The 288358-nt window shown below is 37.6% G+C and overlaps 1 long non-coding RNA gene across 1 annotated transcript; it reads right to left on the bottom strand.

Moving 5' to 3' along the window:
- Positions 1–1552: 1552 nt before the first annotated feature.
- LOC117981450 (uncharacterized) lies at positions 1553–6070 on the bottom strand. Its single transcript, XR_008626442.2, has 3 exons — positions 5972–6070; positions 5387–5440; positions 1553–1991 (listed from the first exon to the last, which is right to left on the bottom strand). It is a non-coding gene; the product is annotated as an uncharacterized LOC117981450 (long non-coding RNA).
- Between the last annotated feature and the right edge of the window lie 282288 nt (positions 6071–288358).

The raw sequence follows: 288358 nt of genomic DNA, 5'->3' as shown, positions 1-288358 counted from the left end.
ATTTAGTTTGCAAGACCTAGGACATTATGGTCTGTAAGTCAAAACAGTGGTCTGTCTTCCTCAGGAAAAGTACAAACTAATAAGTTTAGTGATAATTAAAAATTTGCTTGAGCAAGGACTTTTTATTAATTTGAGTTCAGAAGCAGTCTATTACTAATACAGATTGGAGAAGCATAAAAGTATCATAAAATATGGCCTCCCCACCACTGTTCTCCAAGTTGTCTCTGAATGGAAAGGTATTTGGTGATATATAGATGACAAAACCAATCATATAACAATAAACCACAGCAAAGCTCTTACATATTAAAAACTAATAAATACAATAGATAAGACACTGTCAGTTTATGTAGTTCATAGTACTCAAGAATGCATTATTTTCACAAGAGCAGAAATTGAATCCTAGAAATGTAACCTTTGGAGGATAGTTTCATTCTAAGAAGAATCATCAACCTTCTAGGCTTCTAAGCTAAAGGAGGAAGAAAAATGATTTGGAGAATCCCATGTGACTTTCATCATATGATTGCTTTACTATCATATTTATTTCCTAATTTACTGTGCATTGGTAATTTACTGTGCATTGGTTAATGTTTGTTTCAAAATAAAGAGGTGGTATTGAGTTGAAATAGCCATTCCTATATAAACAAGTCCTTGGATGTAAAGAATTAAAAATTAAATTCATAGTTCATAAGCAAATAATTGAAAGATAAGAAATTACAGGCCATATAAAACCCTATCGAAAGATTATATGAAATACTAAGGCTTGAGAATTATTTTTTAAGAGTTTCACCATGTATAAAATAACTTATGTCAAGAATATTCTAATTCTGAAATTTAAATGTAATACATAAATGTACATGTAAATATAAATGAAACTTCAAAAAGAATAATTATTACAACTTTAAGAAAAAGTTAAAAAATTATTACTAAGATAAATTGACAGTAGAGATTATAAAATTGTACCTGAGTCAAGTTATTCATCAATTGGAAGGATCATAGGTAAAGCTATCAAAAGTCATTGCCAATTTCTGAATACTGTTGTTACTATTTTATTTTTATGAAGATTTATTCCTATATTTGAATAAGGGTATGTAACATTTTGGAGTAGCCATCCTTTAAATATGACATTAACATTATAAAATCCAAATGGTATATTTACATTTCTTTCTACTAGATTCCTAATCTCCCTTTCCACTGGGAAGAGACTGCATTACTATTAAATCAGTGAAAAATTCTGGCCTAAAACAAAACTAACCTTTATTTCTAAACCTCTTTTTTCATACTTTTCTTAAATTAGAAACCATTACGTTGACTTAAAATCATGCTCTTGTAGCTAATGCCAAGCTATTAAAAATCCTACCTTTATCAATAAAAAATGAATTAAGCAGAATAGATAAGAATACTGCAAACTATGGTAACTTGAGTTAACTCTATTAAAATGTATCTTATCAACTATTAAAAAGGTAAATACAAGTACAGAGCTAGTAGTTGGTCAAATATAGGAACAGCTTAAATGCTTAAAGAAAATACCTTAGAATGGTAAAGAGGAAGAATTTGAGCCTTTGACGTGTCAACCATTGCAACAAAGAAAGGAAGCTCAGTTTAGAAATGTAATAAATAGAAACTGAGTGATAGCCATTAGATACTAAATAGCCAGCATAAATTTCTAAACAAACATTGGTAGTCCCAATACCTCTTGGTACAAGTAGCATAGCATGACAACATGCGGGGGCTTACACCTGTAATTCCAACACTTTGGGAGGCCAACACGGGTGGATTGTTTGAGCTCAGGAGTTTGAGAGCAGCCTAGGCAACATGGCGAAAGCCCATCTTTACAAAAAATACAAAAAAAAATTAGCCGGGCATGGTGGCATGCACTTGTAGTCTCAGTTTCTTGGGAGATTGAGGCGGGAGGATTGCTTGAGCTGGGGAGTTGGAGGTTGTAGTGAGCCAAGATCATGCCACTGTACTCCAGCCTGGGTGACAGTGAGACTCTGTCTCAAAAACAAAACAAACAAAAATAAACTTATCTCACTTGACTCTATTTTTGTTTTTATGGCTTGAATCAACCAATACATTTTATCAAAGGTACTGAGATATTTATAGCAAACTAAGGAAATTTCAATAGAAAATAAAAAGAAAATCTAAACATGTACTCAGAATTTCCAGATAAATGTCTCAAGAAGTTTGCAGATTTAAGACACTAATAAAATAAATAATAACATTTCTAGAATTTAACTATCTTTTAACAGAAGAAAGATGCTGCTACAACAAATAGGTCTATCTCTGCACCCAATTCATATTTAAGAATACATCAAAGATGAAAATGTTGAAACGTACAATGTTTAAATTAGTGGGAAGAGTATGTGTGACTAAAATCTGCACCTGGCTCTGCCATTTACAGCTATGTAGCATGTCATGTATCTTTCTACATGTCTGTATACATGTCTGCAAAATGAAAGGGGTTGTCTCATTAATTAAATTAATGCTTAATGTTTTGGTTTTGAGAGGTAAGGATTATTTGAGACAATGTATATAAAGGTACTTTAAAAAAAATCAGATGTAGCACAAATATAAGGTATTGTTACTATGTTTAAAGTACTGTTAAATATATGAAGTAGGCTTTATGTAGCAAAGAATAGAGATCTGGTAACCTAATTAAGATACAAAAACTAGGCTATCCTAAAATTTTTTTAAATGATATAAAGTTGGAGTTTGTCTCTAAAACTTGAAAATTTGACTAGATATTTTGAAGATAAGCAGCAAAAATTAGTGAGTAAATTTTTAATCATGAAGAATTAGGGTTGGTCTTTATTTCCAGACTTCTGTTTACACTGAATGCTTGCTGCTCAGAAATTGGTCTGAGAGAGAGAGAAAAAAAAAGTGAATTAGCCCTTTATGGGATTTCAAAAGGAGGTCAGTGCCTCCCTTAGCATATCTCAGATTACTCTGGAAAAGTGCCACAGTGAACTGTCAAGGAGAAGGCATTTTGAGGTGTGGCTGCATCGGGTGCCACAGCCCTAGCATAGACACACAGTTGACTGCTCACTGAGATCCCTGGACATTGGTGGAAGCAATGGGCACTGCCATTTGAATGGGATGGATTTGCTAATTGATGGCTCAATTTGCCCCCTTGCTAAAATCTACTCTTGAATCTAGACACAGATGAAACTCAATGTGGGCCATGTACTTAGGAGCTGTGGTTAGCACACGCTGAAAGCCATGCTCACAAGCACAGGAAGTGAGAGCCCCTCGTGCAATCTCACTTGGTTTGATGTCATTGGAAATGCATGTTTTGTAAAAAGCAGGCATCGTGTCTGACTAATTACAGATCTTCTGGCTCTTTTACACAAGGAGAAGTTCATGATGTGGGTCCTAGCAGCATTTCTTTCAGGATTTCAAGGAGAAAGTCTTATGAAACCCTCTGATTATGACTCAATTTAATGTATTAATCAGTATAGAGATAGCTCAGTGCTCTCATTTATGAATATGAGCTTAGCTTACACCTCTCAGTGGCCTACATGATACTCTTTATAAGAAATGTACCAATATTTCTTATGCTCTCTATGGTGGTTTAGTTGTTATTTACATGCTAATAATCAGAATCTCCCTCACCTTCACCTGATTTCTTAATAGGCAGGCTGGCCACTGAACTCAGATTTCGTAAGAAATGACCTTGTTTTGTGTTTATAACTAGCTCTGTGGTAATATAAAAGATCCAAAAGATTGGAACAAAAGGAATGACAGTATATTTAGAACACATAGTGAAGGGTCTCATTCACAAATGCCAAGGTATTTGAATATGTCTTCTTAGAAAATTATGAAAGTATTCAAATATATTGAAAACAAGTTGATGAAAACCATCGCTTTGTTTCCTGTGATGAGAAAACTGAAGTGAAAGCATTTCTAGCCTAGATTTGTAATGAACACATATTTCTCTGAATCAGAACTCTTAAATTAGTACTGATGATGGGCAAGGCTGAAATCTCTATTATGAAACACTTCACCAAAAAAAGTCAAAGCCAGTCATCCTTTAAAATGGGTATGTTAATGACACTAGAAATATCAAATTGGAGCAGATAACAAATGGCTTAACACAGAAAAAGCATCATATGGAGCTTTCCCTAGATAATTTATTTTCCATTAATGAACCTATTTAAAGTGGATAATATATATCAGACAACATCTATATCTATATATCTATATTTATATCTATCTATCCATCTATCTATTTATTTACAATCTGGGGCCATAAATAATTTCAGAGTACAAGTTTATTTTAGGTAAGCAGCCTTTAGTAACATCTATTGAAAAAATTAGATACTACTGTTTCAGAATAACTATGAAAAACAAATGACTATACTCACTATGGCAATAAGGACTTGATTAGCTAGGTTACAGGGAGAGTAGCAAAAAATAGACAGAACCCTGAGCTTCAAAGTCAGATTCTACCCAGGTATGCTTGGGTTATATGTTTGTTGTTTTGAAGACATGATGTCTCTTTCAGCAAACAGGCATCATTATTTTATTTCTTTTATAAAAATAGATGATATTACTTAAATACGTCTTTCCAAATTACGCCTACTGTCAGAATACAACTCTTTTTCTTTCCTGTTAACATTTCCACATTTTTACACTGCTATTTTGGAAAGTTTAAGAAATTCTTCTCTGCATGTAATAGTCATAACTGCTCTCCCGCTTCTCAGAGAGCAGCACAGCATGAGGGGTAGAATGCATACAGCTTGCCTGGGATGTGCTAAATGTAGCCAAGAAAGGGTGTGTTCCTGCCCTTGATATAAGTATAAAGTGATGGAAGCACATTATAAACCCAGAGCAATCAAAAGGAAAGGATGGATAAATTAACCTAAAATTGTGTTAACATAATCCACTTTCCCCCAAACATGATTTTTTTTCCATTTCAATCCCCAAAAGTTGGGAATTTGATCATTGTTTCTAAATATTATCATCCTTTATCTCTTTTGTTTTACCTTTGAATTCCCATTACAATTTAAAATATTAATTTGACAAAAGACCTCCAAGAAGGCTTCCACTTACTTAAAGAAAAGTGTGGTATCATAGTATACAAATAGAGTCTAGATTTGGGTATTCATATTACCATCTATGCATAAGCACAGACTTATTTGTAAGAAAAATCTGATGTGTGATAAATGTCATTATTAAGAAAATTCTTATCAAAAGTAATTGAAAGAATACATGGGAAATATGGGCTTTTACCATGAAGGGGTCACTTCTCTACAGCCTACAGCCTCACTGAAAAGTATATAAGACTTTTAAGACTTAATGTTATATTAGCCTGCTTTTACACTGCTGACAAAGACATACTGGAGACTGGGTAAGTTATAAAGAAAAAGCGGTTTAATGGACTCACAGTTCCTCGTGGATGGGGAGGCTTCATAATCATGGCAGAAGGCGAAAGTCACGTCTTATATGGCAGCAGGCAAGAGAGAATGAGAACCAAGTGAAAGGGGTTGCCCCTTATAAAACCATCAGATCTTGTGACTTATTCACTACCACAAGAACAAGATGGCAGAAACTGCCCCAATGATTAAATTATCTCCCACTAGGCCCCTCCCACAACATGTGGGAATTATGGGAGCTACAATTCAAGATGACATTTGGGTGGGGTCATAGCCAAACCATATAAAATGCCCTCATCGTTTTGCAGGTATTTATTGCAAAATCCTCTTAATATCTTCCTACATTTCCCCATCCAGCCCTGTTCCAACCTGTTCTCCACACTTTTCTAGATGAATCTTACAAGTTGTCCATGAAAATCTGACTGAATCATACATCCTTGTATAAAGTCCTTCAAAGACTGGTGCTGGTAGCAGCAGCCTGCCTAACAGCATGGTTTATAAGGCTTTTCCCGATGTGGAACTTGCTTAATTCTGCAGTCTCATCTCTCAGCACTGTCAGACTCTTCACTGAAGCTTTTCTGAATTGTTTTTCTTACCTTAGTCTTCTAGCTTTATTACTTCAGTGCCTTTGCAAATGCTTCTTCCACACTTGAAACCCCAACTCTTCTCCGCCTCTCTGCATATTTAACTCCTGCTCACTGTTCACCCCCTTCTCATGATGGAATCTGACATCCTCCTTGATATTTCTGTAAGATCCTCTGCTCACTACACTCATAGAGCATACTACCATGCTCTATTGTCATTATACACTTTGCTTTGCTCTCTTAATAAAATATAATTTCCCCAAGGGCAGGGATAATATAGTTTCTGTTTTCATGACTAGCTTGTTGGTTTTATTGGAGGCAGTACTGACTAGTAGCTATGTGCACAGACACTGCGGCCAGAGTGCTTGGGTTCAAATATCAGTGCTGCCACTTCTTAGCCGTGTGACTCAGTGAAAGTTACCTAACCCTTCTGTGCCCCAGTGTCCTCATATGTAAAATGGGAATAATAAGAGTATTTACCTTATAGCATTGTGAGGATCAGGTAAATTAACATATGTAAATGCTCAGAACATGCTTCGCACTTATATTTGTGTGAGCTGTCATTCTGGCTGCAGCATTTCCAGTGTCTGACTCACAGTAGGGGATGCACACAACTCTGTTGTAAAAATTAAAGGATGATGAAATAACAAATATAATGCTTTTTCAATTATCCCCTTTTTATTGTCTTGTCTTCTACCCTTTATTATTAATAACTGACCCATTCATTCAACAAGTATTTATTATCTACTCTCATAGAACTGAGGATTATCTTTAAAATACCCACTTCATTTTGTGGAGGGCTTTGGAAAAAAAGTACCTGCCAGAAAAATGATAGAATTGGGTAAAAACTCATTCTCCTAGAGTGCTCATAATAATAGCCTCCAGTTAAGTTTATACTGGGAGCTCTCTGGGGTCTTTCCAAAGGTGAAGAAAATGATTACAACTTCTGATTTTTTTTCATTTCCAATTTGTATGAACTTTTAAACTTCTTTTAGCACTTCACCTAACTATTATGAAATCAAGATCAAAGGCAATTTCTTAAAGAAAAAAAAGACGTAACTCTACTGTGAAGCTAGTTATTTCATAGAACTACATCTTCTGAAAAACCACATAAAAGAAGTGACCAGGAGAAAAGATTGAAAACCTCACAAGAATAGTCAGAAATTTCAATGAAATTAGAACTTGTTTTAAAAAAATCCAATTAAAAACAACAATGGACATGATCAAGCGTACCATTGCCCCATTCTGCACTTTTTAACTTTCTTACAAAGGAATGTGCTAAGCGAGGCTGACTTTTTCTAACTCTATTTCCCACTGCCTTCCATAATCTTTTCTTCCTGTTTTGTATATGTTCTCTTCAGTCTTGAACCCTGTTTCGGGGGACATAAGGTTCTGGTAACATTGTAGGTAAATGATCTGTATTCTCTGTGTGATGTGAGTGTGTGGAGGCCTTTCTGGAGAGTCATGAGAGAGCAGAGGTTAAGTGTCTCTGTCTCCAGTCATTTCTTTCTGTGCATCTCTTCTCTCCTCCAATACTTTCTGGCTATGTTATTCCACCAATGTCATATGCCCTATGTCCACCTATATTATGGTGGCCATAATATAGGTTCTAAGTTATCTCTCTATCTGGTTAACAAGGTCTAGCATAGCATAGGGTGGCTGTAGGCACAGGTAAAGTAGCCCATGACAGGCAGAGGTTGGGGTCATTTACTTTATTTTGAGTTTCACTGTATCCCAGCATGTGGTGAAGCCCTGGTACTCAGTTTCTACTGGGTGAGTGCCTGCTACATGCCAGGCATTGTGCTAGCTGCTGGGTATTAAAAGATGAAAGGCAGTACAGCCCTTTCATGTACTAGCTCAGTGACCTGGGCTAGATAATTCACTCTCAGCAGAAATGTCTTCATTTTCAAAGAGGGCTGATGCCCATTCTATAAAGCTGTTGTAAGGACAAAATAGATAAAAGTTCTAGTACAGTCCTTTGTACATAGTAGGTGTTTAAAAATGATAACTGTTATTTTTGGTGATGACAGTGATGATGGAGGAGGATGAGAATGACAAGTCATCCTAGCATTCCAAGAGCCTGATGTCTAGTGAAGTTTGATGAATGCACGAGCCTCCCATACCTAATTATTGTGCTTGAAACTTAGAAGACAGTGCAAACCATGACTATTTTTGGATTATTTTGTTCCTTAATTTTGTACGATGGGTCCAAGAGTAAGCTATTGAGTGATCAAAGATGCCACTATGAGAATGACAATTCTGACTCCTGCACAAGTGATCCTCGATAACTGGGGAGTGAATCCACCTCTTCTGGTAAAGAGAATCCCAGCAGAAAAGGAATGTGATTCTCAGAGAAGACACAAGCTACTTTGTATGTTGATCACCCCTAACTTAAAGACAGAGAAGGCTGAGGTTCCCCAGAGCTAAAGCCTACATATGCAGAGAAGAGAGACTTGCTTAAAGAGGCTTCTACTGCGGGGATGAGAAAAAGCCCTTGAGAAGATGCTGAGCTTCTCACAATTAACATAAATTGAAAGATTTGTAGGGAAGCTTAAATCAATTACATTTTTTCAGTCAGCAACATTTATTGTGTTCTGATTACAGGCCAGGAAACATGGTCAGGCTGCTAAGGAAACAATGATGCACAAAAATCTGGGTTCTCATTGTTTCAGGGCTCTTAGGTTAGTGAGGAACTCAGGGGAACTCAAACTAAGACCTTGTGAGAGAAAATAGAATGCTGGGGAAGGACAACCCAGATCTGAAGGACGAAGAGGTGCTAACAAGTCTAGGCACAGGGAACTGTGTATACAGATCCTGCAATACATACACAAGATACTGGCGAGTGTGTGGAACAGAAAGCTACTCAGGTGGCTGGGGAGCAGCCAGTGGGGTGATGAGTAGCTGCAAACAATACTGCAAAGGGAGGCAGAAAGATCTTATTATCATGTTCTTCTAGGAAAGCAAGGAGTACATATTGCTAGTATTCTGTAGCAGAGAGTGACATGGGACCTGGAAAGATGAACATCATGACATTTTGTGCCAATGAGCTTCATGTTTTTTCTAGCCCAAGGATTTTATCATTCCTGCAGGTGGGGTTTTGGGTATATTCAAGATACAGACTCTCTTCTCTTTCTCTCTTGCCAGAACACCTTCAGTAACCTGCTTAATATTCATGGCATTTTTTTAAAAACCCAAATTCTTTTTCACAGTATACATGGCCATCTCAGTCTTGGGTTTGACTCTCCATTCTGTCAGTTATAGCCTCATGGCTGGCCTTTAACAGGCTGCTTAAACAGTCTTTACTCTTCTTCATCTGATAAAAGAAATAACCACCTCATAGAGACATTGTGGATATTTTTCGAGCAAATATATTCATTAAGCACTTAACTCAGCATTTGACCCATAGTAATAGCTCAACAAATGGTAATTTTTTAGCAGTAAAATAACAATGTACATATTAGAACACCTATAATTAGAAGGAAAACATAGTGCCTAAAAGATTTAGCTAAGAAATTTCATTGCTGTGTTCAAGCAGAAAAATCTGTGTCCTTTCAGGTTGTAGTGTATTGAATATGTGAAATTAAGTTTCAGAAACACCTATGTACTCCTGATAAAAAAAAAGTTGTGAATGTCACTTGAACATATACTTTACAGATTTTTTTAAGACCACGGCTCAAATATGTAGCTTTGTGTATAATTGCTCTGCTTTCTGATGGGTAACAAACAATAAAATCTAGTAAGGTTTTCATTCTAATACTGTCTTTATTTAAATCTGATCAAAGCCTCAAATATATAGTGTGGTATTAAGAGTGTGATGGCTTCCACACTATGCCTATGCATGTTTAGAAGAGCTTCCTAGAGGATGGACTTCCTTCTGGAGGTGAATAACTAGTGAGAGCTGCACACTGTGAGATCTGTAATAAAACATCTTGAATTCTGATTTTCCAACTTGCTCAAGTACTCTCCAGTTGATGCTATGTCCTGAATTAAATTTGAGTTACTGATCTCAAGCATTTGATTTTTTTATGGCTATGATGCATTTCATAGGGTTAAGATAACTCCTTGAAATAGAAATTATCCAAATGGGAAAGCTTGGGTGAAACTATATGGATAAGCAATTCTGTCCTCCTACAAATTCGCTCCTCTTGAAAAGTCATTATCATTCTTTTGTTGCATATTTGAAGCATCCTGTAAGTAAGCACATTGCTGCTTGAGGAAGTTGCTGTTGGAAAGGCCCCATTTTCATGGTTCATAATAAAGAAATACTGCAACATTATGAAAGAATATTCACCAACTGGTACGCTCTCAAAAAAGTATTCACAGCCATTGTGTATGATTTGTGAATAAAATAAAACATTAAAATGTGCATTCAGAATATTAGCATGTTAATCATATGCTTCCATATGGTGCTTACAGTTGTCTCCATTGTGTCCATTCAAAGTTATTTGATTTTAAACTTGTACAAGGACTTTATAAACACTTGGTAACCATCATTCATTGCCTTAGCAATAGGTAGCTATTCTGACCTAAAGCTAAATGAGACAAAGTATTTTACAGCACTGGTGTGCTGTAAAAATTGAAATATTTGGTTCTGGTCTAAATTTTTAGGTTTGGGGGTTACTTAACAGGAAGAATATAAATTTCAATACTAGCTAATAATTGCAGTTTAACAGTGGATTAATAAAAGCATTCTTTTTCAAGAGTCAAATCACTTACTGAGCAATAATCAGCTATCAAAATTATGTCATGGGTTGCTTGTCCACAAACTCAATCAGATCTTTGCGTAAATTGTACTTTCACATTTCCATTCTTGTGTCCAGAGTCAACAAATGTCAACTCCTTAGGCAGGAGCTGACGCAGCCCTTGAGCCTTGTTTCCTAAATATGGCTTTTGCACAAAAGCATTAGAAAGCTCAGTGAGCTTATATTTATTGAATTCTTACTGTGTCCCACTAAGCTAAACTCTGAAATGAATAATCTTATTTAATTCTTACATATCAATGAGTTATGTACTATTTTTAGCATTTCCACTTTAAAAAAAAAAAAACTGATGTGCAGAGATTAAAGAGCATGGCAAATACACAGTGCTAGTGAATGGCAGGAGAGGCACTTGGAGCCAGCTCTCTATATCCAAAGCCCACAACTTTACCCACTGTGCTCATCTGTGTTTTGTCTACAACAAACTTTTCATGACCTCTTTTACTGCCCCAAAAGCCCATCCAGTTCAGGAAAGAACAAGCAGACTGGAACATTCTGCATAGTGCTCACATTACTGCCACATTATACCTCTGGGCACTGACCTGTATTTCATCAAATTTCATACATATTGATGCTGGAGTTTTCTTTATCTTACCAAAAGGTTTTCACACAACTGTATCATGTCTATCCCATGACTGATGGTAATTTTGAGTTGTCATTGCTTTTAAGATGTATCCTAACTTCATTGTGGTTAATTTTTTAAAATTTAATGTTTTAAAGTCAATATAGTGTAATAAATATTGATTAGTATTGTCAAAGCCCTTTAGTGTAGTCTGGGGCCTTACTCAGCAACCTAATTTTGATTTACCTGTCACTAACATATTTTCCAAGAAAATAATCATTTAATTCTAACAGAGCTTAATCCGCTTTTTCAAACCATGCATCATGTTTACTAACTCACGTGTGACTCTCATCCAAGCAGCCACAATTAGAGTCAGCCGCATCCTTTTTCTTTCCAGAATTAAGTATATATATATTTAATTAATTAATATATGTGCGTATATATATGTAGTGACTGTAGAACTTAGTAATTGGTGACAGGTTTCATGATAACTGCTTTAGTTGAAAATAATTTTGAACTTTCAATGATTATATAATCACAGAATCTTGAGTCTGAGGAAATCTTTACATTCCAACTGGTCCAATCTCCCACCCTGGGTAGGAATTCTTGACTGTAGCTCATCAACCAACCTTGGTGGCTGTGATATATGATACAGCAAATAACATTCTCTATTGATTTAGGTAGGTAAAATGTGATATATTTTATGTTGCAAAATAAAAGATTTAAAATATTGGGTACATTATGTTGCAAAGTCTCCACCAAGTATCTTTATTTCTTGTTACATGTGGTAGCAACAGCACCAAGTGCCTCAGGGCCTAGACATCTCAGTGATGACTGGCCCTAGGAGACCACCACTGAGTCCTGATTGCTGCAAATTGGGCTGGCAAATAATACCTGCCTGTACTTAACGTGGTATCCTTGCAACAGTGAATCCTGCTGTGCCCCTATGGGTTCCCTGAATAGCAGCCTCTTGAGTATCTTTTTGACAAGTTCTCTTTAGTTGTCACTGCAGGCCTGGTGTTTGGCCAAGCTTTACATCCATGCTATTAGTGATTTTATTATTCCAGTCAACACATTTCTGCAATAATGATAAAGTACCAATTATGTAATTCTATATTGTTTTGTTATGAATAATAATTAAATGGCTATGAACAATAATTATAGCTACCACTTTTTTATTGACCAGTATGCTAAGTGTTTTGTAGTATATTATGTCACCATTATCACTTATTAAGCTTTCATAACTTATCCGTAATCAGACTACCTGACCTAATGCCCAAATTTTCAACCTCAACCCTAACTTACTGGGGAGAAAGAAAGTTTATGAAACTTGGCCTAGAGAATTTATAGGAAGTGTGTAAGTTCACACAGCCAACAAGGGGTGAAATTCAGACTTGTGTTACAAGTCTTGCTTTTGGTCCATAGCTCCTTCTAAAACTCAACATTTGATGAAACACATGCAATTTTTGAATACATGGCTGGCTTACTTCTAGTGTAATTAAATTTAGTCTTTGATGTTGCATCCATTTTAATATGTCAGAAATTATACACAAATGTCTGTCTTAGTGTATTTGGGTTGTTCTAACAAAATACTATAAACTGAGTGGCTTTTTTTTTTTTTTTTTGAGATGGAGTCTCCCTCTGTCGCCCAGGCTGGAGTGCAGTGGTGTGATCTCGGCTCACTGCAAGCTCCGCCTCCCAGGTTCACGCCATTCTCCTGCCTCAGCCTCCCGAGTAGCTGGGACTACAGGTGCCCGCCACCATGCCCGGCTAATTTTTTTGTATTTTTAGTAGAGACGGGATTTCACCATGTTAGCCAGGATGGTCTCGATCTCCTGACCTTGTGATCCGCCCGCCTTGGCCTCCCAAAGTGCTGGGATTACAGGCGTGAACCACTGCGCCCAGCCAACTGAGTGGCTTATAAACAACATAAATTTATTTCTCACAGTTCTGGAGGCTGGGAAGTCCCAAGATCAAGGTGCCAGCAGATTTGGTGTCTGGAGAAGGCCTACTTCCTGGTTCATAGATGGCCATCTTCTCACTGTAAACTCACATGACAGATGTCTAAGATTGAACTAAAATTCAGAATCAGGAATGATTGGTCTGAAAACGCTGGATTCTATTTCTGCAGCTCCTCCCAAACTAAAGCAGTGGTACCAGGTGGCTCAAAAGTCACATAACTGCTTCTGAACCTTACAAATACAGAATTACAATGACAAAGCCAATATTTGAAAGTAGAATAAAATCCATTCCTAAATCCTACCTGTGTCTTTGTGTAAAAGGTATAAACTAAATTTAAGTATTCATTAATGAAAGAAAAATTAAAGCTGTCTATCTAACCAACATCTCAAGAAAATGTAAATTATAATTCAAATTTATATTCTTGTCTTTAAGTTATAAGGAAAAGGGTGGTTTAACATGTATAAAATAAAAGTCAATTACAAAATAAACCAGAGAGAATAAAAGTTCAAGAGAAGGAATTGGGAAATTGCTTCTTCATTTGATCAATGCTGGTCCCAAAGAACAACTAAAAAAATATTGAGGCTATGAGTCAAGATTGACAGTTCATTAATTGACATTTACAACTTTGTTGACACTTAGTAGACTAAAGTTAGTTTTTGGGTTCCCCAGAAGACAGAATATTTTTTTCATCATTAAAAGCCCAGAGGGCCTGGATTTCATAGTATTTTATTCTTAAGAATATTAGTTCTTTCAGCAATCATTTAAAATATCACAGTGTCTCCTATGAGAGCACTTATATTTTATTGTGTTATATTTTATTGTGTTACTCTCTGGGTTATGACCTTTCAAGTCGATTATTTCCCTCTCCCTTCCCAGAGGCAATCTCATCCTGATTTATATCACCATGGATGGTTTTGCCTGTTCTAGAACTTTCTGTAAATGGAACCATATAATATGTACTTCCTTCTTCCTGTATTTTTTACTCAACATAAATATATTGAGGTTCATCCATGTTAATGCCTTTATCAGTAGTTCATTCCCCTTTGTGTGCCAAGTAGTAGTCCATTGTATGAATATAGTACAGTTTCTTACTCATTTTTCTTTTGATGACCATTTGGATTTTTTCCATTTGGGGGCCACTATGAAGAATGTTTTGAAGATTATTATTCTTCAAGTTTTTGTTTGTTGGTTGGTTGATTGTTTGTGGACATATGTTTTCATATATTTTGAGTAGATCCTGTTAATATTTTCTCTCCTCACTGATTTAATTAACCATTTTCAGAGAAAAAATCCTCAGTTTTAAAAGGCCTGAAATATTTCCATTAAAAAAATAGAAAATATATTTGTTAATAAAACCAGGACGAGCCAATGAGAAAGAATTAACAAACAAACTAATATTACTTGAAATACACATTTTGCTGGTCTATCTGTTCTTATAAGATTTTAATGAGAAAATAGTATATTGTCCTTGTCAAGATAGAACTGATAATCTGATTTTTGCTTCCTGCACCAGGAGACACTGAGGGTACTAGTTAGAACATTTGCCATGACACATTTTCCAATGTCAAAACCTTAATATACATTAGGAAAAAAGGAGGGAAAAAAACTAGAAAAGGAAGAAAACACTATTTTTGTGTTTCTATGTAACATATGTTGTGTCAGATATTTTCACATACTTTTTGTAATAATAATTATAATAAACAGCTACCAAACACAGGGAATTTGTTTTTTGCCAGGCACTGTGCTTCATGCTTTGTAAGCATTTCCTCATTAAATTCGCAGGATTCATGTAATTTTTCCAAGATCATGAAACTAGTAAGTAGTATAGCTAGCACTCAGATCCAGTGCTGCGTGAATCCAGATTCTGAGTTCTTCCCACTATGCAATCCTCACTCCCATTTTTGTCACTTATTACTCATAAGACCTCTGCAAAATAGCTGTTTCAAAACTCTTTTGCCAATGAAAACACTGTTGCCTGAAGAGGTTACATGATTTGACCATAGTGTGGATTACTGTTTCTTAGTGACATATAGTTCCTAAATTTGTTTCCTAGAAATGTCTTACTTATTGCTAATACTGGTGAGAGAAAAATACAAAAGGCTTATAATCTGTCTCTTTAACACGCAGAATTTTATATAACACTCCACAAGAACTCCTTTGTTATTTAACATGAAATGATGGAAAGTGAGAAAAGAATGGTAGAAACAGAAATTGTCATCTTGAAGGGTACCTGGCAGCTTCATAGTTATAGCATGGACCCTGCCCTTCTTTTTCAGGTTATGGCTCCCCAAGAAAACAAGGTGATGACGTGTGCTCTTTAAGCTGCACCACTGCCTTCGTAGGCTGCCCACTACTTACTGTGACCATATCTGTGCTTAGACAGGAAAGACAAAAGCAAAGACAGAAATTTTGACAAGAGAAATGGTTCCTAATTTCCTCCATGCAATAGACCCTATTCATGTTAGTCTTGTCAATCAGATTATGCAACAACAAAAGAACAATTCATTTCTTGCCAGAGAAGAATGCTAGTGAAGGATTCTGAAAATCCAGAAGGCTTTTGATGTGACAGCTTTAGTGATTCCACTTACCAACAGTGTAATAAACTGAAGCAAGGCTGTGATAGTGCCAATCATAAGAAGCAACTCCCTAAACAGAATATGTCCAGGATTCAGAACATGTTGATTATTTGTGTTTTAAAAGAGGCCATTGTCTGACCAAAGGCTAGCATTATGAATAAATGATTACAAAAAATAAAAAGACAGCAATTTGTTTCTTGCTAATAAATACCTTGAATGAATGGTTTATGAAAATTATTCAGCTGTCACTGACATTTTCATTAATGAAAACTGATAGGTGGGAGACATTTTTTATGACTTTGAGAACTCACTCCCATAGAACCCAGATACACGTTCCCTGATGCTTTGTAGGTGACTATCTATGGAGTATTGTTCAAAAAGTGCAAAGCAGATGAAACAATTTTCTCCAGATTCTTATACCCTCTCCCTTTTCTGTCATTCCACCCCATTACCCCATAAGCATGTATGCACATATATATATACACACAAGCTTTAATTAAAGGGTACCACTAACACAGATTAGTTCTTGGAGGGGCTCCAGCCTAGAAGGTGTTGAGGCCTGGGTGCAAGCCCAAATTGTTATGATGCCTAAAACTTATGTGCTATCTGAAGGAGAAGCATTTCAAGGGGAAAATTCCAAAGTGCCTGTGTTCCAAATTTAAAGGGTTTTATTTGCCTAAAATGAAAGGCTGATGAGGGCACAAAGGAAAAATGAAGTTAAATAATAGAAAAATAAAGATGGCTACATACCTTGCATGCCTTCATTTGAGGGTGGCGAAAATGAAAAGGTCTTCAGATATCTGGTCTCACTTGAGCTGGTCTCACTTGAGCTGATCTCACTTGAGCATAGGATTCGTGATGTTCAATAGAACTTGGTGGCGTGATGAAAAAGTTCTATATTAGTCTATCCATTATGTTAGCCTGTAGCCTCATGTAGCCATCAAGTTCCTGAAATGTGACTAGTGTAATAGAGGAACTACATTTTAAATTTTATTTAATTTTTAATTAATTTAAATGTAAATAGCTACATGTGGCTAGTGGCTACCATATTAGACAATATAAGTCATTGTCTTATCTCATTGTGTTTTACGAATGAAGAGACAAACTCTGAAATGCTCTGAAATACCTTAAAATTATGTGGCTAGTAATGAAAGATAACATCTTGATTCCTAGACTGGAGTCCTAGGAAGTATGTTCCTTACCTTCCAACACTTTAGGAAAGATTATTTAGGCTAAGATTAAGGTTCTAGGAGAGTGAGCCTGAGCAGGGATATTTAGGAGTAGGCAGAGGCATTGTCAATATAAGAGGGATTTGGAAAGGGAAGGTAGAGAGGGCCAGTGCCAACTCCACTGTTTTCATCATGTCTAGTACCATTGTTTCCCATGTGGCCAAATCATCATCTTCTGAACATTAAAAAAAACATAAAATGTCAAATGCCATTCTCAGAGAACTACAGTTTTAAAAGTCTCCTCTGGTCATTCTGATACACAGTCACATAGGAAACCACTTACTGAGATCACCCCTTGGAGAGTAAAAACCTGCAGGAACGGCCAGGAGCAGTGGCTCACGCCTGTAATCCCAGCACTTTGGGAGGCCAAGGCAGGCGAATCATGAGGTCAGGAGATCGAGACCATCCTGGCTAACATGGCGAAACCCCGTCTCTACTAAAAATGCAAAAAAAAAAAATTAGCTGGGCGTGGTGGCAGGCGCCTGTAGTCCCAGCTACTTGGGAGGCTGAGGCAGGAGAATGGCGTGAACCTGGGAGGTGGAGCTTGCAGCGAGCCGAGATCACGCCACTGCATTCCAACCTCGGTGACAGAGCAAGACTCCATCTCAAAAAAAAAAAACAAACAAAAAAACCCCTGCAGGAACTAGTGGAGTGAAATGACCAAATGAGTGCTAATAAATATTTATTGTGTGGCTTCTATATGCTACTAAGGGGCTGTGTAGTTGCATCTGGTTTCAAATCCTAGCTCTGTCACTAGATGTGCTACTTGGGCAAGCTATTTAACCTCTTTATGCCTCAGTTTCCACATCTATAAAATTAAGATAGAAATCATATTTTTCTCATCGAGTTTTTGTCAGGATTAAAGGACATAAAGCACTTACAAAAGTGCCTGGCAGGTGGTACCTATTATATAGATTTTGGATATTACAGTTTTGTGCATGAGACCAACACTTAAACAGAAACTGTCACCACAATAGGAAAGATGTTCACGGGCACCACAGAAGAGGAGCCATTAGCTCAGCAGGAGCTAACGGAAGGACAAGAGGGACTGGAGAGACAGGAAATCAATTCCTGCATTGTCTGCTTGAACTAGACCAAGGCACTTTCAAAAGAAATCATTTCTCTGGATTGCAGGGTATCCACGTCTAAATTTTTTCTACTTCCAGCCTTACTGTGAAGGATGCATGAAGGCCAGCACAATGGGCTTTGTTCCTGCAGTGGACATGGGTTGGCCCTGCCCTGCCCAGCTGTAGCTCAGAGGCTGGGTTTGAGGCCACCCAAGGACAGGCTGCCCGTAAATGGGAAAACAATTATCTCCCTTTCTTTTCCTTTGACAGAAACTTCAAAATCATCCTGCTGTGGGTTCACATCTGTATGACTTCTACCCAAAGCGTTTTATGTGTGGATATAGTGTGCACGGGAGAAATTAAGGCCACTGGCATTTCATGTTCCTGTCATGGTTTTTATGATAATATCTCATAGGGAGAAATGTCATGCTCTGCAATGACCCATTGCAGTTCTTATTGAAATTGAAGGACAACATAGTCTTCAATTACACAACGTGTGGCTAATTCAGGGAGGGTTAGCATTCATTTGGCTTCCTTTTAAAAAGGCAGGACTACTGCATTTCACTGATGTCCAAATATCTCGAAAAAAACACAGTGCCTGGTGCTCAGCAGATGCTGAATAAATTTTGTTAAAAGAATGAATGGCTGTGTCACTGTGTCTTCCTATTACAGAGGACAAACACTCCCTAGAAAAACCCACAGCCATTTTTGAGTAGATCCATTGGATCAATTATGAATATTCCTTTTAATATTGCTACTGGTTTTTGTCTTCTTTATCAGATGTAAGTCTCATATGTTGAAACACATCTGACTTATTCACTGGTTTATTCCTACAGTTTACCAAAGTATTAGGTATATAATAGATGCCCTGTAAATACACATTGAAGGAATGAAGAAGTAAAGAAAGAGGTTGCTACCCTTCCCAGGTTGATGTAAGCTTTTCTTCTCTCCTATATGTTAGAGAATTGATCTTCTTTTGAAATTTGTCAGGGCAATTATTAGGAGTTACTATGTCCAGGTGAAAACCTTCTGATTGATAGTGGTCTATTTTAAATCTTAAGGGTAGTGAAAATTTTCAGCGCAAAGAACTACAGAATGTACCAGCAACTCTGCGTGTTACTGATTCATCTAATGGAAACACAAGGAGCCTACGTTATAGTCCCTTCCTTAGTGAACATCCGTATTGTGTCTCATGCTGAAACAGGCACCACGAAAGAGGGATGGCTGGGTGCTATAAGGAGGACCTGGTTCCACATCGAATTGTGCCAGATTTGAATTCTAACTCTGTTTATTGATCTTGCTTTACTCTAAAATATTATTTCAGGTTTTCCTTACTATCTCAGCCAAATTTCTAGCCCAGAAACTGTTTTTAGGTCCCCTGAGAACCATGCATTATTCCAACTGAAAGACAGTGATTTACAGGCATATCTCATTTTATTGTGGTTCATAGATACTGCCTTTTTGTTAAAAAAAAAAAAAAAAGGAAAAGAAAAAAGTGGAAGGTTTGCAGCAACCCTGCATTGAGCAAGTCTATGCAAAGTCTGTCCGTGCCATTTTTCCAACACTGTGTGCTCACTTCATGTCTCTATGTCACATTTTGGTAATTCTCACAATATTTCAAACATTTCCTCATGATTATGTCTGTTATTGTAATCTGTGATCAGTGAACTTGGATGCTATTTTAATGGTTTTGGGGCACCAAAAACCATGCTCACGTAAGATAGGGAACTTAATCCCTAAATGTTTATGTCCTGGTCCTTCCACCTATTGGCCCTTCCCTCATCTCGCTCCCTCTCCTGAAGCCTCCCTGTTCCCTGAGAAACAACAACATTGAAATCAGTCCAATTAGTAACCCTGCAATGGTTGTTACATTAAGTTTAGCCTAAAGCTGCCTCCATGTAATTTTGGCCTAAAGGTTTCTCATACATAATAAACTGTATCCTAACTGGACATTTAAACAGACTGTAACCTACTCTTATGCCAATCATGGAGTTTCAGCCAATCACAGTCAGCCAGCTGTTCAAATAAGGCAAACACCCCAAGCTGTAACCAGTCCAGCTGTTTCTGTACCTCACTTCAGTTTTTGCATTCACTTTCCTTATTCTGCCCAGAAATCTTCTCTAACCACGTGGAAGTGCCACAGTGTCTCTGAAAGCATTCTGGCCTGGGAGACAGCCCAATCTTGAATTACCCTTTTTTGAATTAAACTCGGTTAAATTAGAAAAAAATAATCTTACAATGTCATCTAAGTGTTCAAGTGAAAGGAAATCTCATACATCTCTCACTTTAATCAAAAGCTAGAAATGATTATGCTGAGTAAGAAGAAGGCATGTTGAAAGCTGAGATGGGATGAAAGCTAGGTGTCTTGCATCAAACAGTTGGCTAAGTTGTGAATGCGAAGGAAAGGTTCTTGAAGGAAATTGAAAGTTCTACTCTAATGAACACACAAATGATAAGAAAGCAAAACAGCCTTATTACTGATATGGAGAAAGTTTTTGTGGTCTCAATAGAGGATAAAACCAGCTACAACAGTATCTTAAGCCAAAGCCTAATCCGGAGCAATGTCCTAACTCTCTTCAATTCTATGAAGGCTGAGAGATGTGAGGAAGCTGCAGAAGAAAAGTTTGAAACTAGCAGAGGTTGGTTCATGAGATTTAAGAAGTCATGTCCATAACATAAAAGTGCAAGATGATACTCTGGTGATTTCTCTTCAGATCATATGCATCTTTCTCCTTTTACTAAAAGTGCAAGGTGAAGCAGCAATTGCTGATGTAGAGGCTGCAGCAAATTATCCAGAAGATCTGGCTAAGATAATTGATGAAGATGGCTACACGATACAACAGATTTTCAAAGTGCGTAAAATAGCCTTATATTATATTGGAAGAAGATGCTATCTAGAACTCTTACAGCTAGAGAAGAGAAGTCAGTGGCTTCAAAGCTTTGGAAGGACAGGCTGACTCTCTAATTAGAGACTAATGCAGCTGGTGACTTTAAGTTGAAACCAACCTTAATTTCCCATTCCAAAATCCCTAGAGTACTTAAGAATTATGCTGAATCTAATCTGTCTGTGCTCTATAAATGGAACAAAGCATGGATGACAGCACATCTGTTTATAGTATGGTTTACTGAATATTTTAAGCCCATTAGTGATACCTACTGCTCAGAAAAACAGATTCCTTTCAAAAATATTACTGCTTATTGACAATGCACCTGGTCACCCAGGATGCGTCTGATGGAGACGTGCAAGGAGATTAACATTGTTTTCATGTCTGCTAACACAAAATCTATTCTGCAGCCCATGGATCAAGGAGTAATCTGGACTTCAAGTCTTATTATTCAAGAATGACCTTTTACAAGGCTATAGTTGCCATCGATAGCGATTTTTCTGAAGGATCTGGGCAAAGTAAATTGAAAACCTTCTGGAAGGAATTTACCATCTAGATGACATTGTGAACATTTGTGATTTATGGGAAAAGGTAAAAATATCCACATTAATTGGGGGTTGGAAGACACTGATTCTAGTTCTCATGAATGACTTTGAGGAGTTTAAGACTTCAGTAGAGGAGTAACTGCAGAGATGGTGTAAATAGCAAAATAACTAGAATTAGATGTGGAACCTGAAGACATTACTGAATTGCTTCAATCTTATGATTAAACTGTAATGGATGAGGAGTTGCTTCTTATGGATGAGTAAAGAAACTTTTTGTTGTTGTTGTTCTTTTTTTGAGATGGATTCTACTTCTGGTGAAGATGACGTGAACATTGCTGAAATGGCAACAAAGGATTCAGAAGATTACATCAACTTAGTTTGGCAAAGCAGTGGCAGAGTTTGAGAGGACTGACTCCAATTTTGAAAGTGGGTAAAATGATGTCAAAGAGCATCACATGGTGCAGAGAAATCTTTCATAAAAGAATCAACTGATGTGATCAACTTCATGGTTTCTTATTTTAAGAAATTGTCAAAAGCACCTTAACCTTCAGCAACTGCTGCCCCATCAGCCAGGAGCCATCAACATCAGGAAGACCCCCCCACCAGGAGAAAGATTAGGTCTCACTGAAGGCTTGAATGGTTGTTAGTATTTTTCAGCTCTAACGTATTTTTAAATTAAAGCTTTTACACTGCTGTTTTAAACATTATGCTGTTACATACTTAATAGACCATGGCATAGGGTGAACACAACTTTTATATGCAGTGAGAAACTAAAAAATTCATATCATGTATTCTATTGTGATATTCACTTTATTGCAGTGGTCTGGAACTAAGCCCCCAATATCTCTGAGGTATGCCTGTAATTGAGCATTCCCATAATTATAAACTGTGATACAGGCTATGAAGGAAAAGTGCAACATGTCAGGAGACTGTGTAACAGAGATATCTGGTCTAATGGGGCGAGACACTCTGAAAAAATTGCTTTAATTGCTAAGAGCTGGAGAAATAATAGTTAACCAGGAAAGGGAGAGTAATCTGGAGGAGGAGCTTCTGGCAGCAGGAATAGAATGGCAAAGTCCAAGTTGTGGGAAGGATAGGGGCCCATTTAAAGAATGGAAAGGAAAATAAAATAGGAACACAGTACAGGAAGGAGTGAGGGATATGAGAAGAAACCAGAGAAAGAAAGGGGCTAATATCGAGGTTCTCTACCTTGGCACTGTTGATTAACATTTGGGGCTGGATGATTCTCTATTGTGGGGAGTGGCCCTTTGCACAATTTTAGCAGCACCCTCTGGCCTCTACACACTAGATGCCATTCACATCCCTTCCCTTCAGTTATAACAACTGAAAATATTTCCAGATATTGCCACATGTTCCCTGGTGGGGGCAAGGGTGAAATCATCGCCCCCAGGTAAGAGTCACTGTTTTTGATCATGCAGAGCTCTTTAGGCCATATACGGATTGGGGCCTTTAGAGGCAGAGCACTAGGAAACTCCTGAAGGATTTCAGTAGAATCCTGTCAGAGAATGTGATAGATCTATGGCACACAAGATAAGGACATCTTCTTTTTCCTGTAAAATAATCATTTTACCTCCTCACATAGCCCCCTCCAGCTATACCAAGATAAAAACTTTTATGTGTGATTCTTATCACCTACCACTAAAATGCATATGTTTAGCTATCAATTATGTTCAAAGAGTACCCAAACATTGCTTTTGAGCATATTGTTGTGTCATGATTGCAAAGTTATAATTATGAATCCTGCAGGGTTCATTAGCAATTCATATCTTCACTAGCTTAGAACTTTCAGAAATGTGTTTTTTGGGGAATCAAATGTATATTATGGCTCTAATTCTGAAAGAGAGATGTTTGGAGAGCTTTGTGACTATTTGATTTTTCTTGCATTAATCAAATGACAACCCTTATTTAGCTAGAGATGCTCTTCAACTTCTTTTACCATTTTATTCCTAAGACTCTTAAAGTGGTGTATATTTTTTTACATTTGGACTTAGCATTTGGTAAAACCAAATACAGAACACATACTCTGGCCAAAGGAAAATTGGCCTTGATTCCAGCCTCAGATATTTAAATAAATCATCGTTGGTGGATGTATTTTTCTTCTGTAGATAGAAGTAGACATTGAGGTAAGAATCTTGGCTCAGAGATGATAAGGAAATACTAAAGAGTTATGTTTAAATATGCAACTTGGCTAGGCACAGTGGTTCATGCCTGTAATCCCAGCATTTTGGGAGAACAAGGTGGAAGGATCGCTTGAGCCCAGGAGTTTGAGACCAGCTGGGCAACATGGCGAGACCCCGTTTCCACAAAAAATTAAAAAATAATAAAAAAATTATCCAGGTATGGTGGTGCATGCCTATAGTCCCAGCTACTAGGGAGGCTGGGGCAGGAGGATCACTTAAACCTGGGAGGTTGAAGCTGCAGTAAGCCATGATCATGACACTGCACTCCAGCCTGGGTGATAGAGCAAGACTCTGTCTCAAAAAGTAATCAGACAAATATGCAACCTTTTGGAGAGCTAATGGTTGATTCTTCTCAAAAGGCAGAACCTCTGGGGTTTGGGTGGAGGGAGGGAGAGGAGAAGGAAAGAGGGGCTAAAGCTGCTGAGGGCAATAGTAGGGAGGAAGGATAATAGAATCCAATGCTGTCATAGAGGAGAGGAACAGAAAAACACTGCATGATGCTTGTTGGTAACCTATTTCATCCCTTCAGGAGAGTAATGTTGAGTGATACAGAATTCTAGCAGGAGAAATTGACCTAAAATGCTTTAAAGAAAGAATCAGGAAGTAGACTTAGTGCCTGGTGTAGGAGTTGGTGGATGCAGAGTCTCTAACACACTGCCTGGAAGAAGGTTCAGCTGTGCATATATGTCCCAGTGACCAACTATTCCAGTTTGCTTGGGCGTTCAGGATTTTCTGAGACATTGGACTTCCAGTGCTTCAAACCCAGACAGTCACAGGCAACCAGGACAGCTGGTGAGCCTACACACAAGGACACTTTTCACAGAGGATCATGGCAAAAATGCAGGGGGAAGACACAGCTTCAGTTCTGATACCACCAGCAGCAACAGCAAAGGAACCGATTTGGGGATGAGCCACAGTACACAGAACAAGTGCTGCTTGGGCTCAAGTAGTTGGTGGTGTGAGCTGTGCTGAAGGTGGCTGCAAAAAGTTTTTGTGAACTCTTCTTTCCCTGTAGAGCTCTACCATGTTACAGAAAGATCTAGGGAGCAGAAATAAGTGGAGAGGTGGAGAACCAAATAAATGATCCATAATTGAGATTGATTGTAAATCTTTCTGGTCTCATATTTAAAATTGATACAGATTATTAAAATTATTATGGATCTACAAAAATATAAATTAGTAAAACTCTTGTTGTACTCATAAAACTGTGAGCAGTTTGAGAGAAAGAACAATGTCTTGTAGACCAGTGGTACTCAGTTTAGTGCACAACAGACAGTCCAAAGATTTTCTTGAAGATGGAAACAAAATACGAACTGTTTCATGATGTCTTCCCAGGCTTTTATACATCTGTGTTTTCTTAGACTGCTCTCCGGGACACTAGAGCAGCAAAATCAAATGCAGAGAGCAGCCCCATAAGCATAGATTCCCGTGGAAGCCAACTGACATCATACCCACAGATTGGTGGGTGCAGAGTAGTTGGGCGGAGAGGTTTGGCTTAATGGCACTGTACCTGCTTTTTATTACCCTTATTCTAATTTATTTTAAGCCTGGAGCATTTAGGCTGGAGCCTGTTTTCCTAGGTAGAAGGATACCTTATAAAAATTAGTACACACTTGAAGTCACACCGTCCTCAAGATGCTTATGTCTAACAGCAGAAATAGCTGCATATGTGAAATAGCAGCAAATGTTGTAAGGTAATATACAATTAAATGCAATGGCTGTTTAGAAGAAGAGATCATTAGGAGTTAGAGAAACTGGAGATTGTGGTACAGCATTGAAAGATGGCACAGATTGAGAGCATTTTCCAGGTGGGAGGAGAGACAAAAGTGAAAAGAAAAAAAATCTAAGAAACACAGAATAGAGAATGAGAAGGCTGAAGTTACCAAAAAAAGCTGACACTTTATTATTATTATAAATACAATGATATTTATTTATATATAACCTACGTATTATGCAATTATTGTGCACTCACTGTGCCACAATTAATGCCCTAAATGACTAAAATGTATTCATTAATCTTCACAGGAGCCCTCCATAGAGGGTAATGTTATTGGCCCATTTTAAAAATGAGAAGAGGTTCTTAGAGGGGTTGAGCAACTTCCCTGGAGCCTCTTAATCAGGACTCAAAGCAATGAATCTGGCTTCAGAGCCTTTGTCCTCATGCAGAGACTCTAAGTGACCTTGATATGTGCCCAAATCAAGCCTGTATGTTGGGAAATTGCAGATAACTATTTTGGGAGAAACATGAAAGACCTTGGTATTTAGGCAGAGGCATATAGACATGGACATTGCAAAAACAATTCATCAACCTTGTGGAAATGTAATTCTTGGTAGGTCCACATCGGTCAGAGCAAGGTCATTTTATCTGACAACCATGATAGAGAGTATCTGTGTACTCTGCCCTTTCAAAAGCTATAGAAATTCATGTGTCATGAAAAAAAGGTAATGGCTTTAAAATATGAAACAGTACAATGTGTCTTTCAAGTGTAACCTTAGTACTCACTACACATTTGCAACTCAATTTTCATATCTGCTAATAGAGTATGGAGTGAGCTTTCTACAATTCTTTACATACAAGAAAACAAACCAAAGAATCAATACTCATAACAGTGTTTTAGTGAAATATAGATATTTACTGGTGGTACTTTAAAACTTTTGAGAAGCATCGCCTGCACAATTTACTATTTTTGTCAGAAAAATTATCAAAAACTTGAAAAAAGGCATAAAATTGTGGTATGCTTTTTTCATATAATATTGGGGGAAAGGCCACTCAAGGACTGGCTAGAAGAATGTTCTTAGTTCATCTTATTGTTAGTTATTGACAAAAGGTCCCAGACTTAATGAAGTTACCTTACTGATAGATTTTTGTCCAGTAACGATGAAAATAATTTTTGTTTAGTGAAATAAATGGTGCCAAAGACTTATGATCTGTTGGACTATAATGGAGCCCGTTTTTTTTTTTTTTTTTGAGACACAGTCTCTCTCTTTTGCCCAGGCTGGAGTGCAGTGGCATGATCTCAGTTCACTGCAACCTCCACCTCCCACTTTCAAGCAATTCTCCTGCCTCAGCCTCCCTAGTAGCTGGGATTACAGGTGCATGCCACCATGCCTGGCTAATTTTTGTATTTTTAATAGAGACGGGTTTCACCACATTGCCCAATCTGGTCTCGAACTCCTGACCTCATAATCTGTCCACCTTGGCCTCCCAAAGTGTTTGGATTACAGGCTTGAGCCACCGTGCCCAGCCCCTTTCGTTTTTCTTTTTAATCAAAATCAGCAATCTTATCCTAACATTTCTTTGCTAAATCTCCTATAAATATCCTAGCATTCTGAATATTTTTGAGGCAGTCATAACACTTATTGAGTCCCTCATAAATTGAAGAGTTAAATAAAGTTTTTTAGAGTCATGATTTTTATCTTCCGATACGTATACTTTAACACTTTGAAAATATATTTTGGTGGCAGTTTTCTCACATCTGTAATTCTAAAAGACAGAAAAAGGACACCCTCTGACTGTTGGTGTGGATTTGACTGTAGAATCTGGAACTCAAGAGTGAATTTATTTTCTCTGTTTTACTCACTGATTTTTGGAATAAGTTCATAAAATATTCTTAAAACATCTCATTCTGAAATTGTTGCTCTATCTCTTTACTTAAGATGATCTTTATGACTGGTGGGAAAATCATGGTGTCTGTTGTGAATGGGAAATAATGAAAATGTCCTATGGTGGTAGCAGTGTGCCACTTGCTTGTATAGTAACAATCTATTTTAACATACAGGCCTCTGATTCCACACTTGCAATTCATCAAATTTTCTGACTTGTACTTATAAAAATGAAATTCTAGAAATTTATTTGGCAACATTGCCACACCTATAAAAGCACTATAGTCTTTATCTGTACCCTATATAAAAGATAGAAATAAGACTTTTGGATAACCAAGCGCTTTCTTTTTCAGGAAATAATGTGAATAAGATGACTTCAACTCTCAGGAAAAAAAAAAAAGAGCTTTAATGAAAAGATTTTTAAAGGGTTTGACATTTAGCTAACAATGGGGTTCAAATTTCAAATGTGGCCACAAATGTATATTTGGGTAAAAAGGAATTTAGTAGACTTTAATGCATGCAAAGATATTCAAAACTATTAGAAGGAAGAATTCCAATGAAGCAAATTAGAATAAATTAAAATATTGTTCAACAATTCAATTAACCTTTCAAAATTGCACAAGTAGTGTCATACTGTGCTCATGTTACCTTAATAAAATACTATATACATATAGATGGTGCTCAAATTATACCATTAGTAGCATTTTTCTGAAGTAAATTCTAACATTATTGACACTCAGCAGTGATATTTACTACATGGAAATAGAAAAGTTCAGGATAAACCTGTTCACTAACAATCTGGGGTATTTTACCACAAACACCCCAGTTTTATTTATGTATGTACTTATTTATTTTGAAAGGAAAAAGGGAAAACCACACAAACAATTTATGAAAGCTTCCAATTAGGTACATTTTAGCAAAAATGCATATTACAGCTTGTCATTAACTAAGACTGTTTTGGTTCATAGGTTGAGCATATCCATATTGTCAGCATGAATAATATGTATGGTTTTCTCTCTAAAAACATTTCTTTCCAAGATCCAGGAAATAGAACTTTCTTTTCATTATCTGGAGCAGGGGAGTTCATTAAAAGGAATTCAAGCTCAGTACTGTCCTTACTTTCCCATCTGGGATAACTAATTCTGTCTCACTTATGTTACAACCAGCATTCTATAGCATTTCTCAAACTAAGGACTGGAGGAATTAGAAAAATTTCCAATTATATCCATTGTAATTTTGAGGAAATTGCTGAATATACTTAATGTAAAAATGTCTTTTTTTTCCAAAGGAAGATAAATAGCATTAATGAGCACTTACTCTGAACCAGACATTGAGATATTTTATGCTATTTGGAGCTGTTGTAATTCTAATGTTGGGGGCTAGTGGGGTGAGGCATGGAGAAGTTATATAACCTGTCCAGGGACACACTGTGTATAAATGGCAAAGCTGGTGAGCAACCTCAGGACTTCTAGCTGCAATCTGCATGTTTTTTCAACTGTACCATGCTGCACTCAGTTCAATGAGCAATACATCAATCTGTTTACCCATGACCTCAGTTGAACTAAGGTATCTCTAAAGAATATTGGACAGTTTAGAAAAAGACCTTTTTGTCATGCTTTGTATTCATCCTCTCCTAGGAACATTTCAAATGTGACATGTGTAACTGCATTCTAACAGAGAGAGCAAGAAAAAAAAAAAGACTCATTCAAAAACAGATTATTCTCATTGCAGAAAGCCTGGTAAAAAATGTCCCCAGCTCTGCCTCCTTTTACTAGTTCTATAACCACCCCTTCTACTTCTGTTCCTTCTTCTTCTCTTTTGGCTTCTGGAATATAACTATACATTTCCCTCGAATCAAATACTCTGAGTTCATACTACCAAAAGAGAAAAGAAGACAAATATAGTATAAGACTTTAACTTAAATAAAATAGAAGAAAGAGTGAAGCCTGATAAATGAGGACATTACCCATTTATTTATTGAACCTAGTTAGAGATATGAATAGGAAATAGGAAATAATGTAATCCAGTAGAAGACTAAGACAGGTAGACAGTTACATAATCACGCTATAATATTATTAATGATCTCATAAAGGTCTACACAAATTATTTCAGGAGCTCAGAGGCTGTAAAAGTTAATTTTGCTTGAAGGGATCAAGAGATTCTTCAGAAATACTTTAACTGAGCTACATATTGGAGAACCAAGAGTTTTACCAGAGAAGCAGGTACAGGAGGCATTTCCAGGAAATGGAATACAGTGAGCCAAGGCATACAGAAATGTGAAAGTAAAAAGAAGGTTGGAAAATATTGAATTATTCCCTGTGTTAGAGGACACATAGGTTAGGGTAAGGAGTAGTTATTTAAAGATTTGCTATTCTTAAGAGTTTGGATTTATCCTGTGATCAAAAGAGAGCCAAACATTGAAACATGGAAGGGCATGCCTTTAATGCTATGAAGGACTGGATGGATTTTATCTATCTAGGCAGATTTCTTGCATGGTATTAGGCATATTTATGTGATGACTTTAGGGGAAGAGTTAGTTCTTTCAGTTGATATCTGAGATGTAGAAGGAAAAAGGACCAGTCTTCCCAAATTCACCCATATTTTCTAGAGCAATCAACTAACACCTCCAAGGCCATCCCTTCTAGACACTGCTTTTCGACAGAAGTATTATAGGGGCCAACTCTATGCAGTGTGTATACTCTATGCCCCATGGTGATCAGAGTCAGCTAGGTATCTGTGGTGGCCAGCTCTGTTCACATCCTTTCTAAGCCCAAGGAGTGGCCTTTTGAAAAGTTTAAACAAGCCGGAGTCTATATATGGGAACTAAATACCTTGCATTGTGCCACAGAATATAACTTGGTGCAGTAAGACTTGAGTCTACATTCTGACTCAACTACTTACTAGCTGCGTTGGGTATGTTATGTAACTTGTTTGAAGCAAATGTAACAAATATTTCATTTGTAAAATGAAAATATTTATCTTGCAGGGTTCTTGTGAGAATTCAGCGTGATAATACATGGAAATAACAGATTCTCAATAAATGATACCTCTGCTGCAGAGGCTTAATTTTCTTTCCTTCACCTTATAAAACATTACTCTCCATCAGGGTGAGAATCACACAAGAGAGAGAAGAAAGTTTAGCATAGTATGCATGCTAATTGCAGCTTAGATACAGCATATTTTCTTTACTTTCCTGAGATTTCCTGAAAACAAATGACATTATTCCCTATCCCTTGCTGATTAGTCATTTACTTTTGAGAACGGTCGTGTTGCTATGTAATAACATGAAATAGCCAATTGTCTAGTTGGAAGCTAAGAGATGTATGCCTTAGTGAAGCTGGCAGACAAGCTCATAATTTTCCATTTCCTCTGAGGGTTTTTTTCATTTTGATTATGAAGCAGAAGCAGAATATTTTCAACATTAGATCATTTTACACATGTTAACTTATTTAAACACCACTAAGGCTTTTTGGCAGAAACTGAAATTTGTTTCTCTGCTTTCAATTAACCATGGTGAGATTTTCCTGAGACTGTCAATTGACAGTTCACTGGTATCTCTTGGTTCCAGTTAAAATCAGACACTATTTTGACAAAGGTCACAGTTGAGTACTTTCTTTGTCTGCCTCCCATTTAGATATATAACTCTACGCATAGAGTTTGGGTTCAATTTGTATTTGTTGAGTAAGTACAAAAATGCAAGACCATCCTAAAGATAGACATCTGGGTCATCAGCTGTGTGTGCTTGGGATTATGTGCGGTTGCCTATTTTCCTGTCTCCACCTTTATTAGATCAAGATCTTCTTGATGGAGGGGACCATCTCCAGTATTAGTACAGATAGAAGGCAGATTAAAAAACTGTTGGAAACAAATGTATGGCATTTTCCATCTGCATTGTTTTCTGGAGGTGTCGTATGATTTTAGCATTCTTAGTGGGTTGGATAGGGTAGACCGTGGTAAAGGGACAAATTCAGAGAATGTGCTCAGTGGAATGAAGAGGAACCATTCTAAGGACAGTCTTAGTGCACATTGGGACCTGGAAATGAAGTGTCTTCTCTCCAGGCTCCGCATTCCCTGCCATCGGTGTGACTCTGTGACTCTTGACATCTTAACAAGACCTTGCCAGGAAGATAAGTAGAAAACAGATTGGGAGAGAACCCACAGTCTGTTTCCTCCTGCCCCACAGTCCATTCCTTTTGTTTATATTCAGAAAAACTGAAGAAACATCCAGGTAAATGTGGGGCCTGAAACTTATGTAATTTGGGAGTAGGCCCTTTAAGGAAAAAAATACAAAATTATATATACAAAATTAAGTATAAAAGTTATTATCTATTAATTATAAAAAAGAATTCATTAAAATTACAAACTTTAAAAAACTGACTAAAACAACAAACATCAGAACATCCAGAAAAATAATGTAATATTTTAATTAGTTAATGACAACTTACTTGAACAGAAATAACTGCCAACTCAACTAGTATATCCCACGAAATCCAAACTAAATGTATCCAGGATTCAGTTTCCCCTTAGCCAGTTTTCAGAAATGCCTCCAGCTAATCCAGCATGACAGGATAACAGGAAAAATAATGACAGAAGAGAAGCTGGAGTGAAAGAGACCACTGTGGTTAAAATACTGTGCTTTTTCAAAATTTACAATATCACAGGACTGTGATTACACTGGTAGTTCCCTTCTGGGACTTTGGAAGAGACTGCGCATCTGAGGGGCTCTGAAATTTCAGCTCCACCAGCTTCACAGTAAGTCTTCCTTAAAGGGAAATCCAGGTGACAGTTTTTCATCTGCCTAATAACAGGGGTCACTACCTAAGATCTGTCAGCATCTCATATAGCATTTAGTCAAATGAAAAACTCAGAAGCCTTCTTGGTCTACTATAAATATTGCTAGCTTTAGTTCCATTTAGAAGTTCTACAGTATGCATACATTTATTTATTTAAAATGCCAATAAGTACATGTAAAGTGTGTACATATATATTTAATATATATTATATATTTTATATATATTATATAATATATATTTTATATATATTATATAATATATGTTATTATATATATTTTTATATAATATAATATATAATATAATATATATAATATAAATATAATATAAATATTATATATATATATATCTATCTTAGCCCTCAAAGGCTTACTGTTGGAGGATTACAAATAAGTAAATATCACAATACAAAGTGATTAAGGGATATTACAAGAAAAGTACCGCATGGCAACCTGCTGGAGGGATACAACTCCTCTACAAAGTCAAAGCCAAGACTTGAAGGATGAATTAGGAGTTTCCCAATGAAGGTGGGAAGGAAATGGCAATAATGTAAAACTCCTGATAGAAAGAACTGGATGTAACAGAGTTCATGGCATGACTAAAACATTGGAAAAAAAATTAGATGACTAAATTGTGCTATGAGATGCAGGAATGGTATTCAAGGGCATAGGTTTTGGGGAGGAGATGAGAGTGGGAAGGGGTATAGGTATAACATCAGGCAGTAACTTATGGGCCATATGAATGGGTGGGCTTTCCCTCAAGAATATTGGGGAAATCACTGAAGAGTTTTAAGCAGGGAGAGTCCTGATAAAAGCTGTATTCTTTTGTATTATTTTTCTTAAAAAGCCCACTCCCAAATTATATATTTTTAAAAAGGTGGCTCTGACTGTACTGTGAAGAATGGTTTGAGTGGGATTTGATTAAAACCAATAGAGAGCAGTTAGGCACCTTTTTTAGTAATCTAGGCAAGAGTTAATAGGGGGTAAATTCAAGTGATAGGATATATCACAATAGAACTTAGGAACTTAGGATGAAGGTAAGAGAGAAAAAAAAAGAACAAGAGGCAAGTGCTTTGCCTGATAATAGGATGCCATTCACAGAATAAGAAAACAGACCAATTTTTGACATCTTGAGTTTGAAGTGCTAAAAGATTTCAAGAGATAAGATCTAGGAGGCAGATGGATGAAAGGTGGCCAGAGCTTCTAAACAGATATCTGGCTTGCTTTAGAGATGTGTAAGTCCTTACTACAGAGGAATTTGAATTAATTATTTCTGGCAAAATCATGGAGTGGGATGGAAGTGTGTGATTCAAACCTGGTCTTGGTTCATGTTGGGTCTCACTCATCAGGTCCTTGTTCACATTCAGTTTCTCAGTTACACTAGACTGTAAACTGTATAAGGGAAGGGGCCAAATTTGCCTTGTTGACTGTTGTATGCCCAGTGCTGAGAACGGTGCCAGCTACATGGTGGATACTGAACAAACATTTGTTAAATGAAAGAATAAGTAGCATCAGTTACAGAGCAAGCAGTAGAAGAATTCATAAGAGAGATTGAATTGCAAAAAAATATATAGTAAAAATATCAGAATTTTTAGTGTCATGAATTCCACGAAAAGAGAGGGTTTAAAGGAAGGAATGGTCAACTAAGTCACCTGTAATAGGTCAAATATGAAAATGTCTAAAACACATAAATTAGATTTAGCAAGAATGAAGGTTGTTGCTTACCTTGACATAAATTTCAGCCTAGATATTTGGTTATGCTGTTTCAATTGCACATGTTAGAGAGACACAAACTATCACCTCTTTTGGAGGCTTCTCCCATCTTTGGGATCTAATCAAGTTTCTGAGGAGGTTTGGCACTCGGGAATGTTGCGAGAGGGTGTTTTTCACCCATTGATACATACAGGATGCTTCTAACTTAGACATCCCCTGTTTGCGCTTTCAGGGGCTCTTAAGTTCTGAGGCTCCCACTCAACTTCTATGCCACACTTTGGAAACAAGCATCCATGGTCCCAGTGGCTAGATACACAAGGGAGACATTTCTTTCTGGGGCCTCCTAAAGAGCAAGGCCTTCTACCTTTGTCCTCTCGATCTACTGCCCTCACTGGGAAGTGCCACATCTATGAGGCTACTTGCCCTTCTTCTCTCCTACCCTCAACCCAAATGCATCTTTCAATAGGGAGAGGGAATGACAGGGCAAGCACAGCAATTCTTCTCTCTCCTTCCCCATATATTTTATCTACAGTCTGAACATCTTTTTTCACAATGGAATTAAAGAGAAGACTCAAAGTCACATTCTAATTTCTCCCCGGTCAATCATTCTCTTGAGAAAATGATCAAAAAGGCAATTACCTGCTTAAATAGGGAGAAAGAGATGTGTGAAATATTGTGAGTAATTATTTGATATTAATAACTTAAACATACTTCTATTCATATAAGGACAATATTTTTTCCAGAAGCATGACTATAAAAGAAAGGAGCATGGAAGCTGGAGGCAGATGTGGGTTTAAGTGGGGGTTTCATTTTGTAAGAAGAAAACGACTTAAGCATATTTAAATAATAGTGGGAAGGGGCCAACAGAAAGAGAGAAGCAGAAATAGCAAGAAGGAGAGATTTATCAATAGAGTGAGGTCCCTGTGAGAGTTATAGGTGCTGGGACCCAGATCACTGTGGAGTCCAATAATCTTAGACTGAAAGAGGAATGTCTCTTACAGTACAGAATGAAAGAGGAATGTCTCTTACAGTACAGAATGAAGGAGGGAGGGTGGTTTTATAGGCTCCTCAGTGGGAAATAGAGGGATATCCATTGCAGCAGCATCTAGTTTCTCAGTGAAGTAGAACGCAAAGCAGCACACATGGGTCTAGGTTTGAGGAGAATGGAGCTTTGGGAGAATAAATAAATCCTGAGCGTTGAGGGCCCAGTTTGGGTCACTGACTGTAGTTTTAATCATACTCATCTCAGTGGTTCTATAATTTTCTTTAGCAGGACTTGGCAATACAGATTTAGACAAAGAGCAGGCTTGAGCCTAGTTTGGAGTTTTGCTAAGGTTGAGCCTAGTTTGGAGTTTTGCTAAGAAAGTATAATGGGTGAGCGGAAGAGTTTTCTCAACTTGTTTATTAAAAAAAAAAAAAAAGAATAATGGGTAGAGTGGCTTTCTTTATTTGCTTAGAAATAGTTCACCTTCCTGCCCAAGTCCAATATCTTCCATTTTTCTCTTGAATTTGACGTCATAAAATTATATTTTTAATAGATCCCCTTAAGCCTAATGGCCCAAAAGAATTGTAGCAGCTGTAAAGCGAATTTAATTAACTGAAGTCTGATTTAGTGAGGCATATGCAGTGGAAACAACTAAGGAGTCTCTGGGAATCAACAGAGAAGTTGAATTTATGTTCATTAGAAGGGAAAAAGAATGTTTACAAAAGTTTCAGTAGCAGTAGAGAGACTGTGAGCAAACCATGTCTTGTGTTTTCTTACAAATGAGATGACATTTTGGTAATTTGTAATCTAAGCTATACATTCTAGAGGGACGTGTCCTCACTTGACACAAAAGTGAACTCTCAGTAATACATTTGTGCTTCAAGTTGGGTGCGTTTTCTATTTGTGTAGACAGTTCTAACTCAATGCAATTATTTTTTAAAGTAAATACGTTAAGTAATACATAAGTATTAAGTAATGAAGATATTCTTACTCTAAAATATTCAGTGATATAGAAGTATACAAAGTGAGTATTTTTTCTCCTCCCTTCTCCAATCTTACCCTTCATCTCCTCCAGAAGTAAAACTGGTGTGAGACCTACCTAAATTTGTAAATTTTCTCTAATCAAAATATTGGGAATTTGTGTTCTAAAAGTGTCAGCCCAATTTATATAACCACAGAGAATATGAAATTTGCCCATACTTCAATTTTGAATGTTATCTGTCGACTTTTAATATTATTTTTGTCAATCTAATGAGAAAAAATTGTTTGTATATTAATTTGCCCTTCCTTGAACACTAATGAAACTGATCATTTTTCACTTTTTTTATGTACATTTATATTTCTTCTGCATATAATTTTTGTTCAGTCTTTGTCAATTTTTTCAATTATATTATTTGTCTTTTTCCTAAACGCTTATAAAACATTATACACTGTGAATATGTATCTTCACCTTTTAAATAGATAACAATAAATACAGCTATGTTGCTGTTTTGCTCTGTGTGTTGCTTTATTTTTTACTTTGTTTATGGTATCACTCATAGATCAGCAGCTTTTAATTTTAATGAGTAAAAGCTCAGTCTTTTCCTTTATGTCTTTAGGTTGTAAGTCTTATATATATATAAGGACTTTCCAACCACCAAAATTACAAAACTTGTCCCCTATATTTCTTTCTAATATTTAACCTTTTAATGTGTCTGCAATTTATTTTTGTACATGATGTTATTTAAAAACCATTTTTTCCCTTGCTTGGGTTGCCAATCATCTCTGTGCCATTTGTTGAAAGCTCTATCTTTTGCTCACTGATAGAACCAATTTTCTTTACCATAAACTAAATATCACATACAAATGAATATTTTTATGACTCTCTTGTGTTCTACTAATCTGTTTCTAAAATAATACTTTAATGATTTAATCTTTCTACCTTTATAATATGTTTTCATATTGGGTAGAAATCATTCCTTATTTTATCCCAAAAAGTTTTCTATTTCTGTGTATTTTTCTCAGATGACCTTTAGAATTATCTAAAGTTCTATTGATAAATCCTCTTGCAATTTTTATTACAACTTATTAAATATATAGATAATCTATAAATATATAGGTGCTAATGTATAATGTTAAAATAGTAAATCTTACCTTTTATAAACACAGGATATTTCTCCATTTACTCAGGTATTATCTTTGTTCAGTAAAGTTTTATAGCGTTACTCATAAAGGTTTTGAAAATTTCTTATTAAGTTTATCTGTACTTATTTTGAATTCATTGTTATTATAAATATTTTGACCGTTGCTGGTGAAATTTAACCATTCTTATCTATATCTGCTTTTCTTGTTGAACTCTCTTATTAGGTGTGAAAGCTTCTCAGTTGATTCTCTTTTGATTTCTAAGTAGGCAATCATTATGGCTGCTAATAATGATATTTTTTGCCTTTATTTAATTTTCTTATTATATTGCATTATTAGGAGCCCTGCTTGAATAGTAGTGGTAATAGCATAAATTCTTGTCTTATTCCTGATTGTATTAGGAATGTTTTCAATGTTGCAACATTATGATGCTTACTGTAGATTTATAGTCAATAGCCTTTTCAAGCTAAGAAAGTGTTTTTTTCCTTTGTTTGCTAAAATAGATTTTTAAAAATTAAGGCATGAGTATAAATTTCATTAAGTTATAGTAGCATTAATGAGTCTAGGGGATTGTCCTTAGAATGTTTCTAGGTAATTATATTTAAACTTTTTCTGAAGAATTGCACTTAGAATTTTTTCAAATGTTAAATAATTATTTCATTCTTGGAATCAGTTCACGTCTTTATGTTTTATATTTTTGATACCTTTGTATTCTATTTACTAACAATTTATTTAAGACTTTTCACCTCCTTTTATAAATGAGTTATAACATATGGGCTTTTTTTTAGTGCTATTCTTGTATGGCTTAAATATTAGTATGATGCTAACCCTTTTGAGTGAATTTAAAAATTATCCTTTTTTTCTAAAGCTCTCTATGCTTTGGGATAGTGTATAAAGTATCAAAATTTATCATTCCTTGAAATCTACCCAGATCCTTTGCCTTCTTTTGAGAGCAGATCTTTTACCAATTTTTAATTACCATAATTGTCACTAGTATATTTTAATTTTCTATTCCTTTGTGATTCAAATTTAGCAATTCACATTTTCCTAGAAAATTGTCCGTCCAATCTATATTCCAATCAATTGTTTTAAACTACTATACTATTTTATTTTAAAATTCCTTTCATGATTCCATCTATGTCATCTTTCTCATTCCTAATATAGTTTGTTTGCATCGCCTCTTTTGTCCTTAACCAAACATTTTGTCTATGTTGCATAGAATCTTCTGATTTTATTAAGTCTACTGTTTTGTTTTCTGCTTGTTGTTGCATTTAGATTTTTAATTACTATTCTTTAAAGGATTTTCTTTATTAATCATGTTTGGCTTCTTTACTTAAATGTTTAGTTTATTCCTCATCTTTCTCTGTATCATATAAGCAGTGCAACAATGTTTTTAATATTATCTTAAGCACCAAGGCTGTAAATATTTCTCTGTTTTGGCTGTTTCAAACAAGTTTTGATATTGCAGATTATAAGCAATATCAGAGATATTTTGGGGTCAATTCCAGATCACTGCAATAAAGCAAATATTGCAATTAAGTAAGTCACACACGTTTTTTGGTTTTCCAGTGTATATAAAAGTTATAATATACTATGCCGTAGTCTGTTAAGTATGCAATAGCATTACGTGTAAAAAATAATGTACATGCCTTAATTAAAAATACTTAATTGCTAAAAAATGCTAACAATCATCTAATCCTTCAGTGAGTCCTAATATTTTTGCTGGTAGAGAGTCTTGACTCCATGTTATTGGCTGCATGTTGATGGCTGCTGACTGGGTCATAGTTGTTGAAAATTGGGGTGGCTGTGTCAGTTTCTTAAAACAAAATAACAATAAAGTTTGTTGTGTTGGTTGTTTATTTTCTGAAAGAGTTCTCTGTAGGATGCAATGCCATTTGATAGTATATTACCCACAGTAGCATGTCTTTCAAAATTGAAGTCAACTCTCTCAAACCCTACCACCTTATCAGATACATTTACGTAAGCTTCTAAGTCTTTTGTTGTCACTTCAACAATGTTTACAGCCTCTTCACCAGGCTGAATCCATCTCAAAAAACACCTTCTTTGCTCATCCATAAGAAGCAACTCCTCATCTATTATAGTTCAATTCTGAGATTGCAGCAATTCAGTCACATCTTTAAGTTCCACTTTTAATTCTAGTTCTTTTGTTGTTCACCAGACGTCTCTGCAGTTACTTCCTCTGCTGAAGTCTTGAATCTTTCAAAGTAATCCATGAGGGTTAAAGTCAGCTTCTTCTAAACTTCAATTAATGTGGATATTTTAACCTTTTACCATGAACCATGAATGTTTTTAATGGCATCTAGAATGGTAAATCCTTTCCAGAAGGTCATTTCAATTTACTTTGTTCAGGTCCATCAGAGGAACCATGGTATGTAGCAGCTATAGCCTTACAAAATGTATTTCTTAAATAACAATACTTGAATGTCAAGATTACTCCTTAAACCATGGGCTGCAGAATAGGTGTTGTGTTGGCAGGCATGAAAACATTGTTAATCTCCTTGTACGTCTCCATCAGAGCTCTTGAGTGACCAGGTGCAATGTAAATGAGCATTAATATTTTTAAAGGAATCTGTTCTTCTGAGTAGTGGATATCAATAGTGGGCTTAAAATATTCACCCAAGGATGCTCTAAACAGATGTGCTGTCATCCATTTGTAGCACAAGGGAGAGTAGATTTAGCATAATTCTTAACGGACGTAGGATTTTTGGAATGGTAAAGAAGCACTGGTTTCAGCTTAGTCACCAGCTGGATTAGCCTTCTCAAGAGAGTCATTGACTTTTCCTCTTTAGCTATGAGAGTTTTTTGTTTTGGGGGGGTTTGTTGTTGTTGTTGTTGTTGTTGTTGTTGTTGTTGTTGTTGTTCTTTTTTTGAGACAGTCTTGCTCTTCCACCCAGGCTGGAAAGCAGTGGCATGATCATGGCTCACTGTAGCCTTGATCTCCTGGGTTCAAGCGAGTCTCCTACCTCAGCCTCGCAAGTCTCAAGTAGCTGGGATTACAGGCACATGCCCCTACACCTGGCTAATTTTTATATTTTTGGTAGAGACTGGGTTTTGCCATGTTGCCCAGACTGGTCCTCAACTCCTGGGCTCAAGTGATCCTCCTGCCTTAGCCTCCCAAAGTGCTGGGATTATAGGTGTGATCCAATGCACCTGACTCACTATGGGAGTTTTATATGGCTTCTTCTAATACAGGATAAGGCTGTTTCACCTACATAAAAAATCTATTGTTTAGCATAGCCATGTTCATTAATGATTGTAGGTAGATCTTCTGGATAACTTACTGCAACTTCCCTATCAGCACTTATGGCCTAACCTTGCACTTTTATGTTATGGAGATGGCTTTTTTCCTTAAACCTCATGAACCAAGCTCTGCTAGCTTTAAACTTTTCTTTGCAGCTTCCTCACCTCTCTCACTCTTCACAGACTTAAAGAGTTAGGTCCTTGCCCTGGATTAGACTTTGGCTTAAGTGAATGTTATGGCTGGTTTGACCTTCTATCCTGATCACGTGGACTTTCTCCATATCAGAAATAAGGTTGTTTTGCTCTCATTCCTATCATTTGTGAACAAACAAATAACATTTTCAATTTCTCCCAAGAACCTTTCCTTTGCATTCACAACTTGGCTGTTAGGCACAAAAGACCCAGCTTTCAGCTCATGGTGGCTTTTGACATGCCTTTCTCTCTAAGCTTCATCATTTCTAGCTTTTGATTCCAAGTGAGAGACATGAAATTCTTCCTTTCCCTCAAACACTTAGAAGCCATTGTAGGGTTATTAATTGGCCTAACTTCAATATTGCTTTGTGGAAAATAGAGATGCCTAAAAAGAGAGAGAGAGAGATGGGAAATGACCAGTGAGTGGAGTAGTCAGAACACACCCAACATATATAAAGTTTGCCATGTATATGGGACCACTTTGTGGTGCCCCAAAACAATTACAAGAGTCACATTAAAGATTACTGATCATAGATCACCACTACAAATATAATAATAACAAAAAAGTTTGAAATATTGTGAAAATTACCAAAATGTGACACAGAGACATGAAATGGGCACATGATGTTGGATAAATGGCACTGATAGACTTGCTTGATGCAGGGTTGCCACAAAACTTTAATATGCTAAAAAATGCAATATCTGTGAAGCACAATAAAACAAGTCCCCCCCCAAAATGAGGTATGGCTGTATTTCTAAAAGTTTTTAATTTCTGCTGTTAACTTCTTCTTTAATATAAGTTACTAATGGGGTAATTTATTAGTATTATTTTATTTTAATTTTTACTTCTATTACACTGTGCCCAAAGAATATAACTGCTTGGGACTTAACGAGAAATTTTTTGTAGGTAATATAGTCAATTTTAAATGTTGACTGAGCAAAAATAATGTGTATTCTCTGAATGGGGGTTATACCAAATTTTGCGTTTACTATATATTCAGGTTTGTGAATGTGGATTGACTGAAAATAGTGTGTATCCTCTGATATGTGGTATCTAAACACAGAGCAATCATTTGTGCTACTTAATTTGTTTTATATCAACTTGATCTGTTGATTTCTGAAGAACATATGTTAAAGACACATTAGATGATTGTCAATATGTGGATTTTTTATTTTAACCATATCAGTTTTTATTTTACATATTTTGAAACTATCATCATGATTTTAATAATATTCTTGATAAATTATACCCTTTTGTCAATACAAGATATCCTTCTTTGGTTCATAAAGTGCTTCATGCACTAAAGATTATCCGGTAATCAAATTCTGGTCCAAATCTCCGGTAACTTGTCCAAAGTCTCAGAGCTGGACCTGTTGTTGGACTTTCAACTCCATTCTTTTAACTTTAATTCCTGAGTTCTCTGCACAAGACAGTCCTCTATTTATAAATAGGGGAAAGTTGAATGACTTTCCCAGGAAACTTTTTTTTTTTTCTCTCCAGGCAGATATGGCAGTTTTCATTTGTTCATTATGGTGTGTTGATATTTAAGACATCTTAGAAATATGAATTAACTCTGGCAACACACAGTAGTTTTCTGACAAGATGGAATGGAAACCAAAGAAAACAAAGCAGGAAAATAAATATAGCCTAAGAAGAAAATAGAAGCAATCTTTTGTCATTCACTTTTCTTTCATAGTCTTTTGCAGGTGGAGCCTTCACAATACTAAAGAAATTAAAAAAAAATACTTATTGCAGTCTAAAATGAGACTAATAATGTTGCATCTTATCCTTAATATTAAGACTCGACTTCTTTTAATTAATAATTTACACTGAAAATCCACACACCTTTAGATAATATATTAGGGAAGAAAGAATTAATAGTTTAAAGCTGTGCTTCCTTTTCTTCCTGACAAGTCTCCTTCCTTCTATCCTCCTTGTAGCATAAACCAGAATCACCTAGAGAGCTCCTTAAAATGAAGATCACTGGATTCCATCCCCAGAGTTTTTGATCAGTGGATTTAGGGTTGGGCCTAAGAATTTGCATTTCTAAGAAGCTGCTAGGTAGTCCTGATGCTGCTGGCTTAGGATCCACACATTGAGAGCTACTGTTCTCAAGTAATAGCAGTTTTATTTGGGTATACAACCATGAAAGACTTCCTTTCCCAGTGTCTCTTGCAACTGGGTATGCCATGTACCTGAGTCCCAGCCAATGCATTGTGAGTGAAACAGATGTTCTTTCAACATCTAGGTCACAATTAAAGGCAAGGCAGCATGCCCTCTCCTTCCCTTTCTGTCTTCCTGCAGCCATGGGGCTGAGCCATTTTTGACTCTGAAAAGGTAGGAAGTACCTTGCAAATAACAGAGTCCTGACGCTGTGTTATCATTTTACCAGTCCTGATCACAACCTAAACTGCTTTGGGAAATAATAATCTGTCTTTTCTAAGCCATTGCTGTTTAGGACCTCTTATGACTGCAACCTAGACTAATCCTAACAAACACACAAAGATTTTGGTGTTTTAGAATCTACTTTCAATACATCAGCCAGAGCGATTCTTTTAAACTGTAAATCAGATCTATGCGCTTCTCTATTTTAAAGATGGGCTCTCACTCCAGAATAAAAGCCAAAGTCATTACACTGGTCCAGGAAGTTCCATAACCATCAGCTACCCTTCATCTCCTACTTCTCCCACCCTTGCTGACTCTGTTCCAGCTACATGGGCTAGCTCGCTGTTCACAGCACATCCCACCAGTCATACTTCTGCGCTCAACTTCCTCCTTCACCTCCTTCAGGTCTTGCAGCAGCACCTTCTCAGTAAGGCCTTCCCCACCTGATCTGAGAGACCAAAATAGATGCCCCTTTACAAACTAAGATGGACTTTAAGGTTAAAGAAACAAAATGCTACCTATGGGTCATGGGTTTAGGGCCTCGCTGACATGGCAAATTTCTAAATCCCTACAAGAAAAACCACACTCTTGTTAAACTCCCTAACAATTGGAGCTATCAGGTATCTAACAAATTGACAGAACTGATTTACAACCCAGATCACTCCAACTCTTATTGGACAGAGGACTAGCCTTACATGTTTTTCTGATAAGCAACTGACCTCTAGACAGTTTTGGCCAGTTTATAAAGGCTACACACAAACTGTCTTTGTGTCCTATATTTCACCTTTTGATGTAAAGAACCAAAGTCCACTTCACTTTAATGCTAAATCCCACAGTGAACCTGGGATGTATGTTACATATCTCTTTATCCTTTGCACATGTGCTCAGCTACCTTTATAAATTTGTATCGCTTTTAGCCCAAACGTACTGAATATGTATGACTCTATTGTCTAATACAGAGCTTCTGAGGCATAAAACCCAATCTGTCTTTCCCCTCTTCAAACAGAAAGCACCTTGAGTACATTTTGGAGAATTGCTTTTCCTGGTTTGCAAGCTGATATCACAAGGTACATGCTATACATACTTCTGTAATTTTCATTTTTCATTCAACATTATATTTTTGAAAGCCTTCTATGAATGTTTTAAATAATTTCTGTATTTCACAAATTAGCCTCTAAATTAAAGATACTAAAACTGACCTATATATATATGTATTTCATAACTCTCTCTATATATATCTTTCATAAATTAGCCTCTAAATTAAAGATACTAAAACTGACCTCAGAGAGAATTATTGGGAGATAATGAAAGTAAAGTGCTTATAGGAGTACCTGACCCATTGTAGGCATTCAATAGTACATATGTAATATTAATAGTATATACAACATTATAATTATTAATAGTTATATATTATATTATAGTGAGTGCAGCTTTCTTTTTGAATCTATATTATTTCGTGAGCTGTACTATGCATAAACAGTTTTTTTTAATTTAGTTTCGGGGGTACATGTACAGGTTTGTTACATGGGTATATTATGTAATGCTGAGGTTTGGGCTTCTAGTGAATCTGTCACCCAAACAGTGAACATAATATCCAATAGGTAGTTCTTTAACCCTCACCCCTCCCACCTACCCTCCTCCCTTTTGGAGTTCTTAGTATATATTATTTCTATCTTTATTCCTATGTATAGCCATTGTTTAGCTCCCACTTATAAGTGAGACCATGCAGTATTTGATTTTCTGTTTCTGAGTTATTTCATTTAGAATAATGGCCTCCAGTTCCATTCATATTTCTGTGAAGAATGTGATTTCATTATTCGCTATGGCTGTGTAGTATTCCATGGTGTATATATACCATGTTTTCTTTATCCAGTCAACCACTGATGGACACTTAGGTTGATTCCTTGACTTTGGTATTGTGAATAGTGTTGCAATCAACATACGTCTTTTTGATAAAATGATTTCTTTTCCTTTTCCAATAAATGGGATTGCTGGATCAAATGGTAGTTCCATTTTTATTTTTTTTGAGACGTTTCCATACTGTTTTCCATAGAGGCTGTGCTAATTTACATTCCCATCAACAGTTTATAAGCATTACATTTTTTTCACATCCCCATCAACATCTGTTAGTTTTTTGGCTTTTTAATAGTAGCCATTCTGACTGGTGTGACATGGTATCTCATTGTGGTTTTAATTTGCATCTCTCTCATGATTAGAAATGTTGAGCATTTTATTCATCGTTATTGGCCAATTGTATGTTTTCCTTTGAGAAGTGTCTGTTCCTGTCCTTCACCCACTTTTTATTGAGGTTATTTGATTTTTGCATGTTGAATTGATTATGTTCCTTGTAGATTCTGAATATTAGCCATTTGCCAGATGCATCACTTACAAATATTTCTCCCACTCTGTATGTTGTCTGTTTCTTCTGTTGATTTTTTTTCTGCAGTGCAGAAGCTTTTTAGCTTCATTTAGTCTCATTTGTCTATTTTTGCTTTTGTTGCATTTGCTTTTGAGGTCTTAGTTAAGAATTCATTGCCTAGGCCAATGTCCAGAAGTTTTTCCTAAGTTTTCTTCTAGAATTTTTATAGTTTGAGGTCTCATACTGAAGCCTTTAATCCATTTTGAGTTAATTTTTGTATATGATTGGAGATAGGGTTCCAGCTTCATTCTTCTGCATATGGCTTACCAGGTTTTCCAGCAACATTTATTGAATAGAGTGTCCTTTCCCCATGGTTTCTTTTTGTATCTTTGTTGAAGACCAGTTAGTTGTAGGTGTGTGGCTTTATTCTGGGTTCCCTATTCTGTTTTATTGATCTATGTGTCTACTTTTGTATTAGTACCATGCTGTTTTGATTACTATAGGATTGCAGTATAGTTTGAAGTCAGGTAGTGTGATGGCTTCAGCTACCATTACAATTTTTGTTTGAATTTTCCAGATGCTTAAAGACATTCAGCATTTTTTATATGTTTATTGGCTATTTAGATATCCTCTTTTGTGGGGTTCCTATCAGGTGTTTTTCTCATTGTTTTCTTAGATCATCTGTCTTTTCTTACTGATTTGTGAAAGTTCTTTATATTTTTTGAATATGAGCTTTTTCTCTCTTTAGTACCGTCTTTCAATGAATAAAGTTTCTAATTTTAATCTAGCCCAATATATAAATATTTTCTCATATAGTTGGTGCTTTTTGTGTCCTGTTTAAGAGAGCATTATCTCCACAAAAAGCTTAGACTCTGGAGCCAAATAGCCAGAATTTGAATCCCAACAGTTCACTCACTGAAGTGTAGCTTGAACACATTATTTAACCTCTATATGCCTCAATTTTCTGAGATAATAGTAGCTCCTAACTCGGGGTTGTTATAAGATTTAAATACCTTGATATACTTAAAGTGCTTAGAAGAGTGCCTGACACGTAGTAAGAACTATATTTGGCATTTGCCAGAATGTGCCTTTCCTAATGCACAATCTCATAGACACTCTTTGTCATTTTTTAGCTTCCAGCATGAGAGTTTTGGTTATTATTATCTGACTAGATGATTACCTAGATGCCTGCCTTCAACATGAATACATATGAACTTGTTACCTTAATTCCAGTGGTTTCTCCTGACTCAGCTGGAGAAAAACAATCAGAGATATAAAGATAATCCCCAAAGTAGCAGCATGTCTGCCAATGACAGTTACCATATCCAATTGGTTTTCCCTCTCTTCATCTTGGCTGTCAGTGACATTATATGTTAAGTTTAAGGTCTTGATTTCATTTTTTAGATAATGAAAAGGCACAATCCTAGCTGTCTTTGAGATTATTATATTTCTAATTTCTCATTACTGTTCTTGAGCTTTGGTAAAACACAAAGGAGAGCTTCGTAGCTTGCCATGCCCACAATTCTGTCCTACAGCCATTGTATTCACTTCAGCTCTAACTTAAGAATCAAGTACTTTTATATGTGGTTCATTCAACATGCCAACAAAGTGAATTCCTTTAGGGAGGAAACTGGGTCTTACGGCGGGTATAATTTTGCTGTCACTTAGTAGCTCATCATGAGTTGATGATATTGATTTAATGAATATATATAGCAAATTGTATATATGTTATGACACAATATAGCATACATTCTTTGCGGATATGCTTCTAGTTGGATAAATAAGTGAATACCTCACTTTTCTAATTTAAATGTTGATCAGGGCTCAGCCTACTATTGGGGTGGGGGGTCTTGTTGTAACCACCAATTATATGTAGCAGGCTTCAAGCCCATTTAACTCTAAGATGATTCCAACCCTGATTTATCTATCTGATCATCAAAAAAAATTTGTCAGTCACATAATATGTGTAAGGCATTGTATTAAATGCTGTGGAGAACACAGGAAAATAAAAAGATCTGTTCCCTACCACTTAGAGGAACCTTGATCCAGTTGAATGATACTTATAAGCCAATATTTATCAAATGTTGGTTTTACAGAAATTGCATGGAAAATGTATAAAGTGTCCACGCTCTATCTGCAAAACTTTTGATTTAGTAGATCTAGGTCTCAGACTAGAAATCTGCATTTTAAACACAGACTCTGGTAATTCTGAGACAGAATGATGTAGGGCCCATAGTTTAAGAAGCACTGGTCTATACTGTAGATGCAAACTTTAGAAGCAGGATTCTAACTGCTGCATACTATTAAAGCCAAGCCAGTAGGCTTCAGTGAGTGGTGAAAAATATTTTGGTCCATCTAGATCACAGTGGTTCTCTCAATCTTCTTATCTTGAGAATTGGGCTAAATAACAACTGAGCACTTGGAGTTCTGATAACATAATCCTCAAATAAAAATAGTAATACTTCTAATATTTAAACTATAAATGATAGATTTAAAATAAAAAATTTAATAAATCTTAATCTATAGCTGAGTTTGCTGGATAGTTAACGGAAATCCACAGTTGTCAGATAGAAAGATAAAAGAAGAAGTTTAAGTAAATGAGCAACCTGGTATTTCTTCAACTATGGAAGGTGGAGAGTAACACCCAGACATGTGGGCCAATATGAGGCTGAAAATTAGAGCTCAGGCCTTGCATAAAGCAGGAGCTCCAGTAACTCACTAACTTAGAAGGGAGTAGGAATCTTGTTCCCATCCGGCCTTTGTGGAAAAAAGTCTGTCATAAAAAACTGATGCTCTGGCCTGTGAGTCTTATGGGTTTGGAGTCTCATTTTATATTATTCATGTAATTTTATGGTTCCCAAGACAAAAAACTAACAAAAGATTATGAGGTGACTGGCAGAAGAACACAAAACCACCGAGGAGGAATACTTACAAATTTCAAAACATAAAGATTTCCACAGGTAAAGAACAGTCCCAATGAAGATTAGATCACAGTAAAAATTTACAAAATATATGAGCAACAATCAGTCATGAATGAAAAATCAGATGAAATATGACATTAAGCACTTAAAGACTTGAAACAATAGAAAGGTAGTCATAAAGAAAATTTTAAAATAAGTGACTTTAAAATGATTAATGAATTTTAAAAAATAAACATCTTACAGAATAAAACCAAGTAGGAATTTAAAATAAATAATTAGTGGAAATTTAAGACTTGATGATTATTTAAATAACATAGTGGCAATAGCTACAGCAAAATCAATAAATAAAAAAATGGCTTTGAGAATACAAAAAAAAACCAGGTCAATATTTATATAACATTTGTTCTGTGAGGAGAGAATACTAATATTTAAAATAAATAGGCTGGGCGCAGTGGCTCACGCCTGTAATCCCAGCACTTTGGGAGGCCGAGGCGGGCGGATCACGAGGTCAGGAGATCGAGACCATCCTGGCTAACACGGTGAAACCCCGTCTCTACTAAAATACAAAAATTAGCCAGGCATGGTGGCGGGCACATGTAGTCCCAGCTACTCAGGAGGCTGAGGTAGGAGAATGGCGTGAACCCAGGAGGCGGAGCTTGCAGTGAGCCCAGATCGCGCCACTGCACTCCAGCCTGGACGACAGAGCGAGACTCTGTCTCAAAAAAAAAATAAAAATTCAAAATCCTTGTATTATTTGGGAGAAGGATGGAGTGTTTTTTTAATAAATTTCAGACACTGAAAGTCAAATATTCATGTTAAGTAAGAATAAACAGTAAAAAGAAAATAGAAATAGATTGTATAACTTTTAAACTAATAAAGGGCAAAAAGGAAACAATAAAAGCTTATCCCATTTCAAGGATGCCCATTCAACGTGGGACTAAAAGACCTAGCCAGAGCAATCAGACAAGAGAAACAAAAGAAGGCATCCAAATTGGAAAAGAGGAAGTCAAATTATCCCTGTTTGCTGATGATGTGATCTTATATCTAGAAAATCCTAAAGACTCTGCCAAAAGATTCCTAGATTTGAAAATTAATTCACTAAAGTTACAGGATATAAGCCCAAAATACAATAATCAGTACTATTTCTATACACCAATAAGGCTGAGAATCAAATCAAGAAGTCAATTCCATTTACAATAGCTATAAAAAACAAAACAAAACAAAACAAAACAAAACCCAAACCTAGGTATACATTTAACTTAGGAGGTGAAAGGTGTCTACAAGAAACACTACAAAACATGAATGAAAGAGATTGTAGATGACACAAACAAATGAAAAGACAGCCCAAGTTCATGGATTGGAAGAATCAATATCTTTAAAATGATCATACTGCCCAAGGTAATTTACAGATTCAATGCAACTTCTATCAAAGTGCCGATGTCATTTTTTACAGAATTAGAAAACACAATCCTAAAATCTATATGGAACCGAAAAAAGATCCCAAAGAATGACAGCAATCTGAAGCAAAAGAACAAACCTGGAAACTTCTCATTAACTGACTTCAAATTATACTACAAGGCTGTAGTACCCAGAAACAGCATGGTACTTGTGTAAAAAAATAGACACATAGATCAATAGAACAGAATAGAGAACTCAGAAATAAAGCCACATACATACAGCCAACTAATCTTTGACAAAGTTGACAAAAACATACATTGGGGAAAGGACATCTTGCTCAATAAATTGTGCTAGGAAAATTGGATAGCCACATGCAGAAGAATGAAACTGAATCCTGTCTCTAGCCATATACAAATATTAACTCAACATGGATTAAAGACTTAAATGTAAGACCGGAAACTGTAAAGGTTCTAGAAGAAAACCCAGGAAAAACTCTTCTGGACATTGGCCTAGGCAAAGAATTCATGACTAAGACATCAAAAAGCAAATGCAACAAAAATGAAAATAGACAAATGGGATTTAATTAAAGTAAAAAACTCTGCACAGCAAGAAATAAACAGAAAAGACAACCTACATACAGAATGGGAGAAAATATTTGCACACTACGCATCTGGCAAAGGATGAAATATCCAGAATCTACAAGGTGCTCGAACCACTCAACAACAACAAAACCCAAATAACCTTGCTAAAAAGTGGGCAAAGGGTGTGTGTAGAGACATTTTGCAAAAGAAGATATATAAATGGATGAAGAGCATATGAATGAAATGCTCCACATCCCCAATCATCAGAGAAATACAAATTAAAACCACAACAATACAGCCTCACATCAGTCAAAATAGCTATTACTAAAATGTTAAAAAATAACAGATGTTGGCAAAAGTGTGGAGAAAAAGGAATGCTTATACATTGTCAGTGGGAATGTAAATTAGTGTAACCTCTGTGTAAAACAATATGGAGGCCAGGCACGGTGGCTCACGCCTGTAATCCCAGCACTTTGGGAGGCTGAGGCAGGCAGATCACGAGGTCAGGAGATCAAGACCATCATGGCTAACACAGTGAAACCCCGTCTCTATTAAAAATCCAAAAAAACTAGCCAGGCATGGTGGCGGGTGCCTGTAGTCCCAGCTACTCAGGAGGCTGAGGCAGGAGAATGGTGGAACCTGGGAGGCAGAGCTTGCAGTGAGCCAGATCATGCCACAGCATTCCAGCCTGGGCAACAGAGTGAGACTCCATCTCAAAACAAACAAACAAAAAATATGGAAAGTTCTCAAAAAAACTAAATATTCAACTACCATTGGATCCAGCAATCCCACTTCCTGTGTATCTTCCTAAAGGGAAGGAATCATTATATCAAAAAGATACCTCCACTTGTATGCTTATCATAGCACTATTCACAATAGCAAAGATATGGAATCAACCTAAGTGCCCATCAATGAATGAATGAAGAGAGAAAATGTGGAATAGATGCTATATATATATATAATCTGTAAATATCTCTATCATGACATCTATCAGTCTGTCCATATATACACACCATGGAATACTACTGTACCATAAAACAGAATAAAATCATGTATTTTGTATCAACATGGATGTAACTGGAGGACATTATGTTAAGTGAAATAACTCATAAACAGAAAGTCAACTACCCCATGTTGTAACTTGTGAGAGCTAAATAATGTGTACACATGGACAGAGAATATGAAATTATAGACAGTGGAGCCTTGCAAAGATGGAAGAGTAGGAGGAGAGTGAGGGATGAGTGATTATCTAATGGGTACAATGTATATTATTTGAGTAATGGTTACATTTTAGCCCAGACTTTACCACTATGCAATATGTCCATGCAACAAAACTGCACTTGTACCCTAAATCTATAGAAATAAAAATTTAAAAATGATGCAAATTATAAAAAGAAAATGTGTTCTATCCAATAGAAGGTAAGAAGAATGAAAAATAAAGTAAAGCTAATCTTAAATAAAACAGAAGAATATGCTAAACTAAATCCAAGAATATGAATAAGTCCTACTAATGTAAACAGACTAAAAACAGTGTTAAAAGAAATAGCTTCTCAAATTAAAAAAAAAAAGGCCAGCCGTAGGCTCTATATAAAAAATGCATCTAGAACAAACAAGAAAGCTTGAAGGTAAGTGAGTAGAAAATGATATTAACAAACCACACAGATGGGGGGAGCCAAGATGGCCGAATACGAACAGCTCCGGTCTACAGCTCCCACCGTGAGTGACGCAGAAGACGGGTGATTTCTGTATTTCCATCTGACGTACCGGGTTCATCTCACTAGGGAGTGCCAGACAGTGAGTGCAGGACAGTGGGTGCAGCGCACCGTGCGCAAGCCGAAGCAGGGCGAGGCATTGCCTCACTCGGGAAGCACATGGGGTCAGGGAGTTCCGTTTCCTAGTCAAAGGGGTGACAGACGGCACCTGGAAAATCAGGTCACTCCCACTCTAATACTGCGCTTTTCCAACGGGCTTAAAAAACGGCACACCAGGAGATTATATCCTGCACATGGCTTGGAGGGTCCTACGCCCACAGAGTCTCGCTGATTGCTAGCACAGCAGTCTGAGATCAAACTGCAAGGTGGCAGCGAGGCTGGGGGAGGGGTGCCCGCCATTGTCCAGGCTTGCTTAGGTAAACAAAGCAGCTGGGAAGCTCTAACTGGGTGGAGCCCTCCACAGCTCAAGGAGGCCTGCCTGTCTCTGTAGGCTCCACCTCTGGGGGCAGGGCACAGACAAACAAAAAGACAGCAGTAACCTCTGCAGACTTAAATGTCCCTGTCTGACAGCTTTGAAGAGAGCAGTGGTTCTCCCAGCATGCAGCTGGAAATCTGAGAGCTGGCAGACTGCCTCCTCAAGTGCGTCCCTGACCCCCGACCCCCGAGCAGCCTAACTGGGAGGCACCCCCAAGTAGGGGCAGACTGACACCTCACAGGGCCGGGTACTCCTCTGAGACAAAACTTCCAGAGGAACGATCAGACAGCAGCATTTGTGGTTCACGAAAATCTGCTGTTCTGCAGCCACCACTACTAATACCCAGGCAAACAGGGTCCGAAGTGGACCTCTAACAAACTCCAACACACCTGCAGCTGAGGGTCCTGTCTGTTAGAAGGAAAACTAACAAACAGAAAGGACATCCACACCAAAAACCCATCTGTACATCACCATCATCAAAGACCAAAAGTAGATAAAATCACAAAGATGGGGAAAAAACAGAGCAGAAAAACTGGAAACTCTAAAAAGCAGAGAGCCTCTCCTCCTCTAAAGGAACGCAGTTCCTCACCAGCAATGGAACAAAGCTGGACGGAGAATGACTTTGATGAGTTGAGAGAAGAAGGCTTCAGACAAACTACTCCAAGCTACAGGAGGAAATTCAAACCAAAGGCAAAGAAGTTAAAAACTTTGAAGAAAATTTAGACGAATGTATAACTAGAATAACCAATTGAGAGAAGTGCTTAAAGGAGCTGATGGCAGTGAAAGCCAAGGCTCGAGAACTATGTGAAGAATGCAGAAGCCTCAGGAGCTGATGCGATCAACTCGAGAAAGGGTATCAGTGATGGAAGATGAAATGAATGAAATGAAGCGAGAAGGGAAGTTTAGAGAAAAAAGAATAAAAGGAAACGAACAAAGCCTCCAAGAAATATGGGACTATGTGAAAAGACCAAATCTACGTCTGATTGGTGTACCTGAAAGTGACAGGGAGAATGGAACCAAGTTGGAAAACACTCTGCAGGATATTATCCAGGAGAACTTTCCCAATCTAGCAAAGCAGGCCAACATTCAGATTCAGGAAATACAGAGAACACCACAAAGATACCCCTCGAGAAGAGCAACTCCAAGACATATAATTGTCAGATTCACCAAAGTTGAAATGAAGGAAAAAAAGTTAAAGGCAGCCAGAGAGAAAGGTCGGGTTACCCACAAAGGGAAGCCCATCAGACTAACAGCGGATCTCTCAGCAGAAACTCTACAAGCCAGAAGACAGTGGGGGCCAATATTCAACATTCTTAAAGAAAAGAATTTTCAACCCAGAATTTCATATCCAGCCAAACTAAGCTCCATAAGTGAAGGAGAAAGAAAATCCTTTACAGACAAGCAAATGCTGACCGATTTTGTCACCACCAGGCCTGCCCTAAAAGAGCTCCTGAAGGAAGCACTAAACATGGAAAGGAACAACTGGTACCAGCCGCTGCAAAATCATGCCAAAATGTAAAGACCATCAATGCTAGGAAGAAACTGCATCAACTAACAAGCAAAATAACGAGCTAACATCATAATGGCAGGATCAAATTCACACATAACAATATTAGCTTTAAATATAAATGGACTAAATGCTCCAATTAAAAGACAAAGACTGGCAAATTGGATAAAGAGTCAAGACCCATCAGTGTGCTGTATTCAGGAAACCCATCTCACGTGCAGAGACACACATAGGCTCAAAAAAAAGGATGGAGGAAGATCTACCAAGCAAATGGAAAACAGAAAAAGGCAGGGGTTGCAATCCTAGTCTCTGATAAAACAGACTTTAAACCAACAAAGATCAAAAGAGACAAAGAAGGCCATTACATAATGGTAAAGGGATCAATTCAACAATAAGAGCTAACTATCCTAAATATATATGCACCCAATACAGGAGCACCCAGATTCATAAAGTAAGTCCTGAGTGACCTACAAAGAGACTTAGACTCCCACACAATAATAATGGGAGACTTTAACACCCCACTGTCAACATTAGACAGATCAACGACACAGAAAGTTAACAAATATACCCAGGAATTGAACTCAGCTCTGCACCAACTGGACTTAATAGACATCTACGGAACTCTCTACCCCAAATCAACAGAATATATATTCTTTTGAGCAACACACCACACCTATTCTAAAACTGACCACATAGTTGGAAGTAAAGCTCTCCTCAGCAAATGTAAAAGAACAGAAATTATAACAAACTGTCCCTCAGACCACAGTGCAATCAAACTAGAACTCATGATTAAGAAACTCACTCAAAACCGCTCAACTACATGGAAACTGAACAACCTGCTCCTGAATGACTACTGGGTACATAACGAAATGAAGGCAGAAATAAAGATGTTCTTTGAAACCAATGAGAACAAAGACAAACATACCAGAATCTCTGGGACACATTCAAAGCAGTGTGTAGAGGGAAATTTATAGCACTAAATGCCCACAAGAGAAAGCAGGAAAGATCCAAAATTGACACCCTAACATCACAATTAAAAGAACTAGAAATGCAAGAGCAAACACATTCAAAAGCTAGCAGAAGGCAAGAAATAACTAAAATCAGAGCAGAACTGAAGGAAATACAGACACAAAAACACTCCAAAAAATTAATGAATCCAGGATCTGGTTTTTTGAAAGGATCAACAAAATTGATAGACCGCTAGCAAGACTAATAAAAAAAGAGAGAAGAATCAAATAGACACAATAAAAAATGATAAAGGGGATATCACCACTGATCCCACTGAAATAAAAACTCCCCATCAGAGAATACTACAAACAACTCTACGCAAATAAACTAGAAAATCTGGAAGAAATGGATAAATTCCTGGACACATACACTCTCCCAAGACTAAAACAGGAAGAAGCTGAATCTCTGAATAGACTAATAACAGGATCTGAAATTGTGGCAATAATCAACAGCTTACCAGCCAAAAAGAGTCCAGGACCAGATGGATTCACAGCCGAATTCTACCAGAGGTACAAGGAGGAACTGGTACCATTCCTTCTGAAACTATTCCAATCAATAGAAAAAGAGGGAATCCTCCCTAACTCATTTTATGAGGCCGGCATCATCCTGATACCAAAGCCAGGCAGAGACACAACCAAAAAAGAGAATTTTAGGCCAATATCCTTGATGAACATTGATGCAAAAATCCTCAATAAAATACTGGCAAACTGAATCCAGCAGCACATCAAAAAGCTTATCCACTACGGTCAAGTGGGCTTCATCCCTGGGATGCAAGGCTGGTTCAATATATGCAAATCAATAAATGTATCCAGCATATAAACAGAACCAAAGACAAAAACCACATGATTATCTCAATAGATGCAGAAAAGGCCTTTGACAAAATTCAACAACACTTCAGGCTAAAAACTCTCAATAAATTAGGTATTGATGGGACGTATCTCAAAATAATAAGAGCTATCTATGACAGACCCACAGCCAATATCATACTGAATGGGCAAAAACTGGAAGCATTCCCTTTGAAAACTGGCACAAGACAGGGATGCCCTCTCTCACCACTCCTATTCAACATAGTATTTGAAGTTCTGGCCAGGGCAATTAGGCAGTAGAAGGAAATAAAGGGTATTCAATTAGGAAAAGAGGAAGTCAAATTGTCCCTGTTTTCAGATGACATGATTGTATATCTAGAAAACCCCATTGTCTCAGCCCAAAATCTCCTTAAGCTGATAAGTAACTTCAGCAAAGTCTCAAGATACAAAATCAATGTACAAAAATCACAAGCCTTCTTATACACCAACAACAGACAAACAGAGAGCCAAATCATGAGTGAACTCCCATTCACAATTGCTTCAAAAAGAATAAAATACCTAGGAATCCACCTTACAAGGGACATGAAGGACATCTTCAAGGAGAACTACAAACCACTGCTCAATGAAATAAAAGAGGATACAAACAAATGGAAGAACATTCCATGCTCATGGGTAGGAAGAATCAATATCGTGAAAATGGACATACTGCCCAAGGGAATTTATAGATTCAGTGCTGTCCCCATCAAGCTACCAATGACTTTCTTCACAGAATTGGAAAAAACTACTTTAAAGTTCATATAGAACCAAAAAAGAGCCCGCATCACCAAGTCAATCCTAAGCCAAAAGAACAAAGCTGGAGGCATCATGCTACCTGACTTCAAACTATACTACAAGGCTACAGTAACCAAAACAGCATGGTACTGGTACCAAAACAGAGATATAGACCAATGGAACAGAACGGAGCCCTCAGAAATAACGCCTCATATCTACAACTATCTGATCTTTGACAAACCTGACAAAAACAAGCAATGGGGAAAGATTCCCTATTTAATAAATGGTGCTGGGAAAACTGGCTGGCCATATGTAGAAAGCTGAAACTGGATCCCTTCCTTACACCTTATACAAAAATTAATTCAAGATGGATTAAGGACTTAAACGTTAGACCTAAAACCATAAAAACTCTAGAAGAAAACCTAGGCATTACCATTCAGGACATAGGCATGGGCAAGGACTTCATGTCTAAAACACCGAAAGCAATGGCAACAAAAGCCAAAATTGACAAATGGGATCTAATTAAACTGAAGAGCTTCTGCACAGCAAAAGAAACTACCATCAGAGTGAACAGGCAACCTACAAAATGGGAGAAAATTTTCGCAACCTACTCATCTGACAAAGGGCAAATATCCAGAATCTACAATGAACTCAAACAAATTTACAAAAAGAAAACAAACAACCCCATCAAAAAGTGGGCAAAGGATATGAACAGACACTTCTCAAAAGAAGACATTTATGCAGCCAAAAGACATATGAAAAAATGCTCATCATCACTGGCCATCATAGAAATGCAAATCAAAACCACAATGAGATACCATCTCACACCAGTTGGAATGGCAATCATTAAAAAGTCGGGAAACAACAGGTGCTGGAGAGGATGTGGAGAAATAGGAACATTTTTACACTGTTGTTGGGACTGTAAACTAGTTCAACCATTGTGGAAGTCAGTGTGGCGATTCCTCAGGGATCTAAGACTAGAAATACCATTTGACCTAGTCATCCCATTACTGAGTATATACCCAAAGGACTATAAATCATGCTGCTATAAAGACACATGCACACATATGTTTATTGCGGCACTATTCACAATAGCAAAGACTTGGAACCAACCCAAATGTCCAAAAATGATAGACTGGATTAAGAAAATGTGGCACATATACACCATGGAATACTATGCAGCCATAAAAAAGGATGAGTTCATGTCCTTTGTAGGGACATGGATGAACTTGGAAATCATCATTCTCAGTGAACTATTGCAAGGACAAAAAACCAAACACCGCATGTTCTCACTCATAGGTGGGAATTGAACAATGAGAACACATGGACACAGGAAGGGAACATCACACTCTGGGGACTGTTGGGGGGTGGGGGGAGGGAGGAGGGATAGCATTAGGAGATACACCTAATGCTAAATGACGAGTTAATGGGTGCAGCACACCACCATGGCATATGTATACATATGTAACTCACCTGTACATTGTGCACATGTACCCTAAAACTTAAAGTATAATAATAATAAAATTTAATTTAAAAAAAACCACACAGATAAAGAGAGCCATTACATAATGTGAAAATAAACAACTCACTAGGAAAACAAAATAACGTTGAGCCTGTAGACTCCTAACAACACAGCATAAAAATTTATATAAGCAAAAAATGAGTTACAAAGAAAATTTGACAAATATGCAATGATAATGGAGAATTTTAACCTGTGTCTTTCAGTAATTAATAATGAGAGCTAAGTCAGTGGAAGCATTTTAAAAAAATTAGTCAGTGGCTGAGACTAGTCACTAGTCTCATTAATTAGTCAGCTAGCTGTCCACCAGAAATGTGTGCTCCTTCCACAATGTGGAGTTGGCACTGTGGGGTGGCTGTGCAAGGCCAGACTTCATTTCCCAGTCTTTTATGACCATGTGACTATTTGTTTTCTCCCAAAAGAAGGGGAACAGAAGTTAAAATATCATTAAGGCATTATCTCCTGCCTATCAGGATGGGGACTTTTTTTTTATTATTATACTTTAAGTTCTGTTTACATGTGCAGAATGTGAAGGTTTGTTACATAGGTATATACCTGCCATGGTGGTTTGCTGCACCAATCAACCCAACATCTACATTAGGTATTTCTTCTAATGCTATCCCTCCCCTTGCTCTCCAGCCCCCGGCAAGCCCCAGTGTGTGATGTTCCCCTCCTTGTGTCCATGTGTTCTCATTGTTCAACTCCCACTTATGAGTGAGAACATATAATGTTTGGTTTTCTGTTTTTGTGTTAGTTTGCTGAGAATGATGGTTTCCAGCTTCATCCATGTCCCTGCAAAGGACATGAAATCATCCTTTTTTATGGCTGCCTAGTGTTCCATGGTGTATATGTGCCACATTTTCTTTATCCAGTCTATCATTAATGGAAATTTGGGTTGGTTCCAAGTCTTTGCTATTGTGAATAGTGCTGCAATAAACATACATGTGCATGTGTCTTTATAGAATAATTTATAATCCTTTGGGGATATACCCAGTAATGGGATTGCTGGGTCAAATGGTATTCCAAGTCCTATATCCTTCAGGAATTGCCACACTGTCTTCCACAATGGTTGAACTAACTTACACTCCCACCAACAGTGTAAAAGTGTTCCTATTTCTCCACATCCTCTCCAGCATCTGTTGTTTCCTGACTTTTCAATGATCGCCATTCTAACTGGCGTGAGATGGTATCTAATTGTGATTTTGATTTGCATTTCTCTAATGACCGGTTATGATGAGCTTTTTTTCATGTTTGTTGGCTGCATAAATGTCCTCTTTTGAAAAGTGTATGTTCATATCCTTCACCCACTTTTTGAAGGGGGGTTTTATTTTTTTCTTGTAAGTTTGTTTAAGTTCCTTGTAGATTCTGGATATTAGCCCTTTGTCAGATGAGTAGATTGCAAAACTTTTCTCCCATTCTATTAGGTTACCTGTTCACTCTGATGGTAGTTTCTTTTGCAGTGCAGAAGCTCTTTAGTTTAATTAGAACCAATTTGTCAATTTTGGCTTCTGTTACCATTGCTTTTGGTGTTTTAGTCATGAAGTCTTTGCCCATGCCTATGTCCTGAATGGTATTACCAGGTTTTCTTCTAGGGTTTTTATGGTTTTATGTCTTACGTTTAGGTCTTTAATCCATCTTGAGTTAATTTTTGTATAAGGTGTAAGGAAGGGGTCCAGTTTCAGTTTTCTGCATATGGCTAGCCAGTTTTCCCAACACCATTTATTAAATAGGGATTCCTTTCCGTATTGCTTGTTTGTGACATGTTTGTCAAAGATCAGGTGGTTGTAAATGTGTGGTGTTATTTCTGAGGCCTCTGTTCTGTTACATTGGTCTATGTATCTGTTTTGGTGCCAGTACCATGCTGTATTGGTTACTGTAGCCTTGTAATATAGTTTGAAAACAGGTAGCGTGATGCCTCTAGCTTTGTTCTTTTTGCTTAGGATTGTCTTGGCTCTATGTGCTCTTTTTTGGTTCCATATGAAATTTAAAGTAGTTTTTCCTAATTCTGTGAAGAAAGCCAATGGTAGCTTCATGGGTATAGCATTGAATCTACGAATTACTTTGGCCAGTATGGCCATTTTCAGGTTATTGATTCTTCCTACCCATGAGCATGGAATGTTCTTCCATTTGTTTGTGTCCTCTCTTATTTCCTTGAGCAGTGGTTTGTAGTTCTCTTTGAAGAGGTCCTTCACATCCCTTGTAAGTTGGATTCCTAGGTATTTTATTCTCTTTGTAGCAATTGTGAATGGGAGTTCACTCATGATTTAGCTCTCTGTTTATCATTGGTGTATAGGAATGCTTGTGATTTTTACACACTGATTTTGTATCCTGAGAGAGACTTTGCTGAAGTTGCTTATCAGCTTAAGGAGATTTTTGGGCTGAGACGATGGGATTTTGTAAAAATACAATTATATCATCTGCAAACAGAGACAGTTTGACTTCCTCTCTTCCTATTTGAATACACTTTATTTCTTTCTGTTGCCTGATTGCCCTGGCCGGAACTTCCAGTACTCTGTTGAATAGGAGTGGTGAAAGAGGGCATTCTTGTCTCGTGTCAGTTTTCAAAGGGAATGCTTCTAGCTTTTGCCCATTCAGTATGATATTGGCTGTGGGTTTTTCATAAATAGCTCTTATTATTTTGAGATACGTTCCATCAATACCTAGTTTATTGAGAGTTTTTAGCATGAAGGGGTGTTGAATTTTATCAAAGGCCTTTTCTGCATCTATTGAAATAATCATATGGTTTTTGTCATTGTTTCTGTTTATGTGATGGATTATGTTTATTAATTTGTGTATATTGAACCAGCCTTGCATCCCAGGGATGAAGCCAACTTGATCATGGTGGATAAGCTTTTTGATGTGCTGCTGGATTCAGTTTGCCAGTATTTTATTGAGGATTTTTGCATCAGTGCTCATCAGGGATATTAGCCTAAGATTTTCTTTTTTTGTTGTGTCTCTGCCAGGTTTTGATATCAGGATGATGCTTGCCTCATAAAATGAGTTCAGGAGGAGTCCCTCTTTTTCTATTGATTGGAATAGTTTCAGAAGGAGTGGTACCAGCTTTTCTTTATACATCTGGTAGAATTCGGCTGTGAATCCATGTGGTCCTGGTCTTTTTTTGGTTGGTAGGTATTAACTACTGCCTCAGTTTCAGAACTTGTTATTGGTCTGTTCATGGATTCAACTTCTTTCTGGTTTAGTCTTGGGAGGGTGTATGTGTCCAGGAATTTTATCTATTTCTTCTAGATTTTCTAGTTTATTTGCGTAGAGGTGTTTATAATATTCTCTGATGGTAGTTTGTATTTCTGTGGGATCAGTGGTGATATCCCCTTTATCATTTTTTATTGTGTCTATTTGATTATTCTCTCTTTTCTACTTTATTAGTCTGGCTAGTGGTCTATCAATTTTGTTGATCTTTTCAAAAAGTCAGCTCCTGGATTCATTGATTTTTTTGAAGGTTTTTTTGTGTCTCTGTCTCCTTCAATTCTGCTCTGATCTTAGTTATGTTTTGTCTTCTGCTAGTTTTTGAATGTGTTTGCTCTTGCATCTCTAGTTCTTTTAATTGTGATGTTAGGGTGTTGATTTTAGGTCTTTCCTGCTTTCCCTTGTGGGCATTTAGTGCTATAAATTTTCCTCTAAATACTGCTTTAGCTGTGTCCCAGAGATTCTGGTACGTTGTGTCTTTGTTCCATTGGTTTCAAAGAACTTATTTATTTCTGCCTTCATTTCATTATTTACCCAGTAGTCATTCAGGAACAGGTTGTTCAGTTTCCATGCAGTTGTGCAATTTTCAGTGAATTTCTTAATCCTGAGTTCTAATTTGATTGCACTATGGTCTGAGAGACTGTTATGATTTGCATTCTTTTGCATTTGCTGAGGAGTGTTTTACTTCCAATTATGTGGTCAATTTTAGAATAAGTGTGATGTCGTGCTGAGAAGAATGTATATTCTGTTGATTTGGGGTGGAGAGTTATGTAGATGTCTGTTAGGTCTGCCTGGTTCAGAGCTGAGTTCAACTCCTGAATATCCTTGTTAATTTTCTGTCTCGTTGATCTAATATTGACAGTGGAGTGTTAAAGTCTCCCACTATTATTGTGTGGGAGTCTAAGTCTCTTTGTAGATCTCTAAGAACTTGCTTTATGAATCTGAGTGCTCCTGTATTGGGTTCATATATATTTAGAATAATTAGCTCTTCTTGTTGCATTGATCCCTTTACCATTATGTAATGCCCTTCTTTGTCTTTTTTGATCTTTGTTGGTTTAAGGTCTGTTTTTATCAGAGACTAGAATTGCAACCCCTGCTTTTTTTTGTTTTTGTTTTTGCTTTCTATTTGCCTGGTAAATATTCCTGCATCCATTTATTTTGAGCCTATGTGTGTCTTTGCACATGAGATGGGTCACCTGAATACAGCATACCTATGGGTCTTGATTCTTTATCCAATTTGCCAGTCTGTGCCTTTTAATTGGAGCATTTAGCCCATTTACATTTAAGGTTAATATTGTCATGTGTGAATTTGCAGGATGGGAACATTTTAAGTGTTACAAACACCAAGTATTGGCAAGAATATGAAAAAGTAGAAACCAGCATAATGTTTATGTGAATATATACTGGTAAAACTACTTTGAAATGCAACTTGGCAATACCCTAAAAAGCTAAAGATGTTAGTGTTAATGATTCAAAAAGTCTATGCCTAGATTTCTAGACAACTAGAAAGCAAAGAAAATTTTAAGAATTGTACAAGGATATTCATTACACCAGTGTTATAGCAAAAAGAAGAAACAGCCTAACTGTCCATCAGTAGGAAATAAATATACCATAGTTTATTCATATATTAAGTACCATAAAGCAATTGTAGTGGAGTGAGGAGATCTACATGTACCATCAAGAATAAATTATCCCCAAAAAAGAAATGAAGAGTGAGAAAATCAAACTCACAAATGATATGCCCTCTGGGATGTTACTAATGAAACTATATAAGAACATTAAAAAGTAGTACGAAGTTAATGAATACATACATAAGTAGAACATGTACAAAGCCAAACATGGAAATATTACATACCGACTTCAATGTAATAGCTACCTCTGGAGAGAAGAGGAAGGGATTGATAGATGGGGTTTTGGCTGCATCTCTAGTATTTTGTGTGTGTGTTAGAAAAGTCTGAAGCAAACGTAGTAACATCTTAACATCTCTTAAATCTGGATGCTGAGACCATGGTGTCTATTATATTATTTTTGTGCCTTATTGTAAGTTTGAAACATTTCAAAATAAAACACTATTGGCCTATAGGCATAACCAAATCAGACAATAAACAGATAACCTTTATGCAAAAATGAGCCACAGGTCTACAGTGTCCCTGGTCAGCATAGTTTTCAGTTCTTAATCAGAAAAATTAAGTGCATTTAGAAAACCAACATGTGAGTATGACATAATCATTTTATACTAATCAATTAAGTACTTTGTGTTCCTGGGAGCTATTCTAGGAAGTCAAACCAGCAAAGCTGTATACACAAATATCCTATAATTTTTTAAATGTACAAAAACTTTTCCTGGCTGAATGTGGTGGCTCATGCCTGTAATCCCAGCACTTTGAGAGTCTGAGGCAGAAGGATTGCTTGACTCCAAGAGTTCAAGACCAGCCTGTTCAAGATAACAAGACTGCGTCTCCACAAAAGAAAAATTAAAAAATTAGTGGGGCGTGGTGGCACATGCCTGTAGTCCTAGCTGCTTGCAAGGCTGAGGTGAGAAGATTGTTTGACCTCAGGAGATTGAAGCTGCAGTAAGCAATGTTCACGCCACTGCATTCCAGCTTGAGTGACAAAATAAAACCGTGTATCAAAAAAAAAAAGTAAAAGTTTCAATAAAACAGAAAGAGACTTAAAACTTTTCAGTAAACTTATTCAGCATTGAGATTCCTATTGTGAAAGCAGGAGAATAATTTACCTATCACTACCAGTGAGACCAACAGTATCCTGAGATGTTGTAGAAGTGGAAGACAGACTATTGGCAGGGCAGTGAGATTCATGCTCAGTGTTGTAGATTCTTCATTCATGATCAAGATTTTGATCTACTTGATAGAGTGTATAAAGCCTTATTTCTTTTCCTTTCCTTAATTTCCTTTTTCTCCTCCTCTTTCTTTTCTCCTAATTTTTCTCCCTATTCCTCTTCTTATTATTCTTCTTTTTCTTCTGCTTCTTGTTCTTGTTTTTGTTCTTTTCTTCTCCATCAAATAACTAGCACTTGCTAAATGCTGCATACAATGTTTTACAAACATTATCTCATTTAATTTTCACAGCACTTAGGTAGATATTTTTATTCCCATTCACCAGATGCTAGAATTGAGGCTTCAAGAAGTGAAAAACATGTACAACTCATGCAGATAGTACTTGGAAAAGTCACGATTATAAACCAGGTTTGGGCCGGACATGGTGACCCATGCCTGTAATCCCAGCATTTTGGGAGGCCAAAGCGGGAAGATCGCTTGTGGCCAGGAGTTTGAGACCAGCCTGGGCAACATAGTGAGAACCTGTCTCCACAGGGGAAAAAAAAAAACAACAAAAAAAAAACAGGCAAGGCATGCCTGTTGTCCTAACTACTTGGGAAGCTGGGAGGATTGCTTGAGCCCAAGGCTTTGAGGCTGCAGAGAGCTGTGATCACATGGCTGAACTCCAGCCTTGGCAACAAAGAGAAACCCCATCTCCCATCTCAAAAAAGAAAAGAGAAAAGAAAAAAAAAGTTTGCCTGCAGTTTCAAATGCATGGATATTTGTAACTGCTGTGAAATGAGACCTCCTAAAAAGTTGAGTGACCTGAGGCACCATTTGAAATGAGTATCTTTGCCAAGTTTTATTTTTTAAAAAGAGAAGCTTTTACGCTGGTTGGACCTTTTAACTATAAATCTACTAGAAAACATTCTGAATGAGGAAAGAAAAATCCAGAAAGTTCTGATATTCTCGAACAGAATTTTTAGATGTCAGTTAGGACCCTTTCTTTAAAAAATTACCAATTCAAAATAGCTCTAGTGAAAGAGGTAATTCATTCACTCAAAGTGTCATCTCCTTTGATCCAAGGTAAAGAGTTTTCTTCAGGCATGGCTCAATTTGGGTTACATAAAGTATCATCCAGACTTGCTTTCTCTCAATTCTCTCACTTGATGAGTTCCAACACAGCCAGATTCATCCGTGGGGGATCAGAAGAGCTACAGCAGCCTCTGATTCATAACCTCCCCACTGCAAGTGCAGAAGAAAAGATCAAAAGCCTTTTTTGCAGGGGTAGGCCCCCTAAAAGGAACATGAAGTAGCTTAGGTCAGGTGACCAACTCTAAAATGGTCAACATTACTTGGAAAGCATTTTGATTGTCTAGGCCTTTGTCAAATGCTCCACTACTGGAATCAAGAGTGTAGGCCTGACAGAGCCTTCTGAGGACATTCCAAGACAGTATACAGTCCTGGGTTCTCCTTGGAAATCTGTATAGATAACATTTCAAGGGCAATACCTTGTTGATTTTGACTGGATATTCATATAAGATTTTTAAAGAGTTGAGTGATAGAGGTAACTCTTATCTGTAAGTTTTGAATTTATACTGTTTCATCCCATGGACCAAATCATTTTTTCCTACAAATAGTTTGGGTTTTCTTTTTTTTTTTTTTTTTTTTTTTTTTGCATTCGGGGGGTTGTAAAAGAAAAGAAAGCAGGATGTTTTATCATGGTTTTTGCTTCAGCAGCTTTAGGACAAATTAAAAGTCAATTCTAGTGCCAGGAAAAAAAAAACAGTTGGAGTAGATTCTGGGGCAGCAAGCAACCCTATCCACTAAACCTACTAAATTACAGGATCCCAGTGTCCTCTCTCTATCTCTCATCACTCAACCCTTGTCTCATATAATCAATCACCAAGTATTGCAGACTACTTCTTAAATAATCCCTTTCTTTCCATCGATATTATAACATCAATATGTTACCTTGAAACATTTCATTAGTTCATTTCTTCAACAAGTATGCATTATCTATAACGTGCCAACATTATAAATTATCACTGAGTAAGGATATATAGATGAAGCGAACTTAGATTTTGCCATTAAGGAGCTCACAGTCCATGCAGGAGAAAACAGATTATTATTATAAGATATGTTGTGATACAAATATACACAGGGTGCCATGTGAATAGAATTTAAGGCTAACAAAGAATTACTAAAGGAGGTGATGTCTGACTGAGGCTAGGTAATGAGCATTATTGCAAACAGAAGGAACAGCTTGAGCAAGGCTACTGAGGTAACAAACAGCAGAGTCAACATTCTGGTTTCAATGATGCATTATAGTTATATAGGATGTCATTACTGGGGGAAACTGGGTAATGGGTACACAGGACCTCTCTGTATTATTTTTGCAACTTCCCATGAGTCTACAGTTATTTTTCCCCAACAGGTTTTTTAAAATCAATATAGCATGTGAAGTGTTCTAAACTTCTTGGACACTGCTGGTGCATCTGCTTGAAAGGCAGAGTTTTGAAAATGTTGCAGAAAAGGTGGATAGGTGCCATCTTGAAAAGTAGGCTTACTACTTGTTTGGCCCCTATACCATAGTATTGGAGAACTTGGTGGGTTTTAAGCTGGAGATTGACTTGATTCCTGCTTATTTGTGTCATCTTTCCCTTGTGTATCAACGTGGACACTAGTCCTTACTCTGCAACAACTTCCCGAAGCCTCTAGTACTTTGCTTGTTTTTCTCAGATTTTTTGACCTTTTGAACTTGGTAGGGAGATTATTGTCTTATCCTCTGAGGGACTTCAGCTAATTCTCCAAGGCCTAATTTTCTTCCCCACCATATGAGTCTTGAAGCAAACCTTGCCAACCCTCTACTACAGGCTAACCTTGATACCTATGTTAGAATGTAATCACAACTGTGGAGAGGTCAGGCTGGATAAACACAGCATTACCCAGGGGTCTAGCCAACAAAAGCCCAGCAACAAAGAGCCATGAAAAACAGTTTTCAGTTTCTTCCAGCAGTTTATTCATTAGCTATTAATATTTGTTTAAAAACATTTATCACGCACTAACTTCATAGTAGATTTCATGGAAAAATGAGTTGGAGAAAATCTCTGTCCTGGATCACCTTCAGCTGAGGGATCAGGGATATAAAATAGTCTTAGTGGAAGATAAGAGCCATGCTTGTGGTTTATAAAAGCAGAGTGTTGTCACAAAGAGAGAGAATCAATTCATCCTGAGATGGCTGGGTCACCAAGGGGGCAAGGAATCAAATCTAACATATGAGGCATGGAAACAGCAATGAGTAACAGTGACCTGAAGTATATAAACTGTATTTATCTTCATGTCCTAGAGAGTCATCAATTTTGCATGTTACAAAAGCAGTCTGTTACCCTCTCCGGAGTGGAATGTTAAAAGACTTCAGCAATGCTTTCCTGTACCCCTGCACATTAGAGATTAGACGTCCCAAGACATAATTTTAATAAAAATTCCAGAGGGAGAACTTTCCCTAGAAATGAAAGAATCTAAATGTGTGACAACCATTTTAGATGAAGGACAAGACAGAGACTAAAGGAAAGAAGGAGATTCATTCATGGACTCATTCAATGAATATTTATTGAGCCCTACTTTATGCAAAGCACTCTAGTAGTATCTCAGTATTCTGAGAATTACAAAAATCAACCATTGGCATGAGTCTCTAAAAATACTTATCTTGTTAGCAAGTTCTGATGTAGCCTCTCACAACTGCCTTCCCATTCAAAAATAAATGAAAACACAGTGAAAAGAGGAACAATTACCTTAAAGAAAGTAGGAAACAACATAAACATTCTTTGTTGTCTTGTTCAGTTTAGAGACCTAGAAACTACTCACCCTGAAAACCTAGGTTGACATTTCTCTATTGGTTAGGTGCTACATTTTAGGTTTGCCAGAGAAGTGTCCCCACAACACTCATCTTTGTATAGCTAAACAGAGAGAGGGAAGAAAGGGCAGAATATTATGGGAATGAGGGATGGAGGTGTAAGGATGGAGGAGAAAGAGGAGTGGAAGAGGAACTGTACACTCCCAGGGCTATAGATTCTATTAAAACAACTGAAGCATAAAAAAGAGCCCTGTGCTTCCCAAGGTTTGCTGTATGCTGTGGAGAGTTTTTGTTTTTTTGTTTTGTTTTGTTTTCAATATATTCTATCACTTCCATAGGAGAAAGTCCCAACTTGGTTATGCAAAGTTGTATGAGATACAGGACTCCCAGTCTCTAGAGTGTTTAGTGGGAGCTATCGCAACGAGACTTCCAATCAAGTATATAAGGGTCCAAGCATCCAGTTAGTCACAGAGTGAGGTCACTAGCAACGCACACTCCTCACCTAAAAAAAAGGCACAATTTGGAGAAATTTCTTCTCATTTGAGGATGATTGTTAATATTACTATCAATAATGAGAATAAGAATAATTAACATTAATTAAGGACTTTCTATGTGCCGAGCACTGAACTAAACACTTTAAATGTTTTATCTACTTTATCATTTCAATTCCATGAAATAAAATCTATTACTCCCTAAACTGGTTGTATTTAAAAATTCACAAAAGAGAAATTTTATGGTATAAATTATAATAATTTAATGACAATATTTTGTTAACAATGGTAAATTCTCAAACAGAATGGGTAAATAATAGGACCAAACATTTAAAAAAGAAATACAAAAGGTCAGCAAATAATGGAAAATGGTACTTTCAACTCATTAACAAAAACAGCAAGTTAAAAACAATAGGTAACAATGAACTACATTTTAGGAAACATTACAGTATTATAATATCTAACGTGTTCTTAAATTCAGGAAATTTTCAAGCATGCTTGTAAGGCTATTATATTTTCAGAACTTTACTAAAAGCCTTTTGGACTTATGTCTCAAAACCTGCAAGTAATTCATACATTTTCCCCTGGTAATTCAACTCCCCAAAACTTATTCTAAGGTATCAAAGATCTGCATAAAAATGTATAAAAATATTATTGCATTATGCAAAAAAGTGAAGACCTCCTAAATATTCAACAATTCAAAATTTGTTTTGAAATACATTGTGCATTGAAGTAACAGAATGTTATGCAACAATTAATAATAATAATTTTGAGTTCTCCCACTTTGAGTTTCTTTTTCAAAATGGTTTGGCATCTCTTTCAAGATGGTTTGCATTTCCATATGAACTTTAGGATCAGCCTGTCCATTTTTGCAAAAATACCAGCTGATATTTTGATAAGGATTTTGTCAAATCTGCAGATCAATTTGAAGAGTATTGCCATCTTTACAGTAATAAGTGATATGATCCATATCATGGACCCATTTATGGATTTCCGTTTGTTTAGATCTGCTTTGATTTCTTTCCATGAATTTTTGTGGTATTCAGTGTACAAATGTTGTACTTATATAACTAAATTCATGCAAAGTGTTTTATTATTTTAGATGCTATTGCGAATATAATTATTTTCTCAGTTTCATTTTTGGATTATTAACTGCTAAGGTATAGAAAAACAATTGAATTTTGTAGGTTGATTGGTATGTCCTGCAACATTTCTGAATTCATTTATTAGCTCTAGTAGATTTTAGTGAATTCTTTAGGATTTTCTATACACAAAATCATACCATCTTCAGATAGACATAATTTTTACTACATCACTTCTAAACTTGATGTCCTTTGTTTCTTTTTTTTTTTTTTTTTTTGGAATTGTCCTGGCTAGAAACTTCATTAAAATGTTGAATACTAGTGATGGAAGCAGACATCTTCTCATCCTGATCTTATGAGAAAAATATTACTCACAATTATGATATTAACTATGAGTTTTTTTATTATTATACTTTAAGTTCTAGGGTACATGTGCAAAACGTGCAGGTTTGTTACATATGTATACATGTGCCATGTTGGTGTGCTGCAACCATTAACTCATAATTTACATTGGGTATATCTCCTAATGCTTTCCCTCCCCCCTGCCCCCACCCCATGACAGGCCCATCCTGTGTCCCTTCCTGTGATGTTCCCCTTCCTGTGTCCAAGTGTTCTCATTGTTCAATTCCCACCTGTGAGTGACAACATGAGGTGTTTGGTTTTTTTCCTTGCGATAGTTTGCTGAGAATGATGGTTTCCAGCTTCATCCATGTCCCTACAAAGGACATGAACTCATCCTTTTTTATGGCTGCATATATTCCATGGTGTATATGTGCCACATTTTCTTAATCCAGTCTATCATTGATGGACATTTGGGTTGGTTTCAAGTCTTTGCTATTGTGAATAGTGCCACAATAAACATACGTGTGCATGTGTCTTTATAGCAGCATGATTTATAATACGTTGCTTATATACCCAGTAATGGAATGGCTGGGTCAAATGGTATTTCTAGTTCTAGATCCCTGAAGAATCGCCACACCGACTTCCACAATGGTTGAACTAGTTTACAGTCCCACCAACAGTGTAAAAGTGTTCCTATTTCTCCACATCCTCTCCAGCACCTGTTGTTTCCTGACTTTTTAATGATCGCCATTCTAACTGGTGTGAGATGGTATCTCATTGTGGTTTTGATTTGCATTTCTCTGATGGCCAGTGATGATAAGCATTTTTTTCATGTGTCTTTTGGCTGCATAAATGTCTTCTTTTGAGAAGTGTCTGTTCATATCCTTTGCGCACTTTTTGATGGGGTTGTTTGTTTTTTTCTTGTAAATTTGTTTGAGTTCTTTGAAGATTCTGGATATTAGCCCTTTGTCAGATGGGTAGATTGCAAAAATTTTCTCTCATTCTGTAGGTTGCCTGTACACTCTGATGGTAGTTTCTTTTGCGGTGCAGAAGCTCTTTAGTTTAATTAGATCCCATTTGTCAATTTTGGCTTTTGTTGCCATTGCTTTCGGTGTTTTAGACATGAAGTCCTTGACCATGCCTATGTCTTGAATGGTATTGCCTAGGTTTTCTTCTAGGGTTTTTATGGTTTTAGGTCTAACATTTAAGTCTTCAATCCATCTTGAATTAATTTTTGTATAAGGAGTAAGGAAGGGGTCCAGTTTCAGCTTTCTACATATGGCTAGCCAGTTTTCCCAGCACCATTTATTAAATAGGGAATCCTTCCCCCATTTCTTGTTTTTGTCAGGTTTGTCAAAGATCAGATGGTTGTAGATGTGTGGTATTATTTCTGAGGGCTCTGTTCTGTTCCATCGTCTATATCTCTGTTTTGGTACCAGTACCATGCTGTTTTGGTTACTGTAGCCTTGTGGTATAGTTTGAAGTCACGTAGTGTGATGCCTCCAGCTTTGTTCTTTTGGCTTAGGATTGTCTTGGCAATGTGGGCTCTTTTGTGGTTCTATATGAATTTTAAAGTAGTTTTTTCCAATTCTGTGAAGAAGGTCATTGGTAGCTTGATGGGGATGGCATTGAATCTATAAATTACCTTGGGCAGTATGGTCATTTTCACGATATTGGTTCTTCCTATCCGTGAGGATGGAATGTTCTTCCATTTGTTTGTGTCCTCTTTTATTTCATTGAGCAGTGATTTGTAGTTCTCCTTGAAGAGGTCCTTCACATCCCTTGTAAGTTGGATTCCTAGGTATTTTATTCTCTTTGAAGCAATTGTGAATGGGAGTTCACTCATGATTTGGCTCTCTGTTTGTCTGTTATTGTTGTATAAGAATGCTTGTGATTTTTGCACATTGATTTTGTATCCTGAGATTTTGCTGAAGTTGCTTATCAGCTTAAAGAGATTTTGGGCTGAGACGATGGCGTTTTCTAAATATACATGTCATCTGCAAACAGGGACAATTTGACTTCCTCTTTTCCAAACTGAATACGCTTTATTTCTTTCTCCTGCCTGATTGCCCTGGCCAGAACTTCCAACACTATGTTGAATAGGAGTGATGAGACAGGGCATCCCTGTCTTGTGCCAGTTTTCAAAGGGAATGCTTTCAGTTTTTGCCCATTCAGTGTGATATTGGCTGTGGGTGTGTCATAAATAGCTCTTATTATTTTGAGATACATCCCATCAATACCGAATTTATTGAGAGTTTTTAGCATGAAGTCCTGTTGAATTTTGTCAAAGGCCTTTTCTGCATCTATTGAGATAATCATGTGGTTTTTGTCTTTGGTTCTGTTTATATGCTGGATTACGTTTATTGATTTGCATATGTTGAACCAGCCTTGCATCCCAGGGATGAAGCCCACTTGATCATGGTGGATCAGCTTTTTGATGTGCTGCTGGATTCGGTTTGCCAGTATTTTATTGAGGATTTTTACATTAATGTTCATCAAGGATATTGGTCTAAAATTCTCTTTTTTTGTTGTGTCTCTGTCAGGCTTTAGTATCAGGATGATGCTGGCCTCATAAAATGAGTTAGGGATGATTCCCTCTTTTTTATTGATTGGAATAGTTTCAGACGGAATGGTACCAGCTCTTCCTTGTACCTCTGGTAGAATTTGGCTGTGAATCTGTCTGGTCCTGGACGTTTTTTGGTGGTTAGGCTATTAATTATTGCCTCAATTTCAGAGCCTGCTATTGTTGTATTCAGGGATTCAACCTCTTCCTGGCTCAGTCTTGGGAGAGTGTATCTGTCGAGGAATTTATCCATGGCTTCTAGATTTTCTAGTTTATTTGCGTTAAGGTGTTTATAGTATTCTCTGGTGGTAGTTTGTATTTCTGTGGGATCAGTGGTGATATCCCTGTTGTCATATTTTATTGCATCTATTTGATTCTTCTCTCTTTTCTTCTTTATTATTCTTGCTAGCAGTCTATCAATTTTGTTGATCTTTTCAAAAAACCAGCTCCTGGAATCATTGATTTTTTGACGGTTTTTTATGTCTCTATTTCCTTCAGTTCTGCTCTGATCTTAGTTATTTCTTGCTTTCTGCTAGCTTTTGAATGTGTTTGCTCTTGCTTCTCTAGTTCTTTTAATTGTGATATTAGGGTTTCAATTTTAGATCTTTCCTGCTTTCTCTTGTGGGCGTTTAGTACTATAAATTTCCCTCTACACACTGCTTTAAATGTGTCCCAGAGATTTTGCTATGTTGTGTCTTTGTTCTCATTGGTTTCAAAGAACATCTTTATTTCTGCCTTCATTTCGTTATGTACCCAGTAGTCATTCAGGAGCAGGTTGTTCAGCTTCCATGTAGTTGAGCAGTTTTGAGTGAGTTTCTTAATCCTGAGTTCTAGTTTGTTTGCACTGTGGTCTGAGAGACAGTTTGTTATAATTTCTGTTCTTTTACATTTGCTGAGGAGAGCTTTACTTCCAACTATGTGGTCAATTTTGGAATATGTGAGATGTGGTGCTGAGAAGAATGTATATTCTGTTGATTTGGGGTGGAGATTTCTGTAGATGTCTATTAGGTCCACTTGGTGCAGAGCTGATGAGTTCAATTCCTGGGTATCCTTGTTAACTTTCTGTCTCATTGATCTGTCTAATGTTGACAGTGGGGTGTTAAAGTCTCCCACTGTTATTGTCTGGGACTCTAAGTCTCTTTGTAGATCCCTAAGGACTCACTTTATGAATCTGGGTGCTCCTGTATTGGGTGCATATACATTTAGGATAGTTCGCTCTTCTTGTTGAATTGATCCCTTTACCATTATGTAATGGCCTTCTTTGTCTGTTGATCTTTGTTGGTTTAAAGTCTGTTTTATCCGAGACTAGGATTGCAACCCCTGCCTTTTTTTGTTTTCCATTTGCTTGGTAGATCTTCCTCCATCCCTTCATTTTGAGCCTAAGTGTGTCTCTGCCGATGAGATGGGTCTCCTGAATACAGCCCACTGATGGGTCTTGACTCTTTATCCAATTTGCCAGTGTGTGTCTTTTAATTGGAGCATTTAGTCCATTTACATTTAAGGTTAATAGTGTTATGTGTGAATCTGGTCCTGTCATTATGATGTTAGCTGGTTATTTTGCTTGTTAGTTGATGCAGTTTCTTCCTAGCATCAATGGTCTTCACAATTTGGCATGTTTTTGCAGTGGCTGGTACCTGTTGTTCCTTTCCATGTTTAGTGCTTCCTTCAGGAGCTCTTGTAGGGCAGGCCTGGTGGTGACAAAATCTCTCAGCATTTGCTTGTCTGTAAAGGATTTTATTTCTCCTTCACTTTTGAAGCTTAGTTTGGCTGGATATGAAATTCTGGGTTGAAAATTCTTTTCTTTGAGAATGTTGAATATTGGCCCCCACTCTCTTTGGGCTTGTAGAGTTTCTGCCAAGAGATCAGCTGTTAGTCTGATGGGCTTCCCTTTGTGGGTAACCCGACCTTTCTCTCTGGCTGCCCTTAACATTTTTTCCTTCATTTCAATTTTGGTGTATCTGACAATTATATGTCTTGGAGTTGCTTTTCTCGAGGAGTATCTTTGTGGCGTTCTCTGTATTTCCTGAATTTGAATGTTGGCCTACCTTGCTAGGTTGGGGAAGTTCTCCTGGATAATATCCTGCGGAGTGTTTTCCAACTTGGTTCCATTCTCCCTGTCACTTTCATGTACACCAATCAGACGTAGATTTGGTCTATTCACATAGTCCCATATTTCTTGGAGGCTTTGTTCATTTCTTTTTACTCTTTTTTCTCTGAACTTCTCTTCTCACTTCATTTCATTCATTTGATCTTCAATCACTGATACCCTTTCTTACAGTTGATCAAATCAGCTACTGAAGCTTGTGCATTCGTCACGTGGTTCTTGTGCCACGGTTTTCAGCTCCATCAGGTCATTTAAGGACTTCTCTTCATTGGTTATTCTAGTTAGCCATTTGTCCAATCTTTTTTCAAGGTTTTTAGCTTCTTTGCAATGGGTTCAAACTTCCTTCTTTAGCTCGGAGAAGTTTGATCATCTGAAGCCTTCTCTCAACTCATCAAGTCATTCTCCATCCAGCTTTGTTGCATTGCTGGTGAGGAGCTGCATTCCTTTGGAGGGGGAGAAGTGCCCTGATTTTCAGAATTTTCAGCTTTTCTGCTCTGTTTTTTCCCCATCTTTGTGGTTTTATCTACCTTTGGTCTTTGAATGATGGTGACGTACAGATGGGGTTTTGCTGTGGATGTCCTTTCTGTTTGTTAGTTTTCCTTCTAACAGTCAGGACCCTCAGCTGCAGGTCTGTTGGATTTTGCTGGAGATCCACTCCAGACCCTGTTTGCCTAGGTATCAGCAGCAGAGGCTGCAGAACAGCGAATATTGCTGAACACAAATGTTGCTACCTGATCCTTCCTCTGGAAGCTTCGTCTCAGAGAGGTACCCTGCCGTGTGAGGTGTCAACCTGCCCCTCCTGGGGGGTGCCTCCCAGTTAGGCTACTCGGGGGTCAGGCACCCACTTGAGGAGGCAGTCTGTCCGTTCTCAGATCTCAAACTCCGTGCTGGGAGAACCACTACTCTCTTCAAAGCTGTCAGACTGGGACATTTAAGTCTGCAGAGGTTTCTGCTGCCTTTTGTTCAGCTATGCCCTGCCCCCAGAGGTGGAGTCTACAGAGGCAGGCAAGCTTCCTTGCGCTGTTGTGGGTTCCACCCAGTTTGAGCTTCTCAGCTGCTTTGTTTACCTACTCAAGCCTCAGCAGTGGCGGGCACCCCTCCCCCAGCCTCACTGCCGCCTTGCCGTTCGATCTCAGACTGCTGCACTAGCAATGATGATTTTATAAGGCATTTCTCCTTTTGCTTGGTTCATTCTCTGGTGCATGCCACCATGTAAGACCGTGCCTTTCACCTTCCACCATGATTGTGAGGCCTCCCCCGCCATGTGGAATGGTGAGTCCATTAAACCTCTTTTTCTTTATAAATTACCCAGTCTCAGGTATGTCTTTTTCATCAGTATAAAAATAGACTAATGCAGTAAATTGGTACCAGTAGAGTGGGGTGCTGCTGTGAAGATACCCAAAAATGTGGATGCAACTTTGGAACTGGGTAAAAGGCAGATGTTGAAACAGTTTGAAGGGCTCAGAACAAGACGGGAAAATGTGGGAAAGTTTGGAACTTCCTAGAGACTTGTTGAATGGCTTTGACCAATAATGCTGATAATAATATGGACAATGAAATCTAGGCTGATGTGGTCTCAGATGGAGATGAGGAACTTGTTGGGAGCTGGAGTAAAGGTGACCTTGCTATGTTTTAGCAAAGAGACTAGTGGCATTTTGCTCCACCCTAGAGATTTGTGGAACTTTGAACTTGAGGGAGATGATTTAGGGTATCTGGCAGAAGAAATTTCTAAGCAGCAAAATATTCCAGAGGTGACTTGGGTGCTGTTAAAAGTACTCAGTTTTAAAAAGGAAACAGCATAAAAGTTTGAAAAATGTGCAGCCTTGCAATGCGATAGAAAAGAAAAACCCATTTTCTGAGGAGAAACTCATACTGGTTGCAGAAGTTTGCATAAGTAATAAGGAGCCAAATATTAATTGCCAAAACAATAGGGAAAATGTCTCCAGGGCATACCAGAGACGTTTGTGGCAGTCCCTCTCATCACAGGCCCAGAGTCTAGGAGAACAAAATTGTTTCCTGGTCTGGGCCCAGGGCACCCACTGCTGTGTGCAGACTAGGGACTTGGTGCCCTGCATCCCAGCTGCTCTACCAATGGCTAAAAGCGGCCAAGGCACAGCTCGGGCCATGGCTTCAGAGGTTGCTAATTATTGATTTCTGGTTTTTTTTTTTAATCCTTATTATTTACTTCCAAATTGCTTTGGGTTCATTTTATTCTATCTTTTCTATTTTCATAGGTAAGAGCCTAGATTAATGATTTGAGACCTTTCCTCATTTCCAATGCAAGTTTTAGTGCCTTAAATCCCACCCACCCTAAGCACAGCTTTAGCTATATGTCACATGTTTTGATATATTGCATTTCATTTTCATTCACTTCTATTGGTTTTTAATTTTCTTTGAGACTTTTTCTTTGATCCATCAATTGTTCAGAATATGTTGTTAAGTTCCACGTGTTGAGAGATTTTCCTATTGTCTTTCTAGCTTAATTATATTATGATCAAAGAGTGTACTCTATAATTTCAATTCTTTTAAATTCATTGAGGTTTGCTTTATGGTCCTGGATATAATCTATGTTAGTAAATATTCCATGGGCATATTAAAATGTGTGATTCTGCTATTGGTGGGTAAAGTGTGCTATGTATATCAAATAGATCCTGTTGGTTGGCTGCATGCATTAGATTTTCTATATTCTTGTGGATTTTCTCTCTGATAGTTCTGTTGCTGAAAAAGAAATGTTGAAGTCCTTATTTAAGACTGTTGATTTGTCTATTTCTCCTTTCAGCTCTATCAGCTTTTGCTTCATACATCCTGACATACTGTTTCTTGGTACATAAACACTTAAACCATTATGTCTTCTTGGTAGACTGTTTCTTTTATCGTTACATGGTGTCCCACTTTTATTTAGTAATTTCCTTTGCTGTGAAATTTAATTTATCTGATGTCAATATGGCTGCATGTCCCTTTTCAAAATAATGGTTGCATTAAATATATTTTTCCATCCTATCTATCTATGTTGTTGAATTTGAAGTTAGTTTCTTATAAACACCATATTGTTGGCTTTTTCATTATGTCCACTCTTCATATATCTGCCTTTTGATGGTAAATTATATGATTTACCTTACAGCAATTACTGATACTTAGTGCCCACATTTGCCATTTTATTACTGATTTTCTGTTTATTTCCTCTAAGTCTTATTCCTGTATTTCTTTTTTCTTGTCTACCTGAATATTAATTGAACTTTTTGAAAAAAGAATTTTTATTTCTTTATAGTGGCTTTGAGTGTATCTCCTTCTATAGTTTTCTTAGTGGTTGCTCTGAATATTTTTTTAAATGCATATGTGACTGGATTAGCAAGCTAGGGCTTCCATAACAACATGTTACAGACTGGGTAACTTAAACAACCGAAATTTATTTTCTCACAGTTCTGGAGGCTGGAAGTCTATGATCAAGGTGTCAGCAGGTTTGTTTTCTTCTGAGGCCTCTTTGACTTGCAGCTGGTTGCCTTCTTGCTGTGTCTCACCTGGTCTTTTCTCCATGTGCACACACATCTGTGTCTTAATCTCCTCTTCTTATAAAGACACTGGTCATATTGGATTACAGCCCATACATATGACCTCATTTTCCTCTAATTCCCTCTTTAAGAACCCTATCTCCCAACACAGCCACATTTTGAATTATTGGGGGTTAGGACTTCAACACATAAATTTTGGGGAAGCACAATTCAGCCTGTAATGGTGACTAACTTACAATCTACTGGTATCAACATTTTATTACTTCAAGTGAAATGTGGAAATTTTATGTACATTTAGGTTTATTTACCATTTCTACTTTAAATATCATTGTTTTGAGTATTAGAAGTTGCTATAATTTTTGTTTCTATCCTCAAACATGGTTTAGAAAGTTCATGAGGAAAATATACCCATATGTCTGCTGTCTGTTGTTTTTCTTCCTTTCTGATGCTCCAAGTTTGTTTCTTTTATGATTTCCTTTTTGTTTGAGTAACTTTCATTTGCCAACCTTTTTTTTTTTTTTTTTTTTTGAGACAGGGTCTCACTCTGTTGCCTAGCCTGTAGTGCAGTGGCATGATCACAGCTCACTGTAGTCTCAACTTCCCAGGCTCAAGTGATCCCCCCACTTTATCCTCCTGAGTAGCTGGGACTACAGGTGTGTACCACCACACCCAGCTAATTTTAAATTTTTTTTAGAGACAGAGTTTCACCATGTTGCCTAGACTGCTCTCAAACTCCTGACCTCACTGATCTGCCTGCCTCAGCCTCCCAAAATGCTGGGATTACACGCATGAGCTACCACGCTCAGCTTTTTAAGAGAATGTTTGCTAGTAACAAATTCTTTTAACTTTACTTTCTCTGGGAATGTCTTCAATTCCTTTTTATTCCTGAAGAATAATTTCACTGAGTTTAGACTTTGCAGTTGACAGTTCTTTTCTTTCAACACAGGAAAAATGTTGTGCCACTTCCTCTGACCACCATGATATCAAAAGTAAATTCATTCAAATTGGCATTCCCATGTAAGTAATGTGTCATTTCTCTGTGCCTGCTTTCAAGGTTTATCTTTGTCTTAAGTTTTCAGAAGTTTAATTATGGTATATATTGGTATAATTTATTTGGATTTATATTATTTATGGTTCACTCAACTTCTTGAATCTGTGGATTCATGTCTTTCACCAATTTGGAAAACTTTTAGGCATCATTTATTCAAAGTTTCTTTCAGTCTAGCTCCCTCCCTTGCCTTTCCTTCTAGGGTTCCAATGATACAAATGTTGGATCTTTGGTTATTGTGTTAATAGGTTCCTGATGTTCTATTTTCTGTTTTATTGTTTTGGTATAGTATATTTTCTCTCTGTTGTTCAGACTGGGTAAATTTTATCATTCTAACTTTAAGTTCACTTATTCTATGTTTTGTTATCGCTATTCTACTATTAAGTCCATCTAGTAAGTTTTAAATTTTCTGTTGTATTTTTTAGTTCTGTATTTACCTTGTTTCTTTTTTATACCTTCTCTTTCTTTGCTACAATTTTCTATTTTTTCATTTGTTTCAAGAGAATTTATAATTGATTGTTGAAACATTTTTATTATGATTGTTTTAGAATCCTTGCCAGATAATTTCAACATGTGATTTACTTAAGTGCTGGCATTCATTATCTCTCTGCTCTCAAGTTGTGATTTCCTTGATTCTTGATTATCATGTTTGGTTGTCAATTGCATTCTGGATATTTTGTCTCTTACTCTAGTAAACTCTAGGTTCTACTGAAATGTTCTATTTTAGCAAGAAATCAGCACATTTAGGTTTAGCAAGCAGATCCTGGCCTACTTCATGGACTGTAGTTCTAATAACAGTTTAATTTTCAGAGCCATTGCAATGTTATTTTGGTCTGCTTCGTCTGTTGCCATTGTTCCTATTTGTGCCTGCTAATGATCTCTGAGAGGATGGAAAGTGTTTCCCTAGGTCAGGCTGCTAGATGTGCTTCGTTGTAGAATGGGGAGGCAATGTGGGTGTTGAAGGAGGACTACTGGGACTGTGGTGATGAAGATGCCTCCCAGGACAGGGGCTTGTTGTAGTAGCATGATAGGGCCCTGTCATCCCAGGTGTCTCTGGGTAGGGAAGAGGAATCTCAGGTTCACAAGTACAAAGTCAGGCTGCTTGTTGTGGCAGGGTCTCTTTTGCTGGTGCCACAAGGACATCTCAGTTTCTCTCAGCAGGGGAGTAGTCTCAGGTCAGGTGTGAAAGGAGGGCACTTCCCTTGGCCTCTTACTATTTGCAGGGCAGTTGATTCTACTTACCAGTGGTGCTGGGCTCACGTGGTATTGTTGGAGGTATAAGCATTCTATCTAGGGAGAGGAATAAGCTTCCCTGGGCTGCCTTTTGTGGAAATTGCCTGGTCTCGGTCACATTCTGCAGCTGAGTGAAGGTAGAAGGAATAGTTCACCATACTGCTGTGTTGTTCTTCCAGTCCTAGGGTTTCTAAATAGTTTGTCATTCTCTTACCACTTTTCAAAGTTTTCCCTTGGTTGCCCCTTGTTCTGTTTTCCAGATTTATTGTTATATTTATCAGGAAGGAGCAGAGAGTAATGTATCCATAACAACGTTTCCCAGACTATAATTCCTTTCTTCCTGGGTGACTTTTCAGGCTTATGAAAATTTTCTAAAATCAGAGTGTGCTGATGGTTGTATAACTCTGTGAATATACTAAAAACCACTGAATTATATGCTTACATGGATATTTTAATGGTATGTAAATTGTATCTCCAGAAATATATATATTTTTAAAAAGAAACCAAGGTTCTTTTCATAGAAAGTGGCTTTGGACTTTGCAAAAAAAATGTGTTTCATATTTCACAAAGCTAAAGTATATTTACAGTGAAGCTAGAAGAATGCTTTTATCAGTTCCAGCAACAGGCGACTATCTGGATACCGTGGTGGTGATGTGAAGTGTAACAAGAAGTGTTTCTGACTCCCTGGGTAGTCTGTTGAAATCCATCAAACCCACTGCCAGGTCTTAGTGATCACTGGCTGGATGATACATACATAAAGACAAAGTGTCATTTCTGTAATGTTGAAACCCTCAACTAAAGAAATTGCCACTCAAGTACAGAAAAGGTTTTCATTAATTTTTCCAGTCAAGGGAAGGATGTAGTACAACTTAAAAATGTCAGGTTTAGTATTTTAATCACTGGTTTTAATCAAGAGGATTTCAAACTTCACATATTTCTATAGTGGTTAAAAAATGTCTATGAAAAAACACAAAACAGCAGCATGGAAGACTAAAGATATACTAGAAAAATAAGCCCAATCATTCTAAGGAAATAGTAATAAATCAAAACTAATTTCTAGAAAAACAGAGAAAGCAATGTGCAAGATATAGATAGATAATATATAGATATATAGATAAGTAAAACACTGAAACTTTTAACATCCCAAGAAAATATAAACAAATAGTTATTAATGAGAGATTTGAGGGGATATCTCATTCTTGAAATAGAACAATAGAAATTTTCCTTTTCAAAAGAATCAGCTCTAATAGTAGAAAACAATATTGCATGTTAACTAATGCATTTGTAGGACAAGATGCTGAGAAAGTGCAAATTGAGCAATATTGAGTTAAGATAAAAGGAGAACCAGACATTCTTTGTGGTATGTACTACAAATTTTGTAGCCTTCACTTTGGACAGGCAAAGCATAGGAATGATGTTTTCCTAGTGTCCATTATGATACCAGCACTGAGGGAAGGCTTTAAATCTCCAAGTTTTTGATGACTGCTGTGATTTTGAGTCCCAAGCAACAAATTTTTTTAGAAATCGTATACTGAGGGTGGGATCAAAACAATGAAAAGTGGTTCTGTATACAAAGAAAAACAACACTCCTATAATATTCTGCCATAGTCCAGCCACATACAAGGACCTGAATTTATTTCTAGAGTCTAAATTTTAGTAGGAAGTTTGAAAATTAAAGCATATTCCTAGGAGAGTGACAGGAAGAAGGGTAGAGATACCATGTCATATGAGGAATTCTGACAGACATCTTATCATGGGAGGCTTGGAAATAAGGTTTAATGAGACAAGATAACAAGATACCTATCTGAAATTTGGCCCCATGAAAGACTAACAAAAGATGAGATACTTAGGGGAAAATATCTAGCAACCATAATGATGAAAATAGTTGACCATTCCAGCTCAGCTGGAAAATAGTTATTAACTTGCATTTTTGTCTCTACCCAGACTTAAAACCAATGAAAATTTAGGTTGGAAGTGGGCTATTATCAGAGGGATCTGCAAGTCATTCTTTGATGGATGGGTGAATAGATGTAGATAAGTAGAATTCTAGAATTGAACTGAAGCTTTCTATCTAATATCTAATCTCTTTTCCTAACTTCTTTCTGGCCTTGGTTTATTCCTGTCTTTTACATTTCTTCATACCCATCTTCATTTGTTTAGAATTTTGCCTCAAACTTCAGCTAAGATATGAGGAATTCTCGTTCCCAGCTATTGCTTAACTATGGGGTCAGAAAAGACTGTCAGGCCTCTCCCAGATTCACAGCTGGACTCAAGATACAAACAAGGTGCCAGGGCTAGCCAGAAGTCTGGATAGCATATACCACCTTGTGCCTTCAGATGAGATGCCACAAATATTAACAAATGTTAGGAACTGACTTGAGCCTGTTGAAACTCATTTGTTTAAAATAATTTGTTCAAAAGCATATTTCAGATATTTTCAAAGTATTTGTGGCAAATGCAAGACTGTGTGTTTACCAAGCTCTCTTTCTTTCCCTCCTGGGCACACAATTTATTCACATTTCTGAGTCTTGCCTGCAGCTAGTTTGGGATGTGTAACTCATTTTGGCTACTTGAATACCAGTGGGAGTGGCATGCTTTACTTTCCAACCTTCATTCCTCCATACTTTTCTCTTTCCACCCTCTGAAAGCAGAGGAGCATGAACAGAGGATGACAGAGCTACATGATGTGTGGATCCTGGATTCCCTAATGACTGTGTGGAGCAGAGCATCCCACTGGTCCTCATTGGATATAGTGTGAGAAATAAACTTTTATTGGGTTAACCACAGAAATTTTGGCATTGTTATGCAGTCAACCTATCTTGCTTGATAAGACAGGTATTCATTGCTTGAAAAGAGTGCTGCCGGCCAGGCACGGTGGCTCATGCCTGTAATCCCAGCACTTTGGGAGGCCGAGGCAGGTGGATCACGAGGTCAAGAGTTCAAGGCTAACCTGGCCAAGATGGTAAAACCCCGTCTCTACTAAAAATACAAAAAATTAGCCGGGCGCGGTGGCAGGCGCCTGTAATCCCAGCTACTCATGAGGCTGAGGCAGGAGAATTGCTTGAACTCAGAGGGCGGAGGTTGCAGTGAGCCAAGGTGGTGCCACTGCACTCCAGTCTGGGCAACAGAGTGAGACTCCATCTCAAAAAAAAGAAAGAAAATAAAAGGGTGCTGCCAAAACAAAACCTAAAATATGTGAAATTGGCTTAGCAGTCAGATAGTACATGGTAAGGAAAATGATACTGGAGGTTGGAATATTGGTAATTCATGCAGTGTCAAAAATATTTGGTAAAACTGTCACCTGCAGCCGGGCACAGTGGCTTACACCTGTAGTCCTGGCACTTTGGGAGGCCAAGGCAGGCAGATCACTGGAGGCCAGGAGTTCAAGACCAGCCTGGCCAACATGGTGAAACCCCACTGCTACAAAAAAATACAAAAATTATCTTGGTGTGGTGGTGCATGCCTGTAGTCCCAGCTACTCATGAGGCTAAGGCATGAGAGAATCGCTTGAACCTGGGAGGTAGAGGTTGCAGTGAGCTGAGATCATGCCACTGCACTATTGCCTGGGCAAAAGAGTGAGACTCTGTCTCACAAGAAACAAAAACAAAAAGAAATGTCACCTGCAATAACTTGGAAGGCAGATGATATGCTATTATGGGTTGAATTGTGTCTCCCAAAATAAATATGTTGAAGTATTTTTCTTTTTTTTTTCCATGATAGAATCTCGCTCTGTTGCCAGGCTGGAGTGCAGTGGCACGATCTCGGCTCACTGCAACCTCTGCCTCCCAGGTTCAAGTGATTCTCCTGCCTCAGCCTCCTGAGTAGCTGGTACTACAGGCGCCTGCCACTGCGCCTAGCTAATTTTTTTTTGTATTTTTAGTAGAGACAGGGTTTCACCATGTTGGCCAGGATGGTCTTGATCTCCTGACCTTGTGATCCACCCACCTCGGCCTCCCAAAGCCCTGGGATTACAGGCATGAGCCACCACGCTGGGCCAATATGTTGAAGTCTTAATCCCTAGTACATGTGAATGTGACCTTATTTTGAACTAGGATCTTTGTAGCTGTACTCAAGTTAAGAAGGGATTATTTGAGTAGGCCCTATTCCAACATAAAGGAATTCCTCATATTCCTTTATGTTTTCCACTTGCTCTGGCTAGAAGCAGTTGAGAAAGTTGTGCATATTCCTCAATTCCCATTTCAGATATGGTCCAGTAGAATAATAAACCAAAAAAAAATCTCTTACTGTTGAGCCAGATGCTGTGGAGGAAAAATGGACACTGGAATTCTTCCCAAAAAGGGAGATCAGGCCCTAATCAAGCAACTCTCCCCATCTCTAAGTTAGGCAGACTTCAGAATGTTTGTCTCAAGCATAGATCTGCAGATTACAGGCCAGGTGCATGTGTACTGTTTTTATAAATAAAGCTTCATTGAAATGTAGCTGGGCTTTATATATTCTCCATAGCTTCTTTTGAACTACAATGGCATAGTTGAGTAATTGCAGTGGGCAGTATATAGCCTGCAAACCTAAAATATTGGCCATTTTAGGAAATAGGAACTGAGTGTTCTTTAGGAAAGCATTTGTTTGGGAGGCTGAGGTGAGAGGATTGCTTGAGCCCAGAAGTTCAAGACCAGCCTGGGCAACATGGCAAGATCCCATCTCAAAAGGAGAAACAGAGACAGAGAGAGAGAAGAAAAAGAGAGAGGAAGGAAGAAAGAAAGAAAAAAAAGGAAGAAGGAAGGAAAGAAGGGAAGAAGTGAGGGAGGGAGGGGAAAATATTTGCTGATCCCTGGCCTAAAGGATTTTTATATGCTATGAATAAGTTACTGCTGCATCTTTTATTTTTCACTTTTCTGAATGGGAGATATTACTGCAGTTATTTTGTTCTTGTTGTACCACTGTACATTGGGTGCATAAGATTGGAATGGGGTGGCACTTGCAGAAAACTTGTCTTTCTAATTCTTAACTTACGGGATCACGGTGGAGAGAACTGAGCATCACCAAGAGATTCTGAACTTTGAGCTGTACACCATGATTGAATGGGACTTTGAATTGTCTCTCCTGTGAGAGAAAGAATGATATTTGGTGGCCAGAAATGTGTATTGTGGTATAAGTAATCCTTTGCGTTAACTAAATGACATTTCTTCTTCTTCCTGACCTCAGAGTTAGACTTCATTTTCCAACTCCCTGGCAGTTAGGTGGGGACAAGAGACTAAGTTCTAGTCAAAGGAACACACACGGAAGTCATATATACCTCTTCCAGGTCTACCACCTAAAAAGTAGTATACCTCTGCCACAATTCTTTATTTTTTTCTTTTTCTATTTCCTTTATAAAGGAGAAGAAAATAGAGGTCTAAAATATGGCAGAGTTGAATCATAAAAATAGCCTGGGTTCCTGAATGACTGGGTGGAGCATAGCCTCCACTGACCCAAATTGAACTATAATGTGAGTAAGCAATAGATGTTTATTCAATAAATATTTACTGAGTCAAGCCATTGCAATATTCATATTGTTTGTTAAAGGAGTTATCCATCCCTGATGAATACTGTTAGACACTATATTTCAACATGAGGATGAATAATTTGTGGACCTGTCCTTCAACGAGCTCACAATGCAAAAGGAGGATGAATAATTTGTAGACCTGTCCTTCAAGGAACTCACAATACAATGAGAGAGATACGCACCCACAAAGTGATGATGATAATTAAATATTACAAGTACAAAGATAATTCACTTGATACTATGGCAGAGACAACTGACCCAGTATTGGAGAATTAAGGAAGGCTTTCTAGTAGAGGTAATGCCCAAACTTGACCTTGAATCAGGAAAACCCACAGAAAGAAAAGGAAATAAAGCAAAGAGACAATAAACATAAAGATGCAAAGGCAAGAAATGGCAATGTATTTGCTCAGTGGACTCCAAGCAGGTGTTGATATTAATTTTTAGGTAAGGATAGGCAGAAGTGAATGTCAGGACCAGATCATGATGAATCACACATTCATCATATTGGGAGAACAAGAGGGTGAAGAGGTTGGTGGAATAGTTCATACTGTTTGCAAATCTTATGAATTTGTGGGATTCATCTCAGATTGCTCAGATACTGCTGATGGCCTGGGAAGAAGTCAGTTTGCCCAAGTCCGTTGTCCTCATGAGCTATTGCTTAGGTCCCTGCTCACAGCTCCCACCCCACTGTGGCAGATGATGTGAATGGTCAACTCACTTGATGTGTTTTGACATATGAAACGTTAAAAAGTCTATTTCTAAGGTTCCAGTGGAGGAGGTTCCTGATTTGTTAGAGTCCACCAATCAGACACACTCATGCAGGGTTTTAATTTGAAATGTAGTTAAGAGTGGAGAGAAACAGCTGAAAGGCATTCAGTCAGCCATGCACACCCTGGTAGACTTGGTATGGTTCCAGAGCAGGCAGCAGGAACTCTCTCACCCTGAACCATTGGATCCAGCAGCAGCACAAGTAAAAGCCCAATTGTGTGGTGCGGTTTGGGGCTTTCCTGGAAACAAAGAGTATGTTTCTTCAGGCTACTCAATGATTCTATGCTGTTTATGACTCTTATCTCCGTTTAAACATGCTAAAGTGGGTTGTATTGTCTGTAACTAAGAACCTGGGCCAATACATTCACCAAATAAGTTTCCAGCACATGTGAAACTGGCACTGTGCTTTAAAAAGATTTATTGACTCAACTAATAGTTATTGAGGCCTTACCATGTGTTGGATACTGTGTACCACCCTTTGTACATTAATTGTTTATTCATTTAATAATAATAACAATATTAACAATACTTAGAATGTGGAATTTATAGCATGAGGTTTAAATGAAAAAGAACATAAACCCATACAATTGTTCGTTGTGGTATCTGTGATACTTAAAGGTGTATATATAAATGCAAACTTTCCTCAAAAGGACTGGATTATCAAGTAGGTTTCCCACTACTAAAGTTGTTCAGAGATAGAATAATAATCTGACACAAATATTGTGTAAGAGATCTCTGCATTGTAGTGAAGTTTGATTAAATAATACTCTGAGAATCTCGGCTTATCCAAGTAGGGAATCCATCTTTCAGCCCCTGCCTCACACCATCAAAGCAAAGCAACAACAGGCCGGGCGCGGTAGCTCACTCCTGTAATCCCAGCACTTTAGGAGGCAGAGGCGGGCGGATCACGAGATCAGGAGATCGAGACCATCCTGGCTAACACAGTGAAACCCCGTCTCTACTGAAAATACAAAAAAAAAAAAAAAAAAAAATGCCGGGCGTGGTGACGGGCGCCTGTAGTCCCAGCTACCAGGAGGCTGAGGCAGGAGAATGGCGGGCACCCGGGGGCGGAGCTTGCAGTGAGCCGAGATCGCGCCACTGCACTCTCGCCTGGGTGAGAGCGAGACTCCGTCTAAAAAAAAAAAAATCGTACAAAGCAAAGCAACAACAATTTGCAGTGGACTGTCTCCAAAATTCTTCATCTCCTTTATATGTGCAATTGGAGCTGGTCTGTGGCTCCTTTTGGGAGACAGATGTAGCTTGAAGGGTTTCTTCCCTCCTTGTTCTTAATTCTTCCTGCCCTGATATGGCATTCCATTTCCGAACATGGCAAGCATCTTACCCCTGGTGCCGCCCCCACCTCGCCCACACTAGGGGAGTGTGGGAGAGCAGTATGCAGCCAATGTGGACACTCTGTTCTATATTTTTGTCTCCTCCTCCAGGTGTCTGAACCTATCCTTACTGGTAATTACAGTACCAGATTCTAGTTGGAAGAAAAAAAAAAGAAACCCACAGTTTCACAAAACTCCATCTCCACTCAGACTCCTAATATTCTGTCATTAGTCGCAGTTCATTTAGTTGTGTTTTGATGGTGGGTATGGTTTGGTGTGTTTTCCATTGGAAGAAAAATGAATTTCAGCGAAGAGAGCTACATGTTCTTGTTCCTAATGTATTTATAAAGTCAGTTTATCTAATCCTAGAGAGTTGCAGTTTGAACACTTTGATGTTCAGGGATCACATAAGGGGAACAATAGTAAGCTTAATGAAGAAATGTTCCTGGTGATCTGCAGGTGTGTCTGTCTAATGAACCATTCACATAACAATTAAGGTCATCTATAAAGGTCCTTTCTGTCTGAAATTGCTGCCCGCATGAGAGACTCAAATCTGGTTGGTCCCATTGGCTGGTACCGAGTATTGAAATGTGCCCCTGAAAAATATGACTTAGGAGAAGCCTGAAAACAAACACTAATCTGTGTGTCCGGGACCTAGAAGAAAACCAGGCAGTGGGCCAACTCCTTTTATATTTGGTTTTCATGAGAATCTGTCTGTGGGGGAGCTCTGAGTGTTTTTAGTGCAATAACAAGCTTGTGTTCTCTGAGCCAATTAGTATGTAATTAGGTGTTGGCTAATGAGGGGGAGGATAAAAGGTGGAGCTGGCAGAGAGAGCGGGTGTGGGTGTGACTCATGTGTATGCAGGTGGTGAAGCGGCACATGTTGAGAACTAAATTGAATTTCTAAAACCCAATAATTTGTTACACACTATTAGTAAGTTCTGTGCTAGACCTTCAGCAGCTTTTTCACATCTCTATTGAAATATGCTTCTATTCCTCTCTGCAAAATAAGATGTGTTCAGCAAATGCATGTTAACATTTTTCCCTGGCCGTCTTCTAGAAGTTTAAAATGAGAGTTGGTTGGGATGCTTGTTAGTATTGAGTTACCTATAAGAAGGACAAAAGAAAGCCATTGGTTTGTTCTTCCACTCAACATATATTTCTTTGCATGTTCATCAGTGAACTAAACAAAGATCCCTGCCCTCCTGGAGTTTGCGTTCTAGTGAGGAGAGATGGATTGTGAACAACAAACATAAATATAAAAATTATATACTACCTTAGAAGGTGATGAAAAAATTTAGAGTGAGACAGGGGATCATCACCCCCCACCATACACACACACACACACCCAATGTTAAGGGATGTGTGCAAGTTTCAAAAGATAAACCTCCCTGAGAAGGTAAGATTTGAGCAAATACTTGAAGAACTTATGGAAGGAAAAGGTTGGGGGAAAGGGGGTAAGAATTGACACAAATAAGTAACGTCATGTGCCTAAAATGACTGAAGACTCAGTAAAGACCAAATGAAAAAAATCTCATTTTTTAAATTCCTCTCATATTTGATGTTTGTGAAAGTCTGTATTGGTGCAGGCACTTTGGGTGTTTCTGTGGCGGCAAGAGGCTCCTGATCTTGCCCTCAGATGAGTTTTTTTTGAAAAAAGGAGCACAGTGGAGAGCAAGAAAAATAAAGGGAAATACAGCCTTTGCAAATGGGAAGAAACTGTGGTTTCAATTGCAGAGGTGGGCCAAATAGTTTTGGCCTTTTTTTTTGTCAGGCAGACACATGCACACGTATGTTTATTGTGGTACTATTCACAATAGCAAAGACTTGGAACCAACCCAAATGTCCAACAATGATAGACTGGATTAAGAAAATGTGGCATATACACACCATGGAATACTATGCAGCCACAAAAAATGATGAGTTCATGTCCTTTTTAGGGACATGGATGAAATTGGAAATCATCATACTCAGTGAACTATCGCAAGAACAAAAAACCAAACACCACATATTCTCACTCATAGGTGGGAATTGAACAATGAGAACACATGGACACAGGAAGGGGAACATCACACTCTGGGGACTGTTGTGGGGTGGGGGGAGGGGGGAGGGATAGCTTTAGGAGATATAGTTAATGCTAAATGACAAGTTAATGGGTGCAGCACACCAGCATGGCACATGTATACATATGTAACTAACCTGCACATTGTGCACATGTACCCTAAAACTGAAAGTATAATAATAATAAAATAAAATAAAAAGTTTTAAATGTAAAAAAAAAAAAAACAGAAAATGTGTTTTAATTCTGTGAGTCCTTCCCGAGTACACTTGACACTGTGATGTGAGCTTTTCACGAATGCACCCTTCACCATGTCTCCTGTTAGCTCATCCTGGTCTCCATAAAGCTGCATAGTTAGGAAGGTAATCTTCTTGGTTCTCCTGACTTCTGCGTGTCAGAGAGCTACTGAAAGTGAAAGCACCCAAGAGAGTGTAAAATACTTTAAAGATGTGAGATACTACTTTATTGTTAATCTGTGTTGTTAAAAAAATTCTAAATGATGATGAATATGCTTGTTCTCCTTCTCCAGGCAAGCAAGATGATAATTTGATGTTTGAGTTAACCTGATGAGTTTTTGTAGCTGTCAAGAGCTCTAAAATTGAGGTAAGCCCCAAATGGTAAGTAAATTATGATATTATGGTCTGTTTTTCACCAGACTAATTCAGTAAAGCATCATCCCCACTACTTATCAAGGTACGTCTTACACTGCCTGTGCCAAAGGATTCGCCAATGGCAGAAACCAGAAAAAAATCAAATCCTTTTATTCATAGGTTCTCTTCCTATTAGCACCTCGCTATTATATTCATACATCATCAAGGAAACCACATTACCAGGAGATGTTTGCTTTTGCTGTTCTGTGCCTCTGGCAAGCTGATAATCTGAAACTAATATCATTTTATTATTTATACAACATTTGGCGAGAGTGGAATAATTACCAGTAAAGAGTGTTTATCTTTTGGCTTTGTTTTAAATTTCTACTCAAGAGTGCTTCTTTATTGGAAAGGGAACCAATTTACACATCTCCAATTTTGTAAGGAATTTCATATGACAATATGGTTTAATTGACATCATAGGTCCAAATTATTCCAGTCATATTTAGTCCTTCTTATAACTAGTTCTGTGGCAGTAGCCTCACCAAGCTCCTGCTTGAAATCTACTCACTGTGAACTTCCTTTCCAATCTAACTTTGCTCTTTCTTAAGATTCTGCTAATTCATTGATTTCTCCCAATCCTCAAAGTTAACTGCAGGTGAACATTTTATTTTTGAGCAGACGGACTTAACATTAATATTGCTCTTTGTGTATGAGGCTGACCTTACTGACTGACCAGCCTTGGGGCAGACATTTTGATTTTTTTCTCCAGTAATGGATATAGATTTATTCTGGCATACTTATGCCCTTGCCGAGTAAAGCTGAGGCCATGAATCAGAGTAAGGCTGATTGGCCTCCATAGAGCATTGACCACATAACCATACAGTTGTTAGCACCATGGGCTAATTTGCTGCATTAATGGTTACAGATGTTGTGTTTAATGTCCAAGTCAAAGCTGACCTTTACAAAGCAGAACAGACACTGTGCTAAGTACCAGACATAGACTATTTTCTATGCTCTACAACTCAGTAAGATTGGTAGTCTTAATCTATTTAGAGTGAGAAGATGAATACTTAAAAGGATTAGGTAATTTGTCTAAGGTGACAATGAGAATAAGTAGTAAGCCCAGGATTCGAATCCAGCTTTACTATAAAGCCATCATTTTTAACCTCTGCACTAAACTGTGTCCTTCACTAATGGTATACCTAAATTTTAGCCTGTAATCTATAATGTAGTCTAGCCCTGTAATAATCAGGAATAAGATGACTGCTATACAACAGCTATGTTATACTATCCTTGACCAAGAAATATCTCAAAGTTTCAAACAAACTCTCAAAGCTTCAGGTCAAACGTCCTCTTGAGAGATGGCCATAGAGAATCTAGGCCAATATATGGTATATTGTCTTGATACTTAAAGTATTTTCTGTAAGCAAAGATTTATCAGGAAATTGATTTACTGAATGGCCATGAGGGCACCATTACATCCACTACTGCTTCAGTGAGCTGACCAATTGGGTCCTTTATTCCTCACAAGCAGGTTGCTTGCTGAAAGCTAATTTATTGAATCCATCAAATTTTGGTTTATAGTGAATACCTAACAAAAGCAAAAAATCTCAATTTCAAAGATAAAATTATACAAATTGTATAATTCATGGAATAGATTGCTCTACTGATAATCAATGAATAAAAATATGTCATATTTTAAGATGGTTTTGCAATTAGGGGAAAAAGGTGATTTTCCTCAATTAAAAAAATTAGGCATATGTAGAATACAGAATGTTTTAAGTGAAAAATCAGAAACATGGATTTAGAAATTATTTCTTCATCTTTGAAGGGTTTAAGCTATTTTAAAGAGAAATTTAAACCTTTGAGCTTCAGAGGAGAAAATGGTCCATCAGTAGTCACAAACATAAAATGTAAATTAACTTTTGCTTTAAGAAGCAAAATATGAAACATTCCACAAGATTTATTTTTATGCAGTTTTTTTCTTTTTTGCTTTTACTTTGAGCAAGAAACACAAAGTGTCATGAAATAATTACAAGTAGTAACAAATTTTTTATAAGACTGGAAAACATTGCTCTCAGATGAGTTTGAGGTCTAATCTCAACTCTAACACTTACTGTGTTACTTTATATGAGTTAGTTAACTCTCTAAGTCCTAAAAAATGTTTAATGTAAAGTAGGACACTCTTCCATAGAATCTTGGAATAACCAAGTTGTGGCAGACTATGTATGCAACGGGGTCGGCATAGTGCATGCCTTATAGCAAGTGCTCGATGAGTGTAAATTGCAATCTTTTTAAAATTTCTATTTTCTATTTTAGCCAATGAAAGCAAAATTCAATAGATGAAAGCAAAAAAATGAAGAAGACAGCATTAAAGGAAAAGATCAAGGTAATTTTACTCTAAGAGATTGTAGAAAAATACAGAAAGTAACAGGAAAAATATGATTTTTACAGAAACACAATATTGGTGCTTTCAAAGCTTTAAGAAAAAGACAGTTAATTTATCAATAATGTAATACCCAAATTTCATCATGGGAACTAAGCAATCTCAATATGAGTAATAAAAGTATTTCAACTGATACATAAAAGATGGACACATAAGACTTCCTGAAGGCTTTTTTTAAAATTTCCAACAGAGAAAGCCCTAAATTTCCATTTTGAGTAATATGACATCTAATTATACAAGGAAAGCCGTTCTAATTTCATTGAACATCATCCACATAACATAACCTTTTAAGAAAGCATTGTTAAAGCACTTAAAGCTATGTATTGTTTTTACAACTCTGAGAATAAATGAAGATTATTACCACTTGGAATTTCCCTATCATGTCACTGTCTGAGTAACAGACATAGCCACGTTTCTAAATGTTGCTCCACTACTGACAAGCTACTATTTGATCCTGGCAGAAGTGGCTTCAGTTTTTTTTTTTTTTTTTTTCTGTTTTTCAGCTTTCTAGCATCATACTGGCTATTAATAATGCCTTTGGCTTTGGGATTGGGATTTTTTGATGTGACCAAACAGCCATTTATGTTCTCAGAAAACTGGAATAGGAATATCCTATGGTGGAAGAAAAGAATGGACCATGATGAAAATTTCTACACCAGAAGAGTTTAAAGTAATTATGTCCTTCCTCCCCTCTAGCCCCAACTCCCTACCCATCATCCCTAATTTCACTACATTTGATACATCAGTCAAGGGACTGATGTGATTTAAATAGCAAATAGAGAATCTTCCAAGAACCCTGCAAGGGACTGATGTGTTTTAAATAAGAAATAGAGAATCTTCCAAGAACCCTGACTATTTGAACATTGCTTCTATGGTCTGAGCAGCTAAGCCCTTGCCCACCCTTAGTAGGGCAAGGAAGAGACCCTTACTCCTAAGCTTTTGATGCCAAATACATTTGTCTTTCTACTAACATTAGTGCAAACAATAAGATTGAGATTGTAAACACCTGAATCTCTTTTAGCTGGATCACATTTGATAGGTAGTAGCTATGATCAGAGTAACCTAGTTGCTCATTATGTAGTAAACAGTGCCCAGGGCACCCTGGGGCTGTGGAGTGACCTCGTATGACTAAATTGCAAATGATAACCCTTGATGAGACATTTATAAGTTGGTATATTATTTCTACTTCAAACAGCTACTCTTAACTTATATCATGATTTTCACAATGGGGAAATAACAACTAAATAACGAACTAATGGAGGTGAGGGTTTGGAGTGTGTATGCACTGTGCACTCTCTGATTACAGCTGGGGTTTTTCCCCTTAAATTGTTTGAAGCTATTATACTATATCATTTTGTAGTAACAAATGGTGTTGGGATGATGAAGAATTATTTAAGTGAAACATTGTAAGTTCTCTATAATAATAACTTCACCGTATCATTTTGAAAAGTCACATAATAGAGACATCTAAAATGTCGTATTCAGTGGCAGTGTACTCATCAGACCAGGGCAGTAAAACAAGATGCTCCACTGAGATTTTGAATAGAATGTAATGGTCTTTGTGCATAGATGTGAGTGGATCCAAGGGAACCAACAAGTATATTGAGGTACCCAGGGACTCAGAACCCATTACTGCCCATGGGCATGAGAGGCTAAAGAGAGATCATGATGTCACTAGAGCCCAGTGACAGAGTCAAGAAAGGAGGAGAGCATGACAAAAGCAACCACTGACAGAGCCCCCAAAGTTGAGGAAGAGAGAGAGTAAACAGTATCTTCACCTCTCCCTGCTTCCACTCTCAGATCCCCTTCCTGTGTCTTACCACTGGCAGATCCAACCAGAAGCCAAAGGGAAAAAGTGCTCCATTTATGTAGTCAGTAAGAGTAAATTTCTGGAGCAAAAGCAAGGTAGAAAAGGGTAAGCAGATTAGGGGTAAAGGCCTGGCACGAAATGTGGAATAATCACAACTCCTCACTGCTGGTGAGCCCTAGTGTTTGCTTTTGGTCCTGCTCAACATTTTTAACCACTTGGGTAAAGAAATAGTGCCAGAATATCAGACTGTGAATAGCAAAAAGCTGAAATCTGTGATTAACCAACAAGTTTTCTGTCTATCAAGATGCAAAATTATCTTGACAGAAATCTACAAAATAAAAGTTTATAAGAAAATTAGATAAGTTTCCCAGTTAGGATAATAAAAAGCTTTTTTTCAGGACAATGGGAGGGGTGGGAAAAGTGCTTGATAACAATACACATCCTAAAAGATGTGAATGTCAATTGATGATGGGTCATGATTGCTTACAAAGCAAATGTAATTTGAGGTTGCACTTTCATTGGCTGCTAGACATCTCCAGCTGCCTATTCCACATGTTCCTCAAATGCAGCTTGCCAAAGCCTAATCCTGTTACCTTCCCAATCTCCCTGTGAAACTGTTTGAACTCCTCTGTTCTTTCTTTGGTTATTGGTATACCGCCCACAGGGATCTCAGCTAGGAGCCTTGGAATTATCACATTTCTCCTTCCCGTCCCATGTTTAATGCATCACTAAATCATGCTGATTCTATTTCAAGACATCACCTGAATACCCAGTTTTATTTCTGTACTCCACTGTCCTTGCCTTTTTCAAGCCCCACTGTTTCCAGTCTCTAGACTTCTATACCAGCTTTCTCATTTTCGTGACTTCAGTCCATTCTCCCTACAGCTGTCAGTTACCTTCAGATAAACAAATTGGGCATTTGTCAGTCCTAACTTTATAAATTCTGTTCTCATGGTGGTATTTAGGACTAAGGGCGGACTCATTATTTAGTATAAAAGACACATTCCAGTCTCATGTCCATGTAGGACTTGACTTCTAGTACATACACATCTTTACTCCAGCAACAAAGAACTGCTGTTCTGAAGATACCACAAGGCTTTGTGCTTTTGTGCTTGTGTATTCCCTCTGCCTGAAGTGCTTCTCCTCCTCTGCCACTCTTGATACACCCATATTCAGCTTTCCTGACACCTCCCAAGCATCTACCTCTGATTTCCTCCTAGAAAATGTGCAGCCACAGTTCTTTGCTCTAACTTTTGCGATAACACTTGCCTGTTTGTATGTATCCTTCCACCACTATTTCTAATTTATTTTTACTCCCCTAGCACTCAGTAGAATATCTTCCATATAGATTTCATCCAATCTAATTCCATTAGATTTCAACTAAATCTTTGTTGACTTATGAGTGCATTAATTAATTAATTGAAATGTATTGTCTAGAATATAGAAGCTAATGATATCACTACATTGGTCAGGCTATGTGTATTTTGCTTGACTTGGCCATTTTAAGAAATCCGCAAACTATATTATAACCAGAAGATGACACATGGCATAGAGACCATATCATATTTGGTCCTTCTATTGGTCTTTCTTCTGAAATAGGAATAAGATAATTTATTCTGAGGTTACCTCATATTTCTAATCATATAACAATATCAAGGCAAAAATAGTCCTCATGTTATGAAGTTGAAATACAGCTATGCAGCACATAATGACATTCCAGTCAAAGAAGGACTATATATACCATGGTGGTCTCATAAGATTTTAATGGAGCTGAAGAATTCGTATCCCCTGATATTGTAGCCCCGTAACATTTTAGGACAATGCATTATTCATGTTTTTGTGATGATGCTGGTATAAACAAACCTACTGTGATGACTGTCATATAAAAGTATAGCACACACAATTACATATAGTACCCAATACTTGATAATAAATGATTGTGTTACTGGTTTATGAATTTATTATACTATTTATTATTTGTGAGTATGCTCCACTTATTAATATAAAAAATGTTAACTGTAAAACAGCCTTAGGCAGATCCTTCAGGAGGTATTCTAGAAGAAGGCATTGTTATCGTGGGAGATGACAGCTCCCATATGTGTTATTGCCCCTGAAGACCTTCCGGTGGGACAAGATGTGGAGGCAAAAGACAGTGTGATATTGATGATCCTGACCCTGTGTGGGCCTAGTTTAATGTATGTGTTTGTGTCTTAGTTTTTAATAAAAAAGTTTAAAAAGTGAAATAAAAATAAAAATGTTTAAAAATAGAATAAAACCTTATAGGATAAGGCTATCAAAAAAGAAAACATTTTTGCACAACTGTACAATGTGTGTTTTAAGCTAAGTGTTATTATAAAACAATCAAAAAGTTTTAAAAACTTAAAAGTTTATAAATTGAAAAAGTTACAGTAAACTAAGGTTAATTTATTATTGAAGAAACTTTTTTATAAATTTAATGTAGCCTAAGTGTACAGTATTTATAATGTCTTAGGTCTTTACATTCACATACCACTCACTCATTGACCATCCAGAGGAAATTCCAGTCCTGCAAATTCCATTTATGGTAAGTTCCCTATATAGTGGCACCATTTTTTTTATCTTATACCATATTTTTACTGTGATTTTTCTACATTTATATATGTTTAGATACATACTTACCACTGTGTTATAATTGCCTGCAGTATTCAATACAGTAACATGCTGTACAGGTTTGTAGCCTAGGAGCAATAGGCTATACCAAATAGCCTAGGTGTGTAGTAGGCTATACCGTCTAGGTTTGTGTAAGTTCACTCTACAATGTTCGTATGACAAAATCGCCTAATGACACATTTCCCATAAGATATCCTCGTCCTTAAGTGACCCATGACAGTAGTAGAGCAAATGCATGCAAAGTGTTTACATACTTGATAAATACTAAGTATTCAATAAATAAATATAGGATTAAAATTATTGGGATTTTTAGTAGCAGAATATAACACTATTATCATATACTTTTTACTTAAAATGTTATTTTTACCCATTTTCAAGATAGGAGTCCTGCATAAGATAGCTGTACCTATGCAAGTTAGCCTTTAGCTAAGAACAGTACTTTTCACTCAATTATATCAAGAGAAGAAAAATTCCAATGTTATTCATTCCTTCTGCTTTCAGGCTGGTTTCTCCTAAATGATCCCAAATGTTATAATTTACCTCTCTCTGCATTAAATGTCGTTTAATTGCAAGCTACAGAACATATTCAGCATAACAATACAGTATGTGCCATGTATTGGGAGGACACCAGGGATTTGCCTGTAACCTACAATCAGAAAGGACAGCCAGGTTTCACAGGAACTGGTCAGTCTCTGCTCTCCTCGGCACCATCGTTATTCGCTCTTGTATTTCTGTTTGTATAGGCTGATTTTTTCATACTCCATAATTAACTTTGGCTATTCCTTGGGGCACATGATGGGCAATGCCATCACCCCTAGGTTTGTACTGCTTCCAAACCCGGTGTCCCAGGTAACAGGCTGTGCTCTCTAAATTCCAATGGCACATTTCTAAGAATTAAATTTATTTTTCTTGTTTTAGCCAGTTGTCTTCCTATGATCAATCTACTATGGCCAGGAACAGTGAGAACAAACTCTCCTGCAGGCACCCATCCCTGTCCTAAGGAGCATGACTTTCAGGGAAGCTAGGATGGCCAACTATCTCAACTCTTCCTACTCCACAGTGCAATTGCTCATGATGCCCAAGGCAGGAAACTAAAATAGGTTTAATCCCATTCTTTAAAAATTTCCATACATAAAGCCTTCTTCCTTAAATCTAAATTAAACACTTTCTGTTATTGGTTAACAACTTCAATTCTTTTTCTATTTCTACTGCATGTAAAATTGCCTGGTCATGTTAACTCTGCATAAAAACCTTTGGAATAAGATTACCAATTTCATTGCAGCAAAAGGCTCTGGGAAACTATTTTTATTTCAATTTCCAAATGTTTAAAGATAAAGAATTATAAATTTGCACTAATTTGACTATTATAAATACCTCTCTGGAGACTTCTGGGCTAGGAGGGCCATTTGCTGATATCTGGGAAGGGAGTGGAACTGTGAGAAAACCAACTTTCCATATAGAATAGGCCATAAGTTATATCCAGGCAGAGTCCCAGCTCAGCTGCCAAGAAAGAGAAAAGATAAACAGAATTGGATTTTAAACTGCAAGGATGGTGATCCTCTTTCTGATGATAATAGGAGCTGACGCTGTGTGAGGGAATAAAAATGCTGATGGTGTGGGGAAGACGAATAAAATGATGTGCTTGACCCAAAATGCACTAGAAGGGCATAGAGTCAATGTTCCAGGTAGGACTGATGCATCAGAGAAACTGGCCTCATGTAAAGATAGATACTGACTTAGTATTCTGGCAATAACTACATCATTAGGAAGTTCCATCAGAAGAGAAAAGTCAGGATTTGCTCAGGGGAAAAAATGCAAGATTTATAGTAGTGAAAAACACAAAGAGAAGAAAGAATAGACTCTCCTGGTGCCAGAAACAGTGGAAGAGTCAGCAAGAGGTGATGGAGGTCTCTCTGCAAGGTCAGGGTGGGATGGCAGGAAGCCAGTAGCACAGGCACAGGCAAGAGAAAAACTTTCTTTTATTCACAAGGTTTCAGGAAACAGTGTATCTCAAGAGGGCAGAACTGGTGGACAGAGTACAAGCAGCAAGTTCTGATGCGTGGAAAATCCTGGGACCCCTCCAGACACCCTGACGGGTGTAGACAAGGCAAGGGTAGGACACCAGGAGTGGAGTTAGAGTTCTAATTAGATCCTCCTCTTTCCAGGCTAAGGCAGAGTCGTAGGCTCCCATGAGTCACTGAAGGATAGAGGAAGGGCAGCCAAAACTGAGAACAAGACCAGCTCCAGATTTTGCAGGGGTGGCAATCAGACAGAAAGTCCAAGAACCTCTGGATAAAACTACATGAACTTAGATGTTACTAGATGTCTATGTGCCTTAATTTTGTCATCTGTAAATTTGAAATAGTAATAATCTCTGTCTGATAATGCTATGAGAATTAAATAATATATAAATTATGTGTTGTTAACAGAATGTGTATATGTGTATGGGCAAGTGAGGGGCAAATTTAGAATCATTTATAACAGGTATAAGAGAAAAAACTCAAATACTAAGATTCTTTGAAATTTTGAAACTTTTCTCCATACATTCTTTCGTATTTACCAAGCATTTAGATGGGACAGAAAAGAATGGGAATCTGAGAGATGATCTCTAGAGAAATACATTTTCGCAGACATTTTTATTGGGATGAAAATTGGTATAAACTTTTGATGGGCAATTTTTTAATGTTAATCAAAATTTAAAATTCATACACATTTTGTTGGAGGAATTAGCTTCTAAAATATGACATAGCTGTATTCACAATGAGGCAATGATTTTCACTATAGCATTTTTCTGCAATAATAACATACAAAAAAATTAGCCCAAACATCAATTAAATCAAAATTGGTTAAAAAAATTCAGCACATTCATAAAATGAAATACTTTGTAAAAGTTAAGTTAAAAAGAACAGTGTAAACTTACACTTCTGGCCAAGATACATTGAAAGTGACTGGATTTATTCTCCTAAAGACGTTCAAACCAGGCAGTGAAGAATAGCAACCACTGGGAGAAGAGAACAGATGAGATGAGCCCAAATATTGCTTCAGCTTCTTGCCTTGAGAGCATTTCCAGGCCACAGTCCACGGGATTGGCCAGGGGAACTCAAGCAAAACCTGGTGGACTCCTTAAAAAGATGGAGATGAGAGTCTGGGAAAACCTAGACAGTGAAAGCTCACAGAACAAAGCACTAGAGTAGAGAGAGTTCACAGAGAGAGAAGTCTGAAAGTCTTCAAAAGGGGTCTTCAAGTATTCAGATGAGTCATGGTTAGTGCATGTACCTGAGGCCAAAGAAAGAGTCATATCAAAGGATTAAATGCAGCAGTGCCTTCTGCTCATATAGAGCTGAAAATAGTGCCTCTTCCCACCAGTCAAACTGTAAGGTCTCAAGAGTCACAGGATGTTGGATAGAGAACACAGGAGCATCTTATATCAGAAATGCAGAACCATTTGCCTTGGACTTAGCAATGTTCTGCTCACACTTAACAAATCTTAAAAGCAACAATTGAAATGATAAATTGTTTTCAACTAACTTAACTACATCACAGAAAAGTTCAAAAGTATTTATAGGAACAAAAAATACATATAGCACCCAACAAGGTAAAATTTACAATGTCTGGAATCTAATAATCAATAATTACCAGGTATGCAAACAAACTAGAAAATATGACCCATAATGAGTAGATAAACCAATCACTTGAAATTAACCCAGATCTAACACAGATATTAGAATTAGTACACAAAAATATAAAAAGGGTATTTATAACTATATTCCATGTGTTCAAAAGATAAAAGTAGAGCATGGACACAGAAAATATTTTAAAATTCCAAATCAAACTTCTGTAGATGAAAACCACAATGTACGAGATTTAAAATGAAGAAATCACTAGAAGAGTTTAGCCTCAATTTAGACAGTGCAGAAGAAAAAAAAAATAGCGAACTTGAAGAGATAGCAATAGAAACTATCCAAAATGAAGTACAGAGAGAGAAGTGAATTTTTAAAAATAACTAGATCAGCAGAAATCAAAGTATGTTGTTGTAAGGTTCATATATGTGAAGTGGTATACTATCATTTGAAGGTGGAATTTGATAAGTTAAATATGTACATCATAAAACCCTAAATTAACCATAAGATAAGAAAACAAAGAGTTATAATTAACAAGCCAACAAAGAAGGTAAAATGAAATAATAAAAATAAGAGCCAGTTCTTCAGAAAAACTAATAAAGTTACTCAAATTCTTGCAAGCCTATTTAATTAAAATTTAAAAAACCCCACAAATATAGAATATTAGGAAAGAATTGTGGGTATCATCATAAAAATGAAAAGATTTTTAAAATTGGGTACACTTATTTCTACAATAGGAGCTGGCAATGTTTTTTTATAAAAGTCCATATAGCAAATATTTTATGCTTCGTGTGTCATATAGAGTCTGTTGCATAATTCCTTTGTTTCGTTTTACAACCCTTTAAAAACCGTAAGACTCATTCTCAGCTCATGGGTGATACAATACAGTGTGCAGTTCATATTTGGCTCACCATTTAACTACATTATGACCCTTAAAGCAACCTGTAAAAATTTTTTAAGTGTTATATTAAAAAGGCGATAAAATTGAATCATAATACATTTACAATAAATACAAAATACAGAAAAGAGGAAAAAGGGAAGAAAGAATGAATTGGACAAACAGAAAACAAACAAATATGGTAAATTTAGAACTAATGATATAAATAAATTAAAGTGGTTTAGATACTCCCATTTAAAAAGCAGAGCTTGTCAAAGTAGATGAAAAAGCAAGATCCAACAATAAACTACCTATAAGAAATGCACTTAAGATATAAAGACACAAATAGGCTAAAATAAAAGAAACAAAAAATTAGGCAGTATTAGTACTAATCAGAAGACAGCTGGTGATCTATAGATTCAACACAATCCTGATCAAAACTGCAGTAAGTTAGTTTGTAGCTGTCAAATAACTGAATCTAAAATGTGTATGAAAAGGCAAAGGATCTAGAATAGCTAGCACAATACCCAAGAAGAACACATTAGAAGGATTGGCACTACTTGACTTTAAGACTTACTGTAAAGCTACAGTAATGCTGACAGCATGGTGTTGGTGAAAGAATAGACAAATTGATCAGTGGAAGAGATTGGTAGACCAAAAATAGACTTACACGAACTGATCTTTGACAAAGGAGTAAAGGTAATTCGATAGAAAAAAAGATAATCTTTTCAACAAATGGTGCTGTGAAAATTGGATGCCCATATGCAAAAACTGTGAATCCAGTAGACACAATCTTTATGCCTTTTACATACAAAAAATTCAAAATGGATTTTAGCCTTAAATTTAAGGCAAAGCTATAAAACCTATGGAATAGAACAGAAGAACATCAAGGTAATCTTGGGTTTGGTGATGAGTTTTTAGATGATACAATATGAAAAGGGCAATTCACAAAGAAAAAAATGGATAGGTTGGACTCTTAAAATTTAAAGCTTCTGCTTTGTTAGAGAATGAAGAAACATTTTGGGGAAAAAAATGTTTGCGAACATATATCTGATAAAGGACTTTTGTTTAAAATTACAAAGAACACTTAGAACTCAACGGTAAGAAAATAAGCAACCCAATTAAAAATTGCACAAATAATCTGAGCAGATCCCTCACCAAAGAAGGTACACAGCTGCAAATAAGCATATGAAAAGATGATAATCATATGTCATTAGGGAATTGCAAATTAAAACAAGATACCCTAAATACCTATTAGAATGTCCAAAATCGGAAAAGCAGATAACATCAAGTGATGGTAAGGATGTGGAAAAACAGGAATACCCATTCGTTGCTGGTAGAAATGTAAAATGGTGCAGCCACTTTGGCTGTTTGGCAGTTTCTTATAAAGATAAACATAGTCTTACCACACTATCCAACAACCATGATCCTAGATATTTACCCAAACGATTTGAAAACTTAGGCCCACATAAAGACCTGCACACAAATGTTTATAGTAGCTTTACTTATAATCTTCAGAAATAGGAAGCAACCAAGATGTTTTTCAATAGATAAATGGATACACTGTGATACATACATACAATGAAATTTTATTCAATAATAAAAAGAAGGCCGGGCGTGGTGGCTCACGCCTGTAATCCCGGCACTTTGGGAGGCCGAGGCGGACGGATCACGAGTTCAGGAGATCAGGAGATCAAGACCGTCCTGGCTGACACGGTGAAATCCCATCGCTACTAAAAAGTACAAAGAAAAAAATTAGCCGGGCGTGGTGGCATGGTGGCTGGCGCCTGTAGTCCCAGCTACTCGGGAGGCTGAGGCAGGAGAATGGCGTGAACCCGGGAAGCGGAGCTTGCAGTTAGCGGAGATCGTGCCACTGTACTCCAGCCTGGGCGACAGAGCAAGACTCTGTCTCAAAAAAATAAATAAAAGGAAATGAACTAACTATCAAGCCACAGAAAGACATAGGGGAACATTAAATGCATATTGCTAAAGAAAAAAGTCAGTTTTGATATGGAAGAACGCTAAATGCATATTGCTAAAGAAAGAAGTCAGTCTGAAGAGACCATGTACTATACGATTCCAGCTGTATGACATTTTAGAAAAGGCAAAACTATACAAACAGTAAAAATATCAGTGGTTGCCAGGGGTTCGGATAAGAAGCAGAGTATAAGGAGGGGAGGAGTGAATGGGTAAAGGACAGGGCAGTAAAAATATTCTGTATAAGAAAAAAAAAAACTATAATAGTAGGTACATGTCATTATGTAATACATTTGTCAAAACCCCTAGAACCATAAAACACAGAGTGGAACTTAATGTAAACTATGGACTATAGTTAAAATTAATGTATCAATATTTATTAATTTTAATAAATGTACTACACTAATACAAACCGTTAATAGGGAAAGCTGGGTACAAGAGCAGGGGGTGGGGTTGAGCACATGGAACTCTATGTACTGTCTGTGTAATTATTCTGTAAATCTTGAACTGTACTAAAAAATAATTATTTTTAAGTGGGGGGTGGAGCTATTTATCTATTTTTGTACTGCAGTAGAATTTTTCTAGTTACAAGAATGTGAAAGTAATGATTATCCCTGGAGGGGGAGCCTGGAAATCTAGGGTGGGGAGGACAGGAATATACTTTTCACTAAAAACTCCTTTTTACTATTTAAATTTTTAAAACAAAACGTGTGTATTGCCTTTCCAATTCAACAAAAGGTAGCCTATCAGGACCCATTCCATTAACACTGGGATTGCCCAAAGATGTTTTGGGGGTTTGGAGTTTTGAAATCCAGTGAACTTGGCAGAGGAGAATAGTTCACAGCTTCAGAACAGGCAAATGAATAGTGTGACCAGTCAAGGAGATGAGCATTTGTGCTTGCCTTCACTTCCTAGGGCTGGTCTGTGCAGTCCTACACAGTCATTTCTATTAGAATCAAATTCTAAGAGCCTCAGTGGCAGAGCCATGTTTTCCATTTTTTTTCCATTTCCTATAATGGCTTTGTACTTAGTAGCCACGTAAGCCCACCTGTGGTCATTATACTCTTGGCATGCTGTGTGCACCACTCTGGTGTTCAAGAAAAATTTGTTGACTGTTTTTGAAAGCGATTGCAACTCTATTATCAATTCCAAACCTGCAGAGCTTTTAAGATGCAGAACAAAAGAATGAATGAATCAGAAATGATGAATGCCTGTAAAGCTTCCTGGCTCAAGAGAAGTCTAAGAAGCTGAGTTGATTGAACCAGAAGAAAAAGGATGACTCAATGCTTATTTTAGAATAGCAGAGTTAATAGGTGTTCTGTATTTGGATCCATTTTGGTAAGGGTGAAAGGGGCAGAACAAGATGAAAAATTGACTTTTTGGGTTTTATAAAATGCTTGTTCCATGCAAGAACATGGTGTTTCAGGAATCCACATGCTCTCCATCTCAGTGGCATGAATATTGTCCTTCATATACATCTTATTCATCAAACTTCCAATTATTAGGGCTGGGGCTTTGATTAGTGATGTATTTATCCCAAAGTGTTATTTTCCATGTATATTCTTTTAAAGCCTGTCTGTCTCTGGCTTCTACAACAGTTTTGTTTTTGTTTTGTTTTGTATATTCACTGTCATTAACATATTAATAAGGCTATTTTCCTAGTTAAGAAACATATCTCTTCCTTTCACAAAAAGCAGTAGAAAACTTTATGCTCCTTAGATGATCTTTTCCTTTATTTTATTTAAGTAGGATGAGCTATAAGCAACTGAAAGATACGTAAGCATAACTATGAATTGCTATAGATCAAAGTTCCTATGCGCAGGTTATTATTTCTGTTTTAATCTTTCAGCATGGTATTTTTAAGGCATCTAATAGATTTAGACCTTTACTAATAATAAAATAGTACAAATGACACTCTTAATATAATGAAATGCTTCCTTTCACATATATATGTATATGATTTCTTAGAAGTATTTCATGAACTCCTGAGGTCTTCCTTCTTGTACTCACAAATAACATCATACATCACAAGTTTTCTTACAGCTCTCTTGAAGTGTGAAAGCTGTCCTCTGTGCCACTTCTTGTGTACTTAAAATATCATTCTGCCTTCCTTACTTCTGTTTATTCAAAAGATTATGCCCCAGATTTTCCCTGGCTAGCTCTTTCCCTCAATGTGAATTTTATCTCATTTATTTCCTTAGTGGCCATTTGTCATATTGACCAAGTCACATGCTCCCACAGACACATAGAACACCTCCAGAGAGATGCAAACCCACAAACGTAAGGTCTGCTCAGAAGTGCCCAGTCTAAGGTGTCTTCACCCTCCCTGCCCTGCAGACATTTGTAGACACCAGAGTTTACAGGTTCACTGTTCCCTTTGTCCTTTTCTTCTTTCACATAAGCCTCCCTATTCTCATTTTGATCTGATGGTAACCTAGTTTAAATGACCCATTTATTTTTATATTGTAAATGAGCACGTTGTTGTCTAGCAGTTAATAGTCCACTTGGAAGAAATTTAGCTTTATGAATGTTTTCAATATGTGTTGGTGGTTTTGCACAGGACCTAAATCTCCCTTCTGAGGATTGTACACTGTAACCTAAAAGGATATACCAAGAGCTCCCACTGCCACTTCCTTCAGACATCCCTGTAGTGAAGCATGTAATCCACCAAGCATAAAATTTCACTTGCTAAGTTTGAAACCTAACTTCCTTTATCTGGTTCTGCCTTAGTTCCCTCACTCTAAATGGCCATAGTTTGGGACAGATCTGTATTCTCCTTACTAAATACTTGAATACCCTTACATAGTTTTCCATTGGCCTTGTCATGATATATTTTAGGCAAATTCAATTCCTATGATAAGCTAATGGCTGATTTATTTGATTATCAAATCCTAGGACAGGAAGAAACTGTTATAGGTCAACTCAAAATGAAATCATTTTGTGTTCAGAATCCCTAAAATGTTATATCTCCTGTGCAGATTGCTTGAGCTTTGCTAGGCATGTTCATAGTGAAAGAAGAGGTGAGAGTTAACTTGTAAACATGTGACTTATAATACACTTCTAACAAAAGAACTTCTTAGTAGGGTCATAGTTCATGGAAGTCTGAAAAACATCCCAGAATATAACATCATTCTCTGCAGCCTATGAAACAGCTCATAGTCTTGCCAACAAGACTTAAGCGTAATCCTTATGAAAAATTCAGCTTCAATTAATGTTATTAATAGATGATCTTCTTACAAGAATACATTATAAACAAAAATGGAATGTTGTTACTATTCAGTCAGCAATGCTATTCATAAGTATCCCTTTTAAGAAGATGCATTATGCATGGAAACATACAGGCTGGAACAAACTATCCTTTGTCCCACTCTGCACATAATAACACATGCTAAGTTTACATTTTGTAAAAGGTGCAACCAAAGCACAGTTCAGTGTGAAGGATGCCAGCTGGGAAGTAAGAGACTCCAGAGGGTCAGACAGGGCTAAGGGATATGGTCCAGAACCTCAGATTTGAAAAATCTTTGGCGTCAGACAGAAACTGCTATAAATCCCAGTTTTACAACAATTATCTCTATGACTTTGGGAAATAATTTTTTTCGAGACAGAGTCTCGCTCTGTCACCCAGGCTGCAATGGAGTGTGGTTGTGTGATCTTGGCTCACTGCAACCTCCACCTCCTGGGTTCAAGAGATTATCATGCCTCAGCGTCCCGAGTAGCTGGGACCACAGGCATGTGCCACCATGCCCAGCTAATTTTTGTAATTTTGGTAGAGATGGGGTTTTGCCATGTAGGCCAGGCTGGCTTCAAACTCCTGACCTCAGGTGATCCACCTGCCTCAGCCTCCCAAAGTGCTGGGATTATAGGTGTGAGCCACCGTGCCCAGCTGGGAAATAATTTTAATTCTTAGTTTTTCTTGTCTGTGAAATAATATTACCTACCAATAGAACTGCATAGTTAATTAAATTAGGAATTAAATTATGTAACATATATTAGGTTCATCACGGTTTCCAGCACAAAGTAAATTTTCATTAAGTAATAGCTATTTATTATTATTACTTCCAAAGGGCTCCAATGCATGATGTTGAAAGGAGTAATGTGAGGTGTATAGATTTTGATGGAAACCAAATTCAAGGCCAGCAAGGCCCTAGAGGCTCAGAATCAGGAAATCCTTGGCATGTTGCTCACATGCCCCTACAATACCACTAAGACTGTGGCAGACATCATTAAATAAGCATGATGTCCTTCTTCACTGAGCCCTGAAGGCCTCCCAGTGCTTTTCAACACAAAACTTTAGTATCCACTGCCAATCATCAGAATAGACCCACTTTGCTGGGAGTGAGGATCCAGGTATCAGGAAATAGAACTAAAATCAGAGAAACTAGAAAAGATTATTTGAAAGGTAAGATAGTCTTTGAAGTAAATATGGCAGTAGCAGCCATCTACTACATTTTAATTGGAAATGTGGTTGTGAATTTGGGCAAGGAACATATTGTGGAAGCCACTGTATTAGTCCGTTTTCACATTGCTGATAAAGACATACCCGAGACAGGGAAGAAAAAGGTTTAATTGGACTTACATTCCACATGACTGAGAAGGCCTCAGAATCATGATGGGAGGCAAAAGGTACTTCTTACATGGTGGCAGCAAGAGAAAACGAGGAAGAAACAAAAGCAGAAATCCCTGATAAACCCATCAGATCTTGTGAGACTTATTCACTATCATGAGAATAGCATGGGAAAGACCAGCCCCTACATGAGTCAATTACCTCCCCCGAGTCCCTCCCCATATCATTCTACTCCTAGCCCCTCAAAATCTCATGTCCTCACATTCCAAAACCAATCATGGCTTCCCAACAGTCCCCCAAAGTCTAAACTCATTCCAGCATTAACTCAAAAGTCCACAGTCCAATGTCTCATCTGAGACAAGGCAAGTCCCTTCTACCTATGAGCCTGTAAAATCAAAAACAATCCAGTTACTTCCTAGATACAATGGGATACAGGTATTGGGTAAATACAGCTGTTCTAAATGGGAGAAATTGGCCAAAACAAAGGGGTTACAGGGCCCATGCAACTCCACAATGCAGTGGGGCAGTCAAATTTTAAAGCTCCAAAATGATCTCCTTTGACTATGTCTCACATCCAGGTCACGCTGATGCAAGAGGTGGGTTCCCCTGGTCTTAGGCAACTCTGCCCCTGTGGCTTTGCAGGGTACAGCTGGCTGCTTTCACGGGCTGGCATTGAGTGTCTGTGGCTTTTCCAGGTGCATGGTGCAAGCTGTCGGTGGATCTACCATTCTGGAGTCTGGAGGATGGTGGGCCTCTTCTCACAGCTCTACTAAGCAGTGCCCCAGTAGGGACTCTTTGTGGGGGCACCAACCCCACATTTCCCTTCTGCACTGCCCTAGCAGAGGTTCTCTGTGAGGGCCCCACCCCTGCAGTAAACTTTTCCCTGGGCATCCAGGTGTTTCCATACATCTGAAATCTAGGCGGAGCTTGCTAAACCTCAGTTCTTCACTTCTGTGCACCCACAGGCTCAACACCATGTGGAAGCTGCCAAGGCTTAGGGCTTCCACCCTCTGAAGCCATAGCCCGAGCTGTACATTGGACCCTTTCAGCCATTGCTGGAGCAGCTGGGACACAGGGCACCAAATCCCAAGGCTGCACACAGAATGAGGACCCTGGGCCCAGCCCACAAAACCATTTTTTCCTCCTGGACTTCTGGGCCTTTGATGGGAGGGGTTGCCATGAAGTTCTCTGACATGGCCTGGAGACATTTTCCCCACGATCTTGGGGATAAACATTAGGCTCCTTGCTACTTATACAAATTTCTGCATCTGGCTTGAATTTGTCCCCAGAAAATGTTTTTTTCTTTTCTATTGAATAGTCAGGCTGCAAATTTTCCAAACTTTTATGCTCTGCTTCCCTTATAAAATTGAATGCCTTTAACAGTACCCAAATTACCTCTTGAATTCTTTTCTGCTTAGAAATTTCTTTTGCCAGATACCCTAAATCATCTCTCTCAAGTTCAAAGTTCCACAAATCTCTAGGGCAGGGGCAAAATGCCACCAGTCTCTTTGCCAAAATATAACAAGAGTCACATTTGCTCCAGTTCCCAACAAGTTCCTCATCTCCATCTGAGACCACCCTAGCCTGGATTTTATTGTCCATATTGCTATCAGCACTTTGGGCAAAGCTATTCAACAAGTCTCTAGGGAGTTCCAAACTTTCCCACATTTTCCTCTCTCTTCTGAACCCTTCAAACTGATCCAATCTCTGCCTGTTACTCAGTTCCAAAGCTGCTTCCACATTTTCAGGTATCTTTTCAGCAATGCCCACTCTACTAGTTCCAATTTTCTATATTAGTTCTCTGTAGGCACATACCCAAGACTGGGAAGAAAAAGAAGTTTAACTGGACTTACCATTCCACATGGCTGGGGAGGCCTCAGAATCATGGTAGGAGGCAAAAGGCACTTCTTACATGGTGGCAGCAAGAGAAAATGAGGAAGAAGCAAAGGCGAAACCTCTGATAAACCCCTCAGATCTTGTGAGACTTATTCAATATCATGAGAATAGCACGGGAAAGACCAGCCCCCATGATTCAATTACCTTCCCCTGGGTCCCTCCCATAATACATGGGAATTCTGGAAGGTACAATTCACGTTGAGATTTGGGTGGGGACACAGCCAAACAATATCAGGCACCAATCTGGACTGACCATGGAAATGGAGTAAAAATAAAAGCTAGAATATATAAAAATAACTACAGGAATATAACACACATATGACACATAAACTTGGTCAGTGTTATGGGTTGAATTGTTTCCCCCCCCAAAAAGAAATGTTGATATCCTAACCTCCGGTACCTCAGAATATGACCTTATGTGGAAATGGGGTCTTTGCAAATGTAATTAGTTAAGATGAGGTCATGCCAGAGTAAGATGGGCTTCTGATCCCACATTACCACTGTCCTTATAAGAATACAGCCATGTGAAGACACAAAAATACAGGGAGAACACGATGTGAAGATGGAGGCAGAGACTAGAGTTATGCTGTCACGAACTAGGAACACCTGGGACAATAGAAGCTGAAAGAGGCAAGGAAGGCCCCACCCCCTAGAGGCTTCGGAGAGAGCACTGCTTAGCTGACACTATGATCTCAGACTTCCAGCCTCCAGAACTGTGAGAGAGTACTGTTCTGTTGTTTAAGCCACCCAGTTTGTGGTACTTTATTACGGCAGCCCTAAGAAATTGATACAGTTAGTAAGCAAGCAAGATTATTGCACACAGACCATAATCAGCAGTTTTCATGCCTGCAATAGGCACCAGGAAAGCTAGCCTCAAATCCTCCAGCTGAGCCTCAGTATGGGAAGCCAGGCAGGCAAGGAAAGCTTCCTCTTAGCAAGCGGATTTGCTTCACCTCCCTGAACGTGCCACAGGTGTCTCTAGGAGATGGGGACAGAAGTTCCATGATTCTTTTTTTGACAGGCAAGTAGAAACACCCAGACACAGTGGGAAACACCCACTTTATGTTCACAGAAAATATCACAGGAACATAAAGTAGGAAACATCCACTTTATGTTAACAAGAAATATCTCACATGATAGATGGTGGGGAGCTAGGATGTCGGTGAAGTTTCCCTTGTAGCTGCCCCGGACCGGGTAACTCATGCCATCTGTGGTGGGCAGAATAATGGCTCCCTGAAGTGTCTTTTTCCTAACCCTCATAATCTATGAAAATGTTAGCTTATATGGCAAAGGGGGCTTTGCAAATGTCATACAATTAAGGACGTTGAGATGGGGAGAGTATCCTGGTATTGTCCAGGTGGGCCCAATCTAATCACAGGAGTCCTTAAAGCAGAAAATCTTCCCTGGATTTGGTCAGAGGAAGATTTGGCAAACACAGTAGGGTCATAGAGAAGGAACGTTGCAGGCTTTGAAGATGGAGGAGGAGGCAGTGAACCAAGGAATGTGGGTGGCTTCTAGAAGTTGGGAAAGGCAAGGAAATGGATTCAGCCCTACAGTCTCCAGAAGCAATGTGGTTCTGCTAACGCCTCGGTTTTGGCCAAGCGAGACTCATGTTGGAATTCTGAACTGCAGAACTGTAAGATAATAAATTCGTGTTGTTTAAGCTGCTAAGTTTGTGATAATTTGGCAAGTGGATGGGTGTGCTGCCAGCCTTTGGGGGATCTCTGTAGGCACATTCCCTCGGCTGACACAACATTATGCCAGAACCCTCTGTTGTCTTCACACTCTCCCTACTCTCTATCATGTGCTCAGCCCTTTCAGTCCTCTTTGTCTGTCCCTCCACCTCCAAATTTCCACTTCTCCCAGCTTCCTGGGATGACTCCTTTCACACCCCCAAACCATCTCTTTTTTCAGATGCTGGAAATCTTTGGCCTCCTAGATGTTCTTCCTCCACCCATTTCTATTGCTGAGAAGAGACATTTTCTGAGCTGCAGAAAGGAGAAATCTTTTAAAATACATTTTTACAATGTTTATAAATTCTAAATTTTGGGGGCCGTGGGAACAAAATCCCAATTGCACTTTCCTTGCTAAGGCACCAACTCTATGTCTGATAGATTCATTCTAACCAACTCTGTGAAACTGCAGCCAAATCAATCTTGTAGCAGTTTGCACAAACCCATTAAAATACTCAAAAAGGACAGATAAGGGTTCATTTATTTCAAAAGATTAGAAATGGTTCCTGAGTTGTCATCAGCCCCAAATCACTTTATTTTCCATTTGAAAGAACTGTATTAAAATGTTTTTTTTGTGGGTGATGATGCTTCTCAAATGAAAAAGAAAAAGAACTGAAATGATTTAAGGTTTTCAAGCAACTGCTAGGCACTTAAAACAACTAAAAGCAGAGCATTTTTTAAGTGGAGATGAGTGAGCTTTCTCAATTTGTAAGTGGGACAGGATGCGTTGTCAAGTTTCAGTGGGGTGGAGTCCTTCCCGTTACTGTGGGTTCTCCCATCTGGAGGCGAAACCTACTGGTTTCCAGTGTATTGTAGAGGGCTCACCCCAACAGCAGAGATCCTGACCCTAAATTGCTACATCTAGAGAAGCTCTATTCTTAATGTAAAACCAAAAGATTGGAGATAGTTTTTTGCATAGAAAAAAAAATTGATCGGGTTGGTGTGGGGAAAGGGGGGTGTAGAGGGGGATGGTAAGAAAGGGAGTAGTGACCATTGCAAGCACAAAACAGTGTAAGTACAAACAGTGAGAAAACTGATGGATTTTGTTCCCCTTGACCTCTTAGAGCAGAATTTTAAGGGAGTAGGGGTGAGAGAGGTTGGGACAGAGGGAACAAAACACAAGTAAGCTCCTCATGAAGTTTAGAGGGCATTTAAAAGAACAGGGGTTAGAATTATTTCCTGTCTACACCTTTAGAGTGACAAACCTACAAATTGGTCTCACCCAACTGAGTTGGAGGAAGCCAGAGATATGGCTGCATGGCATGAATAGTTATAACATCGACCTCAGACTCTCCCCCACTGTCACTTGGTGAATGGTGGCCCTCAAAACATAGGTTCACATCTTAAGCTCTGCAACCTGTGAAAGGGAACTTATTTGGAAAAAGGGTCTTTACAGATGTAACTAAGTTAAGGATTTCAAGATGAGATCATCCTATATTATCTGGATGAGCCCTAAATCACAAGAACAAGTGTCCTTATAAGAGACAGAAGACATGGACACAGGGAGAAGAGAGGCCATATCAAGAATGAGGTAAAGTTATGCAGCCACAAGTCAAGGAACACCAGGAGACACCAGGAGCTGGGAGAGGCAAGGGAGAATTCTCCCCTAGAGCCCTGGAGAGGCCCTGTGGGCAGGTTGATCTGGGATCTCCAGCCTCCCAAACTGTGAGGGAATATATTTCTGTTTTTTTAAGCCAAGTGTGTGCTAATTTGCTAAGTCAGCTCTAAGATAATAGGATTCATCCTTTCTGTAGTGACTGAGGACTCAAGAGGAGTGTGAGGAGGACTCATTCATAAGCTTGCTGTGCATCCAGAATAAGGAGGGAACTTTCTAGTTCCAGAAAGGTGTGCTGCAAGGGCAGGCAGAAGCAGCTGGATCACTTACAAGGGATGGGGGAAGAAGAGAAGCTGCATCACTGTGGGATTTTCTGTCTCCTGCACTGTATGGTTACACTGGAGCCAAACACGCCACCCAGCAAAGCCACCACTAGGTATCATCTGCACCATGAGTGCAGACCACAAAGACAATGATTGTTGATCACAGTGTGGGAGCCTGAAGTGGAAGAAGTCCAAGGAGTGCATACTACCCCTCCCCTCAAGGCCACTTTTGAATGTGTTTGCACTTGCTTCTCTAGTTCTTTTAACTGTGCTGTTAGGATGTCAATTTTAGATCTTTCCTGCTTTCTCTCCTGGGCATTTAGTGCTATAAATTTCCCTCTACACGCTGCTTTGAATGTGTCCCAGAGATTCTGGTATGTTGTGTCTTTGTTCTCATTGGTTTCAAAGAACATCTTTATTTCTGTCTTCTTTTCGTTATGTACCCAGTAGTCATTCAGGAGCAGGTTGTTCAGTTTCCATGTAGTTGAGCAGTTTTGAGAGAGTTTCTTAATCCTGAGTTCTAGTTTGGTTGCACTGTGGCCTGACAGTTTGTTATAATTTCTGTTCTTTTACATTTGCTGAGGAGTGCTTTACTTCCAACTATGTGGTCAATTTTGGAATAGGTGTGGTGTGGTGCTGAAAAGAATGTATATTCTGTTGATTTGGGGTGGAGAGTTCTATAGATGTCTATTAGGTCTGCTTGGTGCAGAGCTGAGTTCAATTCCTGGATATCCTTGTTAACTTTGTGTCTCGTTGATCCGTCTAATGTTGACAGTGGGGTGTTAAAGCCTCCCATTATTATTGTGTGGGAGTCTAAGTCTCTTTGTATGTCACTAAGGACTTGCTTTATAAATCTGAGTGCTCCTGTACTGGGTGCATATATATTTAGGATAGTTAATTCTTCTTGTTGAATTGATCCTTTTACCATTATGTAATGGCCTTCTTTGTCTCTTTTGATCTTTATTGGTTGAAAGTCTGTTTTATCCGAGACTAGGATTGCAACCCTTGCCTTTTTTTGTTTTCCATTTGCTTGGTAGATTTTCCTCCATCCCTTTATTTTGAGCCTGTATGTGTCTCTGCATGTGAGATGGGTTCCTGAATACAGCACACTGATGGGTCTTGACTCTTTATCCAATTTGCTAGTCTGTGCCTTTTAATTGGAGCATGTAGCCCATTTACATTTAAGGTTAGTACTGTTATATGTGAATTTGATCCTGTCATTATGATATTAGCTGGTTATTTTGCTCGTTAGTTGATGCAGTTTCTTCGTAACATCGATGGTCTTTACAATTTGTCATGTTTTTGCAGTGGCTGGTACCTGTTGTTCCTTTCCATGTTTAGTGCTTCCTTCAGGAGGTCTTTTAGGGCAGGCCTGGTGGTGACAAAATCTCTCAGCATTTGCTTGTCTGCAAAGTATTTTATTTCTCCTTCACTTATGAAGTTTAGTTTGGCTGGATATGAAATTCTGGGTTGAAAATTCTTTTCTTTATGAATGTTGAATCTTGGCTCCCACTTTCTTTGGGCTTGTAGAGTTTCTGCTGAGAGATCAGCTGTTAGTCTGATGGGCTTCCCTTTGTGGGTAACCCGACCTTTCTCTCTGGCTGCTCTTAACATTTTTTCTTTCATTTCAACTTTGGCGAATCTGAGAATTATGTGTCTTAGAGTTGCTCTTCTCGAGGAGTATCTTTGTGGCGTTCTCTGTATTTCCTGAATTTGAATGTTGGCCTGCCTTTCTAGATTGGGGAAGTTCTCCTGGATAATATCCTGCAGAATGTTCTCCAACTTGGTTCCATTCTCCCCGTCACTTTCAGGTACACCAATCAGATGTAGTTTTGGTGTTTTCACATAGTCCCATATTTCTTGGAGGCTTTGCTTGTTTCTTTTTATTCTCTTTTTTCTAAACTTCTCTTCACACTTCATTTCATTCATTTCATCTTCCATCACTGATATCCTTTCTTCCAGTTGATCGCATCGGTTATTGAGGCTTTTGCATTCATCACGTAGTTCTTGTGCCATGGTTTTCAGCTCAAAATTTTTAACTTCTTTGCCATTGGTTCGAACTTCCTCCTTTAGCTCGGAGTAGTTTGATCTTCTGAAGCCTTCTTCTCTCAACTCGTCAAAGTCATTCCTCATCCAGCTTTGTTCCATTGCTGGTGAGGAGCTGCGTTCCTTTGGAGGAGGAGAGGCGCTCTGATTTTTAGAGTTTCCAGTTTTTCTGCTCTGCTTTTTCCCCATCTTTGTGGTTTTATCTACCTTTGATCTTTGATGATGGTGACGTACAGATGGGTTTTTGGTGTGGATGTCCTTTCTGTTTGTTAGTTTTCCTTCTAAGAGTCAGGACCCTCAGCCGCTGGTCTGTTGGAGTTTACTGGAGGTCCACTTCAGACCCTGTTTGCCTGGGTATCAGCAGCGGTGGCTGCCGAACAGCGGATATTGGTGAACCGCAAATGCTGCTGCCTGATTGTTCCTCTGGAAGTTTTGTCTCAGAGGAGTACCGGGCCATGTGAGCTGTCAGTCTGCCCCTACTGGGGGGTGCCTCCCAGTTAGGCTACTCATGGGTTAGGGACCCACTTGAGGAGGCAGTCTGCCCATTCTCAGATCTCAAGCTGTGTGCTGGGAGAACCACTACTCTCTTCAAAGCTATCAGACAGGGACATTTAAGTCTGCAGAGATTATTGCTGTCTTTTGTTTGTCTGTGCCCTGCCCCTAGAGGTGGGGCCTGCAGAGGCAGCCAGGCCTCCTTGAGCTGTGGTGGGCCCCACCCAGTTCGACCTTCCCAGCTGCTTTGTTTACCTGCTCAAGCCTGGGCAATGGCAGGTGCCCCTCCCCCAGCCTGGCTGCCACCTTGCAGTTTGATCTCAGACTGCTGTGCTAGCAATGACTGAGGCTCCGTGGGTGTAGGACCCTCCGAGTCATGTGCGGGATATAATCTCCTGGTGTGCCATTTGTTAAGCCCATTGGAAGAGCGCAGTATTAGGGTAGGAGTGACCCGATTTTCCAGGTGCCATCTGTCACCCCTTTCTTTGACTAGGAAAGGGAATTCCCTGAACCCTTGTGCTTCCCGGGTGAGGCGATGCCTCGCCCTGCTTCAGGTCACGTGCGGTGCACTGTACCCACTGTCCTGCACCCACTGTCTGGCACTCCCCAGTGAGATGAACCCGGTACCTCAATTGGAAATGCAGAAATCACCCGTCTTCTGGGTCGCTCACGCTGGGAGCTGTAGACTGGAGCTGTTCCTATTCATCCATCTTGGCTCCACCCCACAATGGCTATTTCAAAGACAATAACCTGTTCTTAGTGTCTACTTAATATATAAAAGAAGGCAAGGCAACATGAGAGATTTTGGATGGATATAAAGGAGGACTTTCCAATGGGTATTATAATATTAGAAGAGATTATAGATAGAGATGATAAAATTCCTTGAGCTACCCTAACAAGTTTGTGGAGAAAGGTAAAATAAGGAAAAAAAAAGATGGTTATGCAAATTTTATGGCCAAAAAAATTGTCTACAATGGAGTAATTAAAGAAATGTAAACTTAAAAAAAACTGAGATTCATAAAATATGATGCTGTAGTTAGAAATAATATCACAATTGAGAAAAAAGAAGTAAGATATAATTAAAATAATGTACAGTGTCTATTGAGATGAAGAAAATGTGACTATGGCACACAAAAGGAAGAGTGATAGCTTAAGTATAGAGCTCATTAAAGCACAGCTCAGCTCTCATAGCATACCTAAAATGCAGTTATTTTAGCAAATTTCAATGATATGCCTTGTAAAACCTATCATCCACAGAACTGATTTACAGTTCCTTCAGGGTACTTTGAATATGATTTCAAAGCTGTCATTTTAAGCTTGCCCTCAGCAAGTTGACTTGCTGAACTTACCTGTGTATGCCCTTTACTACACTCCATTTCTCACCTACACTCTAATTTTGCCTCTGTCAAGTCATCTACTCTTTCAAACTCTTCTCAAGGTCTATCTCCTTGGGGAATCTTCCTAACCTTTCAGGAAAATTAGACAATATCCACTGTTTCAAATACCTGATGCATAAACAGACCTCTGTATCTATTCACAACCCAACATTTGAAAAATTTTTAAAAGTCAGTAATCTAAGAACAAACCTTGAATAATACTCTTGGTTACAGGAATAAAATTTAAGATAAAGGTCACTCTTGGATCTCATTTTTCATTAAGCAGGATGAAATCTTATCATTATTGCTCAAATTTGATGATAAAATATTTCATAAGGTAGGCTAATGATCTTTTAGCAATCTGAAAGACTCTTACTGTATTGAAACACTGAATAATTATCTAAATCTTTTGTTCCACAGGAAGCTATAAAACTTTGGTGAACTCAAGTCATTGCTAGTAACATCAACTCACCTCCTTCTAGAAACATTTCAGGGAATGCCTAGACAGCAGTTGCTGCTTGAAAACTCTGTTGGAGGAAGCTTGTTCTAGAAATTTCCCTTTTTCCGATTGCAAAAACTAGTTATATTTTCATCAGCATCATGATGCCACTTTAATGTTCGCTACCCTTTCTCTGATGCATAGAAGAAAAATAAGGGCTCTAGTGATGTTGAAACCTTTGGAACTTAAAAGGAATTGCCGAGTAGAAAGCACTCAGAAGACTGATTCATTTGGAAGATATACTTGAAGGAAAAGCTGTGGGGATTCATAGTGAATTTTGATGGCCAAATATCTTAAAAGAAGGATCTGATAGCAATTTAACAACACTAGTGTGTCAGAAAGAAGCATTCTAATTATGGTTCTACAAAACATGGTTGTATGAGTAAGTCATAATATCTAAGATTAGTAAGTTGCAGATACTTTTGTCCTTCCATGCATCTTCCTTTTATTTTCCCCTCTGTGGGATTTCTATTGTTTAATATTTTAGATTAGTATTAATAAAAATTTCTAATTACCAAACATTTGATAAAACAAAATGAATTTAATGTACATTCATTTTAAAACATGAAATGTTTTCTCATTTCCCCTAGCTTTCCACTAAGATCATATAATGTGACTGGTGCATAATACAACTCTAGATAAAATTCTTACTGATAAACAACCACGTTAACATGAAGGAGAACTGTGAAAGTAGAAACTAGGTAATCAGAGAAAATATTTATATTCTTGCTCTAAAAATATTAAATATATGCTGTTTCCACAAATCAATAAAGATAACTCAATAGGAAAATAGGCAAAAGGCTTGAAAACTTTCACAAAAAGCACATCTACGTATCTACATGACCCATAAATATATGAAAAACTGCTAAGCTTTTTAACTACCAGAGAAATGCAAGTTAAAAATACAATGCAGTAGCAGTATGTACCCATCAGATTGGCTAAATTAAAAATTTTAAAGAATGCAGTGATGATGGTGAGGATGTGGAGCAACTAGAACTCTCATTTTCTTCTGGGAGTGTAAATTGGTACAACTCTGGAAAATTCCATGGCAATATTGTGTACAACTATAATTTTCTTTTAAGTACTTTAGTATAAATAGTTATGTGTATGTGTAGTTAATCTATATCCTAGATGCAGTTAATTAACATTTGGAAGATTTTAACTAGAAGCTCACACTGTAATAGCAGCTAGTTAACATTTGAAAGATCCTAATCAAGAGTCTTCTTAGGGCTTGCAAGCACGTCAAAAATGAAAGTGCTTCTAAAGCATTTCTAACTGGCAAAGACAGTATCAGAAATGATTTTTCGTTGGTAAAATGAGTGGCGTTCAGGAAATGCGGTTGCTTAAATATGTTCTGCAGGTATCTTCACCTTTCCAGGTGTAGAGTAAAATAACCTGGTGAGCCCAGCAACTTAACATCTTCAAGTTATGTCTTAGAATCAAAACTCAGCTTCTAGTTATCTTCCTTATGGAGAATTTAATATCTAATTCAGCTGGAAGGTTAACTTTTCCTGCCATCATCATGTACTTTTCATTCAAGGTGCTTGTGGCATACCCAAAATGACAGAGAAAAGGGACGTCAGGAGCCAGCAGAACAGGTTACATCACTGTGTCGCTTGCTGAGAAGTGTTCAAATGTGTGGCACACTCTCATCTGAGACTCACTTTCATTGTAATATAACACCCATATGTGGCAAGGTTGTGGCAGCCCAGGCTTTTTGTCCTTATCCACCTCTAGTCCTTTCAGATTGTAGATACCTTTTTTTTTCTTTTTCTTTTTCTTTTTTTTTGAGATGGAGTCTTGCCCTGTTGCCCAGGCTGAAGTGCAGTGGTGCAGTCTCGGCTCACTGCAACCTTCCCCTCCCAACTTCAAGCAATTTTCCTGCCTTAGCCTCCCAAGTAGCTGGGATTACAGGCATGCACTACCAGGCCCAGCTAATTTTTGTATTTTTAGTAGAGACTTGGTTTTGCCATGTTGGCCAAGCTGGTCTCAAATTCCTGATCTCAAATGATCCGCCCACCTCGCCCTTCCAAAGTGCTGGAATTACAGTCATGAGCCATGTGCCCGGCCTTGTAGATATCTTCTAAAAACAACTGGACAATTATAAAGGCCAAACCAACTTAGGTTAGTTCATAAGTGGAGAACAAAACTCCTGAAAGCAGAATCAATAAGCATTGTTGGTAGACAATGCCAAATAAATCCATTAAGGTACTTATTTACAAAACATCAAACTCTTAATTTTCAGCTATTCATTGAAGTCATAGACATAGCCCAGCATAAACCTGAAAAGTAATCTGACAAAAGAGCATAATAAGGAGTTAGGATTATTTCAACAAATATGTGTCAACCACAGAATATATTATAGCCACATGCTCAATGCTTCAGGAAACTATAATGTTAATTCGGTCAGTCCTTGACCCCACATTGCTAATTGCCCAATGAGAGGGACAGATGTATCAATTACAATCAATGTGGGTACTATGATAAGGGGCATACACAGTACAATAGGCACCCAGAGGAAAACAGAGAGGTTTCATCTGAGTGACAGTGATGGTGCAATTTTATTTTGGTCAAGAGCAGAGGAGGGCCGAGCACGGTGGCTTACACCTGTAATCCCAGCATTTTGGGAAGCTGAGGCGGGTGGATCACCTGAGGTCATGAGTTCGAGACCAGCCTGGCCAACATGGTGAAACCCCATCTCTACCAAAAATTCAAAAATTAGCCAGGCATGGTGACGGGTGCCTGTAATCCCAGCTACTTGGGAGACAGAGGCCGAAGAATCACTTGAACCCCAAGGCAGAGGTTGCAGTGAGCCAAGATTATGCCACTGCACTCCAGCCTGGGTGACAAGAGCAAAACGCTGTCTCAAAAAAAAAAAAAAAAAAAAAAAGGTAGAGGAGGGAGAGTATCATCTTCAAAGTCTTAAAAAACTCCAGGATCATGGTACTCTCCCTGCAGCAATGCAGGAAGTCAGAGGTGTCTCAAGCTTAGAACATAAAAAGGGGTGTGGCAGGCAGCACAGAGTACATTCAATCTCAATTCCTTTTAAATTTGCATTTCTTAGTAAAGTAAAAAATAAAATGCAGTAGCACTACATACCCACCAGAGGCTTAGCAGCCATTCATATATTTATGGGTCACGTAGATATGTAGATACACCTTTTGTGAAACTTCAAGTATTTTGCCTATTTTTGTATTGAGCTGTCTTTGTTTCCTTTATTGATTTGTGGAAACAGTTGATATTTAATATTTTCAGGGCAAGACCACACATATCTTCTCTGATTACCTAGTTTCTACTTTTGCGTTCTTTCTAGCTATTTAACACAACATTAAACCTCTCTACTGCAGCTTCCCCATCCACATACAAGAAATAAAAGTAATACTGTCTTACAGTTGTTGTACTAAAAAAGTTTAAAAACATAGACCATATCAAACAAAACATGGCACATACTAAACACTCAAAAACCATACTAGCTATTATTATTTCTCTCTCTTTTTTTTTTTTGAGACAGGGTCTTGCTCTGTGGCCCAGGCTGGAGTGCAGTGGCGCGATCACGGCTCACTGCAGCCTCAAACTCCTGGGCTCACATCGTCCTTTCTCCTCAGCCTCCTGAGTAGTCAGGACCATAGGTGTGCACCACCACAGCCAGCTAAGTTTTAATTTTTAATTTTCTTTCTTTTTTTTTTTTTCTGTAGAGGTGAGGTCTCACTACATTGCCCAGGCTGGTCTTAAACCCCTGGGTTCAAACAATTCTCCCACCTCACCCTCCCCAAGTATTGGGATTACAGGCATGAGCACTGTGCCCAGCCTATTATTATTTCTTATAGTAGCATTGTGTTAGTTTGCTAGGGCTACCATAACAAAGTACCACAGACTGGGTGGTTTAAACAACAGAAGCTTATTTTCTCACTGTTCTAGAAGTCAAAGATCAAGGTGTTGGCATGGTTGGCTTATTCTGAGGCTTCTTTTTTTCTGAGGCTTGTAGATGGCTGTCTCTTCCCTGTGTCTTCATGTGATCTTCCATCTCTACGTGTCTATATCCTGATTTCCTCTTCTTACAACATACCAGTGATTTTAGGTTTCAGCCCACCTTAATTACCTTATTTTATTGTAATCACCTCTTTCAAGACTCTATCTCCAAATACAGTCACATTCTGAGAAACATATTTCAACTCATAACAAATATATCAGAGATACTAGCAGGCTGTGTATCTTGGCAGTGAGAAAGGTTTAATCTTTACTTTTTGTAGAGATGAGGTCTCACTATGTTGCCCAGCCTGGTCTCAAACTCTTGGACTCAAGTGATTCTCCCACCTCAGCCTCCTGAGTAGCTGGGATTATAGGCAGGCATGTACCATTTGTGCCCTGCTGCTTTAATTTGGTTTGGTTTGGTTATATTTGTTTTGTTTTTAATAATCTACCCTAAATTTAGGTCTTGATGATTCTTTCTTCCAGTAAGCCTCTCCTCTAGCATCAGTGGCTATACTACCCCCTTGAGGCTGAATACAAGAGGAGAGTAGATGGAGGAGTAGGTTGGTAGAGGAGAGGTAAGGAATTAGATAGACCGAGGGACCATGGAGAGGGTAAGAAGCAAGATGTCCCAAACAAGAGCTGTATCTTTCCTTCTCAGCCTCAATTTGCACTTTCAAAGCTACTGTTCTCATCTTGACTCTGCAAATTTGGCTCTTAGACTGCTTCAGTGTGAGAAATGGAAGGCAGGTAAAGCAAGCTGGCCACAACCATTTTACTATTATTTTTAAAAATATTATATTGGTATGGATAGACAAGAGCTCTGTTTGAAAGAGCTTGCCAGCCATCTTGAGTTTGGATTTTATATTATGAATGATAGAAAGCTGATCTATATTTCTAGATACCGAATTAAGATGGTCAAAGTTTGGAGAATTATAATCTTGTAAATAAAGAGGAAGAAATAAACAGAAGAGAGAAAAACTAATGGCAGGGCAGGCAAACAAGGCAGGTGACACACACCTAAGATAAAGTAAAGGCTGCAGAGGTAGAAGAAACAGCTGGATTAGAAAAATGATCCCTAATCTCAAGTGGGCAGGGTTTGGGTGAGTGCAAAGTAGCAATTGCTGACTGTGAATTACAAGTCAGAAATGATGTCATTAACTAAGACTCAGAATACAGGAAGAGAAGCAAGTCCGGGAACAGAGCCTATCCACTAGGCTGTGGAGTCTTTTATTTATTTATTTATTTATTTATTTATTTATTTATTTTCCTCTCTTTTATTTTCAAATATAAACATTTAAAGCCTACAGGTGTGTCTTGGTCCATTTAAGCTGCTATAACAAAATACCATAGACATAACAACAGAAATGCATTTCTTACAGTTCCAGAGTCTGGGGAGTCTAAGATCAAGGTGCTGGTAAAGCTGGTGTCTGATGAAGCCCTGTTCCCTCATAGACAGTGGTCTTCTCATTCTAATCTCACATGGCATAGGGGCAAGGAGCCTCTCTTGGACCTTTTTTATAAGAGTACCAATCCCATTTATGAGGACTTCAACCCCATGACCTAATCACCTCCCAAAGTCCCCACCTCCTAATACCACTACCTGAGAGGTAAAGATTTCAACAAATGAATTTTAGGGAGATATAAACATTTATACCATAGCAACATGTAACTCAAAAATGTAGAGCCATTTTTAGACATGTTGAGTTTCAGGAGCCTGTGGAACAGTCAGGTGCTGATAGACAAAAGTCAGCTAGAAATGGGTTTGGTAGTTAAGGTAGAGATATGTATTTGGAAATATATTAGTTTTTGATTACTAATCCTGGAATTGATACCAACCAGGAGGAGGACATAGAGTGAGAAGAAAAGACAGCTGCGGGTATTGCTATCTAGAATGAGACAAAGGCAGTGGGCAACATGAGGACAGAGAAGAGAAGGCGAATGGTGCCCAAATGAAGGCTAATCAGGAAGGGCAGTAGGAAAAGCACAACTGACACTCATCAGAAGAGGCAGGGTCACCGCATGCTTGACTGTACCTTATTGTCCTTCATTCTCCACTCCAAGACATGTGCAAATCCTATTTTTTTTCAGGCTCCTGATACAGTTTGGGTAGTGGTTAAACCACATAGGCTCTGGAGCCAGACTACTGAATTTCAATATCCATCTCTATTACTTACCAGGTATATGACCTTGGACTAATTACAGAACCTCTTCCTTCAGTTTTCTCATTTATGAAATGAAAGTAATTTATGAAATGATTTTATGAAATTTTTTTGAAATTTCATAAATTATGAAAGTAATTTATGAAATGATTTTATGAAATTATGAAATGATTTATGAAAATAACTTATGAAATTAAAGTACCTGTAACATGGGGTTTGGTCATTTAAAAAATGAGAAACTATATGTATAAGGATTAACACTCAATAAGTGTTAGTTGTCATTAATATGGAGCAAAGGTACCATGTTGTAAGATGGTTGCAACTTAAAGCAGGTCTTGCCATGGGACCCCAGAGAGAATCCACTGAATTAATGTGCAAGTGAATAAATGCACTTATTCCTTTCAATTTTAAGTCTTTTCTAGAAAGAAATATGCCCAGGAGTTTTACTCAGCATCATCTATTATGTTGCTGCCACTTGAGCCAGTGTAGGGAAACAACTAAATAAAAAACTCGAGGCAGAATATTCAAATACACAAATTCCTAACTCCATACTTCCTAATAATTATAAGCAAGGAGACTCTTCCAGGTATCTGGCTAGACAACCTCAATGGCTTCATCTCTGAAGACATGCTACCATTAAGCAAACTTGGGTTTACATTACCATGACATGTTCTCGTCATACATCAATTATTGCTGCCCACAGCATACTCAGAGTAGAATAAGTATTTTTGCATGGACTTTCACTCATATACAATAAGCACTTAGGAGTCAAAATCTGTAAGGAAACAGTGGTTTCAGTGCAGCACCTCGGGTACCTTCCATTTCTAGATTTAGTACAGCCTTCTTCACGGTTTACACAGGGTTTGGTTCTCTGATTTACTGTACAGCATTTTTTTCCCCAGACAGTTCAGAGAAAACAAAGTGTTCCTGTGTTTTCTCCACTTTCACATATGTGAGACAAGAGCACCCAGGGCTGGAAATGAGTGAAATCTAGGCACAGCAGGGCAGGAGTGGAGCTCAGGTTGGCCTTGGCTGTCATTCTTCCCACTTGAGCATTTCAGCCCAGTGTGTTATGGAGTGGTGAGAGAATCCCGTTTCCTATTGGCAATTTATATATTTCCTCACACTCTCTCTGCAGTGGAAACTCACCGTTTCAGCCTTCTGCCAGCACCTGCCACTTCCTTTTCTTTTGTGTATCTTTTACCTCCTCTTTATCTCTCCTCGCTCCAACAATGAGGTTATATTCCAGTTCCTTTCTTTTTAATATGAAACTCTGATATCACTAGAGCCCAGGCCTCACACTTCTGTCAAATTCCTCAGGACATTCAACCTTCCCCAGAGTTATAGGGAGTGGGAGGAAGCAAACAAGGCTGAATAGGACGGCCACGCTGCATCGCACTGACCTCTGAGTCAGTTTCCAAGTGGGGATAATGATGTTCCGTGATCAGGACAGGATTAAAGCAGTATATAAGAAAGAGCAAAATGTATGAGTCTGTGATAAATACCAGGAGGGGAATGAGTCACAATGTTCTCTCAGAATCCATTGTGTTAACCCAGCAGGGGTCAGGTAGAGAGGTTTTCTGGTGAACAGCTGCTCCTGTTTACCTTCAGCTCCACTTTTCCAATCATTTTGAACATCTTGTAAAGAGGATTAAAATTCATGGACTGAATCTAAGGGATCAAACTGCTAATAACGTATGCATTAAATCCAGAGGTCATGATTTGCTCTAGATGGAGGACGTCACTTGAACTTGGATGTAGAGCTGTTACAAGTCCTCCATGGTCTATAGTTTAATGAGGATCTTTAATTCATGAGCTGGACTGATTTTTAAAAGTCACATTTTCTCAATTAAAAGTGTTATTAAAGCATTAATTTAACTTAGCTCATGTTTTCATTTTATCTAGTAGTCTCTGAAAGATCTAATTTTTTTAAAAAAAATACCTGTATTACCAAATCTAATAGGTTGGTCTTTACATCCAGTGGATGAGAAAAGACAAAGTCCACAAAATATGTCTGGGGACTTTATCTACTCTTGTTATTTTGTTACAACCAAATATGGTCAAAAATCCTCAGAGTTGGGGAGCATCTATGATCTTCCCACCCCATCCTGCAAAAAGCCACACCGTTACACTAGTCCTGGAAAGTACTTTAATATAGCAAACAATTGCCATTTGCAAGGATGAAGCCAATGATATAAGTATGTGCAAGATCCACAGGCTGTAAAGAAAACAGAATAAATAGCTTAAGGTGAAGGTGTAGTGATAAGGAAGTCCCATAGAGGAGAAAGGAACAGATGGAAGGATTAATAAACTCGTTTCTTGCCGCACAAATGAGAATCCAACCTATGGTCACTGGCTAACAATGTTGCCTGGAAGCCAGATAAGATGGTATGTATTAACCATATTGCCAGGCAACCTTACCGGTGGTAGAATGACCCCTGATTGGTAAATTGCATTTAGAATGGGAGAACAATAAGTGAACTACAAATATCAGATGGGGAGCCATAGCTTCAAGCCTCTCTGAGTATAGTGACCTGTGGAAGCAGTGACTATGGAGTTTTTACAAGATCTATTGGCCCTGTGAGGCAGGTATCTTCTTCTATGCCAGGGCAGAAACTGAACTGCCCAGATGTGGATTTCATCTCCTTGCCCTTGAGCTGTCCCTGGGGACATGATAGTCATATGGGCTTTTTCCCTGAGATTTCACTTGGTTATACCCTGCTGGCAAGCTGTGCTTCCTATGTGGCACCTTCTGATAAGTTGATGCCAACTGTGGCCTAGTCTAGCCTTGTGAGCCTGTGTGTTTAATAGAGCCTTAGAGGATTCTTTGATGGGCATAGCAAAAAGGGAACCAAAGGTGTTGGCACATCAGACAAGGCAGGAAAAAGATATTCCAGGAACAGAAACACTTTCACAGGAAGGAAAAAACTCTGGGAAATTAATCAGTGTTGCTGGGTGGAGAAGAATGGTAGAAAATTAAGTAGGGAGGTGGGCAGGGGCCAGATCAAAGCTTGAGAAGCTGTGCTGTCATCAATGGGAAGCTACTGGTGTATTCCAGGAAAGGGAGTGGTATAATTTGCATTTTAGATTATTCTGGCTATAATATGAAGGATGGACAGAAGGGGATATGATCAGAGGCAGGGAGACTACAGAAGAAGCTATTGCAATAGCCCACGTGACAGACGATGAGGAGTTGAACTAGGGCTGTAGGAATAAATTGGAAAAGAGGAAACTGATTTGACAGCTACTTTCATGAGACATAATTTAGTGACTGATTAGGTGGAAAATGAGGAAGAGAAGTCTAGGTGATTCTCAGGTGAGGCTTGGATGACATCTTTAGTAGCAATAATGAGCCCATTATCCTGAACTTTGGCAGACTTCTTTTACAATGAAATATTTGAAAAGATATTCAGCATTTCTATTTATCATTATACTCCTGGCATTTTATTTCAGAGAACTGTACAAATCCTGCTGCCTTGCCATTTCCTAATTAATAAGGGCTATTTTTAGTTCATTTCATTGTATAAATAATGTTTATTGAATGGGCGAAAGCAGCTATGCCGATCAGAAAAATCTTTATTTTTCTTCTCCTGAAAGTCCTTCAAACCCACTCTAGCTAATCTCCCTTCTAATCTCTCCTCCCTGCCTCTAATAATATCTCTGACAGATCCCAATTTTAAGCAATACAGCAATCTCATTTCCAGGTGTTAACATAACAAGTCAGATCTATATAAGCACTCCAACTCCCTTGCAGTGTCAAGATTTTCTCCCTGCAGTAGTGGTAGGGGAGGTAACGTACTGCTTTCTGCCCCTTCTCACCTCCTGCCCACTGGCTCCACTGCCTCTGGCTGGTCCAGAATAAAGGAGGGGACTGAGATGAAAGATCTCACTTGGTTGGGACTGTTGTTCTCTGGTGTCTTTGTCTGGAAGAGAATTGGTACTACCTTGAAATTCTTGGGAGAACTAGCGCTGTGTCCACTGGAATACGCATCGATGTGTCCCGGAACTGTGGTGTTTGACTCTCTCTGGAAAGGCCTGAAGGTAAAGGGCTTCCAGGCAGATCAGACAAGGCAGGAAAAGGGTATTCGAGGAACAGAAATGCTTTCACAGAAAGGAAAAAACTATTTGGGGAATTACTCAGTGTTGCTGGGTGGAGAATCTGTCTGTGTAGTAGATGGGGCTTTTCTGTGAGTTCTGGGACTGCGTGGAAACCCTGGAGTTGGCCATGTTGCCTGCTCCAAGCAATTGCCTCTCCCTCTGTCTTTTTGGCAAGGTCTCAGCAATTGCTCCCAAGGCACAATCTACTTTTCTCTGACAGGCAGTCCTCTCCTACAGTGTTCTCCCGCCCAACTACTTGTACATTCTGGTCCCTGGGAAGCAAAGCCCATCTGTACCCTCCTCGACCTTGCATGTGCAGAGTCTTTCCTGTGGTCTTGCTGCTCACTCTCCCTCATAGTTGTCCCCACCCAGCCCTTTATCTTCAGGTCTTTCCAGGGAAAGTCAAACACCACAATTTCTGGGACATACTCCAGTGGACACAGTGCTAGTTCTCCCATGAATTTCAAGGTAGCTCCAATTCTCTTTCATTTATCTTATCAATTATTTTTTAAACTTCCATTTCTTATATAGGATGAAGAAAGCACCACAGAAGCAGTTCATGTCTCACTAAGGCTAGACACTGATGGATCTAACGTCTCTCTTCAGAATTTATTGGCATTTAACACCTATTATCGTCAACTCTGGAGTCCTCAGCTAAACTCCAAGAGAACAGGCAAGGTACCATTAATCATCCAGTTACATGCATTAATTACATGTCAATGCAAATAAGCCAAACACTTTTACACTGGACCAGAAGCCCAAGGGGTAGTTAATGGCACAATGGGAGTTGCATGACCAGGCAGATGGAAATAAGGGTCCACCTCAGGGAGGGGAGCTCAGTGATTTTTTTGGTTTTGATTTTTGTATTTACCTGGCAACAAGGGTTATTATTTGCACATTTACAGCTAGTGTGCTAAATGGCACTTTGACAGCCTGCCAGGAAGGTCAGTCAGAATTTCCCACTGATGAATGCTTCTAGGCTTGAGTTTTGTTTTCCTTTAGGACCAACAAATAACTAGCAAAAACAGCAACAAAAAAGAGCTATGCAGCTCACATAGAGTAAAGCAATTACCCTAATTTGGAATTTTATTTTTGCTTTTTGCTTTGGAAAATCATCAATTAATTTTTTACAGACAGCCAATATGTAGAACAACAACCTCTCTTCAAAAATGTTTAATTCAGCATCTGGGGTATATATTCATTATTATGAAATTTTCTTGCAAGGTTTACTCAGTTTGGACACCAGTTAAAAAAACTAAACAAAGCTGTGGGTATTGAAAGAACTGAGGTGGGGGCAGGGAGTTATGAATAGTTATTTTGCTTTTAGACAAGCAATTCATGCCACATTTGTTAAAGCTTGCTGGATTGAGTCCTGTAACAGCTTTTATGCAATAGATTTGTTCCTGTAAAGTTGTATATAAATCAATTTTTTATAAATTGATTCATACTTTGAATGCATTGAAGTCTTGCTATTTAAAGAAACCGTACTCTAAATCTTCTTGTAACATGAAGAATTCATCTTGTGAAATGGATACGAGACAGAGAGAACAGCTTTATTTAAAGACATGCCTATGTAATTGGTCATAGGAGACGATTTGAAAAAGTATATAGGTTTATGACTTATTTTTAAAGCAGCCTAGCACTGGGGTCACAGAAACTATAATGACTAACAGTTTTGTGACAAAATTGTATTCCCCAAATCCTGTAAAGAAATCTTTACACTACAGTACATGTCCAGAGGGCTCTTGTTCTCATTTCTGCTTTTATTTGAGTATCTCACATTGGTGAATGGAAAGGAATCAATGAGATCACTTTTTTGTTCCCTCACAGCAGGCATGAAAATGCCCAGAAAGTTAAGAACATTACCGGAGATGCAGGACAAAATTAATCTCAGTATTCAGAACAGTTCTATGCCATGCCAACTGCCATTAGCCACATTTTACAGATGAGGAAACTGAGGCAGTGAAAGGTTAAGTAAATGCCCAAGGATGCTTCATTAATAGCTATGAGTCAAGGTTTGGACATCAGCAGTCTGACACTCAAGCTCAGATTCTTTAATAACCATGCCACATACCTCAGAGACATATGTGTATTGATGGATGGATGGATGGGTGGGGGGCTGCGTGGATGGACGGATGGACAGATGGACAGACAGATGGACGGATGGATGGACGGATGGATGGATGGATAAATGGGTGGATAGGTGGATGAATGAATGGGTGGGCGGGTGGATAGATAATTTGAGATAATGATATAAAATTTTTATGTACTAATAAATGATATAAAATTATATAAATAATCTATAACTAACATTTTTAGTGTTAAATGAAATAGTCCTTGTCAAAATGGATCTTGGATATAGCTCATTGGTTTTCACTGTTCAAGAGGCCAAACATTTGTCACATTTATAAGATATAAAAGTTTACAAGGGATATCAATGTTGATCCTGAAGCCTAGATCCCCTCATAGCCTTGCTTTGTAGCATACAAGAGTTTCTTTCATCGGGAAATTCTGTATCAAATTTCAGCATTTTAGCTTCTCACAAAATTGAGTATTTGGCAGTAGTAGCTCCCATTTTTATAGGAGACAATCAGTTTGGGAATAGCTATGCTCTTCAGTTTACCATCTTTGCTGTAACACCTCTTAGTTTTCCCCATGGCCTTCCTCATGCATTCGCTTACCTCTTGGCATCTCTGGGTAAGAGAGTTTTTGAATCTTGAACCAAAAATGCAAATAAACAAGCCTCATTGTTAGAGAGCTCAAAGTAAATTTGTGTACATCAGATGACTATTGTGTGCAAAAATATACATAGTTCTTCTAATCAGAAAGAACTTTCAAAAAATTATAAAAAACACGAACCATATGCACATAGTTTTAACATAATTATCTATTTAATTAATATTGAAATTTTCCACTGCAAGGCAGCATTTGATATCTTAGTCCTACCAGATTTGTTTTAAGCATTCATGGCTCTGCAGATGAATAAAGGGGTGAAGAAGTTATAGAAGAAAGATAAGGTCTTCTAGAAGCCCTTGCACACAGGAAGAAAACTGGAGAGTTTACATCATTTTTGTGTATATTCCAAGTATGAGCAAAAATGAGATAGCAAAAAGGATCTCTATACACACATAGACCAGAAACTAACAAAAAGAAAGCATGACATAAAAAATACTTCTTTCCATACATACCTTAATTCACAACTAGATGGAAATTATCACTTGAAAGTTATAGTTCTAATAGACATGTATTTTAAAATCCTATCATTTGATAGAAATATTAGCTGGCTTAAGCCTTTCATCTTATTTTATTTGTACTCTATTCTATCTGAAATTAGGTTCTGATTGTCTCAGTAGGAGACTCGGGCAATATTTGTAGGAATTATAGTACTTTAAAGGAAGTCTATGAAAATAATTGTGTGCTGTTATATTTCTTTTCACAACTCTCCAAACACCATTAATGAGGAATCAAAAGTGCCCTGCAATCAGAACAGGAATATAAATACCCACTCACCCTCCCGCGTAGCCAGCACAAACAATGGGTGAAAGTTTCCTGACTAAACAAATATGTTCCCTACTTCCTGCTCCGTTGGGAGGAAGATGCCAAACGTACGAGGCAGCCATGAATTTCGTTCACTGAAACGGCCTCTTTCAATGTGCTGCTAGTCGTATTTTAAAGAATATTTTGTAATCAGCCTTGACAACTGCCTTCCAGAAGAGAATAACTGAACCATTTTAAAACCCAAACATTTGGAAGCCAGTTGAAACAACATACCACTTGTGAAGAGGTTTATCATGCTTGGATATCTACCACGAAGCGAACAGGAAGGAAAAACAACTTAGTTGAGGATGAAATATTTTATAAACTCCTTCACAAAAACCAGGACTTGTTTTTTTGTGAACATGGACAGAATCATATGTTTAAAATGCCCTTCAGACAGTTTATGAAATGCTTGATAATTTCTTCTTCTACACCCAAGATGAATGCTTTTATCTGTGATATTGCTTTCTGTGAATGCCTTGGCTGAGTTGGTATTCAGTATTTATTAAATTTAACTTTGCATTTGCCCATGCTGTTCACCCAACCTGTTATTTCCTCCCTTCTTTTTTTGTGCTTAGCTACATATTACCAAGTCTAGAAGCATCCGTGTAATATATCAGCCATGAATGATCCAGTCTCTGACCTATGTATGTATACTTACACTAACACTTCTATATCTAAAACATTTATTCATGTCTTGCCACTTTTTATATTTCAACTGTAAATGTATATGTGTCTTCCTTGCCAAGCCTTATTTCAGTTTTTGAGTGGAAGAGACTATATATTATGCTGATTGGTATTCTCCACAACATCAAGTATCATATTCCTAAGCTTTAAGTGAAATAGAGAATGATCACATTTTAAGTTAGTAAAGGACATACATAGAATTCCTTACAACATCATTATGAAGCTCCATTATCATGAAATGAGCTAAAAAACTGAAAATCTAAACCCTTAATATTTCAGGCTTTTCTTTTTCTGAAGTTATTTTGTTGATGGGGTAAAAATCAACATATTGGTCTATAGGTACACAAATCTAAATGTATGCTTACTAGCTAGAAATTCACAAACTGGACAAAATATGAGCAGTCATGTTAGTAAGAATTTCTTGCATTGAGGTATTATCTTTTACATGAGCATCTTAAAATATGTATTTTCCCCACACACTATATTGTAGAAGTCTCTTCCTATGCCTATAAAATTTGGAACAATTTATAAAATTGGCAGTTTATATATAAACACACTGATGAAGAGTTTGTGATGCTCAAGTTTTAACTCCTCATCCAGAGCTTTCTCCACAAGACCATCTTTTATTCCTTATTTGATACCTCAGGTCCTATAAACCAGGGAAAGAATGAAAGACAGCATCATTTGAGAATCTGAAGGATGGATAACCATCTGGCTGCTGGATTAAGAGTTGAGAAAGGAAGAGCTGGTCAATAAGTCAATGAAAGGCTGTTGTCGCTGTGCCTGGCAGTGGATATGAGATTAGTGGTATAGTCACTACAAAGCTGGCAGTCAGAAAGAAGAGGTGGTTGCAGAGCAAGGAGGGCAAAGACAGCTGGAACTTGCTGGGACTTCTGTATGCTTTCTCAGCACATTTACCCACTAGGACCTTAACAGAGCAATGGCTGCCTGCATAGGGCTGCCTTCCAAACCCTGCCATATTTCTTTTTAGGACAAAACTGGCCATAAAGGAAATGGGATTCTGGAAAGTATAGTTCTAACTTAGCCCTTTTCCTCCTTAAATCAATCTTTCACTTGGGTTTCCAGCAGGTCACTGCCTCATCTCTCCCTTACTGTTTCTCTGAATGCTGCTTCTTAAACAAAAATAGATAGGGACATGAGTGTGAATATAAATATGGATATGTATCTAGATATATGGATATGAAGATTAATTCTATTTGGACTTGGATTTGCTTAGATATATTTAGATAGATTACAAAATGATTCAAACCAATTAGGTTACTCAGCAAATGTTAGATTCTTTTAGTAAATGTTAGTAGACTCTGTAAATAGTTAAGTGGCAATTTTATATATATCCCTTGTCTCACAAACTTACTAATAGATGCTATCTTACAATAAAACCAAATTTCAGACGAAGTTCCATCAAACTTATGATCATTTGTTACCAAAATGTCTCCTAAGTGGTTATGCAAGAGTTACACAGCTTGGAGGAAATCCAATTTCTGCCTAGATACATTGATTTTACCACCTTGTATGAGAGGCTCACTGAAGTGAATGCACTGATGTTCTGACAGCGTATCAAGTCAGGCTTAGAGTAGAATCCTTCATCTGATTTCTCCAGGAAGTAGAGAAACAGGACCAATGAGACTGTAGACTTTGGTTATTCCACCAATGACGTTAAACTGCTGGGCTTGTTGAACTTTTATATTTCACTTATTCAAGGTGGTGAGGCTTCTATAATATATTTTAACCATGCATCTATCTTGAAAATTGTCATTTTACCAATTATGATTAACAAACACTGTGGGATATATTTCAATAAATATATGTCACATGTTAAGTAACCATTTTGAAAATGTTGATTCCTGGTTAAATGGACTTCAAATGCTAATAACCACACCTAAAGTGGTTAGAGTTCATTTACACACTCACACACATACACACACCTGTTTATATAAAACTATTGTAAAGTAAATCAACACATAAGCAATAGAATTATAAATAATTAATAAACAATCTAAGTATAGCTATGTATAGCTGTATAACCCACCAGCTGAGCTACTCTATGTTTGGAAAGGCAAAAATAACAATTATGTTTGGAATATAATTTACTATAACTATAACATAGTCCATTTTCAAAAACCTTTTGCTGTTATTTAAGCAACATCCTTTACACAGAGGACATAAGATAATGCTTATGTATGCTTATGGCTAGTTTAGCAATTCATCCCAGTTTGCCTCAATGGATGGACCCTACAGTCTTCTTAAATCAGAGTTCTAATCATAGGATATCTGCTTGACAGCCTCTAGTGGCTCATTGTCCATCTCCCTTTATCTTTTACCACACCTTGTTAAGCTGTCAATTCTCTGGGAATAACCTGGAAATAGATCTTCTATGTTTTACCAACCTCAGATTTAACGAAATTGGAAAATCCATCCTGCCTCTTTAATCATGGAAGATGAAGGAGGATATACATGTGGACGAGACAATGGTCTTTTGTGTGGCTGTGGTTTCCTTCCGCTGCACTGAGTGTATGTATCTGGCTTCCTTTCTCAGGATCTTCTTTGTCCAAGATCTTCTCTTCTCACATGTTTTTTGGTATCCTTCATTCCCGAGGACTGACCAGATATAGTACACCAATAGACTTATTTCTGAGAGTTAAAAAAAAATTCTACAAATCAGGTACTAAAAGGAATGTAAGAGAATTCCAAATATGGGAGGAAGAGCAGGTCGAGCAAGAAGTGGCATCCACATAGTAGTTACAGTCTATGACACAAAGCTATTGATAATACCATGAGATTTTCTGAGAAAATACTATTTATTTTTTCATATGTTTATGTTCTGCATCCCCAACAAGGTCATAAACACTTAAAAAGCATGAATTTATTCTATCCTCCCACCATCAGTTTCTAGTATTATGCCAAAACTACCAAAATGACTTGTACCTATTAAAACCTCAACATTTTAGATATTTTAAGAAGATATCTTATTCAATTTCTCCTTTAGATAAATTTTAGAGACTTTAGATGTTTCGTGGATTCAATTACAGAAAAGGAAGAGAAAATGAAAATGGCTGGTAAATGTAAAAGTCATTACTTATTAATGACATTAGAGAAGAGGACTATTTATTCCCTGTGGCCAGATGCAAAAATAAAATAAATAAAATAGTTAAAACCCATTAGATGCATAGTATGGGGACATTTATGGCAATTATACTGTTGTGCTAGTTACAGCCTAGCAGTACTCAAGTAATCACATCTAAAACAAACACAGCATGTAAATTTATCTAGTTAGCACTGAATATATTAATTAATGTGATTTCATTAAAGCTTATTTTTGTAAAGGATACATTCTGATTCAATGAAATTTAGTTCATATTAACTTTCCATTCTTATCCATTTTTATTAGATGTCTTGATAATTGCAAACGTTTATTGAACATATGAGTCATCCTTTCTTCCAAGCTCCCATTTCTTCAGGCAAATAATAATTTTCAATATTCAAGTCTTCAACTTCCATCTGATTATTTGTATATTACAGATAATAAATTATTGAAATTCCTGGCTTGGTAGCTGTGTAACAAGGGCACTGTGGTCTCTGTAATATAGATTAAATTGAACAGGCATTCCCTCTTTTTGCATTAATGTCTGGATTTCTAAATGTATGATGGATTTACTAGAAGGTTCACAATGTGAGGATCAATTATTAAACAAGTTACCCTAATTATTAAGCATACTCAAATCACAGAGATATTTTATCAAACAGGCTTATTGTAGAATCATAACCACAGTACATTTTGACAGGATGAATCTGGAAGAAAATAATTTTTGATTTTACAGTATAAATGAGTTTATAAAAGTCAGGGCTCTTTAAGCAGATGCAGATGCTCTATGCTGGCACCATGAGGATGAATATTTCTCATTTATAGCTGTATAGTCAAGAAGGACTGAGGGCCTGTAAACTGTCTTAAATTATTTTTTCCACAACCTCTGTGGTGTACCACTGGATCACCTTCATTAAGCATCAGTTAAGTAATATAAGGATCAGTAAAGGGATTTTCTGACCTGTCAGACCACTCTACCATTTGAGTGTTACTATTCATGAATACTTGAAAACAGGGTGCAGAGTCAGTTCTAAATTTTGAGGCTGGCCTGGCATCCACTGGCTGTGAAACCTGAGATAAGCCATTCAACCTCCCTGAGCTTCTGTGTCTTCTTTTGCCCAGCCTAACCCTTAAGATTGCTTTGGGACCCAATGAGTTAGTGACTGTGAGAGTTCTATGACCTGCCAAACAAATGTATACCAGTTGTATTAATGTTCTATTGCTGTGGTAACAAATTACTGCAAATTAGTAGCTTAAACAATACACATTTATTTTCTTACAGTTCTGAAGGTCAAAAGTCTGACACAAAGTCAGTCTGGGCTATAAACAATGCAAGGATGGTGTTTCTCTCTGGAGACTTAGGGAGGAATTGGGTTTCTTGCCTTTCCCACATTCTAGAGGCTGCTAGCATTCCTTAGCTCACAGCCGTTTCTTCCATCTTCAAAGTCAGCAACATTGAATTTTTCTCTGACCCTTCTTCAGTCATCACAAATCTTTCTCTGACACCTAGGAAAAGTGTTCTGCTTTTAAAGCCTCATATAATTAGTTTGGGCCCAGCATGAAACTCCAGGATAATCTTCCCATTTCAAATTCCTTAACTTTGATAATATCTGCAAAGTCCCTTTTGGCATGTAAGGTAACATATTCAGAGCTCCTGGGATTAGAAGCTGAATATCTTTTGGGGGCTCATTATTCACCTTACCATACTTCATATTGTTCTTATTAAATCAAGTCTGAAATGATTAAACTTTCCCCAATAATTTCTCTCTTCTCCACCGAGATTCTTTCTTATAAGTATGTATATGGATTGATCCATATAATCATCTATTTATTCACAGATTGTATATTAGTCGATTTTCACACTGCTATAAAGATACTACCTGAGAATTGGTAATTTATAAAGCAATGAGATTTAATTGACTCACAGTTTTGCATGGCTTGGGAAGCCTCTGGAAACTTACAATCATGGCAGAAGGTGAAGGGAAAGCAAAGCACGTCTTACATGGTGGCAGGAGAGAGAGAGTGAAGGGGGAACTGCCACACACTTTTAAACCATCAGGTCTCATGAGAACTCACTCACTATTGCAAGAACAGCATGGGGAAAACTGCCACCATGATCCAGTCACCTCCTACCAGATCCTTCCCTCAATGTGTGGGAATTACAATTCGAGATGAGATTTGGGCGGGGACATAGAGTCAAACCATATCAGGTTGCTTTATAATCGCATCATTAAATCTAAATCTGCCTCACACATTCATTTCTTCTCTCCCAATTAGTAATCAAGTTCTTCTAGTACACAAAGTATACTCTATAGATACTCAAAAAATGCCAATAATTAAATATAGATTAATGAATGATATGGGAGGTTTTGAGAGACTGAAGGTCTGATAATTCACATACATGTGTTTTAGATAGGTCAGGAGCATATGAGCAGCATTGCAAGTGGGTAAGTGGGTGGTCTTTCCCACCAGACTGCCCGGGTTTAAGTCAAAGTTTTTTCTTCTAGTTAGTTGCATGATCATGGTCTACTTATGCCTCCATCTTCTTAGCTATGAAATAGTGTTAATAATAGTCAACAACTTAGGGGTTTTATGAGGATATAAGAAATACAAGTAAAACTCTCACAGTCTTGATAAGAGTGGCTAGCACATAGTAGGCACTTGATAAGTATTGCTGGACAGTGGGCCCATAAATCCAGTCATATGTATTCTTGAGGCTTCATCTTACACTTATCTTTTCCACAGCTTTTTAATAATAGCCATTTATGAAAAAAAGACATGAGGATTTTCTCTTTGGATTAGAAAAATATTGACCATTTTTTTGCAATTTAAAATTATACACAGATTTGCAATTTCTACTTGTGAATTATTTGGCCCTGTTCCTACTCCTTTTTACTACTGTCTGACTTTGGGGCAATGCTTTGCTATTATCAGCTGTGGGGGTCCTTCCCGCAGACCCTGACCCAATGACAGATGAATAATGTACTCTGACATAGATATTATGCTTGTCCGTCCAGCTGAGAGTTGGGGCCGGCCACTTACAGACTCCCAGGAGAGTGCTGTAAAAAGTTGCAACTGCGACCCTGACTCACTGGCCTTCCCAGCATTTATTCAGCACACATTAAATGATAAAAGTCTCAAGTAAACACCACTAGAAGATAATTACCGCTGCTGACCCCCCAAGTAGAGAGCAATCACACACCCACAGATGGTTAAAGGTTAGTCTTAGGACCACATGAGTAAACAAGCTATTTAGATAGACTCCTCTACATTCCTGTTAATTACCCTTGCTATAGCTCAAAGAGGATTAGGCTGCCTTCAGCCATAACTCTATTCTGAGGCTTTTGCAAAAACCTTCTGGCCTTCCAATAAGGCTTATTTTACAATTTTTCCCACCATCGTGACTGAACCCCTACATCAGCTGTAATCCAGAGTGGGCAGAAGGAAGGTAATAGGAAGAGAAACCCAAATCAGTCTTTTTGGGTTTCTACTGAATCAATTTGTTTGAAGCTTAAAACTGTTGGCCATCAGAAAGTCTTGCAATTATCTATGAATTTAATATTTTTGTATTTTTCTTGTCCTTAAAGTATAAGAGAGAATTCAAATTTGAGATTCCTATATTTTTTCCTATTCAATGACATATAACCTAGACATTCACAACATCATGTTCCTGAGAGATTCTGAAACTCTTAGTTGTATGAGTCTGAAAGAAACCACTCTGTGTCTATCCATACAACACAGTAAAACCTCCAGACCCTGGAGACTTTAAGCAGAAGTCATCCTCTTGAAAGGGAAGCTGTTATAATGCTTTTTCAAATCCATTTATGTGTAAGGGCTCTACAGACAAGCACACTATAGTTCTTGAGAAGTCCATAATTATTTCAGTGATTTCAGTCCATTCCGAGCAGGCTGTATATTATCTTCCTTTTTGTGGGTGTGCTTTGGAAAGCTGAAGCTCTCTCTAGTAATGTCTGCTCTTCTGTTCTATTAACACCTCCCAATGCAGAAACATCTCAGGCCCTGCCAGGTTCTTCATTATAAATTCTAGTTTTCAACAGTTTATAAATCATCTATAAATATTCACTTGCGGTACGAAGAGACTTGACAGGATTTTCACAGTGATCATTTGAGGAATTATGGAACAAGAAATTATGTCTTACAGTTGACATGTTAGAAGAGAGAAGAAAAGAAGGGGATCATGTGGATAGAGCAAAATGAACTATTTGGAAATTCAGAAGTTTTAAACAATATTTTCACAGTATAAATTAATTGCTCATGATCTTATCAGAATCAAAGCAAATTCAAAAATTCTTTTGGTGAGATACCTACAAAAATAAATACTTGAGAAGGTATAAATTTCCTATGTGTGTTATTTAATCCAATCTCTTTCATGTGGGGAGGGCACACTGTTTATGTTGATGTTAGAAGACCATTTGTAAGTCAAAACAGGGGAATTCTATTGTTGCAAACTGGCTGTCACCCATTTTCTCCAACATGTTTTGGCAAGACTTGTGATGGCATACACACAAAGAAGCCAAAACATGCACTGGAAGTAGCAAAAATAAGTAAGTAAAACACTGAACTTGCAAGAACAGAAAAATAACAAAGATCCCAAGAAACATTATTATGGTTCTTTCTCCACCAAACACTCATTTTATTTTTATGATGAATCCCGACACTGTTTTTAGGTTTTTGAAGAAAGAAATAAAGGTTAAAACAACTCTTTAAATGAATCTCTTTTGTAGAAAAATACACAGAAGAAGGAGGAAAAAAAGAAGAGTCCTAACAACAACAAATGCAAACCAGTCAGTCCTCTGTGATTACTGATTTGGGTGGGAAGGAAGCCTTTGTGGGCAGCAAATGTGTTTTCTCTAATTCAATGAACAGAAGGAGGAACAGAAGAAACAGAAGAAAGGCCAGCTACGCTTAGAGAGGCTCAGACAAAGCCATATACTTCAAAGGGCAAGATTTCTTTAAATGAGATAAAATAGCATTAAAACAAAATAAAACTTTTGAAAATAAAGATACAGTAGCACAACATCTTAGCACCTTGCAATTCTAAATCTCAGGGTACTGCAGACCACCCATTTCTCTGTGTGTGTGTGTTTCTATGAGTTAAGTCACTGTGGTCATTTTGATGTTACAGAAAAGCAAACTAAAACGAAACATAGAGAATAGACATGCCAGAACAAAGGTCAGACATAATTTAGGGACAGACCTAACTGAGAATCGCAAAATTCAAGATGCTGGTTATTTCATTCTCCATTCATTTTGGCCATACAAACATATCTTTTTTACCTTGTTACTTATCTGCAGGTATAATCTAGTTTTCACTTTTTAAATAATATCTGGAACAGAATCATTAATATGTAGGACAGAAGAAATTGAAAGTCTATGACCTACCAATAAACAGCATTAAGAATACACATAAACAAAACTTGAAAAACATAGCAGTATATGAAAATATTTTTAAAAATTTTCAATGGACATCTTTAAAGTAACATTTCCATCTGAAACCTACTCCTGCTTTAAATGTAAACACGAGGATTACCTTATCTCTAGGTATATTTAATAATTTCATTGTTTCATTCATTTATTCAGCAGATGTTTATTGAATATTTCTTCATAGCAAATATTGTATTAAACACATAAAGTATGAAGATAAATATGGCTCAATTTCTGCCTTCAAAGGGCTTACAGGCAAGTGAGGAAGAAAGATAAACATATCATGGCAATGCAGCATGATAAGGGCAATCAGTACCCATTATTGCTGTTTGCAGTTACTGTTGGTGACAGACAACAAGGCATGCACTCTTTTTTCTGCTTCTAAGAAAGTGGTTCACAAATGTTAATATTCCTAAAAATCACCGCAAGAGTTTAGTAAAAGATAAAACATTAAAATCCTGGATGCACACAGACACTATTAAATTCAAATTCAGTAGGTAGGGCTCTGTCAAGGTGATACTGCATCAGGTGGGCCACTTTGAGAGACACTGATACATGAGCAGTATGAGCACACATGATCCCTGAGTGATATGTGAAGAGAGCTAACTGCAGAAATTAAGGGCCAGTATTTAAGCAGTGCATAACACTAGGAACCAAATGGCCCTTTATATTGCTTTTATCTCCTAGACATCAAGAGCCAATGCAATTTTGAAGGAGAAAATTATCTTTGGAATCCCAAATTGGAATTCTGAGCATACTTTTCCATAGAAATATTATATGCTTAGTGGTTAAATTCAATGACTGCTGGTTATATTCTACAAGACTATTGGTTAGGCTTCTCAACTGTCTTATAGATTTCATGGATTTTGTTAGCCAAGCATGAAACCAAGCCAATTCTCTATAATTCAGTTTCTGTGAGGAAAGATTTTCTCAGGTGTGACAGTGCACCCTGTTGGAAATTGAACGTGATTTTTATCTCACTCTTGATAAGAGTGACATTGCTATGACTTGGAAAATATTTCACTTTTATGCAGGGAACAAGGTTTTTTTTTTTTTTTTTTTTTTTTTAATATGTGGAAGGTATGGGCTCCTGAAGACAACCTATACACAGAACTGCAGCATATGAAATGACTGGTTCCTACTGAAAACAGTCAACTTTGATTGTCCAGAAAATGGGCTACAGTCAATATTTTGTTTTCTATGATTTAAAAGTGGAGGCTGTGGGATCCCAGTGGATGACTGCCTTTCCTGAGCAAACTGTCACTGACTGATAGATTCTGGCCCTCATTAGCATTCATGTGCACTGAATGCCTACCCACAAGTCCTTATCAGTTTATAAAGGACAATTTCATAAACACCCTTAAACCTCACAAATAATAGACCTCACTGAATGTGTAATAGAGACAAGTGGTTAAAAGGTGGTTGATTGGAAAGTGCTGCCTTACCAGTCATGTAGTGAAAACTTTAATACCTATGATCTTGGGGTCAGATGTGGTACACAGAGCTGGAGGCAAAGAGATGTGGACATCACTATTACAAGAACACAAAAATAAATTTGAATTCCCACTTGTAGTGTCATGTGATCGTTCAACAACTCAACTAACTATAGATTTTTTAAAAAAAGATTGCCTCAATCAGTTATTGAATTCTCTGTTCTAAGCACCTTTATGTTTTTTGTTTTAAAGAAACTCATGAGAAAAATTAGGAAAAATGAACAAGTATATATTTGACAAGGACTTTCTTAACTACTGGAAACAACCTCAGATCTGAGGTCTTCACCCTTGAAGCATTTGGGTGCCCCTGGATTTCAGTCACAGAGTGGGGATGCCCTGTATGCATTAACCTTTTTCTCCATTCTGGCTGGGCTGCAAGATGGCATCTGCCAATTGAGGGATGCCAACATCATGGCAGAGTAACTGTTACTCCATATGATTTTTAAAAATCTTGTCATTCAAGATTTTAATGTATATTCACTGATGAGAAGTTTCCCATCAGTGAATATACATTAAAAGGTAAAATTAATAAAAGTTCTCATTACTTCAGACTAGTGATTACAGAGGGCAAATTTCAGTAGGATTTCTTGTTCCTCGTTTATTTGAAGGAAAAAGGGTAACAGGGCTTCAAATGAATGGCATAAGAATGAAAGGTCTACTAAATGACATTGAGCTCAAGTATGAGCAATCACTAATATAAATCCATCAGTGATAGTTTATGTCAAGAGGTTGCTTCATAAACCTAGTGGGTTTCTGTTGCTCAGAGGTATCGTTTACATTTCAGCCATCCAATAATTTAAAATTGTTCATTTCTTTGGATTCTCAAGAAAATCTATGATCAGAAACTTTTCCCCACAGGCATCTACTGTACAAATGAGTGAAGGAAAAATATGTGAATGAAATTTTAAATCACATCATAAATACAATAGTTGTATTTGGGTGATGCTGTGGGAGAGATTGTTCAACAATTTTGCCATTTTGATATTCCTATGGAATATGTCACCGTAATTTTTTAATGTCAACCTCTCTAATGCATATTTATCCCAGGAGAAAACTTCCAATTTTTGTTTTTTAGGCTAAATTCAGTGGAATGCAATTTACATTACATGGAGAAGACTTGGGAAAGGAAACTGTTAATTGAAAATAAGGATTTGTTTTTCAACAACTCAAGCTGGAGTCCAGAGATGGTATCACCAACTAAAAATAGAAAATCAAACTCATCCTCAACTTTTCCTGCTTCCTTATCTTTTAATTTCAATTGCTTCCTGCTTATTTTACTTTTTAAGTCTTTCTTTCATCTGACCCTTCATCACCATTTCTATGGTCTTTATTATCTCTTATTTAACTACAATCATCCCATATTCTTTCCTCACCCTTGTCTGGGCTCTATAGTTACTTTCCTTAGTACTATTCTATCAAGACGTAATTCACATGCCATACAATTCATCCATTAAGCATGTACAAATCAGTGGTTTCTAGTATACTCACAGAGTTATGCAACCATCACCACAGTCCATTTAAGAACATTTCATCACTCCAAAAAGAAATCCTCTACCCTTTAGCAGTTACCCTCCATTTTTCCCATTTCCTCCACAAGCCCTAAGCAATCACTAATCTACTTTCTGTTTCTATGTATTTGCCTATTCTGGACATTTCAGCTATATGGTACCATCCAATATGTGATCTTTTGTTACTGGAATTTTCCACTTAGCATAAACTTTTCTGAGTTCATCCAGGTTGTAGTATATATTTCATTCCTTTTTATCACTGAATACTATTTCTTTGCATTATATACCACATTTTACTCAACCATTTATCAGTTGATGAACACTTGGATTATCCAAGCTTTTGGCTACTATGAATAATGCTGCTATGAATATCTCATGTGCACCATTCTTGTGTGGACATGTTTTTATTTCTCTTAAGAGTGGAATTTCTGGGTCATATGGTAAGTCTATGTTCAATTGCTTGAGAAACTGCCAGACTATTTGACTGCTCCATTTAATTTTCCACTGGCAATCTATGAGGAATTCTCTACATTCCAGACATCACTTATTGTTTGTCTTTTTTCTTATTGCCATACAAGTGGATGTGAAGTTGCATCGCGTGGTTTTGATTTGCATTTCCCTGATGTCTAATGATGCTGCGTACTTTTTTATATGCTTATCAGACATTTGTATATCTTCTTTAGGGAAATATCTACATCATTTGCCTATTTTTAATTAGGTTGTCTTTTTATTATTGAGTTATAAATGTTATTTGTATACTCTAGATACAAGTCCCTTATTAGATATACAATTTGTAAACATTTTCTCCTATTCTGAGGCTTGTTTGTCATTTTCATGATAATTTCCTTGACTCTTCACAAAAGGTTGAGATAAAATAATAAAATATCTAAGTGTTTAAACCATGAAATTATGACAGCAAAGCTGAAACAGTAGTGGCAATATGGAGGTGTGATTTGAAGACATAGCCTGAAAAACTCAGGTTAAAGAGTGAAGAACTTTTCCTGTATTTGGTAATTACACAAACAATAAAATATGTGTGCTTCACATGTCTTCAAAATAAACAAGTGAAGTTTAGCAAAAGTGAAATGGAATAAGTTTGAGTAGGAGTTACATATTTCATATTTATGTACCTAGACTCCAGTTATTTACAAAGTACGTTGTGAGACTACTCCAATAACAGCACTAGTACAATTACATCCAAAATACAAAGTAAAAGACCAAATGTCACAAATAAAAGGAGACAGAAGCAGAAAAGCTATGTTACAATTTTCTAACTCAGGAAATCTATACCTCAGCTCTCAGCTTCTGGATCAAAATGAGGACCACCAGCTTAACTCCCATACTCTGACAATAGAATAACCTATCAGCTTAGTAGGAGAAACTAAGTCCTTTCATCTCAGAACTTTCAGAGTAGCTCCCATTCTGGAGTTTTTTTTCTTTGTTCTCTATCAAGTTACAGCTTCTTAGTACATGTGAGAAAATTTTCTTAGGTCTCCACCAATAGAGATTCAAATAACTCATAAGTTTAAGATTTGTAGTATGGCTCTCCTCAACCTAAAAGGCATTTGGAAGCCCAAAAGAGTTTAGCCAAATTTCCTAGCATTCTTTGATGAAAAATGTAGCTGTCTGATACAGCACGATGTCCCAGAGAGAATGATTTTTTCACAAAACACCAATGAGAAAAGCAAGTGAAAAGTCTTAGTGTACACATTTTACAGATTGGAAAACTAATGCCCAGTCAATCAATGTATCAACAAGCACATTGAAAAAGCATCAGAAACTCCTGCTCATGTCCCAAACCTGTCTTCTTGGTATTAGGCAGTTTATAACATGCTTAGCAATGTGGAGAGTTATTTTTCAGAAGATGGGAGTGTTTCCCTGTCTCCCCACAAGATAGAATGAAAGTTAATGGGTTTAACAATTTCCAGCCAAAAAAAAAAAAAAAAGATTGGTTTAAATTGAGTAGGAAAGACCATATTTCAGTGGGGAGGGTATCAGAGGATTGTATTTCTGTGCTTGGAAATCTTTTGAAATAAGAGCTCTTCTTATCTGTGTGCAGTAATGGAAATGGCATTGTAACTGCAGCAGAAGGGAGCTGGATTATAATGGACTCTCACAGTCCGTCTTATCTTCAGACCCTATAACTTAAATGCCATACCTTTATGGCAAAAATGATAGAGAACAACATTTACTTTCCATCCTTTCAAGAGCTATCTGAGTGTGCATCTTGACAAATTTCTGACAACATCAAGAGTTCCATTTGTTCTACAATGAACAAGGAAAAAGCTACTCATGTACCTTCCCTAGAGTAAATTGTCTGGTTGGTTGATTTACTCATGAATGCCTTTGTTTGTGTTACTTATTTTTTGAATGTTTCCTCTGAACTTATCTGCAGCTAGAAATTGTTAGCACACAAGTTTAGCACACAAGTTTAGAATAAATGCAAATTTAACTGATGACCCTTTTTTTCCTTTACATTAGCTCAGTTTCCCCAAGAGCAGTGATGGGGTTCTTAATCAATCATAACCAATAATTCAAAAGTTCTCACTGAAAACTCACTCATGCTTGATGAGGTGATCATGGATATTAAATGTGTTATATTTCTATATTTTTTATCTAGAGTTAATGTTGTAATTGGCAATTATGCATGCCTTTGATAATTAGTATTTATAAAATTCGAAAATATATTGCTTATAGTAAATCCTTGTGTGCCTGAACCTAGGGAATCTGGCCTTGGAGCTTGTACTCATACCTGTCATGCTCCACTACCTCTAAAGTATAAAAGTGACTATTTGTAATATGTGGTAAGTGTTATGATGAAGAGATGCATGGGGATCTATGGGAACTGACGGAGGCATGTGGGCAAGGCTTCATGAAGGCTGTGGCTCCTACTGGGAATAGAAGTGGTCAGGGAGGGTCTTGTGGTGGGGGTAGTGGTAGGCATTTGCTTATTCTAGGCCAAGGGAACTTAACAAACAAAAACACAGAAGAGAAATAAAGTCAAGTTTTATAGGAAACTACAAATATTTTTGTGAGATTTTGCACTGACAATGCAATGGATGAGGTGTGAGAAAGGTGGCCTCTGTTGGACATCAAGTAGAGTACAGGGTTTTGAATAAGAGAGATTTTGAATTTAGGTTCTCAGTCATACCAGACACATTTCAAATGTGCAATAACCGCATGTGGCTACTGGCTATTGTATTAGTACAGATAACAGAACATTTCCATCATTGCAGAATTCCATTGGCCAATGCTGTTCTAGACAGTACATAAATGTATCTCTTGTTCACAGCTAAATCTCTAGTATTAAGAACTGGGTCTGGCACATGTGAGTGATCACCAAATATTTATTGAATGAATAAAGGAAAAAACATTAGATTATTATATGAGCTGTCTATCAGCAGTCTTTACATAGAAACTCAATAGGATTTCTTTGTAATGGAACTTTGATGAAGGTATCCAGAACTTCTCCAAATAGGCAGTAATATAATGTGAGTGCATATCTCTTCAAACTTGTACCAGGGTTTCTGAAGTGGAATGTGCACAGCCCTGGATGCTGATACATAGTCTCATCTCATCATAGCAGTTTTCCATGTCACCCCTACTGTTGATTCTTTACACAGACGCTAAGAGTTAAAACCGTCTGACACTGTGAGAAAACTTTCATCTCATTACTGCCTTGTTCCAGGCCCTATAAAGCCTTTGAGAGCCAGTCATATCAGTTGAAACTCTTAGCCTAATCAGAGACAACCTAACCTCTTCAATCTTTTGTCAATATTCCTCCACAGGTATGACATTCCAGTTAGGCATGTCAATGTGAAAGCCACATCGATAATCATCTCCCAAAATATTTGTCTCAGGAGACCTTGGCAGACCCCTCAAATTGTCACAAGCTTGAAGAGACACGAAAAAAGACACTGCTTCAAGAAACATATCAAGCACATCCAAAGCTATCTCTTGCTCTGGCTTTTGACTCATGCTTTGTATGACATACTGTTTATTTGGAGTTCGACTTATGCAGATCTTTTTAAACACAGCTGTGACTCTAATCCCAACATCTGACACCTAGAATGGTCCAACATCTATAGCCTGAGTGGCAGCCCAGCTCTAGGAAAGGACTGTCTCTACATCTGCATCACGTATTTCACTAATACTTTACCCCAACACAGTGTAAACACGTAGATAATCTGCTTTAGTGATGTATAGACACTGAGCTTCTTTATACTCCTTAGGCTATAGGAAAAGTGCATTTATCACTTCTTTAGTCTACTCATAGTTGTTGAGTGCCTACTATGTGTCATACATTCATGTGTCAAGATAGGAAGATGGTCATGATGGATATGATACCTGCTATCCTGTAGCAAATATGAAACAATATCAAAAGTACTCTGATAGCCTTACAGGGTGCTGTTGGAGCCAAGTGGAAGCATACACTCTACCTCATATAAGGGAAGACCTTCATCCCTGAAGATTTGATGTTTAGGTTATGTACTAATGGGCTTACAAGACTTTATTGAAAAAGGAGAGGATGGTGGAAGATAGAATGTTTCTGAGAAAAGAAGCAGGAGTCAAGAGGTGAGAGGAATTCAGTGGAGGAATAAGAGTGTGGAGCAGAGTGAGGAAGTAGACAAACCCGAATTGTGAAGGGCTTTGTCAGCAATGTAAGGGTTTAGGCTATTCTCAGGCAACTGGAAGCCAATATATTTCAAACAGTATAGTGACATCATGATATATATGTTTGAAAAAGGTCAGCCTGCCTGCAGTGGGAGGCTTTGTAGTAATCCAAATAGTACCCAAGAGCTTCATCAGCTTTGACATTGATCGCTGTCCCTCTGACGGTTCTGAACATATATGTATTATTCCAGAGTCAGCTGTTAATCTGTACCCTTCACCCTGCTAAAGCAGATTTGTATGAATGGCGATTTCACTAGACGAGTGTCCCTGTCTCTACAGAAGTTTTGATAAGATGCTTAAGCATTCACGTGAATCACTTCTTTACAGTCTCCATAAACCCTAGATGGACTTTATAACCCAGCCCCACATGCCTCTCCCTCCCCTCAATTAAACTTCCAATTATGGCTCATTCTTATTCCAACACCAAAATCAAGCACTTTTTACTCTGCCATTATGCTGACTGATATGTAAAAATTGTTATTTGAGCACAGTTCTACCATTACAGGTGCCACCTGCACACTTAGAGTCCTAAAACCTTATTGGGGGATGCTTTTCCTGCTGTGCACACTGGCCAATGAGTGCTTGTATTTCATGCTGTCTCTTAGCTAAGATTTCACTCAGAAGGCTGCACTATCACTGAAGGGTCTTGGATGAAGATGACTCTCAAAACATTTTTATTTTTAAAATGTATATTTACCTCTGCAAAATATTTAATTAAAAATACCATGTGTCATCTCGACCTGAATTGTCCCATAGCCATCATGTATAACTGTGGGGTTTCCTGTGCACCAGGGGGTTTAGAACATTGTTATTTATTCCCAAGGTGGGATTCATGGATGTGCAACCAGTGCAGTCCCATAGTCCCCTGTACTGAAAGAGCCCTGGGCTCAGGGTTTAATCCTCTACAGCAGCCTTCTTGAAATGCTTAATAATTTTATTTCTGAACTTAATATTTTGTAAGTGAAGGCTATGGAAAAATGGAGCATGAGAGCCTTGGAGCCTCAGGTCGCATGGGTCCCTCCTCTGGCCAACTTCCTCCCTCCCTGGGATAGGTTCTCGCCTTACACTCCCCCACTTGTGGTGCTTGGAGTGCCAGACTGAAAGTGCTATGGGCGCATTCAGTGGATGACTCCTGAGACTTTGCTTGCCCCAGGTACTGAGCACATCTTGGCAACCAGGTCACAATCCTTTGGCAGTTGCCAGTCTATCTTCAGTTGGAACAGAAGGCCCATGGAAGGGGAGTTCTGCAGGAGGGGTGAATCTCCCTGTGGGAGAGCACAACATAGCAAATAAAAACGCTGCAACCAGTGTAGAGAGAGATCAAGGAAGAAAGGAAAATCTTTTTTACTTTTAGTACCTTCCATAGCACTTTTTTCTTGATTAGTGTCTATACATCACTAAATATAGAACAAAAGATTCTATATTTTTATTTTATGTTGGGCCCCGAAAATTATGTAGCCAGCCCTGTTTAACCCTCATCACAATCCTTTGAGGCTGGTATCTGGGGACTCATTTTACCAAGAGTCTAAGGCTCCAAAAGCGAAAAGATGAGTCCAGAGTCACAGAATTGTAAATGGTGGGGTTAAGATTCAAACCCAGAGTAAGTAGGCTCACAGCAGGCTCTAATACCTCCAGCCTTTCTTACTGTAACCTGCACTTCTTGTCTGTCAGGATATAGCCTGAGTTTCCTGGAATTTATAGGTGTACAAATCAGAGGTGCCATCTTTGAGAGTTTCATGTCCTTGATGTCAGCTGATGTGGAGTTGTTTCTATGAGAAGAGTTCAAATAACAACAAAGAGGTCCTAAATCCTACATTTCATTCTCATTTTTGACACGTATTCTAATCTTCTGGTGCTTCTCCACAAAAACGCAGTTTTATATGAGAGATTTCAAGAGGGATCTTGCTCTTGAAATCTTTCATACAAAAGCTTCCTCTGGTCAGTAACTGAACTATACTTTACAGACTTCTTTCATTAAGGGCAGTTCTGCGAAAAACCACATCTGACTTTTTTTTTTTTTTTTTTTTGCTAAAAATGGTGATGAAACTTACAACCATTATTTTTTGACTTACTTTTTGTTCAAATTTTCCCAAAGATTTACCTAATGAAGTCAGAAACACACAGGCCTGAGTTCCCACAGTGTTTCAATGAATTTCAAATTCCTTTCTAAGTATTGAGCTTTTATGTCTCTACTTTTAAGGTGTACAAATCATGCACTTAAACACCACCACCATCAAAATCGAGAGAAATATAGATCCCTTAACTGAATAGTCCTTTAAAAAGACACCACAATTATGGGAAATAAGCAATCATCTTCCAGACGTATATGTAAATAATTCTTAATACAATAAAACATTACCAAATAATACCTAGAAATCTAATATTCATCTATATTTATGGTGTTGTCTCTTACACATTAAATAGCAAAGCAAATCTTGATAACTGAATGGACAGAAATATTATATAATCTTTAAGAGTGAAAGTTATCTTGGGAGACACGAACATGGTCTTATCCTGGGTGAATTCAAAAATTATTTCCGTTTCCTCCTTCTGTCAGAGAATTTCAGATTGAAACTGTGGACAGGTGAGGATAGCCAAGATGCATTTTTAGAAAGAATTTATTAAAGATCTGAGACAGGGATTAGTGATACTTGTACCCCACTAAGTCAGCATAAAGTGTCAACAGCATAAAAGAAAGTGAACTTAAATTACATGAAACGTTGGTTTGAGGCAAAATGAGAAGTGAACAGAATTTTCTTCTTTGTATCTTGCCAATTCTGCTTTCTCCCTTTTTCTGAATTCAATGATATTCTTCCTTTGCTTAAAGCCATCAGTGTCCTCATAAACTCCTGGAATCCCAAGGCTGGAAAGTCCTCTGAGCCTGTGTTTCTTCTCCCTCTCCTGGAGGCTGCAGGGGGAAGTAATGCCCTAGGCTTGCATCTAGTGGGAATGCAAATTCACCTACACAACAAACATTGACTGAGGTCCTACAATGTCCCTGGGTGCTTTGGATACAATAGAGTACATCTGAGTCATCTTTGCTCTCAATAAATTTACATCTCTAGCAAAGAGGGACTGTCAAGTAAATAAGCAACTAAAATATAGTGCGAAAACTGAAATGGCAGCACATTTTTGTGGTGTACATTGTAGGGCATCTGATCCAGTCCCCAGGGTCAGGTGAGGCTCTGCATAGGGGTCAACATCTAAACTAGACCCAAAGGACAAGTGGGAGAGAATCAGGAGAAGGGAGAACCGCATTCTAGATAGAGGGTGTGGCTTGTGTAAACACCCAAAGGTGACAGAGAAGGTGGAGCCTTTGTGGTCTGCACCCAGTTCAGTGGGGCTGGGGCAGGAGGAATGGGGCAAGGGGTCGGGAGTTAGATATGGCACTGAAGAGGTCCTCAGGGGCTAGATCCTAAAGGGCCTTGTATGTCATGCCAGGGAGTTAGATACTAAAATATTGTAAGTAAGAATGTAATAAAATTAGATCTTTAGGGATCTCTTTGGGTACAAAGCACATAATAAAATGGAGTTGGGAGAAACTAGAAATCCACTAGCCTAATTGAGAGGTCATAGTGAAGGTAACGGTAGATAAATGAACGTTCTTGGGAAATAGGAGGCAGAATCAACAAAGCAGAGCGATGGATTGGGTGCAGTGATTACTGTGGGGCAAACTAAGGAATAATGAGAAATGAGGGAAGATGCCCAGGTTGCTGTCTTGGGCCACTTGATGGGCCATTGTGCCACTGCCTGCAGTGGGGAACTCCAGTGGAGAAGTTGTTTTGTGAACATTTCTGCAGGTGACTACTGAGAACCAGAGAAACTTGCTCAGTGCTTTGAGTAAATGATGTGACACCAAAGCACATTAGGATATTCAAGGCATTTCTCCTTTTTGAAGATATGGGATCTCTTCACTACATGGCCTTTTACAGTTCTCTTCTGCTGCTGTCAAAAACTGTCCTCAGCATGGTATCTAACAAGCATATTCATCCTAACAAAAGTAGAGCCTTATGAAGACTCTGCATAGTGACAGGACAGCAAATATAGTTCAATCCTTATGTGTAATTAAGGGGACTCATTTCGTAGCTGGCTTTCCTTTCTTGATATATGGCACATCCAAGGAAGAACAGTGATCTGCATTGGCTGTGTCCCGACCCAGATCTCATCTTGAGTTGTAGTTTCCATAATCCCCACATGTCCTGGGAGGGACCTGGTGGGAGGTAATTGAATCATGGGGGCTGTTACCCTCAGGCTATTCTCGTGATAGTGAGTGAGTTCTCACGAGATCTGTTGGTTTTATAAATGTCTGGCATTTTCCCTGCTGGCACTCATTTTCTCTCCTGCTGCCCTGTGAAGAGGTGCCTTCCACCATGATTGTAAGTTTCCTGAGGCCTCCCCAGCCATGCAGAACTGTGAGTCAATTAAACCTCATTTCTTTATAAATTACCCTGTCTTCGATATTTCTTCATAGCAGCATGAGAATGGACTAATACAAACAGGTCTAACACACATACCACCGTACAGATTTCTTCTCTAATCTGCCAACTGAGAGAGACTCCCTCTTCTGGTCTCGGCCTGCTTTGGGGATCTTTTAAAATATAAATAAGGTGGAAATATCTAGACATCAAGAGATCTGGAGTTCAATGAGTTATTCTGACACTTTAAAAGTTCCATTTCGAAACACTTTCAAGGGTTAACACATGGGTGTCAGCTGTATGTGGGTAATAATTATTTTCTTTTATGTCAGAGATGATGTGGATGTCCACCTTCCCAGGGCAGGGCCAAAAACATTTTCCCTAGAACTTATGGAGGTGTTTTTGACTCCTTTTATCACCTCTTTCAGAACTGAAATGGCTGTTGGTGGTAACATCCAGTAGTAACTCCATCACTTCTCCATTTGTAGCATAATTTTATGCTTGCTTGATCATTTGATTAGTTTTAAATAACTGTAAGCTTTATTTGGGCAGGGAAGGTGTTGATTTGGTTCTCCCAGAGCTGCCTCATAGCCGATGCTCAGTAAACATTGCATGTGCGTATGAATGGATGGGTATTGATTCTCTCTCTCTCTGCTACAGTGTGGTGGCCTGAAGATTTCTAACAGATACCCCACACACATAGACACTTTTTACATCTGCAGTGAAAAGAACATCTCTCAAATTGACTGGCCCTGGACCATATTTCATACCTGCTTCCTTCCCCAAGAAAACTTGAAGTTATCTGTTTCATAAGCTCCACAGTTACGTTTCCTTTTCACTTAACATTTTGCATTCTTAACCCTTACCTTTAATATTTACAATATTTTAATCCAAGGAAATGATCTTAAGCATAAGAACTTTAGAGCTATGAAAACCATGTTCAATATGGGAACATTCTGAAAGCTCATTAAATAATCCTACAGGTAACCACCCCCTCTGCCTAAATACAGAATTCCTCCTCCAAAAACCTCTAGAAAGTCTTTATGAACTCATTGTGACAGATTTAGATATGTGACATGCTTTTAGTTTCTTGGAGGAACCAACATGTATTAAATATATATAATATGTCAATCTTTTGTGTAGTTTATTTAATTGTAACATCCTATGAGAAAGATAATATCCACTAAATTTTTAAATGAGGAACTTAATTCCAGAAGTTAAGAACTTGCCCAAACTTAACTGCTAAGGAGAACTTAAATTCAATCTTGACTTTATGTAATTCACAAATTTCAAATTTTTCTGTCCAGATTTATATCCTCCTGGGAAGAAAGGAAGTTCAGCCATGAAGTCCTGAAGTTTGAAGGAAGAAAATAAATCACGTTCTCTTAGAAATGACTTTTTATAGGAGAATATGAAAGTAGGTAAAGCAATGTGATATGCCAAGATGCCCTCCAACAGTCCAGTAAGTGTGAAGAGAAAAAGATAGCCTTAAAACACCATCCACCCTGTTCAGGGAGCCAGTGAATGAAGACAGACACCAACTACAAATTGCAAAATCTCTCACCCCTCATCATCAACTACCTTTCTCTCTTTTGTCAGTTACTTTTCCTTGATGACTCAGTTGTAGATTTCAAGTATGAGTACACTGGACAGACCATCTCTCCCCATTTTCCCTGGTGCCTAACACATCCCTAAGACTCAGTAGATGGGAGCCAATAAAAACAACCCTAATCTTGCACTGGGGGAAATTTCCTCCTAGCAGGAGCTGGAGATTGACTTTAAAACTGACAGCTATGATAACCTCTGGCATTCTTACTTTCACTAGACTGTCTGAAAACACTTTTTTTTCAACACTGTTAATACAGTAGCTCTTTATTGACAGGTACAATGGTGGTTCTTTTCTTTTTTAATTGTGACTTTAATTTAACTGTGAGTTTAATTTAGATGAAACACAGTATTTCCAGTAGCCTCTTACCAATAAATTTTTTTAAAAAAATCAATAAACATAGCTTTATATGGATTAAATCATTCCTGATCATGTGTGCACTATTTTTAACTGCCAACTCTAGAGAATGAACTCGACTGAGGAGATCTGTAGATAGACTATGATTCTTTTCAATGTTTCTTACAGCCAATTGTTCAAAAAATCAGGAAAATCTTTAATTTACATCTGTGTTAGTGGTTAATTATAGCAAATATGAAATTAGTCTCAGCCCAAAGTTGAGCCTCTCATTGCATAAACTGAACAGGAAAAAAAAAGTCCTCTTTTTCCAATAGAAATCGATCAATTTTTAACACCAAGGGTCTTCATTGCCTTCTTTTTGAAATGTTGAAGGTAAAGGCTCAATTCTTAATTGTGCTTTGTACTTTTTTCTCTTTCTCAGCTGTACAGCTGAAAGTCTAACTGAGAACAGGCAGCCCAGAAAGCACAAGTAGTACTTGAAGGAGGCACATGCGGGCCTAGTTTTCATTCCCAGCCATGCACCACCATCTCTTTAGAATTCCTGCTTGAAGACAAAATAAAAGGCTGCTGCATACAGGTACAAGAAAAAAGAGGAAGGTTGAGTTTGCTCATTGTTGCTGTAAGAATTTCTTCATCTGAGTTATGAAACTTTAGACACCAGTCATAATTGACTGACTAGAGAGGGTCTTCTTCCGTAGTTACTATTGTCTTAACTGGCATTATCATCAATTTCAGCTTCATTAAAGTTTTTAGAAGATCTGCATTGTATATTTTAATCACTGCATATGTATATTTTTCTTTTATCACAAATAACAAATCAATATGTATGTTTTAATCCAGTATACAGAGCTTCACAATTTAATTTTGTATTATTATGCTTCTAATCTTTCAATTTTTTTTATTTTCTATGGAACAGTTACATTTTGACTTAGAGGAAAGGGAGGAGAGGGGTATAGAGAGAAGGGAAGTGTCTCTCACAAAAACACAAATAGAGTTAAGAAGGAAGGTGAGTAACTTAAGAGAAACTATGACTTATCCACCAATGGCAGCTCAATTTAATAACCAGAGTTCAACCCCATGATAGCTTCTGACACATGAAGGATGGAGGACTCTACTATTACTGGAAAAGTTTAGGGAAAAGGTTCAGGATACATTGGCAAAAATAAACTGATAATTGAGAAAATTTTGCTTTTCCAAAACACATCAGAAAATCCCCACCAGAAGAAGAAGAAGGAAAAACAGGAGAAGGTAGAAGACAGAGAAGAATGACACAAAATAAGGAAGTTTATATTTATTAATACTCTTTCTCTTCTTGTCCTGATACCTTTTCATTCATGTGCTTACTCTGGGGCTCAATTCCCATAGGTTTAATCCTTATTCAGACATTCCTGGCAAAGAAAATGCAAAGTCTCTAAAACAGGAAACTGGCTTCATTTTCAAAAAACAGCAGAGAGACCAATGTGGATGGACTGAGTAAGGAGTGGAGCAAAGCAGATGGTGTCAAGGAGGGAAAAAGGCTGGGCTCTGGAAGCTGAAATGGTAACTGTCGTTCATTGCAAGTGTTTGATTAGAAATGCAACTTGATTTGATCTGCATTTTAAGGGGTCCACTCTGGCTTCTGTATTAAGAATAGATTAAAGGAGGCAAGTTGGAGACAGAACACTTCATGTATGAACAAGAACTTGAAGTACAGAAACATTATCCATGTGGATATCTTGAGAAAGAGTATTCCAAGCAGAGGGAAGAGCAGGTGCAAAGGACTCAAGGCAGGAGGATGTTTGGTGTGTTCAGGGAATAGTTAGGAAGCCAGCGTGAAAGGAACGAAGAGAATGGGGGGAATATGGAGATGGATATTAAAGGCGATGTGGATCAGGATAATGTAGGGCCACATGGGCCATGGAAAGGGCTTTGGTTTTCACTGAGGTTGAAATGGGGACTATTGTTATGTTTTTAAGAGAGGTTTCAGATGATCTGGTTTAGGATTCAATAGAATCACTCTGGTTGCTGTATTGAACTCAGACTGTAGGTAAACAATTAAAAGCAGTTAGATAGTAGTAGTGGCTCAGCCAAGAATGTGAGCAGTGGAGTCAGTGGGAAATAATTAGATTATGGATATATTTTGAAGGTAAATGTGATAGGAGTTCCTGATGATCTGGATGTGTGATATGAGAAAAAAAAACTCCAAGTTTTTTGTTGATTTAATTTTGGCCTGAATGTTGGAAGAATGAAGTTATCACCTGAGATGGAGGCTGCACATTGAGATACTAAGTTTAAGATGTCTGTTAAACATCCAGTGAAGATGTTTAGCAGGCAGTTGGCTATGTAAGTCTAGGTATGTGGAAAGAGATACTAGAGATGTAATTACTAATTTGAGAGTCATTTTTATAGAGGTAATTTAAATCCATGAGACTAAATGAGATCACCAAGGGAATGATTTTATATAGAAAAGAAAAGGGAATCTTAAACTGCAACATCCTGGGATATTCAACACTATGAGGTTGAAGAGGAGAGGATTTGGCCACAAGAGAGACAGAGAAGGAATGATGAAGGCAAGATGAAAACCATAAGGGTGTGTTATCATCGAGCCAATTATAGAGAGAGTAGTGATATGGAGACTGAGAGTTGAACATTAGATTTATCTGTGACTTTGACAAGAGAAATTTTTTGTGGAATGGTAGAGGTGAAAACCTAGTGGGAAAGAGTTTAAAAGGCAATGAGAGGAGAAGAATCAGATACAATCTGAATTGGAGGAGTTTGCTGCAAAATGGGGCCAAGAAATTAATGTAGTATTGAGGAATAGAAATGGAATCAAAATACAATGTTTTGTTTTTATTTTTTAAGATGGGAAGAATGCCATAACATTTATATGTTAATGTGAATGATTGATCCAGTGGACAGTGAAACATTGCTAATGTAAGAGAGAAAAGGGAGAATTCCTGGAACAATGCTCTTAATTGGTCATGAAGGATAGGATCTGGTCACAAGTGGAAATATTTGCTTTAGAGGAGTATAGGTAATCCATTTCATGTAACTGGCATGAAAGCAAAGGATCTTGGTATAAATGCTGATAGTTGGCCAGAGATGGCAACGGAAGTCTATAGAAGTTCTTTTCTAATTGTTTCAATTTTCTTAGTGAAGCAAAGTTTCCCAACAGAGAATGAGGCTGGGAGAGGAAATTTTGGGAATATGAGGAGAGGGAAATAAGTCATCTAGGAGAGTGTGTGAGTGTATGGTTACCTATCAGAACTTCAGTCTCACTTAGGGTTCATTCATGAATTTATAGTGAGTCAACATGGTGGTGTGGTGGACAGTTGAATTATTCAGGGTCGTTGTTTTAACAAGTGAGATAAAGCAAGAGAAGTGTAAGAAAGGATATACATGAGAAGTGTTTGAAGAATTAAGCCTGTAAGGAATAGTGGAACACAGCAAAGGGACGAGCACAGTCAAAAGTGGTTAATCAATTTTGGACTGAAGGATTGTTATGTTGAGAAAACCATGGAATGAACTATACAATTTGGAGATGTGGTCAGAGACACTGGGGTGCAGGAAGTTGAAATTATGGAGGATTGCAGTTATTGGTAATGACAAGATCTCATTTACGACTTTGAAAGTGAATGACTGTAGTTGCTGTCATCCAAGATGAGGAAGATTATGGAAGGGCCAAGTTTGGGAAAGATGGTCAGGAGTTTTATTTTGGACACATTCATTTTGAGATATCTACTGGAAACCCCAGTGCTGATACAAATCTGGTTTTCAGAGAAAAGTTGTAAATTTCAGCATAATCAACATACAGTAAGATAGTATTTGAAGCCATGAGACTGGATCAGCTCACATAAACTTACTATAAAAGAAGTTAGTATCTGTGATTTCCCCACAGAGTGTGGTGCTTTCCAGTGGCCTTACAGTCAAAGTATCCAAGTTCAAGTCCTGGCTCCCTCCTACCTGTGAAACCTTGGATAAGTTTTTAGCTTCATATGACATAATAAGACAATATCTATCTTATAGGGGATGTGTGAGAGTTGAATAAGGTAGTCTATATGAGGAACAGTAAATTACATGGCATGTCATGAGTTCTTAATAAGCATTGGAAAATATGATAATAACCAAGATACAGACAAGATTCGGGGGAATATAAAATAACACCATCAGTTTTCCTAGATAAGGTGGAAAGGTTTGTACAAATGAGATAACATTTGAGGTGAGTCTTGGCACAGGATATGGAGTTTTGCAGAAGAAGATGATTAAAGGAGATGGAAAGAACAATCAAGGAAAATAACAAGTGCTGATTTTCAGAGCAGGATGAGAAAAGGTCTGGGATCCACAGTGCAGACATAAATTAATCTGTGACTAGCACACATGAACAGACCCCCTTTCAGGGAACCAAAATGTGTCTAATAAGAAATACTCTTTAAATGCTCCTCTTCTGAGCAAACAGGCAGCTTCCTTGAAGCGTGGGATGCTTCGGAAAGGTAGGCTTTAGTAATCTTGTTTGTTTGTTTGTTTGTTTTTGAGACTGAGTCTCTTACTCTTGCCCAGGCTGGAGTGCAGTGGCGTGATCTCAGCTCACTGTAACCTCCGCCTCCTGGGTTCAAGCAATTCTCATGTCTTGGCCTCCCAAGTAGCTAGGACTATAGGTATGCGCCATCATCTATTTTTAGTAGACATGGGGTTTTTCCGTGTTGGCCAGGTTGGTCTCGAACTCCTGACCTCAGATGATCTGCCCACCTCGGCCTTTCAAAGTGCTGGGATCATAGGCGTGAGCCACAGCACCCAGCCAGCTTTAGTAATCTGATAAGTTTACACTTAGATCTCTTAAAAATACAAGTTGGGTATTTTCTTTAGATTATGATGTTGCTTTCTAAATGTTTAAATATATATGCAATTCTGCAACATTTAATATTCAAACCCTCATAGTATGGAACAAATTTCAATACAGGAAAATGGAACTCTGGACTGTGTATCAGAAGTCAGAATTATTAAAATGACCTATTTTTAACATCTGAATCCATTAATGGGAGATGTTTTGCATGAATATTACAACATGCCTGTCTCTCTGGTACTTATTGACATTTAATGAATAAAGGAAATTGAACTTTTTAATTGTGAGACTCTCTTGAGGCTACTGGGCATTAAAGTGTATCTAAAGTGTTCGTTTACTTATATTTCTTCATGAGCCAGATATGTGAGCTAAAAATAAAACCCTCTGGGATGAAAAAAAAATGTTGCCATTGAAAAGGCCTCTCTAAGTCAATTTGGAAACCTCAGTCATAAAATGCTATAAAGGGGTTTTCAGCAAGTCCCTGGTTGACGGTGAAAGCTACACATTTTTAGAGACTTTTTTTAAAAAAATTATGCTTGTCAATAAAATGAGTATATGATAACACAGAAGTGGCATCATTCAAGAGCTGGAAGATCGGTATAGGAATCAGTCACATCTGAACACAAAGACAGCTATGAAACAGGAGTTCTAAAAGTCCTCTTGTGCCTCCAACGCCTCCTTTCCTCACTGGCCTGGAGGTTACTGAGGGCAACTGCAAGTGAGCCTTATGGTGGTGTCAGACATAAAACCACTAACAACTCTTAGCTCCATAGATTGAAACTGGAGACTAGAACGGCCTGGAAAGCACTTAAAATGTGCAGACTTTCAATGGTGGACTCCAGGGTGAAGGAATAGACTGAGAGGGAGTGGTTCTAAGGCAGGGCAAAATCTGGGAGGGCATACCTGGGTGAAGAGCCCTGAGGGTGGTTCTAAGCCCATGGGGAGATGTATCAGCCTGCACGGGATACCTGTCAGAGGATCATGTCCCTACTCTGCTAGGTTAACTAGGGTGACCCTGGCCAACCAATCAACTCTGGGCGTCTTATCTGACCTTATCATGAACTGTTTTTCCATCCATAAAATGGAAGTGGTAAAATCTGCCTGACCTGTGTGGTGGAGAACATTGTGTGAATAAACACATTAATATAAACTTACAAACCTAAGGCTTTTCTCAGGAAGTATGCTACATGAATTCAAGGAATGAATAAAGTTAATTATTATTGCAAATTGAGTTATGGTTACCTAAAAGATTGCAATCATTTAGCAGTTAATCTTTATCTTGTGTAAAGCGCCAAGAAGCTCTCTATTTTCTAGGGGTAACAATTGCCTTTGGTCAATGAGATAATACATTTTATTTAATTTTGTGCATTAAGAGAAGCTTAAGAATAATATTTCAATATGTCTGTTGAGTAATCAAATAAATAAACTATACAAAAATGTTTTAAAAGCTAAAAAGCACTATAAGCAAATAAGATATTACTATCGTTTAGTGCTATTTTAAATCATTTATCCTGCCACTGGAAAAAAATTTTTAAGTATACAGAAGCAAACTTGCAAAATCCAAGAATTAAGCTACACTGTATACCTGTTTAAGAAATGATATAAAACTAGATAAAAGTGTCTGCTTGTTACAATTCTATTGTAAATGGAATATATTTTCAGAACATTCATTTAAGCAAATATAACATAATTTTAATGTAATTTTTGTTTTTATTTAAATTCACATTTAAAAATGTTCCATCTTTTGATTTTAAATACATTTCACTTTCCAGAAAAGTTCATTCATATCCTGAGGTCATAGGCAAGAGCCAGGTTAGAGCTGCCATCTCCTATAATCACAAGATAAAAGATAAAGGGAAGTTCCATTTTCTTCAGCCCATTTAACTAGGAAAAGTTGAAAACTGAAAAGCAAGACTGGAATATGTCAATAGACTAAACGTTCAGGCATCTCAGAAACTACTTGAATTTAATAGGCTGTGAGAGTCATTTTGTGTCCGTGAAAAAGTTACTCTATGTTCTGGAAGCATACTCCCAAGCCAGCAATCCAGATATTGTGCACCATTATCACCACATCCCTCTTTCCGAGTAAGCCAACATTATTTCCCTTCAGACTCCTAGATAAACTTTTCTGTAGCCTAAAAACTTTCCCTAAGTGAAATATGTTGACAGTGCAGCAAGGTGAACTCCCCAATGTCAAAGTAGCAGGACAATCAAAATGTTTTCCCACATTGTTGGGAAAACATGTGACTGAAGCGCATTGTGCAGCACTGGATGATCTCCATAATGCAACCAGGACAAAATCTCAGAGAGCCTGAAACCTCCAGGTCAAGAGCTACAGTCACCCTCCTATGTAAACCACCCAGGGTACCATTTGTAGGATGGTTAGCCCGCAGATCACTGAGCAAATTCCTAGATGTTCAGGTCTAGCTCAACTTCAATGACCTCTTTGAAGAACCAAGGTCTTGAACAGAAGGGAGAATTCCCACACCAAAGCCCAGTCAGATCATCATAATGTTTCTGCAGTCCTCACTGATTCTGATGGGTGCTAGGTTTCCTCTAGTAACTCTGAAGGATAAGGAGCAACTGCAAAGTTCTGAGCAGAGATGAGGTCATTCCAGTCACAACCTGATATAACACCCTACATTTGGCAAAGTAAATGTCCAAACCTACTGAAAATCTGGAAGATCTTTAGGGACTCAAACTCCATAATCTTCATAAGAGGTCCATTATGATACAACTTCCTCTTGGTGATCAGGAAACCTAGTTAATTTCTTAGTGAAATCATCTACTCTTTAAAGTCTGTTCGTCCTTATTTTAGTTGCTGCTGACAAGGAAAGCTGTTTTAATTTTTTTAATTAGAATCTTTATAAATTAAAAGTAATCTCTCACCTTTTTCCTCCCTTTGAAAAGCAAAATAAAATAGGCAAAACAACATAAATAAGTGAAAAACTAATTACTTTGACCCTTCCTTATGGGACCTAGTTTTCCTCCCTCTAATTCTTGTCAAAAAAGAAAATGACTATGTAGTCAGCCATGTTTTTAAAATAGTATTTGACACTGTAGTCCTTTGTTGGAAGCTTCTGGTGCATAGTAACAAATTAAAGGCTCTAAGGAGACCAGCCATAGATAAACAACAAAACCTGAAAACATATATTCTAAAAATGATTGTTTCACATCACTGTTAATATATAAAGAACAGTGAAATATGCATAGGAGTTACTAGATCAGTAAAGCAATATGCGAGGGCATGATATTGTTCAAAACCTGCTGATTGAAAGGCAAAATTGATGGGAGATTTCAGAATCAGAGTGCCCAGAATCTTGACAATGTTTTAAGATACTGGGTTTCTTTCTCTTAAGCAGTAAGTAAACTTGATAATATTATAGAGATTCTTCTAGGAATGGGAATCTTTGTTTATTCCTTCAGAATCAATTTTACTATGACATAGCTTAGTACATTTCAGCACCATAGCCACTGTTTCTTACGTACAGCTCTGTGCACACATAGAAATTGGCTGGTGTTGAAAACTATTAAACCAATGTGAATTTTTTTTCTGCTATAAATTAAGCTCACCTGAGCTGTTCTGCCATTCTAGCCAAATGTAATGGGGAAGATGGATGCCATCTCACGAAAGAGGATGGTATAATGACTGCAAGTTCCATAAAAGCAAGAGGGCGGGTAGGAACCTCACTTCTACCATCTCTACCTCCCAGTGACACTTGACCCTGATTCCTACACCAGGAAAAAAGGGAGGGAGGCAAATTTTAGACCAATGGCTGCACTGTTCTAGCCTTGAGAGAAAAGATGTCTGGGTGGAGTTGGAGGGAGGAGTTCAAATCAGAGGAGGCTTTGGGGTCCCTGGAAGGATACTCTTCACAAGCTGTCTCTACAGTAACCTGGGGTGGGCTCTAGAGTTTGACAAGCGGCATCACATGAGTTTTGGCAGCTCTCCCAGCCCACCCAGTTTTCCCTTGTAGGTCAGAAGGATCACTGGATTTTCCAAGCAGCTCCAGTGGCTCACAGAAATCACTAGGGTCTCACTGGGATATTTTACAGAGGGGATTGGAGGGGTGCATAGAAAGTGACCCTCCAGCCAAAGGTTCCTACCCTAGACAGTGACAGGCACAAGAGGCAGAGAAACTCTGGGCAGAAGAGGCCAGGTCCCTGGTAAGGGCCCCACCCTCAAGCCTGGAACCATGGCCCAAAGTGAGCATATACATCCCTATTTTCCTGCTCGAATGTTGCCTTTTCCAAAACCACCTATGGCCTGCCCTGCCCCCCGTCCTGTGCCCATAAAAACCCCAGGCACCGCTGGCAGAGAGAGGAGAAAAGGAGAAGCAGCTGGATGTTGGAGACTATGGTTGGACATCAGACAGAAGCAGCTTGACTTCAGAGGGTTGGCTTAAGAGTGTAGCTTTGGATGGACTCCAGGGGAAGATTACCTGTAGTCCCCAGTCAGACTCCAGAGGAAGAATATCTTCCCACTCCATCCCCTTTTCAGCTCCCCATCCCACGGAGAGTGACTTTCGTTGGCAATAAAATCCCCTGTGTTTACCATCTGCAATTCATTCGTGTGACCTCGTTCCTCCTGGATGCTAGACAAGAACTCTGGTGCAGGTGCAAAAGGCTGTCACACTGACCCTCCACTGAACTGTTAACACTTAAGCTGTCCACTGATGGCAACGCTAAAAGAGCACTGACTGTAACACTCCTTCTGGGGCTTCAGGGGTCATGGGCAACCCTCTAGATGCTGCTGCCAGGCTGGTATGGAGTTCATTCCTGCTGGCTCCCAGAAGCACTCACCATGGGTCCTGCACCCACTCACCTGCATGCTCCCTCGCACAAGGAGTTGAGCACAGCAGGTTTGAGTGAGTGAGTGGAGTTCATCCCTGGCCAGTGCTGGTGCACTCCAATTCCTACCCATGAAGGGATGAGGGAAATTATCGTGCTTCACCAGGGACTAGATAAAAGCCTCATGCAGATCTGAGCCATTGTTACTGAAATGCCAGGGTTTTGTCCTGCTGCTCTCATCACAGAATGCCAATCAGTGAATCGATGAGTATGGCCTTTTTTTCACCCATAATGTGAGGAATAGGGCCTTAAAACTTCAGGAGGACTAAGGGGGAATAAGTGACAAGGCATTTGTGGATGCTTGAGAGAGAGAGAAAGGTTTTAATGTATCTTCTTTCCCAGCTTGAACTTTAAACAGTTTTTCACTGGCAAATAAAAGTTCGAGAGGTTTGGGGGTTCAAATGCCCAGATGCATTTTGGATTTACTTCACATTTATCTTTCTTGGGAAGCGACACATTGATGCTCTCTAGGAGCCCTGAAGCTGACGGAAAATTGATGTCACAGAGTAAGACTGTGAAGATAGAGGGAAAGGAACTTAACCTTCAGTGTTCTCAAGCAAAAACACAAAATGTGGAAAGTTCAGCCTTTGAGCTGAAAAAAATATTCTCAAAAGCTCAGGCCATTTTCCTACCTTCCTTGAAGGCATCCTCATTCATCTTGCTTTTGTTTTCCTTACCAAATGCTATTTCCTTTGATCAACTAACAATGTGTACTTGGCTATTACTCATCCAAGGTTGCAAGGAAAAGATTCCCATGTCTATTGAAGAAAAATATCTATGGGAATCCATATATTTTTATAGAAAATATGTCCAGTTACCTTATCCGTGAGTTTTGGGGGCAAAAGTTCAGATTCTTACAACTATCAATTGAAAATATATATATATATTTTTTGCATCACATTGGCTATTAGAAAACACATAATTCCTACTGGAGAAGATTTTGTGTTGCAAGTTATCATGTAGGCAAACAGGACTAGAGTGTGCTGCTTATGAGGATTATATCCCTGAAGCCCAGTCCTCTTTAAGACAATAATGGTCTCTATCTAGTAAGCAGTGACATCCTTCAGTACATCTTTGAAGCAGGATATTTCCCTGACCCCTTCATGTGTGGGAACTGGAGTGCCCAGGCACCAGCAGGGGCAAACTCCACTCCCTTGCTGCTCCACCCTTCATGGGATAGGGAGCTCAGGTGAGTGGGTGCAGGAGCTAGGGTGAGTACTTTTGGATGCTGGCAAGAGCAAACTCTATGCTGGCCCCACAGCAGCATCCAGGGAAGGGTGCCCATGACCCTGAAGCCCCAGAGGAAGTGTTACAGTGCCCTTTTAGCTTTGCCATCTGTGGACAACTTCAGTGTTAACAGCTCAGTGGAGGGTCAGCGTGACAGCCTTTTGCACCCACACTAATGGCACCTGAGTTTTTGCTCAGCGTCCAGGAGGAATGAGATCACATGAACAAATTGAAGGTGGTAAATGTGAGGGATTTTATTGCCAATGAAAATGGCTCTCGGCAGGAAGGGGAGCTGAAAAAGGGACAGATCAGGAAGGTAATCTTCCCTGGAAGATTAAGTGAAGCTACACAGTTAAGCTGTCCCTCTGAAGTCAAGCTGAATCTCTCCAACATCCAACCATAGGCTGACATCCAGCTGCTTCTCCTCTCTTTGCCAGTGGAAGCTGGGGTTTTTATGGGCACAGGATGGGAGGCAGGGCAGGCCATGGGTGGTTTTGGAAAAGGCAACGTTTGAGCGAGAAAACAGGGATGTAAGTTCTCACTTTGGGCCGTGGTATCAGGCTTTTGGACTTGAGGGTAGGGCCCTCACCAGGGAATTTCTGCCCAGAATTTCCCTGCCTTCTGTCCCTATCATCTTGATATAATCTAATTTTTTGTCATAAATCAGATACTATTTTAATGTTTCTTATGATTCTTTTCTTATAACTCTAAGAAAGATTATTATTTCCCTTTATAGATTGATATTTTAATAAACGTATGTTTTATTTGGGCTTATTCCCTGCAGCTTTTTATCTTTTTTAAAAAAACTATAAGCCATAAAAATATTAATTAGCTCATACTTACCACAGTAAATTCTCTGATTGTATTCACAAAACTGTTGGGTAAATTCAAGCTGCCAGGATTACCAGTGGTTTATTTGGGGTTTAATGGCATGGCCCCTGAACTTCATTCAATTTTCTGGAAACTTGGGTGCAAAAACTCTGAGGGATAATCAAATATAGCTCCAAGTAGTATACTAATTTTTATCTACTTCTTAATAGAGTGCAAACTCACAGTTGTTTGAAATAGCATAACAGCAGGGTATTTTGCAAATTATAATCAAGTAAATTAATCTTCAGCTCAGGGAGTTAACTAAGGAATATTCAGACCACATTGCAGATTGCAGGACTTTTCTCCACCTTTCCTTCTGCTACTTCTGCCTTCATGGGTGCATCTCCATGAAAGATGCTGTCTATAGCCCCCCGGATTCAGCAAACTCACAGCAGAAACTGTCCATCCCTTTCTTTCTTTGAAATATATATATTTTTTGTTAATAATATGGCCAAAAACTGTAGTGGCCAGATAACTCAGTGTTTCAAATCCACTCAACAACAACAACAACAAAAAAAACACACTAGAAAACAATAACCACTATTACTACAAAATAGCTTTACCTGGAAATTTTTGTATTTTATTACAGATACTCCTTATGTATCATTTTGAACCTGGCCATTTCTGTTTTTTTTAATCTAAGTACTAAAATTTTAGTTTTTTAAAAAGCAATCAAGAGTCTTAAAGTAATTTTGAAGCAAATAGTTTTAATTATGAATATTAAATATAAAACTGGTTCTCCTAACACTAGTTGCTCAGGCTTTCTTGTCTTTTTTTTCTCTCTGTCAATCAATGTATTTGTGCCAGACAAATCCAATCTTGTGGTGTCTTTCATGTTATTTAAATTCATCATCATTTTTATGGATGGAAGTGTATGTGACAGTCCTAGTGTTGATTAATAACCCTAAGATGTTTAAGTTTACCAGTTCGTAGATGCGTAGTCTGACAATTTGAGTTTCTGCCTATAATTCCAAAGTAAGCCCTATATATTTTTAAGTTTAGGATATAATAGACAAAAATAACAGGAAGCCAATCCTGTAAATATATCAGGATAATTGACCTCCTACTATTGACATTAAAGGAGACCACTGCTACCTGCTGATGATGAGAATACTGATGATGAGAATGTAAACCTATGACTTTGTCAAGATGTCATCATTCAGTGTGAGACAGTAGAGCATAGCATAGCCTTTTAGAGCCAGGATTTGGAAAGAGAGCCTGGTTTAAACCCCAGTCCTCCCCATTGCTCACCAGCTGACTTTGGGAGAATTACTTATATAATTGTCACTGCTCATCTATAAAGTAAGAATAATAATAGTGCCCACCCAGCAAAAAGCTGTGATGAGAATTAAGCAAGATAATATGTGTAAAATATTGCCTTGCTTAATATCAGTTTTTTGCAGGGTGGGCACAGCTACAAAACAGACTTTTTGTTGCAGGAAGACACCAAATTCCAGCCTGACTCTAGCACATTCAATCAGGAGCTTGCAAATTGCAAGTCTTTGTTAAATATGCATTCTCTTTTAGCCTGCAAATGGCCACATATATGGGTTCAAAGTGTTTCAATTTCTTTAAATCCCACCACTAGAGAAGTCTTTCCATACCATTAGCATTCACTTAGCCAAGCAACATAATTAAAAGCCCCACCATTCGCTAATATTATAAGATAGAGAGACAAAAGCTAATTAGCCTCAGATCTTGCTCTCAAGAGGTTTGCTCTCTAGTAAGATGAATGACATGAACATACACCACTGAAATGCAAAGCAAATGGTAGTAAATGCCTTGAGCTAACATGCTGTAGGACAGTGGTTTCAAAGTGCAGTTCTTGTACTCACAGCATCAACACCCCGAGGCAATTCTTAGAAATGCAAATTCCCAGGTCCCATCCTATTTCTACTGCATCAGAAACTCTGGGCTTGACTGCTGCAATGTGTGTTGTAACAAGCTTTCCAGGTGACTATAATGCACACTAAAGACTGAGAAGTATTTCTATAAGAAAACACACTTAAAGCTGAGGGGATCAAGAAAGACGTGGAAGGGGCAGCATTTGACCCAAGTCTAGGAATAAGTGTGATTTGGACATGCAGATATGAGTGAAGCAAATAATTTATAACGAGAGTAACAAGTGATTCACTGTGGCTCAAACATTGATTATATAAAGTGAAGGTTAAATTGTAGATCTGGTTGTCACACTAAGGTGGTTCAGTTTGGACCTCTCTTGTCTTAGTCTTCTGCAGAAAAATGGAAGATTTTTAGACAAGGAAGCCTCATGATCAGATTAGTTTAGTGTAAATTAAAAATAAAATTCTAAGCCCCCAACCATTTGAATGGACCCTTCCTCTCAGCCAAGGGCATTCCAAAGTTAACCTGAAAAACTAGTTCAGACCACGAGGAGAAAAGAGGGTTGGATGTGCTTCATAATATTCTCCTCTCTTTGGAATTCAGGCACAACTAACCAGCATTAACATTAAAACAGAGATCTGGCCAGGTGCAGTGGCTCATGCCTGTAATCCCAGCACTTTGGAAGGCCAAGACAGGCAGATCACTTGAGGCCAGGAGTTCGAGACCAGCCTGGCCAACATGGCATAATGTCGTCTCTACTAAAAATATGGGAAAAAAAAATTAGCTGGGCATGGTGGGACACTTGTAATCCCAGCTACTTGGGAGGCTGAAGCGCAAGAATCACTTGAACCCAGGAAGCAGAGATTACAGTGAGCCAAGATCACACCACTGCACTCCACGCTGGGCGACAGAGTGAGACAATGTCTCAAAAAAAAAAAAAAAGAAAAAGAAAGTAAGAAAAGAAAAAAACAGAGATCTTAAGAAGACTGACGAAACAGACCTTTTGTAGCAATGAGACATCAAATTCCAGCCTGACTCTAGTATAGCATCACATGACAGGTAGCAGGCCCTGGAAGAAGTCCAAGTATTTTACCCTAAAGTATATTTCTTTGATATTTTGAAATGGCCCTGAAAAGCTGTCTTTTGTGGGGAAAATCTACATTCTGTAGAGAATCCCCTTCCCTTTCTAGGTCTTTTCCCTGATTCCTGAGAGTCTGGCAACTTTTTAAGTCTGATAAGCAACATTTAAAATTTATTCTCTCTGAAGCCTGCTACTCAGAGGCTTTATCCATACAACAAGAATCTTGGTCTCCAAAATCCCTTATCTTAACCCAGACATTTTCTTCTGTTGATTCCAACCAATTACCAATCAGGAAATCTTTGTATTCACCTATGACCTGGAAGCTGTCCCACCCACCCCACTTACCCCTCTGGCTTCGAGTTGTCCCATCTGCCTTTCTAGACAGAACCAATGTATATCTTACATGTATTGATTGATGTCTTATGTCTCTCTAAAATGTATAAAACTATACTGTAGCCCAACCACCTTGGGCACATGTCTTCAGGACCTCCTGAGGCTGCGTCACAGGCATGTCCTTAAGCTTGGTAAAATAAGCCTCTAAACTGATTGAGATTTGTCTCAGATACGTTTTTGTTCACATTAGCAACAGTAAGTACATTTCAGTTTATAGTGGTATACAATGGATACAATATGTAGATGAAAATAAAAATGAGTGATTGAAGCAAAGATATCAATCAATTGAGGTTGATTAAGCCAGCATTAGGTTATGTCTAGGAAAAACTCAAGCCACAGATGCATATGTGGCTGCTTTTCTGAAAAAGTTTTCAGGAGATTTAGTATTTGTACATTTCCTTAAATGAGGGAAGACATGTAGAAAGAAAGACAGGCAGGCAGTAAGGTGAACATAAGTCTCCTTATAAATTTATAGATTTACCGGGCACTAACTAAAGTCTCACAAGGTTACATTCTTGTGTACACAGAATAAGGTGAATGTTTGAAGAGAAAAAGGGAATAAAGGAAGAATCAATTATGCAGACGTCTCTGAATAAGCGGAGGAATGATTGATCTGGCCTTGTCTTTGTTCTGCACCTGGGAAGATAAGCTTGCAATGGACATTATCAGTGTAGAATCAGACAGACTTTAGTTTTAGAAGCTAGACTTAGATTACAGACCTAAAATTATAATTGGCATGCCCTTATTTATGTGGGGCCAGCAAAGAATTTTCATATGAATGTTCTGTGAGGCCAGTCTTTTGTAGATACCTGAGGCCTTTTACTTTTTCATGGGGATCTGGCTATTCACGATGCTAGTAACAGCTATTCATTTGGAAGGGGTGTTGCATGACTCAGTCTCCAGGCATAAGGAGAATGGGGTCCTGAGATTTTTTTTTTTGAGATAGCATCTCATTCTGTCACCCAGGCTGTCATGCAGTGGTGCGATCCGGCTCACTGCAACCCTTGCCTCCTGGGTTCAAGTGATTCTTCTGTCTCAGCCTTCAGAGTAGCTGGGATTACAGGTGTATGCCACCATGACTGGCTAATTTTTTTGTGTTTTTAGTAGAGACGGGGTTTCACCATGTTGCCCAGGCACGGTCTTGAACTCCTGACCTCAGGTGATCTGCCCACCTCGGCCTCCCAAAGTGCTGGGATTACAGGCTTCAGCCACTGCACCTGGATGAGATTTTTTAAATTTTCCTTTACATAGATTACAACAATGTGTGGAGAAGGCTTGAAGACTATTTGAAGATTGTTGCAATAATTTTTGTGTTTTATAAAGACATGAATTCAAATACATCTCTGTTCAGGTTCTTTGTACACCTAAAGTCTTATGCCTAATTTCAAAGGAGTTTATGATAGTATTATTGAACACTTAATAAGAGTCAGGCAAATGCTTTACATGATTTATCTCATTTAATCCTCACAACCATCCATTGTCACTAGGTAGGCCATACTGTCTTCCTTATCCTATAAGTGAGGAAATTGAAGCCTTTGTAACATTATGCACACTGGGCAATAACTCACAGCTAGTATATGTGGAGTTTAAATTTGAATCCAGGTGGTCTGAATCTAGAAGTTATATTCATGAACAACTTAACCTTTTATAATGTAAATGGACTTGCTTGAAGACAGAAAGTATTAACAGGAGTATATGATGCCTGGAGTCTAGGAATAGAACCAGAAACTCATGGTGAAGGAGTTAAGAGCATGAGATTTGGGGACAGGAGGTAGCCCTTGGTTTCATTTCCAACCAATACTTATTACTTCTGTAATTATGTACAAGTTCCTGAAGATCTCTCAGAACTTTTATTTCTTCATCTGCAAAAGTTCATTGTGATGATATATTTTATGCAAAACACATAGCACAGAATATAACACATAGTAAGTCCTTAATAAATATTAAACAAAAGAGGGAAAGATATTCTAACTTTACCTGTAACTATCTCTGAATGTTTATAAACAGAGTCCCTAGGGAAATACAAGTGCTGCCTGAATATCTGTGCTGAAGTATAAACCCATCTAAATAAAATCAATTAAACTGGAAGCAATATTTCATAAGGAAAAGACTAGAGGTTTCAACTCTTACCCTGCCTGCTGTTAACTAACTCTGGGATCTTACTTAATGTAGGACCTCATCATTATGATGCAGTTTAAGAAACTGCTTCCTAAACCGTCTATTCCAGACTTATGCTGTGTCCTGGGGATGTAAGAGGGCTTATACATTGCCCCTGCCCCAACTTCACTAGACCAAGATTTTTCTCACTGATGAAATAGGTAGGTGGAAGGTGAGAAAGGTTTTACTAAGCTGATTTAAATTATTTTGATTTTAAAATTAAAATTATTTTGATTTTTATCATTTAATTTTTTTGCCAGATGAATCTATTGGGTATTAATGTAATGAATCACAATTAAAAGTTTTCCCAATTTTTATTTTTCTTTGGTGTATTCAAATTTAGATCAGAATGATAAGAGGGACTATAAGGCTTACTAGTCCTGAGGTTTCATTAGTGGCTAATAGCCCAATCTATATTATTTGGTATCATTATTTCATGAACTATAAACTAATGTCAGTCTTTGTTCTAATGTTGACATTTTATGAGCTAGATATGACTGTATAAGAAACAACCTAAGCAAACATTTTATTTTCCTATCATTACATCTTTTAAATATGGTTTTCTTATTCTCTATGTTAAAAAAATGTTTCTTCTTTGGGACTCACATATCTTTGTGGATAGTTCAGTGTTTCCTTTTCTTCCTGGTTTTAGATGTTAGCACTCAGACAAACAGTTAAGCAAATGGAAAACTAAACAGCTTGTTATGGAAGCCATGAGCAGTAAGATTGGAAGAGCAGCCAGCTGGGTCCCAACAACTCTGTGACCAATAGCAAAGGTTTTAGAATTAAAAATGGACAGACCTTGTTTTTAAACTCCTCTTTGCCACTTATTGACTGTGACTCTGGACAAGTTACTCATCTGTGCTGAACCTCAGTTTCCTTGTATATTAAATGGAGATGATGGTACTATTGTCAAGAATAAATGAGATGCTCTAAAAACAGCCCTCAGCACTATTTCATAGTGCAGAGTCAGCATGCAATGTAGTATAAATTCCAGAGAAATCTAAAGTTGTCTTTTATTTCCTTCCCTGTAGTACTCATTAAAGTGATCTGCACACTAAGAGTGCTCAATAAGGACTTATTAAATATGTCAAACTCCAATACAAATTATAATATAGGGCTGCCATAGCAAGGAGGTGACCTAATGAATTAGTTGAATACTTTAAAATAAAAACTGTACTTCCCTGTCATTCTTGGTCAATAGTGTCACATAAGCATAGAAAAAGAATGGCAGGCACAGATTCTCTGTTGATAAGTGACAAGCTTTGAGTTTTTCCATGGTGGTGAAGCATTGACACTTCCCACTCCTCTGCTATACCACCCCCTACCCTAAGTTACATTGATCAAAAGCCCCATTGTACTCTGAATATGCCACTCGTATGGTGTATTAGTCTGTTTTCATGCTGCTGATAAAGACATACCCAAGACTGGGCAATTTACAAAAGAAAGACTTAATGGACTCACACTTCCACATGGCTGGGGAGGCCTCACAATCATGGCAGAAGGTGAAAGGCACAACTCACATGGCAGCAGACGAGGAGAACTTGTGCAGGGAAACTCCCCTTTATAAAACCATCAGATCTTGTGAGATTTATTCAGTATCACAAGAATAGCACAGGAAAGACCCACCCCTATGATTCAATTACCTCCCACTGGGTCCCTCCCACAACATGAGGGAATTGTGGGAGCTACAATTCAAGATGAGATTTCGGTGGAGACACAGCCAAACCATATCATTCCACCCTGGCTTCTCCCAAATCTCATGCCATCACATTTCAAAAACAATCATGCCTTCCCAACAGTCCCCCAAAGTCTTAATTTATTTCAGCATTAACTCAAAAGTCCACAGTCCAAAGTCTTATCTGAGACAAGGCAAGTTTCTTCTACCTATGAAGCAGTAAAATCAAAAGCAAGTTAGTTAATTCCTAGATAAAATGGGTATGCAGGCATTGGATAGACAAAACCATTCCAAATGGGAGAAATTGGCCAAAACAAAGGGGCTATAGGCCCCATGCAAGTCCAAAATCCGCAGGGCAGTCAAATCTTAAAGCTCCAAAATGATCTCCTTTGACTCCATGCCTCACATCTGGTTCATGCTGATGCAAGAGGTGTGTTCACATGGTCTTGGGAAGCTCTGCCCCTGTGACTTAGCAGGGTACAGCCTCCCTGCTGGGTGCTTTCATGGGCTGACATTGAGTGTCTGCAGCTTTTCCAGGCTCATGGTGCAAGCTGTCAGTGGATCTAACATTCTGGGGTCTGGAGGATGGTGTCCTTCTTCTCACAGGTGTACTAGGCAGCACCCCAGTGGGGGCTCTGTGTGGTAGTGCCTACCCCACATTTCCCTTCCACACTGTCCTAGTAGAGGTTCTCCATGAGCACCCCACCCCTTCAGCAAACTTCTGCCTAGGCATCCAGGCATTTCCATACAGCCTTTGAAACCTAGGTGGAGATTCCCAAACCTCAATTCATAACTTCTGTGCACCCATAGGTTCGACACCACGTGGAAGCTGCCAAGGCTTGGGCTTGCACCCTCTGAAGCCATGGCCCAAGCTGTACCTTGAACCCTTTTAGTCAAGGCTGGAGGTGCTGGGATGCAGGGCACCAAGTTGCCAGACTGCACACAGCAGAGGGACTTGGGCCCAGCCCACAAAACCATTTTTTCCTTCTAGGCCTCCAGACCTGTGATGGGAGGGGCTGCCACAAAGGTCTCTGACATGCTCTGGAGACATTTTCCCCATTGTCTTGAGGATTAACATTGGGTCCTTGTTACTCATGCAAATTTTTGCAGCCAGCTTGAATTTCTCCTCAGAAAATGGGATTTTCTTTTCTATCACATTTTCAGGCCGTAAATTTTCTAAACTTTTATGTTCTGTTTCCCTTTTAAAACTGAATGCCTTTAACAGCACCCAAGTCACCTCTTGAATGCTCTGCTGCTTAAAAATTTCCTCCACTAGATACCCTAAATCATCTCTCTCAAGTTCAAAGTTCCACAAATCTCTAGGGCAAAGGCAAAATGCCACCAGTCTCTTTGCTAAAACATAACAAGAGTCACTTTTGCTCTAGTTACCAATAAGTTCCTCATCTCCATCTGAGACCACCTCAGCCTGGCTTTCATTTTCCATATCATTATCAGTATTTTGGTCAAAGACATTCAACAGGTCTCTAGGGAGTTCCAAACTTTTCCACATTTTCCTGTCTTTTTCTAAGCCCTCTAAAGTGTTCCAACCTCTGCCTGTTACCCAGTTCCAAAGTCACTTCCACATTCTCAGGTATATTTTCAGCAGTGCCCTACTCTACTGGTACCAATTTACTGTGTTAGTCTGTTTTCATGCTGCTGATAAAGACATACCCGAGACTGGGCAGTGGAAAGTCTGGGCAATACTTGAGATTTGTGCAGGAAAACTCCCCTTTATAAAACCATCAGATCTCAAGAGACTTAGTCACTATCACAAGAATAGCATGGGAAAGACCCAACCCCATGATTCAATTACTTCCCACTGGGTTCCTCCCACAACATGTAGGAATTGTGGGAGCTACAATTCAAGATGAGGTTTGAGTGGAGACATACACAAACCATATCATATGGTAAATGTACATATTACTTTAAAAGAAACTTCCAGATTGTTTTCCAAAGTGGCAGCAAAATCCTGCATTCCTATGAGCAACATATGAATGTTTCACTTGCTCCATGTTATTGCAAGCACTTAGGATCATCAGATTTTTAATATTTGTCATTCTAATGATCTCTTGTTGTGATTATAATTTGCATTTTCCCAGTGACTACTAATTTGAAACACTATTTTATATGTTTGTTTGTTTGACAGTCATCTATATATCTCTTTAGGTGAAGAGCCTATTCAAATCATTTGCCTATTTTTTTAAATGAGGTTGTGAGAGTTCTTTACATATTCTTTGTACTAGACCTTTATTTGGTAGGTAGTTATCAAATATTTCTTTTGATGTGTGGCTTGCTTTTTATTTTCCTAAAAATGTCTTTTTACAAGCAAAAGATGTTGTGGTGGATCCCAATTTACCAATTTTTTTCTTTTGTGATTTATATTTTTGTATCTTGGCTAGTAAATCCTTATGGTTAGCTGGAAAGATCAAGGTTAAGAAAAATGAGTGCTTTGGTTCCACTTCACTTACAAGGAACTAAAGTGGCATGCAATTTATCATACATGCCTTTGGTATAAAGCACAGTAAAACTCTTTCTGTGTTTTTCCCCAAATAAAAGAGCAGTTCCAGAACATCCTATTACCGGCTGAAATTTGGCTGCTGTTTTATTTTTCCTTGCTTCAGAAACAGAAATTCTAAATTGCAGCTACCTTAAGATAAGCAAGAGATGAACTTTGGGCCATGCAGGCTTATCTCCAGGATCTCTGTCATTTTATAGAAGACTGGATTCCTCAGGAAGAAGTGCTCATCCTATTAAATAACATGAAAGTTTTCCTTCCTGGCATTATCAATTCAGATGGTATGAGAATGGAATGATGGTACTTTCTAACTAGAAACTTCCTTGCTTTTCATCAGATTGGTCACATCTGCAGAGAGTTTTTATTTCTGTTCTTAAGAGGGCTCCCAAGTAGTAAACTGTGATGCACACGGCTTCAATGAGTCAAATTACTGAATTAAGTCAAACAGGATGCACAGCCAGATGGATGGCACCTGGCCAGCTTGAATGGGGGCCAAAATACCCTTTCTGGGGGTGTCAGTGGATACACATTTGTTTTGTCCTTTGGGAGAAATACATGCTTCTTGAGAAACTTAACTTTCTTTCTTTAATGGGCATGACCTAGAAAATCTTATAAATTTATCCCTATAAAGAAGAACAGAAAGTATGGCTAGTCTTAAGGATGATGAAATTATATCATCACACCACAAAGATTATGTAATGGGAGAGCACAGCATGATGGTTGAACAAGAAGCCTCTGAAGTCAGATGGCACAAGGTCAGATTCTATTCTACCTCTTACCAGCCCTGACTTTAGTCCTTACTCTCTTGGTCTATAAAGTGATAAGAAGAGAGCCTACTCTACAAGATTTTTGTGAGAATTAAGTGAGATGCTTTACTCACTTAACACCATGCCCAAGGCCACAGACACTACCAACTATCTTTATTATCACCATATATATATATAATGTGTGTCCTAATAATAGAGCCTTTATTTCTAGGTTTCAGTGACTGTCCTCTACTTTCTAAAGGCTGGTTCTATCTCTGCCATTTTATGTCAACAGGTCCAAGAAATCCTGTCAAACTTCCTTGCCTACAGATTTCAGAGTCTGTACACGGCTGCTTTTTCTGTGTCAGCCTTGAGACCACCCCTTCGGCTAAGGCTGAACCTTTCCCTAACAGGAGCCTCTGACCTCTCTTCCACCTTCATCTTTCACTCCTCATCACCACTTGTTCCCAAGACGGTTCTCTCCTGCTGCTCCTGCTAGGCCACTGACTTCAAAACTTCTCCTTAAAGAACCATATTTCTTTTTGCCCCAAGTGGAAAAATTATTTCCCTTTATTGATCACCACTCCTTTAAACAACCTGAGTCTTGTGGCTCATAGCTTCTGATAATGCAGAAGTTACTCTTGGTCTTTCAGTTTTAAGTCTTCCTCATGGATAAACTTTAGACAGTATCTAAAGTCTGGCCTGGGAACAGTTTGGGTGAGAGCCCTCTCAGCTAGGATGAGTTGGTCATATGTCTGTTTTCCTTCAGTTAAGGTCCCTTTCGTGGCCCTCTCCTGTTCTGACCACTGCATTTTACATTACCCAGGCTCTCTTAGGAGCTTCTTTTCTGTGAGACTGGGCAGTAGGAGGCTCTGGCAAAAGACAAGTGTGGACAGATAGGAGAATCCAGGATAATTTTCCCCTCTCTTTGCTTCAGTCAGCATCTTTGTTAGAGCTCAATTCTTCTCTGTGGTTCCAGCTCCCACCAGGCAGACCTACCCTCTAGGACCCAACTCCTTCTTGGTGGCTGCCTGGTGGTCTCCGCTCTGGTGGGTGGCCCCAGCTTCAGGGCTCAAGTGAATCCACTTTCCTTCCCTTTTGGCTCTCCAGACAGAGAAAGCAGTGGCTTCCTGTAGTTTGTAATGTCTGAGTCACCTCACCTTCCTCTATTTCCTCTGTTGGAAAATTTAATAAAAGCACACTAAATTGCTTTTTGGGGCCACCTGTTCCTCATTGGACCTTGACTGACACACATTGCCCCACCCTTCTTCACTGACAATAATTCTGAACGCTGTTAAAGGACACTTAGCTTTTGACTCTCTTCCCCATCCAGCAAAGCTCCTGTTCCTCTGGAATACACCTATGCCAAAGGTGGAAGAAACTTCAGATTTCTCCATGTTCAAAAAGAGTATTAATTCCAGCATCTGAGGAACTATCAGTCCTCAAGTAATCCTCATTTACCCAAGGGAGTCTAGACTCTCCTGTGCAAGTAGAATCCAGGTCAGATGTGGGTAAACAGATAGAGCTCAAGCTGATTTGGCAATAATAGTACCAAAGTATTGTTTCATACAATTTTTTAAAATATATAGCAGTTGGGAGTTGAAATGACAAACCTCCCAAAAACAGATTCCCAGTGTTACTTCTGGGAAAGGTTACTGTACTAGAAGATCTGAATTTAAAGTAAAATGGGGTATTTTAAAAATCTGTTTAAATACATTAATTCTCCATATATATTGGTTTGGGAAACCTTACCTAACAATTCAGAGAAGAGATATCCTTAATTGGCTTCTCTGTTGTTTAACCCTGACTAAAACATAATCACTAAAGGAGGGAATTTCCAACACTGTGGATCCCACGTAGCCCCCACTTGACAGATGCTCCCATATGCAGCAAAATTCTAGTTTTAAAATGAGACATGCATTTCTTTTCACTTTAATATACAATTTGTGTTCTAGGCTCTTTCAATGTCGATTTGGTTCCTGTAAAAAGTTTAAATCACAAATAATAATGTTTATTTTATTGTGGTTGCTGACCTTCAAGCTAGTAATAAGACCTGTCTCATTGCTCTCCCATTTTATTACAAGGTGGCACACTTGACTTTTTCTTTTTGAAGGTCATGAAATGAATCATTGTATAGGTCTTTGTCTGTCCTCAATAGTAAAGGTAAATGTTGCTTTTATTTAGAAGTGAAATGGAATTCTTTTAAACAGAATGTAGTGATTTCCATTTTCAATGCATCTTTACTCAAGAGAGCTAATTTAGGAAGTATATGTTAATAAGGAAAATTTTTTATATCTCTCAATACTTATGTCCAGATTGTGTTCATCTACAAATCTCCCTTTTTGTGTGGTGTTAATATTTTATAACAGGAAATAGTGGAGTTTTAAATTATTCTACAGAGTGGTTCTAAAACTTCAGAGCAATTTCTACAGATATGAAATTGGTAAGGAAAAGAGAATCAAGAGATATCAATGAATAGAAAGACAAAAAGAGAAAAAATAACAAGAAGGAGGCCTGTTTCAAAAATAAAATGAAATTCAAAAGAAATTCAAAATTTCATTAGAAACATGATGTCTCATGAATTCTGTTTATTTTTTTTTATAATACTTTAAGTTTTAGGGTACATGTGCACAACATGCAGCTTTGTTACATATGTATACACGTGCCATGTTGGTGTGCTGCACTCATTAACTTGTCATTTAACATTAGGTATATATCCTAATGCTATCCCTCCCCACTCCCCCCACCCACAACAGGCCCCAGTGTGTGATGTTCCCCTTCCTGTGTCCATGTGTTCTCATTGTTCAATTCCCACCTATGAGTGAGAACATGCGGTGTTTGGTTTTCTGTCCTTTTGATAGTTTGCTGAGAATGATGGTTTCCAGCTTCATCCATGTCCCTACAAAGGACATGAACTCATCATTTTTTATGGCTGCATAGTATTCCATGGTGTATATGTGCCACATTTTCTTAATCCAGTCCATCATTGTTGGACATTTGGGTTGGTTTCAAGTCTTTGCTATTGTGAATAGTGCCACAATAAACCTACGTGTGCATGTGTATTTATAGCAGCATGATTTATAATCCTTTGGGTATATACCCAGTAATGGGATGGCTGGGTCAAATGGTATTTCTAGTTCTAGATCCCTGAGGAATCACCACACTGACTTCCACAATGGCTGAACTAGTTTACAGTCTCACCAACAGTGTAAAAGTGTTCCTATTTCTCCACATCCTCTCCAGCACCTGTTGTTTCCTGACTTTTTAATGATCGCCATTCTAACTGGTGTGAGATGGTATCTCATCGTGGTTTTGATTTGCATTTCTCTGACGGCCAGTGATGATGAGCATTTTTTCATGTGTCTTTTGGCTGCCTAAATGTCTTCTTTTGAGAAGTGTCTCTTCATATCCTTCACCCACGTTTTGATGTGGTTGTTTTCTTCTTGTAAATTTGTTTGAGTTCATTGTAGATTCTGGATATTAGCCCTTTGTCAGATGAGTACATTGCAAAAATTTTCTCCCATTCTGTAGGTTGCCTGTTCACTCTGATGGTAGTTTCTTTTGCTGTGCAGAAGCTCTTTAGTTTAATTAGATCCCATTTGTCAATTTTGTCTTTTGTTGCCATTGCTTTTTGTGTTTTAGACATGAAGTCCTTGCCCATGCCTATGTCCTGAATGGTATTGCCTAGGTTTTCTTCTAGGGTTTCTATGGTTTTAAATCTAACATTTAAGTCTTTAATCCACCTTGAATTACTTTTTGTATAAGGTGTAAGGAAGGGATCCAGTTTCAGCTTTCTCCATATGGCTAGCCATTTTACCCAGCACCATTTATTAAATAGGGAATCCTTTCCCCATTTCTTGTTTTTGTCAGGTTTGTCAAAGATCAGATGGTTGTAGATGTGTGGTATTATTTCTGAGGGCTCTGTTCTGTTCCATCGTCTATATCTCTGTTTTGGTACCAGTACCATGCTGTTTTGGTTACTGTAGCCTTGTAGTATAGTTTGAAGTCAGGTAGCATGATGCCTCCAGCTTTGTTCTTTTGGCTTAGGATTGACTTGGTGATGCGGGCTCTTTTTTGGTTCTATATGAACTTTAAAGTAGTTTTTTCCAATTCTGTGAAGAAAGTCATTGGTAGCTTGATGGGGACAGCACTGAATCTATAAATTCCCTTGGGCAGTATGTCCATTTTCACGCTATTGATTCTTCCTACCCATGAGCATGGAATGTTCTTCCATTTGTTTGTATCCTCTTTTATTTCATTGAGCAGTGGTTTGTAGTTCTCCTTGAAGAGGTCCTTCACATCCCTTGTGAGTTGGATTCCTAAGTATTTTATTCTCTTTGAAGCAATTGTGAATGGAAGTTCACTCATGATTTGGCTCTCTGTTTGTCTGTTATTGTTGTATAAGAATGCTTGTGATTTTTGCACATTGATTTTGTATCCTGAGACTTTGCTGAAGTTGCTTATCAGCTTAAGGAGATTTTGGGCTGAGATGATGGCATTTTCTAGATATACAATCATGTCATCTGCAAACAGGGACAATTTGACTTCCTCTTTTCCTAATTGAGTACCCTTTATTTCCTTCACCTGCCTGATTGCCCTGGCCAGAACTTCCAACACTATGTTGAATAGGAGTGGTGAGACAGGGCATCCCTGTCTTGTGCCAGTTTTCAAAGGGAATGCTTCCAGTTTTTGCCCATTCAGTATGATATTGGCTGTGGGTTTGTCATAAATAGTTCTTAGTATTTTGAGATACATCCCATCAATACCTAATTTATTGAGAGTTTTTAGCATGAAGGTTGTTGAATTTTGTCAAAGGCCTTTTCTACATCTATTGAGATAATCATGTGGTTTTTGTCTTTGGTTCTGTTTATATGCTGGATTATGTTCATTGATTTGCACACATTGAACTAGGCTTGCATCCTAGGGATGAAGCCCACTTGATCATGGTGGATCAGCTTTTTGATGTGCTGCTGGATTTGGTTTGCCAGTATTTTATTGAGGATTTTTGCATGCATGTTCATCAGGGATATTGGCCTAAAATTCTCTTTTTTTGTTGTGTCTCTGTCAGGCTTTGGTATCAGGATGATACTGGCCTCATAAAATGAGTTAGGGAGGATTCCCTCTTTTTCTATTGATTGGAATAGTTTCAAAAGGAATGGTACCAGTTCCTCCTTGTACCTCTGGTAGAATTCAGCTGTGAATCCATCTGGTCCTGGACTTTTTTTGGTTGGTAAGCTATTAATTATTGCCTCAATTTCAGAGCCTGTTCTTGGTTTATTCAGAGATTCAACTTCTTCCTGGTTTAGTCTTGGGAGGGTGTATGTGTCGAGGAATTTATCCATTTCTTCTAGATTTTCTAGTTTATTTGCATAGAGGTGTTTATAGTATTCTCTGATGGTAGTTTGTATTTCTGTGGGATTGGTGGTGATATCCCCTTTACATTTTTTATTGCGTCTATTTGTTTCTTCTCTCTTATCTTCTTTATTAGTCTTGCTAGTGGTCTATCAATTTTGTTGATCGTTTCAAAAAACCAGCTCCTGGACTCATTGATTTTTTGAAGGGTTTTTTGTGTGTCTATTTCCTTCAGTTCTGCTCTGATCTTAGTTACTTCTTGCCTTCTGCTAGCTTTTGAATGTGTTTGCTCTTGCTTCTCTAGTTCTTTTAATTGTGATGTTAGGGTGTCCATTTTAGATCTTTCCTGGTTTTCTTGTGGGCATTTATTGCTATAAATATCCCTCTACACGCTGCTTTGAATGTGTCCCAGAGATTCTGGTATGTTGTGTCTTTGTTCTCACTGGTTTCAAAGAACATCTTTATTTCTGCCTTCATTTCGTTATGTACCCAGTAGTCATTCAGGAGCAGGTTGTTCAGTTTCCATGTAGTTGAGTGGTTGTGTGACTTTCTTAATCCTGAGTTCTAGTTTGATTGCATTGTGGTCTGAGAGATAGTTTGTTTTAATTTCTGTTCTTTTACATTTGCTGAGGAGTGCTTTACTTCCAACTATGTGGTCAATTTTGGAATAGGTGCGGTGTGGTGCTGAAAAGAACGTACATTCTGTTGATTTGGGGTGGAGAGTTCTGTAGATGTCTGTTAGGTCTGCTTGGTGCAGAGCTGAGTTCAATTCCTGGATATCCTTGTTAACTTTCTGTCTCTTTGAACTGTCTAATGTTGACAGTGGGGTGTTGAAGTCTCCCACTATTATTGTATGGGAGTCTAAGTCTCTTTGTAGGTCTCTAAGGACTTGCTTTATGAATCTGGGTGCTCCTGTATTGGGTGCATATATATTTAGGATAGTTAGCTCTTCTTGTTGAATTGATCCCTTTACCATTATGTAATGGCCTTCTTTGTCTCTTTTGATCTTTGTTGGTTGAAAGTCTGTTTTATCCGAGACTAGGATTGCAACCCCTGCCTTTTTTTGTTTTCCATTTGCTAGTAGATCTTCCTCGATCCCTTTATTTTGAGTCTATGTGTGTCTCTGCATGTGAGATGGGTTTCCTGAATACAGCACACTGATGGGTCTTGACTCTTTATCCAATTTGCCAGTCTTTGTCTTTTAATTGGAGCATTTAGCCTATTTACATTTAAGGTTAATATTGTTATGTGTTAATTTGATCCTGTTATTATGATGTTAGCTGGTTATTTTGCTCATTAGTTGATGCATTTTCTTCCTAGCCTCAATGGTCTTTACAATTTGGCATGTTTTTGCAGTGGCTGTTACCAGTTGTTCCTTTCCATGTTTAGTGCTTCCTTCAGGAGCTCTTGTAGGGCAGGCCTGGTGGTGACAAAATCTCTCAGCATTTGCTTGTCTGTAAAGTATTTTATTTCTCCTTCTCTTATGAAGCTTAGTTTGGCTGAATATGAAATTCTGGGTTGAAAATTCTTTTCTTTAAGAATGTTGATTATTGGCCCCACTTTCTTTGGGCTTGTAGAGTTTCTGCTGAGAGATCAGCTGTTAGTCTGATGGGCTTCCCTTTGTTGGTAACCCGAACTTTCTCTCTGGCTGCCCCTTAACATTTTTTCCTTCATTTCAACTTTGGTGAATCTGACAATTATGTGTCTTGGAGTTGCTCTTCTCGAGGAGTTTCTTTGTGGCGTTCTCTGTATTTCCTGAATTTGAATGTTGGCCTGCCTTGCTAGATTGTGGAAGTTCTCCTGGATAATATCCTGCAGAGTGTTTTCCAACTTGGTTCCAATCTCCTCGTCACTTTCAGGTACACCAATCAGACATAGATTTGGTCTTTTCACATAGTCCCATATTTCTTGGAGGCTTTGTTTGTTTCTTTTTATTCTTTTTTCTCTAAACTTCTCTTCTCACTTCATTTCATTCATTTGATCTTCCATCACTGATACCCTTTCTTCCAGTTGATCAAATCGGCTACTGAGGCTTGTGCATTCATCACGTAGTTCTCGTGCCCTGGTTTTCAGCTCCATCAGGTCCTTTAAGGACTACTCTGCATTGGTTATTCTAGTTAGCCGTTCATCTAATTTTTTTCAAGGTTGTTAACTTCTTTGCTATGGGTCCAAACTTCCTCCTTTAGCTAGGAGTAGTTTGATCATCTGAAGCCTTCTTCTCTCAGCTCGTCAAAGTCATTCTCCATCCAGCTTTGTTCCATTGCTGGTGAGGAGCTGCATTCCTTTGGTGGAGGAGAGGCCCTCTGATTTTTAGAGTTTCCAGTTTTTCTGCTCTTTTATTTCCCCATCTTTGTGGTTCTATCTACCTTTGGTCTTTGATGATGGTGACGTACAGATGGAGTTTTGGTGTGGATGTCCTTTCTGTTTGTTAGTTTTCCTTCTAACAGTCAGGACCCTCAGCTGCAGGTCTGTTGGAGTTTGCTGGAGGTCCACTCCAGACCCTGTTTGCCTCGGTATCAGCAGCAGAGGCTGCAGAACAGTGGATAGTGGATATTGGTGAACAGCAAATGTTGCTGCCTGATCGTACCTCTGGAAGTTTTGTCTCAGAGTAGTACCCAGCCGTGTGAGGTGTCAATCTGCCCCTACTAGGGGGTGCCTCCCAGTTAGGCTACTCGGTGGTCAGGGACCCACTTGAAGAGGCAGTCTGTCCATTCTCAGACCTCCAGCTGCGTGCTGGGAGAACCACTACTCTCTTCAAAGCTGTCAGACAGGGACATTTAAGTCTGCAGAGGTTTCTGCTGCCTTTTGTTTGGCTATCCCCTGCCCCCAGAGGTGGTGTCTACAGAGGCAGGCAGGCCTCCTTGAGCTGCGGTGGGCTCCAACCAGTTAGAGCTTCCGGGCTGCTTTGTTTACGTACTCAAGCCTCAGCAATGACAGGCGCCCCATCCCCCAGCCTCACTGCTGCCTTGTAGTTTGATCTCAGACTCTTGTGCTAGCAATGAGTGAGGGTCTGTGGGCATAGGACTCTCTGAGCCAGGTGTGGGGTATAATCTCCTGGTGTGCCGTTTACTAAGACTGTTGGAAAAGTGCAGTATTAGGGTGGGAGTGACCTGATTTTCCAGATGCAAACTGTCACCCCTTTCTTTGACTAGGAAAGGGAATTCCCTGACCCCTTGCGATTCCTGAGTGAGGCGATGCCTGGCCCTGCTTCGGCTCACACTCGGTGTGCTGCACTCACTGTCCTACACTGACTGTCTGACACTCCCCAGTGAGATGAACCCGATACCTCAGTTGGAAATGCAGAAATCACCCATCTTCTGCATTGCTCACGCTGGGAGCTGTAGACTGGAGCTGTTCCTATTTGGCCATCTTGGCTCCACCCCCTCAAATTGTGTTTAAATAGAAAACACTTCACTTACGGATGGGATTAATCACATTGAGGCAGGAAGATTGTTAATATTAATGCCCTCTTATTTTCAATCATAGATATAATAACTACCTGAGAGAAACTGAAAAGGAGCTCAGGAAATATGGGGAAATTAGCAAATTGCTGGGAAAACAAAATAAATAAAAGTAAAAGGCACATGGCCTTACTGAATTGTATCTAATAATTTATTGGCTAATTCTAGTAATAAAAGAATGTGATAAGAAGAAATTTTCAGCTTCCAAATACCCTGAGTAGCAGGGTATACAGTGGAACACAGCTGCAGTTTTATTTTACCAATGGAAGTACTAAAGTGATGATATAAAGATAGGACAGCTTTAAATACATGTGGTAGTGTTTATGCATAGAGAAAAATACCTGAAAGAAATACTCTGAAATGTTAACAGCAGCTTATTCCTGAGTAGCAGGAATATGAACAGTGATAGATTAGATAGATAGATGGTAGATAGATAGATAGATAGATAGATAGATAGATAGATAGATAATAGATAGACTTGAAAGAAATACTCTGAAATATTAATAGCAGCTTATTCCTGAGTAATAGAGATATGTGTGGTGATAGATAGATAGATAGATACATACATACATACATACATACATACATACATACATACATAGAAATACCTAAAAGAAATGCTCTGAAATGTTAATAGCACCTTATTTCTGAGTAGTAGGGATATGTGTGGTGATAGATTAGATAGATGGAAAGATAGATAATAGATAGACAGATAGACAGACAGATAGATAGATAGATGATAGATAGACTTGAAAGAAATACTCTGAAATATTAATAGCAGCTTATTCCTGAGTAATAGAGATATGTGTGGTGATAGATAGATAGATACATACATACATACATACATACATACATACATACATACATAGAAATACCTACAAGAAATGCTCTGAAATGTTAATAGCACCTTATTTGTGAGTAGTAGGGATATGTGTGGTGATAGATTAGATAGATGATGGAAAGATAGATAATAGATAGACAGATAGATAGACAGATAGATAGATAGATAGATATAAGGAGTTAGAGATATGTAGATATATAGCATTTCTGGTTTTTCTAGATTCTCATTGTGATACTTTCATAATAGAAAAGACAGCTTTAAAATATTCCATGCATTTTTTCTTTCATTAGTGATGTTATTTTTAAAATGTGCCTATCATCTATGTGAATTCTATTTAAACTTGGTGTGAGATAGAGAAAAATAGCTTGAGCTATGAATGGCCCACACATATTACACAAAATGCAATCTAGAACTTATGGGAATTTTTTAATTTGTGCTTAAGTAGGTGTATGTATTCGAACATAAGACAGGCCATGTTTCATGCAGATTGTGTACATTATGAGTGAAGACATATTTTGCGCAAGTCAGAAAGAGGCATCACTTTCACCACAACTCGACTGAGGTAACTGTCTCTGTTGCAGAGCTTCTTGGTGACCAACATCTGTTAGTCCCTTAGGAAGCAACCTAAATTAGACAGGTGGCTGCAAGAAAGAGAGTGACTCTGTGTGTGTAGCTCCAGAAAGTCAGATATCTTCAAATAGTAATCTTAAGGTAATTTGGGGTACTGTCTTATTTTAGTAAGTTTTTCTGATTATAAAAATAATACATGTTAATCATAACATTGGAAAATACAAAAATATACAAAGAACAAAATTATTTAATCCTGTGATTCCACCTCCAGAGATAACAACTAATAACTTTTAGATTTCTTTCTAGTGAATTGATCTTTAAAAGCCAAGGACAGGAAGATAAGAAAAATGAAGATAAATCTAGTAAGATAAATATTTACTTTTAGTCTGTATTTAAGTGTGCATCATTGAGGTAATCCATAAAAACTTCAGGAAAGTTTTAGTAAGGATAGAAGTTATACTTGCCAACACATTAACAATTTATGTTTAGAAACAAGAAACCCAATCTCAAGTTATATTACACTCTATAAGCCACATTTAGCTTTTTAAAAATCAAGATGTTGAGATATATTAGATATATTGTGAAATTGACATTTTTGAGTGTACAGTTTTATAAATTCTGACAAATGCACACAGTTGTGTTTACAACACCACAAACAAGAAATAGAACACCAGAAGGACATCTCAATGGAATCCTATAGTACGTAGCCATTTGAGATGGGCATCTTTCTCTTAACACATTTGAGATTCATCAGTGTTGTTGCATGCATCTGTACTTCATTCCTTTTATTGCTAAATAGTATTGCATTGAATAGGTTTACTACAATTTGGTTTATACGTGCACCAGTTGATAGAAATTTTTGTTGTTTTCAAATTTTGGCAATTATGAATAATGACAATATAAACATTTATGTTCAAGTATTTATACAGACAAGGGTTTTCATTTCTTTTGATTAAATTTCTATGAGTGAGATTTTGGAGTCATAAGGTAAATGTATGTATAAGTTTAAAAGTAACTGCCCAACTGTTTTTCCAAACTGGTAGTAAAAATTTGCATTGGCAACGTATGATAGTTCCACTTGCTCGACATTACTATAAGCACTTAGGATCATTCAATTTTTAAAATTTTAGCCATTTGAATAGATGGGTGTGATTATAATTTAAATTTCCCTGGTGACTAACAACAATGGGAATCTTTTCATGATTTTTTTTTCACCATCTGTATATCTTCTTTGGTGAAGTATAGGTTCAATGCTTTTGCCCATTTTAAAATACAGTGCATTTGTTTTCTAATTACTGAGTTGTGAGAGTTATTTATATATTCTGCATACAAGTGATTTATCAGGTAAGTGTTTAACCAACATATTCTTCCCACATGTGACTTGTTTTTCTTTTTCTTTTTTTTTTTTTTTTAGGTTTTTTTAACTTTTAAGTTCAGGGGTACATGTGTAGGTTCGTTATATAGGTAAACTTGTGTCACAGGGGTTTGTTGTACAGATTATTTTGTCACCCAGGTATTAAGCCTAGCACCCATTGGTTATTTTTCCTGGTCCTATCCCTGCTTCCACCTTCCATCCTCCAGTAGGCCCCAGTGTGTGCTGTTCCCCTCTATGTGTCCATGTTTTCTCATCATTTAGCTCCCACTTATAAGTGAGAACATGTGATATTTGGTCTTCTGTTCCTGTGTTAGTTTGCTAAGGATTATAGCTTCCAGCTCCATTCATGTTCCTGCAAAGGACATGACCTCATTCATTTTTTCGGCTGCATAGTTTTCCATGGTATATATGTATCACATTTTTCTTTATCCAGTCTATCATTGATGAGTATTTAGGTTGATTCAATGTCTTTGCTATTGTGAATGGTGCTGCAATGAATATATGCATGCACGTGTCTTTATGATACAACAATTTATATTCCTCTGGTATATACCCAGTAATGGGATTGCTAAGTCAAATAGCATTTCTGTCTTTAGGTTTCTGAGGAGTCACCATACTATCTTCCACAATGATTGAACTACTTTACACTCCCACAAACCGTGTGTAAGTGTTCCTTTTTCTTCACAACCTTGCCAGCATCTGTTATTTTTTGACTTTTTCATAGTAGCCGTTCTGACTAGTGTGAGATGGTATTTCATTATGGTTTTGATTTGCATTTCTCTAATGATGAGTGATGTTGAGCTTTTTTTCATATGATTGTTGGCCATATGTTTGTCTTCTTTTGAAAAGTGTTCATGTCCTTTGCCCACTTTGTTTGTTTTTCTCTTGTAAATGTGTTTTAAGTTCCTTATAGATGCTGGATATTAGACCTTTGTCAGATGCACAGTTTGCAAAAATTTTCTCCCACCCTGTAGGTTGTCTGTTCACTCTGTTGATAGTTTCCTTTACTGTGCAGAAGCTTTTCAGTTTAACTAGATCCCATTTGTCAATTTTTGCTTTTGTTGCAATTGCTTTTGATCTTCATCATGAAATCTTTGCCCATTCCTATGTCTAGAATGGTACTGCCTAGGTTGTCTTCCAGGGTTTTTATAGTTTTGGGTTTTACATTTAAGTCTCTAATCCATCTTGAGTTAATTTTTGCATTTGGTGTGAGGAAGGAGTCGAGTTTCAGTATTCTGCAGATGGCTAGCCAGCTATCCCAGCACCATTTATTGAATAAGGAGTCTTTTCCCCATTGCTTGTTTTGTCATTTTTGTCAAAGATCAGACAGTTGTAGGTGTGTGGCCTTATTTCTCAGTTCTGTATTCTGTCCCATTGGTCTATGTGTCTGTTTTTGTACCAGTACCATGCTATTTTGGTTACTGTATCCCTGTAGTATAGTTTGAAGTCAGGTAGTGTGATGTCTCCAGCTTTGTTCCTTTTGTTTAGGATTGCCTTGGCTATTAGGGCTCTTTTTGGTTCCATATGAATTTTTAAATAGTTTTTTTTTAGTTCTGTGAAGAATGATATTGGTAGTTTAATAGAAATAGCATTGAATCTACAAATTGCTTTGGGCAGTATGGTCATTTTAACAATATTGATTCTTCTCATCAATGAACATGGAAGGTCTTTCCATTTGATTGTGTCATTTCTGATTTCTTTGAGCAGTGTTTTGTAGTTCTCCTTGTAGAGATGTTTCACCTCCCTCATTAGCTGTATTCCTAGGTATTGTATTCTTTTTGTGGCAACTGTGAAAGGGATTGTGTTCCTGATTTGGCTCTTGGCTTGACTGTAGTTGGTGTATAGGAGTGCTAGTGATTTTTGCACATTGATTTTGTATCCTGAGGCTTTGCTGAAGCTGTTTATCAGCTTAAAGACTTTTAGACCAATACTGTGGGGTTTTCTAAATATAGGATCATGTCATCTGCAAACAGGGATAGTTTGACTTCCTCTCTTTCTATTTGGATGCCTTTTATTTCTTTCTCTTGCCTGATTGCCCTGGTCAAGACTTCCAATACTGTGTTGAATAGGAGTGGTGAGAGAGGGTATTCTTGTCTTATTTCAGTTTTCAAGGGGAATGCTTCCGGCTTTTGCCCATTCAGTATGATGCTGGCTGTGAGTTTGTCAGAGATGGCTCTTACTATTTTGAGGTATGTTCCTTCAACATCTAGTTTATTGAGTTTTTAACATGAAGGAAGGGGTGTTGAATTTTGTCAAAAGACTTTTTTGCAAATATTAAGATAATCATGTGGTTTTTGTCTTTAGTTCTATTTATGTGACAAGTCACATTTATTGATTTGTGTATGGTGAACCAACCTTGCATCCTAGGGACAAAGCCTACTTAATTGTGGTGGATAAGCTTTTTGATGTGCTGCTGGATTTGGTTTGCCAGTATTTTTTGAGGATTTTTGTGTCGATGTTTATCAAAGATATTGGCCTGAAGTTTTCTTTGTTTTGTTGTTGTGTTTTTGCCGGGTTTTGGTATCAGAATGATGCTGGTCTCATAGAATGAGTTAGGGAGGAATCCCTCCTCCTCAATTTTTTGGAATTGTTTCAGCAAGAATGGTACAATTTCTTCTTTTTATATCTGGTAGAATTCAGCTGTCAATCTGTCTGGTCCTGGGCTTTTGTTGGTTGGTAGGCTATTTATTACTGACTCAATTTCAGAGCTCGTTGTTGGTCTATTGAGGGATGCAATTCCTTCCCAGTTCATTCTTGGGGTTTTTTTTTCATTTTCTTAACATATTTTTTCTCTAATGATTCATGCTTTTTGTGTCCTACCTAATAAATAAATCCTGCCCTAATACAAAGTCCCACAGATTTTTTTCTTTGTTTTTTGTTTTGTTTTGTTTTGTAGTTGTTGCTGTTTTCTCAAAGAAAGGATCTCTCTTTGTCACCTGGGCTGGAGTGCAGTGACACAATTATAGCTCACTGCAGCATTGAACTCCTGGGATCCAGGGATCTTCCCACCTCAGCCTCTTGAGTTTCTAGGATTACAGGTATGCACCACCATGCCCAGATAATTTTTTTTAATAGGCTGGTCTTGAACTCCTGGCCTCAAGAGATCCTTCTGCTTTGGCCTCCCAAAGTGTCAGGATTACAGGCATGAGCCACTGCATCCAGCTCTTCTTTGCTTTTTATAGAAGTTTTATAGAGTTAGGCGTTACATTTTTTTCTGTCATTCATTATGGGTTCATTTTTGTACACAGGGTGAAATAGAAATCTAAGTAATTTTTTCTTTTATCCAATTGGATGTTCAGTTATGTTGGCATCATTTGTTGGAAAGATGATTTTTCTACCTTAAAATATTGATCCCTTTGTTGAAAATCAATTGCATGATTCTATTTCTCAATGTTCTATTCTGTTCCATTTATCTGTGTGTTTGTTCTTTCACTGACATCACACTGTTCTGATTACTATAGATTTAGAATGAGTCTTGAAATCAGATAGTTTGAATGTTCCAACTTGTTCTTCTTTTTCAAAGATTTTTGGCTATTCTAATTCCTTTGCTTTTCCATATACATTTTAATATTTACTTGTAAACTTCTACAAAAAAACCTGAATATAGATCAACATGTGGAGAATTGACATTTTAACAATACTGAGTATTCCAAACTCAATATTTCTAAACCTGATTATAGTAAATATCTCCATTCATTTCAATCCCCTTTGATTTCCTGCTCAATGTTTTAAAGTTTTCAGTATTCAATCTTGTACATATTTTGCTATATTTACAAAATATTTTGTGTTTTTGATACTATTATAAATGGTAGTATTGTAAAATAATTTCAGATTTTTATTGCTGGTATATAATAATACAGTTAATTTTATATCCTAAACTCTGCTAAACTTACTTATTAGTTCTACTAGCTTTTTTCATACATTTTCAAGATTTCCTACTTAGACAATCATAATATCTGTTAATAGAGACAATTTAGTTCTTTTCCAGTCTGCAAATATTATATTCATTTGTCTTGTTTTGTTGGACTGGATAGAAATAATGAGATTGAGTCGGAGAGGTAAAAGCAGACATCTTTGCAATATTCCCAATCTTACGAAGAATGCATTTGATCTTTCACCATTGAGTATAATGTTAGCTATAGGACTTCTATAGATGCCTTTTATTATCTTGAGAATTTTCTCTTCCATTTTTAGTTTTCTGAGATGCTTTTTTAAATTCATGAATGGATGTTGAATTTGTTAAAAGTTTTTTTTCATCTATTGAGATTAGTCACATAATTTTTCTTCATTTTTATCAACACAGTAAATTGCATTGTTAAACTTTCAAATGTCAAATCAACTTTACATCCTGAGAATAACCCCTACTTTTTCATGATGTATATCTGTTTAATATACTGCTGGTTTCAGTTGGCTAATATTTTATTGAGAATTTTTGTGTCCTTTCTTTATGATCGATATAGTTTGTAGTTTAATTGCAATGTCTTTAGCTGGTTTTTCTATAAAGATAACAGAAAATTGCATTGGGAAGTGTTTTCTACTCTCCTATTTTCTGGAAGAGTATGTGTAGAAGAATAATTTCTTCTTTAAATGTTTGGTAGAACTTTTCAGCAAAGTAATCTGGACCAGCAGTTTTCTTGAATAGAAATAGGACTACACAGATTCTCTATTTCTTATTTAGTGATTTTTGGTAGTGTCTTTCAAATAATTTGCTCATTTCATGTAAGATGTTGTACTGTCATAAAATAGTTCATATATTTCCTTTATTATCTTTTTAATATTAGTATGATCTTTAGTGAGGACCCATCTTTCATTTCTGATATTGGTCATTTAAGTATGTTTTTTTTTTTTTAATCAATCTGTCTAGAGAAGTGGTTCTAAGCTGGGGGCAATACTGCCTTCCAAAGAACATTTGACAATGTCTGGAGACATGTTTAATCATCCCACAAGTTTGGTGGGATGCTACAGGCATGTAGTGGGTAGAGGTCAGAGATGCTGTCAAATATCCTGTATAGGGCAGCCCTTGAAAAAGAAAATATTACCTAGCTCGAAATTTCAGTTGTGTCAAGGTTTAAAAATTCTAGTGTAAAGATTTATCAATTTTATTAATTTTCTCAAAGCACTAGCTTTTGATTTCAGTGACTTTATTGCTTTTCTTTTTCATTCTTCAATTTTATTAATTTCTGTAACACATTACTTCTGATTTGGGGGGAGTTAATTTGCCCTTATTTTTCTACTTCTTAATGAGGAAGCTTAAATCATTGATTTGAGACTTTTCTTTATTTAATACAAGCATTAACATTTAAAGCTATTAATTTCTCTTGAAGCAACACTGTCAATGTCTCTCTCAAATTCCGGTATGCTCAAATCAAATAAATATACATATTCATTCTCATTCAATTTAAAATACTTTCCAATTTTCCTCGCGGCTTCAACTTTGACCAAAGACTCAATTAGAAGTATGTTGTTTAATTTCCAAATATTTGGGAATCATCCAGGTAGATTTCTCATTGATTTTTAATTTAATTGTAATATGGATAGAGAACATGTTTTGTACGGTTTTAATTCTTTTAAATCTGTTGAGGTTTCTTCACAGTTCAGGATATGGCCTATCCTGTTGAATATTCTGTTTTTACTTGAAAAGAATGTGCATTCTCTGTTGTTGGATTAAATGTTCTATAAATGCCAATTTGGTAAAATTGGTTGTTCAGATCTTCCTTGTCATTACTGATATTTTGTCTATTTGCTCAATCAGCTATTGAAAGAAGAGTGTTGAAATCTTACATAATAATTATGCTTTTTTTTATTTCTCCTTCAGTCTATCAGTTTTTGCTTCATGTATTTTAAAGCTCTTTGGTAACCATACATACATTTAAGATTTTATGCATTTTTGGTAAATTAATCATTTTATCATTATGAACTGTCCCTTTCTTCTGTGGAGATATTCCTTTTTCTGAAATCTACTTTATTTAATATCAACACAGTCTCTCTTGAATTGTTTTGATTCATTTTTATTGTATATCTTTCTTAATCATTTTACTTTTAGCCTAGCTATGTCTTTATATTTGAAATTAATTCGTTGAAGTAAGTCCTGCCTGCTGCCTTCCTCAATTTTGGCAAACTTGTCTTTTAATTTGAGTGCTTAGGATCATGTAATATAATCATAGACATAGTTAGATTTAAATCTACCATCTTGCTAGATTTTGTTTTCTATTTTTTCATCTGTCCTTTGTCCTCTTTCTCCACTTTTTCTGCCTACTATTGGATTGGGTACCTTTTAAATGATTTATTTATCTTCACTATTGACTTATTTATCCATCTATTTCTAATTGCTTTGTGCTTTCCCTAGCTACCATCTTGCTAGATTTTGTTTTCTATTTTTTCATTTGTTCTTTGTCCTCTTTCTCTTCTTTGTCTGCCTACTATTGGATTGGGTACTTTTTAAATGATTCCTTTATCTTCACTACTGACTTATTTATACATCTATTTCTAATTGCTTTGTGGTTTCCCTAGGCAATATACACCTTTAACTTATCACAACCTACCTTCAAATAATATCACAGCACTTCAAGTAGACTGTGCAAACCTTATAGCAGTGTGTTTGCAAACCTTTCTCCCATCTTTGTGTTATTGTTGTCATACATTTTAATTTTACGTTATAAATACCACAATATTTTACAATTTTTCTTTAATCACTTATCTTTTTCAGTAAATAAAAATAAGAAAATTTTTAAATATTTACCTTAACTTTTTACAATATCTGGAACTCTTCATTTCTTTTTGTAGGTACATGTTTCTGATTCACATCTGCCTGAAAGACATTCTTTAATATTTCTTCTAGCATGAATCTGATGGAAATCACTTCTCTAAACTTTAGATTGTCTTAAAAATGCTTTAGTTCATGTTTGCATCTGAAATAAATTATCACTGTCATAGAATTAAGAATTGACAGAGGGTTTGTTTTTTCTTTCAAAACTTTAAAGATGTTATTCAATTTTCTTCTAGCTTGCAGAGTTTTGGATGAGATGTATACAGTCATTTTTATCTTTGTTATTCCATATGTAATGTGTTTAACCCCCTCTGGTTGCCTTCAAGATTTTCATTTTATCTTTGGTTTTCAGCAGTTTGAATATGATGTGTCTAGTTTATGTGTGTGTTTGTGTGTGTTTGTGTATGCGTATTTTAATTCTTGTTTGTGATTGTTGGTATCTCTTGAACACATGGCTTAATGTCTTTATTTTGGGAAAAAAACTACACTATTATTTCTTTAAATATTTCTTCTGTTTTGTCTTCACTCTTACTCATCTTGGATTGTAATTACACATATTTTAGACCAGTCTATGGTATTGTTTGGAAAAGACTGAGGTAAATAGTATGTGTGCCTATAAATGGGCACAGATCTTTTCAGGCACTTAGTAAGAGGGATTGTATCAATCTAGTCAGAATTTAGTTATTTAGTTGAGTTTAGATTTCCTTGTTGTATGAATATCTTCAGTGCTCTATAAGGCATCAAATTGTTCTAAGAATGCCCTGAGTTTAGGCTGGGAAGTGAGATTGCTATGAGGTTTTTCTCAGTATTTGTGATTCATCCTCATCTTACAATCACTCCTTTATACCTTTGCCACAGGGGTGAGAGGGAGAGGCCTCTCCCCAGCCTCTTGCCCTTCCTTCAAGGGTAGGCTGAAATAGGCTGTCACTGCTTGCTAGGCTAGCAGAGAGAGGGCCCTGTTGTCCTGGTTGAGCATCAATCCTAAGGAAGCCCTGTGAGCCTGAGCCTTCAGGTGGGGTTTTATCATATTCCTTTCCCTCTTCCCCACAGCAGTCAAACTCTGCCTGTGTCTGCGGTGGTGCTTTGTGAGAGCATATGTTTTCTGTCCCTTCCATAGAAGCAGGAGACCTCTAATGGTATTAGTATTGGTTCAGCCCTCTTTCCTGCCCAGGAGTAAGGGAGTTTTTTTGTCTCTTTCTCCAGCAACCCTGGTTCTTTGCCCTGAGTGTGACAGACCTTTCCTCATGTTCAACCCCTAATTGTTTTTCATGAACACTCAGTGGAAATGGTATATAGTCTGTGAGGGTGCTGCAAATGCCCCTTGGGTCTGAGGCTCCCAGAAAGTCTATACTGTCACACTAGCTGAATCTCAACCTTTGGCAATTCATACAATTTTAGCTAATTCTTTCTTCCCTCTTATGGGGTGGCCCTTTCCTCCTACCATAACTCCCACAGTGGAGGTAGTACATGTGTTCCATCTCTCCTTGCAGGAGGTTGGGGGGTGGGGGATCTGCCCTCCTTGGATTTGAAGTGACTTGATTTATCTAGGACCTCAGCCCACTGACAGATTTAAAAAAGTCATATTTGTAGTTTATATGTATTTTCCTCATTGTTAGTGAGGGAGCAACATTCTTTCTATTACATTCTATGCAAAAACTTATTTTTATTTGTATTACATAGTCTATTATATGTCTCATGAACTGAATGTTTGTGTCCCCCTAAAATTCATATATTGAAACTCAGTATGTTGGTATTTGGAGATGAGGCCCTTGGGAAGTAATTAGGTCATGAGGGTGGAGCTCTCAGATGGGATTAGTTATTTTATAAGAAGAAACTGGAGAGAACGCTCTGTTTCTCTCATTTCTCTCCATCATGTGAGGATACAATGAGAAGACAGTAGTCTGGACGCTAGTACTCCAGCCCTTAATAGACACCAGATTTGCTGGCACCTTGACCTTTGGAGGTCCTTTCAGCCTCCAAAATGGCGAGAAATAAATGTGGTGTTTAAGCCACCCAATCTATTATATTTATGTTTTAACAGTCCAAGCTCAAACAATAAGTAAACATATTTCTTAAAAATATGGTATAATAGATTATGCTAAAAATATCAGCTTTTAAAGTTAACGTCTCTTCCACAGAGATTAAAAGCAAGACTCTTAGAGATTCGAATTCAAATTGTGCTTTCCCTAGGTGATAAAGCTTAATGGTCATGGAGTTCTGGCTAGATTTCCTAGTTCTTCTCAAGTATAACCCTACTGAATCTGAGCTCTCCTTTTCTCTTGACCAATTGTTTGTATTATAATACAAAGGGACCTTTTACTTTAGAAAAAGTCATGGCATGATTTCCTTCAAAAGGAAACCCCCTTGTGGATGAAAAATATAATTCAGTTTACTAAAATTCAAGGTATAAACAAACAGTGAAAAACAATATTATAGGGTAAGGTAAGGGACACCTGTTTGGTACACTAACAGAACTGACCATATTTACACTGCCTTCCTACCACCACAGGCATTCTCAGCACCACAGACACCCACTCATAATATAATAAATAACAAAGGAAATAGAACAGCAAGAAACTGTCACTTGTCAATTAAATGTGTGGTTCCATTACTGACACAATAAAGCAGGTTTGTCACAGAGGAGCCTGGCTGATTTTTTTTATCACATAAAATGGGAACAATTAATTTGAAATATGTTCCCCTTTGGCTTACCAAGCTGCTGAAGCCTCATGGGAATTTATAAAACACATTCCTGATAGAAGCTGGTTCATCAGCATACGGTTGCTACAGTTACGGTATCACTGCAACAGCAACCCAAATAGTGATGTCTTGACAGCTTTTCATTTAGAAAGACCAGAGAAAGATTATTTCCAAGTGTCCAGTTGCCTTTAAATGTATTAATACTGGGTAGGGGAAAGAAGATTATCAAAATGGTCTGAAATTTTCTCAAGTCTCACTCTAGTGCCAACAATATCTCATATGAATTAGGATGAATTACTCTTTCCCATATGGATAGTTTTTAACTAAATTTTATTAAAAATTGGATGCAATTACAGTAGGTAATTATACAAGGGATGTTTTTCTTGACTTTTAATATATTTCTGATTTAAAATTATGAAGTCAATCTTTTGTTTTTTCAAAGAAACTGATTAACATACTTAATCTTGACTTAATAGAAATCACATCAATTTTTATTGTCTTTTTAAAAAAGAGCTCCTTATTTTTCATGGCCCTCTAACTAACAGCAAAAAATTACCTTTTGAAGAACATTGATTAAAGTAAAGGAGCTCTGTTTGGTTTTGGGTTTTTGTATTTTCTTTTCATTTTTTAATTAGTTCCTACCTTTTGGCACCATTCTCAAATTAGTACTCATTTCTAGCCAAATTTCTCAAGTTTCAAAATGAGCATCTGACAAAGAAGGTGGATTTTGGCAAATGTGAACTTTCTAAATCAGGATGAATCACAACAATTCTCTCCTATATTTCTACAGTGTTTCAACCAAATCAGAGGCTTAACTATGAGACATAAAGCAAAGGAACATGTTGGCCCCCTAGACTGGCATTTGTTAGGATGGGACTTATTACTATAAAATCACTGCCAAATGAGAAAAAAGAAAGATCAGATACAGAAAGGAAGTGACATTACTGTGTTGTGCCAATGAGGAAAAATGTTTTTGGATGCTGTATCTTTTATTTCAGATGAAGTATAAATATATTTGCAGAAGTAATTCTAGACAAATTACATAAGACACCAACTCTAATTCTTTCAGAGATATAGCTCTTGAGCAATTATACTCAACAAATCTGAACAACAGCATATATTCCCTACTAAACATGTGGAAAATAACACAGAATAAGACAATGGCATGTTTCCTAACATTCAAGAAATTTTAATCGGGTTAAGAAAAAGAAGATTAGAAGATAAAACAAAATTTGAAAAGCATGAAAATTATGTAATTGAATACTAAATTGTGTAGCAAAATCTATGTGTAGAAGAAAAGAACATTAGTAAATGCTGAGAATAATGGGAGAAGGCTTCATTGGGAAGGTTGAACTTAACTTGAGTCTTAAAAGGCAGACATTTGTTCATTCATTCATTCACTCATTTGGCATTCATTCACTAAGAACTGACTCTCTACCAAGCACTCTGTTAATTTCAAAGGACATAAAGTTTATTTATGCCCTGACTTAATGGTACACACAGTTATTCTGGGAAACATAAATATATAAAAGGTGATGTCAATACAACATTAGGGCAATTATACAGATAGGGGAGCATTGTTGAAGTATAGGGATCAGAGAAAGCTTTCTAAATCAGATAATGCCTGAACTAAATTTTTTGTTTTTGTTTTCTGTTCTTTTGTTTTGTTTTGTTTTGAGATAGAGTCTCACTCTGTCACCTAGGCTGGAGTGCAGTGGTGTGATCTTGGCTCACTGCATCCTCCGCCTTCTGGTTTCAGGCAATTCTCCTGCCTCAGCCCCCCGAGTATCTGGGACTACAGGTGCCCACCACCACGCCCAGCTAATTTTTGTATTTTTAGTAGAGATCGGGTTTCACCATGTTGGCCAGGCTGGTCTCTAACTCCTGACCTCGTGATCCACCAGCCTTAGCCTCCCAAAGTGCCAGGATTACAGGCGTGAGCCCCCACGCCTGGCCTGAACTAAGTTTTAAAGGATAATTTGCCAGCTGTATGTTTGCTGAAGCATGGACCTATATCAGGCCAAAGGTGTAGAAATAACAGGTAGGACCTGGACAGATGGAGGAGATAATGCAGCAGCATTTCAAGTGAAGGCCACATTTCAAGTCATGGAGTGAGGAATGCACATGGCATTTCTGGGATAAACCAGCCTGACTGAGTGGAGGGTTTATATTCATAGAAGGGAGAAATTTGATTAAATATGTAAAGCTGAATCTGTATTTTCTAATTAATAAAAGCCAGGAAGAGGTGCTTGATTTTTGGTAGCAGTTAGAAGTGCACTTCTAGAGGGTTAGACTTTTTAACAGGAATCCGATAATTTACTTAGGAATATTAATCTAGCAGGTGAATGTAAGAATGATTTAAATCCCTACCTCTTAGTGTTAATGAGGTGAACTAAAAAGCTATGACTACAACCCATGTGTGATTGACTGAAAAGTGGTACTGGGGTAAGGACATGTTTTTTTGCAAGAAACAAAATCTCAATCCAGTTAACTTAAGTAAAGGGAGACAGTACAAGAATTCAAGCTGCAAACTCACAAGTATCTCAGGACAAGAACGAAACTAGGTCAAGCCACCCAGAGGCTTGACCAGAAAGCCAGCAAGTGAGGCTCCTCCCTCAATATCTCAGGAAGTCACCTGACTCTTGGCCCACCCCCCTCTCTGCTAGGTAGCAAAACATTCTTGCTTCTCTTAGTACCCTTTAGCTTGCCTATCACCTACACAGTATACACATAGACAAAAAGCAGTTATTCCCATCCAACATGACCTTTGTTCATCTGACTGTCATTTGAGACTCCAACTCCAAATTCCTGGCTTAAATAAATTGCCCAGCCATGCTCCAGTTGGGGGCAGGATGTGGTAAGGCACATGCTAGGGAGCACTGCAAGTTCCTGATTTTGGGGATGGAGCAGTTGCACTAAGCAGGAACAGTGAGTGAGTGACTGAGATATCGCACAAGGAGAGCCTGAACTTTGACTATAGCAATGGGCATGGGAAAAAAAGACATTTCTTGGAAGAAACAATAAAAGAAGTTGATGACTAGCTACACACAAAGGGTGAAAAAAGAAAATATTTTGAAGTTGATATAAAAGTTTAAATTTAATTAATCTAGAGAATGATGGTGCTTTGATAAGGCTAAAAAATTTAGGAGAAATATCTGACTGGAGCAGAAAGGTAATATATCCCAATGGAAAGAACAATAAATTTGAGATAATTAAAGGCATTCACATGAAATTAAGTAGACAACTAAAAATATGGAACTGAATCTAAGGTTAAAAATAGAATCGGATGTTATGCATTAAAATCAGCTATATGATGGTGAGAGTTAAAGCTATTTAAAAAGTACAATGGGAAAAGGTATTTTTTTCTGAAGAAGAATATGGAAAGGGAAGAGCTAGGAGTCAAGAACTGAGACTTTGGGAATAACTACAAGGAGGACAATTTGGGACCCATAAGTAAATGTCCTGTCCAGCAAAGAAAATAGAGAACGGGAGGCCAGAGAAGCATGGGGAAAATACAAATAGAATCATGCCGTAAAAGAAAAAAAAGCACCAACTTCTCTTGAACCTTTTTTTAAATGCTATGTTTTATGCCCAATTCAAACTCAGAATGGGAGCAGCTGACCAGCTACAATTTTTTTTTCCATTTCTGGTTTTTACTTTTTCTGAAACTAAGAATTTTGTTTTTTCAGTTTTAAATATCACTTATTTTTAAATTCAATATTTCCTAAAAGAGTTATCAGGACTTTTTTTCTGATTGGAAATTAGTTAGCTAGTCTATGTAGATAGCTAGGAAAAAATTAATGGTTTTCATTTAAGCCATTTTTTTCCTTCAGTAATCTTCTTACCTGAACTAAGACTAAACTTATGAACTTTTAAGTTCAAAAGAGACCCATTTCAAAATATTAGGAGTTGGTGAAAGAGGCATGAACAATGGAAGTCAATTTTCAATGGTAAATGCTATAAGAAGAAATTGGCTACAGCTTCCTCCAAGCTGGAAAAAGAAAAGAGAAACTACAGGAAAAAGTTTGCTGCTCTTAAATTAAAAAAGAAAAAAATCAATGAAATCTTTCTGAAGTAAAATTAAAATAGACCAAATGAAAGACTATGTACTTTATAGTTAAATCTGGCTTTGGTATAATAAGGAGGTATTGGGAACATGAACCCAGCCTCCTGCTAGGCTCTTTTCTTTCAAACACTGATATTGCCTTTAAACTAAAAACGTAGCAAATACCGTGACTGTATTAAATCTAAATACTCTACCTCTCTATATAAAGCTCATAGTTGTACTAATTGTTCTAGCAGTCATTTCATACTATTCATTCATATTGAACTAAAACCCCCTAAGAATTTTTCACATCAACCTCAACAAAGACTGTTTGCCTCGATTCTGTATTTAATCAAGTGACTTTTGAATCTGAATTTGAAAATTTGCATTTTCTTTATGAGTTTTATCTCTTTCATTTTGGCACACACCTTTCAAATGTTTTTTGAATTCTTATGTTGTCAAAGACATACCAGTTATGTTCATAGCTTTCTGTTTCCCAGAAATGTAATTACCAAGCCATATTTTTTCCCTTGTTCATTTTAAAATTGAGTTTCTGCTGAATGTTAAACTCTTTGCTAGATGTCAGGGGTACAGAAAGAAATCAAATAGCCTCTGCCCTTAAGAGCCCCACAATCTTGTTGGGGAAAAGGGAGAAAATATATATTTTGCAAACATTGTGACAAATGCAATAACAGAGATAGGCTCAGTTGATTATGGAATTAAAAGGGTGATGGCTTGTGAGAGTGTGAAGACAGTGAAGCTGGAGGATGGTGTAGGGGGCAGAAGAGGCCTTACTACATGAGAGTAGGCTTCCTGGGAAAGGCAGTGCTTTCTCTTGTTTTCCTGTTAATCAAGGGTATTGATCTGATTACAGGGTCCTGCAGACAAATGCTGAGGAACTCTAAATCAGTGATTCTCGAAATGTGGTCTCCAGACATCAGCATTAGCACCATCTGGAGATGTGTAGAAATGCACATTCTTGGGCCTCATCCCAGACATGCTGAATCTGAAACTCTGGAGTAGGATGCAGAAATCTGTGTTTCAACATGCCCCCCCAGGTGACTCTGCCACCCACTCAAGTCTGAGCACTGCTGCTGTAAATGCCAATCCTTTAATTAGTATCTCATAGGTGGCCAGTCACTCTTAGGGTAGCAATGGAGAAGTGGAGACACCTGAAGATGAAGTCAAAGGCTCTGCTTGGGAATACCAGCTCAGCCACTCACTAGTCTGGTTGGAGCAACTTACTTAACCTTACCATTCAGACTACTGATTGATCACATCTTCCTCAGATTACTATAAAAATAAAATGAAAATATGTGTTTGTAAGTACCTAGCCCATTACCTAGAGTAGGCATCTTTTGTTTGTTTCACAACAGACTAATGAGTTTACCTATGTTGATACTATGAAAAAGCCATAGAAGAGTCTGAAGAATATAGAAATATGTAAATGTTTTCCTCTGGATAAGTAGACATGAGAGTTATCTTCAACATTTGGAAAGCAGTACTTTAATCCATCTTAAGATGGATTTTCACTCATCAATCTAAAGGGAAATAATTGATAAAAGGAAGATTCAATTCAGTACAGCAAGAAATAGTCTAACAACGGAAAGGACCAGGGCAGAGGGGTGGAGAGTCACTGCAGTTTTCCAGATAAGAAGACATTTTTACTTTGGTGGGAGAAACCACCATATACCTTCCCAAGCAAGCATCAGAATCTAATTCTGTATGATTATTACCTTTAGCAGGTTATTCTTCATGGTTTCTGAAGATTCCCAAATATTTCACAGCAAGAGGCAGTGGCTCTCCAACTGAAGATGCTTCTGTACTCTGCAAATAAGAGAATTTTTACAAATGAGCCATCACATCCATATTGTCTATATGTCACAAATATAAATACTTGCTGTATATCCTGAAAATCTTCATGACCCACTTTATTTGTGGCATCCTACTAGCTAATGCTCCAAGTTTACACAATTATACTTTGTGTCCCATTCTCTTCTGGGTTTATAAAAGAGGAAATAAATGTGTAACTATGCTAACCTTATTAAAATTTATTTACTTACCTATTTTATGTCTTAGATATTGAAACATGCATCATTTTAAAACAATATATTTTCTGTTTTAAAACAATATTCTTTTGCATGATGTAGTCTTTACTCTTTGCTAAAATGAGGTAAATGCATTTTTTTTTAAATCTGAGAAAGGCCTGGGATCTATAAAAAGGGGACATTTCCAATGAGATTAAATTTTAATGTTCATAGCACTACATCCAAACAATTAAAAAAGAGTGAGTTAAATATAGCTTTCCCCTGACAGAGATGCTGCCCTTAGTAGGACACATTGCTATATTCTGTAACCAAATACACTGCCCCAGTTTACTTTAATTCTATCTAAATCTGTATACCCTCCAGAGTGGTATCCTTGAGAAGTTAAGCACCACGGTTATTTAAATCAATGATAGTGTGAATAGCAATAATGGGGCTTGCCAGGTGCAAGTGATTGGCAGATCTGCATACCAGATTCAAGCAGACTATACACACTGACCATATAGGCCACACCCAGGAAAACATTGTGATAGCAAATATTGTAAGGGCCTCTGATCAGAGGCCATCTCTTCTAACAATTACTTACTGTGCTAGCACAAGGCATGCTCCCAAAGTTAAACAATGGTACTAAAATTATGATGGAGCTATTTGCCATGTTAGGTGAGTTTCTTAAGAGCAAGAACCTTGATTTTCCCATTTCTATATCCCCTAGAACTTGGCAAACACTGAATGTTTAAAGAGTTATTAACAAACAAATAAATGAGTTAATTTGTAAGAGTTGACATCTCCAGATTGCCATTTTCTCCCTTTGATGCATTGCTTTTCATGTGGACTCCCTCTGCTTTAAAATAACCGCCAGGGGTTGCTGTTTTATATTTTTTAACTTGCAATGTCTTTAGCGTACTTTTTAAAAAACTCTACCACACTTCTGCAAATTGTATTTTTCAAAGAAGTCCACGATAATATATACCATCCCACATAATATTCTTACAGGTGACATTGACTTTCCTGCCATTGAGCAGTGAGGTCTATGCCCTTCCTTTGAACCTGAATAGACTTCCCTTAACCATTGGAGTATGGTGGAAGCAACACTGAGTCACTAGATTATAAAAATACCTTGCTCTATTAGTAGGCTCACTCTTGACACCCAGCCACCATGCTATGAGAAAGCCAAGCAGCCATATGGAAAAGCCCTTCGTAGGCATTCTAGCCAAAAGCTTCAGATGAGGCCCCAGCCAGTAGTCAGCATTAACAGGCAGATATGTGAGCAAGGAGTCCTCTGATGATTTCAGCCCTCAGCCTTGAAGCCTTCTTGGTCTTCAAGCCACTCCAGCTGATGAAGCAAGGAACAGAGACAAACTGTCCCTACTAAGCCCAGCCCAAATTGCAGATTCATAAAAATGATAAATGACTGTTCTTGTTTCACGTCACTGCAATGGAGATGATTTGTTGCAAAGCAATAGATAACTGGAACACATACATACCAATAAGTGGCTAATAACTGTACAGTTCAGTCATCACTAAATGAGCACACCTGTGTAATCATCATCTAGTTCCAGAAATAAAGCGTAGCTAGTATCCCAGAAGCCTGTCCAGATCGCTTCCTGTTGTAACCCCCCAAAAGGTAACCAATATCCTGATTTCTAATACCAGAGATTAGTTTGGAATATTTTGAATTCTACATTAATGGACTCACACAATAGGTACTCTTTTGTGACCAATTTCTTTATCTCAATATTATGTTTGTGTACTTAACCCATATTGTTGCAAAATCTGTAGTTTATTCAATTTAATTGCTATGAACTATTGTATAAACATACAATACTTTCTCTGTTCTACTGTTGATGAATATTTGGGATTCTAACAAATGATACTACTGTTAGTATTCTTGTGCATGTCTTTTGGTGTACATATTCATTGTATATTTGGGGGTGTTATGCCTAGGAGTGGAAATTCTGATTCATAAAATACACAAATGTTTGTTTTTTACTGATAATACCAAACTATTTTCCAAAGTAACCGCACCAATTTACACTCCCATCAACATGCATAATATTCTTCCCCAGCACTTTGTAATTTGAGTCATTCTGCTGGACAATATTAATGTGCATTTTCTTGATGTCTAATGAAGTTGAGCCCTTTTTATGTTTGTTAGCTATGTGTGTATTTTCTTTTGTAAACTGCTTGTTCAAGTCTTTTGCCAATTTTTATATTGGGTGATCTTCTCATTTTCTTATATGTTTAAGAATTCATTATATATTCTAAAAGAGACTTGTCAACTGCCAACTCCCCTCAAAGACTATTAAATTAACCTAATGATCAAGCAAAACCAAATATCTTAACCTACTACTGTGATGAAAAGCATCAGTTTGACACTCTTCAGTCTCAGAAAAGGGAAGACAAGAGCGGATATCCGTGGAATTTTTTAAAATCTAAAATCAAATGATTTATGAATCTTTCAATACAGACATCTGATTGGGACTGGGAAAAATTCATAATAAATTAGTATAGGATTGAGGGACAACAAGGCAACGGTCATAAAATGAGTCTTCGTAAACAAACAGTTGTTTTACGAGATTTTCCACTAAGTAAGCAAACTACTGTCCTGAGAAGGGGGCCATTTTTCTAGACGAGCAATCTACTCTTTGGAAAAATTAGTTTTCATGAATTTCCTGAAGCAAGTAGTGAAGTTATGTATTGTTTTCAGTCTTATCTTTCTTAGCAAACTTTTCAGAACAAATTGTAAGTGGTCTGTTTCCAGTCTTGAGAACTAAGCCCTGTAGATGCAGGTGGTCCCAGTTGTCAGATCCTACAGACATTTTGCAAATATTGTCATTCCTTTGTTGCTTGTCTTTAGAGTGACCATCCTGATTTGTCTAGGACTCTTCCAGTTTTAGCACTAAAAATTTATGTTGCAAGAAAGCCCTTAGTTCTGGGCAAACTGGGATGGTTGGCCATCCCACTTGCTTTGTTTCTCTTAAATGTATCTTTTGACAGACAGAAGTTCTTAAATTTAATGTAGTACAGCTTAACAGATTTTCTTAGGATTAGTGCTTTTTGGAGTCCTGTTAAGAAATCTCCTACACAAGTCTTTACATATAGCCTAGATTTAATAAACACATAATGTAAACTTTTATAAGAGTTTGATTGTTCAAATGGATTTCCTATGCTTAAAATTCCTTGTATATATTAATTTTGAAAATGATTCTTCAGTACCAAAAGCTAAGCTACTTAAAGAATCCATTAAGTCTTTTTTATATTGTTATTTGATATAATGAAAGGATGAGCAAATTTTGATAAATGATGGTAGAAATTTCATGAAAAGATTGTGCTATTAATGATCAAGCTTCATGACTCATAGTCTTTTTTTTGTCTTTTTTTTTTCCCAAATACTGCTGAAACTAGAGCCTAACATCACAAATATCACAAGCTGCTGGTAGCATTAAATTTTTTGACAAAATACTTGCTGATCACTTTCTGATTTATTTTTCTTTCTTTTTTTTTCTTTTCTTTTCTTTTTTTTTTTTTTGTTGTTGTTGTTGAGACAGGGCCTCACTCTGTTGCCCAGATTGAAGTGCAGTGGCATGAAAACAGCTCACTACAGTCTCAACCTGGGCTCAAGTGATTCTCCCATCTCAGCGTAGCTGGAATCACAAATCACAGGTGTTCACCACCAGGCCCAGCTAATTTTGTTTGTTTTTTTTTTTTTTTGGTAGAGACGGAGTCTTGCCATGTTGCCCTGACTAGTCTCAAATTCCTGGGCTCAAGTAATCCTCCTGCCTTGGCTTTCCCAAAGTGCTGAGATTATAGGCATGAGCCACCATACTGGTCTTCTTTTTCAAAGTTAATGTCCTCAACAAGATGGGTCCATCTCATCTCCATCTATTCCAGTCTCGATACCCTACAAAATGTTCATCATCTGACTAAAACAATTACAACAGGACTCACTCTTGATCTTTTTCACACCAGCTCAGTAATTTCATTGCAGTCATTATCAGTTGAACCTTTCTTTGGGCATTTATGTCATTACTATGTGTAAGGCACTGTACTAAACACCATTAGAGAGACAAAGATATATAAACAGCAGTCTGCCAGGCAATTCTCCTCCTTAGCACTTTGTAGTCTAAGTTTCAGAAGTCTACGCATAAGTCTACGCATTTTATGAGTTTTCTCAAACCACTTATCACCTTTGCTGCCTCCACCTTCATCATAATACCAAGCCTTATATCTCCTTATTAATGTTCTTTGATGTGAGTTCAATTACTCCAAAAGTAAAGTGTCATAGTCCTACACTAGATGGAAACTGAGACGTTGTTGATTCAATTACTTAATTTATTAATCTTTCCATAGATAACCATATACCTTTTTATCTTGTCTCATATTTCTAACTTCCTGGAGTTTTCATTTTATACTTAAAATACTTAAATATTTAAAACCTGCTTTATATTTCCAGAGTTGGCCACAATGGAGTAAGCACACCCCTACTTGTTTTTCGACTGATTATACCTAAAAATTCTGGTCAAAATTTAAAAACTCAAAATCTGAGAACTCTGAAAAGATGAATTGGAGAGGTGTGCCAAAACCTGAAGAATGAACCATAACAGGCATGATTTTCCTGGTTTTTTCATTTTTTACCTCCTGACTCTAACCCAATAGAACCTGAGCCACAGAACTGCACTAAAGCAATGGAAAAATAGTTCAGATACCTTACCAGTCTTTCTAGCCAGAAGAACTGACAGAGATGGGTCCTGTGATCCAATTAATGTAGGGGAATCCTCATTGTTTTCTTCTCCTTCTTTTCTCACAACTTTTCCCCAAAGGCAGCCCCACTCAAGCAGAACTATGTAGCAATATGAGCATATAAAATGCTAAGATAGATTTTTTTTTCTATCCAAGTGACGGAAAGAGGAAAAATTATATGCCTGTATTTACCCCTTTTAAACTAGAGACACATATCCCTCATGAAATTTTGAAAAAGACTGTGTTATTTCTTCCAAAATTTTCTGTCATCTGTTTTTCTGTTATTTTCTGAAACTCTTTTTAACTAGATATTGAGCTTCCTGGCTTGGTCTTCTAGTCTATAATATTTTCTCATTTATTTCCCAATGGTATAGGTTTTTTATATTGTTTTTGTTTTGTTTTGTTACTTGCTAGAAAATTTCCTTGATTTTTGTTTTCAACCTTTAAATTTATTTGGGTTTTTTTTCTTCCATTCATCATTTTTTGCTTTCCCAAGGGTTATTTTGTATGTTTTCTAATTGTTTAGATATTGTTTTTGTTTAGTGTCCTATTTTTGCAATATCAATGCAACCTTCTCAAATAACCCTAGAATACTAATTAGTGTTCTATTACGAAATATTTTCTTTTTATTATTATTATTATTATACTTTAAGTTTTAGGGTACATGTGCACAATGTGCAGGTTAGTTACATATGTATACATGTGCCATGCTGGTGTGCTGCACCCATTAACTCGTCATTTAGCATTAGGTATATCTCCTAATGCTATCCCTCCCCCCTCCCCCAACCCCACAACAGTCCCCAGAGTGTGACGTTCCCCTTCCTGTATTTTCTTTTAATTTTTAGAAATTTCCTATTAGTTGTGTTTTCTATTTCCTCTGTAGTTATTTTTTTTCTCTCTTTCTGTATTTGCCTCACTCTTTCACATTTTATACTTGATTTGACTAGTCTAGGGATAACCATTTGTGTTCTTTGGAAGCCAGATTGGCAGATTTTGCTTTATGGCATGAGAGCGGGAAACTGGCCACCATGCTGGACAGCCTCTGAACCACCAACATGCAAGTCAAAGCTCTTAAAGCTGCCTTGCCTCTGCAGAGTGCAGATGATTATATTTCTTCAGAAAAGTGACTTTGCTATTTTTTGACTTCAATTGTAGGCAAACCTGATGATGAATATTATGTGTGAAGAAAGTTAGAAAAAAGGATAGGGCCATTAACTTTTTTTTCATATAGATTTCAACTAATGACCTTCCCTATTAGTTACCTGTTGCTGCCATACTAAATCACCAGATATACTCAGTAACTTAAAATAACACAGACATATGATCTCACAGTTTCTGTAGGTCAGAAGTCCATGGGACCTCAGCTGGGTCCTCTGCTGATGGACTCATAAGGCTGCAATCCAGGTGTTGGCAGGGCTGCATTCCTTACTGGACACTTTGGGGAGAATCCACTTCCAACCTACTTCATGGAGTCTGTTGGCCGAGTTCAGTTTCTTGTGGTTGCAGGAATGAGACCCCCATTTCCTTGCTGGCTGTCAGTTGAGGCAGGTTTTTACTCTTCTATGATACCTGCATTTCTTCCCATGCTTTCCATGTGGTCCTCTGCAGCCACAGCAGGTTGAGTCTCTTTCATGCTTCAAATCTCTCTGACTTTTCCTTCTGTCTTATCCCTCTGACTCCATCCAGAGAAAGTTCTTTGCTTTTAAGGTCTCCTGTGATTAGACTGGGTCCACCCAGATAATCCAGAATAACTTTCCTGTCTTAAGGTCTGTACATTTAATTATATCGGTGAAGTCACTTTAGCCATGTAATGTAACATATTCACAGGTCCTAGGAGTTAGGGTATGGATAATTTTGAAGAAGCCACTCTGACTACCACACCGACCTTTTAGTCCTATCTCTTGTTTCTACATTCTATTATTATTGAAATGTCATAGTCCTAGCCAACTACAGAATTTTGCAAGGTAGATAGATCAGCTGGCCTCAATTTCAACCCACTCCATACATGTTCTAGGTAATAATTACAAAGGAACTGGAATTAGACTACTTATCAGTAACATGAGATGTTAAAAGTTATGGAAGAATGCCTCCAGAATTTTGAAGGAAAATTATTTTCAATCTAGAATTCTATACCTAAAAAACTATCAACCAAATGTGACTGCAGAATAAAAAATATTTCTAAACAACCAAGAACTGAAAACTATGTCTCATGTATCCTCTTTTATAATATTACTTGAAAATGTGCTCCAGCCAAATAAAGAGGTAAATCAAACAAGAAAAAAGACATAAGATCCAGGAAATATCAGCCAATGCAGCAGATTAATTTTAAAAATCCCAAAAAATTGGCGGTTCAATGAGCCTAAGAGAGCAATCAATTCATATTGGAGTTAGAATATGAAAGGTTCCAAGAAAGATATCTGGGAAATAGAGATTTCATAGATATGATACTATCCTTGAGAAATTTTAAGAATTGAAGAATGCAATAATGATAGAAAATAAAATAAAAATATGTAAGGCAAGTAGTAGCCCCAGGGAAAACAAAAAGTTGTGTCAGAAAGGAAACTTAATCAGAGTTTGATTCTTGGCAGTCAAGTGAACAATATTTAATAGTCATGGTACAAATATTGTTTACATTTTAAAAGTTTATAATTATTCTATATAAAAGTATTAAAAGTTATAGTTAGGGAACTGAATACAAATAAAAATAACACTAATGTTGTAAAAGTAATTGCATAAGCTGGGAGATGGAGCTAGAGAAGGAGAGATAACAGGAAGGGAAAAGACACCAATAATCTCATTTTACAAACTGTGGAGTCCAAAGGCACTACCCACAATTAATAGAACAGAAAATAGAGCTATTAATAGTTGTATATTACTTACAGTTGCAAATTTCATTAATAGAGAACTAAAAACTAAATACACAGAAAGGGACAAAGGTGAAGTGAAAGTGAATTATATTCTTCTCCAGCACAGATAAAAATCAATAGATAAGGTCCAATGTTAATAAATTATTTTTAAGGTATATATTGTTAAGAGCAGGGGTCAGCAAACAATGGCTCGCAGGCCAAATCCAACCCATGACCTGTTTTTGTATGCCTGGTGAACTAAGAATGCTTTCATTTATCTTTAAAGAGTGGTCAAAACAGAAGAATGTGTGACAGAGACTATATGTGGCCCATAAAGCCTAAGCTATTTGCTATGTAGCCATTTAGAGAAAAAAAAAGTCAAATCCTGATTTAGAGATGTGGGAGACACTCCTCCTGGGGCCTCGTGCTCAAACACACCTTGCTGGGTATGCTAGAAATGCAAGGCCCAGACCTGAACCACATGTCAGACTGCGTTTGCTGTCAGCAACCTTAAATAATGAAGTAATATCTCCCACAGGTCAGAGAGCAGGCTTGTTTACTGCTTATAATGAAACAGTGGACTCCCTAAGCTCAGTGATCCTGTCACACAATTCACTGCATGTGCGGCTGACATTTGTCCGGACCCTCCTTGTCATCCCGTGGGACTTGAGAGGACAAAGAGAACTAACACAAACAAGACAATGCACATGTTACTCACTGTGCTGTCAGTAATGCATCATTTTTCACAGACCTAGGAGCATCACTCGAACAGTGACAGACTAAGTCATTCACTTGTCAGCAATGTCCATTCAAATATCAGAGGCTGAGGTGGGAGGATCACTTGAGCCCAGGAGTTTGAGACCAGCCTGGGCAACACAGTGAGACCTTGTCTCTACAAAAATTGTTTTAAACATAAAACAAAATATTAAATTCAAATCCCAGACCCTGATTGAGACAGCTATCAAAATAACTGAAAACAGAAACAAGTAAGTGTTCATCTTTGCAGTGGAGCAGAGAGTGGAGGCCAGTCAGGGACTCATTACTTTTCACACAAGACCTTCTTACTATTTGATTTTTAAAACATATATGCATATATTACTTTGATTATACATATATATAGTAAGATACTCCCACACATCACCACTGTAAATTGAATCTGGCCAGATTCAAAACTAGTTTTGACAAGTAGAAAGCAGCAGATGTGACAGGTGTAACTTTTAAACTTGGGCCTTAAGAGATCTTCAGCTTCTACCTGGAATTCTTAATATTCAAACCCAGCCATGGTGTTGTGAGAAGGCCAAGATATATGGAAAACCACACGGAGGAACAGAGAGGCATCTTGGTCAAGATCCCCAACTGAACTTCCAGCCAACTGCTAACCAAGTGCTCTCGACAGTCCTGCCCACTTGAGTACTCAGTTGTCTTCAGCCCCTAACAACTCTTCACGAATGAGAGGAACTGCACAGCTGATCCCAATCCACCCACAGACTTCTGCGCAATAATGTCATTATTGTTCTTTAAGCTGCTAAATTTTGGAGTGGCTTATTATATAGCAAGAGATAGCCAAAATAGTATACATTTAATGTATTTAACCTACATGATAGATTAAAGGTATCTGCATTAACATATCATCCTTGGATTGTTTATCCAAATACCTTCTTTCTAACCTTTTATATCTTTTGACCATTGACTGGTCATGCAGAAATTATTTTTTCTTACTAGTAGTCATGAGTGAGGCATATGTCTTGTCTCTTTTCAACACAATTTATTGCTTTCCTAGAAATAGATCTGCCACATGTGTACCACTATTAGAAAATTTGCTTTTGAGGGACAAAAATAACTACAGTTTACTCTGACATGCCTTATTCGGGATGTTTATTTTGCTATCATCTTACCAAGGACCTTTACATAAGCTATTTTTATCCTAATTGTTTTGATTCATTTTGATACATACATACACACAATTTTTAAAAACCTCTATTACCTACAAAGAGTACATGCTTAGTTACCAAAAAAATGCTAAGATGGATCTCCAGATGTATACCCTATGCCATCTAGTGACCTTTAAAGCTATGCCTTGCATCTTCTCATTCACATGCAATACACTGACTTTATGAGTTAGGACCCTGTATTTCAGTTGTAATCATGGCCCCAAAGTCTTTCACCTCAAACAGCCTTACCTCCACTAAGCCTGTTCTTTGCTTTCATTGCTTTTGCAGGCTTCTTTCTCCTTTATATTCCCCCATCCATTAACCTTTTCTGGTAGTATTTGCATGATTCCTCTCCTGTCTGTCCTCCACGATCAACCGTTTCAGCAATTCTACACAAGCATCACCAGGCCTCTTGATTCTCTGCAGTGTTAATACCTATGGCATCTGAGCATGAATAGAGAAAATCACTGGTGATTTGTTGGATTATGACTCATTCCAGCTTCAACTGAGACCTCACTGCTACTGAGCAATGATTTCTCATCTTGTGTCAGTTCCATTACATATTTCTCTCAATAGCTGCTTAAAACCTTTACCTTTCCTCTTGCATCCCTAGCTTACCTGAAGCCCATCTGATTCTCAGTCCATGATCTCATCTCTTCTTATCCAGCCTCCATTATTTTCTTTTGCTAATATTTGGGAAAAGTGTCTCTTCTCTTTTCCAAAGTCAAGTTATTCAAATGTAAATCCCTAATTATTGCTTCTTTTGTAAGGACCTCTCTCCATTAATTTCTTTTATAGGACCTACCAACACATTGGATGGCCTTTCATAGACTTGTGGCCTTCATGTGGCTCTCATGGCCTTCCTCTTGGACTTCTGTAATAATATATTAAAATTCATTTTTCCATAGGCCTTATTAGGGTCCCATTAGTAACATTAAGTCAAGTTTCTCTAGCTTGAAAGCCTGCCACTCTGCTTCATTATTTCCCAGTGTTCACTGGATTTCTTTCTAGATTTCAGAAACTTATTCTGATCTCACATTTTCTAGTTTCTCACTCCACTTACGTAGATTTATACCTTTTTATTTTACTATTGTTTTCATGGAGTCAGTAGGAAAAAGAGATCAATGCATGTGGTGATCTGCCATCTTGAATTGGAATTCATTTTTTATTTTTTACAATATGCTTATCTCATTTGCATATGTAGTATAGTCATAAAAATCTTTGAGGTCACCTATTTAAGGATATAATTCTTTTTGCATTATTGAAATTTTTCCTGTTTTTCCTGATGCATTTTTTTCATCCAGTCTCTCTTGTGTTGCAGGCTTTCCTCAAATATCTATGATCCTTTGTTGCTTGTTTATATATAAGAATAAGGCAATAGAAAGGCTGACTGGGTACTGTATGTGAGTTGAGCTTGCCGGCTGGCAGACTTTGCTTTAAATTGAGTGAGAAGAAAGCCAGTCATTATGCTGGGGATCTCTTCTTTAAATCTATAGCACCTATGGGACCCTACAGGTAGATTAGAGGCCTCTTTCACTGCAGTGGCCCTCAAGGATATTCTAGGCTATGGTTTCCTTCACTCAATTCAGTAGTCACCATCCCTTCCTCAGCTTTCTGACTTCCACAGATTTTATTAAATGTTATGTCCACTGATGATCCCTTCTACAGTTCATTATTTCTGTTGGAAATTATGTCACTTTTATGTCATTCTTTAATTGGCTGCCTTCTTTAATGTCATTCCTGTTTCTGTAATTAGGTCATGGGAGGAAGAGTTGATAAACTTGTCTTTAGTCTGACATTGAAAACTTGAATCCATTTTTAAGTTTCTGTGATTGATTTTTTGATACATGGATCTCACAACACCTCTGCTTCTTCTCTCTCCTGCCAATCATTAGCTCTAGAATTTCCCTGATTTCTGATTATTAGCATATTAAAGAGTAATGAAATAATTGATCTTAGTATTAACAGATTAATGTAGTTCAGTCTTATCTGACTGTGCACAGTGATTTATTCCTGGAGTGCTGAGAATATAGAAAGATTTCCTGTTCTTTAATATCTCTATTCACAAGGGGTCTTACCATCTTGGTTCCCAGCAACACTAATCTGAGACTGTATTGACCTTTTCTAGCAATTTATTTACTTTTACCTCCCCTGAAGTACCTACAACCTTAGCCCTTTGTTCTCATGAGATCTTAGTAACCCCAATATCTTGAATAGTATTCTAACCCTTCTCACCTGCTTTTGTAAGTTTCAAGTGGTTATTTTCTACTCTAACATACCCATGTATATCTAGATAGAAAAGAGGATGGCAAAGTCGTATTAATTTCCTAATGATGACTGATGATACAGAACTAACTGGGACAAGCAATTCTGCTTCTTCTCTTTCTTACCTCCCAGGACTCTAATTAAAAGTCAAGGAAGTAACATTAAAAAAAGAAACACAGTTGAAGATATAAATCACTTAATTGCTTATAAATTTAGCACATATAATATTATAATAGGCAATTTGTTCATGGTGGAGCTAATGCAGTCCCTACAAATTTGTAATGAAACACAATTCTTGGTTACACACAATTCAAACATGTAGAGAATATTCCCCTGAATTGACATATAATATAGTTTGGTTCTTTATTTAGGTTTGCAGATCAATGCAGATATAAATTACTCTGATAATAGGTTGCTGAAGTAGGAAAATTTTCTAGCACTCTGTTCATTTAGGTTTTACTATACTCTTATAGCAAAGAAAAATCTTTCCATTTTTTTTGCTGTTACATCATTTAAAAACGACCTTGTTAGGATATTCAGTCTCTTTGTTAGCTGCTCATCGCGTAATCTTGTATATAAGTCTGAGAGTAGTTTGTGTATATATATACATATATATGTATATATACATATATGTATATATATATATATATAACCTCAATGCAATTTTTGTCTTTTATACAAGATCACGAAATCTTGTAAAAAAGTCTGAGAGTAGTGTCTGTGTGTGTGTGTGTGTATATATATATATATATATAAAACCTCAATGCAATTTTTGTTTTTATAATTTGTTACAGGTAACATCAGTCTTTTTTGTTCCTTAGCCTTATTTCTTCAACATAGAGAGGAATATTGGAATCCTTAAGAATTGCAGGAATGCATTTTGACCCCAAAGGCAGCTATCTTGGGTGTACAGCAGCCAAAAAATAAAAATAAAGGACCATGAACTAATTGCAGAGGGAGGTTTATTTTCATATAGTTCAGTCCTGAGTCAGGAACTCCCTCAAGGAGCAATGAATTATTTTTATAACTGAATTTTCCATATATAGTGTTTTATCATCACTTACACCTGGACATAGATGCCACCAAAACACCCAGGCTGCTGTTAAGTCTTGAGAATTTCCTTTTATTTTTTAAACTTTTTAAACATTTATTTACTTATTTATTTATTTTGAGATGGAGTCTCGCTCTGTCACCCAGGCTGGGGTGCAGCGGCTTAATCTTGGCTCACTGAAACCTCTGCCTCCCAGGTTCAAGCAATTCTCCTGCCTCAGCCTCCCAAGTAGCTGGGATTACAGGTGCCCACCACCACACTAGGCTGATTTTTATATTTTTAATAGAGATGGGGTTTCACCACGTTGGCCAGGCTGGTCTCAAACTCCTGACCTCAAGTGATCTGCCTGCCTCGGCCTCCCAAAGTGCTGGCATTACAGGTGTGAGCCACCATGCCAGGCCAAGAATCTCCTTTCAAACACATGTTGCCAGAATAACTGGTTACCCAAATGCAAAAGAATAAAGTTGGACACCTATCTCATATTATATACAGAAATTAATTCAAAATGGATCGTTGGTATAAATTGAAGGCCTAAACTCTAGAACTCTTAGGAGAGAACATAGAATACATTTTCATAACATTGGGATAGGCAATGGTTTCTTAGATAACAGTAAATGTACAAGTAACAATAGAAAAGATATATATCGGATTTCAACAAAATTAAAGATTTTTATGCTTCAAAGGACACCAAGTAAACATACAACCCACAGATGGGAAGAAAATTTTGCAATCATCTATCTGATAAGGGACTTGCATCATAAATAAAGAACTTTTAAATAACAATTAAAAAGTAATTAATAAGTGAGAAAAGCACATGAATATACATTTTTCCAAAATATATACATAAGTGGCCAGAAAACAAATGAAAATATGTTCAACAACATTTGTCATTAGGGAAATGCAAATCAAAATCAGTTTACCAACACTAGGATAATTAAAATAAAAACGAAAGGTAATAACAAGTGTTGGTGTGGATGTGGAGAAATTGGAACCCTCATACATTGCTGGTGGGAATGCAATATAGTGCAGACACTTTAGTAAACACTTCGGTAAACACTTCCTCAAAATGTTAAATATGCAGTTAGTATATGATCCAGTCCTAGGTTTATACCCAAGAGAAATGAAAGCATGTCCACTCAAAAATTTGACACAAATGTTTGTAGCCACATTATTCATAATATCCAAAAATTGACAACAACCCAAATGTCCATCAAATAATAAATGTATCAACAAAATGTGGTGTATCCATACAATGAAATATTATTTGGAAGTAAAAAGGTATGAAGTAACAGTGGAAACTACAACACGGATGGATCTTGGGAACATCATGCTGAGTAAAAGAAACCATATACAAGAGGTGATATGTTGTATGACTCTATTTTTCACTTTCTTTTCTTTTCTTTTTTGAGACAATGTCTCACTCTGTCACTCAGGCTAGAGTGTGGTGGCGCAATCACAGCTTACTGCAGCCTCAACCTCCGGGGCTCAAGTGACCCTTCCACCTCAGCTTCCCAAGTAGCTGTGACCACAGCTGCATGCCACCATGCTGGCTAACGTTTTTGCTTTTTTGTAGAGATGGGGCTCTCCCTATGTTGCCCAGGCTGCCCTGAACTCCTGGGCTCAAGCAATCCTCCCGCTTCAGCCTCCCAAAGTGCTAGGATTAGAAGTGTGAGCCACTGCACCCAGCCACTTAACTTTTATTAACTGTTCAGAATAGGCAAATTCATAGATACAGGAAGAAACCTCTGGTTTCCAGAGGTGTAGGTAGTGGGCAGGGAATGGGGATGACTGTTAAGAGATATAGGGTGTCTCTTGAGGGTGATGAAACTACTCTAAAATTAGTTCTGATGGTTGCATCATTCGGTGAATACACTAAAAAACAGTGAGTCATACACGTTTTGAAAGTTGAATTTTGTGGTATATGAATTATATCTCATTAAAGTAGTTAGGTTTCTTAAAAAACTCAATTGTGGATTTTTTAAAAGAGTATTTCTGCAATTATGTATTCATTGCGCATCCTTTCTATAAATGCTTAACCATCTAGCCAAGCTGCTAGGTGTTAAAATTGATATTTCAATTAAACATTAACTTATAAAAGATGAGGGGCTCGTGGTGAATTGCGGAATCATTAAATGCAAATTTTCAGAGGAAATTCCCAAGAAATTCTTCCTTATCTCTTGAACCTTTTTATGCACTTTGAAATATTAAATGTGTGCAAAAGTGTAGGAGGGAGAATCCTGTGAGGAGGATTTGTTGAGATGTCACTGAAGAAAGCTCGACTTTGAGCCCTCTCCTTTAACTCATGAGAAAGGTGGCAGATGCCCCAAGTCTGGTGAGAGTGAGTCCATGGGGCTACTTGGAGTGCCTATGTGACTGCCTAACGTGGAGGGCAGGACAGACCGGGATCTGACACCTACCCAGGAAATTTAGACAGTGAGAGCCAAGTAATACCTAGATGGGAGTCAGGAGAAGAGAAATAGACTCCTATAATTTGTTGGGGGACAGTGGGGAATCAGTGCTTCCCTCAACAGAGAGGGGTGCCACATGGTAGAGCAGATTCCAGATCACTCTGGGCTCTTTCCAATAGCATAGCTTGCAGGTGCAGAAGAGGCACAGAAGCAACAAGCTGGGGATAAATGGCTGTGGAAGAAACTGCAAATCTACCCAGAATAGGATGCATCTACTTGGGTCAAGAGGATTGCTGGGAAGAAAGAATGAGACCCAGAAGGCACACTCTTTCAGCCTCTGAAAAATGTTTTTCACAACAGAAAGGGCCAGCCCCAGAGGGCAAGAAGCCATGTTACTTTGATCTAGTAAGACCTAGACCCTACCCATTTATTTCTTCCTCTCTTCTCCCTGCTACTTCTCCACTCCAAAGTGTTTAGAAACTAGTTAGCAAGAGGGAGCCATGAGGCAGGAAAAACAAATAAGAAATTAACTCCATCCCACCACTTTTCTACTAGAATTTTCCAGACCAAAGTAAACCCAACCTGTCAAAAGGAGTTTACCTGTTAAATAACATTTGGGGTTTTGATTACTATTTTCCAAAGATAAGCCTAATTCCTGAACTGAAAACATTTGCAATTTAAAATGACTGTAGAACTGTCTGTTATCTCAGTGTGGGCACAAATAACATGAGATTAGTTTAATAAATTTATTTGTCTTGCTCTAAAATTTAAAACTACTTTTGTATTTTAATGTTAAACATTCTCTTCTGCAATGTATGGCTTTAGAGTATCTATAAGATTTTTTTCCAAAACAGTCTTAGAGCTAAAAGACACAGTGGTGATAATACCGTCCACAGTGCCGGACCAGGTCCAAGACGTGGAATGGCTATTTCGAATGTGTGAAAGAGACCATTCTTCTTGACTCCCAGCTTAGGACTTTATAAAACCAAATATCAATTTTTTTATAGAATTTGCTGTGTGCGGAACCTAGCACAGAATATATATGCTTTAAATGGGCTTGTTTCATTAGGACAATTACATCTACAGGACCCATGGCCTACAGATGCTGATGGACTATATCATGGGTTGATGGACTCCACTTTATGAAACTCATGTATTTTAAGGTTTTCTCACATCAAATTATGTCTACAAGGCTTGTAATACATTTTCTTTTCTCTTTTTAACATAATAATTATGTGGTGCAGTATAACTGGGAAAGAAGATGACATCAGCTCAATCCTCAAAGGTTTTAGGATGATAACATTCAGATTTATGGGCATTTTTAGTTCTTTTTGATTGCAGAGTTCAAAAAGTTTGATACACCTTTTTGTGGTGATAGAACCATAAATTATCATTGACTTAATGACTGCCTACAGTTGCAATGACAGTACCTTATGGTAGCAATAAACTATGTTTACCTCAGTTATTCAAATGCAGGATTATATCTGTGGAGTAAATTGGATGAGTTGTCCTGCCAGCTGCATGAGGTGGTGCTAAGTGTAATTTTACCCTGGGGAGGGGGGCTGATTCAGACTTCTGAAAAAACAGTGGAAAGGGGACAGTTGTTTCTTTAAACATACAGTTAAAGCTCAACTTCTGTGAAGGCCAGTCCTCAAAACAGTCTTTTGGTGTGGTATGAAGAGTATGATGTATAAAACTAATTTGATGTAAAAAACTCAAAAATATAGTAGCATGCAGGATTGGTTCAGTGTTTATATAACAGAGTAGTGTGGTCCAGCTATAGACAGAAAAGCATAAATAAATGGCCTCTATAAACCAAAATTTATTAAATAACCCAGGCAAATACATAAAAGCTCTTTGCCTGTAGAAACAAATCCTTCTAGCACAGCAGTAACATTTCTACATGCTGCTGAATCACCAGAAGGTTTTAACATCCATTTTCTGGGATTGCTTAAAAAGCGGAGCAGGTGCCAGCCAACAATTCTGCTATTGGGAGAACATACAGAGGCAAACTGAGTCATCCGTTAATAGTTGTGAAGAGTTTCTTGTGAGCACTGACAGTTTTCTAAGCCAGCAAGCGACCTCAATACTCACAAAGAGATTTTAGAGAATCCAGATTGAAATTCCCAGTCCCGTGACTCTTGAGTTTACCCAGATAGCTGAGCAATTTCAGGAGCTTCTGCCTTTCCACTCTTTCTAGCAGAAAGCATATTTGCTAGGTAACTGAAGAGCCAATAGTGGCCGGAGTTGCCCATTTGGGGAATTCAGTAGAAGATGTGCACATTTTTCTCAGTTTCTTGACTCACATTATTTACATATGTACATGCAAGCTAAGGTGGGAAAGATGTGTGCAAAGGGTGTGATATAAATTGCTGAACCCACTGCTTCTTTATCTCTGGCTTGGTTATAAAAAAAAAATCATTATAAGACATTCCTTAAAGGGAGCATTTTTGAGTTCCAAACAGGATTTCCAAAACTGGAGAGTATGCTGTCTGTGGAGGATTCTAAGGAACAATGCATATAAAAATGCTTCTAAAGGGAAAGGGAAAAAAATGTTATCTTGGGCAATTTGGACTACATTTAAATCTTAAACTGACCCAGCAGACTCTCCTTAAGCCCCTCAAATGATAAGAATTGTTATTTAATTGCTCTGACAGTTAATTAACATCCAAACAAGTACAGCAATAAACTAAGACATACTGTTCATTGAGAATCTATAAACAGACAAATAATTATATGATTAGGCATCACTGTCTTTGAGACTTAATAATGATAGAACTTAGGTTATTACTCTATTTAAAACCGCCATAGCGAGGTGGCCATAAAATCCATCCTTTTCTTTTACAGGTTTAAGATGCCTGGATTGTGGACAACCAACGGCATTCAAAGCTGAAAGTGCACTAATTAATGGCACATAGGGGTTGGATTTTGTGACTATCACTGAACATTTCTTGTTATCTAAATGCACTTTAAAATGTCTTGACCTATTTTTCCAGTTGTAGTGCACATTCTTCAAAAGACAAATTTTATTTCTATAAGCAGAAGTGTTGTGAGCCATGGAATTCCAAGAAAGTTACTATTTTCACTGTTGCAGAACTTCAGGCAGATTGGTCATAGAATTGACACATAGGCTTTCTGTGGCCCCAATGCCTACTGCTAGGTAACAGCACATCAGCGTCTTGGACAGCAGCCAAAGCTGAAATAACAGCCGTGTCTAACCTTTTCTCCTATTCCCATTCGAATTGGAAGACTATTGATTTGAGTACCGGTTTTTAATGAAAACCCTTGAGTATCTGATAGCTATGAGAGTGAGTTTGCTATAAGCAGACCATATGAACATAACTTATGCATTCTTCCAGTGTAATGATTAGCACATGTTGAGAATAAATAATTATCAATTCCCCTCAATATATATTCATGTTTGCCCTTTTCTGGACAGTTTTTTAATTTTTAATTTGAGTATGATGGAAATATAACTTAATTTTACTTATTTTTATTTGGGGGTGGCCACTGCCAGATGCAGAATGGTCTTTCTCCACTCACAAATAAGTGCATTGCCTTGTCATGATCTAAATAATTGAACTCATGCTCTCGTCTAAGATTCACATTCTTCTCCTTTCCAAGCTTCATGGACATGGTGTACAGGTAGACTAGCTCCTGGCTGTAGAAGATTTCTATGCCCTGAAGAGACGGCAATAAGGGCAGTTTTAAAACAGCACATTCATTCAAAATGTTAACCAACTACCATTTCAGTAATATTTGTGGAACACCAGCAAGGTAGATAGCATCACCATTACCCCTTTGCAGCTGAGGAAACCAAGAAAGCATGACTATACAACTCACCCAAGGTCAGCCCATTCATCTGGGTCTGTTTCCCCAGGTAGCAGCACTGCACTTCCTGGAAGTAGCAGCACACACAGTATCACACTCTGTTACTGGGCTCACTGGATTTTCCATGACCTATGCTAATGCCAAGCTGATACTCTGAAGAATATTTTCTTGTTTATAGGTGAGAAACTTATAGGAGTGGAGTAGGGAGGCAGAGACAGAAGTGTTGAGATAAGATTTATCTCTAAAATCTGAGCTTATATATTCCACATAAAGAAATGTCATTTCTAAGGCTACTTGTTTTGCTAATATTTAATTGGTTTGTGGAATGTGCCAAAGTGCCATACTCCCTTTTTTCCTCAAGTGAAGTAATTACCTTGGGTTCTCATTTTGAAAACGTAATGTTTCTTCCATAAGCTCATAAGCAAGTTCTCATTTTTCTCCTTCTACCTTGGAGCCATTAATGTTCCAAAAAGAAATGACTTTGTTCAAAATAGCCAGAAACAAGTGCTCCTAATATTTTTTCATTCAAATTAATTTTAAATTACAAAAGTTAAAGAGCTTGTAGCAGTCTGGGTCAGCTTTCAAGAAAAAGTCATCAGGTTTTGTACAGTATGTCTATTTCTTTAGTTCAATTCAGCTTCATCCTGCCTCACAAAAATAATAACTTTGGATAATGCTGGAATAACAATGTCAAGCTTTCACAATGGGTCTTGATGGTAAACTCAGGTTTCTTGTGAGTGTGACATCATAACAGCATCTACACTTACGGGCAATTTTAAAACCAAGAGACCAAAATCACAGACATGAATCATAGCATCCTCCCTTATTTCTAAGATGTATACATGAAGATGAGATAAATAGCATTTTGTAAAGGGATAATTGGCTGGTAGTAATTCTCCTAAGTGAAGGAAAGAATGAGTCTTTAGATACCTAGTCTGTTACATTGTCCCACCCCTTTACTAATTAAATGCTAACCTCATGATTCGAATGGGAGAAAACCTGAAGCTGACTGAAGACTTTCTCATCTATCCTTTAGCACCACAGTATCAAAGGTGTTTCATATTTATTCTGTGAGCACATTCCCTGTTATAGCCTTTTAATTACCTATCACTCTTTCTAAAGATTGTAAATTAACAGGAGAAATGTTGGCTTCAAAGGTGATATTTAAAACCAATTGCCTCAGTGAAGATCCTGTGTAGGTAGTGGTTATTCAACTACAAAGGAGGTCACTAAAAAGCTCTATTTTATCTCTAACTCAAAGGACCATCTTTAGTTTACAGTTGCTAACATCTAAAAATCACTTCTTTAACATACAAACATTCCTGAAACTCTCTCCTTTCTTGTTATGTTGGTTAATTCAGTAAACCAGTGGAAGTAATGAGAACATAGATGCTTTTCTTCTTTCCATTTTGCCAATAGTGAGATTTAAGACATAGCAAAGTGTCTGCTTTTAGACTGACTTGCTTCAAGGTCTCCAGATGGCTGCCACAGTTCTAGATATCCCCATGCAGATGACCATGCCCCAAAGAAAACTTTAAAATCACTTTATTTTTTGCAATTATCTTCATGTATCATTTTCTAGTTTCACCCTAAAATGTTCTCCTATCTCACTTTGCGTGGGTAGAGCTGACTTTCACTAGGGCATGTCTGCATTGTCCTGAGCAGCAGTGGAGAGTGATTGGGCGAGAACACAAAGTTCTGCCTCTCCCTAGAGACTAGCTTCTCAGATTCTATAGAATGCCTGCCTGGGGCTCATGTGAGCAACAGGGTCCATGTTCTGGTTTAACCTTTGCTGCTTGACTTCTTTTGATATAATGTTTATTTCCAAAGTGCAGGTGCCTCCACTGTCATCAGTTCACCAACAAGAGCTGACCTATAGATGACCAGAAGGGCTCGCTTCAGCAAAAGCAAAAAAGAAACCCATTTTTTTCTTTTTTGGCCAAATTTAAGGCTAGCCATCTATGTTACAAATCATGCTGCAAAAAGTAAAAAATTTAAAGCTCAGATTGGATCAACATTAAGGAGAGGTAAAGATGGGTGGGTTTCCTGGTCTTTTCAAAATAAATGTGACTTTTAAAAGGATGACAAAAATGTTTTATGCTCCAGTATATTTGACTCACTGACCTTGACCTTAAGAAATCTGATAACAATCCTAATGCCCTAGAACAATGGAACTTTAAAATTAAATGGAAAAGCATGCACAGCAGTAATGGCAGCCCATAAAGCCCCCAGCATAAATGCTGCATAACTGGAGTAATGGGGAGTTTGAGTGAAAGGCAGTGGAAAGTTACAAGAAATTCAGAAATTATTAAAAGAGAGAGCCTTTATTCTAGGTCTTTTTATCAGTATCTGTTTACAAAAAGGCAAAACTATCCACAGTTATTTATCTATTTCCCCAATTTATGAAGCTTTGACACATGACAGTCACTTTACACCATGTAGTCCTCATAAAGAGAGCATTGTTGTCCACTATCTAACATTTTTTTTCTTCATGGAGACTCTTGAGATGGTAAACAGCTTACTCAGATTATACAACAAATCCATTTTTACTTAACAGACAGAAACTCAGACCCAAAAGTATTCTCTTCCTCAGGTCTCTTAACTACCTCATTTGATGAGAATACACAAGTGATCACTCAGAAATTTAGTCAAGAATTTTAAGGTCACTTAATTATTTTAAGATTTGATTGAAAACTTGGCCTATTGCTTAAATCCTCTAGTGGACTTCCTCATTGCATCAGGTCAATTGAGTCAATCTTCAGATAGCTTCACACTTTTTTTTTTTTTTTTTTTTGAGACGGAGTCTCGTTCTGTTGTCCAGGCTAGAGTGCCGTGGCATGATCTCGACTCACTGCAACTTTCGCCTCCTGGGTGCAAGCTATTCTCCTGCCTCAGACTCCCAAGTAGCTGGGATTACAGGCACCCGCCACCACACCCGGCTAATTTTGTATTTTTAGTAGAGACAGGGTTTCACCATGTTGTCCAGGCTGGTCTCGAACTCCTGACCTCAGGTGATCCACCCGACTCGGCCTCCCAAAGTGCTGGGATTACAGGCGTGAGCCACTGCAGCCAGCCACCTTCATTTTTCAAAATGATGAATGTGTTATAATAGAAACTTCTAGTCTTCTACGGTACCCACCATAGAGAAAGTTGCCTTATATAAATTTAAAACAAAAAAAGCATGTGTTACTGCGGCAAGATTTCCAATAGAGAGCGAAAACCTATTTGACATTAATCAATCACTTTTGAATCCTTGCCACAGCAAGTAAAATGTGAGGACAAATGAACACAGACTGGGTCATGATTCATTAGTACTTAACTTAGATCAAGCTAAAGCAGACAAGAGGAGATAAATTTCTTATCAAACAGCTTTAGTGATGATGGAAGATTTAGACTCTATTTCAGCATCTTGCTTATTGAATTCCACATAGACAAATTTATCATTTTGAATCTCCCCAGTAAATTTTCTCTGCATTCAAATAAATGATAAGCTACGGGCGAAGAAATTCTCTCCTTTAATACTTTAATACCATATACAAATCTAGTCATCACATTAGTTGAATCCTAGAACCTCCTTCCTTTTGTGAATCGAAAACTTACAGCTCTTGGAAGACCAAGATATCAATACTGAGAATAATCAAAGGGTACATGTATAAGGATGGTGATGGGAGGTTAATCTCAACAGATACAGAAGTAAACAAAGCTTGGCTTAATAAAGCAAATGGTTATTTTAAGCAACATCAAATTTTTATAATGAGATCAGTAATGGAGAATATATAATGAAGCTTTTCAATAGAGTTCAAGGATTGAAACGAAGTGTGAAAAACATGACAGTTTAGAAGCACACATCTATACAACACTGAAATTAAGATTAGGGATAGTAAGTGACATGGCAGGAATTTCTTTCCTTTTTTTTTTAATTTCATAATTTTTTTTAATTTCACAGATTTTTTTGTTTAATTTCACAAGGATTAGTACATGAGCCATTATTTATCTGGCTTAGTAAAAAGTTTTATGCCTATCTTAGCTAAGAGAAATGGAAGGCAACACTTTGATATGAGTGAATATAGCAATAATCAAGAAATTCCTATTCTATGAGATGTGGCAATGGTCGCAAATAAAATGTGATTAGTGTCCATGAGCAAGGTGAATAATTAATATATTCATTCACTGGGGACCTACATATGGTTCCCAATGAATGCGAACTTTTGGTATTAAAAAATTTGTATAAAGGTAATTTTTTGGTATAAAAGAAAATTATTAGCTTAAATTTCATCCTGTGCTCTCAGGAAAAAGAAAAATACTATTGGTCGTTTTTTAGAGAATGATACTAGGTATCAGCTAGCGTACTCAAGACCTGTGATATATACACATCATGTAAAATTTAAACACACCAACACTTACTAACATACAGCAATAGCACTAATATATTGAATAGACTTTAAACAGATTATTTGCATTAATTAAAGAAAATACCTGATATACCTCACACAGCTACCTGCAAAATGCTGTAAACATAGCAGAAGCTCAATAGAGATATTAATTAATCCAGTCAGCTAATGGTGATACCCTAACTACAAAAGCTGTATCCAAGATTATAGAGTTCTTAACTGGCCTCTCTGTCTTCAGTCTCACTGAAGTCCCACCCTCTAGACTGCAAAATAATCTTTCCAAAGATGAAATTTCTACTATGACACTCTATTTTTTAAATATTTAGTGGCCCGCAAAATAAGTTCCAACTTCCTTAGCATGTCTTCCTCACACGGCCCTTCATGATTTGGCTGTTATGTATCTAGACAGCCTTAGATCCTGATACTTCCACACTTATTCCCTACACTCCCAGAATGCTAGACAACCAGCAATTCCTTGAGTATACCTTGTAGTCCCGTTTCATGCCTTGATCTCTATAGCAGCCATCATTGATACCCACCCATATCCTTTCAGCACTCACCATTTCTGTGAACCTCTAACTGCTGGCTTTCACCTGCGACTCTTTGCCTGAGGGCTTTCTCAGGTGGCCAGAGCTAATGGGGCCCACACCTGTGGAAAATCTAAAATGGAGAAGAATTAACATCCATAGGGAGCAGCTCTCAACCACAGAATGACTGGAACTGGTGAGCAGCTCCAAGTCATAGCCACACTGTTTCCCAGGGTGCTCCCAAAGAACTGAGAGACCCAGTTGCTCACAGAAGTAATCTGCCAGAAAAGACACTCTTTACAGTCATTCTTCCCTTCCTTATCTCACTTCCCACTCCCCTACTAGTGTTTCCTCCCAAATAAACTGCTGTACTCAACTCTTTGCCTCAGAGTGTGCTTCTGAGGAGAATCTTGTCCAAGATAGTCCCTTTACAAGTATCGTTCCCACTTCTGGAGAATATTTTTCCTTTCCTTCAAACCTACTTGGGAATTCTTCACCATCCTTTAAAGCAAACCTTCTTAAAATTTAATGTCATACAAATGACCAGAGATCTTATGAAAATAGAGATCCTGATTTGGTATGTCCTGAATGGGATCTGAGATTCTGAAGTTCTAACAGGCTTCTGGAAAATGTGAATACCTCTAGTTTGAAAACCACACTTTGTGAGCAGCAAATATTTAAGACACAGTTCAAAAACCTATTTCTTTGGAAGTCTTCCCTAAAACTCCTTCATTCCTATCCTGATGATTAATTTTTCTTTTTTCCCTATGTTTATTACTGTGTGTGGTAATTCTTTGTTTACAGGTCTATCTCCAATGAGTTTGTTCCTTTAAGATGAGGATTGTCTTTTTCTTATCCATGTATCCACAATAACTAGCATATAGCCTGACATATTACCCATACCTAAGAAATGTTTGTGAACTGGTAAAATTAATGAACAAATTATAATTTTATGGCATACTTCACCAAAAATTTTATATGTACACATATTGTGTTCTGACACATTCAACTAACTCTGTCAACTGTGTTATAAATATAAATTGTATAAATTCTTCAGACTTCTGGTCTATTTTTACATTAAATCATAGACTTCAGGACTTCTGAACAATGCAGATTATAGAATTTCTGCTGTAGAGATATTTAATAGGCTATGTCAACATCAGCTTAAAATGGTTTAGTTAACTGTTATCTAAAGGTCAGGAAAAGTACCAATCACTAGAATCCCTTCTTTGTATTCATATTTAAAATCTGTGGATGAATGTTGTGCAAGTTAGTCATTCATTGGGTTTAGGGAAGTGGAGAAGGTGGTGGCGGTGTGTGTGTGTGTGTGTGTGTGTGTGTGTGTGTAGGCACTTGCATGCATTTTGGGGGTAGGAGATATATTAGAGCAGAAATCACAAGAACATCCTAGGAGGAAGTACTTTATGGACTGCTCTCTTACCCGCCACAAATTGCTTGCAAATGCCATTGCCCTCAGAATCTCAGGATTGAACTTCTTGTTTATTTTAGTTGCTTCCTTCTTAAGAAAAATTCAATGTAAGGTGGTGAAACTAAATCTATCAAGGGAATAGCTATATGGTATCCTTAGATGGACAACTAATGGAAATAGCATCTGATCTTTCTACTTTAAGATGCAAGAACAGAAACTAGGGTGTTTTGAGCATATCAAGTTCTGAACTAGATAATAGCACTGATAATGGACTAAAGAAAAGTGATATGTGGAGCCCACAGTGTTGACTGGAAGTCAGCTCCTATCTCATTCCAACCTCATTCTCTTACCATTAGAAATCAACCCTGAGCATGTTAGAAAGATGTTCTCATGACAAGGAAAATGGCAACTGAAAGCCCTTGACATATTAAGATTTGACTAGATCAGAACTTGAATAACATTTTGTACTTTATTTGCATCTACCACATTGTATTTTAATTCTTACTGTCTAGGTCCATGTTTCCAATTAGGTTAGTCAAGTCCTTGAGAGCAGGAATCAATTTAATTCAGTTTTTTATTCCTAGAATATCGCTTGACCTATTGCAGACGTTCAGTTATCACTGATGAGTTAATGAATCAATGAATGAATAGATCAATGAATAAATTATAGCCACATCATAATTGTTAAAAGAACACTAAACAGTGGATTAAAGCTTTGGGAGTCCAGAGAGCTAGGGAGGAGTCACAGTTTCTCAAAGATTTTACTAGTTCAAAAGGGTGTATTTAACATTAAAACAACAAAGAGATATAATGCCGAACCCACTAAGATGGCTCTAAACAAAGACTAATAATAACAAGGACTGATGAGAATGTAAGAACTGGAACTCTCACGCATTGCTGGTGGGAATGTGAAATGCTACGTTTACTCAAAAATTATTATTTACTATATAACCCAGTAATTTCACTCTTAGGTCTATACTCAAGAAAAATGAGAATCTATGTCCAGACAAAGACTTGTGCATGAATGTTCGTAACAGCATCATTCATAATAGCCAAAATTTGGAGACTACTGAAATGTCTATCAACTTGTGAATGGAGAAGCAAAATATGGTATGTCCATATGAACAGATATATTCAACTATAAAAAGAACAGACTTACAGATAGATGCTACATTTATAAATTTTACCAAATGTAAATTTTTCCAACAGGACTGTTGCTACTCATTATCTCTTCTGTTATCCTGAGAATTTCCATAGAATGCTTTAACTATCCATTGAACACTTCCCACACAATCTTGTTATTGCTCATAGTTCTAGTTTTGCCCTTTTAAAAAGGGGTATTTATATTTTTATGATTAATGTTAAAGTAAATTTACCAATACATGTTCTAAAACTGTAGTTCAACTCAGAAATTCTTACACCCTCACCTTCATCCTGAGTTCACTGTCTTATTGCTAAAGCACAAACTTTAATAGTTCTTTTACTTCAGTTCTGTGGACAATAAATTGTATTATTCTTTTTGTGTGTGAAAAATGCTTCTATTTTGCCATTACATTTGAATAACAGTGTTGGTGAGGATGTGGAGAAATTGGAACTTTTGTGCACTGTTGGTGGGAAAGTAAAATGATGTAGCCACTATGGAAAACAGTATGGCAGTTTCCCAGAAAATTAAAAATAGAATTACCATATGATCCAGCAATTCTGTTTCTGGGTATATAACTAAAATAATTTAAAGTAGTGTCTAATAGAGATGTTTGTACAAATATGCTCATAGAAGCATTAATCACATTAGTCAAAAGGTAGAAATAACCCAAGTGCCCATTGATGAGAAAATGGATAACCAAAAGGTAGTCTATACATCTACATATACAATGAAATATTATTCAGCCTTAAAAAAATGAAATTATAATGCATGCTGCATACGTATAAACCTTGAGGAGACTGTGCTAAGTGAAATAAGCCAGTCATGAAAACACAAATATTGTATGATTCCCTTTATAAGAGGTATTTAAGGTAGTCAAATTTGTAGAGACAGAAAGTAGAAAGGCACTTGCCAGTGGTGCTGAGAGGAGGTTGGAATGAGGGGTTGTTGTTTAAGAGGGGTAGAGTTTCAGCTTTGCAGGATGAAATGAGTTCTGGATTTTGATTGCACACCAGTGTGAATATACTTTACACTCCTGACTTAAAATGATTAAGCTGGTAAATTATATGTTACATATATTCTGTCACAATCAAAAATAAAAATCAAGGAAATGAGGGAAAAAAGAATGAAGAGGACTGAAACACATGGCAGGAAATTGACGAATCATAAATAGGAAAAGAAAAATAGAGATAGCGTCTGAAAATCTATTCTTTCACAAATTGCCATTGAGGGAGACTCTCTGAGCATAAAAGCATTGAAGGAAAATGCAAAGTTAAAGATCAACAAATCCAGCCACCAAAAAAATTTAACACATTTGAAGATTAAAACCTTGGATAAAAGGAAGAGGCAAGTATTAAATGAAGAAAGATATTTTTTAAAAAGTGATCCACAAGGAAATAATATCCTTAATATTTAAATAGCTAATAATAATAGATAACATTTATGGAGCATATACTATGTGCCAGGTAGTGTTGTGAGCACTTAATATATTTTATCTCATTACTCCTCACAACTACTCTGAGACATAGTCATATCTACTATTACCCATTTTAAAGATGAGAACTGAGGCACAGTCATTCTGCAACTTGCCCATTGGTGTCCCATAGAAGTGACAGAGTCAGCATGATGCTCAGAAAATCGGTGCTAGAGAGCCTATGATTCTAAGCACTAAACTCTGTTAAGAAAAAATAGAAATACTCCAAAAAAAGACAATTATATGAATAGGTAATACTCTAGGAAAGAAAGAAGTGATCAAAACTATAACCATGTTCAACTCATGAGTCATCAGAAAAACACAAATTAAAATAATGTTACCATTATTTATCTTTCAAGTTAACAGAGTTTTCTTCCAATTATAGCACTCATTGAGTGCAAGGCTACAAAGAGACAGATTGCTGAAGAAAGTGAGAATGGTTGGAAATTGGTAAGACAAGGCTTCCAAACAAAACAGACCAAAAAAAAAAAAAATGATGTGGAGGTAGGGGAGGAGAAAAGTAACCAAGTAAGAGTTCAAGCAAGGGAGAAAGACCCTGCCATTTGTCCTTTTGTTTCCATTTCCATAAGAGTACATACACCCTTAAAATAATCTGTCTAGCCTGTCATTACAGGAAGAACACAGTTTATTGTGGAGCTGACAAAAAGTAAGAGTCAACTCTAGGATATTTGATTGGGGTCCATCCAGGTGGGGCACTGGTCATCCTCACAGCAAATAAAAGCAATTTTTCTCCCTTGTGACTCTGTCTTAATCAACTGTCAGCCAACTCAGAGTTAGTGTTTGCCACCTCTGCCCTTTCTGCCTTCTCTGCCCGTAGTCTTTGTTTCTGCTCACACCTGAGTTTGGTGTAATCAAGCCTCAACTCTAAACTTCACACTCTGCTGGTTTCAGGGGACTTGGAGGACAAAGAAGGGAACGCTGTGTGCATTAACTACAACAGGCTTCCAGGCAGTGACTCTTCTCTTTGGCTTCATTCGTGTCATTTTTCAATAACTTCCCAGTTACACTATGATCCACCACTCTTCTTCCCAACAGATGCTATTAGCATTTCCTAATTTGTAGTCAGTCTTCCACTGTTTCTTCCATGAAGAACTGAAGATATTCAAAGAGCAGAAGTGTTCATATTCCACCATATCGAACATTTTGAGAAGGCTTGAAGTGTGATAAAGTGTTTTTTTCAATAATATAAAATCAGGTTGTCAATAAGGAGGCAATCATTTTAAGTATTTTATCGTTTCTTAGCCTGAACTTAAATTCAGCTATGATTTGTATACTAGTTATGATTATTTAGGCAACATTTTTTATCAAATATTTATTATCTACTATTTGCCTAGTATAGTCTGGACCCTGAAAATACAGCAATCATGAAATAAAGTCTCAGCCTTCAAGAAATTTCAGTGGTCGAAAATGTACAATAAGCAGAGTAACAATAATTTCATTTATTCCAGAAAATAGAAGTGCTTTAAAGAAAATATAATAGAGGAGGTAAGAAGGAATTCATTTAGACACAATGACCTGAATGCCTAGAAAGTCTCGGCCTTGAGAATTTCTGGAGTCTCCAGAGCAGGAAAGAGCTAGGATAATCAAGGAACTGGAAGAAGTCAAGGTGTCTTTGGCCTTGTGAAGGAAGGAGAGACTGGAGAAGAGGAGATCAGAGGAGTGAGCAGAGGCCAAATGAAGTAAAGTTTAGGGCCACAGTGAAGAGTGTGGACTTTATTCTGATTGTGATAACAAACCATTGAGGGTTCAAAGGAAGTGACACAATTTTCCTGGAAATATGAGGATATACAAAATGTTTTCCTAAATTTTCTACCATCCCAAATCTTGATGTGGTTCTCCCATCACTCTGGGAATAAGACTAATCAGAGGTCAATAATTCAAGGCCCAAAGAAGCCCTCTCACACTGAAAGATGTCTCGCGGGTATCCACTTAATATTAAAGTTTCAATAATAGAAACTGATTTATATCATTTTCAGAGATTCATACTGTGATGCAACTATTAGGTCATAATACACTATTTAAGTCATTAATAAATTAGCGTCCACTAACTTGTCAATTTGCATAGAAGAAATAAGTGAATTGAGGAGTGAGGGAGAATATTCAAAAGGAGAAACTCCCTCAGAATGGCAGTCCTTTATTAGAACATCTCAGTGGGAGAGCTTAGAAGTACTGATCCTAGGGCAAGGAAACACCTCAGACAGGAGAAGAAGGGACAGATGGCAGACAGAAAGGCACTGAGGACAAGCTTAAAATATTTGCATGAGAAAAAAAAGTAGTCTTCCTAAAAGTCAGGACTATACTTTCAGTAGAAACTATTCATATGCTGAGCAATCACATAGCTCTTACAGGTGGCCCTTATTGGCAATAGCTGCCCACAAATCAGACTGAGGAAACCAGAAACTTTTATCTCATCTTTCTCACTGATGCAGGGAAAACAAAATCAGGAAAGCATCACTCTCCTACCACTTGTAACTTCTATGCAATTTAATCAAAAACTAGCTGGTATCATCAAAACTGTGAAAACAGAAATATCAACATGTTTATAGCAGATAAACCGCCCCTTCTTCCACTTTCAACCTCAGAAGGCTAAGCCAGGATTTTCTATCTATGAGTGGGTATTTAAAGATACCTTGCTAAAGAGCTTAATAGTACTAAAGGCATATTGACTTAAAAATCTGAGGAGTTTTTCTCAAATGCTTAAAATAAATCTTCATATTTGTTTAGGTAGTCCTCTAAATAACCTCTGAAAATAAGTGACATTTTCTTCTGAACTTTCAAACAAAAGAAATTACAGAACCTAAATGTCTTTTGTTGTTGTTGTTTTATCAGAAGGCTAGCCCTAGACTCTATGACAACCATTGCGTATTTTTTTCATTTGTTTGCCTTATCTATCCCATTTCATTATAAACCCCTCAAGGACAGGAGCTGTTTCCTTTATAGCTCCCCAGAGTACACAGTGGACACTCATTAAATGCTGTTGACTGACTGGCTATCTGACACACACGAACACAGAATGAAAATAATTGACACCATTCTTACAGAAAAGGATTAAGGAGACATAAATTTGACATGTCACATTGTTGATACCTACCCTGTGTCATTCACAGATTAAGTAGGGTTTTGATCTTTAGGGTGGCTCCACAAATCCCAAATAACATTCCTTTTAAAAAATCAGTTTGTCATGGCCAGTAAGCACTGGACTGACCTGGATAAGATGTGACCAAATTTAGACCCCATAGATGGATCTGAATGTTGTTAAATATTTGATGTTTTGTTTCCAAATTTCAAAGGCAGGCACTTCACATTGAGACTTTTGCAGATGCTTTCCTCTGCTTACCCTTGTGAGCTGAGATGAATCTTCCTGTGGATTTATCTTGCCTTAGGCATTTTAGCATTATTGAAGTGGAATATGCATGTGTTGCTATGGTCAATATGTTCTGATTTAATAATCAGAACAACCAAGGCCATTTCTTTTCTATATCTTTTACTCTGTGGATGCCTCATGATTATGAATCATAATGATGAAGTTATATTTGATCATATTTATATCCATTTATATTTTGAAATGATGATGTCCATTTGTCTTTCTTATTCAGTGACGATAAAATAGTTGATTGAAAGCAAGTGTGTAAGAATGCTTAATTTGCATATTATCTCAATGCCATCAAGTTATTTCACTTTCCTCTCCAAGGATCCTCCCTTATGACAGGAAAGAGTTTGAGAGAAGTTCCTGCTGAGCAGCATTTCTGAATGAGAAGCCAATAATATCTACAAATAATCAGGTCATTTGAATCCTGCAAGAAAACCACTGTGGGACTATATCATCTAACAAGCATCTTAAATTCTGATTTACTATCCCTATTCTGAAGGAATTCCAGCTCTTCAGAAAGACACTCTGTAAGAAAACAGAAATCTGATTCAGATGTGGGAGCTTCTTGCCAGGGATATCTTCAGTTGAACAGATAAGAGATTACATGTAAACTACCTTAAATCTCAAAGAAGACACAGCAAACTGTAACTTTCCTACTAGGATAAAAGATCTCTTTCACTTTTGAGACTGAAAAAAAATGACTTCTTTAACTGGTAAGAAACCCTCATGGGGGTTAAAGCCGTTGATATCAAGTGAAACTGTAATCTCTTTGCCTGTCTGTGGCAAGGAGAAATCAGCAGGAATTCAGAGAGAATTTCAGGTCTTTCTGGAGAGTAAGAAGGCTGAAAGAGAAATCCCAAGCCCTCTTTTATTTGCATCTATTAGCCTCCTAATGAATAGCCCATACGGGAGTGAAAAAAAGGAGTATTCCTTCTTTCTCAAACAAATATTGTCAGGCACAGTGCTAAGTGCTCAAGTTTCAATGGTGAACAAGACACTCTGATCTCTGCCTGCACAGGGCTTATATATGTGTTAGAAGGGAAGATGGACTTCAAGGATGCTTTTATCAAATAGCCTCCTCTGTGAGATCCAGTAAGTCTTGATGGGAAAAAAAAAATGATTAAGCTATGACCTGAAAGATGAGAAGCAAAGGGCCAAAACAGGAGAGAATAGTGTTTAAGAAGGGGTTATGGCCACAAAGTCAAAAAAGTTTAGAGGCCCTTTTTATATCAAACTAAGCTAACATTGGCCCTTCCTTGGAGGTACCTATCTTTCTTCTATCCAACATAACCTCATAAAGTATTCTAAGCACTTTATAAGACTAACTTATTTAAACTTCAAACAAACCTGTGACATAAGGACTATCTATAATGATTTTTCAGATGGGAAAATCAAGACAGAGGCTAAGCAACTTGCTCATAAGGTAGAGCAAGTCAAGGTAGAAACAGAGATTCAATCCTATGCTGTCTGCTTCTAAGTCTCTGCTCTTCATCACTATAGTAAACAATCTTTCTATCTACTTCCAAGATAAGATGGTTTGGTGAGTTTGAGCCCAGACCTAGAAATCAAGATTTGTTTGAGTAATGACTGAAAATAGTTAACAATGATAAATAAATTACCCAATTACACTTATTTTTAAAAGAAAGTTATACCATTGAATTCACTTTTAGATATTCTAGGTCCAAGTGCATAATACTATGTACATTCCACATATTAGCTTATTGAATTCTCAAGAAAACAACACTATGAGGTAGGCATTATCCTCGCTTTATGGATTTTAAAAATTGAGAATCAAAGAGATTAAGAAATCTCCCAGTGATTACACTTTTGTAAGTAGTAGAACTGGGAGTCAAACCACGTTGGCTTATACATTAAAATCTAGATTTTTAAAAAATTATAATGATTATAAACTAACCCAAAAAAGTTTATGTAAGAATTAGACCTTCAAGAGTGACCATTGTATTTTATAGATTAAGATCTTTTAAAACTATCTATTAACTACAAAACATGGCCCATCCTATTAAATTATAAATGTGATGCAAGCATTAGGAAACTCACCAGTATACCATTTTCCTACACACTGACTTCCACCCATGTCAGAATTCAGGCTTTTATGGATTCAGATAGTAGAGGTGTCAGGGAAAAGGGAACCTTTCCAAATACAGGTAAAATAGCTACCTGAGAAATTAAGAAAAATAGATGCAAGTGCTTACAGGAGAAGAATCTGCAAATGCATGTCAGAAATATAGGCGCTGATCTGAGCTTATGGGAAGAAGGTAACCCAAAGGAAGAGGAACGCTGAAGGATGAATCAATATCCCTGTATCAATCAGAAGTATATTTAAACTCTTAAAATGAGGAAAGGTAATAGCTGCATAGTCCTTCTATAAAAATTTTAGGAGATTTATCCTATACAAACCCTCTGAAAAAAATAAAAATAAAAAGCATGTTGCTATGTTTGGATCTGGTTGGTTTGTCTCCACCAAAACTCATGTGGAAGTCTGATCCCCAGTAAGGCAGCGTTGGGAGGTGGAGCCTAGTGGGAGTTGTTCAGGTCACAAGAGCAGATTCCTGATAAATGGCTTGGTGCTCTTCTCACAGTAGTGAGCAAGCTCTTGCTCTCCTGAGATTGGATTCCATCTCTCAAGAATAGATTCGTTCCCATGAAAGTGAGTGGTTATAAAGCCAGGATTTCTTCTCTTTGCACATGCCAGCGGCTTCCGCTTTGACTTACTATTCCATGATGGGACACAGTATGAATGTCCTTGCCAGAAGCCAGGGCTATGCCCTTGAACTTCTGAGCCCACAGAACTGGGAGATAGATAAGTCTCTTTTCTTATAAATTACGCAGTCCTGAATCCAGAGGCAGTGGCACATGCCTGTAGTTCCAGCTACTTGAAATAAGATCACTTGACCCCAGTAGTTCATGACTAGCCCAGCCAACATAGTAAGACTGCCTCAACTAAAAAAAAAAAAAGAAAGAAAAAACATAGAGAAATAAAGAAATTACTCAGTCTCAAGTATTTTTTACAGCAATACAAAATAAACTAAAACACTTATAGAAAAAAATATTTAAAGTTTTTTGTTTGTTTGTTTGTTTTTTCAGACAGGGTGTTGCTCTGTCACCCAGGCTGGAATGCAGTGGTGCGAACAAGGCTCATTGTAGCCTGAAATGACTGGGTTCAGGTGATCCTCCTGCCTCAGCCTCCCGTGTAGCTGGGAGCACAGGCACACCACCAGGCCTGGCTCATTTTTTGAGTTTTTGTAGAGACAGCCCTGTTGCCCAGGCTTCCCTGGGCTCAAGCAATCCTCCCACCTCAGCCTCCAAAAGTGCTAGGATTTATAGGCATGAGTCAGCACACCCAGCCATTATTTTTTTTTTTTAATTTTGGAAGTTTAAAAATATATTCATGCATTTAGCTACTAACATTTTGTCGCATTTATTTTTTAAGAGAAAATGTTCCATTATTTGTATAAAATTGATTTATGTTTACAATAAAAAATTAATGCTGAAAAGAACAAAAGTTAAAATTTTAAAGTAATTCTAAATTCCATTACACAGAAATGACTGTCAGTTATTTGGTGAATGTTCAAGTTATCATTCAGTATGTATATTCAAATAATTTATAATAAGATAAACAGAATGAGAGAAAATCTTTCATGAAAACAAGATCATATATAAATTCTAGCATTAAATTTTATTTAAATTAAATAATAAAACTAAAACTGAAAGGATTGTTGAATTGCAAACAAATGTTTTTCTCACTACAAAAGTATGATTTCTTAAGAATTTCTCTAAAATTAAAAGAGAGAATGAGATTGCAATAATAATAATAAAAGTTTGCAGTTATGGCTTTTATACTCATGTTTCATTTTAGAGATCATAACATGAAGGCTTTAGCACTCTCATACTTTCTCTAACCTCCCAAAATATACTTGCACTGCTATCATTACATTATTTAGGTATATAACATGCCCATTGTGCTCTATAGTCCTAACACCAATAGTTGTGTACCCTTAGGTTAACATTTATTTATTTATTTATTATACTTTAAGTTCTGGGATACATGTGCAGAACATGAAGGTTTGTTACATAGGTATACATGTGCCATGGTGGTTCGCTGCACCCATCAACCCGTCATCTACATTAGGTATTTCTCCTAATGCTATCCCTCCCCTTGTCCGTACCTCCTGACAGGCCCCGATGTGTGATGTTCCCCTCCCTGGGCTCATATGTTCTCATTGTTCAACTCCCACTTATGACTGAGAACACGTGGTGTTTGGTTTCCTGTTCCTGTGTTAGTTTGCTGAGAATGATGGTTTCCAGCTTCATCCATGTCCCTGCAAAGGACATGAACTCTTTCTTTTTTATGGTGGCATAGTATTCCATGGTGCATATTTGCCACATTTTCTTTATCCAGTCCATCATTAATGGGCATTTGGGTTAGTTCCAAGTCTTTACTACTGTGAATAGTGCCTCAATAAACATACATGTGCATGTGTCTTTATAGTAGAATGATTTATAATCCTTTGGGTATATACCCAGTAATGGGATGGCTGGGTCAAATGGTATTTCTGGTTTTAGATCCTTGAGGAAGGGCCACACTGTCTTCCACAACAGGTGAACTAATTTACACTCCCACCAACAGTGAAAAAGCGTTCCTATTTCTCCACATCCTCTACAGCATCTTTTGTTTCCTGACTTTTTAAAGATCCAATTCTAACTGTCATGAGATGGTATCTCATTGTGGTTTTGATTTGCATTTCTCTAATGACCAGTGATGATGAGCTTTTTTCATGTATTTGTTGGCCGCATAAATTTCTTCTTTTGAAAAGTGTCTGTTCATATCCTTTGCCCACTTTTTATAGGGTTGTTAGTTTTTTTCTTGTAAATTTGTTTAAGTTTCTTGTAGTTTCTGGATATTAGCCCTTTGCCAAATGGATAGATTGCAAAAATTTTCTCCCATTCTGTAGGTGGCTCTGATGATAGCTTTTTTTGCTGTGCCAATGTGCTTTAGTTTAATTAGTTCCCATTTGTCAATTTTGGGTTTGTTACAATTGCTTTTGGTGCTTTAGTCATGAAGTCTTTGCCCATGCCTATGTCCTGAATGGTACTGCCTAGGTTTTCTTCTAGGGTTTTTATGGTTTTAGATCTTATGTTTAAGTCTTTAATCCATCTTGGGTTAATTTTTGTAAAAGGTGTAAGGAAGTGGTCCAGTTTCAGTTTTCTGCATATGGCTAGCCAGTTTTCCCAACACTGTTTATTAAATAGGGAATCCTTTCCCCATTGCTTGTTTTGGTCAGGTGTGTTAAAGATCAGATGGTTGTTGATGTAGATATTTCTGAGACCTTGGTTCTGTTCCATTGGTCTATATATCTGTTTTGGTACCAGTACCATGTTGTTTTGGTTACTGTAGCCTTGTGGTATACTTAGCACGACGCCTCCGGCTTTGTTCTTTTTGCTTAGGATTGTCTTGACTATATGGGCTGTTTTTTGGTTTCATATGAAATTCAAAGTAGTTTTTTCTAATTCTGTGAATAAAGTCAATGGTACCTTGATGGGAATAGCATTGAATCTATAGATTACTTTGGGCAGTATGGCCATTTTCATGACATTGATTCTTCCTATCCATGAGCATGGAATGTTTTTCCATTTGTTTGTGTCCTCTCTTATTTCCTTGAGCAGTGGTTTGTAGTTCTTCTTGAAGAGGTCCTTCACATCCCTTGTAAGTTGTATTCCTAGGTATTTTATTCCCTTTTTAGCAATTGTAAATGGGAGTTCACTCATGATTTGGCTCTCTGTTTGTCTGTTATTGCTGTATAGGAATGCTTGTGATTTTTGCACATTGATTTTGTATCCTAAGACTTTGGTGAAGTTGCTTATCAGCTTAAGGATATTTTGGGCTGAGAAGATCCGGTTTTCTAAGTATACAATCATGTCATTTGCAAACAGAGACAATTTGACTTCTTCTCTTCCTATCTGAATACACTTTATTTCTTTCTCTTGCCTGACTGCCCTGGCCAGAACTTCCAATACTGTGTTGAAAAGGAGTGGTGAGATAGGGCATTCTTGTCTTGTGCCGGTTTTCAAAGGGAACGCTTCCAGCTTTTGCCCATTCAGTGTGCTATCGGCTGTGGGTTTGTCATAAATAGCTCTTGTTATTTTGAGATACGTTTTATCAGTACCTAGTTTTTTGAGAGTTTTTAGCATGAAGCAGTGTTGAATTTTATCGAAGGCCTTTTCTGCATCTATTAAGATAATCATGTGGTTTTTGTCATTGGTTCTGTTTATGTGATGGATTACGTTTAGTGATTTGTGTATGTTGAACCAGCCTTGCATCCCAGGTATGAAGCTGACTTGATCATGGCGGATAAGCTTTTTGATGCGCTGCTAGATTCAGTTTGTCAGTATTTTATTGAGGATTTTCACATCGATGTTCATCAGAGATATTGGCCTGAAATTTTCTTTTGTGTGTGTGTGTGTCTTTGCCACGTTTGGTATCAAGATGATGCTGTCCTCATAAAATGAGTTAGGAAGGAGTCCCTCTTTTTCTGTTGTTTGAAATAGTTTCAGAAAGAATGGTACCAGCTCCTGTTTGTACCTCCGGTAGAATTCGGCTGTAAATCCGTCTGGTTTTTTTGGTTAGTAGCCTATTAATTACTGCCTCAATTTCAGAATTTGTTATTGGTCTATTCAGAGATTCGACTTCTTCCTGGTTTAGTATTGGGAGGGTGTATATGTCCAGGAATTTACCCATTTCTTCTAGAGTTTCTAGTTTATTTGCATAGAGGTGTTTGTAGTATTCTCAGATGGTAGTTTGTATTTCTGTGGGATCAGTGGTGGTGTCCCCTTTATCATTTCTTATTGTGTCTATTTGATTCTTTTCTCTTTCCTTCTTTATTAGTCTGGCTAGCAGTCTATTTTGTTAATCTTTTCAAAGAACCAGCTCCTGGATTCATTGATTTTTTGAAGAGTTTTTTTGGTGTCTCTATCTCCTTCAGCTCTGCTCTTATCTTGGTTATTTCTTGTCTTCTGCTAGCTTTTGAATTTGTTTGCTCTTGCTTCTCTAGTTCTTTTGTGATGTCAGGGTGTCGATTTAGATCTTTCCTGCTTTCTCCTGTGGGGATTTAGTGCTATAAATTTCCCTCTCAACACTGCTTTTGCTGTGTCCCAGAGTTTCTTGTACATTGTGTCTTTGTTCTCATTGGTTTCAAAGAATTTATTTATTTCTGCCTTAATTTTGTTATTTACCCAGTAGTCATTCAGGAGCAGGTTGTCCAGTTTCCTTGTAGTTGTGTGGTTTTGAGTGAGTCTGTTAATCCTGAGTTATAATTTGTTTGCACTGTGGTCTGAGAGGCTGTTTGTTATGATTCCTGTTCTTTTGCATTTGCTGAGGAGTGTTTTACTTCCAATTATGTGGTCAATTTTAGAGTAAGTGTGATGTGGTGCTAAGAAGAATATATATTCTGTAGATTTGGGGTGGCGAGTTCTGTAGATGTCTATTAGGTCCACCTGGTCCAGAGCTGAGTTCAAGTCCTGAATATCTTTGTTAATTTTCTGTGTCGTTGACCTGTCTAATATTGACAGTGGTGTGTTAAAGTCTCCCACTATTATTGTGTGGGAGTCTAAGTCTCTTTGTAGGTCTCTAAGAACGTGCTTTATGAATCTGGGTGCTCCTGTATTGGGTGCATATATATTTAGGATAATTAGCTCTTCTTGTTGCATTGATCCCTTTACCATTACATAATGCCCTTCTTTGTCTTTTTTCTTTGTTGGTTTAAAGTGTATTTTTTTAAATTTTCTTTTTAATTCTCAGCAAGGCAAGTTACTTCTATATAGAAGGGTTCACCCTTACAGATGGAACAATGGTGAGCACACATTTGGACAAGGGAGGGGAAGGGGTTCTTATCCCTGACGCATGTGGCCCCTGCTGCTGTGTCGTTCTCCTATTGGCTAGGGTTAGACCACACAGGCTAAACTAATTCCAGTTAGCTAATTTAAAGAGAATGATGGGGTGAGTGCTTTGGCGAGAGTCAGGGCAGAGCAGGTAGCAGGTAATCAGAATGAGTTAGGGTGGAGCAGGTAATCAGAATGAGTTAGGGTGGAGTAGGTAATCAAAAAAGGTTGCTTTACAAGGAAGTTAGGTTTAAAAGTAGAAGGTAAAGAATTGAACATACTGACATATTAATTCTTTGAAAAGAAATTTATAACTCATATCTAACAATCCCTGCCCTTGTATTTTCATACAGCTTTCTTTTAAATTGTTTTACACATGTTTTGGCTTAGTTGTTTTGCTTGATTTTCCAAAAGAAGAAGCTTCTCTGGATAAGGTGAGGATAATTAACGGAGGTTTTAGTAAGTGCCATATATATATTTTTTTGAGACGGAGTCTTGCTCTGTCGCCCAGGCTGGAGTGCAGTGGCGCAATCTCAGCTCACTGCAAGCTCCACCTCCTGGGTTCACACCATTCTCCTGCCTCAGCCTCCCAAGTAGCTGGGACTACAGGAGTAAGTGCCATTTTTATGAGCCTCAGCATCTACTTATGGATGCATAAGTATGCCATAGCACTCAACAAGAATAAGTATAACTATTACGGCTGTGAGGGAAATAAGAGTTAAGGCTATTATTCATTTCCATTTACTGAACTACCTTTTTTTAGCCATTCTGTAAAGGAGTCATTTACCCCTGGGTTGCTGGCTAACTCACTGGATATAGCAGTCAGACCTTGCAATACGTTTGTTATACTTCTATAAGGGGCAGTGTCATTTGTGATGAAGGTATAACGTTGAGTTTTAATCATGACGCAAATTCCTCTTTCTGCTAAATCAGAGACTAGGATTGCAACCCCTGCTTTTTATTGCTTTCCATTTTCTTGGTAAATATTATTCCATCCCTTTATTTTGAGCCTATGTGTGTCTTTGCACGTTAGATGGGTCTCCTGAATACAGCACATTGATGGATCTTGACTGTTTATCCAATTTGCCAGTCTGTGTCTTTTGATTGAGGCATTTAACCTGTTTACATTTAAGGTTAAAATTGTTATGTGTGAATTTGATCCTGTTATTATGATGCTAGCTGGTTATTTTGCCCATTAGTTGATGCAGTTTCTTCATAGTGTCAATGGTCTTTACATTTTGGTATGTTTTTGCAGTAGCTGGTACCGGTTTTTCCTTTCCATATTTAGTGCTTCCTTTAGGCATTCTTGAAGGCAGGCCAGGTGGTGACAAAATCCCTCAGCATTTGCTTGTCTGTAAAGAATTTTATTTCTCCTTCACTTATGAAGCTTAGTTTGGCTGGATATGAAATTCTGGGTTGAAAATTCTTTTCTTTAAGATTGTTGAATATTGGCCCCCACTCTCTTCTGGCTTGTAGGGTTTCTGTTGAGAGATCAGCTATTAGTCTGATAGGCTTCCCTTTGTGGGTAACCCAACCTTTCCCTCTGGCTGCCCTTAACATTTTTTCCTTCATTTCAACCTTGGTGAATCTGATGATTACCTGTCTTGGGGTTGCTCTCCTCCAGGAGTATCTTTGTGGCATTAACTGTATTTCCTGAGTTTGAATGTTGGCCTGTCTTGCTAGGCTGTGGAAGTTCTCCTGGATAATATCCTGAAGAGTGTTTTCCAACTTGGTCTCATTCTCCCTCTCATTTTCAGGTACACCAATCAAACGTAGGTTTGATCTTTTCACATAGTCCCATTTTTTTGGAGGCTTTGTTCATTCCTTTTCATTCTTCTTTCTCTAATCTTGTCTCCATGCTTCATTTCATTAAGTTGATCTTCAATCTCTGATATCCTTTCTTCTACTTGATCACTTTGGCTATTGATACTTGTGTATGCTTCATGAAGTTCTTGTGCTGTGTTTTTTCAGCTCCACCAGGTCACATATGTTCTTCTCTAAACTGGTTATTCTAGTCAGCAGTTCCTGTAACTTTTTATCAATGTTCTTAACTTCCTTGCATTGGGTTAGAACATGCTCCTTTAGCTCAGAGGAATTTTTTATTACCCACCTTCTGAAGCCTACTTCTGTCAATTTGTCAAACTCATTCTCTATCCAGTTTTGATCCCTTGTGACCCTTTGGAGGAGAAGAGGCATTCTGGTTTTTGGAATTTTCAGCCTTTTTGTGCTGGTTTTTCCCCATCTTCGTGGATTTATCTACCTTTGGTTTTTGATGTTGATAACCTTCAGATGGGGTTTTTGCATGAGCATCCCTTTTGTTGGTGTTGATGTTATCACTTTCTGTTAGTTTTCCCTCTAACATTCAGGCCCCTCTGCTGCAGGTCTGCTGGAGTTTGCTGGAGGTCCACTCCAAACCCTGTTTGCCTGGGTATCACCAGTGGAGGCTGCAGAACAGCAAAGATTGTTGCCTGCTCCTTCCTCTGGAAGCTTCGTCCCAGAGGGGCACCTGTCAGATGCCAGCTGGAGCTCTCCTGTATGAGGTGTCTGTTGACCCCTGCTGGGAGATGTCTCCCTGTCAGGAGGCACAGGGGTCCGGGACCCACCTGAGGAGGCAGTCTGTCCCTTAGCAGAGCTCAAGTGCTGTACTGGGAGATCTGCTGCTCTCTTCAGAACTGGGAGGCAGGAACATTTAAGCTGGCTAAAGCTGCGCTCACAGCTGCCCCTTCCCCCAGGTGCTCTGTTCCCAGGAGATGGGAGTTTTATCTATAAGCCCCTGACTAGGGCTGCTGCCTTTCTTTCAGAGATGCCCTGCCCAGAGAGGAGGAATCTAGAGAGGAAGTCTGGCTACAGGGGCTTTGCCACCCTGAGGTGTTTTCCACACCCTGTTAAAACTTCCCGGTGGCTTTGTTTACACTGTGAGAGGAAAACTGCCTACTCAAGCCTCAGTAATGGTGGATGCCCCTGCCCCCATCCCAGGTCGACTTTAGACTGCTGTGCTGGCAGCGAGAATTTCAAGCCAGTGGATCTTAGTTTGTTGGAGTCTGTGGGGGTGGGATATGCTGAGCAAGACCACTCAGCTCCCTGGCTTCAGCCCCCTTTCCAGGGAAATGAACGGTTCTCTCTTGCTGACATTCTAGGTGCCACTGGGGTATGAAAAAAAAAAAAAAAACTCCTGCATCTAGCTCAGTGTCTGCCCAAATGCCCACCCAGTTTTGTTTTTGAAACCCAGGGTGGTGTAGGCACCTGAGGGAATCTCCTGGTCTGTGGGTTGCAAAGACCACTGGAAAAGCATAGTATCTGGGCCAGATAGCACTGTCCGTCTCGGCACAGTCCCTCACAGTTTCCCTTGGCTAGAGGAGGGAGTTCCCCAACCCCTTGCACTTCCTGGGTTAGGTGATTCCCCACCCTGCTTCTGCTCACCCCCCATGGGCTATACCCACTGTCTAACCAGTCCCAATGAGATGAACTGGGTACCTCAGTTGGAAATGCAGAAATTACCCTTCTGCGTTGGTCTTGCTGGGACCTGCAGACCAGAGCTGTTCTTATTTGGCCATCTTGCCCGGGAATCCCAGGTCAATATTTAAATGGATCTAATGTTCATCACCAGCTATTTTTCCATGATGTATTCATTCTTAAGGTTAATTTTATTTCATTGCTTGACTTTATGTTTAAACACTTTTTCTCTAAGATAGTCTCATTAGCTCTGTATTATTTAAGATCTTTTATATCTTAATACCTGCCAAGTGCTACCATATTGAACAATATTTTGGCTGGTCACCATATTTCTGGATCACTTGGTGGAATACTATATTCAGCACCCTACCCTCCCAACACAAGAAAACTATCAATTTACAGTTATATATCCAGTACAACTACCTTTTAGACTGAAACTGAGAAAGTTTCACAGTAGCAAACCCTCACCACAGGATATTCTAAAAAATTTGTCTCTGATAGAAGGAAAATCATCCCCTACCGAAATTGTGAGATACGGAAAGGAATAGTAATAAACAAAGAAACAAACTTGTAGAATATGTGTGTAAAGCTAATTAAAATATAAATGTATAAAAGAGTGATATAGCAAAATAAATAAAAAATATTGGATAGTAATATCTTGTAAGTCAGGAGGAGATTGATGTGAGCTAAATTATTCTATAAACCCCTGCATTGTTTAGGAGGAGGGTAAAATATTGTTTAAATTTAGACCTTGTTTTGTTAAGCATGCATGTTGAAATTTTTAAAGTAACCATCAACATGTTATAAAAGGGCTATACAACCTCAAAACCGATAGAGGGGAAATCAATAAATTATTCAAAATAAAGCCAGAGAAAAACAGAGGGGGAAGAAAGTGAATAAACAAGATGACAGAAATAAATCAAAGTATATCAGTAATGAAAATCAGTAAAGGTAGAATCCTTTCCAGTAAAGACAGACATTTTTAAAACTGAATTTTTAAAAATCAGCTATATCATGTATGAAAGAGAGCTAAAAACAAAGACATATTAGAAGCAGAATTCTGTGTAATGGTAAGTGAAATAAATTGTTACTATATTAACATTTTAATACAAAGCACGTTATTAGAAATAAAGTTAATTTACATGTTTTGATAATATTTTCAATTTAAAGAAAAATGTAATAATTCTAAACTTGAATGCCCATATGTTATAACCCAAAAATATATACTGCAAATGTTAACTAAATTCAATTAGAAATGGACAAATTTGCTATCATACCTCTGTTGATAGTTATTAGATCAAAAGCTCTGTAAAGATATAGAAGATTTGAAAAACACAATTAAAAACTTAGTATATGTGTGTGTGCACATGTTGTTGGGGAAATATAATTAAAACAACAAAAATCTTAGGCCAGGCTCAATGGTTCACGCCTGTAATCCCAGCGTTTTGAGAAGCTGAAGCTAAAGGATCAGCAGGAGTTTGAGACAGGCCTGGGCAACATAGTAAGACCTTGTTTCTACAAAAAAATGAAAATAAAATAAAAAGTAGCCAAGTGTGGTGGTGCATGCCTGCAGTCCTAGCTACTCAGGAGGCTGAGGCAAGAGGATCCCTTGAACCCAGGAGCTAGAGACTGCAGTGAGCTCTGAATCGCACACTCTACTCCAGCCTGGGCAACAGTAACAAAACAAGAAAAGAAGAAAAAAGAACAAAATATTCTCCCAACCCAGACATCCTCTTCACAAAAGTAGTAGGAAAAGAAAATGTTATATTTTTGAATAAGTGTTAAGCCAGAGTGTGATGCACATCACAGCAATCCACTAAGAGTTTGCAAAGACAGAAATCTCGCCCCTTATACAAGCAAGCAGATACAACCCATTACATACATGTTTACAAGAAAATAACTAGTTCTTAAGTGAGAGGACTTGATAGCACCATCAGTCACACATAGTCCATCCTAACTTTACCTGGTAAGTAGGGTGACCATCTGTGTTAGCTAAGTGGCTTGATCCAGAGCAGAGGTTTGGGGGAGGTTGGAGAATTTCTCATGTATTTTTGACAAGAGGTGGTTTTGCAAATTGGAACAAGACACCCACTGACACTCCTACCTTCCTAAGAAAATGAGAGATAAGGGTGCTATCTCCCTTAATGTTAACATTTCAAAGAGATGGCACCCAGGTCCTTAAGAAAGAAAGAAAGACATTCTTAAAGCTGATGAAATCCCTATCTAGTCTTCAAAAGGATTTATGGACATTTCAGACAAATAAGAAAGTACTTTAAGTTTTAGTTAATCACTTCATTACATTTTCTAAGGTTAATGCTGGCAGAAAAAGGAGGAGAGAGAAATCTCTTATTTTCAGTTGAGAGAATGAAACTTCTTATTTTTAGATTGTATTTGTCTTTAAAATGCAGAAGACTGTGAGCAACAATTGAAGATTAACCCATACTTTTCAAGACACATGGACAAATTGTTTTTTAAAATCGACCTTGCACCAGATGAACAAACCTCAACAAACTTCAAAAAAATAGTTATCTAGTCCATAATCTCTAATAAAAGTGCAATTAAGCTAGAAATCAAGAATCTATTTAAACATATCAATCTTAATGTCTAAATTAACTAATGGGTCAAAAAAGAAATCATAATGAAAGATTTAAAATGCTGTATATCAAAACTTGTATGGTGAAGTTAAAATGCTTCTGGGTCAGAAATTTATAGCTTTAAAAATCCTTGCATTATACAAATGTAATCCTGAAAACAGATAAGTTAAATACCCAATTTAAGAAATCAGAGAAAGTAATTGAATAAAGTTAAATGGATGACAAAAATTATAAATATAAAAACAAAATAATGAACTATAAGACAAAGATACAATACAGAATACTAACACAGCAAAAAAATTTGATAACACTAATAACGTTGACAAAACTCATGGATGATTTTAAAAAGAGAAGACACAAACATAACTAATAATGAAAAATATCCATATTTTCTGATATTGCAGAGATTAAATACATAATAAAGTAGCATTAACAATGTTATATCAATAATTTTAAAACTGAACTTAAATAGGAATTCCTATAATAAATTCCTAGAAACATATAACTGGCCAAAAATTGCTGTCAAAAGAAATTAAAAATTTGAATAATTCTATAGCTATAGCTATATAGCTATAGAATAAGCTCCACTTATAGATAAGTGGAGTCCAAAGTCAAAGCATTTCCCATAAAGGGAATACAAATCTGAGATTATTTAACCAACAAATTCTATGAGGTTATATAATTTACATCTCATAAAACCATTACAGAAACAGAAAAAATAAAACACCTGACCAAATTCATTTTATGAGACTAGCATAACCTTGATACAAAAATTTGACAAGGAGAGCACAAGAAAGAAAAAGTAGTCATGAGGAAAGGTACAAAATAAAGCATTAGCAAAATGAATCCAACAATATAAAAGGATAATACATCATGATCAAAATGAGTTTTTCCCAAAAGTGTAAAGTTATAAAATTAATTAGTGTCACTCACCACATGAATGGATTACAGCAGAAAAATATCATGTAATTATTTCAATTGGTGCAGAAAAATCCTTTAATGATATTCAACATATATTCATTAAAAACAAAGGAAAAAAATCTTATTAATCATGAGGGAAAGTAAAACTAAGCCAACCATTTCACACCCTCTAGATTTTAGAAAACTTAAAGCTAGATGTTCATTAAGTGTAGGAAACAATACCTAGCATTCGCAGATGCAAGTGGCAATGCAATTTAATATCATGTCATGATGTTAAGATGCACCAACCGGCCGGGCACGGTGGCTCACGCCTGTAATCCCAGCACTTTGGGAGGCCGAGGTGGGTGGATCACGAGATCAGGAGATCGAGACCATCCTGGCTAACACGATGAAACCCCGTCTCTACTTAAAATATAAAAAATTAGCCGGGTGTGGTAGCGGGTGCCTGTAGTCCCAGCTACTTGGGAGGCTGAGGCAGGAGAATGGCGTGAACCTGGGAGGTGGAGCTTGCAGTGAGCAGAGATTGCGCCACTGCACTCCAGCCTGGGCGACAGAGCGAGACTCCGTCACAAAAAAAAAAAAAAAAAGATGCGCCAACCTTACCACCTCGCAATCCCACTCCCAGCGTGTATCTTAGAAAAATTCTTGAACAATTGCACCAGAAGAGAGGTAAATAATATTTATAGCAGCATTTTTTACAATAAAAATAATAAAATAATACTCATTGAAATACCCATCAATTATAGAATGAATACAAAGTTTTGGTATAGTCTTACATGAAATACTCTGCAGCAGTATAAATGAGTGCATTTCAGCCATATATATTAAAATAGAGTCTCAGGGATATAATGCTGCATTCAAAAAGCAAATCACAGAAGAATAAATATAGTATAATTCTATTTATGTAAATTTCAAAAACACAAAATCAAATATTATTTAGAAATACAAACATATAAGGTAGAGGTATGGAATTGAAGAAGGACACACAGAGAAACTGAAGTGTACTGATAGTGTTCTATTTCTTAAACTGGTTGACAATACCTAGATATTGATCTTATTGCTATTCTTTTTACCTTATTCAAATATTTTTACTCTCTTTATATATTCAACTATTTAATAAATTAATTAAAAATACATCAAGTGAAGAAAAAGGAATCAATTTTTTCCCTGCTCCAATGCGGTATAATTGCAAGTCACTATCAGAATGCTTCTTCATAACAAGTGACTCCTGAAGAATTCAGTTCTGCACAACACACAATTTGTAGGCATAAAGATGAGATGGCTGCAGAGTATGCACAATTTATTGTCATCCTTTGAAGATCAATGTGCTTCTTAACCACTTTGTTAAGCAAGAAAAAGATGCACAAGCAATAGTTTGTACCTTTCCAAATGTCCTGCCTGTCTCATTCACTTTTGCTAATCTTCCTATCTTAGCAACTTATTCTGTACAATGTATTTTTCATCTTTTTTTCTCTACCTCAAATGTCCAAGGACATATGGATAAAATGGTGAAATGCATCTTCAAATCAATATACAATCCTAAAAAATAACCTGAAGATATTGCAGTAGTCTCATATTTCATGTTGCTAGTAAATTTTCTGCTTCCCGTTTTTTTGTGCCCGCAATATTTAAAGATTTGGGACATGTGAAAATAAGAAACTGTCCACTAGAAGAAATTTATTTTTAATCAAATTAGCACAATAATTTCATTACTATTAAAGCAATTAAACACATGGTAACACAAAGCTTTCACCTAAAGTCATATAATCTATGAGAGAATAGCACCTTTTTGTTAAAGTTCAGTTTCATATTTTAATGTAGTATTGATAGAGTAACTCCTAGGTTTTTACCAATAAATTAATTCCATTTAAAATATTTTCTACCTTGGATACTTACTTATATTTTCCATATAAATATCAGTGTAAAATAGTCTATGTAGTACCAATTTGGGGGTCTCTCAAAGTTTAAAGTGGTATGTTTTTCTATTCTTACAAATTTGGTCAGGGTTTATCCATTTCCAAGATATCCATCAAAATTTTAAAATATGAAAGCCTACAAATGAAGAGTATGGTGGCAACCAGAATGGGTGGGATACAGAAAGAAACAAACGATTCCATACAACTTTAGTGAAGAAATCTAAGCATTGCTTTTTAAAATTAAAATAATAAAGCATCAAAGCAAAGATCTCACAATAATTAGACAATTTTCTTAGGAGTGCAATGGGAAGAGGTTATTGCAGATATGGCTAATCTAGGAAGTCTTACTGGAAAACAAGATATGAAAGCTGGATATAAAACAATGGGTACAATGTGGATAGATAAGGAAACATTTATGTTCAAAAATTTAAGCAGATAATAAAGACAGAGAAGCAAAAGATATTTAAAGACAATGAGTAGGAAAGTATAGTAATTGTATGTCTGTCTTTGCTTTCACAGGAGAAGGGGAAAATAATGTGACTACCTCTGGCCAAAGCACTGAATTCCACTTCAAGACCCACCTTTTCCCTCAGCTACAATGACTGGCACTGTTTTATAAAGTGGTTGTTTCATCAGCCTGGGATCTGGCACAAGGACAGTGATGATCAGAGGCCCAGCTGAGCCTCAAGCACACATAACATGCATTTTCAACTCCAAGCCCCTGAGATTTGGGAGCTGCCTATTAAGAAGCGTAACCTATTCCATCCTGACTATTTCACAGAGGGAACAGTTAAAAGAATAATGAGATATTATTTCAAATGAGGAAATTATGGAGAAGTTTAAATGACAGGCAAACATATTTGAAGTTTATTAAACAAAAAGTCAGTAGGAAATTATTGAAGCTTTGTGAAGAGGGAAAGAAATTAGTCAATGGAGAGTTTTAAAATCAGTGTGGTCACAGCAGTAGGACAAATTAAAGAAGGAAAGAACAGAGATATGAAGACTAACTAGTTAACAGTCCATTGCAAAATCCCAGTGAAAAATGGTAAGCTCTGTGAACAGAGAATGACTGAAAATTGAAGAAGAGAGAGGGAACAGTGAGAAATGAATCTAGCATTTCAAGCCTGAGTACCTGGGAGAAATGTAGTACTATAAATAACAGATATAGAATAGCGCAATTAAGAGGACTGTCTATTTCTGTTGATAATAGTATCATTTTCTTAAATTTGTTTTGAAAAAAATTATTTTAGATATGTCAGGTTTGGGGTGACAGACAGTGAGTCAGATATGTCGATGTATCCAACAGGAAAGCAGAGATATGGAAATACAGAAAAGTTCAAAAGTCAATGGTAAAGAATTGGACCTGGTAGCCATCTGCATACGGGCTGGCTTGGGTAGTTGTCTAGAAGTGGTGATGTTATCCAAGATAGAAACTGCACAATGAGAAACAGTTGCGGGGTTGTATCCATCAGGGTTTAGTGTAGAAAACAGAATTTACAGATGAGGAACTGCTCTTTCCACCCTGCAGTAAGGGCACTGCTGCCAACATCACATCTGGGGCGTTCAGAGCGCCTGATGCCAGAAGTTTTGTCTGCTGGAGCTGCTTTTCTGCCCACAGCACTATAAAAAAGAATCACCTCCATTTTCCAAATAGTTCGTGAGTGCATTTCATTGGCACAACCTTAATCATATCCAGGACCCTAGCCACAAAATGTCTTTAAAACATAGTGTTTAGACTAATAGCCCCTATAATATTATGTGAATGGTGGAAGAGTGTAGGAACATACAAAGGAGATACAAATGGATGCTGATTGCAAGTAGACAATGCAAAGTCCCCATGGGACATCAAAGTAGAGAAATCTAACATCCCTTAGGTAAATTAAAAATGAAATTCTGGGACCTTAGAGAAAGATGGGGAAATATCAACATTTAGATCAGGGGTGTCCAATTTTTTGACTTCCCTGGGCCACTTTGAAAAAATTGTCTTGGACCACACATAAACAACGCTAACACTAACAATAGCTGATGAGCTAAAAAAAAATCACAAAAAAGTCTTATAATGTTTTAAGAAAGTTTACGAATTTGTACTGGGCAGCATTCAAAGCCATCCTGGGCCGCATGCACCCCACAGGTCGTGGGTTGGACAAACTTCACTTAGATGGTAAGTTGAAGCCGTGGAACTAATTGAGATTGTTTAGAGAGAGGATTTAGATCATGTGAGGTGTTAAATCCCCATCCTGGTGACCACAGTGTTTAAAAAGAAAGCCTATGTTTAAAAGGCAGGAAGAAAAAGCTGCATCAAGGGAAATTTGCTCCATATCAGGCTTTAGTAGCCCATTTCTGACAAGGAATTTCCTAATACTGTACTTAAAATACCGTAGATTAACCCTATGTAGTGAATTAAAAGAAGAACATGTGAAGGTGTATGTGGTTTGAAACAGGAAGAACTGAATGGAGCTGATAACCAGTTAGAATTAACCAGTTAAAATATAGTAATGTATACAATTTCCCAGTGTGAATGTAAATATGCCACGCATGTTACCTGAAAATTAATATTAAGCTCTGATAAGATTCTTATTTCTAAAAGTTGACACTGTTGTATTGCCTTTAAATTTGAAGGTGAGGTATAAAATTAAAACCTATATTATTTTTTCATAGTTTTCCACTTGGACCAATTTCACAACTAAATTGTTTTTTGAAAAAGTACTTTTTAAATGAGCACTTATTCTGTTCAAACAGTATTAGGCATTATGTGGGATCCAAAGATAAGACATTGTCCCTCCTGTCAAATGCACCAAAATTGATTAAATTAAGATGTAACTTGGGGTCATGCTTATTGCTAGAGCAATTTTTTCATTTTTCCTTATTATTTTCAGAGAGAATAAAGTCTCCTTCTACTGAGGTAATAGCTACCACAAAGATTTTATAATTTAAACTGTTTTGTAATAATTTTTATTTCTCTATAATTTGGGTCTAATGAGACTGCAATTTTATTTTACATTTTATCCTTTTTTGTTAAGTATATTCTTCCTATTACTTTAATAAAAAAACAAAATGAAGTTTTTAACACTGTTAAGAAGTGTCTGCTTGATTCTTGTTAGTTCAAATCTAAATCTGTTTATAAGCTTTATGAAATTACATGTAACAAAATACACTATCTACACATAGACAAATACACCCATAGAATTTTGAATTAACATTATTAATGGTTAATAAACAAATTCATCAATCATGTTTTCATTCGCACTTTTATTGTCAATGCTAATTATTTGTTATTATAAAGTCAGAAGTTTCTATTGAATTAGGATTACTAGTGATAATGAATAAGTTAAAATGTGTTTGAAATTGCACAGTGCCTACATTAGGCAGCAACTCAGATATGAACAGCATTTTCACATGGTAATATCAGTTGTCTTGGGACATCAAGATTTCTGACCTTTAAAAAAAGTCAGAAATGTACTTTTCCAACACCTGTTCTGTGTGTGCCTGCGTGTGTATGTGCAAGACCCCATTATTACAGCAAATATATCTATAATATTGTAAATATTTAGGCATTCTACATTTGCACAAACTTGAAAAATTGTGACCTAGAGCTTTCTATCGGCCCTTATTGTTTAACTCAGACATTTAGGGTTGCTTTATTGATTTTTCATTCAGTCCTAAAGTGGATTCTAAACACTGTGAAATTACAAGGCCAATAATTGCTGTCTTAAAGTTTTTACACTTACTGGAATAGTTAGCATTTGTTTGTATTTTGATTGGATTTGAACAGGAAGCAGGGAGAGGTCCTGCTGACAGTTTGCTTCCATGGAACTGCATAAGATTTCAACATGTCACTGTATTCAGTCTGGGGGCTAAAGGGACAAATCCCAGACAAGTTAAGTAGAAACTGAGAGTAAAAATGCCCAAGAAACCAAATAACAATTATCTCCAAATTGCCAAGAGGCAGAAGTCTGCAATAATCATTATCAGAGTAAAAACAGATAGGAAAAACAAAAAAAGTGATGATTCAGTGGCAGTTTCTGGCAACAGCTTTATGGTGTCTGTTGCTCGACCGCATTAATAGATAAGAGTACATGAGGAATTATGTCAGCCTGGCTTGAAGGTAGGGTGACCAACTTTTTAGCAAGCCAGCCTGGGACACAGTCAAACCAAACCAAATAACCCACAATAAAATACTATATAATAAATAACACTCATATGTGCCATTACTTTAACATTAAAATATGAATAATAGGTGTTTATCAAAATTATAGATTATTCTGTATTATTTATTTTTCTTTTACGTAACTGCTATAATTTAAGCAAAACAACAGTAGAAATAGTTAATAGGCAATAAACAATAGTTACTTATAGTAGGACAAATTAAATAATATGTGAGCAAAATATATATTGATATTTTTACAATGTTTCTTTAAAAGAATTTTTAAATTCTTTTACAATGTTTCTTTAAAGGAATAATGTAAATTTTTAACTTCATTGGATATTTAAATTTTGTAGGCATTATTACTGTGTACTCCTTAAATATATAAATGTGACTTTAAAAGAAGAATGTAAGCATTGCTAAACAGATATTGCCTGTATTTATTGAAAAAAAAAGTTGACATGTTTTTCTTTGTCCCAGGATATTTTTTCTCTTTCTAGTTTGCTTTCCAATAATACTTCTCTGAACTGACTCAGTCTTTAGGCATCCTTTTTTCTTTTATGTAGTAGTAAAATTGAATACAGTCCAACATAAAATTCACTTTGACTTGCAGCTCTTCTCATATCAAGCCCACATTGCACTGGCTCTTGGTGTCAGTCCAAAGCTATAGTATCAAGTTAAATATCCTTTCCGCCCAAGTGTTTAATCATGGAATACTTAGAATTTTGCTTACTTGCAAGAGCAAGTTTTTAGATTTGAAGGAATTAGTTTCCAGTGCTCCAAAACTTTCCAGCCACTTGTATCCTCAGGCTGGTTTTGATAGAGTAGTTATCTGTCAAGCAGGTTATTTGCATCTATAAATTCGTTATAATGACTATCTATGTCTGAAATGCCCATCATCATTAAACTCTTTATAGCACAGTACACATCATCCTACCTTATAACCTCTTTTTCTTGGGAAACAGGTTAATATGTACTTGAGGCTTTGAAGTTAAAATAATTTGAATTCCAGATAAATTAGTTCCAGTAAAGAAATTGAAGAAATTATTTCTGGTTGGTTTCCCTGTTCATGATATTCAGGAACTGAAGTGCAGTTAGTTCATCCTTTTCTAGGCACCTTATGTCCTCTTGAAAAATTATCAAACAGTTTTGAGAAAACTGCATCCAAATTTCTCTTTTACTCTAATCCTCTTCTCCATGTTCACCCTCAACGTAATTCCAAATTAGAAAAACTCATTCGTCTTGTCTCACACTTTGAAAACATGATTTGATATCAAGTCAGAATTTAAAAATCTTTCCTATGGGCAGCAAAAATTACATTCATCTTGTAGGTACATGTTTAAGGAAGCTGTCTCCTTTCATTTCTATAAAGTCAAATATCTCATTAAGTGCTTCTTCACATTTTAAGAAAACTAAAAAGTAACCAAAAACTTTTATTATAAATATTTCAATACTACAGGTAATCATATCATGCCCCTATTTAGCAGTATTCTGTACAAAATGTTCAGGACATTTCCCTGGTGAGATCTTCCTCATTATTTTGGGGAAGAAGTTTATAGATGGAATGGAATTTCCCAAAATTTTTATTTGCAGCGTCTACGGAATGCGCAGACAGAAAAGCAAAGCCTAATTTGTACTCGGACAAGGTATCAACCATCTTTTGTTTTATGTTTTCTGAGACTTCACTAAAATCTTCATAGAATTCAAGATGTTTTGCGACTCCATTTTTCGGATTAAAGTGCTTAAGAGCTAGGAGGAATATTTTGTGTTACTTTGATTTGAAGCATCACTTGATATGTTAATACTATAGAAAGAATGAAAGAATAAATGTTAAATCTGATAGAATCAGCTGAACCATTTGTTATCAAAATTTCTCTTTTCCGAGGTTAGCTGCACAAGCCATTCTGAGTTTAGGGGCAACCCCAGAAACTAACTTTACTCAGTTTCACAGAGCAATCATGGGAACAATAAAATAATGTGTGTTCTTTCGTGTACTTTGTACAAGCTAATTCCGGAGCTACTATTTTTGGTTGAGCATTGGTTTCTTTTTGCTATCCAAAACAACTTTTGATTGACTTAGAATTACTTGCTTGTCTCATCCTGACTTCTGAGACCCATTCTCCATTAGGAAGTTCCCCAACTTATGATGGTTTGACTTAACGATTTTTCTACTTTACAATGGTGCAAAATCAATACCAATTCAGTACAGACAATACTTCTTTTGCAATGCTGGGTAGCAGTAGTGAGCTGCAGCTCCCAGTCAGCCATGCATATTCAAGTTAGCGTTATTGGGACAGAATCCCACTGTCAGTCAAGGAGTATCTGCATATGCTTTTATATCATCTTCTCTACCATGCCCAATCCCCAATTTTTTTCTGCATATTATACAGTCCTATTTAGGGTGTTTGCCCACATAATCTAGTTCTATTTGTCCTTCCACCTATCATTAAAATAGTATATTCATTTCAACTTCATTTTTATAATGTTTGGGTCATTGGCACTGTAATTGGAGTTGGCACTGTAATCCTTCTCATTGTCATTTTCTGAACTATTAGAAAATGTGGGCCAGGCACTGTGGATCACTTGTAATCCCAACACTTTGGGAGGCCGAGGTGGGAGGATTGCTTGAGCCCAGGAGTTTGAGACCAGACTGGGCAACATTCTAGACCCCATCCCTACAAAAAAAAAAAAAAGTCAAAAAATTAGCCAGGCGTGCTGTCACACACCTGTAGTTCCAGCTATTCAGGAGGCTGAGGTGGGACAATCACTTGAGCCCAAGAGGTCAAGCCTGCAGTCAGCCATAACTGCACCACTGCACTCTAGCCTGGGCAATAGAGCAACACCCTGTCTCAAAAGAGAAAAAAAATCAAATCAAATATGGCTGTGCATAAAAAGCAATAGCAGTTTGCAATCTTAAAAGTTAAGATAGTACTCTCTCAATTCAAAAAAACAGTGATTAATCCACAGGCAAAGTCACTGACTGTTAACATTCACAATCATGATTGCAACACGGAAGTTGCACATTTCCATCACATCCATTTCTATGAAGCACAAATCATGGCTGTCAGCATCAGTGATTAGGGGAAAAGGAAGGAAGAAAAAATAGTGACAGCAACTATAAAAGGTAGATAATCTATGCTATATACATTTAACACTCAAAACAGTGTTGTTTCCAGGCCCTTTTTTGGGGCCACTATGTGTATTTTGTACTCTTCCCAGAAACTTCCTCACTCACCACTGAAAACTGGGACTTTTCATATTCTAAGGAGGAGTTTCCTAGGACTCAAAGCTTTCAATACTAAATCGTTGACAGTACCAAGACAATAGATCACCTACGTAAAGAGCCAGAGACAGTCAACCATACCTACACACCAAAACCATGTTGCATAAAGTAAGTAACTATTTAATACCTGATTGTTTCAACAAAGAAACACAGACTACAAAATGACCTCAGGTTAAAAGAGGTCACTTAACCTGAGTGGTTGAGCTGTGTGAATACAAACTGAACAATAGTGTTCAGAAGAATATAGCACTTCATGGGGGGCCTGATCCACTCTGGGTATGAAGGAGTCTGCTTTTGGCTGATGTGAAGAATGTGATTTCTTCATAGAAATCAGTAGAATTTAAAGTGTGTTTGATAATTTGTCTCAATAACCAAATATGAAGGTTGAGGTTTCTATGCTATGATACCTGTAAGTTTGAAATATGGCCAATGGAATGTCCTTATCCTGTTATAAGCTAGATTTCCATCTTTCAGATCCCAGGGACCACATTTAGCTAGTCTGCTTACCATTTTAGCAAATTTGATAAAGCCTCTGGGTAAATGACTGGACCAACTGTTGTGCAATTTGCATAATCACATTAGGCAACATATATAGGTACCTACACTTTTGGAAAGCAGCTTCCCAGATAGGACTTCCACACAGGCTCAGAGTTTCTACTTAAATCATTTTACAAGCTATAAACAAAAAACCAATAAGCTAAAAACAACTTGGCTCTCAGACACCTGTGCAGTTCGAATTTTTAACACTTGCTGAGAGCTCTTCTTTGGGAGCCTGCTGAACTAGGAGAACTTCAGAACACCACGTAATGAATGCTCCATTTCCTTGTAATATATAGCTTGGGCAAAGTGCTCCTTAACCAAGACCAGGGTAAAGGGTTATTATCTCTCCTGTGAAAGGCAACCAGATATTTAGTTTCAAGCAGAAATTCAGACAATTTTATAGAATTCATAATTTCAAGCCTTTGGTACTCAGAAATGAGCTCAATCACTGAACATAAGCAGGTAAGTTCACTATTTAACTTCCTTTCTCCCATGTATTCTGAATAGAAAGTGCAATTGTGAGAGATTTATATTTAAGGTATAGTTATTTTAAAACAGTATGAAGCAGGTTATTTGAAACACTTCTTTTTAAATTGTTTGTTATAAGATTCTTTGTTCCTCGTAAGAAAAGCAGAAGAAACATACTAGAAGTCAGGAAGACCAGAAGTTGGTCTCAGCCCAGCCACTCTGTCTCTGACCTTCAGTGAATCAGTTGACCTCTCTTCATACACAGAGGTCCATCTTCCACCAGACCAGTGAAACAAAGTCTAAAGAGTCAGTGTCTCCCGTGTGAATTTCACCTTCTGATCAGGGATAGCTTCTCAGTAATCTATTTTAAGGAGTCCGGGGGAAGATGTTTCCTTTCCATGCATACAGTACTGAAAACATTGCCTATGATACTTCACAGTATACACTGTATAAATAAATATATAATGATGATTATATAAAGTGTACAAATTAAAAAGTGATTACATTAGTAAATGTTATAATGTGGTTTTATCTAATATTTCTAAACTTTAACCCTAAATAGACTGGTCATTTATAATAACTATGATGATTAAAAGACTGGCTTTCATATATGTAGAAAAACCACCCAAATAATGAAAAATAATAATACTCAATATTTATTGAATCTTTAACATGGATCAAGTACTGTACTAAATGTTTTATGTGTATCAACTCATTTATTCCTCTTAGTAAACTTTTGAAACACCTACAATTATTTACCCCATTTTTCAGATAAGAAAACTGAAATACACGGAGATTTAAGTAATTTGGACAAAGTCATATGACTAGTAAGTGAATGATCCAAGAAAAAAAATGTTTGTTATTCTAAGAATGTATAGTAATGAGCTATTCCCACTGGGCAATAACTCTATTTATTTATTTTATTTATTAATGCTTTTGAGATGGAATCTTGCTCTGTCACCCAGGCTGGAGTGCAGTGGCGCGATCTCGGCTCACTGTGACCTTGGCCTCCCGGGTTCAAGCGATTCTCTTGCATCAGCCTCCCAAGTAGCTGGGATTACAGGCACGTGCCACCACACCCAGGTAATTTTTTGTATTTTTAATAGAGATGGGGTTTCACCATGTTAGCCAGGATGGTCTCGATCTCCTGACCTCGTGATCTGCCCACCTCGGCCTCCCAAAGCGCTGGGATTACAGGCGTGAGCCACTGCGCCCGGCCTCCCACTGGGTAATAACTCTAAATATTTATACTCCTTAAAAGAACCCTCAATTTTAGTGACATTTTAATATGATTTGCCAAACAGCTGATTTGACCATAGGCTGTGTTGGCCAATATGAAGATGTCATCAAAATCACTTAAGCCCAAAAGTTTAAACAGACTGCCCTACAGTACATCTATTTCCCAGAAAAACATATTTTTTCTCCATCGAGCTATGTTGGGGACAACAACCTCTTTTACTTTTATAAGGAACCTGGCAAAGAAGCTCCAGTTTTCACATCTAACCATCCAGCAGAGTGCTAGTGGCCCGCTAGTGCTTCTGTGAATCACTCGAAGCACTTGTCCTGTGTGGAAGCACCCGGGACAAGCTGGATCACAGAGATTTTTCAGTTGAGTGTGTAACTGTACTTCCTTAGTCCTTATTTCATCTTTGAGTCCTCGAACAACATTCAGAATATAAGGACATCTATCAATTGTCCACAACCTCCTTGAAGCCACCACTAAGATCACTCTCCGAGGCTGGGTGCCCTGGCTCACGCTTGTAATCCCAACATTTTGGGAGGCCAAGCCAGGAAGATAGCTTGAGCCCAGGGGTTAAAGACCATCCTAGGCAACATAGCGAGACTCTGTCTCTACAAAATTTTTTGTTTTGTTTGAGACAGGGTCAAGCTCTCTCACCAAGGCTGGAGTGCAGTGGCACTATCTTGGCTCACTACAACCTCCACTTCCAAGGTTCAAGGGATTCTCCTGCCTCAGCCTCACAAGTAGCTGGGATTACAGGTGCGCACCACCATGCCTGGCATGCCTGGCCCAAAATTTAAACAAACAAACAAACAAAAAACTAACCAGGTGTAGTTGCATGCACCTGTAGTCCCAGCCACTCAGGAGGCTGAGCTAGGAGGATCACTTGAGCCCAGGAGATCGAGGCTGCAGTAAGTTGTGATCACGCCACTGTGCTCCAGCCTGGGTGACAGAGTGAGGCCCTGTCTCAAAGAAAAGAAAAAAGATCATTCTTTGGCATTATTTAATTTTTTGTTTTATATGTGAGGAAATAGAGGCACAAAAAGATACGCAGTGTCTCCAACGTCGTCCAAACTATCCAGTCACTGCATGAAAATGTGCTCAATTAATTATTAATGTGAACTTTTATTATGTTTATAACACTCCTTCCAAGTTCTAATGTCTTAATCATAGACACCAAGAATCAAGAATTCAGTGAGTGGGGACCGAGACAAATAGAGAAACTAAAGGAGGTGGAGCTATTAGCCCAGAAACAAGAAAACTCCTTGGAAACTTAGTGACTTTGTGCAAGACTTACTTTAAAGGTGTTCCTGACCAGCTATTTTCCGTCCATCATCATAGAGATTATAACTAAAATAAATGACTTTAAAGTGCCTTAGAGATTACAGTTGATAAATGGAGGACCTTTTTGAGAAGCAAGAGTAGCTGAAAACAGTTGTTGCGACTAGTGCATTTCCTTCTGAAGAGCTTTTTAAAGCAATTATCTATTCTACATGGATTATAGTTAATTTTATTTTTTCTAAGCCTAGGTTTTGGACTAAACTGGTAGTTCTTATTGTTTGCAAGGGCCATAAATCTCTTTGAGAATCTTATGAAACCTACAGATCATCTCAGAAAAATGCATACAGTCACACAGATCCTGAAGCTCTTTAACAACCTCTGGGTAGGACGACATCTTAAGATTCCTTCCCACTATGAGATTTTGCAGGGAGCTCTGAGATGCTTGTGAGAAAGGAACCCTCTGTTCTAAATATCACAAGCATGTGGATATAAGAGAAATAAGAGATTTCCAGTGATCTATGACTTCTGGGATCAGGTTGGAATTCCTAAAATGTCTTTCTTCTTGCTCCGTATCTCATCTAGACACTGTAGGCTACAGCTGAAATGGTGCATGCTGCTTGGGTGGGAAAAGGAAAAAAATACTCTTGTTAAAGCAAATATAGATCTTTACTGTTCCAGCAAACATCTTCCATAGCTCTCTGATGTTCCAATCCTCAAAGGAGGAAACCATGGCCATGGCCATTCCCACACTCCATATGCCCTTCATCAGGAGTCAGCCAGAGCTGCCACACTGAACAAATGCTTTTGCACAAGGGAGAGGCCATTAAGCCCTCCTCAGTCAGCTTACCAAGCATATTAAGGCTGGTCTGGCTGAAGGGGTTCTGAAACTGTGGTTTAGCTTGAGCCCAATTTGCCTTAACAATCTGAGTACGAAGCAGCAAGTTTGAGGACAGGTAAAACTAGCAGACTTTCTACTTACATTTTATTGTCTCTCTAGTGCTCCCTAAGGTTCCCCAAGCTGGTGTTCCTGAGCACCCACTATAATCACCACCTTAAAAAAATCATTGGTAAATTTTAACTTCTCTATCCTTAAAATATCTCCATCAACCATCATTCATAAATTAGTTCATGTTTGACGTTAGAGAAGCATTTGAACATTGCAACAGAGAACCTATACTCTGGAATCATACTGAGTAGTTTCAAGTTCCAGAGGTATCACTTACTAGCTGTGTGACTTTGAGCAAATCACTTGGTCTCTGTACTTCAGTGGCCTTATATGTAAAATACCGAAAGTAATTCTCATTTCATAGAGTTATTATAAAGATTGAGATAAAATTCATAAAGTTCTTTAAAATGTGCCTGGGGCACACAGTGAGTTCTCCCTATACCAGTGTTGGTTAATATTTTCACACGCATTATCTTATTTGAACCATATGATAGTACTTGTGGAGGAGGCAGGACAGTTAACTTTACACATATTGGAAACAAAGGTTCATAGAGGTTAAGTGACTGATTCACATACAGAGTAAGTTTTGGAGTGGAATGGTGCTCTTTCCTTTGACCTTTGGTTCATAAACTTTATTGGATCATAGACCCTTTGAGAATTTTTTTTTAGTCAGGGTCTTGCTGGAATGCAGTAGCATGATCATAGCTCACTGAAGCCTTGAACTCCTGGGCTCAATCCATCCTCCCGCTTCAGCCCCCCAAGTAATGGGGACTATAGGTATGCACTACCATCACCACCATGCCCAACTAATTTTTTTTCTTTGGATAGATGGGCTTTCCCAGGCTGGTCTAGAACTCCTGGCCTGAAGTGACCTTCCCATGTTGGCCTCCCAAAACACTGGGGTTGAAGGTGTGAACCACCATATCAGCCCCTTTAGAGAATTTTATAAAAACTGTGAGCCATTTCCTCTCCCCCAACCAAAAAAAAAAAAAAAGCATATCTGCAAACCACTTGAATGTTTGCCTATATTTTTAAGAACTCAAGAACAAAATGGAGCCCATTCATGAACCCTCTTTGGACCTTGCTTCAGAATTCCCTGCTTTTTCCAAGAATTTCAGAATTACCCATTCTTTTCCAAGAAAATCATTTTTTGTTATGATGTTTCTTTCCCAGATTTCAAAACTGCTGTCTACCAATGATTCTCAGGCACTATGGCAGCTAACACATCTTAAATTGTGGATCTCCTGACTCTCCTGCTTCTACATTTAAATCAATAAGTTTATTCCATTTGTGTTTGAATTATCGGCACCCATTACCTCAGTCTCTGCATTATTTTTCATTTGTTTCCTGATTGCCTTCTGCTTCTATAAACACAAATGAAGGTAATAAGCCCCAGTTGCATTTCCACTTTAACCCTTCTTTATTTACACCAAAATTAGATAAAGCTGGCTTGACCAAAAATCATAGAAATTCAAGCAACTATTAGCTTTTCTGAGGCTCAATTAGTTCACTTTTTTTTTTGTTACTGGAAAGTTAGAGACTATGTTACATGTGAACTCATTTTACCCAAATCTTTTTGTTCTCATAACCACCATTTTGCTTTTCAAAACATCTGTATCAGTCAGTATCACCACTAAGTTTAGGTAATTTATTTATATTTGCTGTTTCTTCAGATTTGCATGGGAGTAGACCATGGGGAGAAAAAAATGCATTCACCAGGAATTTGACAAGAAAATCTTACTTATCTTAGTTACTCATGTTAATGAGTCATCTTCTTGGAAGACAGGCAGTTATCTGCATTTGCACAGCTGATGTCAGCTGAATTTTATGCAATTTCAAAGAACAGAAATAGGAAAAGTCTAACTCTGGAGTAACTGGATCTCAATCATAGATGACCATAGTAACATTTTCTTTAAAAACAAAAATACAATTATACACTGAGCCAAAGCAGTTTAAGCTTTGCTTTAAAATCCACACTTCCTAGGAAGAAAAAAGTGGCTTAACAAACTATGGAAATAAATTTGCTCTTGACATAGTTTGTTAACTTTTCAGCCTCAGTTAAAACTCTCTTCATTTTGGTAACATTACACTAGAATTCTAAGAACTGGAATAGACAATACCTCCTGATCCATCTATTTCTAAGCTAAAATAATACCAGCATTTCTATGAATTTCTAAGCCATGCAATGATATATCCATGAGAAATAAAAATAACATTTTAAACTACTTTAAAATAAGTAAGTCCATTATTAGCTTCATTGTCATGCAAAAAAGAAAACATACGTAAACCTTTTGAATCAATGCAAGATGTTCTCAAGAAAGAATAGAAAATAATTTAGTCCAAGAACGGTGGCTCACGCCTGTAATCCCAGCACGTTGGGAGGCCAGGGTGGGTGGCATTCCAGACCAGCCTGGGCAACACAGAAAGACCCTGTCTCCACAAAAAATTAAAAATTATCCAGGCATAGTGACACAAACCTGTAGTCCCAGCTACTCAGGACGCTGAGGCAGAAGGACTCCTTGAGCCCAGGACTTCAAGATTACAGTGAGCTATGATTGGTCCACTGCACTCCAGCCTGGGCAACAGAGCAAGACTCTGTCTCAAAAAAAAAAAAGAAAAAGAAAAAGAAAAAGAATTTAACAAGTAAGGAAAACAGTCTCCAAGGGTGCCAAACTACCCTTTTGCTTTGTTTCTTTTCTCCCTGAGTTACTTTGAGAAAGAAAAAGAGGTCTGCACTAAAGGCAGCACACCTGGCATGGAACAACATATGGTGGAAGGCAGCAAGGAGCCTCATCCAGGAGCAAGGACATTTCCCAGGCACTGCCGCAATGGTGGCTCTGCAACATTCACCAGTCCCTCTAAGGGCTTCTCCAGAGAAGCAGAACAAACAGGAGATATAGACAGATATAGATATACATATACATATAGATTAATTGATATATAGATAAGATATAGGTATAGATAGATAGATATCTAGATATATCTCTATATATCTATATCTAGACATATCTCCATATATCTGTATCTAGACATATCTCCATATATCTATATCTAGACATATCTCCATATATCTATATCTAGATATATCTCTATATATCTATAGATAAATGTCTATATAGATATACATCTCTATATCTATACATCTATATAGAGCTGTAGATCTAGATAGATAGATAAAGATATATCTCTATCTATAGGTAGATATCTATCTACATACATATACATTTCTATATCTCTCTGTAGATAGAAATATAGATGTAGATGGATATAGGGATGTGTATAGATATGGAGATGTATAGACACAGACATATACATATAAATTTATTATGGGAATAGTTTCATGTGATTATGGAGGCCAAGAGGTCCCAGGATCTGCTGTCTGCAAGCTGGAGAACCAGAAAAGCCAATGTTGTAATTCACAAGTCAAAAGGCCTGAGAACCAGGGGACTACTTGTGTGAGTCCCAAATCAAGTCCAAAGGTGCAAGAACCAGGAGTGCTGATGTCCAAGAGCAGAAGGTGGAGGTCCCAGTTCAAACAAAAAGAACAAATTTGCCCTTCCTGCCTTTTTTGTTCTTTTCAGTCCTTCAACAGATTGGATGGTATCCACCCACATTAGTGAGGGCAATCTTCCTTACTCAGTCTACTGATTCAAATGCTAATTTCTTCTGGAAACACCCTCTCAGGCACACCTGATAATTGTCTTAACAGCTATCTAGGCATCCCTTAGCCCAGTTAAGTTGACACATAATTATTAGCTATCATGAGTAGCATGTGCCAAGTAATCATTGTTTCATTTCTGAGCAGCTACCAGGAGTCAAGACATTTTCCTAGGCAGAGGGGACATAAAGATACATCCAGCATCTCTCCTACCTCCACGTTGACATAACAAATAATTACGTGTAGCATAATAAGTGCTATAAGATTTTTACCAGCTGCTAGGGCAGCTACTGTCCAACACCATAAAGCATATTAAGTCAGGAAGTTGCCCCAAGGCCACGGCATTTATGCCAACCAGAACCCTCAGATAGGGGCTACCTCAGCCTGCATCTCCAAACTGGATTGCATGTGTGGTCTTTAAGACCCTTTGAGGATATGAATCTAAGCCTCAGGTCCAAGAGGTCAGTGGCATTCTAAAGCCAGAAAGCTTCCTCTGTTAGACACAGAGGACCCTGAAATTGAATCCAACACCACCCTTATAACCCTGTGAAAGAGTAATTGTGTTTACATTTACATAGCACATTGTATTTTTCAAAACACTTTTATAAATTTTGAGTCTTACGCCTTTTGTGATGTTTAGGGGAAAGACATTATACCTCTTTTCATTATAAACTTATTACCTGAAATATATCATATATTATATAACAGCTTTATATATCTTATAATTACTTAACAGGCTATGTATTAACAGATCCCAAATATATGAAGCACACATTTATCATATGGGAACAATAATGTGTTATTCATTCATAATGTATGTTTGCATTTTGATTGTTTAATATCTACCTATCCCATTAGAATTAAACTCTCAGAAGTCTTCTCTGTTTTTTCCATTGTTATATGCCCATGTTAGAGCAGAGCAAAGCACAGAGTGGGCATTGATTGAATGAAAGTTTAATGAATTTTACATTTGAGAAAACAAGAGTTAAGTGACCCACCCATAGTAAACCAGCTATTTAAAAGTACATGGAAGAGACAAGAGAGAACAAAAGTCTCCTGGCTCCTTTAAGTTTCTACCAGGTTTCTCCCACCATCGTAGAAACTTAATGAGGAAATGGCAAGCAGTATGGTTTTTCCTTCCTTCCCCCTGTCTGCCCACACTGTCTTCTCTCTGTTATACCCAACCTCTCACAACCACTGGATCCATCAATCACAAAGGCTTATGGATACCATCTCGGAAAACAGCACCAATGAAGGGCTTGGTTTAACAATCTGATCCTTTCAGGCTTGTGACTCACCATGTTGCCTCCCTTTCCTTCACTGTAATGAGCTGGTACAATATGCCTTTGGTTAAATCCTATCCTGTTTTTTTTTTTTTTTTTTAAGCTTTCCATTTAACTTTGGATCACTCTGGTAAAAATATCAGAAGTAGAGTCAGACAAAAATATCTAACACCCTCTGCAGTAGCACCGGTGTTGTTTTAATAAAAGAATTTCCATTTTTCAGACTACATAGAACAGTTACAGTGTTTTGTAAAATATGGGCTATGGGATGAAAGCAGGTGTCAATATCAACTGTGATAACTGTGTACAGAATTATTCAAGGCTTTACTTGAGCATAAGAAAAATAAAGAAGATTTTCCTTCCCCAAAATATTGTCTCCATGGTCCCTGGATGGTGCTTGAAATGCTCATATTAATAAAGCCTTTGATTTAGGCATTGAAAACACTGTTAAAACATCAGTGGTCTTTGGTGAGGACATCATAAAATAGCATCATAAACCAAAGAACCCTTGGGTCAAATTAAAACATCAGAAAAGTTAACAAGTCATGTGACAGTACTGTCAAAGAATGAGATACAAAACAGGGAAGTTTAAGAGGAACAATTACAAATGATTCATTTTTTTCTCTATTCTCAGTCCCACTTCCTTTCATCAACTTTTATCTGGATTATTAATTAGTTCCCTGGCTCTAGTCTCTTCAAATTTCCAAACTTCCAATTTATCCTCTGGCTGCCAACAGAGTGATAAATGTAAGCATAAATCCGATTGTGTCATTCTCATATGTAAAATTAATATGTAGTTCCCCATTTCTAAAACTGAAATCCAAACTCCTTGGCATATAATAAATAAAATGGCCTGCTTCTTGACTGCTTTTCAAGATACATCTTCTCCTACTCTTTCATGAGTACCAAGATACTTTTGTTAATCATTTCCAAGTGAGACAGGAGTGGCCTTCCACTACACCTTGTTAGGCCTTTCAGGGTTTTTTTTTTTTTTACAGCTCAGTTGACAATATTAATAATTAAAAGTTTGTGATCCCCTACAAAATTCCAGGCTCTGTTCTAAGTTATTTAAATATCTCATTTAACACTCCCGTATGTACATCTTTGTAATATAACCTTTTTTTTTTTTTTTTTGCATGTGGAAAATGGAGCTTGCAGTGATTAAGTAACTTGTCCAAGTTGGTGGTAAGTGGTAGAAGTAAACCTCAAACTCAAGTCTGTTTGGGTTTAAAGCACCAGCTAACAACCATGACATCATGGTTACTAAACACATACAAATATGGCAAATATATCAACTCAACAGCTAATATTAGGTTCTGGAATGGAAACAGAATTCAAACAGTGCCCTTGTAGTTCTCAAAATTTGATTGAAAGAAGAGGTATTTTTGGAAATGTGACTTGCATGACATAAGGGATAACATGTTTTTATATGCTACTGTATATCAAGTACTGAGCCCATTAATTGTTCATTATCGATAATAAATATTTGTGAGTAAACAAGTGGAAGACCAATTGCTAGAAAAATCTGTGGTTTACTCTTTCCTCTATTCTTAAAATAGACTATGTTCAGAAACACTAGCAGAGCACTAATGCCTAAATAATATATTAAATCATTTTAGAATTGCTAATACAGAATTATGCCGTGAGATGTCATGGCCTATTGAAGGACACCCTGGGAGCTACTAAAGATATTCCATTACCTTGCACTGTGCTTTTCCTTTTTAGAACTCTTGGGGAAAGTGGCTCTCTGGAATTAATTTGCTTTGCCTGAGAAACTGCTATGCCTTAATTTTGAGTCAGCATTTTGAACCATGACACTATTATTTTTTTTCCCCTCTCACATTGTCTACTGTATGCCTTAGAGTCAAATTTCTGATTTACCCTAAGCAAAAATATTGATGTTTGATGTTCAGGATACATCATTTAGCCTAAATCTTAACTTCATTTTATAACTCTACCTTTTTTTTTCCATTTGTCTAATTATTCTCCACTGCATTCATGTTATATAGTGTGTCATTTATTCATTATTTAACAAATTAATATGCCTGAAGTGTCCTCATAGGATTAATTATGTTGTTCATTCATTCATTCAATGATCTACCTAACTGTAGATCACATATTCTGAGCCAGGAGCTTTTCTAGGTACTGAGAATAATACAGAAGTGAACGAAAAAAACTAAATAATAAAATGCCTGTGAGGTTTGTATTCTAGTCGAAGAGGTAGACAACAAATAAAGTAAATAATTAAAATATGGAGCATGCTAGGTAGTAATAAATGCAAAGGAGAAAAATTATCCTAAAATAGGAGCTAGGAAGTTTTAGGAGCTGGAATGGTGAAGAGCAGCAATGTTATAAAGGGAAGGACTCATCAGGAAAGTAAGATTTGATTAAAGACTTGAAGCAGGTGAGACAGTGATCCATGAGGATATCTGGTAAATGGAAATTCAGAGAGCTAATGGGGTCCAGAGTATTCAGAGCCTTGAAGATTATTTTAAGAATGTTGACTTCTACTCTGAGGGAGATGAAAAGGCACTGGAAATTTTTGAGTAGAAAGCTGATATGATCTAACTTATGTTTTCACAGAATCACACTGGCTTCTCTATTGAGAATAGACCTTAGGACATAATGGTGCAAGCAAGGTGACCTGTTAAGAGATAATTTTATATTACAGGCAAAAGATGATTGTGTCTTAGACCAGGAAGATAGCAGTGAATGTGAAGTCATCAAATTCTGGATATATATTTTAAGATAAAGGCTACATTATTAGCCAATGAATTGAATGCTGGTTGTCAGATAAAAAGAGAAGTCAAGAATGATGCCAATGATTTTAGGTGTACACAATTGGAAAAATGGAGTTGCCACTAGCTAAGGTGGGGAATACTGTGAACAGAGCAGATTGTAGAGGGGTTAGGGATAGCAGGAGTTCAATTTTAGTCATATTAAGCATAACCCTTTTATATGTATCCAAGTGGGGATGTCAAATACACAATTGAATATACTTTGGAGAGGTCCAGGATGGACAGATATGTGGCACATGTAGAAAGAGAGAGGTCCATGGACTTCCCTGGGGGCACTCCATGTTTAAGGTTTAGGAGAAAATGAGGAAGAACTAGCAAAGACCGATACTGAGGAGAGCAGCCAGAAAAGTAGAAACAAAACAAGGAAAGTGTCTTTCTTCAGCACCTAGAACAGCCCAGGCAATGGTAGGTCCTAAAAAAAGCACTTGCTGAATGATTGAGTAAACGAATGTGCAACTGATGTCAAAAAAGATGGGAACTGAAAAAGACCATATAATTTAGTAAAATGAAGATTTATTGTTATCTTTGATAAGTGTACTTTCAGTGAAGGCACAGAAGCAAAATCCTGACTGCAGAAGAGATAAGGGGATATGTTTATTTGGAAACAGTGAGTATAGGTAACTCTTTTAAGGACATGAAACAGGAGGGCATGAATAAAAAGGAAGACATAAATAGCTGGAAGGAAAAGAGACTGTGGTTTTAAGATACAAGAAATAAGAGCGAGTTTGATCTAGGTGAGAAAGAAAAATCAGTGAGGCAAGAAGGGTTGGAATCTAGTGTGCTTGCGTAGGTGTTGGCTTTTGCTAGGAGCAGAGACAGATCAAACATAGTAACCCAGGAGAAAAGTCACTTGGAACCGATGCAGATGGGAGGATGATGCAGCGTTGAGAGCTAGTGGAAGTTTTCTTCTGTCTGCCTCTATTTTCTCAGTAAAATACAATGGAAAACCATGAGTAGCAAGCAATGATGTGCAAGAAAGTCTGGGAGGTTTGAGAAAAGTGAAGATATCAAAGAGATGGTGTAGAGACAGAGAGAATGACTGGGCCAGGAAAATACAGTATACTTGCTGAGTAGCATTATGAATTCACTTGAGACTGGGCATGGTGGTTTATGCCTGTAATCGCAGCATTTTGCGAGGCCAAGGCTGCAGCTCACTTGAATCCAGAAGTTTGAGACTAACCTGTGCAACATGGCAAAACCCTATATCTACAAAAAATACAAAAATTAGCCACACATGGTGGTCTGCAGTCGGGAGGCTGAGGTGGGAGTATTGCTTGAACCCAGGGAATCAAGGCTGCAGTGAACAGCGATGGTGCCACTGCACTCCAGCCTGAGCAATGGAGAGAGACTCTGTCAAGAAAAAAAAGAAACGAAGAAAGAAAGAAAGAGAGAGAGAGGGAGGGAGGAAGGAAGGAAGGAAGGAAGGAAGAAAGGAAGGAAGGAAGGAAGGAAGAAAGGAAGGAAGGAAGGAAGGAAGGAAGGAAGGAAAAGTTGAAGGATAAAAGACAACATATTGGGTAGAGTGTACACTGCTTGGGTGACAGGTGCACTAAAATCTCAGAATTCACTACAGAACAATTCATTAATGTAACCAAAAACCCCGTGTACCCCCCAAAATATTGAAAATTTTAAAATTATAGTTACAAAAAAAGAAAAAGAAGAGTTCACTTGATCTTAGTTACCACATATGTGAGGTGTATGTTTTCCTCCAGCGTAATTTCACCTTGCAGGCCTAGATGCAGAGGAGACATGGGTTGCATTCAACCTGGTTTAGGAAGTCACCAAGAGAGGTGAGACACTGAAAAGATATTATAGTAAAATAAGTGGATTGAAGGTCCCAGTCAAAAAGTTGTTGGCATATCAAAGACTCTATCTTTCCTGCACCTTTGAAAGTCATCTTAAATAAATCTTTTTTTATAAGTGGGCGTAGCATATAAAATTAATTAAACTAATATTCATCATACAAGACTCCTGTCTAGAGTAGGAGTCCCTCGTATGTTCTTTCATCAACCTTTGTATTTTGTTTAAATCAAATTTGTCATGTTTTGTTTGCTGAGATGTCTACTCCATTAGATTTTGGGATACTTGAAGGATCAAGCCATTTTCAACTTTTCTTTATATCATTAGAGCTAACACAATGCAAGGACATGGTTTGTTTACTTAACATACATACACTTGTACTTATGGATGACTGGATAAAAAATGTATCGTTGCATACAGCCCAGTGGTAACAATGATGGCTCAACTAGGTACAAAACCACTTTTACTACTTACTGCTTGTATTTGACAACATAACCTCATTGTGCCCCAATGGATACAGTAGGAAAATGGCAATAGTATTGCTACTAATAATAGGGCTGTTGTAAAGATGAAATAAGTTTAATATATGCAAAGTCCTTAGAAAAACTAGCAGCTGGTAAATGCTCGATGAATGTTAACTGTACAATTGGTATATCCTTCCCCTCCTCTCTCCTATTCAACCTTTGAAGACTTCCTTAATCCCCCAGTATCCATGTAGAACTTGGTTTATATCAATAGATCACTATATACCCACTCTGAATGGTTTTAGAGTAATGTAGGGGAAGGGGTCTCACTAAATTGCAAGACTCCTTTGAAGCATGGATTGTGCTTTATTCAATGTTTAATTCCCTGGGTCTGGGACAGTTCCTGGCATGCAGAATGTACTCAATATATGTTTTTTGAATTGAATTGAACAGGACTTGGTACAGTGCTATATTTGGTTGATAAACTCGGTTCCTCAGAGGCAGTAATGAAGATCATGGGTGTCTCAAGGTGGGGAAAATCCTAGAAAAAATCTACATTAAGAGAAGTAGAAAGGTAAGACATGTAAAGTGTTCCTATTTCACAACTTGCCTTGGCATGGACTGGGAACTTTTCCTCCATCCCCTTGGAATGTCTCTGCTTTTTAAACCTGGCCATTTATATCACAATTTTTCCTACCTGACAAGTTGAATCAAAATAAATATCCACCTGGAATTAAGGGGAGATATTAGAATGATTTACCAATAACATGTCAAAATTCCACCTAGAGGGTATTTGAGGGTAAATAAAATTGACAGAGTAAGAATCATCTTAACTCTCCACATCTTTTTCTTTCTCCCTATTGTTGTCTTTCTTTTCCTCAAAACACCAAAATTCCAAGTACAATACCATGTACTCCCCACTTCTTTTGACAAAGTCAGTTTGGTAAAAGAATACCTCCCAAAAAACACTCCCTAGACTCCAAATCTGAGGAACTACCCTTGAACAAAGATACTTAAAAAAATCAATAAACTTAATAGCCACATTAATAAAAGCAAGACCTATTTAAAAAAAAAAGAAAAGAAAAAAAGAACTGTAGCACTTAAAGGTAACTATTCAAGATGGAGGAAGATGTGAATGCCTGAAAAAGTTTCCACTAACCATGCACTTGAACAATCTAAAGGAAGTCTTTGGTTTACCAGGAAACCAAAACAATAGCTGCCACCAGCAATTGTCCTACCCAAGTTACACTCATGATGCCAGAATTTTGTGCAAATCTCCCCTGAAGGTTTATAGTGACAGGGATGCTTTCACTTAGAGTAAATATTGGATTTGCTGCTGTTCTCAGGGGCAAAATACTAAATGTACATAAATAAATGTCCTCACTTTATCCATTAAGGAAGATTTCTCACATAGTCAAAGTAAGATGAAAGCCAGTCTCCACTGTGAATATTACTAGACATCTGATATTTATCAAGTGGTATGTGGGTGACATTATTCTCTGGGAGAAAAAAAAAAGCGCTGATTAATAGCGTTTGCCAAATTCCTTGGTGTAAATACTCCCACTATGACCACACATCTAACAAGATGTTACTAAATGCAAAGATGCAAGCCAGTACCAGCCAATGCCAGCATATCACTGGCGTTACCTGTAAACTAATTAATTGCCCCCCTCCCCAGAATTAGAGCTGAAGTGGTTATCAGTCTAAACACCCTGCCCCCCAACCAACTGCAAAAGAAGAGATACAAATAACAAAGCATCCAATTCCCTCATCTTTAAGTTATCTTTCGGATAGAGCAGGTCCTTGTCATAGGGTGAGTTTGCAAGTTTGAGAAATTCATGGAATGCCCCATCAGAAAAGAAAATACTGGATGCTGGCTGCTGTCATTTAATTGCACGTTCAGCCATACACTGACATTAGCTGTAGCAGTGAAAAAAGTAGCTGAGGAGTAGGTGCTGGTTCTATCTTGGTTTCCCACGCCTCCTCGTTCCCATTGACCACACTGTTAAATCCAGAGCTGTCACCCCACTGGTCTATCATTGGAAGAAGGTGGGGGTGTTTAAAGAGACCAGCAAAATAATTTCATTCCACCTCTTCACAGTTCTGCCCATACTTGGGGTTATATAAAATTGGCCAATAGGAATAAGGAGAATTTAAATAATGAGATCTTTATAGATTGTACATATTCTCAAGGAGTATATTTTCTTTTTTAATATAATTTTCCTGCTACAGCTAAGCATCAGTCTACTTCTGAAGGCATGCCATCAACACTTGCCACTCCGTGGTTTCCTGGGCAAAGATTAACTAATATTGTCTGAATTGTGACAAGCTTTCTATTTGTGGCTGCAGACAGATGGACCCAGTTCTGTGTGTGCCTCCATTGCAACCATTCTGCTCTGAAATTCTTTTAATTGTGGAAAAAAAAAAAAAACCCCAAGCAGGGCTAGTCCAAGGATCTATATTTCCAGTTTACTTACACTCTATAAATAAATTCTATCATATATCATCAGACATCCCCTTTGGAATTTAAGAAATCAAGTATCTTCTCATTCTTTCATTTTCCTAAGTCTGGGTAAATCTATGGGGGAAAAAATCTGCTCCTATTAACATCCCATGCCCTAATGAACAGCACAGCATGTGGCAAGTCTCAAGGTCAGGCTGTTAAATTTGTTCAGAAAATGAAGTTGATTTTCAGAGTTGCAGAGCATAAGGGACAGTGCAGCATATCCTGACTTCACAAGATAACTGTTCATGTGTGTATAGTTATTTCTTTGAAATTACTTTAGTTCTGGTGAAAAATATCCAGAGAGAACAGGGGAGGTGAGGATCCTCTTTCCGTTCTTAAGATAGCTATAGCATAAGCATCCAAACAAATAGTTTTTTGTATCTTTGCCACAATTCTCTCAGCCTCTATTTTAGCCCCTTTCATTGTAATTTACAATTTTTTTGTCAGCTTACACGTGTTTACTTTTTTTTCACGAAAATGCACACCCCATGAGGCAGTGATCATATCTGTTTCCAGATTATTTTATCCCCAGTGCCCAGCACCAGGCCTGGCACACACTAGTTGCCCAGTAAATATGTTGGTATTCGTGTATTTCATCTTTGGAGGCAGGGTGTCTGCTTAGTGCCTCAGTCCCTCTTTACTACTTGTCCTACATCAGGGCATTACCTCTCTAAATGACTAACTATGATGTGTGAGACAGATGGGTGAAAAATACAGATTTAAAACTAGATCCTCCAACTCCAACAAGGGTACAGACCCTGCTGCAGGATCTGACAGGGAATTCCACTCTCCCCTCAAGCAGTCACCATTGGGGAGCTTCATCACAGGGTGGCGAACAACAGCCCACTCTCAGAAACACCTGAAGAATAAGACAGTGAAGAGATTCAAGCAAGCAAGAAATGTCAGGTAAGTCTGAGAAAATGAGCAGGTAGTTCACGAGATTCTAACTCGGACACAGGGGTAAGGTCGGGATCCAGGGGTTCAAACTATGGAGTATGTCAAGCCTCGGGAGTGGCAAAGAAAGCCAATGATTGTAATTGATGGACCAAGTCAGAGCCAGAATGGGAACCAGGGAGATGATGCTGATCTCAAGAGCATGTATCTATGGCTCTTTAAATCCCTTATTCGCAAGGTCAAAGCTGATCCTGAATCCACAGTGAGGCTTGACTTACATTTGGAAGTTGAGTGGCCCCAGCAGCAAAGTGTAAAGCACAGTAGCTAATTACAACACAAAATACCTATTCAACATTCCAAATAGCCAACTGTACTGAAAAATAAGGAAGGCATACGCATACACACACACACACACACACACACACACACACACACACACACACACACTCTCTCTCTCACACACACCACACATTTCCCTCCAGGATATTAAATCTACTTTCTCACATCAGCTTGACCCTACTCCTCAGAGAGAAATAAGTGTACTTTGATTACAGAAAGAATATAAAGACCATATGAAAGCTCAGACAATAGAAGGTAGAAGGTATGTGGATGCAAGGACCTCAGTCCCCTGATTATCTGATTCAGGGCTTTTTTCAAAAGACGCTGCTGTTTGCCTTTTGTAATGTGGAAGTTTATGCCAGTATTGTGGTATCAATTTAATCTATCATTAGACAGCTGTGCCTGCAAGCATTGCAGCCTGGATTTGAAGAGATGATCCCAAGAGGAAAAGGTCTCAAGAGGGTGCAGTGATAACAACACTTATAAATTGGCTTCCACTGAATTTGATTCTTATTGTTCTGTTTTTCTTCAGAGGGAAAAAATGAAAACTAAAAAATTTTAGTAAGGGAACTAAGAGCACAGGAGACTGAGATCGGTTTCTTCATGACTCACCTTCACTAAGCACACATCACATGTTAAATGAAACCAAACAAAACCAGATTATCTGTTGAGGACTATCCCTAGTCTCCTGTCTGGAAACCCAAGGCCACAGGCAGTGATAAAGGCCAGAGGTCATCAAAGTAGTGCCCCTGCCCCCAACCAAGCATACTGTCTCTGGACTCACTCTACTCCTGCTGCCTGGCGAGAGTCACTGACTTGGAGGTTAGTCTTACAGTGGTGCTTCTGGAACAGAAAAGAGAAGTCTTATTGGCCACCAGAAAAAAACACGCCCATCCTCTAACAACTCCCTTTAGGAGACAATGTACTCTTCTCTCAAGCTCTCCTCTAAACTTTTCTGGGTCTCAGAGTCCCCATTTCTTGGACACATATCCAATCCCAGTATGCTTTGCAGGATGGAAATGAACTTAAATCTGAACATCTAAAATAAAAGCCTTGGAAAACATAGGGATAATGACAATGGTTTATGCAAATGCTGAGTAGAACAGAAAATGCACACAGTTGTTGCATTTGGCCCAAAATTTGAATCTCTGGATACTAGGTGAATCAATGTTTTTGAATTATAGTGCAGAAAGGGTGCCCATAAAAGCCAGCAGAAACACATAGTTTCTGTGTAATCGAATTTGTCAGTGTAGTCACTACTTGTAGTACCTGTCACGACCAGTTGCTAATTGCCCCAGGATGGAGCTCTGAAACCTGTGGAGATGCTTATGACTCCAGGAACTCGTAAAGCAGAACTGTAAAAATATTCCTCCTGCCTGTGCAGCAGGAGCCCTGGGAAATAATTAGCTCTAATAGCCCTGTCCAGATACGCCAGACTCTCCAGTTAGAAAGCAAACTCCTTAATAGATAAAATATAATGTATAAGCACAAGGAAATGGATGTGCAAACGTGCACCCACACTTGAGACAACAGAACACTGCTTCTTTCCAGGGATTTCATGTCACTGTTTCCCCTTCCTTCCTTCCTTCCTTCCTTCCTTCCTTCCTTCCTTCTCTCTCGCTCTTTCTCTTTCTCTTTCTTTTTCTTTCTTTCTCTTTCTATCTCTTTCTTTCCTTCCCTTCTTTCTTTCCTTCCTTCCTTCCTTTCTTTCTTTCTTCTTTCTTTCTTGACAGGGTCTCACTCTGTCACCTGGGCTGGAGTGCAGTGGCACAATCATGGAGCAATCACTGCAGCCTCTACCTCCTGGGCTCCAGCCTCCCAAGTAGCTGGGACCACAAGCATGCACCACCACACCTAGCTAATTTTTTAATTTTTTCTGTAGTGATAGGGTCTCACTATGCTGCCCTGGCTGGTCTCTAACTTCTGAGCTCCAGCAATCTTCTCACCTTGGCCTCTCAAAGTGCTGAGATTACAAGCATGAGCCAACATGTCCGGCTACACTTTCTTGATTTGACATAAATCTTGGATAAATAAATGTTCTATTCCTTGTTTCAATAACAAATAATGTGTATTAATTATTTCTTTTCCTTTCTCATTGATTTTTTTTGTTATTTTAAGGTATAGATTCTTGCCTTCACAGCAGACAAGGCCTCAGCATCAGTCCTGGCCTCTGTCCCATCAGGGTTTCCAGTTTCAAACAATAATATCCCATTTATATTAAGAAATTCATATTTTACAAAGGGTTTTCCTGGATATAATTCCACTTGCTCTTAACAATAGCCCTGTCATACCCATTTCAGACATGAGGTTTGTATGTGCTTGGCGTTCTTCAAAGCATTGGGTTACAGAGAGAAGACTGAAAGCCCAAAGAAGTTTACACTGTAATAGAAAGAGGACAAATACAAATAAGTAAATAAGATGCATTCTGGTAGTTGTGCTTCAAAGAGAAAAGATGGGGGTAGAGGGGTTGATGAGAGCTCTGGAGGTGGTGACAATTGAAGTGAGATTTAGAGGACAAGAAGGAGAAAACCATACAAAGACCCGGCAAGGTGCATCCCAAGAAAAAAACAGCAAATTCAAAAGCCTAAAACAGGAAAGAGCAATAAATTGGAGGCCAGCATGGCTGGGGTATAGTGAATAAGGTGGAGACGAGAGGAAGAAGTAGGATTCGAGATTAAATCAAAGAGGTAAGTAGGAGCCAGGCCTTGCATCCCCCATAAGGAGCCTTTAGAACATTTTAACCAGATGAGTGACATAAAAATAATAAAATACAGTATTTAAGAGCTCAAGTAACAGACTTCCCACATTCAGATCCCGCTTCTGTCAATTACTAGCAATATATCCTTGTACAAGTTTCTTATCTTTCTTATGCCTCAGTTTTCTCATCTATAAAATGGAAACAGATATAATATCCAACTCAAAGGGTTCAAAGGAACAAATTCAGGTAAAGAGCTTAGAATGGAACCTGGTATTATAAATAATAAGTACTCAGTAAATATTATTGTTATTATGTTTAGAGAAATCATTCTGACAGCTCTGTAAGGATGGACTGTGAAAGGCAAGAGTGAAGACAGAGAAGCCAATTAGGAGTCTGTTGCCATGTCTAGGTGACAAATGATAGATGCTTAGATTAGGGTTGAAATGGTGGAAACAGGGAGTAGTTAAAATCAGAATCTATTTTGAAATTCTGCCAACAGGACTTACTAACAGAGAGAAAGCATGGTATGAAGGAGAGTCCAATTTGACTCCCATGTTCTTATTATTTTTCCGGAGAACAAAATGGAGGCTGGTGCTCTGAAGCCTGTGAGCATATGAGGACAGGAAACCAATGGTTCTGCTAGTTGGAGGTATCTATTAGATATCCAAATCGGCGTGAACATATAGGTCTATATCCGAAGAGAAGGGTAGAAATGTGAATTTTTTAAGTTATGGGACTCGACGGAAATAACTAAGAGGTGAGTGTCAATAGAGGAAAGAAGGCCAAGGATTGAGTCATGAGGATATCCAGCATCAAGAGGTGTGATGGAGGGGACAGAAGGATCAGAAAGGAGACTGAGAAGGAGGGACAGGTAAGATAGAAGAAAATCCAGAAGCATGTCTCAGAAGCCTAGAGAAGAAACCATCTCAAAAACTTGAGCACATCTGTGGCTGTGTCCATTCTACAGATGAGCATTCAGAGCTGTAAGCATCGAGGTGCTAAGTATAGATAATCAGTGACCTCAATAGTGAGAAAGTAGTAAGTCTCAATGAACGTGGAGAAATGGTGGAATAGAATGACAGTCATGCATCGCTTAAAGACAGGGACACATCCTGAGAAACGTGTTGTTAGGCAATTTTATGGTTGTGCAAACATCACAGACTGTGCTTACACAAACCTAGATGAGATAGCCTACCACACACATAGGCAACAAGGTATAGCTGTTTCTCCTAGGCTACAAACCTGCACAGCATGTTACTCTACCGAATGCTGTAAGCAACTGTAACACAATGGCAAGTATTTACATATATAAACATATTTAAACATAGAAAAGGTACAGCAAAAGTATAGTATCATAATCTTATAGGACCACCATCATATACGTGGTCTGTTATTGACCAAAATGTCACGTGGCACATGAATATAACAGAATAAGGGAAGTCAAGAGACAAAGAGAGTTGACTGACTGAAACAGATTTCGGAAGTCGAATAATTATTGGTGTTGGTCTAGGATTTTACCATGTGAAGAAAACTGTTAGAGCTGAAAAGATCCAAGATGAGAAACAAGGAACTAGGACTTAGGGAAAGGAAATGACATGTCTAAGAGAGCAAGTTGAGCCGTGGCGGCATTTACTAGGAATCCTGTGCTCTTGACACAAAGGTACTGCAACCTTAAGTATTGGCAAGAATAAAGGTGACATGTTGTCAGATGAAATGGAGAATATGACCTATTTTAATTGTTTCAACCATGTCATACAACTTGGATGCTGGTTTAAAAAGTATCCTTTTATCTTGAAAAAATGGAAGGAAATGTTTCAAAAGAAGAAAAAGCTAAATATCCAAAGCTGTACATTGCATCATTACTTACAATAGAGAAAATGGAAATGATATGCAATGGAAAATCATTCAGCATTGTGGTTTACTAGAAGAGACCTTCAAAGAGCAGCTGATGCACCCACAAAATCTAGAAAGTCATCCCCCACTTGTTCAAAGCAGAAAACACACATTCTGTGCCTAAAGAATTCCAGGGTAGAAATGTCTTATAAAAAAGAATGGAGACAGCATGTTCAAACTTCTTTTCATTAGAAATAAAATAAACATTTTAGAAATAGGCAGTGACATTTTTCAGAAAGCTTAATTTTGGTTCTAGTAATGTCTTCTTTTAATAATCACTAACAGCAGAATTTTAATCAAAGTGTGCTTATATTTTACTTCTGTAAAAAGAAAATTAGTTTGTCTTTAGTTTTTTAAAAAAAGGATTTAATGAGATATCCGTGTAATTAATTTTGAAATTATCTTATTTCCAGACTTATCTTTAAATAGATATTGGTGAAATAGATATTTTCAAAACCTCTTGACAGGATATTTTTGAAAAGTAAAGTGTTTTATAAATAGATAGAATTGTATAATATCTCTAATGCAAAAAAATGTATAAAGGACTTTAAAACTTATGATATAAACTGTTTTTGCTGTTCTAATAATTTGCTTAGAAATGACATCCACCAAAACCCCCCAAAATATTTAACATTAATATTGATGAAAGATGTCATTTAAAAGTTTTCCCTCTTGGAAGTAAAACATTAAAAATTGTATGTGTGTGACGGTTGAGGGAGAGGAGTTGCAGGACTTCATGATGCCCTCATCAGCTGAAGACCAGGAGAGAAACTTATGTCTGGATGTAATAGAGGCTCCATTTTGAAAACTTCAAAAGGCCAAGAAAATTAAAATGTAGCTCTGGCCTAATCAAAACTGGGTTTTTAATCAGTTTCTAGCACTTCGTTAGCTCTTTTGCCATAATAATTTCATTTTCCAATTTTATGATAACTTGTGGACATCTCATCATGCCACTATCAAAATGCACGCTCTTTGGGGACTAGATCTGTTTTTTTTTTCTATCACCCACAGAAATGCACAGTTCCTACAGAAATCTAAATATTCAATAAATATTGATTGTTTTAATAAATGTCTGAATAAATTGTTAAAGTTGTAGCATATAATTTGCATGCCTTCTGTGGCTGATTCCTGTTAGGAGTTCTGCTATGCATAAAATAAAATGTTAGACTAAAAACACTACATGACCTGTATACTCTTACCTATAGATTTACAGGAACATTTGGACTCTAACTTGCTAGGTTTTTAAGGTTTTTAAATTAAAGAAAAGTTGTATCTAATATTATAAATGAATCAATGTTGAGCTTATTGCTCCAGAAAAGATAGCATTAGTAGAAACTGTTGGTTGTTAGTTGCCTACCAAAATTCATCCTCCCCAACCTAATTATATTTCCCTATCTCCATTGTAATTGAGTATGGCCATGAAACTAAGTTCTCTCTGATGGAATGTGAGGGGAAGTGGTGTATCTCTTTCAGATATGGCCCGCAAAAACCGTCTCAGGAAGTTGCCTTCATCACTCCAGCTTACAGGGATGATGACATCCAGAACATTACAAGTTAAAGATGGCACTACCACTTTTACTTTGGTTCCCTGAATGGTTGTGTGGAGCAGAGTCCCCTTTAGTGATGTGTGACATCCATTTTGGGCTGTTTTGTAAAGAAAAAATAAACTTCTACTGAGTTTGAGTCAATTATATCTTGAGTCAATCTGTCATAACACTTTAGCCTATCCTAATTAAAATACATAGGACTTATTGAGTGCCTCCTCTCTGCTAGGCAAGAGGCTAGAGAGACATTTCCATTCCATTTCCATTTCTAATACATTATTAAATACTATATTTTTCAATCTGGTTTTGAACTCTGATGTGTCAGGCATCACTGAGTATTTTATATTTACTGTCTTATCCTCCCAATAGCCCTATGCGGTAAGTACTGCTATTTCCCCACTTTACTAATAAGAAAATAGAGGCTTTGGAAAATTTAGAAATTGGTCCAGAGTCACACAGCTAAGAAGTATTGTAGCAATAACCAAACATAAACAAAATCCATGGGGCCATCCACTGAGCTATGCTGTCTTGGCCAGACACTGTATCCTTAAGGGATACCTCCAAATGCAATTGCTACATCAGAACTGATGTTGAAGGATGTAGGTCCCTTTGTGCTAAAAACTCTGATTTGTGCCCTAGTGTGAATTCTAAGAGGTATGTTGCAACATGACTGAAAATGGTCAAGTGTTCTGTCTAGGACAAGTGATTGATTCCCATCAGAACACTTTTATACTCACTTCTATGCTATGAAGCCCCATACATCAATAGACACTGTGTCTTATTCTATGCACATCAATAAACTGGATTAGGAGTTGGGGGTTACAAAAAAAGGTCAACAGTACAAATTTTGACTTTGTGGGGAGATTACAGAGACTAAGTACACATCTACATGAAGCAAGTAATCAATGATAAGTGATCCTAAAGGTTAAATAACCATGGAACATAACTCAGGGTTTGACATCTCCAAGCCCGACCTCTGCTGTGCAAGAGATTTTCATAAGCAGTAATGCCCTCAGCAGCTATTGCAGTTTTTACACTCTTTAGAGAATGATTTGAGTATAAATACACTGGACACAAGAACCTTGAATGTGATACTAACAGTGGTCTGTATTTGAGTTTCCTTATATAAAAGGAAACTCTTGGGATGAAAGCTATCAAGAACATTTTAATTTGCTTGGTTTAGTAAAATAAATGCCCCCATCGGTGAATACAACAACACATAGATACATCTATAAGTAATTTCTTTAAATCACTCTTCAGATACAACTTACATTGAAGTTTCTCTATTTTTAATTAAGGCAGCTGCTTGTTTTGCTATGATATAAATTTTATTACCAGCATTAAAGCCAATAATGTAACTAGCTTTCAAATAGTGGAGTGCCTTTGAAACTCAAATTCTCATATCTGGAGTTATGTTTGCTAGGTTTGAGATTTTGCCTTTTGCAGCATCAGCTTTTGGTTCAGACTTGCCCTTTGAATATGGTCTTCTGATGAGTCTTCTGCCTAAAGAAGTAGGACTACACAGCTAATTTTTCTAGGAAGAATTTCTTGGCCAGCCATGCATCATCTCTGTGTTGACACTGTAGTATATCTTATCATCCTGCCACAGCCTTCTTCACTTTTTCCTGAACTTTTGTGACTTTGGCAGCCTCACAGGCTCCCACTGCTAAACTATGTAGGAACTCATGCCCCTGAAGAAACAGACAAGTAAGGCAGAAGATTTTAGTATTGTTTCTCCATCTCCAGCTGGGTACCCTCAACTACAAGCTTATCTCTTCTTGTTTTCCTGTAGAATTATTCATCAGAACCGTTAGATTCCAGATCCTTAATGTAAGTTTCTGCTGACTTCATCTTACTAAACATGAGATGCTTGAGAAGATAAAATGAGATAATGCATACAAATTGCCATAATCTCTGATGTCATTAGAATTTAATTATTATCACCTTTTTTTCAGATCATTTATTGAACCACAGTTCTTTTTTTCAGACAGGGTCTTGCTCTGTAGGCTGGGCTGGAGTCCAATGATGCAATCTTGGCTCATTGCAGCCTTGAACTCCTCAGCTCAAGAGATCCTCCTACCGTAGCCTCCTGACTAGCTGGGCCTACAGGCATGTGCCACCACACCTGGATTTTTTTTTTGTTTTTATAGAGATGTGTTTCACCATATTGCCCAGGCTGGTCTTGCACTCCTGGCTAATTTTTTTTTTAATTGTAGAGACAGGGTTTCGCCATGTTGCCCAGGCTGGCCTCAAACTCCTGGGCTCAAGCTATCCACCTGCCTTGGCTTCCCAAATTGCCAGGATTACAAGCATGAGCCACCATGCCCAGCCTGGACCATGGTTTTTAATGGGTGATATTACTATACCTTCACAGGCATGTAGCCACTCTCCACTCCCTCTTGTATATCTGATTGATTTCACTGTGATGAGGTTGGTCCACCTTCTTGGACAAGGCTTAGCATGTGTTATTTGGTGGGTTTGTCAGTTTGATCCTTAGGGAAGCAGATGTCATGATGGAATTAGAAGCACAGGAGATTTACAGGGGGTAACATCTATGAAAGATAAAGGGGATCAGGAGTAGACAAAGCCTTCAGATAGCAAAATGGGCCTCACGTTCTAAAGGAGAGAAGGGAAAAGGTGAGTAGTAGGAAACTGCGGTGCAGCTCTCAACAGCCTGGGACAGCACAATGGAACATCAGCACAAAGTTACCTGTGGAGGAGTCCTGAGCTGGGCAGAATGGTCAGACTGTGTGCTCCACTGAGCTTGGTCATTGGTCGTGAGCTCCCAAAAGAAGCATGTCCTCAGCTCTAACGCTGTGGCAGATACCAAAGGCCTACAGCTAGAGAACTGAGTGGTGCACATTCTTGATGGCCTTGATGCAGTTCCATCTGGGGTGTGAGCGCAAGTGGTTTTTGTGGGGAGGGGAGCCCAGAAAACACCAGTAGGGGGATGGGAAGGGAGCAGACCAAGAGTGTATGCCTTATGGTATTCATGTTCTGTTGAAGTCATAGCAAGTTACCACAAACTTAGGGGCTTTAAACAACACACATCTTTTTATCCCATAGTTTTTGTAGATCAGAGGTCTGGGCACAGCATGGCTGAGCTGGCTCTCTGCCAAGAATTCCACAACACCAAAACCAAGGGGTTTTCAGGTCTGGACTCCTGTCTAGAGGTCCTGGGAGAGAATCTCCTCCCTGGAGCAGAAGCTCATTCAGATGGTTGGCAGAATCCAGTTTCTTGTGGCTATAAAACTGAGGTCCCATTTCCTTTCTGGCTATCAGCTGCAGATCACTTGTAGCTCCTAAAACCTTTCTCTGATCCTCGAACACCGGTCCTTATATCTCAGCTCTAGCAAAGTTGCATCAACTCCTTCTCCTGCTTCAAACATCTCTGGACTTCTGCTGCTGCATCTCATCTGCTGCATTTCTCCAAATAGAGAAAGTTCTGTTTTTAGGGCCCATATAATTAGACTGGGCCCACCTGGATAATCTAGGCTACTCTCCCTATCTTAAAATATATAACTTTAATTACATCTGCAAAGCCTCTTTTCCCACATGTGCTCCCACAACTTCACAGGTGCCAAGAATTAGGATGTGACCCTCTTGGGGAATATCATTCTCCCTGTTACAATTATCAAGCAGGTCAGCTACTCTAGGCAACTGAGTTTCACCTCTGATGGAACTCTAGGAGAAAGTGCAGAATATGCTCCAGACTCATTCCACCTGGGCAATGAAGGAGCTGGGGTATTTATCCTTCAACTCCCAACAGCTAGGGCTGTTTCAGGGGTGTTAACTACCCAACATTTGCAG

This window comes from Pan paniscus, chromosome 7 (genome assembly GCF_029289425.2).
Source record: "Pan paniscus chromosome 7, NHGRI_mPanPan1-v2.0_pri, whole genome shotgun sequence".
Classification (NCBI taxonomy): Eukaryota; Metazoa; Chordata; class Mammalia; order Primates; family Hominidae; genus Pan; species Pan paniscus.
Note: the sequence above shows the minus strand (reverse complement) of the source record. Positions and strands in the feature narration are given on the sequence as shown.